Source organism: Microcaecilia unicolor, chromosome 5 (assembly GCF_901765095.1).
Source record: "Microcaecilia unicolor chromosome 5, aMicUni1.1, whole genome shotgun sequence".
NCBI classification, from domain to species: Eukaryota; Metazoa; Chordata; class Amphibia; order Gymnophiona; family Siphonopidae; genus Microcaecilia; species Microcaecilia unicolor.
In genome coordinates this window covers 253,726,806-254,015,163 of record NC_044035.1, presented here as the reverse complement: position 1 = coordinate 254,015,163, position 288,358 = coordinate 253,726,806, and the positions used below count along the sequence as shown (strand labels likewise).

Genomic DNA, 288,358 nt, shown 5'->3' with positions numbered 1-288,358 from the left:
GAGGAGTTTTTTTATTGTCTGTCTGGAGGTTGCTCTGGCTGTTGCTTGCTGCTTGGCTGGAAACTAGGAGGAGGGAATAAGGATGATGTTGCTAGTCAAATAAAGGGTTGTGACTTGGAGGGAGGGGGATAACGAGAGAGAAAGCAATGATGGACAGGGAGCGGAGAGAGTGGGTCATGGGATACTGGACAGAGCATGAGTGGGAGAGAGCGAAGGTAGAAGGAGGGGGAAAGAAATACTGAGCTTAGGGAGGAGAAGAGAAGGACTAGTGGGATGCTGGATAGGGGAAGGAAGGGAGAGAGGAGCTCAGATATGTAGGGCAGAGGGAGAAAGGAGAGTTTGGGGGGATGTTGGACAGAGGTAGAATGAGGGGCTGGAGATACTGGACAGAGGATAGAGAAAGGAGAGGGGATGCCAGGAATACCGAGATAAAACAATATCCTTCAGATTTGTTTTTATTTATTTCAAAACTTTCTATACTGCTTTATCTGACTGGCAGGGCAAAATGGTTTACAAATTAAAATCACAGATAACAGAAAAGGGAGCTACAATAGAAATAGGAAAGAAACATAGCAATCAAGCAAAGATGTAGCCCAGAAGAGACTGCAGTCTACGGTAAAACCACTAGGTGTCGCTAGTCCAAGTTAGTTACTTTCAATTGCTGTTCTCACTGATCTACTATAACAAAACGCAGCCTCAACGTTCTGAGGACACTGACGTCACTCACACACCGGTTTGTGGTTTCATGGTGGTGAAGCCACCACAACATCTTCATGCCCCGCCCTCGCGTCACACGTGATGACGTCGAGGGCGGAACACGAAAACAAATTAACGCACCCCTACTCCTCCCCTTCCAACAAATCCCAGCCGCCGCTGACGTGCACATGAACCCCGCCCCTTTCGCCACAGCCCCGCCCACGGTAGCACACGCTTAACCTCACCAACCTCCCTCCCTCCCTGTCACCTCCCCTCCCCTTACGCGTGTCTCCCTGGTGGTCTAGAGGTACCTGTTCCGTCGGCCTAGGAAAGAAAGAGCCCCCTCTTTCCTCCCGTAGCGGTGGCTTCCTTGCTGCATGGTGTGGGAGTCCGGCTCTCGGCGTTTCAAAATGGCCGCCGAGAGTTGAAGTCTCGCGAGGCAGCTTGAACTCTCGGTGGCCACTTTGAAACGCCAAGAGCCGGACTCCCACACCATGCAGCAAGGAAGCCACCGCTACAGGAGGAAAGAGGGGGCTCTTTCTTTCCTGGGCCGACGGAACAGGTACCGTAAGGGAAGGGGAAGGGAGTCCCGTGCCCGCTAGCGCCCATTTCATCGGCGCCAGAAACGGGCCATTTTTACTAGTACTTCATAAAGGCGATGCTATTTACTGTCTCTCAAGCTGTTACAAAGTGAAAAGCCTTGTGTACTAAAGGCTGTCCTGTTTCAGATTTCTGCTGAATCATTTTGTGTTTGAGTATGTTGGAACAAGCTCCCTTTATAAGGGAGAGAGGTGAGTCAAGGTGATACTGGATAAAGGGTGGAACTCTGATGGGGAAGGGGAGAGAGGCCTGAGAGGGCAACAGCAGATCAGTCCTTTAGGTGAGGGCAGGCTAGTGGTGGAAGGGAGAGAGTCATCCAGGAGGCAGAGGAAGAGAGGCAGTAAGTTAAGGAAGGGGAGAGAGAGAGAGATGGCTGCAAAGAAATTCAGAAAAACATAAAACCTAGAGTTAGACAAAAAAATTCTATAACAGTAACAAGACTTGGGAGGGCATTTTCGATATGACTAAGTCCGACTTTGGATGTTTTGCAAAAAACGTCCAAAATCTGAATAGGAAAGAAGGTCATTTTCAAAAAGAAAAACGTCTATTTTTTTTTTTTTAAATACTGTTTTGAACAAGGTTTGGTGATTTTGACCTTCTTTTTTTTTGTCCATTTTCAAACAAAAAACGTCCAAGTGCAAAATGCACAAAATCAAGTCATTGGGATGTAGGAGGAGTCAGACATCCCAGGAAAGCAATAGGGCACCCAAGGGGGCGCTGCAGTGGACTTCATAAAATGCACCCAAGTACACATCCTCACCATTGCACCCTTATCTTGTCTGTTGCGCCCCCCCCCCTAAAACCCAGCCAAAACCCACTACCCCCAACTGTACACCACTACCATAGCCCTTACGGGTGAATGGGGCATCTATATGTGGGTACAGTGGGTTTCTGGTGAGTTTTGGAGGGCTCACAGTTTCCTCCACAACTGTAACAGGTAGGGGGAGGTATGGGCCTGGGTCTACCTGTCTGCCGTGTACTTCACCCAAACTAGATTACTCCATGGACCTTCATGCTGTCTAATTGGCCTGAGTATAACATTTGAGGCTGGCAAGTAATGTTTTTAATCATATTTTTTGGGGGTCGGGGGGGTGGGAAGGGTTTAGTGACCACAGGGGGAATAAGGGGGAGGTTACCCCTGATTCCTTTCAGTGGTCATCTGGTCATTTAGGGCACTTTTTTGTGCCTTTTTCATTATAAAAACAGGTCTAGCTCAAAACGTCTTAGTTTTAGTCTTGGGCAGTTTTGTTTTGTTCCATTATGGCTGAAAAACGTCCAAGTGTTAGGAACGCCCAGATCCCACCCTTAACACCCCCCCCCCGACACACCCCCTTGTGATTTGAACGCACTGCTGACGGACTTCATAGAAAAATGTCTAAAAATTGGTTTTGAAAATACCAATTTAGACTTTTTTTTCTTTTTTTTTTTTTTTTTAGAAAAACGTCCAAATGCAGATTTATGCCACTTTTGGACATTTTTCTCTTTTTGAAGATGAGCTCCATGGAGATGTATATTTAAAGGTTTGGGAGGGGCACTGTAAGTAAAAATTGAAAAGGTAGAGACATGAGAAGAGAGAAATGGAGGAAGAAGACAGAGAAGTAGAAGATAACTGCAATAGGCCGAGAACAGTGAAGAGGTGATGATGGAGGGAAGAGAGAGGTAGAACGAGAGAACAGAAAAAGATGGTAAGAAGTGACATGAAAGAAATATACTGTGGTATAAAGGTCAGAGATAACTGGAAGGGAGTGAGAAAGAAGAGACAAATAGAATAAAAAAAGACCCAGACAGACTAATCAAAAAAAAGAAGCAAAATGAAAGTGTGGAGAAGAGCCTGAAAATAGTAAGAAGAAAAAAATAAAGAACAAAGGGATTCTTTACATACATCAAATTGTGACTTTGCTCATTATTGAAATTTGCAATTATTTTATTTTTCGCAGCATTAAATATTGAGGTATTTTGTTCTGTTCTTGTTTGCCTCTTTCATCTCCCCTGTGAACTACTTATGGTGTTTGCTCTGGGTCTCCTCTCGGGTCTTTGCCTCCTGTCACTGATTGAAGCCAAGGGAAAGAAATCACTTGGAGACAATTAATACTTTTTTCCATAGCAAAAGCAAAACTGCTTTTGGGAAGCAGTTCCCCCGAATACTTCGAATTGGTGTCCAGCCTTTGCTCTTTTATTAGGGTTATTCTGACATCTGTTATATCAATTTGCAATTCTGCATGGTTCTGTTTAAACTAGCAAACAACAGAAAACAGGCATTGGTTACACAGTTTCCAACAATTCAAGATAAAAATAAACTTGGTTCCATGTTCTTACTTTTGGCTTTGCCCAGGGATTTGTAGCATGGAATGTTTCCACGATTTGGGTTTCTTTCAGTTACTTGTGACCTGAGTTGGCCACTGTTGGATACAGGATACTGGGCTAGATGGACCATTGGTCTGACCCAGTATGGCTACTCTTATGTTCTTATGCTTAGTGAGTAGTGTGGATTAATTTTTAATTTGTGCCAGTTAATGCCGATAATGGCTTGTTAGCATCCAATTAACCTAACCAAAGACTGCCCACATGATTCTTATTGACGACTGTTATACATTGACCATGTTTCCCATTATCCTTACTGCTACCCCATATCCATTCCTCTCCATCTTTCTACGCTTACCTCCCAACGCTCATTTCCTTCTGCACCCAATTCCTCCTATGTTCAATTTACTTATCCGTTAACCCCATTAATATTGCGTTTACTACAAATTGCTTACTCTTTCTACGACTTTGTAATTCTTTATATAGTTACTATGTAAGCCGCATTGAGCCTGCCATGTGTGGGAAAGCGCGGGGTACAAATGTAATAAATTATTAGCGCTGATTGGCTTGTTAACTAATTGAATTGCATGTGCAAATCAGAATACACTCAGATTTGCGCTTGCAACCCAAGTTGTGTCAGGTGTTCGGCGCTGCGTGTGTCTGGTAGCACTATACAAATGCTAATAATAATATAGAATTTGGGAGCTAACGTATACTCAATAAGTTGCATGTGTAATTTGGAGACATGCCCATTTTCCTCTCCTGCTCCACCCATATGTATACCCCCCTTGCAGTTACACACAATGAAGGGAATTCTATAAATGGCACTCAAAAATGAGTGCTAAGCACTAGTATATAAAGGGTTGGTTATATGGGATGAGCACCGTTTATAGAATAGCGCTTAGAGCAGATTCCCATAAGAACATAAGAATAACCATATTGGGTCAGACTAATGGTCCATCTGGCTCAGTATCCTGCTTCCAACAGTGGCCAATCAGCAAAATTCCAGAATCCCAAAGACTAGAAAGACTCCAGAATCCCAAAGAGTAGCAACATTCCATAGTACCGATCCCAGGGCAAGCAGTGGCTTCTCCATTTCTGTCTCAATAGCAGACTATGGACTTTTCCTCCAGGAACTTGCCCAAACCTTTTTTTAAACCCTTCTTTGCTAACCACTGTTATCACATCCTCAGGCAATGAGTTCCAGAGCTTAACTATTCTTTGAATGAAAAAATACTGTTAAAACAAATAGGAGGAATTATTTCAAATTTTGTTGAAAAATGTATTTACTTTTTCCTGTTGTACACCAATCATATCACCCCTCAGCCGTCTATTTTTGAAGCTGAAGAGCCCTAACCTCTTTAGACTTTCCTCATATGGGAGGAGTTCATTTTGGTTGCTCTGCTTTGAGTCTTTTCTAATTCTGCTATATCTTTTTTTGAGATACGGCAACCAGAATTGAACGCAATGCTCAAGGTGAGGTCGCACCATGGAGCGATACTAAGGCATTATAATATTCTTTGTCTTATGTTGCATCCTTTTCCTAATAATTCCTAGCACCTTGGGTGCTTTTTTTTTTGTCTGCTGCTGCACACTGGGCAGAAGATTTCAGTGTATTGTCTACAATGACAGCTAGTACTCGAGGTGTAAATGCCGGCACCCAACTCATGGTATTTCAGAACGTAAATGTCCCTTTTTTATAACACTGCATGCAAATTTTCAGAATGGCCCTGACCCACCCATGCCCCTCCCTTGACCATGCCCTTTTTGAGTTGCATGTTATGGGATTTGGGCATCTGGTGTTACAGCATGTGCAAATCCAAATTAGTGGCAATTAACTTCAATAATTGATAAGGCCAATTAAATCGTAGTGGCTCGTTAACTAATGTAGTTGAATGCACATCTTTGATCCATGTCCCCATTTTGGTACAATATATAGAATCTGGGGATCTAGAATAGTGTGTAGTGCCCTTACTCACATGCCACTTTTCTGTGTACTTAACACACATAACTTCATGTGTCCAGTTAAAGAACTGCCTTTAACCCATTAATGCCCAATGTACCTATATGGATACGTATTATGGGAACACTGGACACTAATGGGTTAATGGGGCTGATATGTAGCATGGTATATCCACTTATGTTTATCCATATGTGAAGGGGTCTGTTGAACATTGCCCCTCTCTCTTAAGGAAAGTCCCTTCAATACCCGGGACCACCTTATGAACTTGTCCCTCCAATAGCTGGGAATACCTTAGGAGCATAAGACCCACCCTGGGAGGAGGTGAGCTGGGAGGGGCAGAGCCCTTACTTGGGAATGTAAAAGAAAGGGCCAGGCTAAGGATAAGGAGGCCCAGGGGAGGAAGAGAAGAAGCCCTAGCTTATGCCCTGACTGAATAAATCTCACTGCTGTGACCTGGCTAAGGTAAGGCATTTGATTTATCAGACTGAACTACATACATTTTTGCTTTGAGGTCTGGCCAGAGGCAGATCTGAACCCTGGTGGAGAACTGCGGACTTGTTGGTTGTGTTTGGGACATGGTAACCCTAGCAGTCACAAACTATGCTTAGTTTCCCTGCCCTGTAAAAAGAACAGGCCGAGAATTTCCTTAAATAAATACTTAATTTGCATTCATACCTGTTGTCCGGCTGTGTTATTACACTAGTCCACTCCCCGCTCTCACTCGGGGTCTCACCATGATGTTCAAAATAATAATCTGTTAAATCACTGTTTTTGAATATACGCCATTAATTTAGATATCTTTATCCAGTTAACTTTAGGAGAGATAAGGGCCCTGATCAGACTTCAGTGCTTATCTTTGACCAGATAGCACTGAGTGTTCACTCTATCCTGTTAATTCATAACTGTGTCCCTGGCAGCTCCTTTAAACTTATTAACTTTTGACTTGACAAGCTGCTAGCCAAATGTTAACCATTTTCTAGGCCCAAATCTTGAAAATTAACTTTGTTTGGTTAACACCAAAAGTTAACCAGAAAAATTATCATCCTCAATACTGTATAACATTTATTTCATTCTGATGATATCTGCTTCTCCCTCCCATCTCCATGAAGCTAGCAGTCGGCACTTGAACTGTCTTATTTCTGTGGTGTTGAGTTGCATTCAAGGTTAGCTTCCTGGAGTTTCCTGTTCAGTTTTTGCCTGCACATTTCTGTTTCTAATCTGTGGTTACGTATTGTGTATTTGTTGAGGGTTTGCCTGCGGCTTGCATGTGTAATTGAGATAAGCTGTTGTACTTGCAGATAGTTATGATGTAGAGCTCTCAGGCCAGTGTGTTTTGTTTTTCCTTTAGAAGGTGTAGCATCTCTTGTACTGTTTGTACTGCTGCTTTTTTCATAGGTGAGGTAGTTGCTCAGTGAGTCCTGATAGTTAACACATTCGTTCTATGGTTTAAGTTTGTTGCACAGGGAGCCAACAAACTGACAGTCTTGTGCTCCACAGTCCCTTGCAATGCCTTTGGCAGCCTGCAGGGTAATATTGCAGAAAGATGAACTCCAGTGTTATATTTATTTATTTTTTAAATTGATGTCATTTATATCCTGCATTAGCTCCAGTAGAACTCAGGTTCAATGTGGCTTACATAAAATTTAGAAAAGCATGAACATGTTCAAAATATATTAACAGAAAGTAAATTATATCATATAATGTTAGACCAGTAAAACTTGAGTTAGGAACAGATTTAATTAAATACTTAGATTTGAGATTAAGTTGAGGGAGTTCTTGGAAGGGGATGCATTGGGACAGGTCTCCTTATCTTGGTTTTTTAGAGAGCTAGAGAAAGGGCTACCGGAGAGGCGGGTGACTGAGGTGGCGATGAAGTGGGAAACTGAAATTCATAGGACTATCTCTGAACACCATCTGCAACACTCATTGAGGGGCATGCAGAAGGTGATACATAGTGCAGAGTTACAAGAGTGCCAATATAGAATACTACATAGAGCTTACCTCTCTCCCAGAAGGGCATTTCATGCACGGGTGACAGAGACGGATGAGTGCCTAAAATGTGGGTAGGGTGGTGCTAATCTAACACACTGTATATGGCAATGTAAGACCATAAAGGCATTCTGGGGGAGAATAGGCAAATTTGTAAGGGAGGTCATAGGCTCCCAGGTTCTTATTACGTTTGAAAGAATGCTGCTGAATGTGCCTGAACAATGGGATGCAGGGACCCAGGGAGAAAGAGTGTTCCTGAGCAAATCTTGTATAGTGGAGAAAAAATGTATTATGAATCACTGGATACTGGACACACCCCCCTCTTACTGGTACTGGCGGAATAAGATGCACCAACTGATGTTTTGGGAAGCGAGAGAGGCGAGAGTGACACCAAAATGGCAAGTGAGGTTTTTGACGGTTTGGGGACAATATATAAATATGATTTCACCGAAAGCAAGAAGCCAAGTGCTCAATGGGTTGCCATGGGGAAATGGAGAGGATAGGTTGAGATAAGGCTGAACCATTCTAACAGGGAGGGAGGGGGAGGCGGGTGGGGGAGAGGGGGAGAAGCATACGATTTGGCCAATAAGATTGAGACTAAGATATGGTTGGTGATAAGGGGCTGTAATAGAACCATCGAATCATCAGAATGTTATATTAAGGGAATGAAAAGGGGGGGGGGTAGGGAGGGGAGAAAAGTGATTGCTGATAACTCAGTTCAGGTTATTACAATGTTGATAGCATTATTAGGAAATGTTGTACAACGGGATTATGTGTTGTATTATTTTGGAGTATATTCAATAAAAATGTTTGAAACAAAAAAAAAAGTACTTAGATCCCTGTTTACTAAGCCACGCTGTAGTCGCGCTATTGTTTTTAGTGCATGCTAATGGTAGAGACACCCATATGAATATATGGATGTCTCTAGTGTTAGCGCACCTTATTAAACAGGGCCTTTAGTGATTTAAGCTAGATAATTGAAATGTGGAGGAAAAGGGTAAAGGGCTAGGATTAACTGGTATAGACAGGAGTAGTTTGAGGTGGGATGAGGTAAAAATTAATGCCATGAGTTTATTTGAGAAGAGTGCTGATTTCCTTAAAGGCTAGACTGAAGAAGTGAGTTTTCAATAGACTCCGGAATAACAAATAATCATCGGTGCATTTGATGGTTTTAGGTAAGGAGTTCCAAATTTAGTGCCTTGATATGAAAAGTTAGCAGTATAGATTGTTTTGTAGGTTACTTTCTTACAATTCGAGAAATGTAGGATAAGATATTCTCTAGATAGTTTATAGAGGCATCATGTGAGGGTCATTCAATGAGGTTGTTCTTCTATATTGGAGCTGAACCATACAGAATCATGCAGAAGGGGTGTTGCTTTGGTGGTAGTCTGAATATGAGATGTGCAGCAGTGGTTTGAGTGGTTTGTAGTTTTTTGAAGAGAACCCCTTTAAGTCCTGTGTAAGAGTTGCAGTAATCAAATTTTGTTAGGACTAGGGATTGAACTAGGGTACGGAAAACTGATTTTGCAAAAAATGGTCATGATCTCTTCAATTTCCATAATGAATTGAAGACACTTGAGACCATTTTGGAAATTTGGTTATCTAGAGTGAGGGAATTGGTCAATTGTGACTCCTAAGATTTTCATAGTTGAGTCTTTGACTCCTAAGATTTTCATAGTTGAGTCAAGGGGATGTGATGTTCTCAATGGTAAATGTTTTAAGATTTGTAGCGTGATTAGGATTAGTAACTATTAAGAATTTAATTTTATTGGTGTTGAGTTTTAATTTAAAAATGGATACCCAAAATTCCATTAGAGAGATACCTATTCTGATGATATGAGTAATTTCATTTAGAGGTCCTTTTACTAAGTCGCGGTAAAAAGTGGCTTGCAGTAGTGTAGGCGCGTGTTTTGGGCACGCACAGAACTATTTTTCAGCGTGCCTGTAAAAAAGGCCTCTTTTTTTTTTCCCACGAAAATGGATGTTCGGCAAAATCAAAATTGCCATGCGTCTATTTTGGGTCTCAGCCTAGCGGTAAAGAATTTGGGCGGCAATGACCTACTCGTATCAGATGCCACTTGTCATGCGTCCGCAACGCGCCAGAAAATTAAAATTATTTTTCAGGCGCACGTAGCAGACACATGCCAAAAATGAAATTACTGCAAGAGCCACGCAGTAGTCGGGCGGTAAGTTCATTTTGGCGCGCGTTAGGTGCGCGTAGACACTTACACAGCTTAGTAAAAAGGGCCCTTATTTCTTTAGTGAATGGAATATAGATTCAGAAAAGATAAGGAGCCACTTTGTGGAGATGAACATGATACGTGGGCTTGTTGCTTCAGGTTGTCAGAAATGTTCAGTGGAAAAAATGTGAATACAGAAATGATGTATTAAGGGTTAGTGGAAAAAATGTGAACACAAAAATGAGGTATTAAGGGTCAGTTTTCAGTTTGTGGGTACTTTGTTCCAGGTTTCAAAAAGACATTATGTACCTTCTTTCCTTTTGTAACCACGAAACATTGGTAGCTTCTTTTTTCACGTGGGTAGATTTTCTTCAGAAAATAACAGACTTGCGAGTAGGATCTACAGACATTTTTCCATCCTGCCCAAAACGCCCCCGGGAAAAATTCTTTAAAGCGGTTAAAAGTGTGCATATTGTGGATTACTATGGCACTCATTTTCAAAGCAGATGGACATCTAAAAAATGCTCAAAGTCCACCTGAGAAAAACATTAAAATTGCGATTTTCGAAAGGCAAAATTTGAAAGTCCTACATAAGTGTGCCCAAATAGTAAAGGGACATGTTGTGGGCGCAGTACCCTGTCAAAATGGCCCCTGACAAAAAAGCTCCCGATATAATAGCCCCTGAAATAGTCACTGTCAAAACAGCCTGCCCACAATATAGCCCTTGACAAATTAGCCCCCCGACAAAAGGGCCCGATCAGGCTGCCCAGAATATGGTGCTGTATTTTTTTCCTAATAATCTTACCTTGCCAAACAGGATAAGGTTGGTAAGACTATGAAAATGATGACAATATTGGTTTTTTTTTAATTAGCATGTTGATGGAAGAATAGTTTCCTTAAACAGTAGAACAGATCATGAATACCAGTTGGTAACTATAGAATTTTGTTTATTTATACATGCTTTATTTATTTATTTTATTTTTAGTACATTTCTACCCCACATTTTCCCACGCATGCAGGCACAATGTGGCTAACATAGGATAAGTAAAAAAGGACAATACAATAAGAGAAATTATAAGAGACAAAAATTAGGTAAGGAAGGGGAAAGGGCATAACAGTTTCAGGGGTAAGTGGGACTATTGATCAGTAAGAGTGTAAGGGGAGTAGACCAATCCAAATAGGTGGGTTTTCAGCATCCTCCTGAACAGTTGGTGATCCATTTGCAGCTTTAAGTATTTTGACAAAACATTCCAATTCTTGGCACAGGAGTATTGGAAAGATGAAGTGAAGATCTTCTTGTATTTGACGCCTCTGCAATTTGGGAAGTGCAGGTTGAGATACGACCTCGAGGTGGCTACTGCATTTCTGGGCGGGAGGTCGATAAGGCGAAGCATATATTCCGGAGCTTGCCCATAAATGATTTTATGAGTTAGTGAGCAAATTTTGAAAGAGAGACGTTCCTTCACGGGCAACCAGTGGAGAAGGAAACGCAGAGGTTGAGCATGCTCAAAACGAGATTTTCCCAGGATTAGTCTCACCGCTGTGTTTTGTGTAGTCTGGAATTTTTTCAAAAGATATTCATGGCAACCTGCATAAATCCCGCTGCAGTAATCTAGATGAGATAGCACCAACCAATGAACCAGGGTGCGAAACAGTTCTCTGGTTAGGCAATATCTAACCTGCCGAAGCCTCCACATTGCATTGAACATTCTCTTAGTGACAACTCGTACGTGATCATCCAGATGCAAATGCTTATCCAAGGTCACCCCAAGGAGCTTTAGACTACTAGAAAGAGGGAGAACATAGTCATTGATAATGAACGTATCTGTTGGGACTGAGTAGTATGGAGAGTGGAGCATAAGGCACTGAGTTTTATCCTTATTTAATTTGAACCGAAACACCCTCGCCCATTGTTCCATTGTAGATAAGCTTGCAGTAATCAGGTCTGAGATTTCAGCTACTGTGTCACAGAAAGGGATGGAAATGGTGACATTGTCAGCATAAATGTACAGATTTAGGCCAAGGTTACACAGGGCAGTAGCAAGTGGGATCAGCATGATATTGAACAGTGTAGGTGATAGGGATGAGCCCTGAGGCACCCCACATGATGCTTTCCAGGGAGCGGAAATGGTAGATTTCACTTTGACCTGGTAAGATCTGGACGACAGGAAGGTCTTGATCCAGTGCAAGACAAAGCCGCTCACACCAAACGTATCAAGGAGGTGTAAAAGGAGTTCGTGATCCACCATATCAAAGGCACTGGACAAGTCAAACTGCAGTAAAAGAATTTTTTTCCCAACCGACATCTCACGTTTAAAGTATGACAGGAGAGTAACCAGTACTGTTTCAGTACTGTATTGGGCGCGGAATCCAGACTGCGAGTGGTGAAGGATGTCATACTTCATCAGATATTCATTTAGTTGAGTGTTGACTATACTCTTCATGACCTTGACCAACAGAGGTATTGAAGCTACAGGGCGGTAATTTGCCATTACATCAGGTTTGACCTTAGTGTTTTTTCGTATGGGCGTGAGAAGTATGCGTCCATGGTCCGGTGGGAACAAACCCTTTGGTAGTAGATTATTGAGGTGGGTCATCAAGTCGACTACAAAACAGTGTGGTGCACTTTTCAACAAGTGATTGGGACAAGCATCCAGGCCACAGTATTTGCTAGAGAACTTTCGTAGGGCTTTGGATACCGTATCAACCGGGACTCCACTAAAGGTGGTCCAAATGCGGTCGGCCGGGCAATGGTCAGCAGATGGAACTAATGAGCTAAGGAAGTCATCCACGGCAGATAGACAAGTTGCTGAAGTAGACAGTAGAGTTAAAATTGTATCATTGCAGTAGGTTGCTAACTGGTCAGCCTGAGGGTGATCTCCACTGGAGGTTTCCTGCTTTCTAGTGTCTAGGAAGGATGCAAGGAGTTGGTTCAGTTTTCTGGGGTCTTTTCCCACAGACTCCAATTTCTTAGAGAAGTATGTACGTTTAGCTTGTTTGCATACTTGTATGTTCGGTGACTGTTTTTCCAGGCTTCGTGCGCCGCAACAGTTTTCTGTTTACGCCAGGTTCTCTCTAGTCTCCTTGTCTTATTTTTCTAGTTCAGCAGCGAACCAGGGAGTAGAGCTGCGATTGTAAGAAGCTTTGAGCCGCATTGGCGCAATGTGGTCAAGCACCTCCTTGCATTTGTCATCCCAGGTCTTGAGAAAGAGGGGAAAGTCTATTTGTTTGGCCCAGTTTGTGTTATATATACATTTCCAGAATTGTTCTAGGTCGATTGTTCCTCTTGAGAAATACGTGGTGACTTTACCAGACTAGAGGAGTCTTGCGTTTGGCCAGTTCAGCGAGAATTGTAGTTTGAAATGGTCAGACCAGGGCGTTTCAAGCCATCGGATATTGGATAAGTGAAAATTGGTGTCATCTTGGAATTTAAATGAGAGGAGATCTAATGTGTGACCTTTGGTGTGAGTTGGGCTAACGGAAGGGCAGATTAGGCCCCATTGCCAGAGGAAATCAAGGAATTGGATTGTTTAGATTATCTAGGTGGAGGTTAAGGTCTCCCAGTATGAGGATGTTCGAGTTGGTCATACAGATGTTGGAGATAAAATCCAAAAAGTCAACCTGGCTATTAATCCAATTTGTTGGTGGCCTATAAAATAGAACACAGTTCAGATTCACCCAAGGAGATGTGTGGTAAACGCTGACTGAAGCAATTTCAAGCGACGCGGATATAAGTTCTAAGCAAGGAATTACTTGAAGGTTTGAGCGTTGAATAATGGCTAGACCACCACCTCTTTTATGGGTTCTTTCCCAATGAACAATTTTATAGTCTTCTGGGCAGAGGTCAACAAAAATAGGATCTTTGGACACTGATCCAGGTTTCAGTGATGAATAGTATGTCAAGTTTCTCAGAAATAATGCAGTCGTGTATAATTTCTGGTTTGTTCATTACTGATCTTGCATTGATGTATCCAATTCTGATGCGGTGGGTCTGGGCAGCAAGGTCCTTGACAAGCGGGATTAGGATACAGTGTCTAGGCTTAGTAAGACAGGGTGCAGAAGAGTGTCTGCGTGGTATGGGAGCAGAAGGGGAGAGGTGGCGGGTTAGACGACCATCAGAAATTTGTGTGTTCCTGTGGATTATTGGAATGTAATTAAAATTCTGCTCTTGAGCAGACAAAGTAAAGTGTATGAGAGTGGATAAGTAGAAGATCTGTAATGAAGTGGTGGAGAGCATGATTGTGACAGGGCTGTAAGTTAGGTAAAGCTGAGGTAGTGCAAAATAGTAGATCTACAGTTAGGCTGAGCCTGTAGCGTCCTGGGGGGAAGTAAGGCGTTAACAGTCATGATCAAGTTAGGGGAAGCTGTGGCAGAGCAGGGAAAGGGAGATCGATTAACAGGCTAATCCTGTAGTGACCTGTGCGGGGCGATAAAGAGAGGAGGGTGAGGGAGTAGATCCAACGCTGAAATAGCTGTGTCCTATAGGCAGGAGGAGGAGTCTTCGATCAGTCATGGACAATTTGTAAATCCACAAGCACACCATGAAGCACCCTGCATTGAGAGATCCTGGACAGAACAAAAGGTGTTGGTACAACAGAGCAGGGAGAGTTCTGGAGTTAAATAAATAGAAATTCATATAGGAATGGAATGGCAATTTGGATATAGGTAATGGTGTATTCCCTACACCCTTCCCTATTTTTTCTTTTTTGACATTTTTCATTGTTAAGATTTCTTTCCATTTTAGCATTTTTTGACAGCACTGGTTTACTTGTTGTTTTGAATGATGTTTGGTTTTAATAACTTTGAACTTTGGCTTACCCTTTTATAAAGGTGGAATATAAACTGTTAAATTAATCCAAGGTGTCTTCTACAACAGCAGCTATTGTTACATACTTAAAAGAACCAAAGGAGGACTAGAAAGGCTAGAGAGGTTAAGTAATTCCCTCAAAGTCGTGCACTGTTGTGAGTAAATGATGGTAGAATTTAACTCTGATTCTGTGCACTGATTGCTAGACTGCGTTGTCAGAAAGACCTATGCACATTTGAGAGGATAACAAGAGGAAGGGGTAACAGCTGAGAGACGGAGATGTGAGCAGCTATAAATGGGGGTAGCACGAGGAGGTGAACATTGTGGGGGTAGCATGAGGGTGTGAACATTGGAGTAAAGGGAGTGAGAAAGAAGAGTGAATGACAGGGGATAGCAAGTTACAAGGAGGGGGGAATGTTGTGAAGGAGGAGAGGAGAAGCATGTGAAGGTTGGTATAAACACGAGGAAGAAGTAAATGATGGGGGAGGGTATGATGAGCAAGGGCAGGACAATTCACAAGGAGAATGTGAATGCTTAGGGGTTGACAAAGTCACGAGGAGGGATAAGAAAATGTGTGGATGTGGTTGCCCGGGCCCCACCCCTCTTACTGATAACCCAACTGAGGAGTTATCTATCAGGAAAGGGAGCATTTTTTAGCTGCATTTTTCACATTGATTTTTATTTCTTTTGACAGATTCTCCCCCCCGGAGAAAAAAGAATCTGTTTGCATCTTTCTGGAGCAGCATGGCAGTGGCAGAGCCCAGCTTATTTTCACCCTTCCTGACTAATGGCGAGACCAAAATCTTCACCTGTAGCATGCATGCCTCTGCAGCGTTACAGGTACATAGGGGCAGCAGCATCTTCCTTCTCTTCAATAGATCTTAACAGAGCCGAGCATCTGTGTCCCATACAGGGAATACTCTTATAAGCATAAGAGTGCCCACAGTACAAAAGTCACTGAAATACAGTTGTCCTCTCAAAACCATTTAAATAACCTATTCTCATTAATTACCCTGTGTATCATCTGTGCATATTTTATGAAAATCATAAAAGGAGTCTGTTCAGAGTTATTAGATTTACATCAATTTCAGCTTTTCAGTTCTGGGGTGTGTTTTTTGTATTGTGTGAATTTTAAACCTAGTTTGTATTATTGTCACCCTTGGGTAAGATTGAGAAAACGTTTATGATTAATGAGAGTAGGTTATTTAAATGGTTTTGAAAGGGCAATTGTATTGTTAGTAGTATATATTTGTTTAATAAATTGTATTTTTTAAGCTTTACATTAGAGTGTAAAACATTGGAATCAACAATTGATATAGGTAATTGTGGTTACTGTTGTTGTTATTGTAGGATAACCCTAGTGTTTAGATTTATTACTATTACATTGATAAGGTAGCTCAAGCCTGAGCAGCCATTAAACTTTATTGCTTCTCTGAATAGACATGATTCCCTCTTACATAAGTGCCAGGCTTTGCTGCAGAAACACCAGAAATTCTTCTGTCTTCCCAAGGGTAATTTCACCTTCACAGTGAGACTCCCACCCTGTGCTTAGACATGTCCAGATGCCTTGCTTTGTAAACCACCTCAGAGAAAACACCAAAGTATGTGCTGGTATTACTAGGGATATGCTGTCTTTTCTAAACATGAATAACACAATGATGCAAATTCTATAAAGCGTGCTAAAAATTAGGCACCCAAACTCTGTGCACTATGGGGGGTCTTTTACTAACCCACGGTAGCGTTTTTAGCTCACGGTAGAAATCAGCTGGCAGTAAAGGCACATTATATTCCTGTGGGCGTCTTGGCATTTACCACCAGCTGATTTATTCCACGAGCTAAAAACACTACCGTGGCTTAGTAAAAAAAAAAAAAAAAAAAACGCCTATAACAGGATCTGGGCACCCACATTGCATTAGAGGTTGGCATTTGAGCGCCACATTTACACCATGTAAAAAGGCAGATGAAAATGTCAGCACCTACCTACGCAAAATATAGTATTGTATATTTGGCACCTAAGTGTGTGACTCGCCCATGTCCCCCCACATGCAGTCCCCCTTTCCAGTTATGCGCTCACCCACTTATACAGTAATGCCTAAGTGCAGTTAGGTGCCTGCCGTTTACCCTCCTTTGGACACCTAACTTCCGTTTGAGCTCCCAAAGGAACCCTTTTAATAAGTTCCAGTAGAAAGGGCCTTGCGCTAGCAACAGTGGCCATTTTTGTCGTGTGCTGAGGCCCTTTTTTACCACAGCAAATAAAAAGGACAAAAAAAGAAATGGCCATGCAGTAAGATTGAACTTACCTCGTGGCCATGTGGGGGAGGAGCATTTACCGCCACCTCAGCTCTTGCTCTAACCTGGCGGTAACTAGGGAGCACCGATTACTGTCGGGTAACCCCATGTGTTTATATTTTTCAAGTATTTCCATTAGCGCCGGAAATGCCATGCGCTGAGGCTGGAACTAATGCTGGCGCCCACGTTGAGCTTACCACCGCTTAGTAAAGGTCCCCAAAATTACTTGAGGCGCATTGTATAGAATTAGGGAGAATGAAATTAGTTGCTTTGTATCATTTCCAGTTCAAAAAAAAGTAGTTTCTCGTTTTTTGTTGCAAACTAAGGCCTTCTTTTACAAAGCCACACTAGAGATTCCTGCTCGGTAAATGAGAGGAAGCCCATAGGAATTGAAAGGGCTTCCTCTCTTTACCGCGCAGGAGTCTGTAGCACGGCTTTGTAAAAGAAGCCCTAAAATGGCTAAACAAAATGAATAGAAAATGGAACAAGAGGAAAAAAAATGAATCAACATAATTTCAGTTCAGCTCCTAGCTGTTGCACCTTGAAGCTGGCTTCTTTCAACATTCATTAGATAAAGCAGTGTGTTTTTTGGGGGGTTAGTTCACCTTGAATGAACATAAATAAAGTTTTCCCCGTAAAAAACAAAAACATTTCTTCCTTTATTAAGATCTCCTATTTTTCTTTTTTAGATCTCCTCCCCCCCTCCATCCCTCATCATTTCCTTCCTATTAGTGGTCTAAGAAAAATGTAAATTGTTTCCTATTTGTGACTTATTTTCACTATCTTCAGAGTTTATTTATTTTATTTATTAGGATTTATTTACCGCCATTTTGAAGGAATTTACTCAAGGCGGTGTACAGTAAGAATAGATCAAACATGAGCAATAGACAATTACATCAGTAAAAATATTCAAATAACAATACAAAGTATGGCGTGGAGGGGCATAATCGAAGACAAACGCCTGTCTCCATGGGCGTTTATCTCCGAGAACGGGTCCGTGAAGGGGCGGGCCGAGCCGTATTTTCAAAAAAATGGACGTTTTTGAGCTGGGCGTTTGTTTTTTTTAGCGATAATGGAACTAAAAACGCCCAGCTCAAAAACGTCCTAATCTGAGCCATTTGGTCGTGGGAGGGGCCAGGATTCGTAGTACACTGGCCCCCCTGATATGCCAGGACACCAACTGGGCACCCTAGGTCAGTGCGCTGGACTTCAGACAACGCTGCCACATGCATAGCTCCCTTACCACGGGTGCTGAGCTCCCAACCCCCCTCCTCCAAAACCCACTACCCACAAATGTACAACACTACCATAGCTCTTAGGGGTGAAGGGGGCACCTACATGTGGGTACAGTGGGTTTTGGAGGCCTCCCATTTACCAGCACAAGTGTTACAGATTGGGGGGATGGGCTTGGGTCCGCCTGCCTGAAGTGCACTGCGGTACCCACTAAAAGTGCTCCAGGCCACTAGGACTTGTTGCTGCTGTATAACCTTGGCACACCAGTTGACACCTGAAGACTAATTTATCCGAAAACATCCTTTATTGGAATAACCGCGTTTACTCACAGTTAACTGCAGATCAGAGGTTGTGCCCCACTGGCAACGAGTCTCCCTGGTACTGAGATTAGCAGTAGGTCAGAGCTGGCAGAATGCTGTACAATGCCCTCTTTCAGCCACATTCAAGGTAAGAACTAAGTTCTCTAATGTGGCTAACACAGGAAAGGGAACTAAAACTGGCTTACAAATATGGCCACTACCACATGGACTACAACAGGAAACACAACAGGGCACACTCTGACCCAGTAGGCAGGGGGAAAAGCACCATGGGAGAAGAGCCTACAAACTACCAACATCGTGAGACTGTAACACAAGGTAATGAAATCACGGAGCCCAATACCCTACACCCACCACAATGCAATGCTGATGTGACCCTGTACTGCACCCGAGAGCCACATCTGACCCAGGGAAAGGCTGTGACAGGATCGAACACATTCTGCTGTCATGGAGGTGGGTACGGCATTTGAGGCTGGCATACAGGCTAGAAAAAAAGTTTTTAAAGTGGTTTTTTTTTTGGTGGGAGGGGGTTAGTGACCACTGGGGGAGTCCGGGGAGGTCATCCCCGATTCCCTCCAGTGGTCATCTGGGCAGTTGGGGCACTTTTTTGGGACTTGTTTGTGAGAAAAAAGGGTTCAAGAAAAGTGACCCCAAATCGTGGTCAAAACGCCTTTTTTTTTTTCGATTATCAGCTAAAGACGCCCATCTCTCCTCAGCTGATAACCATGCCCCAGTCCCGCCTCCGACACGCCCCCCATCAACTTTTTTCGTTTCCGCGACGGAGTGCAGTTGGAAACGCCCAAAATCGGCTTTCGATTATACTGATTTGGGCACCTTTGTGAGAAAAATGCCCTTCTCCCGATTTGGGTCGAAATATAGGCGTTTTTCTTTTTCGATTATAAGCTGGATAGTATACTACTTACAATGTCAACACAATACGTAATAGAACATTTTAATTGACAATGAAGGGTATAAGCAAAGATGGAACATATAGGGACCCTTTCACTAAGCCGTGGTAGGCTCTATGCATGTGCAGCGCACGCCCAAATGAGACCACCGCCAGGCCAATGCGCCATCCTGGCAGTATTTTCTGATTTGGCACGCAACCATAATGTGTGGACGAATTATTTATTTATTTCCTCCTATGCACGTAATCTGCATTTGGTATGCGCCAACCAGTCACTGCGTGCGTAGCGCATAAGCATTTACTACTAGATCAGTGGGTGTCGTTAAGGGCTCAGGCCGGTTTTGGGCGCGCGCTGGTTTCATTTTTACCTCAGGCCCTTTTCCCGTTCCATTAAAAAAAAAGCCATGTTTTGTAGATGCTGTAAAACTGGCTCGGCATGTGCCTAATGCACGTGCCTACACTACCGCAGGCCACATTTTACTACTGCTTAGTAAAAGGACTTCTCACCTCTTTATTCCCTTACCCTTATTGTTCTGTCTGTTTACCTGTCTTATCTAGATTGTAAGCTCTTTGAGTAGGGACTGTCTTTTTTTGTGTATGGTGTACAGCCCTGCGTATGCCTTGTAGTAGTAAGAATAGTTAGAAAGTAAGGTGACTATTTTAAAGAAAGTTGCACATGAGTTCAGAGAGATGGTTAAATATTATCTCCGCTAGGGCAGGAGTGGATAAACATCTATATATATAAAACTCACCCTCAACGTTCAATTGTCGGATGACGCCATTGAAGCCAAGGTTTGTAAGTTCGAAGCTCTGAAGCCAAGAAAATCACAGCCTCGGGGCCCCGCCCTCACGTCAAACGTTATGACGTTGAGGGCGGAGGCGGAGCAATTCACCCACATCGACGACGGGTGGGGGGGGGGGCCCACAGAAAAACCTTGCTAGCGCCCCTTTCATTGGCTCCAGAAACGGGCCTTTTTTTACTAGTGTTTCTATAATAACTGAATGCTTGTGTTTGTAATCTTTAAATTGATTAAAAATATATATTTAAAAAAAAGTTTGGGGGATCCAAGATGGCCGACGTATAGGAAGCATAGACGCAAGCTCCCTAAGGAACGTTTAAGTTTTTGAATTTTAGCGGAGCATGCCGAAAAGAAAGGGGAAACCTAAGAGACCTTCTTGCCCTAGAGTAGACACCCCTGGACCTCGGCAAACATCGATCTCTGCTTTCTTGGCTTCTACTCCATCGGGCATTTCCGCTGCCAGTGCGAGGGAGAGCACAGGCTTGGAGAGCAATTTTTCGCTTAGCCCGGCAGGCCCATTAACCCCTCCATTCCCACGACCCACTAGAGCCCTCGTTCCAGAGAGTGAGGTGGAATTATATCTCCGAAGGGGAGGCAGGTCTCTGGAGAAAGATCGATGGCGGGGAAGAAAATAGAAGGAGACCAGCAATTTCGAGCCATGGCGGTTGAACCGGAACAAAAAGATATTTCCTCGAGTATTACTCAAGCAGAAACTTTGCTGTGTGTGGCGGCGACACAACTGCTGGTGAAACTGGCCGAAATATCGCTGGAGGCTATATGGACGGCCCTAGAAAATCTTCATAAGGTCTATGTATCATTTATTACTGTATCTTTGAACAATTCCACTCAAATAAAAGAGTGGAGGAGTGGCCTAGTGGTTAGGGTGGTGGACTTTGGTCCTGAGGAACTGAGTTCAATTCCCACTTCAGGCACAGGCAGCTCCTTGTGACTCTGGGCAAGTCACTTAACCCTCCATTGCCCCATGTAAGTTGCATTGAGCCTGCCATGAGTGGGAAAGCGCGAGGTACAAATGTAACAAAAAAAAATATGAAAAGCAACTTGGAAATGTTATCAGCTAAACAAGTAAAAACAGAGACGGAATTACAAAAACTACAAGAGGTCCATACTCAAGTGGTGGGTGATAAACTGTTGATTAGTAGAAAAATTGAAAACTTAGAAAACACTATGAGAAATTTAAACCTCAGAATCTTAAATTTTCCTTTGAATGATCTGATTTCACCAAGAGAGATGTTTCTTAGATTCTTGAAAGAAGAGTTTAAATATTCAGAGCAGATGCTTCCACCTATTCAGAAATTGTTTTATCTACCCATAAAACAAAATATTCAGCAGGATCAGGAAGTTCAAACTCAAACAAAAGGAGATTCAGAGGATTTGGATTTATCTGCTTTTCTAGAGCAATCTAGAGAAGAAATTAAAAAGAGATCAACACTTCTTGTGACTTCCATTTTCCTTCAAGATAAAGATGCATTGTTACAAGCTTATTTTCAAAAACCTAAGGTGGATTTTCTAACTTGAAACCCACCCCCCCACGAACAGAGTTTGGGCCCTGTTTATTAAGGCACCGCTAGTGTTTTTAGCTAGAGACACCCATATATTCCTATGGGTGTCTCTAGTGTTAGCGCGCACTAAAAATGTTAGCGCGCCTACATTGCAGCTTAGTAAAACAGGGCCCTTTGTGTTTTATTGTTTTGTTTCATTTACAAAGTAACACCCACCACCACCACTGACTGCTTGTGTAAAAAACTTTTTTAAAATCCCTCCTACTACCCTTCCCCAAAATTTACCAAATTCTCTTCTCCTAGTCCTCCCTCAAGCCTTCCCTCAGCCCCATAACCGGGGTCCAAATGGAGCTCCTGCCCTGCCTGGTATCTTACTCCAAACTGTCACCAGCTTCAGGTCTGCTGTTGCCATCATTGCTACTGTCAGCTTTGTCAAATTGTGGTAGAGCAGAAACAACTGAGGCTGGTTCCTGCCCCATTTGGACCCTGGGAGTAGGGTGAGGCTCAAAATGGGGACTTCGGGAGGGTTAGCGGAAATGAAAAGTGGAATTTCTAAAAAAAAATTGTTCAGTGCATACAGTTGGTGAGAGAGGCCTTGTCCTAACATATGCCTCTCTTTTTTTCATTACTTTTTTGTTTTAATTTGAGGTTTAATGATTTTTATTCAGGATCAAAAGAACCTTACATCAAACAACTAAACAACAAGTCCAGGCAATAAGAGCAATCTGTGACATAATAAGCAGATGGAAAAAAAAAGAAAAAATAGTAATTAACATGCCTTATAAAATAGAACCAAAAAACTTAATCCCAAGTTTATAAACCTCCCCACCTTTACCACCCTACCCCCTAACCCATTACTTTGAAACTACAACTGAGATGACCCATTGTCTGGACTCTTATGACCCCAGGTCATCTTTGAAATGATAATGTCCATTAGTCCTAATCCCTCCTCCTCCACCCAGGCAGAGAACTCCAAGACAGCCCCCCTTATGTAACAAAAACCAACTTATGATACACTCTGGAACTTATTCAATATGGCACTTCTTACTTTATATGATACTAGTAAAAAAGGCCCGTTTCTGACACAAATGAAACGGGCGCTAGCAAGGTTTTCCTCGGAGTGTGTATGTTTGGGAGAGTGTATGTGAGAGTGACTGTTTGAGAGTCAGAGTGAAAGTGTGAGTGTGTGAGAGAGAGACTGTGTTTGTGAGAGAGTGTGTGTGTGAGAATGAGAGTGTGTGCAAGTGTGTATGTGAGACACAGTGTGATAGAGTGTGTGTGTGTGCCCATTCATGCTCCTCTGTCCCCTGCCCCCTCCATTCATCCCTATCCAGCATTTTCCCTCTCTGCCTGAGGCCTGCCCTGCAATCCATATCCATCCATGCCCATCTGTCCCCTCCATTCATCCCTATCCAGCAATTCCCCTCTCCCTGAGTCCTGCCCTTCCAATCCATGCCCATCCATGCTCCTCTGTCACCTGGCCCCTCCATTTTTCCCTATCCAGCATTTCCCCTCTCTGCCTGAGGCCTGCTCTGCAATCCATATGCATCCATGCCCATCTGTCCCCTCCATTCATCCCTATCCAGCAATTCCCCTCTCCCTGAGTCCTGCCTTTCCAATCCATGCCCATCCATGCTCCTCTGTCACCTGGCCCCTCCATTTTTCCCTATCCAGCATTTCCCCTCTCTGCCTGAGGCCTGCTCTGCAATCCATATCCATCCATGCCCATCTGTCCCCTCCATTCATCCCTATCCAGCAATTCCCTTCTCCCTGAGTCCTGCCCTTCCAATCCATGCCCATCCATGCTCATCTGTCACCTGGCCCCTCCATTTTTCCGTATCCAGCATTTCCCCTCTCTGCCTGAGGCCTGTCCTGCAATCCATATCCATCCATGGCCATCTGTCTCCTCCATTCATCCCTATCCAGCAATTCCCCTCTCCCTGAGTCCTGCCCTTCCAATCCATGCTCCTCTGTCACCTGGCCCCTCCATTCATCCCTATCCAGCAATTCCCCTCTCTGCCTGAGGCCTGCCCTGCAATCCATATGCATCCATGGCCATCTGTGCCCTCCATTCATCCCTATCCAGCAATTCCCCTCTCCCTGAGTCCTGCCCTTCCAATCCATGCCCATCCATGCTCATCTGTCACCTGGCCCCTCCATTTTTCCCTATCCAGCATTTCCCCTCTCTGCCTGAGGCCTGCCCTGCAATCCATATGCATCCATGGCCATCTGTGCCCTCCATTCATCCCTATCCAGCAATTCCCCTCTCCCTGAGTCCTGCCCTTCCAATAGATGCCCATCCATGCTCATCTGTCACCTGGCCCCTACATTTTTCCGTATCCAGCATTTCCCCTCTCTGCCTGAGGCCTGCCCTGCAATCCATATCCATCCATGGCCATCTGTCTCCTCCATTCATCCCTATCCAGCAATTCCCCTCTCCCTGAGTCCTGCCCTTCCAATCCATGCTCCTCTGTCACCTGGCCCCTCCATTCATCCCTATCCAGCAATTCCCCTCTCTGCCTGAGGCCTGCCCTGCAATCCATATGCATCCATGGCCATCTGTGCCCTCCATTCATCCCTATCCAGCAATTCCCCTCTCCCTGAGTCCTGCCCTTCCAATCCATGCCCATCCATGCTCATCTGTCACCTGGCCCCTCCATTTTTCCCTATCCAGCATTTCCCCTCTCTGCCTGAGGCCTGCCCTGCAATCCATATCCATCCATGGCCATCTGTCCCCTCCATTCATTCTTATCCAGCAATTCCCGTCTCCCTGAGTCCTGCCCTTCCAATCCATGCCCATCCATGCTCATCTGTCACCTGGCCCCTCCATTTTTCCCTATCCAGCAATTGCCCTCTCTCCCTGAGGCCTGCCCTGCAATCCATTTCCATCCATGCCCATCTGTCCCCTCTATTCATCCCTATCCAGCAATTTCCCTCTCTCCCTGAGTCCTGCCCTCCCAATCCATGCCCATCCATGCTCCTCTGTCCCCTGCCCCCTCCATTCATCCCTTTCCAGCAATTGCCCTCTCTTCCTGAGCCCTGCCATCCCAATCCATGCCCATCCATGCTCCTCTGTCCCCTGCCGCCTCCATTCATCCTTTTGCAGCAAGTCCCCTGTCTCCCTTTCATGACCCCCCTTGCATCCATGCTCCTCTCTCTCCCATGTCCCAGCCTGGGCCGCCCTCTTCTTCCCCCTCCCCCCCCCCCTTCGCATCCATGCTGTCGTTTCTCCCCTGCCCTGCCGCTCCCATTGTTGTTCTTTAGTGGCCACCCTCTTCTCTCCCCCCAACATGGTTGTTTTTTTTTTTTTTTTTTCTTGTTTTTAAATTTACCTCCGTGCCGGTTCCGGCAGCGAAGCGTCAGGAAGGAGGCGGCGCTCCCGACGTCTAGGTTTCCCTTCGCTGTGTTCCGCCTTCTTTTGACGTCATCCTTGACGTCAGAAGAAGGCGGAACACAGCGAAGGGAAGGCTAGACGTCGAGAGCGCCGCCTCCTTCCCTGACGCTTCGCTGCCGAGCGTTGCGATTGGTTGAGTGTCATTGCTCCGCCCTCGACGTCATCACGTTTGACGCGTGGGCGGGGCAGACACATTGCGATCTCACCCCCTAAACTTTAGAATGTTGGCTAACAGAGGCTTCATTAGAACGTTGGAGGTGCGTTTTATATAGAGAGATATTTTGCAAGTAACAATTCCAGACAGACATAAAAGCCTTTCTTCTTCTTGTTTGAGAAGTCCGAGCAGCTCGCGCCTCCCATAACATTAAGGCATGCAATCTGTTTCTCCAGTACCAAAACGAGGGAGGCTCCTCCTTGCATCCAGTGATTAAGTATGCACTTCTTCCCCAATGCATAAGCTTTACTAAGTAGTAGGCGAGAGTTTTTGTCCGAAATCCCATATACTTCCCACTTATTCAGTAAGACTCCCAGGAAAAGACTATATATTGACCAAAAAGAATCAAAACCCAACCAGTGAAGAGGAGGAGGAAAAAAGATCTCATACAACTGTGGCAAGAAAAGAAAAAAAAAACGCTTTTGTTTAGCGATTCTTACAGCGCAAAAAGTAATCATAGATCAAAAAAAACCCTAAAAATATTTTTTTTTACTTTTTTATTTTGCAGTATAAAATCTTCTTATCTTATCATTCAGGCACATTATCAGCACTGCCCCGGAGTCACCTATAAACGGTGCTAATTAAAATGCACTTGACCTTGCACGCCGATGCCACCGCAGGTGTCCTTTTACCACAGCTTGGTAGAAGGACCTCTTTATGCAGTTGCTCAGCCGGTTAGCAGACTGAAAATCGCCACTTACTGGCTATGCTTGCACACTGCCCTAACCCTGCCCACAAACTAGCCAGTTTTGGTCTAGGCAGAAGGGATATTCAGCGGCACTATCCAGTTAAGCACTGCTGAATATCTCCAGATAGCCCCACTCAAGTGATTTAAATGACTCCTGGTCATTTAAAACACTTTGAATATCTACTGTTGAGCATCAGAATATAAGGACCATTTGTGCACTAAGATTATAAAATACTAGCACTTCTCATGTGAATGTTTCATTCAGTGGTATTGTAGGTAATCAATAGAAATAAAACAAAATAAAACATGGAAAAGAAAATAAGATACCTTTTTAATTGGAAGTAACTTAATACATTTCTTGATTAGCTTTCGAAGGTTGCCCTTCTTCCGCAGATCGGAAATAAGCAAATGTTGGTAGATAACAGTATATATAAGTGAAACATCAAAGCATTCCAGTGACAGGTGAGAGACAGGAAGGGGGACAGGAGGGTGACAAAGCACTACAATTTTATGGTTTATAATGTACTAGAAAACCCAGATCTTTGTTAAGACCTGTCTGGTGGGTGTCAAAATATTTAATCATTCTGACTTCAAAGGTCTTACATTCCTGTATTGTTTTAAAGTGGTATTCTAGAATGTGAGCGTGCATAGCACCCAACTGTTCGGGGCGTTCACAGGTCCCATGCTTATGTGCCTAACTTATAGAATCCTATGTTACATGTTTATGTGCTCACGCATGCCTGCCTTCTATATGGCTTCCATGATTTCACAAAAGCGGACTTGCACTTTATTCTATAGCGGAATCTGTGCACCTAAATGCCATTATAGAGTTCATACTCAGCATTTTGGCACCCAAATTTGAGTGACATTCATAAAATCCCACCCCCCCCCCCCCCCCCCCCCCCGTAGTGTGCACTTTTAAGGAGTATGGATTATTTTCTAATGCGCTCACTATTAACATTTGTTTCAAAACAAGTTAAAAAAAAATCAAAATGAAAATTTTCTGTCTGCTCATCCCTGTTAACAAACAATTCATCAGACTGAGTAAATCATTTCCCCCTCTTCTGCTGGCTTCAGACACCTGAATGGTGCCAATGAAGAACAAAAGGGCATGAGTTAGACCAGGGGTTCTCAACCCAATTCTCGGGACACACCTACCCAGTCAGGTTTCCAAGATAAACACAGTGAGCGTGCATGAGATAAATTTGCATACAATGGAGCCCTATCTCATGCATATTCATTGTGGGTATCCTGAAAACGTGACTGGCTAGGTATGTCCCGAGGACTGGGTTGAGAACCCCCCAGTTAGACTGATTGATTAAAAGTAGAGTTGTCATTGAGGAGCTTAGGTCAGTCCTGTTGTCTAGTTTATCTTGGAGAATGAACGATAAAGAGTTTAATGATGTCAAACTGTGCTGACTGTAGTGCTGTTAAAGAAGAAACTGATAGAGAAGAAATGAGATTGAAAACACTGTCCAGAGGGTTGTGGATGTGTTGTTGTTGCTGCTATTCTAGTCTTGCAGTTCAAGACGAGAGTTGGCAGAGCTGGTGAGAAGCCAGGGATGAGGGGGTGAGAGACCAAAAGAATATGTTGGGGGAGGCACAGCCCATCCCCTCTCCATTTAAAAGCATCCCATAACATGACATTTATTTCAGAGTTAGTACTATTGGAGAAGAGAGGCCTAAAAAATCAACAACAGTTCATTGGGTAAGTTCTTGGGAACTCCTTATCACTACTGTCATTTTGGGAACAGTATCATATAAGTGTGTACTACTCCTAATGAGTGTGCACTGTTTGGAAAGAATGCACACTAATTCTCACTGATATTTCCCTCCATAGCCCAAATGCAACAGATAGAGACCTTCCTTCCCTTCAAGTTCTCTTTCCCAGTCTGCTGGAGCATTTATTTATTTATTAGGATTTATTTACCGCCTTTTTGAAGGAATTCACTCAAGGCGGTGTACAGTAAGAATATATCAAACATGAGCAATAGCTAATTACAGTAAAATATTCAACTAACAGTACAAAGTATGGCATGATCTACTGTTTGCAATGTCAACACAATATGCAATAGAACATTATAATTGATAGTGAAGGGTAAGGCAAAGTTGTAACATATAGATAGATGGGTAAGAAAGTAGGAAGAGTATGCTGACTGGCCTAGAGTTTCATGTACCTTTCTCGACAGTGCAACTTGCCACCTCCTGGAAGATGTGTGCTATAGGTTCGCCTTCACTGCTCCAAGAAACAAAATGGAATCATTTGTGTAGAACTAAAAGAATTAGAATAATAAACTGCACTTATTAAAAGAAACAATTAAGAACATGTCTTGCATCATAATGGCATCTTTGATGCAGGAACAAATTGTCATAAGATCTTATGCCTAATATGTACTTTAGCCAAGAAGCAGGGTGATTTTCAGTATTATAGTTAATTTGAAGCTTTGAACTTTGGTCATGACAGCATGCGCGTGCTCTCTCTCTCTTTCATCCTGTAGGGTTTCAACAAGCTCCGCTCTGAGAAACTCCTCTGTGATGTCACATTGATTTCAGGAGACGGACATGGATCATTCTCTGTGCATAGAGCCATGATGGCTTCAGCAAGTGATTACTTCAAGGCCATGTTTACAGGTAAGACCATTTTCCTAGGGTAAAGATATAGTGCACATATGTGGTGAGTTCAGGCCTAGGTAAGACAACTCCTATTCCTGTAGTGCTCTCTACAGGTCAGCTAGCAGTACTACGGGTACACCTTGAAAGAGGCTATAATATATGTGTGGATTTGCATAATCCACCCATGTCCCATCAAAACTCCGACCATGTGTATACCCACCAACAAAATACATGCCGTCAAAACATAGTGTGTACTTTTCAGCTAGTTGGTATTCTATAACAGGTCATCTACACACATGTAGCCAGTTCTGCACATAAAGGCAGTGGTCTAGTAAGGGGGGTGGGGCCAGTTGCACATATTAATTTATAGAATAGGCGCACTCATGTGCATAAATGATGTCACAAATTGGCATGGGTGCTAGGCACTATTGTATAAAATTGGTAAACTAGTCACAGGGTTCATGTCACCAAATGGGCTGTACGCAGGGGGCAGAGCATGGGTTTGTCACCTTATAGCAGCGGTTCCCAAACCTGATCCTGGAGGCACCCCAGCCAGTCAGGTTTTCAGGGTATCCACATTGAATATTCGTGATAGAGATTTGCATACATTAGAGGCAGTGCAGTTGTGTTGGCATCGTTTGTAAGTTTGATGCCATTAGCAGAGGCTCAGGTTCCCGATCCTGTATTGGCAGGTGAATTTGGTCTCCTGAAGAAGTGTACAGTGAAACATGGCCCATGTAGAGACCAAGGAGTTATTTTAACGAGAGTCTTGAGACTGAATTTCAGCGATTAACTGTTCGTTGAAAGGTTCATTTGGTTGGGGCGAATTTAGTCATCCTTTGATGGACTGGAGTATTGCGCCTGCTTTGAAAGTTTGCCCTTTGGGGTTGCAGCATATACATCATCTACAGTGTATTTTTCTGCTGAAGGCAGGATTGGTGGAAGGGCTACAGCACACGTTAAGAAGATCTGAAGAATCTGAGCTATGAATGATATATTGAACATTTAGTGTGTAATATACCTGCTGTTTGGTCTTCAGTTCAATCGTGGAGGACTATTTTTGTCTAGAAATTTTGTTTTTAAGAGTGGATGGACTCATTTTGATCTGGGAGAGTGTTTAATAAATGGGACATCATGAGTCGGTGTTCAAACTAAGGCTCCTATTTACAAAGCCAAGCTAGCGCAGTGCTGTAATACCGACATAGCCCATTCACTTTGAATGGGCTGTGTCGACAGTGCTGCCCAGCTTTGTAAACAGGGAGGTAAGTATTTTGTATTGCTGTTTTACTAATGCATTGTGTTTGGTTTTAGCCTTGATTGTGCATATTCCAGGGGGTTTTGAATATGTTTTGGTATTGGTGTAGATTTGTATGCTGTAGACATTTGATTATGTTATAATAAATGATATTTCTTAAGTTTTTGGTATATGTATTATACTTTGTATATTTATCTTTAGTATTATTTTCAACAATGTTATATTGCATGAATGATCATTGTGGATATCTTGAAAACCTGACTGGCTGGGGTTGCCTCCAGGACCAGGTTTGGGAAACACTGCCTTATAGAATAGTATTGGATGTGTGCCCGCTTATGCCTGGCCGTTGACCTGGCGTAAGCTGTTGCTCCTAAGTTTTGGCATGCCAAGTGGCGTTGCATTATCTATATATATAAAAGGCACCTCCAACGTTCCATTGAAGTCTCAAGCCGGAAACTTGAGGCGCCCGAGATATCCGGTTTGGTCTGCAGGCTGCAGTCACTGTAGCTCCGCCCTCACGTCAAAACGCGATGACGTTGAGGGCGGCCCGGGTCTGCAGTCAGTGTACCTACGCCCTCGCATCAACACGCGATGACGCAGAGGGCGGGGCGGCGAAGACACAACGGACGACTCCCAGCTGCTGGGAGAGCCACCGAACTTCGCAAACTCGCAACCACGTCACTGACGGACGGAGGGAGGGAGGGAGAGGACAGGTCTGGAACTCGGAAGGGAGGCACGGAGGGGGTGTCTGGAACTCGGGATGGAGGGAGGACGGTGGGGGGGGGGATTATCTTGCTAGCGCCCGTTTCATTTTCCCCCAAAACGGGCATTTCTTACTAGTTATTTATATAATGGGTTAGTTGTGCCTTAACACCAGTGGCGTAGCCAAGGGTGGGCTCAGGTGGGCCCAGTCCCACCCACTTTGGGCTCAGGCCCACCCAGTAGCAGCACACCTATGAAGTGTCTGGCAGGGATCCCCAAGCCCCACCAGCTGAAAATTCCCAACAACTGTCCTTCCTGCATACCAGCCTTCCCTCTAATGTATTCCCACCTATGCAGAAACAGGAAGTTGCATCAGAGGGAAGGCTGTGGAACCAACATGAGCAGTGTGTATTGTTTGCTGCTTGCTGCCAGTGAAAATCTGCTATTTAAAATGTGTGGGGAGAGGGGGATGTTTGAGAGACCATATGGCATGCAGGCGAGAGAGGGAGAAACCAAATCACTTGTGGGACAGGGCAGAGTTCTTCTGCCCACCCATCTTGGGCCCAGGCCCACCCAAAATTGAGTGTCTGGCTACACCCCTGCTTAACACCATTATAGAATTGGCGGTAAGCGCATTTCTTTGTTTCTCACTGTGATTGTAAAGAGTGTATGAAATCAAGAAACGCATTAAGGAGGTCATTTTAGTAGGGTTAAGGTGCCATTTATAAATAGCTGTTTTATATATTATAAATGGTTTGCACATGTACCCCCGATATTCAGCACTATTTAACCGGCCAGGAACAGCTCCTGGTCAGTTAAATAGTGTTTAGCTGGCTAATATTCAGCGGGAGATAGTCTGTTCTCTCCATTGAATATTTGCGGTTAGCGCATAATGGCCAACCAGCTGTATCACGTGATATAGCCGGTTAGCACCGATATTCAGCACTGGGTTAGGCAGTTAAATAGGATTGCATAAATAGCGGTTAAAGATAGGACTGCTAGGAACTTAACCGGTTAGTACTGAATGTCGGCTTAACTAGTTTCAGTGGCCAAAATTGAAGCCAGATATTCGTCACCGGAAACAGCCCAACTTTGAATATCCGGGGTCTGTGCTGGCTGCTTCCCGCAGGCCGAATATTGGTCCTGTAGTGATTTAGAAAAGCTGCTGCCTGTGTTCTGGTAGGGTTTGGGGAGATGTTAAGGATAACCCACATTTCAGCGCTTCTTTAATACGTGAATACCTGCATGCGCACAGGTAAGTGTACACTTACACTCCTAAGTGGCAGCTAACCAGTTAAGCACCATTCTTTAAGTGGCATAAATGCAGAAGGGGTGTTCACTTGGGCAGAGCATAGGAGGGATATGGACAGTGCTGCAGTTTGCATACACAACTTACACAGAATACTGTAAGTTACACATTCCCTTGGCACATTTAGGCGCTCTGTAACTGTAGGCACCTGCCGGCCTATATTCAGCCAGCGGTGGACAACGATTTTTTTTGTCAGCCGCTAGTGCTAAAACCGGAAATTCAGTGCCGGGCCCTGTGTGGGGTTTCAGCTTTGAATTTCGGTTTTTTTTTTTTTTGTAAAAGCTGGCTAGCACATGTTTAATTAAACTGACCATGGGCTAGCACATAAAGATAGGACAGCTATTTGTGTGGTCCTATTTATGTGCTAAACATGGCCACTTAGCGCTGAATATTGGAAGCTAACTGATCTCCACCTGTGAAACACCCCCCGACATAGCTGGCTTCCACTTTGGCGCTAACCAGTCATTTTCAGCTCTGCTAACCTGTTAAGTGCCACTGACGGTGACCAAATAGTTGCATATCATCGATTTAACTGGTTGGTGGCCGTTCCTGGCCGGTTAACTCACAATGAATATTGGCCGTCTAAATTTTAGGCCTCCCTGGGTGCCCAGGTGCCAATATAGAATAGGCTTTCTTCACACTGGATAGAGACATCTTTGGGACCATGCCAGTTCAGGAATGCGATGTGTGCCTGGGGGGGCAGAGGTGAACAGTGGCCTAAAAAGGTGGGGGCACCATCCTCCCTTACTACGACACTGCATAAAGGACTAGAATTTAGCCATTTGCATTTGTTCCTGCAGTGTAAAACTACATGGCTCCTTATAGAATTACCCTCTGCCTGTGTATAAGAATAAAGCATAGTGAATCAGATCCTTGATGCGTATTTTTTATACCACATTCATATCACGTGCTATGAGTGCAGATCCTATATATCTCAGTGGGGGAAGGGAGGACATTGTAAAGTGGAACTTAGTGAATAAAATGTCGTAATAATAGTATTGGATTCTTAGTTCAGTAACAATTGATAATAAATATTGGGTAGACTGGATAGATCATGCAGGTCTTTATCTGACGTCATTTACTATGGGGCCGATATCCAGACTGTGGAAGTTAGCCAAGCTACATCCTGCGGTCGGCGGCGAACCCAGAAATTTCAATGCCAGACCATATCCGGTGAGCAGCATTGAATTTCTGGAGTTTTTTTTGGGCAGTCTGAACATAGCCAGTTGAGCCAATATTTATCGGCTGACTGACTAAGTTATAGTGACCAAAGCTAAACCCGTTATTTATGCAGGTCTGTCTGGCCGCTAAACTTAGCCAGTTAGCCAATGAATATTGGTACTAGCTGGCTATGTCGTGCAACATAACCGATGATTGGGCTAGTCGCTGAGTACTAGTATTCAGCCGAGTTAGCTGGAAATAATGCTGAATATCAGGCAGTCAGTTACTATGTATGCTACTTATAGAATTACCTCCTTAAAGGATACTTCTAACTCCCAGTTTGCTTCAGAAATGCGGGTATACTTCAAAACAATTTCCCTGTCAGCATTCACATCTGGTCTGAGTCAGAGCTTTGGAGGAGTTGTGCTTACCTCTCTGGTGTTTAAAAACCACTTCAAAAATAAATAAACAAAATAAGTTTTGGCTCTCCTTAGGCATGCTGTTTTGCAAAATATAGTACTTGGACATGTAGATAGTAAGATTTAATTCTTACTTGTGTAAGTGCTTCCTCTTTTAATAATGTGTGTCTGTGTTCTTTTTCAATAACATGGCTGTTCCCATTATGTGCCACCATAGTACACACATTTTTATTGTGTGCTGTGCATTTTACAAAAGACTCCATATTCTGCAAGGCTTTTGTGAAATAGGCTGTAAATAGTGAACATCCCAACATGGACATCACTTTTTCAACCTAGACAACCCATTCAAAATTGGACTTTGTAAAGTCTATCAAATTGAACCTTGTTTCCACATCAGAATTTGTAGAAATGAGTCACAAAAAGTGGCTTCAAGAAACATTCTCATGATCAGGGTGTGGTACTGTTGAAAAGCTTTTTTTTATTTAAGATTTGTTAAAAAAAAAAAAGAAAGAAGGGGTACAGTTATGAAATAATCACTTGTGTAACATCACTCATTTATAGCAGGCAATTACAATGCTCAGATTGAACTGTTAGGTATTTCATTAAAGGAATGAACAATTCCCATCATAGAGCTTGTGAAAGTACACATTGAAATCTGTTTAAGATGTGGCATGCATTAAGTTGTGTACTGTAGCGCCCATTATTTTTAATTGGGCCTATTGGAGTGGAGGAGTGGCTTAGTGGTTAGAGCACCAGTCTTGACATCCAGAGGTGCCTGGTAGAGTTGCATGGGGACAGAAATCTAACCCGTCCCTGCCATAAATAATTCCTCCATCCCGGCTCGCCAAGCGCCCTCGCTGTGCCACAGTCATCTTGACCCCTCCCCCCCCCCCCCCCCCCCCCAAGAAAGCCAGATTCTATAACCAGTAAAAATACTAGTAGAAGTAACATAAATCATTTCCTTCCGTACTCTGCTAAGACAGCACAGGATCCAAAGCAGTCCAAATTCCAAAGCAAGTGAAGTCAGAAACAACACAGTTTATACCCAATTGTTCGACCACCCTTAGGATTCACCTTTGGGATTAGAAAGCAAAATCATGTACCTGTAAGGACTGGATAAATACATTAAAACAAAGTTTAGAGCAAATGCCCATAATATGTAATACTTGATGCAATAGTCATATAGCAAGCAGCCTGAGGCAACAGATTTATTTTCTACTGAACATAATTACCTTTGTATGAACTTGGTGGTTAGTAGTGTTCTGAATTGGGCAATGTTGGTACATTTAGACTGATGCTGGACAAAACTTCTGAAGGAAGCCCTTCTCTAATTATTTAATACCTTCCTGTGAAAAAGTAGTAACAAAAGAGGCAAGTGCATTTTTATAATATACCACTGCAGTTCACAAAACAAAAGGCACAAGTTTCCACATGCCATCTTTTTCTTTTGATGTAGGCACAGGCAAAAAAAAAAAAAGATTTTAAATGCTCTCTGGTTTCAACTTAGTTCATGTTTAATGTGGAATATAAATGTTGTAAATAAGTAAATAGATAGAAACCCTGAATGTTGAGCACCTGATTCTCAAAACATGTTGTCTGTTTTAGTGGTCCTTTACCAGGAGAAAAAATTCTCTGCACGAATATAATACATGCAGTGTCCCTATAACCAGCCCCTCCAAATAACACACTGCGATTTATAACAAATTATTATTCTACCTATGAAAAATTATTCCGTCATTATACTTCCTCTTTGTACATCTCTGTATGCTCCACAAGCCGGCATGTTTGAAAATATAAGGGGGATTAAATAAAAATGCCATGTTCAATAAAGAACAACAACGTGGATGCAGCAGCTCATAGGTTCACTCGTTTTGTTTTGAGTGTACGGCGATGATGGTGGCACGAGAAAGGGGAAACACTCACCCTTTTACCTTCCCGACTCCATCCATCCACGTCTCCTCCGACCCTTGGTGCCCTCCCGGCACATAGCTTGAGGCAGCCTGGTAGTGTAATGGCTTCTTCAGGGCAGGAAAGATCCTCACTCTTTCAAGCCCGGTACTGCGGCGCTGATCCTCTCCTCTGCTCTTTTAAAATGGCTGCCAAGACTTCCAGTGGCAGCCTTGCAAGGCTGCCGCTGGAAGTCTCTGAAGCCATTTAAAAAGAGCAGAGAAGAAGATCAGCACTGTGACACTGGGCAGGAAAGAGTAGGGATCTTTCCTACCCTGCACTCGGGGGAGGGAAGACACTTCCATGGGAATGCAGGAACTAGGTCCATCCCCACGGGTTCCCGTGGACCCAGATCAATCCCCGCGGGATCCCCGCAGACATGGAGGGGATTTCTGCTGTACCTGTAGGAATCCCGCTATCCCCACTCCTGTGCAGCGCTCTAGTGCCTGGATCAAATTCCACTGCTGCTCACTTAACCCTCCATTGCCTCAGGTACAAACTTAGATTGTGAGCCTGACAGGGAAACACCCAGTGTACCTGAATGTAACTCACCTTCAGCTACTACTTTAAAAGGTGTGAGCAAAGTCTAAATAAATAAATATCAATACATGCCATGCCTTGGTAAATAGACCCCATTATCTGCTGTGTAAAATGTGTTTCTTACTATCTGCATAGTTCAAAATTTATAAGAATATTTATATTTTGGGCAAAGGGAAAACAAAAATGTTAGAAAGTGTTCATCGGTTTGTAACAGAATTCTGAGCAAGTAGGAAAAGCATGTGGATTGTGGCTCATGGAATTCTTTCAACCCCTTTGCATGTGTATGTATGCATGTATATATGTTTGTATCTATGTTGTTTTTCAGTGTGGGTCTCTTGACTCAGAAGGGAAAGGGGGAGGTGGTTTGAATGACATTCTGAAACATTCCTTTGGTTTGGAAAAAATAATAAAATGAAACCATGTGTGGTAATTTAACTGTCACGGCCAGCAGATTGCAAAGAATGCAGTTAACATTTAAATCTCAGGATATCAATATATTAAGACAACAGGTATTACCATGCTTCTCCTCTGTACACATGAAGGGCAGTTCCATAACTGGGTGCCTACATCTGCACACCACTGAAACATGTAAATTTACAGAATACTAGTATTTTTGCGGCTAAGTGTACCCATACACACCTAAGTGCTAACAAGGGGCTTAAATGCTATTCTGTAAGGGTGCACGTAACTGGAATAGTTTGTAAATGCAAGGGACATACACATAGGTGAAACTTTCACTTACATGCATAACCTACAGAATAATGGAAGTTCCATATGTGCCTGCTGCATTTAGATGCTGGCACTTATGCCAACTCTATGGTTGGTGTAACTGCAGGCATGTATATATAATGTGTGTCTGTAACCGAATCTGGGTGTCCAGATGAAGTTATAGAATTTCCTCAGTAGCAAACTATGGGGCCCTTTTACTTAGCTGCATAAGCATCTATGCACGCCCAATGCATACCAAAATGGAGTTACCAGCTGTCTTCCTTGTGGCTCTTGTGGTAATTTCAATTTTGGCGCACGTCTGCTACGCGTGTTTGAAAATAATTTCGGATGCATGCCAAGTGGCATTTAACACGCATAAGTCATTACCGCACGGTTACCACGTGAGACTGTCAATGGCTGGCGGTAAGGTTTCAGACCCAAAATAGACACACACCAATTTTCAGTTTGCTGCACGGCCCATTTTGGACCTGCGCGCGCCCAAAGCCCGCGCCTACACTACCGTAGGCTGTTTTTAAGCGCACCTTAGTAAAACAAACTCCTATATGGTTCAGTAACAGATGTCAATGTAAATAATAATCATTAAGAAAGATATAGGGTTAGATTCAATATATGGCACAAAAAAAAATCAGCGCAAAATGATACCTGCTTAAATTGTATTCTAAAAGCTGTTCCATTTGCCACTGCTTACTGAATTTTTATTTATTTATTTATTTATTTAGATTTTGCTCACACCTTTTTCAGTAGTAGCTCAAGGTGAGTTACATTCAGGTACACTGGGTATTTCTGTGTCCCAGGAGGGCTCACAATCTAAATTTGTACCTGAGGCAATGGAGGGTTAAGTGACTTGCCCAAGATCACAAGGAGCAGCAGTGGGATTTGAACTGGCCACCTCTGGATTGCAAGACTGGTGCTCTAACCACTAGGCCACTCCTCCACTCCAATACACGCTTAAGTGGAGAGTCGCACATAAATTTAGGCCCGATCATTTGCACCAACGAAAACGTGGTGCAAATGCCTACTCGTAACTTTGTGCCGAGCACCATTCTGTAATTGCACGTGGAACTCACAACCACGCTCCATTTCCATGCCCCCTTTTTTGGCGTTGGTTCCAATTAAATCTAATTAGTGCCAATAATTGCTTGTTAAGTCAATTATTGGCACTGATTGGCATATTATTCAGTGAATTTGTGTAATCAATTGGGAACACTCCAAAATTTATGCATGCAATTTTTGGTAACCTTTACGGAATCAGGGGGATACTGTATAGGTTTTACAGTAGAGTTAATAACTAAGGCTCACTAACAGGTAGCCAGGTGAGGATGGCAGTTGGCAGCAGTGGCGTTCCGTGGTTGCCTGACACCCAGGGCGGATCGCCACTGCTCGCCCACCCTTCCCCCCCCGGGTGCAGGGCAACACGGCACCCCCCACCCCACACAGTCCCCACTTGCCTTCCAAGTTCCAGCCCCCCCCCCCCAACGTAGTCCCCACCTGCCAACCAGGTTCCAGCTCCGTCTACCCCAGCGTGGCGCCTCGCATCTGCAGCGCTGCTGTAAAAAGAAGAAAATCGCCTCATCGTCGGCCCTTCCCTCACTGTGTCCTGCCCTCGAGGAAATAGGAAGTTATGTCAGAGGGCGGGACACAGTGAGGGAAAGGCCGACAACAAGGCGATTTTCTTCTTTTTACAGCAGTGCTGCAGATGCGAGGCGCCACGCTGGGGTGGACTGAGCTGGAACCTGGTTGGCAGGTGGGGACTGCGTGGGGGGGGGAGGCGGTGCCATGCTGGGGGTGGACGGAGCTGGAACCTGGTTGGCAGGTGGGGACTGCTTCGGGGGGGGGGGAAGGCGGTTCCATGCCAAGGGGGGATGTGGATGGACGGAGCGGAGCACCCCCCACCCCCACCCGTTGACACCCGCGCGGACCGCCCCCACCGCCCCGCCCTTGCTACGCCACTGGTTGGCAGTGGAGAGGTGTCTCAAGGTGGTGTTTCTTTCTAACTACATCTTCCCTCTCTTTTCTTGCTCACAACAAACTGCTATGTTTCAATGTACCAGTGTTCTTATGTTATAGATGCTGGAACTGCTTGTCCCATAGAAATATATCGGGCCAGTTTTTAGAAACTTTATTTCTCTGAAGTCTCCACTGATTTGACCCATTTTCAAACTAGATATATCTTTCCCCAATCCCCTTATCTCCCAATGTCAAATTTGGTCCCGTTTCATTAACTTTTCAAAGAGATTTTGCCTAGACAGACCAAAGACCAGACATTTTTTGACCTCATATGTATAATTTCTTTTCAGCATTTTGATGAGTTGGAAAGGATAACATGAGCTTGTTCTGCGGCATCAGTCTCCAAATATATTAGGCAAATTCACACAGTAAATTTTTCAGAGGGTGGGACAGAAGGGGAAGATACAACTATGTTTTATGGCTTATTGAGCGTAATATATCGCTCTTCATATGTACATAACAAAGTGGTTTACAATCAAAATAAAACAAGAAAAGGAAAAGAATGCTAAACAAATGGATAGGATGGAGAAAAACAGGAAAAGGAAAGGCTAAGTAAACTACATGTAAGCAGGTAAAGGCTGAAAGACGCAACTTATCTAAAGTCGAAAAGAATAGCCATCCTGGCAGCAATCTCTCAACCCTACCTCACTCCGAAGGTCTCTTTGAACAGGTATGTTTTCAAGGCCAACTTGAATTTTGGAAAGAATGCCTCTAAGCGGATTGATTTAGGAAGAGCATTCCAAAGAGTTCAAGCAATACTAAATAAAGCACAACCTAATTTATTAACCATGCTGCAAGTGCATTAAATCATTTTTGGAAAGAGTTTTATTTCCCAATGAGCCCTTGGTGCAATCTGAAAATTCCATAAGGTCAGTATTCAGGGGGAGGGGGGGTTAACGCCAGCCACAGCGTTTTTTTGTCTTGTTTTTTTTTTTAAATATAGATATTCACTTTTGCTATCGAGATGGTGAGTGGTGCTGAGTATCCAGATAGCAGCAATATTCAGTCCACTCTCTGAATAACTTATCCTGATCTTCTAGAACTGCCTAAAATATCTGGACAAGTTATCTGGATAGTAGACTGAATGTTGTTGCTAACTACAGTAGATAATTCCCCAAGACTGCTCATCTTCCTCCCTGGTACTATCTCAATAGTTTGAAAATCAAAAACCCAGCCTTGCACCAGCTGTGTGTAATTAGTATTGTCACACTGATAACAAAGTACCTCACATCCACTCAAGATGGAGAAAAAAAGCCTCAGCCTAGCCGCTGAACCAGCCTGACTTGCAGACTATAAGGGTTGAGCTCGGCTTCCCATCATTTGGCTTAGGAAAAAAAACTCCATCGTTTCACATATCAGCATCAACATCTCTTCTCCAAATTGCTGTTCCAGGTATATAAATCTCAAATTTTATGTAAACAGTGTGTTTGTCTCTACTTCTTCAGATCAATTATTTGATAATTCTTTGGTATAATCAATTTCATATACAAAGTGTCAGTTCGTGTTCAGCCCCGGTGTACCCTCCAGACAACACTTAGCTTTAAGTCCAATCACTATGGCGCTCTGTTCCTATCGGTACCACCAGCTGTGCAACCCGACGACAGGGAGCCCCTCGTTTCGCTATTGCTGCATCAGGGGTTGTATCGCTATCTTCTCATCGCCAGTATACAAATATTTGATCCAGTGTTTACTCTGCTGCACCCTAGGAAAAAATCAAGCCTGTGATGATGCATTTCCTGTTTCTGCGAGGGCGGGACACTGTGAGGGAAGGGAGAAGTTGTGTTGTCCTCTTCACTGCCGTCGTGCCTGAAAGTAAAAGGGTTAAACGCGCGCGCGTGGGGGGGGGGGGGGGGAGGGAGGAACGGACAGGAGGGCTGTCAGGGAGCTGAGGGAGGGCAGGGAGAATCGCTGGACATGGATGGGAGGGCAGGGGGAGAGAAGAGATGGCTGGAATTGGAGAGGAGGGCAGGGGGAGAAGAGATCACTGGAGAGGAGAGGAGGGCAGTGGGAGAAGAGATCGCTGGACAGGAGATAAGGGGGGGCAGGGGGAGAAGAGATCGCTGGACAGGAAGGGAGGGCAGGGGAGAGAGGAAAATTGCTGTACATGGATGGATGGAGGGGAGGGCAGGGGAGAGAGGAGAATTGCTGGACATGGATGGATGGAGGGGGCAGGGGAGAGAGCAAATTTGCTGGATATGGATGGATGGAGGAGAGAGCATGGGAGAATGGAGAGTTGCTGGACATGGATGGTTGGAGGAGAGGGCAGGGGAGAATGGAGAGTTTCAGGACATGGATGGATGGAGGGGAGGGCAGGGGAGAGAGGAGAATTGCTGAACATGCATAGGTGGTCGGTGGCCCAACTGGGGAGGCTAAAGGGGGCGGGGTTGGGGCCAGGGGTGGAGCTTAAATCCATAATTGTCTGATAACACACAGAAAAAAATAAGTAAAAATAAAAGTCACAATTAATACCTTTTATTAAATTTAGATATTAGATATGTATCATATGTCAAAGAATAAAGTGGTTGCTCAACTGCAAAACACTATGCACAACTTTGTGCAAAAACACACTCAGAACCTTACTGTACCATAAATATTACACTGGGCAGAACCTAATACACCAATATACCACCATACGGAAAATGCAGACCGTCAACAATATGAAACAAGGGATCATAATATCACAATTCTCATGTAGAGCCACAAAACACCCTAATTCATGTTTAATGTGGGATAAAATGCCATAAATCAGTAAATAAATATAAACGTTGAATGTTGAGCACCTGATTCTCAAAGTGGACATATTCCAAACACTACAATGAAAATAAAATGATCTTTTCTACCTTTGTGTGATCATGCTGGCCCACTGTAACATCTTCCAAGATCAGGATGTTCTCCTTGTTGGTCTGGATAGCCTGTGTTGTCCAATTAAGAGAGCCCGTGATGAGAACAGTTTTGTCAACCACTGCAAATTTGTGACGCATGTACCCCGTGTGCTGGTCATGCTGCACTGCGATATCTGCTTTCCGCAACACTCCAACCTGCGAGCCTTTCACCACCATGTAATCGGAGTCGGCGATGAGGCGGACCCGCACGCCCCGCCGGTGCAGCAGCAGCACGGTCCGCGCCAGCTGCGGGTTGGAGAAGGAGAAGATGCAGAGCTCGAGGCTGCGGCGGGCCGACAACAGGCGCAGCATGAGGCGGCTCAGCGAGCTCGGCGTGCGGCAGGCGCAGCGCAGGGGCCGGCTTGGCCGCAGCAGCGCTTCGGTGCACATGGGTGGTGCCGGGAAGAAGAGCACTTCGGACGCCGAGCGCCGCTCTTGCCGCCCCCGCAGTACGAACAGCAGGAGCCGAGTGACGCTCTCCAGCGCCAGCAACAGCGACGCCAGGCCCAGCGCTTTCCACGAGGCCACAGTAGCCCACATGATCAAGATTGGGCTGGGGTCCCCAAGCCTCTTATACGGGGCGCCTATGTGAACATGGATGGATGAATGGAGGGGGCAGGGGAGAGAGGAAATTTGCTGGATATGGGTGGATGTAGGAGAGGGCAGGAGAGAATGGAGAGTTGCTGGACATGGGTGGATGGAGAGGAGGGAAGTCAGGAAGGAGATGCACATGGATGGAGGGGAGGGAAGAGATGAGAAATGCTGGACATGGATTGAGGGGAGGGAAGAGAGGAGAAATGCTGGACATGGATGGAGTCTGCGTACTCTTTATCTTTTAAAAAATACTATAAATAAAAATCGCAAAAAAAAGAAAGATTAAAACAAAAAAAACATAGATAAAACAATCCGTATCTCACACCTCTGGAGCATATTACTCATTATACACCCTTCCCAATTATTACTTATCATGACAGAACATTTCTCCTAACGGTTCCCTTAAAAACATAATCGCCATTACATGATAACCTTGCTAGCGCCCGTTTCATTTGTGTGAGAAACTGACCTTTTTTACTAGTTAGTAATAATAAAAAGACACCTTTCAGGAAAAGGAAGAAATATTTTCTAGAAAAAAAAAACCTTGCATGCCAAAAACTTTCACTTAAGAAGTGACCTCCCCTTGAAACTTAACCCAAGCCTTAAATTTAGCCTGTTTGGGCAAATACCCCAGTGGTTTCCACAGAAGTTTCCGCTTTCACACTTTTTTTTTTCTGTGCCATATTTATCCCCTTTCTGAGGCCCAGTTAATTAAGGGGCCCTTTTACTAAGCCGCGTAGACACCTACGCACGCCCAGCACGTATCAATTTTCAGTTATCGCCCGGCTACCACATGGCCCTTCCAGTAATTTCATTTTTGACATGCGTCCACTATGTGTGCCGGAAAATATTTTTATTTTGTGGCGTGCGAACAGTAATCAGCATTTTTTGCGCATTGGTGCCCTTTTACTAAGCCGTGTAAGCATTTACGCACATCCAAATGCACGCCAAAATGGAGTTACCATGTACCGCGTGGCTGTTGCGGTAGTTTCATTTTTGGCGCGTTACTGCATGAAACTTTACCGCTAGGTCAGTGGCTGGGGTAGGGTTTCAGACCCAAAATGGATGAGCGGCAATTTTCATTTTGCCGCACGTCCATTTTCGGCAAAAATTTTAAAAAGGCATTTTTTTACAGGTGCGCTGAAAAATGATTCAGCACGTGCCTAAAACACGCGTGTACACTACCGCAGCCACTGTTCAGCACGCCTTTGTAAAAAGGCCCCTAAGATAACAGTTTAGAAACCTGATTGACTCCAGGAACTGGAAGACCTGAAAACTGAACGCAGGTCTTCTATATAGTATTGCACAGCACTACCACCAAGTGAGCCCAGATTGAGTTTTTTGTTTTGTTTTTAATTGGCTGGGACAGGATTCAGTTGGCTATCTATTCTATCATCCAAGGCCTTTCTAAATATATTCAGGGCCAGTGAAAATGTTCAGGTCATCAAGGCCAAATGCTATGTATTTGCACAGCTAAAGTCCTTGTCAGGAAGTTTTTCTCTTTGAAACAAAGCTGCACAGATGTAGCCCTCAAACAGAATGTATTTAACTTATAAAACAAGGTTAATGACAGCCAGACATAGGAAATTTCCCTTCACAATTTGTTTGACGTAAGAGTGCTTAACAGAGAAGGGGTTTTCTCAAACAGGTTTTCCAATGCTGTTAAGTAAAGCATTAACAATATATGTGCTTTTTGACTGTTGCTTGCGTACAGCTGAAATAATGGTTCTTTTATGTAAATACACATAAATACCAGTTTAACTCCTTTCGGTACACCAGTTTTCCATAAACACTAAAGGGCATTTCAAAGAATGTTTTATGTTTGTATTTTGTCAACGTACTTAACAGTTGATAGGTATAATTTTCAATCTTTCAAGCCTGTCTGCTCTTTACTACTCTACTATACTATACTATATAGGCTTATAGTCCGCTTATTTCAGAAACATTTCTAAGCAGATAACACTGAAAGAGACCTCAACAATCAAGGGAAAGTACCATATTACTAAATTCATCAATAAAAATTACATAACATCACTAGCATTGTACCTGCGAGAACAAATGTTTTTAAAGCTTTACGGAAAAGATAATAGGAGACTAACATTCTAATCTGTAATGGAAGATTATTCCAAATTCTAATAGCATAAAAAGGAAAAGATAACTTTAATTGTTTTTTATACTGAATATTTTTCACTGCAAGATAGTTTAACTTTAACTGCTGGGCATTCCTCGAAGTAAGCCAATTACTGAGTAACAAGAAAATTTCAGTTAGACTTTCAAAATTTAAACCAATCAATGATTTATAAACCAAACAAGCAATTTGAAATTCAACTCTTATATTAATTGGAAGCCAATGCAATGTGACCAGTATTGGAGAGGCCTGCTCAAACTTGCCCAAAGAAAATATTAACCTGGCAGCAGTATTTTTGGAGCCTTCCCTGCGATTTAGAAGATATAATTCTATATTGTGAATTGCAGTGGTCCAACTGCGGAAGAAGTATAGATTGAGTAATAATTCTAAAGCTATATTATAGTTACAGTCTATAGTTTATTAAAACTTGCTATACCTCTTAAACTGACTGGGTGGCTATTGAGCAATGCATTGCCATGGGCACATGCTGTCCCATTATCAATTGTCACGGCTCATCCCTCAGGGTACAAAATAATTGCTATTTTGTAACATAGTAAATGTCACATGCCAAGAGCAGGCTTATTGCACAGTACCTGGTTGTGCCTGGCAATAGCGGTGTTGTGGTAGTGGATCCCCACCCAGTAGCCCTGTCGCCCTTTCTTAATATGGCACCCTTAAGTAGCTAAAATGCAATGTGCACCACAGAGAAACAGTTGCAGGGGTCATGTCATCCACAGCAAGAAAGGAGACATGCTGAAGAAAGGAGGAGAGGGGAAGGGAGAGATGCTAGCGACCATGGAGGGTGGTGGAATGCTGGACACCACAGGCAGGTGGGGGGAGAGAAGGGAAAGAGAGATGTGAGACCATGGGAGGGTAGAATTTGGACATCACAGGAGGAAAGAAGTGAAGAAGATATGTTGAAGAGAGGAGGGGACTAATGAGATGCTGGAGATCATGAGTGGTTGAGATGGAGGGAAGGAGGGAGATGCTTTGAGTGAATCTTTTCATTGAAGGCAGTTAATAAATCCTAATAAATAACCATTGAGTGGGTGGGTTACTGGACACCACAGACAGGGAGAGTAGAAGGGAAGGAGAGAGGTGCTGGAGAGAGATACTAGAGACCATGAGGGGAGGATGGATATGCTGTAGAATATGAGAGAAGTTGAGAGTGAGGGAAGCAGATGCTGGAGACCCTAGGTGGGGTTGCTGGACACTACAGTCAAGGGGTGGTAGAAAGGAAGGACAGATGCTGAAGGAGGAAGGGAAGGAGAGAGGTGCTGGAGGCCATGGGAGACGGAGAGAGATTCTGTACACCATGAGAAGTTGATTGAGGTGGAAGGAGAGAGATGCTGGATAAGATGGGGGAAGGGAGTAGGGAAGGCTAGAAATGCCCGACACCATGAATTGGGGTGGGGGGTTGAGAGGGACAGAGGGAAGGAGAGATATGTCAGGTGCCATAGGCGGGCACTGGAGTTATATAGAAGGTTTGGGGCAGTGTGTGGCGGTATATTCTCATTGTGACTTATTGTCAAGTGTTTCTGGGAAAGCACAGTGAGAATGATTCTGAATGAACATGGCTGTGGAAATCACTGTTGCAAGTGCCATGAACCTTCAGTATGTGTTTGCCCAACATTCAGTGGTGGTGGACATATTTCCAGAAATGCATACTTTGCAGTGCAACGGTGGCCTAATGGTTAGTGCACTGTTCTTACAGGTCCGCATCCTGGGCTCAATTCCCACTGCAGCTCCTTGTGACCTTGAAAGAGTTACCTCACCCCCATTGCCTCAGGTAGGGGAAATTCAACTGTGAGGGCACCAGGGACAGAGCAAGTACCTATTCCCACTGTGCGAGTTCTTTCTGTGCATAGTACCAAAATGAGGGGAAAGGAAGTTAACATGTCATGTTAAGGTGTGTATGTGAGTGTGCAGCCCAGCAGTAGCTATTGTTACACTCGTACATATACATCCAGGCACTTGCGCGTACGCCATCCACACATGTGCGACTGTTACTTTCACTTTTCTTTTTAACAATGTATATCAAAGTGCCTCCCAAGAGCAGAAAAACTAGGGTTAACCAGGCTGACCTGCAGTTTTTTGCTGAATTAACATGCAAGCACAAAGCTTCTCAGTTCCCTGGCTCCTCCGTGGCTTGTGATGTGGATTGATACATGTGGAGGTGGCGCCAGGTCATATCTACTTTAACAGGAGGGTTTCATTCCGCTGTGAAGTAGGTTGCAGCCCACAGGTGCCATTGCGGCTCAATTCTGTGATTATATACAATGAGAGGATACATGCTTGTCACACCATAACATACCTTTGATTATGTGTGAATACACGATGAATGTGGGCAAGGATGTATCTGTGTTCTCCAAGAAGTAACATTGGGGATAGACTCTTGTTTTCTGTGTAACACCCCTATCCTGAGAATACAGTTCTTGTTATGGTTTTCAGAAAATTTACACCAGACATAATTAAATTATAACTGCCATCATTTTATGTTACTTTGTTATGGCCATGGCAACAATACAACACATATGTACTTTTCCTAAGGAGTGCTAGAGTGGCTGGTGCTCATATAAGTGTGTGAGCCCATACCACTGTGTTGCACGGAAGGCAAATGGCTGTGTCTGGCTAAATATTTCTAGCCATGCGCCTCTTTGCACATTTGCAAGTGCCCATTAGTGGCAGAAGCTCTTACTGCCACATATTGATGAGGTGGTAAGGGCACCCATGCTTCCTGTGTGTTGCACACATTGGTGTTAGCTATGTAGTGTGGCTGCTCTACCCCTGTCATGTGGGCATGCCAACTATTAACCCCCAGACACTGCCCCTGTGTTATCTCCATCTGGTGGTCTGCTGTAGGTTGCTCTACTTGTCCACTAGCACCACTTGGAGTTAGCCTTTTAAAGATGCTGTTCTACATCATCGATGTTCTTCAGCTACAATGGGGGTGCTATGTAAGGTAGTAGATTATGAGGTCCTCATTGAATGTCAAATATATTTTGTGGCTTAGACTTTGAGAGTATCCAGATCTGTGAGAGTACTGTAATTCCTTCCAATGGTGAACTCAGTCTTAGGCCTTCTGGATTAATAGATTTATTTATTTATTGCATTTGTATCCCACATTTTCCCACCTCTTTGCAGGCTCAATGTGGCTTACAATACATCATGAATGGTGGAAATACATAAGAAAATATACATTTAGTATTACAGAAGGATCTTGGGTAACATGATAATGATGAAACATGATAGTAGTTTAACAAGCATATAGTATAAGACAGTTCTGGATATATGTGTAGTCGTTCACATTTGTTGATATTTGTGGTATGCCTTGTTAAAGAGATGGGTCTTCAGTAGTTTGCGGAAGTTAGTTAGTTCATATGGAGTATGTCTGTACACTATTCTTTGTATCCTTTGGTCCTGGCAGTAGATTGAGATTGCAAGGAGAGCAAGAGGCTTTACCTTACAGCTACGTTGTTTCTTCACCTATATAGGTCACCCATAAAAAGCCAGATTACCCTGAAGACAGTGTGGCAGTTGAACTAGTACCTCAGTTCAGTGATGGAGGTGGGGAGGGATGCAGGGGGTTATAGTTCCAACACCTTCCATTGTGTCCCACCAATGAAATATATAGACCTCACTACCTCTTTGGGATCTATCTGTTCACAGGATGCAAGAGTCATGGGCACAGGTAGTGACAGTAAGGCATCCAGGGCTTACCTGCATGTATAGTTGATGCAAACAGAGCTGCATGCAATGATGATCATCCAGCCTAACTGTCACACTTATGTTGGAAAGTGTGAGCCTTCCAAAACCCACCCAACATCTAATGTAAACACATATAGGTGATATATACAGCCATGAGGGCTATTGTAGTGGTGTACAGTTGGGTACAGTAGGTTTATGGTGGGTTTTGGAGGGCTCACTATACAATATAAGAGAGCAATGGTGAGATGTGTACCTGGGAGCTTTTATGTGAAGTCCACTACAGTACCCCACAGGGTGTCCCACTAGTCTCCTTGGATGTTTGTGTGTTCAGTCTACTAAGAATGCTAGCCCCTCCTACATCTCTTGATTTTGTGTGTTTTTCACGTGGACATATTTTTGTTCACAAATGGACCAAAAAGATAATCACACAAAAACATCTAGCAAATGGCCATTTTGGAAAGGGAAATGAGACTTGATATACCATCTTTCTGTGGTTTTTGCAACTACGTTCAAAGTGGTTTACATAGTATATATAGGTACTTATTTGTATCTGGAGCAATAGAGGGTTAAGTGACTTGCCCAGAGTCACAAGGAGCTGCAGTGGGAATTGAACTCAGTTCCTCAGGATCAAAGTCCACTGCACTAACCACTGGGCTACTCCACTTGTTTTATGTATTGCAAATGGCTATAGTCTCCACTTGAATTTTGGATGTTATGAGCAAAACATCCAAAGGTGGATTTAGATGTCGTATTGAATATGCCCCACCAAGTCAGCTGCATGGTAGTCCTCACTTGATTATCATATATAATAACTCTACATTTAGGATAAACCAATTCTACAGCACAGATGAAATACCTCACATTAAGCTTCTACTCTTTGTCACACAGCTCTGTCAACATCACACTTACCTTTGTGGAGCTGATCGTTCATCATGTCTAACAACCTTGGTGTGGGAAGGGCCAATACCATCTTTGTCCAAACCGCACCATTAGCCACTGTAACGTATGACAAAACAGAGCAAAATTCAAGTTCACCACACTCGCATATATAGAAGGACCCCCTCCATGGTGTGATCTATTGAAGAAAACGCTCCCATGTCCTTGCGTATCATAGTGTTAAAAGCCTAAACATCTACCTAAAATCTCATAAGGCCAACACAGTACTAACACAACATGAGACTCTCATAACACATAACTACTGGATATATGTGATGCACACATACCTTTTGTCTTTGCACTTGGGGCAACACAACAGAAGACATCGATAACATCCACAAATTGGGCCATTCTGGCAAAGAAAACAACAAGCACTGTGGCATGTTGTTTAGCTTATGTGGCTGCATGAGAATGACATCATGTACGCATCTAAGTCATATAGCATACAAGCCAATTACTCATGATGTGGTTAAATCCAAAATATCTCACGTGAGCTGCCCAACACCACAAGGAGCTAAGGTGGGAATTGAATCCACATCACCTGGATCAAGGGATGCTTCACTAACTATTAGGCTATCAGGCCACCTTTACAAAAGTGGACATCACATCTTGTAGAATCTATTCCAAAGCACAGGTCTGAGGATGTGAATTTCACTGTTCTGTATGCAAGATTGTTTTCCCACTTGGGATCCATGACAAGTGTTTGTGTGACTGCACAGTGTGGATGTTTGTTGAGAAACATGACTGTTGAAATTCCTGTGGCATGTGCTTTAATACTCCATGATATGAATGGACCAAATCTTGCAATGGCCAACAGATCTCCTGGAATGCATACCTTGCTAGCATGCATGTGCCACCCCTCTCTGGTGGTTACTATGCATATATGTGCATGGGTCTCTGTATGGAGTAAGTCTCTGCTGTGGTTGGTTAGCTAATAAACAGTGCAACACTGATGCATAGTTGAAGAGGTTATCTTAGCCACCCCCATACAAGGTGAAGAGAAGTGAGCAGACAACCATATCACACCCACAACCCCCTTCTGCCAATGAAATTCAAGGTGTATTTTTTTGGTATGCCATTTAGTTGAAGGCAGGTGATAAGGTATTTAATTGTATCAATGATTACATATATATCCCTTTCTGAACACTCTCTTAGTGGTGGCTATATTTTGAAAACGTGCCCACACACTTTCTTAACAAAACAAATGTAACAGGTAAGCTTTGGTTGTATGATATGGTCACCTTACAGGGAGTGCCAGGAAGATAAAATTTCTAGATGTAATAAACAAATGCTTCTTGGAGCAGCTGGTCCAGGAACCGACAAGAGAGGGAGCCAGTTTGGATCTGGTCCTTGGTGGCATGCAGGGCATAGTACGAGAGATAGCGGTGTTGGGTTCCCCTGGGAAACTGTGATCATAACATGATCAAGTTTGAGCTACTATCTGGGATGAACCCGCAAAGGAAATCTACTGCAGCTGCATTTAATTTTCGAAAGGGCAGCTATAATAAAATGAGGAAAATGGTTAAAAAGAAACTAAAAGGATCGGCTGCAAAGGTTAGGACACTAATGGGCTCATTTTCGAAAGAGAAGGGCGCCCATCTTTCGACACCTCGGGAGATGGGTGTCCTTCTCTCAGGGTCACCCAAATAGGCATAATCGAAAGCCGATTTTGGGCACCCTCAACTGCTTTCCGTCGTGGGGATGACCAAAGTTCCCAGGGGTGTGTCGAAAGCATAGCTTTACTTAGTCCATTTTTTCTTGTGACCAAGCCTCAAAAAGGTGCCCAAACTGACCAGATGACCACCGGAGGGAATCGGGGATGACCTCCCCTTACTCCCCGAGTGGTTACTAACCCCCTTCCACCCTAAAAAAAAAACTTTAAAAATATTTTTTGCCAGCCTCAAATATCATACCCAGCTCCATGACAGCAGTATGCAGGTCCCTGGAGCAGTTTTAGTGGGTACTGTAGTGCACTTTAGGCAGGCGGACCCAGGCCCACCCCTCCCCTACCTGTTAAACTTGTGGTGGTAAATGTGAGCCCTTCAAAACCCACTGTACCCACATGTAGATGCCCCCCGTCACCTCTTAGGGCTATGGTAGTGGTGTACAGTTATGGGGAGTGGGTTTTGGGGGCTCAACACCCAAGGTAAGGGAGCTATGCACCTGGGAGCAATTTCTGAAGTCCACTGTAGTTCCCCCTAGGGTGCCCAGTTGGTGTCCTGGGATGTGAGGGGGACCAGTACACTATGAATGCTGGCTCCTCCCATGACCAAATGGCTTGGATTTGGTCATTTCTGAGATGGGCGTCCTCGGTTTCCATTATCACCGAAAACCGGGGACGACCATCTCTAAGGTCAACCTAAATGTTGAGATTTGGGCGTCCCCGACCGTATTATCGAAACGAAAGATGGCCGCCCATCTTGTTTCGATAATACGGGTTTCCCCGCCCCTTCGCCAGGACGTTTTGCAAGGACATCCTCAGGAAAACATGAGCACCCCATTTGATTATGCTCCTCCACATCAGGCATGGACATTATTCAAAAATACCGTCTTGGAAGCCCAGTCCAGATGCATTCCACGTATTTGCAAAGGTGGAAAAAAGAGAAAACGTCAGCCAGCATGGTTAAAAGTAAGAGAGGCCATTACAGCCAGACTATTGTCCTTCAAAGAATGGAAAAGAGACCCAAATGAAAAAAATAAGAAGCAACATAAGCACTGGCAAGTCAGATGCAAAGCATTAATAAGGCTAAAAGAGAACATGAAGAAAAACTTGCTACAGAGGCTAAAACATTAACAACTTTTTCAGGTAGATTAGAAGCAGAAAGCCTGTGAGGGAATCCATGGGACCGTTAGATCACGAAGGAGCAAAAGGGGCGCTCAGGGAGGTCAAGGCCATAGCAGAGAAACTGAATTCTTTGCTGCTGTCTTTATAGAAGGAAATGCAAGAGATCTGCCTGTACCGGAAGTGGTTTTCAAGGATGATGATGCGGAGGAACTGAAAGAAATCTCAGTGAACCTGGAAGATGTACTGAGCCAAATTGACAAATTAAAGAGTATTAAATCACCTGGACCGGATGGCATATATCCAAGGCTACTCAAAGAACTCAAGCATGAAATTGCTGATCTGCTGTTATTAATATGTAACATCATTAAAATCGTTTGTAGTACCTGAAGATTGCATGGTGGCCAATGTGACGCCGATTTTTTTTTAAGGGTTCTTGGGGTGATCCAGGAAATTATAGACCGGTAAACCTGACGTCGGTGCTGTGCAAAATACTGGAAACTATTATAAAGAGTAAAATTACAGAATACGTAGACAATTTAATCGGACAGAGTCAGCATGGGTTCAGCCGAGGGAAATCTTGCCTCACCATTTTACTTCATTTCTTTGAAAGCATGAATAAACATGTGGCTAAAGGTGAGCCAGTTGATGTAGTGTATCTAGATTTTCAGAAAGCTTTTGATAAATTTCCTTAAGAGAGACTGCTGAGAAAATTAGAGTCATGGGATAGGAGGCAAAATTCTGATGTGGATTAGGAATTGGTTATTGGACAGAAAACATAGGGTAGGGTTAAATGGTCATTTCTCTCAGTACCTGGCAAGATCCCAAAAAAGTTCAATTCATTTTATGCTGCTTGTCCCAGAAATAAGCAGTGGGTTTCCCCCCATGTCATTTTAACAATGGCTTATGGACTTTTCTTTTAGGAAGCTATCCAAACCTTTTTTAAACCTTGCTAAGCTAACTGCTTTTACCAAATTCTGTGGGAATGAATTCCAGAGTTTAATTACAAGTTGAGTGAAGAAATATTTTCTCCGATTTGTTGTAAATGTATTGCTTTGTAGCTTTATTGCATGTCCCCTAGTCCTAGTATTTTTGGAAAGAGTAAACAAGCGATTCACGTCTACCCATTCCATTTCACTCATTATTTTATAGACTTCTATCATATCTCCCTTTATTATAGACTTCTATCATATCTCCCTTCAACTGTCTCTTCTCCAAGCTGAAGAGCCCTAGCCGCTTTAGTCTTTTCTCATAGGGAAGTCATCTCATTCTCTTTATCATTTTCATCGTCCTTTTCTGTACCTGTGCTTCTAGCACACCCAGTCCTCGAGGCACACCCGGCCAGTCAAATACAAGCTTTGTCCGATTCACGGTAAAATAAATAAATAATAAAAATCCCATGAAATCTTCTAAGGGTTTGTCAACCTAGTTTACCAACTTTTGTTTAAAAGTTCACACAGAAGAACAGGACTGGCACAACTGGGAATGCAAGCTATGTGTTTGCACAAGTTGGCAAATTCTAGCAGTGGCTTTAGCAAAAGTCCTCTTGATAATCTTACATTGATCAGAAACAGCAGGCAGAGTTACAGCAGGCTGACAGAAAGAGAAGAGGCTGAGTGGAAAGGGGGAATTGTGAAAAAGCAAAGAGAAGAAAAGAGGGTAAGCAGGAAAGTGAAGGACGAAAAGAGGAGGGGGAGGGATTGAAAGGAATTCAGGGGGGTGCTCAGCAGAAAGAAGAGATGGAGGAATACAACAGACAGACAAGAATAAAGGGATAAGGAAATAGAAAAGGGGAGGAAAAGTAGAGGAGAGGGAAGAGGGAGATAAAAATGCAGCAGCTGACTGGAAAACCAATCAAATGGTGAAGGCAGGTGCTAGCAGCCATGTGCATGCTAAAGTCACTGTTACTGGACCAGTGAAAAGGGGGGCGGGAGGGAGGAAACGACTGAGAAAAGATAGAAGGGCAGGTGTCAGGGAGAGAGTAGAGGGCAGGAAATGCAGCAGAGCTAAGGACAGCAGGGAAGAGGAGAGAAAGAGAATGCCACATAAAGAAAGGAATAGGACTGAGGAGTAGACAAGATGGGAGGTAGTACAGAAGAAATGGGGGAAGCAAAGAGAATATGTGTTAAGAGAGGATGTTGCAGAGCAGAAAGAAAAAAGAAAGAGGATGAGAAAAGAGAAGTACATAAGTATTGCCATACTGGGAAAGACCGAAGGTCCATCAAGCCCAGCATCCTGTTTCCAACAGTGGCCAATCCAGGTCACAAATACCTGCAAGATCCCAAAAAAGTACAAAACATTTTATACTGCTTATCCCAGAAATAGTGGATTTTCCCCAAGTCCATTTAATAATGGTCTATGGACTTTTCCTTTAGGAAGCCGTCCAAACCTCTTCTTATAGGAAATGGGAGATTCAGAGATACATGATGGATCCTACTGTGTGGTGTGAACAGTAACCTTAACAACCCATGGCACAATGTCAGGAGCAGGCAGGAAGGGTAAGCAACCAATAAGGAGGCCTACCAATGGGCAGCAGGAGAGGCAGGAAGGAGCAGAGGGTGACGCATGACTCCGGGCTCCATGCTTCTCAGAGGAGAATGACATCATACATATGATTGTGTCCAACTTTGAGGAGCAGTTTGGAGCCATGAGCGTACATCTCTCCTCTGTCTCCAAGGAGCTGATCTGGGGCTGTAGCACCAAGGCCATGAATGCTATTTCTGCCACCACATGCACCACTGAGTAAGTAAAACACAGGTTCTGGGACATGAAGATTTGACTTTAAAAGAAGGGGGCCTTCATTATGGCACATGCAGTGGGGACTGGGGGAGGAGAACCCCATGAGCTGATCGTCACACCAGTGGAAGAGGAGCTGGGGCCTACATACCTTGAAGGCCTGCCTCCAGAGCTGGATTCAGCCTATGAAGGCACAGGTATGTGTTATTTTCTCTTGGAATAGTGGATGTTGTTCATACTTTGTTCATTTTGTCTGTGATGAAACACACAACCACAGTCCCTGATTACATGTGCAAATGCTATCAATTTCCCACAACACCAGATGACTTGGATCTGGATACCAAAGAGGTTTCTGGACTGGAAATGACACAAGCCTATTTGGGCCATTCGTAGGCCTGAGACCAGAGTGCACATTTTTTCACACTCTCAGTTACATAGTTTGTGGTGGGCCAAAATAGGGGTGACTACTGATGAGAATGAAAACCACCTTATTTTGAAGCAGGTGGTGTGCAGTTGTAGCTTGGTAATATGGTACCATCTCCTGTCGTAGAATCTTCTTGAATGAAACCCCACCACATATACCTTTGATGTGTTAGGTCTAGTTTTCCAAACCTGGCCCTGGGGACAGGCCAGTTTGCAGGATGAGCACTATAAATAAACTTGAGACGTTTGTACACCCTGTCCTGCATGCCAATCTCTTTGAAAATTATTCATGGTAGATACCCTGTAACTTGCCATGCTGAGGTTAGTCCAGAGCCCGGTTGGGCCTACCCTTCTGTAAACCAGTGGAGTGTGTGAATGTCTGATGCTTATACAGATGTGACACCAGAGGGCTTGTGGGAAATCCTCAGCACATGGCCATACTGTCCCCATAAGTGTAAGATACAATGTTCAACAACATTCTGTGGGCCATGTGATGTTGTAGGCAGATTATATGATACTGAACTCATTAAGGAGTTGATGTGTCACACATCTACATCACTGTCCCACCGGCTTTGGCACATCACAGATCATCCAACAACATTCAGTGTAACATTTGTAGTAAATTAACAAATGACTTGGCTGCAGAAACGCTTTAGCAAGATGGTGTAAAAACTAACTAGTGGTCAAGCTAATGGGTGGGGATGGGAAGGAGAGACACACACTGCCAAACAGCTGTCCCCAATCTGTTTGGATCAATGTGATTCTCATTATATCATTAGCATTAGTAACATAGCTCTGTACATAAAAAATTATAGGAAAACAGGTACAGCAAGAGTTGAGTAAATGTGGCAAATATGCAAGACTTGATATGTATCACTGATGCACTATACACTTCATATCCAACGATACATCTGTGCCCGTAGGAGCTGTTGGAGCATAGCCGCTTCACCTAAACTCCTCCCTTATAGAGAATGGATTTAATAATCATCCTTTCTGTGTACCTCTTATATATAGGTATGTAACTTGTTGCTATGCCAAGGGAGGGTGATGTGGTTTGGCCAGAGTAATGGAGAGCTGCAATGGGAATCAATCCCAACACATCATAATCAGTCTACTGTACTAACCACTAGGCCACTCTTGCAGTTGTTAGTGCTCTATCTATAAAGAGGACTCTATAGAGCACATGTCTAAAGGGAGATGTTGTGGGCATCGTCCTATGTAGGAAAGGTTCACAGCAGCTCTGCTTATAGATCACCTATAAGACAGAAATGATGCAGTGGGCATTGATCCTGTAACCTTTCCATCAAAGATGTTGTTGTCTACTCTGTGCCTAACCCATGAGCCTATTTATCCCCAATTCTTGGTTTGGGCCCTTGTAATTAGCAATACCTTAGTCTTCTGCCTACATAAGAGAGTTGATACATATTTTGAGAGAAAGTGTGCATCTCATGATGTCACAGATATAGTACAAGTGGCAGGATTCCTCAGTAACCCTACCTTGAAGAAAGTCATTCTTTACTCCCACGCAAGTTCTGGATTATGCATAAACTGCTGCTACATCCTTGCCCCAAAACCCCTACAAGTGGCCAGCTGTCAGGCATGATATGAGACCTCACAAAGTATATGGGAGATGTGGAAATTGTTGCCCTATTGATGATTTCACCAAGTCTACAGAGTCTACTCAGCATGTAGCAAGTCTAACATGTCTGTTCTAGGCACCCACTTGGACCATAGCAACCAAAGGACTACGGGCATAGCACAGTGGTTAGAACAGCATCCTCTAACCTTGCCAACCTGGGTTAAATTCCCCAAACTGCTCCTTGTGGGTAATGGCAACTCAGTTTCCAAACATCTGCGTGCAAGTGGCAGATGAAGTTCAATGTTGACAAGTGCAAAGTGATGCATGTGGGTAAGAGGAACCCGAATTATAGCTACGTCTTGCAAGGTTCCGCGTTAGGAGTTACGGATCAAGAAAGGGATCTGGGTGTCGTCGTCGATGATACGCTGAAACCTTCTGCTCAGTGTGCTGCTGCGGCTAGGAAAGCGAATAGAATGTTGGGTGTTATTAAGAAGGGTATGGAGTCCAGGTGTGCGGATGTTATAATGCCGTTGTATCGCTCCATGGTGCGACCGCACCTGGAGTATTGTGTTCAGTACTGGTCTCCGTATCTCAAAAAAGATATAGTAGAATTGGAAAAGGTACAGCGAAGGGCGACGAAAATGATAGTGGGGATGGGACGACTTTCCTATGAAGAGAGGCTGAGAAGGCTAGGGCTTTTCAGCTTGGAGAAGAGACGGCTGAGGGGAGATATGATAGAAGTGTATAAAATAATGAGTGGAATGGATCGGGTGGATGTGAAGCGACTGTTCACGCTATCCAAAAATACTAGGACTAGAGGGCATGAGTTGAAGCTACAGTGTGGTAAATTTAAAACGAATCGGAGAAAATTTTTCTTCACCCAACGTGTAATTAGACTCTGGAATTCATTGCCGGAGAACGTGGTACGGGCGGTTAGCTTGACGGAGTTTAAAAAGGGGTTAGATAGATTCCTAAAGGACAAGTCCATAGACCGCTATTAAATGGACTGGAAAAATTCCTCATTTTTAGGTATAACTTGTCTGGAATGTTTTTACGTTTGGGGAGCGTGCCAGGTGCCCTTGACCTGGATTGGCCACTGTCGGTGACAGGATGCTGGGCTAGATGGACCTTTGGTCTTTCCCAGTATGGCACTACTTATGTACTTATGTAGTGTGGATCTTATTTTAGACACTTTGCCAGTGACAACCAAAAAGGTCAGTCCTTACCTGCTTTCCAGTGATGGCAGAATGTTACCTTCAATATATATGAGCAGTATCCAGAAATATGACATTAAACTAATTTCCCAAAGCAGTTGATGGTCAGAGGATTGAACGTTTTTTTTTTTAATCCTTTTTTACAGGACCCAGTGGAGTGGCATCTGCCCCTTCAGAGGCACCCAGCCTTCCTGGTGGCACATCTTTAGTGCCTTCAACGCAGGTGGAAGAGGCACATGGGCAGGAGGAAGGGGCAGCAGAGGAGGAGAAATACATCATCCTGCACCTCTCCACAGACACCAGCTCTCCCTTCTCTGAGAGGAGCATTGCACCTAACTCTTTGTCCCTCTCCTCCCTGAGGACACATGAGGAGCCAAAAGTGGAGGAAAAGCCGGAGGAAGCAGCACCTGGGAGGCAAGAAGAGAGCCTGCCATTGGCCCCAGAGGGCCTAGAGTAGCCTGACTTGGGCCAGGCACAGAAACCCGGGCCACCTGTGCCAGCCCCAGTTGCAACTGCAGCACTACTGGACATCCTGCAGGCAGTGCAGGACACTCACCAGCAAATGCTGGAGGGCAGCCTTGTTGCCATCAGGAACTGCAGGAGATACAGGATGCACTCTTAACCGGCCTGGTGGCCCTGACATAGGCAGTACAGCAGGGGGTCAAGGCCATCATCTCAAGGCCAGACAGGCCTGCAGCATCACCAAAAAAGCAGCCCCCCCCCCAACGGCCTGAACGACCCTAGAAAATAATGAAGCTGGATCCCTAAGGGATCTGTTGTGACTGTTTTCAGTTTAGTTTGCTTGTGCGATGTGTTTACTTATTCTTTGATTTCTTTTTTATGATGACATTAACCTTTTTTTACTACCATTATTTTCAAGAGTCCTCATGTTATCACACTATCTGCAGTGACGTGTCCTTCATATTACTAAAGCAATTGGAGTTGTGTGTTGCAACGTTAGCTAAGGACCAGAGCAAACTGGCCAACTATGCTGACATTCAGGTCTTTACCATAGTACACACACTATGTAAATCTTTTTTCTAAGGTGAAACTCATACAGGCACAATCTATGCTCCAGCTGTCAGAGTGTGACTAGGTTCATGGTTGTGAACCTTGCATCAATCCAGGGCCACATCTGCACACAACCTCCTGAGTGCTGATCAGCCTCACAGTGCACATAGTTGGATTCCTTATTACTGAGGTTGTAAGAACATATAAGAACTTCCCCAGGTAGCTCGGGGGGGGGGGGGGGGGGGGGATGGGCTGGGGCAATTTTATATTTTCTTTGAGAGGTAGGAGGGGGATCGCAAGGGGGAAGCCCACTACACACTATTCTAGTTTAAACGGGCACCACCTAATATTCAGACCGGTGCCTGATTGTGTAAAAAATTAGGACAGCTTTTTTTCTGTCCTAAATTTATGTGCTTACCTAGCCTATTAGCAGTCTGAATTTGAATCTAACTGGCTAGGGCCGTGCTCCGCCCACGGGAGCATGGCCCTAGGCTTAGGGGTGGGCCATTTAGTGGTCTGGTTGCATGCCACTACATGTTGCTGGTTAGCCCCGACCAAGTGATTTAAACAGCCAGCAGCCTCTCCTGACCATTAAAATAGCTTTGAAAATCAGGGCCAGGATGTTTAGGAAAACTTAGGCTTTCAAAGTTCAAGTATCTAATATTTTCAATGTACTCAATTTTATGATGGATTGTGTTCTTATTCTTAATGAGTACGGACTGAGCTTGCTGCAATTCAGCCAATTCTTCAAATGCTCCCAACAGGATTTTAAGTCTCCAGGGGATACTGTAAGATTCTGATGTGTTGCCAGCACCACAAGGTCAAAGCAGTAATAAATTATGCAGCAAATTAGAGCATCCCAAGCAGTGACTTAGTTGGGTTTCACAAGTGGGGCAATTGAAATATCCATTCCGGATGCTGTAATAGTAGAGTGGGGAATAATACCACCACCTTCCATCTCAAGAGTAATCACTTTGCTCCACCCTGTCCAAAATGTGCTGTTTCTGATTCGGATCTCCTGGAGAGCTTGGAATAATTTAGGGGCTCCTCTCTGAATTCTGCTCCTCTGAACCTGGAAGCTCTATCAAAGGCACAGGCAGGACAGTTAGCTAGATGGGACTCAAAAAGATATCTCACAAACCAAGGGAGCTCCCACCCCTATCACACCCCCAGTAGACGCCGTCAAGTTCATTGGGAATGAGAAAAAAAGCTCCAGAATGGTAACTTTACAGAATTTTATTTATTTATTGCATTTGTATCCCACATTTTCCCACCTCTTTGCAGGCTCAATGTGGCTTACAATAATCGTCATTATGACCCGCCCTCGACGTCATCACGTTTGACGTGTGGGCGGGGCAGACACTCATGGAGGAAAAGCGATCTCAGCCACTTCACTTTTAGAACGTTGGGAAAGTGAGGCTTCAATAGAACGCTGGAGGTATGTTTTATATAGAGAGATAATTCGGAGACAGAGGGGTCAAGCCCTAAGGTTGCAGATGGTCTGCCTTAGGACTAAGGCCCAACACATATTGCATTGAATGAAACTCATATTGGCACCTGTGTCAGCGGGGCCCTTTCCCCTTATATTTTTCCATATTCCACTCCTAAACGGGGATCCACAGTGTGGATCTGCTCCTTCCCTTGTCTCCCTTCAAGATGCCATCTTATTTCTACCATGGGTCATTTTTATAAGAGGCCTTTTATGTGTGTGTCTGTGAAAAATTCTTAGTATGTCTGATCATTTGTTCCTTTAAGAGTCTAAAGACCAGAGTATGAATAATTACTTTCACATTTTTAAGGGCATTATAGAATGGGTCTCATCTAGAATAATGAAAGTTTGTCTAGAGTATCTTGCCTGTATAAATACTCTTGGGCTGCAGGAATTAAATTATTCATATATATTCAGCATCACTATCAAGAAGCAGGTGATGGCAAATGAATGTATAGAGCAATTTGTGCAGCTGTTATGGACTAGATTCTATATATCACGCCTAAAACTTTGGCGCCAAAATTAAATTCACTTAAGCATATTCTATAAAGTATGCCTTAATTTAGTTTAGTGCCCAGTTTTTTGGCTTCTAACTTTAAGTGACCTATGTAGAATTTACCCCATGAGGGTAATTTTATAATGAGGCATGTTGTTTTAAGAGGGCAAGTAGGCATTTTATAAAGATACCTAGATGCGTATCAGGCTTATTTTCGAAAGAGAAAGACACCCGTATTTCGACCCAAATCGGGAGATGGGCACCTTTCTCTCATGGGCGCCCAAATCGGTATAATCGAAAGCCGATTTTGGGCGCCTCCAACTACAGTCTGTCGCGGGAACGAACAAAGTTGACAGGGGCATGTCGGAGGCGTGGTGAAGGCGAGACTGAGGCGTGTTTATCGGCCGAGGAGAGATGGGCGCCCTCGGCCGATAATGGAAAAAAGAAGGGAGGCAGTAGCGAGGATTTGGGCCACCTTTTTTGGACCCTTTTTTTTCACGAACAAGTCCCCAAAAAGTGCCCCAACTGCCCAGGTGACCACCAGAGGGAATCGGGGATGACCTCCCCTGACTCCCTCAGTGGTCACTAACTCCCTCCCACAAAAAAAAGAACTTAAAAAACTTTTTTTTTCCAGCCTGTATGCCAGCCTCAAATGTCATACCCAGCTCCATCACAGCAGTATGCAGGTCCCTGGAGCAGTTGTTAGTGGGTGCAGTGGACTTTAGGCAGGTGGACCCAGGCCCATCCGCCCCCTACCTGTTACACTTGTGCTGGTAAATGGGAGCCCTCCAAACCACCCCCAAAACCCACTGTACCCACATCTAGGTGCCCCCCCTTCACCCATTAGTGATATGGTAATGGTGTCGAGTTGTGGGGAGTGGGTTTTGAGGGGCTCAGCACCCAAGGTAAGGGAGCTATGGACTTGGGAGGTATTTTAATTTTTTTTTACTTTTTATAAGTGCCCCCTAGGGTGCCCGGTTGGTGTCCTGGCATGTGAGGGGGACCAGTGCACTATGAATCCTGGCCCCTCCCACAACCAAATGCCTTGGAGGTGTTCGTTTTTGAGCTGGGCGGCTTCGGTTTCCATTATCGCTGAAAACCGATACCGCCCAGCTCAAATCCGCCCAAATCCGATGCATTTGCCCGGCACCAACCGTATTATTGAAACAAAAGGTGGACACCCATCTTTTTCGAAAATACGGTCTGTCCCGCCCCTTCGTGTACCCGTCCTCGGACATAGTTGCCCATGGAGATGGGTGTCTGCGTTCGATTATGCCCCTCTATGTGTCTTTATAAAATACTAGCATAAGAAGTAGAATTGCACCTACCTTGCAGGTGTAAATGCCCATGCAAGAAGTGGCTGCATGTGTGTGGATGTGTCAAGTCGCGCTTAGATGGGGACTCCAGCTGTGAAGATCTAAGGCTGCTGCCGGGCAAATTTGTACGGTCGGTGTCCTGTATATGGCCCGTTTAGGTTGGCCTGGAAAGGGCTTCAACAGCAACTTGAGTAGCCGGAAAATGAGGACAATGCCGGCCAGGCTTTTACAGTCTGTGTCCTGCAAGACAAGATGGATTCAAATAAGCTGACATGAGCTTTGATGGCAACTCCAGTAGTTGGAATGTAAAGACAGTGCTGGGTAGATCCAAGGAATGCCAAAAAAAAATAAAAAGACCACAATCAAGTATTTTATATCACATTCATTGTTGATTTAATCATGAATTCATAATGAATGTAACTGTTGGGCAGACTGGATGGACGTTCAGGTCTTTGCCATATTTTTTATACTGTTTCACAGTAGTTCTATTATTAGGTTTAATTTACTGTTTTCAAGTTTTATGTTTATTCTTGGTTATTTTACTGTTGTTATGCTGTTAACAAAATTGTAAGTTTTATATTAAACTGTACCCGCTATACACCGCCTTGGGTGAATCTCTTCATAAAGGCAGTTAATAAATCTGAATAAATAATAAAATAAATAAAATTTAGGCATACTTTATAGAATAAGCCTAAATTTCTACACTGTTTATAGAATACACCGAGGTCACCCTCCTCTCTTGCTGCGTTCATCTCAGCAGGACCTTTTAGTCGTCCCATCTCTCCATGATGTTCCCCCAGGCTGGGCACGTTATTTCCTCTTTACTGTACAGGCCACTATTTTGAGGAACTCCCTACCTGAGCGCCTTAAGACATCACTGTGAATCGCTCAGTTCAAAACGGACCTAAAGATCAACCTCTTCTTAGAAGCATTTGGGCCATAGCTGGAAGAGTCGCATGAAGTCAGTCTTTCCCCTCCCTCCTAATGTTTTACCTTTGCCCCCTCTCTTGCTTTCCTATCAACTATTGTAATTCCACCCCAGCTCCTATTGTATCTATCCTGCTGTCTGCTCTGTCCTTGCCTGTCTGATTTCACTGCTACTAGATTGTACACCGCTCAGACATGTGCTTGATGAGCAGGATAGAAAGACCCTAATAAACTTGAAATGTGAAACTAAATTATGCACAGAGCGAACGTGTTCTATAACGGCATGCATAGATTTTAGATATGCTCATGAACCACCCATTACACGCCCATGGTCATGCCCCCTTTTCAACTATGCGACTTAGAATTTACGCGCACCATGTTACAGAATACGCTTAGCAAGTAGTGAATGTAAATTCTAATTAATGTCAATTAGTGCTGATAATTGGTTAACATCCAATTAGTGCTGATTAGCTTGTTAACTAATTAAATTATACGCACTGTTATGGAATATGCTTCAATTTTTGTGCAGAAATCTCAGTGCAATATATAGAATCCTAGGGTATATGGGGATAGCAGCGATATATGGTCCACTGTCCGGATAGCTTTTTGCTGACATACAGTTACCTAGATAATTATACACATTATGGACTGAATATTTCCGTTCTCTATATAGAGTGAAAAACACCCAAATTCTGCTCTTCCTCCACCCCTTAATGCTGAGCTGGCCTGTAAAGATTTTCAGTGCCATTGAAAATCCATGGATGGGGCCACACCTAGAACACTTATCCAGATAGTGGCTGTTGTTATCTAGATAAGTGCCTTTGAATATCAGGGCCTCAGTCTCTTTGTTGCCACATGTTCTTCAAGCTGGGGAACACTATTAGTAAGCTGATGGGGAATTCAAGATGGCAGTGGTGCTGATATGGGAGTACCCTGAAACTGGATGACTATATAGCTGGAAACAGAGAGGTGAAAATAAAAGGAGCATGCCAACAGCTCTTCTGATTTTCCTAATTCCCCTTCCCCTATCACACACAATACCATGTCACTATACAACTGTCTTCAGTGTCAGATGGCACTTTTCCCTCCTTTCAGTACCCTTCTCCACCACCGCCAACTCTAGGCTCCGCCCTTTCTGCCTCGCCTCACCCCACGCTTGGAATAAACTCCCTGAGCCCATACGCCAGGCCCCCTCCCTACCCATCTTCAAATCATTGCTCAAAGCCCACCTCTTCATTGTCGCTTTCGGCACCTAATCACAACACCTCTATTCAGGAAATCTAGACTACCCCAGCTTGACATTTCGTCCTTAGATTGTAAGCTCTTCTGAGCAGGGACCGTCCTTAGTTATTAATTTGTACAGCGCTGCGTAACCCTAGTAGCGCTCTAGAAATGTTAAGTAGTAGTGGTAGTTTTTCAAATATGTTTATGTTAGATCCTCTTGCCCACAATTCATACAATCCTCTGTTTTGTTTGAAAACCAGGAGGAATGAAAGAAGAACAGCTCAGCAGCATCAAACTTCATGGAGTGAGCAAGGCAGGCCTGGAACACGTAGTTGAGTTCATTTACACGGCCAGGCTGGCCATCAACATGGAACATCTTCATGATATCTTGCAAGCAGCTAGCTTCCTGCAGATTCAGCCCATCCTAGATTTCTGCTCAGAGCTTCTATTTTCTGAGGTATGCAAATCACTCTTTCTTCCTCATTCCTGCTGTATGCACTAGCCCTTCTAAAAGGAGTGGCTTCCAGAAGAAACATTGCACAGTATGCAGATCAATCTTGACTCCATGTACAAAGTTTTATGGTTATTCATATATTATCCTTAGTGGTCGATTAAACCGGTTTATTTCTTGTAGGCCCCAGTCTCTTCCTACCATGTATTTTTACTCTGAGCCAAACTCAACTCTTTCATCCAAGAAACCTAAGGGGGACCATTATAGAACTGGGTACCTCAAGGTAGCCATGCCCATGCTGAGCACCGAGCACCAATTCTGTAATGGCATCTCTGCCAAGATGTCATTGTAGAATACTAGCATAAGTCGCTATTGGCACACCTAAAGTTACACCAAGTCAGTGGCAGGTATAAGTGCTTGCGTCTAAGTGTTCCATGTCATATGTGTAACTTACATAAGCAGAAGAATTCTATTTGCATGTGTAATTTAATTGGGTAACAAGCTTATTAACACCAATAATAGTGCGCTATCAGTTATTGGCATTAATTGGCAACAGTTTGGATTTACACGTCCATCTTGCTAAATACTATTCTATAGAGATGCATACGCAAATCCTTTAGTGCGCAGCTGAAAAGGGGGCGTAGCCATGAGAGGGGTGTTCATTAAAGATATGCACACTATTATAGAATTCAGGAGATCTGCGCCTAATTTGGAGTGGAGGAGTGGCCTAGTGGTTAGGGTGGTGGACTTTGGTCCTGGGGAACTGAGGAACTGAGTTCGATTCCCGGCCCAGGCAGCTCCTTGTGACTTTGGGCAAGTCACTTAACCCTCCATTGCCTGCTGCGCATTGAGCCTGCCATGAGTGGGAAAAAGTGCAGGGTACAAATAAAAAAAAAAAAAAAAAAATTTAGGTGTAATGATTTACTCCACGTTTCAGTTGGTTTGGGCACGGATCCTGGTGCTATGCAGTATTCTATAAATGGCACCCAAATTAGAGTGCCATTTGTAGAATAGCACTCGGTGCATAGTTTTTGGCACCAGTGGCGTAGCCAGACCTTGACATCGGGGAGGGGCATATTTTGGTATGCCTTCCCGCCGCTCCCCCCCCCCCCCCCCCCCGCGCCGCCTCACATACCTTGGCTAGACCCCCTAATTTGTCTAGTGCTGGTCTCTGCCGCATTTCCTGCCCTGCTGTTCCTCTCACGTCATGTACATACTCATTTTAATGAAATCAGTTTCACTAAAATGAGCATGCATGCGACTTGAGGGAAAGAGCAGGGCAGGCAATGCGGTGGAGAGCCGGAGACCAGCGCTGGACAAGCACTTCAGCTGGCAGGAGTTTGGGACCCTTGACAGCCAAACCAGGGGCCCCAGAACCAATTTTGGGAGGGCCTCGGCCCCTGTAGCCCCCATAGCTGCGCCATTATTGTTTAGCACCCAAATTTGGGGGGCCATTTACTGAATTTGAGCCAAGGTGTACAGACACCCTTGCCCCTCTCATGCTGCACCCACATAATCAACCTCTTGCATCTATGCACTAATGCATTTACGCTATTTTATAGAATAGCACATAGTGCACATACGCCATGCAATTGATAATTATTTGCTTGCACACGTATGGTGCATGTAAGTACATGTGCACAGTTATAGAATTGCCCTTTAAGGATAAAAGTGGATTACACTATGGAAGTAACTCTGTAAGAAGGGCAGCAACATTTATATGCCAAGAACATCCATAAATTATTAGCATACTGGCATAAACCTGCCTATGTATGAACATAGGTGAGTAAATGTACCCGCCCTATCTGCTGATGAATGTAATGCAGGGCAGATGCTGGCCACGCCTTCTGCGTTTACCATACAGGCTTTGCACTTAACATTCACTTACTGCATTTTTGTAAATGTGCACTTTAGTGCTGCTAACTGCCACACAAGCACCGGCACTGCTTCCAGGATTGTGCCGCCCTAGTCAAGAAGTCTAGAATAGGGGTGAGGAAAGGGGAGATGCTGGACACCTGAGCGGGAGGGGGGGAAGGGAAGGGAGATTCTGGACTACAATGGGGAGATGCTATAGAAGGGGAGATGCTTGATTGAGGGGTGTAGAGAAGGAGAAATGCTGGAATTGGGGGAGGAGGGGTAAAGAAAGGGAGATGTTGGACTCCAGAATCTGAGAAATAAGGCAAAAAATGGCCTTTTCTGACAGATTGACCCTGCACCGTGCATCCCAGGATGCACTGCCTGAGGTCAGGTGCTGCATTTTTCAAGATAATTGTGAGGGCAGGAGTGAGTAGACCTCACTCCTGCCTACAATATTTCATGTGCATTGGGGGGAAGCAGAGGGTCTGAGGGTGTTGGGGGGGGGGGGGGTTGCAGGAAGGGTCAGGGTTGGGGATCACTAGACACAATTGAGTTTGTCTTAGATCTCAGAGGGTGGGGGTTATCTCAAGGAGTTGGGGGATTGGGGGGTCCTGTCAGGGAACAGACGGGTCAACTCAGGGTTGTGGTAGGGAGACCACCAGGGATTTTGGGGGGGAGCAGAGAGGACCTGGAAGTCTATCGGGATTTTTTCCCCATGGCTTGCCTCCAGTGTATGCAAATATGTTTCATACATATTCAGTACAGACATCCTGAAAATCTGACTGGATGAGGTCTGAGGATTGGACTAAGAACTGCTAGTCTTGAGGATTATGAGTAGGATTGCCACCTCATTCCAGATCAGACAAACAGGCTGATCCAATCCTGGCTTTACCCAAATACATGCATGGGTATGTAAATCTGATTTTCTTAGAGAAGCCAATAGGCTCATCAGAACTACTGATCCATAAATGCAGTGATTGAAAACCAAGATTGGACCAACCTGTTTGGTTGACCTGGGGTGAAGTGGCACCATTAACCACAAGTGGTTAAACTTAATTGCAACGGTTCTCAGGGGTTGAAATTGCTATAGGAATGAACCTGGCATGCAACACCACATTCAGTTACAACTTGCCTTGAACTTATAAAGCTACAGCTGATAACCAAAGTAAAACAATGAGTTTTCCATCATTATTTCCAGAATAGATATAATGTTCTGTGCTCATATTTGTTATCACCTTGAGGTCAGAAGTGTCTTTCCAGAATATACCAGGACTAGACGCATATTTCACTTCAGGCTGCTTTGTGTCAAGCTTTATCACAGCAAATTCAGGGGTCCTTTTATTAAGCCGTGGTAAAAAGTGGCCTGTGGTAGTGAGGGTGCATGTTTGTGGCACACTGGGCCAATTTTTACCACATTTGGGGAAAAAAGGCATTTTTTTTAATGGGCTGGGGAAAGGGCCTGCACTAAATTTGAAACCAGCGCATACCTATTTACGGCCTGAGCCATTAACGCCACCTATTGATCTAGTGGTAAGGGCACATGTGCCAACTGTTGATTAATGCTGGAAACACTGTTTACGGTAGTAAATTTAAAAAATAATTTGTCCCGGCAGTATGGACGTTCCCCAAATTTGAAATTACCGCCAGGGGGTGTGCTAGCCTGGCGGTAGTCTTTTTTTTGTGTGTGCACTACACACACAAAGGGCCTACCGCAACCTTGTAAAAGGGCACCTCACTTTCTCAAAGTTCCCAGAACTGCACTGCCATTAACAGGCTGTTTTTGGGAAGAGCTCTGAACTCAGAACTCACTGGCAGAAAAAAAGTGAAAGCAAGTGATATCTTTTTTAGTGTGCTTTCATTGGCTTGCATTATGTTTAAAGTATTGGGTCTCTTTTTTTTTTATGTTTCAATATTTTTATTGATAACAAATGCAAATTTACAATCAGGTCCTTATGAGAAGCTTACATATCATTTCCATTGTCATCAAACTTTATACAGTTATGAATCCCTTTCCCTTTCCCTCCTCCCACCCCATCATCCCACTCCCCCCCTTCCCCTTACAGATGCTATTAATATCTATATTCTAGAGAAATAGAGATTAGGAAACAAACAACTGTCTCTTTGCTGATGGTTGTAGCGTATTCCAAAATTTACTCCAGGTCTGCAGCAATCACTTCCCTTCTGCCGAATCTAGGTCGCGGACTGCACATCGCTCTAGTCTGGATAAATCTATCATAAATACTCTCCATTGGGTGATGTTAGGGTCTTTTTGGTCCATCCAGCCATGTAATATCACTTTCTTTTCGATCTGTACTGCGCGTTGTAAAAATCTTCTATACCCCGGCAATGCCGGCTTGACATATCTATACACGTCAAATAGCATCAGTGGTTGCAATTCTGTCTTTCTATTCCAGTATGACCATACCTTCCCAAGCACCTGCTTCCAAAATCTTTGCACTCTTGAACAAGTCCAAAACATATGTCCCAGAGTCGCCTGAGGGGAAGCACAGCGCGGGCAGTGTCCAGTTGCGCCAAAACCCGCCTTGTGGGCTCTGTGTGGTGACACATGCAAACGGAGTGCAAACTTATATTGTAATTCCCAATGTCTTGTGAATGGGGAGTTTTGTAATATAGAAAGCAAGTAGTTTTATATTACACTATCTGACACTTCAACTCCAAGATCCGCAGACCAGTCTTGTGCCCGTTTTTTATAATCTATGTCCTCTGTAGTATCTAATAAGTGTTTATGATGATATTTTAACGGGACTTCATTCTGAGACCCCAGTGTCAGTGCAGTGCTCAACGTGTCTTGCACATCTTCACTTAGGTTAATCCATCCTATTGATACCGCATAGTGTTTCACTTGCATATAAGCGAACATATCTGCAGCTGGTAATGAATACTCTCCCTGTATATCTGCAAATGTCCGCAATTGTCCTTCTTCATTAATTAATTGATATAAGAAATGAATACCTTTTTGCCTCCATCAAGCAAACACTCCTGAGGTGGTGCCCACTGGAAAGTCAGGGTTATGGTACAAGGATAGAAAAGGCGTTGAGCTCGCTGAGAACCCATGCCGCCTACATAGCCACCTCCATGTTGCTCTGGCAGATGTCACAAAGGGGTTGGTTGCGATCTTAATGTCTGGGCTATGCTGATATTTATGCGAGTGCAGCAGCCAACTAAGATGTATCTTGGGGAAGGCGGCTGACTCTATCGAGGTTGCTGAAAACTCCTGGCACCCTACCAACCTATCTCTTATATGCCTCATGGAGCTTGAAATCGTTAGATACCTTATGCTTAGTAGGCCCATTCCCCCATGCAATCTAGGTTTCTGCAGGACACTAATTGGGAGTCTAGGTCTCCGACCCTGCCAAAGAAACCGCTGGATCGCTCTAGATAATGCCCTCTCTTCTCTTTGCCTCAGATACAACGGAAGCATCTGAAAGGTATATAACCACCGGTGGGCCACCATCATATTAAATAGAGCGATCCTTGCGGTCAAGGAAAGCGGAAACCTCCCCCACAACAATAATGTACGCCTGGTCTCAGTCAAAAGTGGCAACACATTTTCACTGTACAGCCGTGAAAGGTCTGTGGGCACCACTACCCCTAGATATTTCAACTGCCCCGGTGCCCATTTCAGAGGGAACTGTCCCCGCCAGCCAGCCTGGATGTCCTCATTTATCGGCATGGCCAAGGACTTTGTGTGATTTAGCTTAAATCCCGACAGATCTCCATAATCCTTTACCACTCTGAGCAGGTTTTCCAGCGACTGCTGGGAGTCATCTAAGAGAAGCATTAGGTCATCGGCGTATGCTAATAATTCCACCCTATGTCCTGCGATTTGCGCCCCTTTGATATCTGTAGAATTTCTAATTACAAATAGCAAAGGTTCTAGGGTGAGCACAAATAATAAGGGCGAGAGTGGGCAGCCCTGACGGGTCCCCCGCTCTATTGCAAATTCCTTAGTCCTGACCCCATTAACCAGGATTGCCGCTTTTGGTTGTGTGTACAGAGCTTTAAGTGCTTCAAGATACCATTCTTGGATTCCCACCCACCGCAGTGTCTCAAACATAAACGACCATCTGACTTCATCAAAAGCCCGTTCTGCATCTAAACTGACTACCAATCTGTTGATATCTGAGTCTTTCGCGTGCATCAGTGCTGCTATAAGCTTCCGCACATTAAGCACCGATTTCCGCCCTCTGACAAACCCTACCTGGTCGGTATGTATAATTTGGGGCAAACTAGGGGCCAATCTGTCTGCCAATATCCTGGACATGATTTTAATATCCACATTTATTAAGGATATTGGTCTGAACGAGCCAGGTTGCAATAGGTCTCGTCCTGGTTTAGGAATCAAACTTATCAGCGCCGAATTCGCATGGCGAGGAAAGGCTCCCTGCTGGACCGCTGCATGATAAACCTCCAACAATGGGCCTACCATTGTACTTTAAGCATTTTGTAAAATTCGCCAGTAAAGCCATCTGGCCCCGGCGCTGAATGGAGGCGGAGCTTCGTAATACTCTGCATGATCTCTTTTGCTGTTATTGGCTTGTTCAAGGCCTCCACCACGGCTGGTGACAATTTAAGCATGCCAGTGATGTTCAGATATTCCAACAATCTAGCCTTTCCTTCTGTCTGCTCCCCCGCATCCTTATATAAAGACGCAAAGTGCTCCCTTAAAACTTCAGCCACCTCCTCCACTGTAGTTGTCACCCCTCCCGCTTTTGTATGTAATACTGGTTTAAAATGTTGCTTTCTTGCGGTTTTCACCACCTTAGCCAAATAGGTTCCAGATTTATCCCCATATTTCTGAAGTCTAAACTTTCGATAAATCAGGGAACGGGTCATTCTCTCGTGTATAAGACTATTCAATGCCGCCCGAGTCACCATTAAGGTATCATACCGGGCTGACGTAGGAGCTGCAGTGTATGCCTTCTTTACCTCTCTTAATTTCCGCTCCAGTGCAATGACTTTTCGATTGATACATCGATTACGCTTACAGACATAGGCAATTACATCCCCCCTTAGCACTGCTTTTGCCGCGGACCAAAACAGGCTTGGGTCTTCCGGGTGCTGTTCGTTATTCTTCAGATATTCCCCCCATCTGTCATGGATGTATTTATTGAATTCCGGGGAGGAGTATAGGTATGCAGGAAATCTCCAGCCCGAGGATTGCTGAAAAAAGGACTGCGCCTCCAGATCTACCCAAATCAGGGCATGATCGGAGATTTCCTCCGGGCCTATGCTAGCGTCCAGCACCTGTGGGAATAATGTCTGAGACAAAATTATATAGTCTAGCCTGGACTGTGTACGATGCGTCCTGGAGGTGTGAGTGTAATCTCTTTCCTCTTGATGTAGCAATCTCCATGGGTCTACTAGTCCTGCTAGTGTGCAAAAAGATTCCAATATAGTCTCGCCCTCCATTCTTCCCTGCGCTCGCTCCCCTGATCTATCTACCTGCACATCATATACCTGGTTCATATCTCCTGCTATTAACAATGGTAAGTGCGCGTATTGTTGGCATCTATTAAGTAAGTGCGTAAAAAAATTCCTACTTTTCACCAGTGGCGCATAAACCGCTACCAAGAGTACTTCTTTTCCTTGCAGGTTAATTTGAACTCCCAGGTATCTCCCCTCCCCATCTTTAAACCTCAATTTGGTGGAACACGCTAGGGATTTATTAATCAAAATTGCCACCCCTCCTTTCCTTCCGGCTGCCGGGGAACAAAACATCTCCCCCACCCAATGCCGTTTTAATTTATCATGCTCTTCTTGTGATAATCTCGTTTCTTGTAGACAGGCTATATGCGCGTCATGGCGTTTTAGGGCTGCTAAAATTTTCGTACGCTTCACTGGAGATGTAATGCCACAAACATTCCATGAGACCAGACGCACCGCTTTACTCCCTAATCTAGCCAGGGTCTTCTATGAACTGTCTTACAATTATATGATACATTAACCGCCCCAGGGCGCCCAGCCTCACCCTTGGGAACTGCTGCTTCACTACACCTCCTATACTGTTGTTGAGCTTCTCCATAAATACATCCCCATGTTCTAGTCTGTTGCGTTCTCCCCTCTCTTCTCACCTCTTGTATTTAACCTCATCTCCCTCCCTCTCCCCCCCCCCCTGACAAAGTTCCCTTCCCCCCACCCCTCCCACCCCTCCCATCACCTCCCAAACTGTAACAATAGGAGACACTTCAATGCACAAGGCCCCCACACCCTTTCTTATTACAGCAGAATGCTATACAACCCATAACTTCAAATGTTAACATCTCATCGTATATCTCAAGCACTCAAACCTTACAATAATGTTTCAGTCACCTGTAGGGCTACTCTTTATTTCTCCTAGGTCTTTCTCTAGACGTGAGACAAATTCTTTTGCTGCATGCACTGTGTCGAAAACTTTCCAGCTATTATCCTGTCTGATCTTTAAAAAAGCTGGGTAGAGAAGCATAAACTTGATTTTAAGATCAGCCAGCCTCTTGCATACAGGCGTGAACTGTCTCCGTCTGTCCTGCAGCTGAGCAGAATAATCCTGGAATATTCGTATGAGGTGCCCATCGTACTTTACCTCATCTCTCTTAAGCCAATATCCCCGTAGTATTTCTGCCTTATGTAGGTAGTTGTGGACCTTCAAAATCACTCCACGAGGCGCTTGCCCGCCATCTTTGCTTCACCCCACGCGGTGCGGTCTTTCCAGACATAGCGGTCCCGCTGAATCTGACAAGGCGAATTCTGAGGCCAACCAGCGCTCTAATGTTGTTGCCAGCACTCGATCTCCGATAGTTTCAGGTAGACCAACGATCCGCAAGTTGGACCGTCGAGACCTGTTCTCCAGGTCATCCAGTTTTGCGGACAAAGAATCTACCGTTCCGGTAAGCTGTTTTACCTCTGCTTGGAGCGGAGTGGTGGTGTCTTCGAGATCTGATACCCTCCGTTCTAGCTCTCCAGTCCGCTCTGTAATAGCAGTGAGTCGCACCTCAAAAGACTCAAATTGGCTAGATAATTTATCTAGTTTAGGTTCCAACGTCGTTGCTATCACCTCTGTGAGTTGCGCCAATTGCTCCGCCGAAAACGTCGGCCCAGCGCGTGATGGCGACTTCTCTCCCGCCACCTCTAGCGCCTTCGCCTTATCTTTGTCCTTCCTCACCCCTCTATTTGCCATTCCTTTAACTGGCGCTTCCAGAAATTTGTCCATGAATAATCAGATAACCTGCTCTGCCTGAGAGGTATTATTATTTAGCGTTGTTGGGTTTCTTAGAGTTTAAGCGCGTCTGGGCCTCGGAGAGAGCAAAAAACACGTCTCACTCTCTCATCGCACCACGTCATCTCCTTGGGGCTCATTTTTAAATCCATCCATGGGCTAGCCTCTATTTATAGGTGTTACAAAACTCCTAGACACCTGCCTGGGGCTACCCCACGGCCACTTAGAGGGTCTGTCCCCAGGACAGCTCAGGTCCGCCTGCACCTGCCACTTATGCAGTACAATAGCACCCTCCTCCCTCCGACTGGGTCCCAACTGCCTCTGGGCAAGTCTTCTGCTTTCAAGGTGTTCCCCAGTGATTTATAGGTTACTGGGACTACACTCCCAGTGGTTCCACAGTTCCTAGAAATCACTCACAGACCCAACACACAAACCACCAGGACTCTTAGTCCAGTCAAGCAGAGGCAATAAACTAAAAATGTCTATTATCATGAAAATATTGAACAGTGAACCATAAAAACAGATGGAATAAAACAGTACATAATAACAGATAAATGAATATGGATCAATTATAAAACTATTTAAACATTTGTTCACTACCTGAATATAGGAAATGTAGCTGCTCACAGGGTCTCAGTAAAGAGGTCTTTCTCTCTCTCTACTTCCAAACTGAGACTGGAGAAAAAAGCCAGTTCTTCCTATATGAATTTGAGCTCCTGGGCCGATCAGAGCCCAGAACAACAAGTCTTAAAAATAGCTGGCCACATCTCTGCAGGTTACCTCTTATTAACTAAAGAGGAACAGTTATTTCTGGGTAACAGCTTTAAACATAAACATGCACCACCTGCTAGCCAAACTAAAGAAATACACTTCAAGAAATAATACAGTTGTACAGGGTTAAAAACCCACTGTTTTGTCACAGTAGTTCAGAATGGACATTGCTGGACCCACTACATGATCCACTAGATCTGTTTCTACTTCAATTTACATTTTTCATTAGAAGAGTACCTTTGAGAAAGTAGTTACAGAGGCCCACAACTTTGAACTGAATTGCCACCTGATTTGTGAAATACTGATAATTATCTGCAGTTGAGAAATTTTATGGATAGGGACAGCACCGTACCATGGGCTGTGAGAGTGGTGCAACCACATAGGGTACAAAAATTGCTGCCAGCCCACTGCCTCTTCTCATTGACAGTTGTGAAGTGGCCAAGGCAATGGAGCTATTGTAGGCGAGTTGCTCTTGGCTCAACTATAGCTTGATATGTTTTTGTTTAGTTTCTTTTATACAATTTTTTAATACTATTGGTTGAGCTTGGTGGGGATTTCTTTTGAAGGTCTATTGTAATGTTTTGATTTGAATTATATTTTAGTTTTCTGTTTGTAAATTTTGTTCTTTCTTTTGACTTTTAATGTGCCTTGAACCTATTTAGGTTGAAGAGAATATTATCACTTAATTAAAACTGAATTTAAATCATTCAGATTAGCATTTCCGCCCCACTCAGTTTACCATTCCCTCAGTGACCACTCGGCCTCTGCCTCCGCCTTCCTCTGCTGCTATGTTTAGAACCTGAGGAAGAATATTCTGCCTTCAAAAGCTTGTCAAATAATTTAATATTAGTCCAATAGAAAAGGTATCACCTTATTTTCCTTTTTTGTTTTGTTTATTTCAGAGCTGGTGCAAAGGCAGTAGGTGCCCTAGGCCCAACGACCTTATACTCTCCTAAGTTAAATTTCGGGCCTCTAGCCTGCAGCATGCCCCCTCTTCCCAAGATTTTGATAAACTAAACAATCATAGTCATCCCACAAGAAATCCTTTAAAAATGTAGGTTAACATATGCGCTGATGATTCTTTGAATTTGGGGTGACTGTTAGCATCTACTGTGTTAGTTTGACTGCAGTTGCTCCTTGCTGCCTCCAAGAAGCTGCCACCCTAGGTGATCACCTAGTCCTGCCTAATGCTTGGGCCAACCCTGTTTTATTTCAATTATCATGTTCAGAACAGAGCGTTGTGTTTCCCTTCATAGGACCTTCACTTCTCAGATGCTGCAGCAAAGATTTATCTTTGAAGCTTGAATCAGTTTTAGCTTCTGTTCACCCCCAGGAGACCATTCCCATTCAGACCTTTCCTTCAGTTTTTTTTTAAATTTATTTATTAGGATTATTTACCGCCTTTTTGAAGGAATTCACTTAAGGCGGTGTACAATAAGAATAGATCAAACATGAGCAATAGTCAATTACAGCAGTAAAAATATTCAAAAACAATACTAACTTTAGTATGGTATATTATTTACAATGTCAACACAATATGTAATAGAACATTACAATTGATAGTGAAGGGTAAAGCAAAAATGTAACTCATAGATAGGTAAGAAAGTAGGACGAGTTAGAAAGTAAGGTGATTGATTTAAAGAAAGTTGCACATGAGGTCAGAGAAAAGGTTAAATTTATTTAATTTATATTTGTTATATCAGCTAAGGTAGGAGTGGATAAGCATGTCCTGCTGCAGTATATGCAGCCTGAGTCACTCCTTGTGTGTGTGAGTGAGACTAACAAGTTAGTTACAGTTGATTTCTCCAGGCCAAGACAGAGTTCAGATTAAGAGGAATATCTTGAGGGATGAACCATTTCATCTACGTATAAGGCTACAAAGGCTTTTCCTATTTCTGAATATAATGAAATGTAATCAATATGTTGTTCACAGATATCCCTTGAAAATTGCATTGAAGCTGGAGCTGTTGCCAGTTCTTATCACTTGCCAAAGGTACAGGAGTACCTTGGGGACTTCATATTACAGAACTTTGCATCATTATTAGAAAGTGGTGATTACATGAAACTGTCCAAAGATCAGCTCAGTCATATCTTTGCCAGTAGCAGCCTGAAGAACTGCTGTGAAATGGACCTGTATAAAGCTGCTGTCTCTTGGATTAAGCAGGATAAGTCTCACAATGAGTTCACTTACCAATTGATGAAGCTCATCCGCTTTCCACTGCTGTCCCCAAAGGAGCTCCTCGAGATCACACAAGAAGGAGACCTCCTGAAGGATGACACTGCCTGTCTCAATTTGCTTCTCGAAGCTAGCAGCTACCAAATGCTACCCTACATGCAGCCAAACATGCAGACCACCCGCAGTGCGATCCGATCAGATGCTACCCACCTTGTTACTGTGGGTGGGGTCCTGCGCCAACAGCTGGTTGTGAGCAAAGAACTACGTCTATTCGATGGAAAGACACAAATGTGGAAGGCCCTAAAGCCCATGGATGCCCCCAGGTACCAACATGGCGTTTCTGTGATTGGGAACTTTCTCTATGTGGTTGGAGGTCAAAGCAATTATGACACCAAAGGGAAAACAGCAGTGGACAGCACCTTTCGGTATGACCCACGCTTCAACAAGTGGATCGAGGTGGCCTCCCTGAATGAGAAGAGAACCTTTTTTCATCTCAGTGCCCTGAAAGGGTGCCTTTATGCAGTTGGAGGCAGAAACATGACTGGTGAAATAGGTATTCATTTCTGTAATACGTTTTTCACTAAAAAGCAACTGCATTTTTCATTACAAAAATGTTAGAGAGGAACGTAGTGGGAGGAGAGGATTACAAGATTAAGGGACTCATTTTCAAAACAGAAAAACATCCAAAAAGTAGAAGATAGATTTCTTTTGTCAAAAATGTTCAAATCGCTATTTTCAAATCACATTTTTAAGACCTTTCTCTATGCAGTTCATCTGCAGTACATCCAAATCACTTGGGGGCAGGATTTAAGTGTTCCCAGAACTTGGACATTTTTCTGCCATAATAGAACAAAGCAAAAAAATCCAGGGCTAAAAGTTAGACGTTTTGGTCTAGACATGTTTCAGTCACAACTAAGTCAAAAAGAGGTGCCCTAAATGACCAGATGACCGCTGGAGGGATTAAGGCATGACACCCAGCCTTACTCCCCCAATGGTCACTGACCCTCTCCCACCCACCCCCACCCCCAAAGATGTGAAAGAAACAGTACGTACCAGCCTCTTTGACAGCTTCAGATGTTATGGGCAGTCCTATTAGAGCAGCAAACAGGTCCCTGGAGTAGCTTAGTGGTCAGTGAAATGCACTGTAGAGAAGGGGACCCAGGCCTATATCCCACTCTAGCTGTTACACTTGTGGTAGAAAGTGTAAGCCCACCAAAAACCTACTGAACCCATATATAGGTGACACCTGCAGACATAAGGGCTATTGTAGTGGTGTACAATTGGGTACAGTAGGATTTTGTTTGGGGAGCCCTCCAAAACCCACCAATATAAGGGGGTAATGGTGAGATGTGTACTGGGACCTTTTATGTGACGTCTACTGCAGCACCCCCCCTAGGGTGCCCCACTGCTGTGCTCTGGGATGTCTGTGTGACCAGTCTACTAAGGGCCAGATGCACTAAACTTAACGAGCAATTAATGAGCCATTAACGAGCAAGTAGTAAACCCTGGCATGCACTAAAGGCCATTTTACGACCATGGTAGCAGCTACAAAAACGGAATGCAGATGATTCAAAGGCTATTATAATGAGCTGCACTACCATTGCAAGGCTATTATAATGAGATGCACTAAGGTTTACTGATTCCCCTTACCGTGGAAACCCTAACGTGAGGTCTGCACCTCTCGTTAGGCTGGGGCTGCTGTGAACGGACCCATGGAGACCAGTGGGAAAGCGCCTAACACCCATGTAAAAAAAAAACATGGACGTCCTTCAAGGACGTCCCTGACGAGCACTTGGCTTTCTTTTGTCCCTTCCGACGACGCCCCCCCCCCCCCCCGAGGTCGCCGCTCCCCCCGCCCCCCTGAATTGAAATGAAAGCTTCCCGCAGCTCTGGCCTCCCCACCGTCTTCCGCACCCCCGTGGCCCCGCACCTGCCGCCCCCCTTGAGGTCGTCGCCGCCGCTGTTCCCCCCTCCACCCGCCCCCCTCCGTCTGCCACTGGCCCGTCAGACGAGGGCGGGCCAGGGAAGAAAGGAGGGAAGTCCAAAGGGAAGTGATCAGCTGTTGCTTGCTGCAGCGCCTTCACAAGGAGATGAGAGGCGCTGTGAGGGCCCGGCCTGGTGGCAGATGGAGGGGGACGGGTGGAGGGGGGGAGCAGCGGCGACGACCTCAGGGGAGGGCGGCGGGGGTGGGGCCACAGGGGTGCGGAGGATGGCGGGGAGGCCGAAGCTGCAGGAAGCTGTCCTTTCAATGCAGGGGGGAGCGGCGGTGGCGACCTCGGGGGGGGCGAAGGACGTCCATAAAGGACGTCCATAGGCACACCTCATCTTTTTTTTATATATAGTGAAGGACGTCCATAAAGGACATCCTTGGCATGCGCAGAGCAGCCAGCATAACGCTTGGCTGCTCTGCCCATGCTCAACCGGCCGACTGGCCGACTGTTTAACGATGGAATAGAGAATGCAAGTGAGCTACAACGAGCAGCTCATTTGCATTCCTATTCCTTGATGCATGCCCGTTCCTTACCGATTCGCTAAGGGAATCGGTAAGGGAAGGGCTTTAACGATTTTTTAGTGCATCTTGGCCTAAGAATGCTGCCCCCCCCCCCCCCCCCCCCCCATATTTTTGTGCATGTTTCCCTTGGACTTTTTTTTCCCAAAAATGGTCACAAAAGAAAAACGCACTGAACACAGAACGTCTACGAAATGGGCACTTTTCAACCAGAAAAATGTCTGTGTTCACCACTTAATTTTTCAACATTTTAAGCAAAATGCCCAAAATTGGATTTAGATGGCATATCGAAAATACTCCTCAGTGTCATTATCTGATGTTCAAGAATCCTGTAAGATCCAAACTATCCAGGAAAAGAATTGATTGCTGACCCTCCACAGCTTTCCTCTTTGCTAGAGAAGGGTAATAAGATCCTTGAGATAAATGGAACAGATGCCTCAGGCACCTTTAAAATTTCCAGAATGCATCTTTTAAACATATCATACACTATAACAGGAAAGAGTTTAGGAAGCTTGATTAGGCACAGATTCCTACATCTGACCATATCTTCCAAATTATAGGACAGCAGTTTTATGAACATACAAATCTGAGTATTCATCATGAGAAATAGTGTCTTGTCAAAGTCTTCACACTGTTTTATATTTTTCACATTCTGCTGTCTAAAACATACAGTTCAAAATATATGACAGTAGGAGTTTGTTTCACTCATCTACACAAATATGTGATTGTCTCTGGGAAAAGGCGACTAAAGTCTCGGATCCAAAATGTTGAGATCGGTCCATCAGCAGCCTGAAAAAGTTACATGTTTGAACTTCTGTAACTTTTTTATTTTTTTTCACATAAAAGGATGCAGTTTGGACTGTTGTATTACACATTGTTTGCTCTAACAGAGTTCATTAAAACCTAATTTTTTTAGTCTCTAGTGACTTTTTAGTCACCTTTTCTCAGAGATGGCCACATACACTGTTCCCCCTAACCTGAGCAGGAGTCCTCCATCTTCAATCCTGTCAGTGGGGGGTCCTATTTCACTATTACATTTTTAATAACAAGAGACAGACAAGCTACTACTACTACTAATAGCATTTATATAGCGCTACCAGACGCACGCAGCGCTGAACACTTCAGCACTTGACATAGAGAGACAGTCCCTGCTCAAAGAGCTTACAATCTGCGGTACTCCAAACTTGCCTGTCCCTAGCGATTGAAAATATAATGTTGAAGCACCTGAAAACACAATATTGAAGCATCATTCCCTACTGGTAGCAGTGCAGTTGGATGACTCCCGCTCAGCTTAGAGGGAACAGTGGTCATATATACGCTTTCAACAAATAATTAGTAAGGAATGAAACGCCTTGACTGTGTAAGTCTTCACACTCTTTGTCATAGCAAACCCAATTAATTCAATTTCCAAACATTGCCAGTAGTAAGTTCAGTGGAGTCCAGCACAGTAGCGGAGCTGAGTCAAATACTCCTGGATGAAAAATTGAGCCGTTTCTGTTTTATGGCATGAATTTGATGCAGAGGTCAATACTTGCTGAATACTGAGCTGCCAGAATAACTCCAGTACAAAGTTATTCAAAAGTACAGAGTGAGGGAAGGTCCATCAGTGTCGCACGCTGCCTGGTTACCGCAGGGTTAGTGCAGGAGCCTTTACCGCCACCTCAATGGGTGGCGGTAAGTGCTCCCCCCCCCCCCCTAAATGGCTGTGCAGCAAGTGGTTCACTTGCCACAATGCCATTTCTTTCAGAAAAGGGAAACCTGCCTTTTACCCACTATAGTGAAAGAGGGCCTCGGCGCGCATCAAAAACATACGCCAGCCTCCTTTTGCCACAGCTTCATAAAAGGACTTCTAAGTTTGGTTTTGGTTTGCAACAAAGAAATAGCCTGCCCAACACCATGCATCCTGGCACCATAATTCTCATGTGATACCCTCCTATTCTACTACTGAGAAGTTGACAGGTCATATCATATAAATAAATATAGCATCATATGTATATGGGCTACTACATGTACTTATTCACTGTATGGAAAATTTCACCATATGTTGCCTATGTGTTCAACAGCTTCAGTGGAATGTTACAGTCCTGCCAGCAATGAGTGGAAATTTGTCTCACCTATGAATGAACCTCACTATGGGCACGCTGGAACCATTCATGGTGATTACATGTACATCACAGGTGAGTCAAGGAGGAATGGTTTTTAGGAGCAAGAAGCATATAATTTGGTGGCTATAGACCGTTGAATGCTTCAAGATACCAACTATATGCAAATAAGCTGGGAGAATACACCTTGATTTGCTGTTTCTAATAGGATATAACAAACAGAATTCTAAGCTTGAAGTACTTCCCAGCCAGTCTGGCTTTCAGGATATACACAAAGTATATGCATAAGAGAGATGTGCATACAGTGGATGCCAGTATATGCAAATCTATCTCATGCATATTCATTGTGGATTTCCTGAAAATCAGACTAGCTAGGGGTTTTCCAGGTCTGGTTTGAGAGACATTGGTTTAAGGCAGTGGTCCCCAAACCATTCAGAGGGACTCCCAGGCAGTCAGGTTTTCAGGATGTTGTAATGGATATGCATGAGATAAATTTACAAGCAGTGGAGGCAATGTATGCAAATCTGTCTCATAGTTACTCACAGTGGATATCCTGACAACCCAACTGGCTGGGAATTCCCCAGGAGAGGTTCAGGAACCACTAGTTTAGGAGAAATGATTACCCCCTTCCATAATGCTCAGACCTGGACACACCTTGCAGGCTGATCAAATCAAAAAGAATTCTTATTAACCACTATATCTTCTTCTCAGAGTTCAATGCGGTGTACAAAAAACATAAGAGTATACAATAAAAAACAGCTACTACAATCAGTTATAGAAAAAAAGTATATGTCTGTCTAGTTAGTAGTGTTATTAGGAAACAAAACTGTCTTAACCTTCTTCCTAAACAATGAATAATTTCCCTCTGTTCTAATACAAATCGGAAACGAATTCCACAGGGATACCACCTGAAAAAGAGTATATAGAATTAGCAATTCTGAAAAAACAAACCTTCTTAAAAGAAAGTGGACATAGCGTCAATCAATTGTGCAAACGAGATAAAAATTCAGAGAAACTGAGACTATCCTAATCAGTAATTTTTTTTTTGTTACATTTGTACCCCGCGCTTAAGGCTCAATGTGGCTTACATGGGGCAATGGAGGGTTAAGTGACTTGCCCAGAGTCACAAGGAGCTGCCTGTGCCTGAAGTGGGAATTGAACTCAGTTCCTCAGGACCAAAGTCCACCACCCTAACCACTAGGCCACTCCAGAAGTAAACCCATATAATATTCGAAAAAAACAATAAGCAGCTTTGAAAGTGATTCTTTCATTAATAGGAAGCTATTGTAGTTTGGCAGTTTGTGATGAAGGACTACTATATCGGGTAAATTTAAAAAGTAATCTAACTGAAGTATTTCTTTAACTCCTGAGCCAAATGTTCACAGGACTTATTTGAGGGAGAACTTGTTGGTTTTCCAAACAAGAGATGAATTTTATCATAATGTTTCACTGAGTAAGGGCAGTGCTTCTCAACCCTCTCCTGAAGTACACTTAAATAGGTCATGCAGTATATCCGCATGCATTACTTCCACTGTATGGAAATTTATCCCATGCCTATTCATTGTAGTAATCCTGAAAACTGGACTTGCTGGGTTTGCCCCCAGGATGGGGTTGAGAAACACTGATGGGCCAATGATCAGAAGCAAACGCAGGTGCTAGAGGCTGTTAGCACCAAATTAGTGTCTGCTTTTGCTACTGCCCCATGATCAGAGCCCCCGAGCACGTGAAACAACATGCTCGCGGGCTTTCAACTCAACTATCATGCAAATGCATACAAAACAGGGCTCTTAGTGCAAGTAGCATGCAAATGCATGCTAAATGTATTCCTCCCCAATGATCAGTGAGCAACGCACCAAACGTTGGCGCGCTGTCGGCGGCAAACCCTACACCAGCGTTAGGGTTTGCAGACCATTGGGGAGGAATAGTGAGCCCTGTCCAGCATGCATTTGCATGCTAGCAGGCCCCCCATTCCCACCAATGCAGCATCAGTCCCCTGTCCCCCCCGCAGGAGCAGGAACCCCAACCCAGATCCCCCTCCCCCCCAGCGACACGGAGGCAGCCCCCCCCCCCCCCCATGACACAAGTTCAGGGAGGGCTGGAGATCCTCTCACATGTCCCTGGTGGGCCACAAGTCAACCCTCCCCGACCTGGTGGTCTAGTGGCGCTCTTCTCCACCCCCTACCTTCGATGGAGGTCCATTGGCGCTGGACGAGGCTTCACACCATATAAGGGAGTTTCTCGAAGGTATGGGAGTGGGGAACAGGGCCGCTAGACCACCAGGTTGGGGGGGCTTGACTCGCGGCCCACGGGGCCACCAAGGACATTTGAGAGGATGTTAAGGGGGCTGGAGACCCACTGGATCTCCAGCCCCCCCCCCCCCCGAACTTGTGTCAGGGAGACCGGGGGAGGGGGTTGACTCGATGCCCACTGGGCCACCAGGGCTGTATTCAAGGGGAGCCCCCCGAACTTGGGTCAGGGGGACCAGCCCCCGTGTCGCTTGTCTCTGGGTGGGGTACTTGGGGTCTGGTGGTCCCATGGGCCTCCAGCCCCTGTGTTTGACAGGCCTGGCCATTTGACAGCCCAGACCCATCAAACAAGTGCAGAAGGATTCACTCAGACATAATCCTCTTGCACTTAACCCTATGATCAGAGATAATAGTGTGCTTAAATTTGCTTGCTATTATCTCTGATCATAGGGGCAGTAAAGCCCCGTGCTGTTTCAGCGCTATTTTTAGAGCGCTGTTTGGAACAGCGCAGGGCTTTCGATCATCTGCCCATGAGACAGGGAGATCAAACAAGGGTGTCGAACTGCAGTCCTGGAGGGCTGCAAACTATTCAGATTTCAGGATATCCCTACTGAATATGCATGAGAGAGATTTGCATATGTTGCCCCCATTGTATTATGTCTTTCATATTCGTTAGGGATATCCTGAAAAGCTGACTGGTTTATGGCCCTCCTAGATTGCAGTTTGACACTTTTGGGATAAAAAGTTCAAAATTAACTGCCTCCCCCTAGAGCAGTATTTGAATTCCTATATTTCCATATATAAAATCTGAGCTATAGTTAACTGAATGCCTCAGAATGGGAGTTTTGAAAATCAGCGTGAAGGTGGCAATAGATGCATGACATTTTGGAGAATCCTGTCCCATGAAAATGAGAGTTTTCAGCAGAATTTTGAATAAACAGATTTGTTCAAAGACTTGGTGCACTGATACTATAGATCCTTAATTTCAAAAAAAACGTTTTGAGAAGTGCTTGAAATTTCCAGGTACAGAGTTCAATCGAAGCCCCAGTAAAGTTCTGCTTATCACTTTTTCTACATATTGAAAATTCTTCCCTCTTTGTATGTTTTAGGGGGGATTACTCACGACACCTTCCAGAACCAGCTGATCTGCTATGACCCAGTTAGTGACAGTTGGTGCCAGAAAGCAGACATGGTGACAGTACGTGGCCTTCATTGCATGTGCACCATTGGGGATTATATCTATGTTATTGGAGGTAATAATTTCCACAGTGCAACCGACTATGGTGATGTGCTGAACTGCGAGTACTATTGTCCAGCCACAGATCAGTGGGTGGTCATCGCACCAATGCTGCGTGGCCAGAGTGATGTGGGAGTGACAGTGCTAGATGACAGAATCTACGTGGTCGGCGGATACTCATGGAACAGTCGCTGCATGGTGGACATTGTCCAGTGTTACGATCCAGAGCAGGATGTATGGCAGAAGCTTTTGGAACTGCCTGAACCCCTGGGGGGAGTTAGGGCATGTACTTTAACGGTGTACATACCTGAAGACACTGTTGAATCTCAGACGCAAGAATCTCCCCTCTCCACAAACCAGTAATACCAGTCACTAATGCCATTCTGTGAGGCCTTCGGAGCAACCCTTGTGGATATAGACTTCTGAATGTGATGACCTCATGCTCAACTCTTTGTCATTTAGTAAGTGACAAGTGAGCCATGACTCTTCTTCAAAAGAGGCCTACTCTGATATTCTTAATATGATGTCTTAATATGATGATGGCTACATGTTCCACTTAGTGTGAGATAATGAGAGTCAAAGCATTTCCTTAGCTCGCCAGACATAGACTGTTGTCATCAGCAAAGCAAACCTTTTTAGCAGTTGTGAGTTTTTAAAGCATGTCCCACTTTCCTCAGGTTGTAATTAGTCTGCCAAGACAGCAGTTCAACTGTTCAGTGAAACCTACGTTATTGTCCATTGTTCACAGCTGGATGCTGCATGATTTATATTATCCAGCCAAAGCAAAAGGACAGTTTTATCAACTGATGATGATTTATGTTGGTCCATTTTTCCTAAAAATATTTTTGTATGATCCTTGAATGGAGGACAGTGCTTCGTCAAGTTACATTTAAATTCACCATAAACATACTGCAGTACCAGCATTTCGGTCACTCTTCAGTCATTTTGTACCACCTCTGTGCTTGTATAATTCATGAATGAGAGTTTTTGTTGTTGTTGCTGTTGAGTAATGTTTTAACATGTCAGAGCTGACAGCATATGAAAATGGTGAAGTGTGCTGTGTTCTGACAACACATGTTAAAATAAGGAGTGCAGACATGATTTACCAAAATTCCTTCAAACCTAGGGTCCTACAGCATCTCTTTGTTTTACCTTTTGTAATTTCAAAGGTTTCCGTATGCATGTTTTAAATGTTAACACAGTGAGCCCAATACTGAAAAGAATTTAATCTGATGCTAGGGTCCACCTTGGGGGTCAGCAACCAAGAAAAAGTTCTAGGTGTCACTATAAATAATACGCTGAAATCTTTTGTTCAGTGTGCGGCGGCAGCCAAGAAAGCAAACAGGATGCTAGGAATTATTAGGAAAGGGATGGTGAATAACACCGAAAATACTGTAATGCCCTCTATATTGCTCCATGTTGCGACTTCACCTCGACTATTAGGTTTAGTTCTGGTCGCCGTATCTAAAAAAAGATATGCGGAATTAGAAAAGGTTCAAAGAAGAGCGACCAAAATGATAAAGGGAATGGAACTCCTCTCATATGAGGAAAGGCTAAAGAGGTTAGGGCTCTTCAGTTTGGAAAAGAGACAGATGAGGGGAGATATGACTGAGGTCTACAAAATCCTGAGTGGTGTAAAAAGAATAGAAATAAATCGATTTTTTACATGTTCCAAAAGTACAAAGACTAGGGGATACACAAGGAAATTGCATGGAAATAATTTTAAAACAAATAGGAGGAAATATTTTTTCACTCAACAAATAGTTATGCTCTGGAACTCTTTGCCAGAGGTTGTAGTAACAGCAGTTAGCGTAACTGGTTTTAAAAAAACATTTGGACAGTTCCTGGAGGAAAAGTCCATAGTCTGCTATTGAGACAGACATGGGGAAGCAATTGCATGTCCTGGGATTGGTAGCATGGAATGTTACTACTATTTGGGTTTCTGCCAGGTACTTGTGACCCGGATTGGCCACTGTTGGAAACAGGATTTTGGGCTAGATGGACCTTGTATGGCTACTCTTATGTTCTTATCTTATTTTCTGGTTAAAGCACACTGAACAGACTAGGAAGGGATATTCAGTGGCACTTAACCATACTGTGCCACTGAGTATCTCTTCTAACTGCCATGGCACTGACTGGGTAGATTTGGGACAGTCCCAGACGTTATATGGGCACCAGCAGTATTCAGTGTTGGTGCCCACATAGCTAACTGGGTAAGCAGGACCACTTAAATAGCAGTCCTAACTTTGCCTGGTTAGCTGTGTGGGCACTGCACTGAATATTGGCTATACTTCCAGGTATTGCCGCTTATCCAGATATTCAATGCCAGTGCCCAGATATGGGCTAGCATTGAATATAAGAACATAAGATTAGCCATACTGGGTCATACCAGTGGTCCATCTAGCCCAGTATCCTGTTTCCAGCAGTGGCCAATCTAGGTCACAAGTACCTGGCAGAAACCCAAATAGTGGCAACATTCCAGAAACCCAAATAACAGCAAGATTCCAGAATCCCAAAGAGTAGAAATACTCTAAATCCCAATCAGTAGCAACATTCCATGCTACCAATTCCAGGGCAAGCAGTGGCTTCCCCCATGTCCATCTCAATAACAGACTAATATCTGGGTCTAATTTGGACAGCAGCAGTCAGCGTTTAATAAATGACCACTGCTGTCTGAATTTTTTAAGTGGAAGGAGTTTGGGATACCTGGGGATGTGTTTACTATCTCTACCAAGCAAATTCTGAACAAACACAAGGTATTGAATGTGTCTCAGAAAATGCATTAGATTCAAAGGAACTGTTTTCAATATACTACAGTATTGCAGTGTACTTGCATTCTTTGAAGGCACACACCTTTTAGCTAGTGTTCAAAAGACAAAAACAGAGTTCCTTTTAAAAATTTGCTACCAGCATTTGTGTGAAAAGCATGTGCATACTTTACACTTGTTTTATCTGCTGGTGGATGATGGGGTGAATCCGTACATGTACATTTGAAAAACATGCTGTTTTTGTCCCCCTGACCTAAACAAAACCCTGAGAGCGCCTGTTTTACTTTTCAAACAGGGCCTTCTACCCAGGTAAATCCAGTATTTTCAAACCAGTGGAATTTTTAATCCCACTCCATTCTAACCTTCCCTTTCTCCTTCAGGGCAGAGACAGATAGATACACAGACACACACACATCCTATATAATAAAACGCACCTCCAACATTCTGAAGCTGACTGCATGGCTGAGGCATTCCTGCTCTCTGTATCCATCTCCTGAATTGACATCACGTACTTCCGGGTTCGTCACAAGCAGAAGTGACTAACCACACGAGGTTTCTCGGCTTCAGAATGTTGGAGGTGCATTCTATTAAATAGGATTGGTCAGTTCCTTGAAGCACAGCCAGAGCTCAGCGTCCTGCACAGTAACGCTCAGACACCAGAGAGAGAGGGAGGGGGGGCCTGACACCAGAGAGGGGGGTGAGGTATCTCTGTCACACACACTCTCTCTCGCTCTCTCTCTCTCTCTCTCTCTCTCTCTCTCTCTCTCTCTCTCTCTCTCTCACAGTCAATGTCTTTCTCTCTCTCACTCTCACACACTGTCTCTCACACTATGTCTCACACTGTATCACATTCACTCTATGTGTCACACAGTCACTCACACACTCTCTTGGTCTCATACACTCAGTCTCACAGAGAGTCTGTGTCTCACACACTCTCTCTCTCTCACACACACTGTATCTGTGTGAAACACTCTCTCTCTCTCTCTCACTGTGTCTCACATATGCACTTGCACACACTCTCATTTTCACACACACACACTCTCTCTCACAGACACACTCACACCCAGACTCTCTCTCTCACACACACACACACTCGCGCATTCACTCTCTCACACACACACACACTCGCACATTCACTCTCTCTCTCATACACAGTCACTCTCACATACACTCAAACATACACACTCCGAGGCAAACCTTGCCCGTTTCATTTGTGTCAGAAACGGGCCTTTTTTACTAGTATACCACAGAAAGGCAACATATTTACACACACACACACACCACACACAGAAGGCTTAACAGCTACATAGAGATGCAGTGAAGAAAGCTTAGAAAGAATTCTTTAAGTCATATTCTGCATACTTTTACCAGTTATTAGAGTGTATATTACTTAAAAACAATGCACATGCTAAAACAACAAATGAAACAAAATAAAATGAGCAACACCAAAAAATGAAATGAGAAACCTAGAAACTTCCCCAAAACAAACTTAAAAAAAAAAAAGGAGTGCACACACTCCTGGTTTTGGTGAGAAGTTTCTTGCTTCAGTGGGAACTGAATAGTTCAAGAGTATTGTCACAGCATCAAAGAGACTTGTACGTTTAGATCACTGATTCAGAGGAGACCTAGGTGAAGAAAGGTTAATGGTCTCGGTCCTGCTCCAAGGTCAACAGCAGAACCGTTCATGACACAGCTATTTTCAGTTACATATAAACTTTTAAATGCTGGTTTCAACTGATTTTTGGAAGAAAGCATGCTGTCAACAAGCATAAAGTTTTTTTGTTTTCCTTTCCAACCCAATGGAAGTTTGAAAGGGGAAAACGGATGGGATTTGATATACTGCCTTTCTGTGCTTAAAATCCCAGCAGTTTACCTTTTTTTTTTTTTTTTAATATACAGGTACTTATTTTGTCCTGGGACAATGAAGGGTTAAGTAACTTGCCCAGAGTCACAAGGAGCCACAGTGGGGATTGATCTCAGTTACACTGGTTCTCAGGCTGCTGCACTAACCATTAAGCTACTCCTAACGTCTGTTGGTTTGTCTGGGGCCAAAATAACTTTCGGAAAATATAACGTAATGACATGAAACTTGGCATGTGAATAAATCTAGTAAAAAGCCACTAAGGGCTTCTTTTACAAATCTAAGGTAGTGAGTCCCGTGCGGCAAATTTGACGAAGCCCATAGGAATTGAATGGTCTTTGTTGAATTTGCCACAACAGGAATCACTGCTATGGCTTTCTAAAAGGAGCCCTAAAAGTTTGAAAATGAGCAAGATCAAACAAGGAAGTCCAGAAAAATAACCCTTCCAAGAAACATCCTAATGCATTTCTATGAGAGAAGTTTCAGCTTATGAATCATGGAAGACTTACATACATTGAAACACAACATTTAGGGAATGTCTCCTTTTGAACTATTTTTCCCTGTTCTCTACTCTCCCAGTCCCCCCAAGCAGCTCCCCATATTACTCCACAACAACTGCCCCACCCCCAAAATCTACCCCTGCAACCGTCTCACCACCCCTATAAACTGCCTTTCTGTGGTTACACAGTGGTTGTACATATTATATACAGGTACTTATCCTCTGCTACTGTCCCAGCACCCTGCAAACTGCCCCACCTCCAAAAGGTACTCCTTCACAATGACCCCACAAATCTCCACACCCCCTTTCACGACTGCAGGTGGTGGTGGTGTGGGAATGAAGCCCCCCCCCCCCCTCCAAAAAAAGCTATAATGCATTTCTATGGAAGAAAAATACTGAGAGTTGCAGCATATAAAATACTGATTAATTGTAATATAGTGTTTAAGGAATTACACCTTTCAAACAGCCCTCCTGTCTCGTCTCCCATTGAATGGAATAGCCTGCCATTCCAGCTTAAACATGAAACCTGCTCATCTACATTTAAGAAAAGTTTCTATAAAGCTTATGATAGTTCTGCTTGAAGGATAGATGCAGATTGCTTGAACTCCATGTTGCTGTATGCTCTTCTTTGTGATTGTATATGACTGTTTTTAGTTAATTTGTTTTTATGTATGTAATTTTGTACTCCGCCCTGGATAAAGGCGGATTAGAAATAATAAATTCAAATTCAAATCTCCTGTCCTGTTCACAAGCACACACACAAAGGATGCATACAAACACACCCATGCACTCACAGACATACACATGCAAGCATTCACACACGTGCTGGAGTTTACTAAGCTGTTTATGCGGTTGGCTGTGCGCTAGTGCCGACACAGCCCGTTCACTTTGAATGGGCTGAGTCGGCAGTACCGCACGGCTTAGTAAACAGACCTCATAGAAATACACATGTACTGGTACCCATACGTGCAAACATGCACAGACGTACGGGCCCATGCACACACTAATAAAAAAGATAAATAGACAACCAGAGGTATACATATACACAGGTAGTACAGATTGCCACACACACACACGGGTTGGAAAGAATTCAGTGAGCCATGTTCTACATGTTTACCCCACTTGTCAGTGTCTGTAGGGAAAAAAGCTTAGTGTGGTGGTTCCTAAATGAGTGACTGGTCACTGCTTTTTACTTCCTAAAATGTATTTCTCTAGACTGAGCCCTATTGGGATCCTTGAAATATTCAAAGAAGTGGGGAAACTAGAAAGTAGGATGTTTTCAAGGTGAATATTCCACTTCATTGCAGTGCATTATGAGATCCATCTGTATTTCAGTCTTTACATTTTTTTATAACTTGTCACAGATTGTTTTATAGAAATAATTATTTTTAGTTAGTTTGCGATTGATTGTGCTGTACATGTGGGCTCCCAGATCTTAGAATCAAGGAAGAGTCATAATTCCATTCAGAACCCCCGAGCTGTCAGTAATCAGTTTGTAGCCCTACATCCTTCAGTTGGTGTTCATTGCCCTTGTCTCTGGAAGGTCATGAACAAAGCAGATAAAGCTCACTCAATAAAACTTTGGAGACAGTCATCCTTGAATGTTGCCAGACTGGCAGCCTTCTAAACTGAATCTCCCGGCCTCCCTCCCACTCCCTTTCCCAAACACTACAAAAATACAGCTACAAGCCTGAAAAGCTATACAATATATTTCAAATAGGAAAAAAATATGGAAAAAGTGTGTTCGGTATTATCTACAAAATCATTCACACAAAAGTCTGGTGGAATTTTTCACTAAAAAGTGAAAAATTCATCTGATAAAATAGATTATTAGAATGGATAAACTGAGGATCCTACCAAAATGTTGTAAAAATGAAATTAATAATATAAAATCTAAATTTTGCACTTTTCACTTATGAGTATCTGTTCACTTCTTTATTGAACTTTGATGTGGTTTATGCAGTCAACAGGACATGATAGGACCCTGATGTGACTTAATCAAGAAATTCATAACAAATTTCAGTTAACACAGTCAGATACAGATGCAAGGCTAACCCCATATCAAAGAGTTGTGATCTGGCAATACTGTCAGGCAATGGTTCTCAAACCATTTTCTCAGGAACCACCCAATCAATGTGCTGTTCAGGATATACACAATGAACCGACGTTCCCTTTAACTGTGTGGGTGTCCTCCGTCTTCATTCCTGCCAAATGGGGTGCTTTTTCAGTATCACATTTTCAATAGCAAGGGACAGGCAAGTTCTGCAGGACTCCAGAAGACCTGCTTGTCCCTAGCAATTGAAAGCACAATATTGAAGCAAAACCCGTCAGTGGCAGCAATGTGGTTGGAGAACTCCCAGCTTAGTGGGAACATTGTAATGAACATGCACAAAATATATTTTCATGCACTGCCTCCATTGTAGGCACATCTATCTCACGCTTACTTGTTGTGGATATCCTGAAAACCAGAGTAGCCTGGTGTGTCCCAATGACACGGTTATTGACCACTGCAATAAGAAATAAAAAGGGGGCAATACTCAAGACAGTGTTTCCCAAGTCCAGTCCTGGCGTACTTGTATGCTAATCAGGTTTTCAGGATATCCAATGAATATGCATGAACTTGATTTGCACACACTGCCTCCATTATATGCAAATCTATTTCATGCATATTCATTGTGGATATCCTGAAAACCTGACTGGCAAGGGGTACTCCAAAACCAGACTTGGGAGACACTGTTCTAAGTGGGTGCTTCCTTCAAGGGCCTGTCCCAGTGATTCCCAAATCTGGTCCTGGAGGCACCTCAGGTTTTCAGAATATCCACAATGAATATTCATGAGAAAGATTTGCATGAGATGCAGTGCATGCAAACTTGCCGTGACAGCCTATCTTTAATACCAGTTGGTGCAAACCTAAATATTCTACCAATGTAGGTCAATGTGGGTCTTCCTGTTTTAACTGTTCCAAAGAGACCCAAGAAGACACATATTGACCTACATTGGTGGAGTATTTGTTTGTGCCAACTGGGTTTTTTATGCCCCTGATGAAGCCTGTACTCTTGGCAAAACACGGCCATGTTGGGCATCTGACTTTGAACCCTGGGATCCTTAGTACGACTTACTAAAGACCGAATTTTCTTGAGCAAGGTCTGCTTCTTGTCTTTTATTCCTCCCATTACCATGCCTCCTTTTGGGTTGCACGCGACACTTTGGGCACACATCATTATAGAATAGTGTGTAGGCTAATGTGCAGCTAGGTCCAAATGAGTGCCAATTAACATCAATAATTGATTTAGTGGCTTGTTAACTAATTAATTTGTGCATATCTGCACTGAACATCAAAATTTGGGTGCCCTATATAGAATCAGGGGCTAGTGGTTTCGCTGCCAGTGATGCACGTAAATGTACGGAATACCAGTACTTTGGCAGGAAGTGTACACTTATGCATGGTAGTGGCATGTTATTGTGGGTGTCCAATTATAGACCTGCCCTTCACATGACCAGAACTCTCCAGAAAAACATACTCAACAAAGGAACAAGGGAATACATTAAGGGGACAATTTTACAATGGTCCCCATTGAGATAAAGTCTGCAAGTGCTTTTTTCCAAATTTCAAAGAGCATATGCATGCTAACTTCACTTTGGATTACTTTGTTTTGTTTGGGTAGTTCTTCTTTGGAAAACAATCCACGTTAATATAGATACCAGCTCTGTAGAAGCTTCAGCATCTCAAATATCAGATTTGCTTCCAGCGTCTGCTCATATGTTTCTTGGACTTGTGGGAACTAAGAGGAGAGGAAGTGAAGACTTGAAGATGGCAATGCAGGAGGTAGAGCTGATATTGAAGGTGCTCATGAACCCTGAGAATCCAGAGAACAGGTACTAAAACACATCCCAGGAACACCGCTCCTGAATATACCTAGAAGTGCTTTTAGCTTTAGAGAGAGAGAGAGCAATATTCAGAAAGTCCATTTACAGATGTAACACACTATTTACCTTTGTAAATGGCTTTGAAAATTGCCCTCCCTATGCAAAAAGTCACTGCTGGACCATCTTCCGAATAGGAGGGGTCACTCTTACCAGGAGGGTTATTGTTCAGGGCACCTCTTAGATGCAGGACTCTGCATCTCCACCTGAGGCTGTCTGTCATCTGTCTCTCAACAGTTGCAAAGCCTTCTCCCTCGTACTGAGCTGTCTGCTCTAGCCTTCCTTCTTGGGAAGGGTTTCCATTGTCATGGGTTATGTCCCTGCTAGATCCAAGGCTCATTAGCGCTAGAACTTTATGAATTAAGCTCTTAACATTTCTAACTCTCTGGGATTCTAGCTAGCAATGCCCTATGACTACAGTTTGGCTTCCTTATCTAGGAAGGACCCCTCTTTCTCAGCCAAAATGTCAAAAGCTAGGTGGAGGTTCTTAAAAAAAATAAGAGGCCCTTTTACTAAGTTGTGTAGGTGCGTATGCGCGTCCTACACGCGTCAATTTTGAACTACTAACCGACTACTGCGAGGCCCGGGTGGTAATTTCATTTTACGTGCGTTCACTAGGCGTGCTGGAAAATTTCCGGCACGCGGCACTAACCGGACAGTAATTGGCATTGTACATGCATAGAGCATTACCACCCGGTTAACACATGAGACTTTACTGCTAGGTCAATGGGTGGCAGTAGGTCTCAGGCCCAAAATGGATGCATGCCAATTTTTATTTTGCCACATGTCCATTTTCGGCCAAAAAATAAAAAGGCCTTTTTTGCAGGCTCACTGAAAAATGGACCTCTGTGTGTGCAATACATGCGTCTACACCAGCGCAGGCCATTTTTCGGCGCACCTTAGTGAAGGGACCCCTAAATGTGCAAGATCTCTCTTACCAATTTTTCCCATTAACCCCAATTTGCTCTGAAGACAGGTACTGATGCAGAATCGTACCCTTTCTGGTTGGGGTAGAGAGTCCACTTTTCCCATGACTAGATTCCTGTCAATTCCCTACAATATGTAAATTCTTACCCTTCAGCTTTAAATGATATTATTTATGTGTGTAAATAGTGGTAGATATCATCCTCCCATTGGTGAAAGTCGGCAATTTGCAAGTCCTGCCCCTGCAGTTCCTGCCCCTGCAGTTCCCTCTAATCTGGATGCAACCATTACCTGGTTACTTATTCATGTATCATATTACAGTTTGCAACATTAGCTCTTCAGTGCAGACAGTTTATTCTAGCTTTCAATAATAGACTTTTCCTTTATTCCCACAATAGTTCACTCCAGCAAAATAATTCTTCATCTCCCAAATACCCTAGGGGATGGGATGGGAGCAGGATCAGAAGGTTGCCTTAGCACATTTGTCAAGGACAAAAGTCATCTTGATGACATCTGAGAAGCTTTTCATTACATGGAATTGTTCTGCTAATTGAGGATTACTGGTACTGTAGAACTTCAAGTCATTTACAAACAGTAACTGTGGTGTTACCTCTGGTGCACTGTGTGACCGCACACCTTCTAGAGGGCAGCCCTAATGCTCCCTCTCTATCCCTCTACACATATTCAAAGCACTGCAACAACATGTCTAACTCCAGTTGCCCAAAGAGTAGCAGAGTGGATCACTTTTAGTATATTTTTGGACTGATTTGGCGTCAGGAGCAGGCAAGGCTGGCTGGCTTTGAGTCCACAACCAGAACCTTTATCTACTGTACAACTAATCCTCTGCCATCACCCCCCTCTTACCATGTCACTACACTGGCTTCATGTCCACATGGTCAATCAATTCAAGCTGCTCATACTTACCAACAAGTGCCTTCACTCTGTTGCTTCTAATTGTCAATTCTCTCATATATCACCCTATAGTCCTTCTCTTGAACTCCATTGTAAAGGGCCATTCTCTAACAGGATGCCTACAGTTAGACACCCAAAGGGCACGTGGTAGGATCATATTCTATAAAGGAAAGTAAGTATCTATTTTCCTTTATGGAATACTATTTTTGCCAGCCATAGAGCTGGTATAAGTGTTAGCATCTAAGGGGCCCTTTTACTAAGCTGCGGTAATAGGGGCCCTGCGCTAGTGGCAACGACTATTTTTGCCATACTCTGAGGCCATTGTTACCACAGTGGGTAAAAAGGCTGACAAAAGACATGACCATGTGGTAAGACTGCAGTTACCACATGGCCATATAGGGGGGAGCACTTACCACCACCCATTGAAGTGGTGGTAAGGGTTCCCACGCTAACCTGGCAGTAATCAGGCAGTGTGTAGCGCTGCCAGATTACTGCTTGGTAACTGCTGCGGTATAAAAAATAGGGACATATTTTCCCTAGTGCCGTAAATAACGCGTGCTGGGGCTTACCACTGCTTAGTAAAAGAGAAAGTTAATGGTAAATATAGTAATAACCAATTCAGGACTAGGGGGCATGCGATGAAGCTACAATGTAGTAAATTTAAAATGAATCAGAGAAAAGTTTTCTTCACTTAACGTGTAATTAAACTCTGTAATTCATTGCCAGAGAATGTGGTAAAGGCGGTTAGCTTAGCTGAGTTTAAAAAAGGTTTGGCCGGCTTCCTAAAGGAAAAGTCCATAGACCGTTATTAAATGGACTTGAGGAAAATCCGCTGTTTCTGGGATAAGCAGTATAGAATGTTTTGTACTTTTTTGGGTGTCTTGCCAGGTATTTGTGAACTGGATTGGCCACTGTTGGAAACAGGATGCTGGGCTTGATGGACCTTTGGTCTTTCCCAGTATGGCAATACTTATGTACTTATGAGATATGGTCGTTCTTTGTGAGGGTTTGTTTGAATAGGAACGGTTTGAGGATTTTGCGGAATCTAGTTTATTCCTGTATATTTCTTATTTTGGGTGATCAATAGAAATCAAACAAAATAAAACATGGAAAAGAAAATAAGATGATACCTTTTTTATTGGACATAACTTAATACATTTCTTGATTAGCTTTCGAAGGTTGCCCTTCTTCGTCAGATCGGAAATAAGGAACAGAAGGGCACACTTCCCTGTAATTTATCCAGTTGCAAACTATGCCAAAATATTTCACAGGACCCCAAAGTCATCCACAAAGGAAAGATATTCAACATAAAGGGATCTTTCACTTGCTCATCTTCCAATGTGGTATATATCATTCAGTGTAAAAAATGTAACGAAGGATGCTATATTGGAGAAACAGGCCAGATGCTTAAGACAAGATTCAATTTACATAGACATCACATGAACAATACAGCCAGTAGGGCCCCCACCCCGGTGGGACAGCACTTCACAGAACCAGGACACTGTATCAGTGATATTCACAGTGAGAATACTGAAAGGTAACTTTAAAACCATACAAGAACGTAAGACCTTTGAAGTCAGAATGATTGAATATTTTAACACCCAACAGAAAGGACTTAACAAGGACCTGGGGTTCCTAGCCCATTGTAAACCATAAAACTGTTTGTCTCTGTTGATCACCCTCCCCTCACCTACCCACACCCATCCTGTTAGAATATCAATGATATGCTTTGATATCCCCATGCATACCTCTGACCCACCCCCATCCTCCCACCCTGTCAGACTATCATAGTAATGCTTGAATGTTTTCACTTATATACACTGTCAGCTAGCACATTTGCTTATTTCCGATCTGACGAAGAAGGGCAACCTTCGAAAGCTAATCAAGAAATGTATTAAGTTATGTCCAATAAAAAAGGTATCATCTTATTTTCTTTTCCATGTTTTATTTTGTTTGATTTCTATTGATAACCTTAAGAGTGGACTTACATGGCTACCACACTCCTCTACTTATTTTGGGTGGGAAGGAGTTCCACCATTTGGTTCCTAGGTAAGTGAAGTCTGCAGAGTGGACAGTTTTGTAGATCACTTTTTTGTAATTTGGGAGGTGTAGTCCGAGATAGTTTCTTGCCTCATATTTAGTGTGTCTTTGAGGTAAGTTGATTAATGGTACCATATAGTCTGGATCTGTGCCATTTAGGATTTGAAAGATAAAGGTACATAATTTGAAGGTGATTCTCGCTTTGTTGGGAAGCTAGTGTAATTTGATTAATAAAGGGGAGGCACTTTCAAAACGAGAGATTTTATATATGAACCTGGCTGCAGTTTTTTCAACAGGTATTCCTTACAGCCAGCATATATGGCATCACAATAATCGAACTGGGGTGTTAATGATTGTACCAACTAAATGTTTCTGATGAGAAATAGGGACTGATCCTTTTTAGTTTCCAGCACTTTGATGGTCTTTGCTGCGCAAGATAACCCCGGCAATACTCAGAATAAGAATAAGCATAAACAGACATAAGTATTTAGTGTACTTTAATGTTTGCTGTCTTTGGTCTCTACAAAATCTAATATAATAATTTGCTCGTGCAACATTCCTATGTGTCTGCCTGCATTCGTAACCATCTCCTGACGTCACTCTTCTCCAACGTTCTCCCTCCCTCCCTCCCAGTTCCAGGGTCGTCGTCCCTCCCTTCCTTCCTTCCTCCCTCCCTCCCAGTTCCAGGGTCGTCGTCCCTCCCTTCCTTCCTTCCTCCCTCCCTCCCTTCCAGTTCCAAGCCCCCTCCCTCCGATTTTTAAAACTCATCTTGACTTACCATGTCAGGGTTATGGCGGCCGGCAGCAGCGGTAAACAGCGTGCAGGCTCGGCCCTTTTCTCTCTCTCAGATCTGGTCCCGCCCTCATTTGCTGAGAGAGAAGGGCCGAGTCTGCACGCTGTTTACCGCTGCTGCCGGCCGCCGTAACCCTGACATGGTAAGTCAAGATGAGTTTTAAAAATCGGAGGGAGGGGGCCTGGAACTGGAAGGGAGGGAGGGAGGAAGGGACGATGATGACCCTGGAACTGGGAGGGAGGGGGGACCCTGGGAGGGAGGGGATGACCCTGGAACTGGGAGGGATGGAGGGGACGACCCTGGAACTCGGAGGGAGGGGGGAGGGGGGTCTGGAACTGGGAGGGACTGGAAATGGGAGGGAGGGGGCCTGGAACTCAGAGGGAGGTGGAGGGGGGAGGTGTGATGCAAATGTAGGGGGGGCAAGGGACAGAGGAGAATTGCTGCACCACGATGGATGTAGGGGGCAGGGGAGAGATGCTGCACATGGATGGATGGAGGGGGCAAGGCACAGAGGACGTTTCATATGGATGAATGCAGGGGAGAGAGCATAATTGATGCATATGGGACACACACTACACTCTCTCACTCACTCACTCACTCACTCACACAGACAGACACACACATTCTGTCTCTCAATCAAATACTGTCTCTCAATCACACACTCTCTCTCTCTTTCTCTCTGACACACACTCTTTCTCTCTCACACATACTCACTCTCTCACATATACTCATTCACTCTCTCACACATACGCACTCTCTCTCACACATACTTTCTCCTAACAGTTCTCTTAAAAACATAATTGCCATTAGAGGACAACCTTGCTAGCGCCCGTTTTATTTCTTTCAGAAACGGGCCTTTTTTACTAGTATCAAACTTATAAACGGCAAGTGACCGACTCACCTGCAAATGCGCAGTAGAGTCACTCAGAACACTAAGAGTGTAGAAGTCCAAGCCCCGCCTCCACCAGCAGTACAGCCCAATAGGGAGGAGGACTTGGACATGGGCGTGGAAATCGAAGGAGGGAGCAGGGAGGGAAGGAGGGGGCGGAACTGAGGGAAACACGCTGGGGGGAGGGCAGGGGAGAGAGCAGGGTTGGTGGACCCGGAGGGGGGCCATAGGAAAACAAAAAACTAGCCCGTTGTTACGGGCTTAACGGCTAGAATATATATAAATAAAAATAATGGTGACAATAGCTGCAGAAACAGGCCCAACTCTAGGACAAATAGTAACTCCATGATCTGCATTTGCATGTCTTGTAATTGCCCGCAGGTGATTTTCATATCATAACATCTTGTTCAAATGTATTCTTTCTCCTGAAACAAAGATTTTTTTCCTCTGCCTGATTTATACCTTTCATATCTTATGCACTGCATGCAACACACAACAAAGCAGAGAGAATAATGTATTAATATTTAATATTTATGAAAATTTTTATCATCACTTACAATAAAAACATCTTGGCACAGAAAAGAGAAGTGATAATCACATGAACACAATATATTTGAATTTTGTTCACATTTTCAGTAGTATCTCAAGATGAGTTCATTCAGGTATACTATTTCCCTGACCCTGGAGGTCTCATAACAGGGGCGTCGCCATGGGTGGCCTGGACGGGCCCAGGCCCACCCACTTTCCCTCCAGGCCCACCCAACATCCCTCGCATATTGCGCGCTGCAACGAAAATGCTTGTCCTCCCCGCCGGCGCTGCCTCGGCCCCTGCACGCTACCCTGCCTCTGTCCCTGCCTGCATTCTTTTCTTCGATCGTCGCGTCGCAAGCAGCGCTGCCATTCACTCAGGCAGCTCCGCTCCCCTCTGCCGCATCCATCTGGCTCTTTCTGACGCACTTCCTGTTTATGTAGGGCCAGATGGACGCGGCAGAGGGGAGCGGAGCTGCCTGAGTGGCAGTGCTGCCGGCGACGCGACGATCAAAGAAAAGAATGCAGGCAGGGACAGAGGCAGGGTAGCGTGCAGGGGCCGAGGCAGCGCCAGCAGGAAGGACAAGCATTTTCGTTGCAGGAGCGGTGGGATGCAGGGGTGGAGAGAGAGGCAGGGAAGGGCATGAAAGCTGCCTTACAGCAATTCCTCAAGGCCGCCACACTACAGCAGTGGCCAGGAGGAAAAACTAGTGGTTGGGCATCAGTGTCCTTGCCCTGGGCCTGCCCCGTGAGAGGGGGTGGGGTGGAGTGAGTGAGTGAGTGAGACGGTGGGGTGGAGAAATAATTGTTTGACATGGGGGAGGGAGAGATGCAGGAGGAAAAGAGAGGGAGAATTGTTTGATATGGCTATGGTGGGGAGAGGAAGGGAAAGGCTGCAGAGGAGTGGCAAAGGACGATAGAGGAAAAAAGTGTTGGACATGACAGTGGAGGGAAGGGAGTGAGAGATGAGAGAGGGAAATATTGAACATGGTTGGAGGGGAGAGAAAAAGATGTTAGACCAGGGGCTCAAGGCATGGAGTGAGAGAGAGAAAGAAAGAGATAGTGGACAATATGGGAGAGATGTTGGACATAGAGGTGGAGCAAAGGGAAGGAGAGATGCTGCACAAGAGAGGGGGAAGAGAGAGATATTGGATCCAGGGGCAGAAGGGAGATATGCTGGACAATGGGTAAGAGAGAGAAATGCAGGACAATGGAGGGAGGGGGTAAAAGGGAGATGTCAGGCTATGAGAGTGAAGAGAGGATAAAGAGAGAGGGGAGATGGTAAATGAAATGAATGAGAGGATAGTGATTACAGGTGGTAGAAATATGGTAATGGTGTGTAGATTAAAGATGGAAGGGAATGGAAGGCTGGGAAGGAATGAGTTTGGATATGGGTGAGCTAGTGGGTGAAAGGAGATGAAAATTTGATAGCTATCTGAAAAGTAAAAAGGAGGAAAAAGTTTAGAAAGAGGGTTAAATTTGAGTGGACAGAGGCAGAAAAGAACAAAATACAGAAAGGAAAGAGCTAAAATGGAAAGATCAATATTTCAGAAGCAGTTGTAGTGAGGAAATGGAACGAGAGGAGAGAAAAGACACATGGACAACAGTTGCTTGAAGAATTAGCAGAAGACGACGGGAAAGTGGGAAGGAGAAACTGAAACCAACATGATAGAAAAATAAAATGTCCAGACAACAAAAGGTAGAAAAATAATTTTATTTTGAATGTTTTAAATGGAATATGTTCAGTTTTATTGTGTTCAGTAGAAAAGGAAATGCATTTTTGTTTTTATTTCTGTGTTGCACTAAATGTTGAGGTTCTCAGTTCAATTTTTGTCTACATATTTTTATTTCTAATTTGTAATCCCTTGTTCTGTATTTGGTGATGGTCTGTCAGTGTGAGACTGTAAGGGCAGATGGGGAGATTAAAGAGGAGAGGGCTTCTTTATTTTCTGCCCTGGGCCCCAGGATGGCTAACAGCAGCCCTAACCCTTGCTGTAGCTGGTGGGGATCCCCAAGCCCTGCTAGCTGAGGACCTCCACTGAAGGTGGCCAGAAATTCCTTCTGCTGAGCTTGGCAGATGGGGGCAGCATCCTTGAGCCACTGACAACTAAACATGCATGGGGGTGCCGCTATCGGTGGCTCAAGGAGTTGTTGCTTCCAACCAAGCTTGGTAAAAGTAAATTCTGGCCATCTTTGGTGGAAGTTTTCAGGTGACAGAGCTTGGGGATCTTCATCAGCTAAAGTATTTATCTTTTGAGTTGGGAAATGCTGGGGAAGGGGGTTAGAGAGAAAATTTTGTGCCCGCCCACTTTGGGTTCAGGCCCACCCAAAATTGGCTGTCTGGCTACGCCACTGTCTCATAACCTAATTTTGTGCCAGAGGCAATGGAGGGTTAAGTGACCTGTGCAAGATCACAAGGAGTAGCAATGGAATTTGAACTGGTGTTTAAAAACTTTATACAGCCTGTGGAATTTTGCAGTTTTTATAGTTTGTCCATGAGATTTAGGTCAACAATCCCATTTGCAATAAGTATAAGGAATGACTTGGAGACACCAGGATCATAACAGGATATCTGTGTGCACAGGGCTTACAATAACCCTGAATTTCATTATTCTCCCTTATACTAGTGAGAAATGCCCGTTTCGGATAAAAATGAAACGGGCGCTAGCAAGGTCATCCTCCCCACCATCCTCCCTCCCTCCCGAGTTCCAGACCCCCCTCCGTCCCTCCCTTCCGATTTCCACACCCCCCTCTCCCTCCCTCCGTCCCTCAGTCACTTGGTTGCGAGTTTGTGATTAAAGTTCGCAGTGCTCTCCCCGCTGCTCTCACAGAATCTGTGGAACTCGTGCGTTGTGCCTTCCCCACCCCACCCTCTACGTCATCGCGTTTTGACGCGAGGGCAGAGGTACAGTGACTGCAGGGCTGCCCCGCCCTCTACGTCATCACGTTTTGACGCGAGGGCGGAGCTACACTGACTGCAGGCCAAACCGGATATCTCTGGCGCCTCAAGTTTCCGGCTTGAGGCTTCATTGGAACGTTGGAGGTGCCTTTTATATATATAGATGTGTTTGATAGAAATAGTAATCATGGAAGTTGGGACAGGTTCCAGGTACGGGGTATAAGTTTTAAAATAAATAAATAAATAAAGTGCAATGAAAACAAATCAAATGAATACTGAAAGGTATGAACATTGGTGACATCCCCAATGATGTCAACAACTGCACAAGCACGTTAAGCAAATCCATCAGAACGAGCAAAGCATATTTCAAAGCAGAGGACCCTGGGGAAAAAAATTGCTTCCAGGATTTTGAAGGTTCGCACTGCCTATGTCCAGAATGTCCTTGAAACTTCTAACTAGCTTTCCGAGGCGAGGGTGGGAGTGAAGGATAGGAAAAGAGAGACACATGTGATGAAAGCTTCCCACTATATATATTGACAACTCACCAGGCAACTGCACTTCCACGGCATAACCAGAGACAGAATTCACTTTTTAACATTTCATTATTTTTAATGTGAACTGATTACATTCTTTTGAGTGAATCTGACACTTTGGATCATCAAATCAGCTAGATTTATTAGGCATAATTCCCTCAAACTAAAGTCTCTCTTACATGCTTAGGTGTAAGAAGACATATATCAATTTTGTTTTTCATTCTGCATTATTTACTTAGATCACTCCTGCAGAGGCTGTCAGCCATTCCAGCATTTGGAAGCAGTGAGAGGAAGGGTGCACACTTTCTGGTTTTCCTGTTCCATTTGGAGGCGCAGTCATGTCCTACTCCCTGGCAGGTGTGAGCTGTATGGTGACGGGGGCAGGAGGGTTCCTGGGCAGCAGGATTGTCCAGCTACTGCTCCAAGAAGAAGAGGAGCTGACAGAGGTCCGGCTGATGGACACAACCTTCAGTCCCGAGCTGCTGAAGAAGTATGAAAGTAAGTAGCCTATTTGTTACCTTTTTTTTCATTGTCTCTAGGGCATTTTGCTGGTAATGAGGAGAGGAAACTAGCCAAGAGTTGAATAATGGGACCAACTGCTGCAGCTATTATAGACTAATCAATCACCTGTGCCATCAAAGGTCCGAGACGGCATATTTAAACAACTATGAATCTCAGCAAGCATTAGCTGTCTAGATTCAAATGTTTTACCAGGAAGCTCCGAGATTTTCCTGCTAAACTGCTTTGCAATTATGACAGATGCTCCTGTGCTTTGACTTGAAATATTAATATCAAAGCAGGCAATCAGTAATATCGTGGCTATGATTGAAAAAGTCTGGTGTGATTCTTAACATGATATGAGCCTAAGGGGTCCTTTTACAAAACAGCAGTAAGCCCAACACGGACTTACCATTCGCTAAAAGCAGCCTGGCGGTAGTTCCCCCTCCCCCCAGCGCACATCATATCCAACTACAATTTTTTTATGTATCTAGCGGTAATCAGGCAGTACCACAGGCTGCCCAATTACCACCAGCTTAGCATGGGAGCCCTTACCACCACCTGAATGGGTGGTGGTAAGCAGTGGCACCCCCTGGGTGCAGCACGACACCCCCCCCCTCTCGGCACATCAACACCCCCCCAGGTGCAGCATGACACCCCCCCCCCCTTGGCGCATCAACCCCCCCCCCCCCCCCCCCCCGGAGTGCATTCTTACCTGCTGGGAGCTGCGTCGGTTCCGCTGGTTCCCTGCTCTCTCTGCCCCGGAACAGGAAGTAACCTGTTCCGGGGCAGAGGAGGGAGCAGGAAACCAGCGGAGCTGACCCCCCCCCCCCCCCCCCCAGTGGCATGCACCCGGGGCGGACTGCCCCCCCCCCCCCCGCCCCCTTTCCTACGCCACTGGCGGTAAGTTCTCCCCACAAAATGGCCGTGTGGCAAGTGCTTCACTTGCCACATGGCCATTTCCTGAAAAAAAAAACAAAGACCTGTCTTTTACCCACTGCAGTAAAAGGGGTTCTCGGCACACATCAAAAACATGATGCCAGCGCAGGCCCCCTTTTGCCGCAGCTTTGTAAAAGGGGCCCTCTTGGAGGAGTAGCCTAGTGGTTAGTGCAGTGGACTTTGATCCTGGGGAACTGAGTTCTGTTCCCACTGCAGCTCCTTTTGACTCTCCATTGCCCCTGATACAAAAATAAGTACCTGAATATATGTAAACCGCTTTGAATGTAGTTGTAAAAATCTCAGAAAGGCAGTATATCAAGTCCCATTTCCCTTTCCCTTTCCCTTCCCCTCTGATGTTTCTGATATATCTGTTTCTAGGTTTTGGTTTTCTAACCAGAATAACTTTGGACTCTTTAAAAAAAACTATTGAAGCAGCATTTTTTTGATGTAAGCTGCAATCTGCTTTCATTATAGTGAGGACACCCACCTGCTTATATTATTTCTTTGGTATGTTTGACATTTTTACTATGTTGTTTTTTATATTGTGTATGTGTTTTTTGTACCCCACTCGGGATAAGAGAGGTTTATAAATTATTATAAAACTAGTAAAAAAGGTCTGTTTCTGTCAGAAATGAAACGGGCGCTAGCAAGGTTTTCCTCGGAGTGTATGTTTGAGAGAGAGTGTGTGTGAGAGATGTACAGTGTGATAGACAGAGAGTGTGTCAGAGACAGTGTATGTGATAGACAGAGAATGAGTGAGTGTGAGTGTGCGCCCCTCCCCCCTCCCTTTATGGTCTGAGGCCCTCCTTCCATCCCCACCTTTCTGGTCTTAGGACCCCCCTCACCCCCTCCCTCCAGCCACCCCTGTCCACCGACCCTCCTCTCCCCCTGCCCCCCCCATAGCCACCCATGTCCACCGACCCTCCCCTCCCCTCGCCCCCCCTGCAGCCACCCATGTCCATCTGTCTTATGTTGTGTAAAGAATTCTTCGGGGCAGACAGGAAAGATCCACGTTCCTGCCTGCCCGCTGCTGGCGCTGACACTCCCCCGCTGCCGGATCGCTGTTGAAAATGGCCACCGAGACTTCCAATGGCGGTCTCGCAAGACTTCTGCTGAAGTCTTGGAGGCCACCCTTGTAAGTATCGGTGGCCATTTTGAACAGCGATCCGGCAGCGGGGGAACATCAGCGCCAGCAGCAGGCAGGCAGAACCGGGGATCTTTCCTGCCTGCCCCGAAGAATTCTTTTTACAACATAAGACAGATGGACCGAGCCTGTACGCCATTTACCGATGCTGCTGCTGCCAGTGCTGCCGCCGCCATCCGCCGTAACCCCGACTGTGTAACTGAGAGGGAAGGAGGAAGGGAGGCACGATGACCCTGGAACTATGAGCGAGGGGGGATCCTGGAACTGGGAGGGAGACCGTGAAACTCGGGGATCTGGGAGGGAGGGAGACCGTGACATGTGTGTGTGGGGGGGGGGTGTTTGATGTGCTTGGGGGGGTGTTTGATGTGCCGGGGGGCTTGGGTGATGTGCCGGGGGGAGGGGTTCTGTGGTGCTGCGCTTGTAGTTTTATAATGCGCCGCTCCCTGCCACTTGCTCCAAAGTGACAGGGAGCGGCGCACTGACAGCTGATTCCCAGGCAGGGGGAGGAATAGGGAAACACACGGAGCATGTTTCCCTACTCCTCCCCTTGCCTTGGAATCAGCTGTGAGTGATGTCATCCTGACTACGGAGCCTAGCTCAGCAACTCCAGGATCCACGGACACAGGCAGTCCCACATTAGAACGTTGGTGGTGAGAATTATTAAATAGGATAAGAAATGAGAAAAACAACATTTTGTGTTTTTATTATTATATTTATTTTTATGTGATCCACCTAAGATAAATATGGTGGAATATAAATGGGGGAAAAAATAGATGCACTTACCAAAAGGCTATGCACTGTAATGGAGCCTAAAAATTCTGTGCATCCTCTTGTCATATAAGTATTCATATATGGACTGTTGATACTTATTTTGTCTAAGATCTCCTTTTACTAAGCCACGGTAAAAAGTGGCTTGCGATAGTGTAGGCGCGGGTTTTGGGCACGCGCAGAAATATTTTTCAGCACACGTACCAAAAATGCCTTTTTTAAATTTTTGCCGAAAATGGACGTGCGGCAAAATCTAAATTGCCATGCGTCCATTTTGGGTGTCTGACCTTACTGCCAGCCATAGACCTAGCGGTAAGGAATCTGCACGGTAAGGACCTACGCACGTCAGATGCCACTTGGCATGCATCCACTATGCACGTCCGAAAATGAAAAATATTTTCCAGACACGCATATCAGATGCACGCCAAAAATGACATTACCACAAAAGGCACGTGGTAGTTAGGCGGTAAGTTCATTTTGGCATGTGTTGGGCTTACGTAGAGCCTAACGCAGCTTAGTAAAAGGGGCCCTAAGTTTATCAGAATTGTATTTATTTATTTATGCATTCTTGTATCCCACTGTTATGCAAAAACAAGTTTCAGTTCAAAGTGGCTTATAATTTAGATTTTGGTGAGAATTACAATAGTTTCATAGAAACAAAGTGAAAGACTTTGTAGAACAGGATCCGTGTAGAAGAAACATGCTGGAGCTGAATGGACTGGTTGCTGCAGTGGCGATCCTAGGTCGGCTGCCACCTGGGGCGGATCGCCGCTGTGCACCCCCCCCCCCCCCCCCGGGTGCAGCGGTTTCTGTCACCCCAGGGTGCAGCATGACCCCCCCCCCCCCCCGGCGCAATGACACCCCCCTCCCCGGTGCATCAAGCCCCCCCTACCCAGCGCAACGACACCCCCCTCCCCGGCGCATCAAGCCCCCCCCCCCCCCCGGGTGCATTCTTGGCTGCTGGAGGGTGCAGAGAGCAGCCGCGCACCTGTCGGCTCCACTGGCTCCCTGCTCCCTCTGCCCTGGAACAGGGCAGAGGGAGCAGGGAACCAGCGGAGCCGACAGGCACGGCTGCTCTCTGCACCCTCCAGCAGCATGCACCCGGGGCGGACCGCCTCCACCGCCCCACCCTTCCTACACCACTGGGTTGCTGGGTTTGTTTTGCCATTGCAATCTCACAACCAGTGTGTCTCCTCACCTGCACAGATCCCCTAACCTGACTGCAGTGGGCAGAACAAAGGGGGCATCAATTGCCAGATCCATACATTTTAATAAAATGACAAAGTGGAGTTCTTTAGCCAAGTGCCATTCTCGAAGTCTTCAGTTCTCCTTCCAGGCTTCCACATCAAGTACCTTCTTCCATTAAAAGGTTGGTCCCTATGGAGTACCAGGCTCTCTGTGCTCCACTTTCCCTTTTCCTTTGCTTGGGTTTTGCAACCTTGATGTTTGCCACCATTCCAGAGTGTTCTCTGCTTTCTTTCATGCCCTTCAGCATTTTTCTCCTCTGAATCCTTAATAGTGTTGAAGACAATGATGTCATGGTTAATGATAGCTTTCTCTATTTCTCTGCATAGAAGGCATAATGTGTAAGGTTCAAATGAAAAAATTAGGCAGACAGAACATATTATGCATATTGATTCTTCTATCTATATGGTTTATGGCATGCCCTTTCCCATTTCTTTTCCTTTTTATTAAATCTTGATCTACTATCTTATCTGGCCAATAGGTCCTTTGAAGAGGTACCTCAGCGGCTTACCTACCTTAGTTGCCACCTGGGACAAAGCACCTGCCCCCACCCGGGTTGCGCACCAAAAGGGTGCACCTAGGAGGCACAAGGCTGTCATCTCTGCCAGTCCTCTGCCCCAGAACAGGAAGTTGACAGCAGAGGGGGCAGGGTATCGGGCAGAACCGACAGCCACTTGCCTCCTCAGCACACCCTCTTGCTACCTGCACCCAAGGCGCCTCCAACGCCCCGCCCTTGGTACACTAGAGGTTAAATCCTTTTATCTGTGTGTGTGTGTGTATGTATATATATATATATATATATATATATACACACACACACACAGTGCTTTTTTTGTGCTGGTATGCACCGGTACAGCGTACCAGCACCTTTTTTCCTAGGGCCAGCTCACCTGCCTGCCCTCAGCTCCCCAGCCCTGCTTTCTGTTACTGTCGCCCTGCAAAGCATTTAAATCTGTTTTTTTACCTGAAATTGAAGCGCCATCAACGGCGTTAGTGAAAGCACCAGGCTCACCTCCTCCAGCCTTCCCTTCATTCCCTTTCAGTGTCCCGCCTTCCTCTGATGTAGTTTCCTGTTTTCACGCGGGTGGGAAACTGAGAGGGAACGAAGGGAAGGCTGGAGGAGGTGAGCCTGGTCCTTTCATTAGCGCCGGCACTGTGACTTCAAGAAAAAAAAAAGATTTAAATGCGTCGTGGGGTGGCAGGAACAGAAAGCAGGGCTGTCGGGGAGCTAAGGGTGGGCAGGTGGGGCTGGGGTACTGGAACTTGATGGGGGCTTAAAAGGGGGGCAGGTGGAGGCTAGGGCAAATTACTGGGCATGGAGGGGAGGATAGGGGCAAAGGAGAATCACTGGACATGGAGGGGAGGGCAGAGGAGAATCGCTGGACATGGATGGGAGGGGAGGGCAGGGGAGAGAGGAGAAATCACTGGGCATAGATGGGAGGGGAGGGCAGAGGAGAATCGTTGGACATGAAGGACAGGGGAGAGAGGAGAATCGCTGGACATGGTTCGGAGGGGAGGATAGGGGCAAAGGAGAATTGCTGGACATAGATGGGAGGGGAGGGCAGAGGAGAATCTGGACATGGATGGGAAGGGAGGGCAGGGGAGAAAGCAGAGTTGCTGGACATGGATGGATGGAGGGAAAGGCAGGAGAAATGCTGGACATGGATGGAGGAGAGGGAATGGAAGGAGATGCACATGGATGGAGGGGAGAGAGGAAAAATGCTGGACATGGATGGAGTGGAGGGCAGGGAAGAGAGGAGAAATGTTGGAGGGAAGGAAAAACAGAGGACGGAGATGCACATAGTTGGAGGGGAAGGGAGAGAGGAGAAATACTGGACATGACATGGATGGAGGGGAGAAAAGTCAGAGGAAGTAGATGCACATGGGTGGAGTGGAGGGGGAGAGGAGAAATGCTGGACATAGATGGAGGGAAGACAGAGGAGGAGATGCACATGAATTTAGGAGAGAGAGGAGAAATTCTGGACATGGGTGGAGGGGAGGGGGTAGAGTTGAAATGCTGGACATAGATGGAGGGGAGGGAAGAAAGAGAAAGTGAGATGAACATGGATGGAGGGGAGGAGAGGGAAGAAATGCTGGACATGGATGGAGGGCAGTGGCGTACCAAGGGGGGTGGTCCGCCCCGGGTGCACGCCGCTGGAGGGTGCCGCGGTGCGCGCCTGTCGGCTGCGACTTCGAATCGCTATGCTAAATCCTCTCGTTCGCTGCAGCTCCCTCCCTCTGCCCTGGAACAGGTTACTTCCTGTTCTGGGGCAGAGGGAGGGAGCTGCAGCAAACGAGAGAATTTAGCGTAGCGAATCGAACTCGCAGCCGACAGGCGCGCGCCACGGCACCCCCCCTAGCGGCGTGCACCCAGGGGGGCGCAATGGTGATCCGCCCCGGGTGTCGTCGACGCTAGGAATGCCACTGATGGAGGGGGAGAGGAGAAATGCTGGATGTGGGTGGAAAGAGGAAGGAGATGCATATTGACAAGATGAGGGAAAGGGAAAAGAGGAGAAAAACTGCATATGGATGAATAAAATAGGCAAAAGCTGGATCCACTCTATACCTCCTCCAGTCAAGTCCACAGAGGACCCAGCTTTTACCTATGGATGTGGGGCAAGAAATGAAGAAGAAAGGAGGAAAGTAAAGAAATAAATGGAAAGTAAGCCCTGGAAATGGAGTTAAGGGAACAGATAGAGAGCAGCAGAATCAGAGACTGGGACCAACATGATCAGAAAAACAAAGTCACCAGACAACAAAAGGTAGAAAAAATGATTTTATTTTCATTTTAGTGTTTGGAATATGTCCAATTTGAGAATTTATATCTGCTGTCTTATTTTGCACTGGGTATACTAGAACTGTAACAGCTTATAGAAATTATTTATCATGAAAAAAAGAATCACAAGTTATTTTTTTTTCTCCTATACTGGTATAGTATTTTCAATGATACTGCTTATATGTGCAACGGCTGGTATAAGGGGTGTGACTACTGTGGGTGTGGCTACCATAGGGGCAGAGCCATAGATGGTGATCCTGCCCATAATGAGTACCAGTACCTTTTTTACTCCCAAAAAAAGCACTGTTACATATATATACTGTAGAAATATATAAGATAGAGAAGACACGTTTGCTGTCTCTGAAAAACTAGGGGAAGGAACGTCTGTGTCCAAAAAGGTGGACATTATTTAGACCTGATCCTTGGCTTGTCCAGGTTAGAGAAAGGTGCTCTGATTGAGCATCTCTCAACTGGAGGGATTAAAGCAAGTCAACTCCTTAATTCCCCACTGGTTTCTGTCTCCCTCCCTCCCGTGAATATGAAACTGACAAAGGATACTGGACTGTATGACAGCTTCAGGAACTAAGGGCGTTCATGGTAATAAAATCCTTTTAAAATTAACTTCTTAATAGACCTCCATGAAGAGTTGAGGAGTAGCCAGACGGTTAGTGCACCAGGTTAAATTGTAAGGGAGCCAGATTCAAATCTTGTTTCATCTGTTTGTGATATTTTTTTAAACCTCCAGGAACAGAAAAATACCTACTACATATAAATCTTCAGACTTGCAGGTCTCTGATACATTTAGGTACAGAAAATGTGAAAAGGAAGGACTGGGGGGGGGGGGGCCAAGAACACTAGTCTGGATGACAGAGAAAGAGGGCATGCTGGCTGGATGGATGGAGGGGACAGACAAAGGGGCAGACGGTGCTGGAAATGAGAGGGCAGACCAGATGCTAGGTGGAAAGGGGCAGAGAGAGGAGGCAGATGCTGGTTGGAAAGGGGCAGAGAGAGGGGGCAGACTAGATGGAAAATGGGAGACGCTAGATGAAAAGAGATGGGGCAGAGAGAGGGGCAGACACTGGATGGAAAGGGGCAGAGAGAGGGGGCATAATCTGGATGAAAGGGAGAGAAAGGGCAGATGCACACGCACAGCTGGATGGAAAGGAGCAGAGAGAGGGGGCATACGCTGGATGGAAGGGAGAGAAAGGGCAGACGCACATGCGGCTGTATGGAAAGCGGCAGAGAGGGGGCAGACAAGGATGAAAAGGGACAGGGGCAGACGCTGGATGGAACGGGGCAGAGAGATGGTGCAGATGCTGAATGGGAAGGGGCAGAGAGAGAGAGAGGGGGTTTCTATGCTGGATGGAAGGGAGAGAAAGGGCAGATGCACATGCGCAGCTGGATGGAAAGGGGCAGAGAGAGGGGGGTGTTAGAGGTCGGCCCCGGGTGTCAAGTATGCTAGGTACACCACTGCCTACCCGTCAGGCTTCTGCTCACAAAATGGCCACTGTGACCATTACTGGTAGATGCCTGTACAAGGCTCAAGGGCCAATCTGCATAGGCACCATTTTATTCAAAATCTGTTTGCTCCCCTTGCACCCCACTTAGCTATGCTTCTGGATAGGAGGTAATATCCTATTGTGGATTAAGAACTGGTTTCCACTATCATCTTTATGCTGACGACACCCAGCTTTTTCTCTCCACACCAGAAATCACTGCGGAAACCCATGCCAAAGTACTGGCCTGCCTATCCGACATTGCTGCCTGGATGTCCAACCGTCACCTGAAACTAAACATGACCAAGACGGAACTTATTGTGTTCCCACCCAAACCCACTTCTCCTCTCCCTTCACTCTCTATCTCAATTGATAACACCCTCATCGTCCCTGTCTCATCTGCCCGCAACCTTGGTGTCATCTTCAACTCCTCCCTCTCCTTCTCTGCGCATATCCAGCAGATAGCCAAGACCTGTCGCTTCTTCCTCTATAACATTAGCAAAATTCGCCCCCTCCTCTCCGAGCACACCACTCGAACTCTCATCCACTCTCTCATTACCTCTCGCCTTGACTACTGCAACCTACTCCTCACCGGCCTCCCACTTAGCCATCTATCCCCCCTTCAGTCCATCCAGAACTCGGCCGCACGTCTTATCTTCCGCCTCAACCGATATACTCATATCACCCCTCTCCTCAAGTCACTTCACTGGCTTCCGATCAGATACCGCATACAGTTCAAGCTTCTCCTACTCACCTACAAATGCACTCGATCTGCAGCCCCTCCTTATCTCTCTACTCTCATCTCCCCTTATGTCCCCACCCGTAACCTCCGCTCTCTTGACAAATCCCTCCTTTCAGTACCCTTCTCCACCACCGCCAACTCTAGGCTTCGCCCTTTCTGCCTCGCTTCACCCCATGCTTGGAACAAACTCCCTGAGCCCATACGCCGGGCCCCCTCCCTACCCATCTTCAAATCATTGCTCAAAGCCCACCTCTTCAATGTCGCCTTCGGCACCTAATCACTACACCTTTTCTCAGGAAATCTAAACTACCCCAACTTGACATTTCGTCCTTTAGATTGTAAGCTCTTCTGAGCAGGGACTGTCCTTATTTGTTAATTTGTACAGCGCTGCGTAACCCTAGTAGCGCTCTAGAAATGTTAAGTAGTAGTAGTAGTGGTTAAAAGATAGAAAACAGAGAGTAGGGTTAAATGATCAGTATTCTCAATGGAGAAGGGTAGATAGTGGGATTCCCCAGGGGTTTGTGCTGAGACTGCAGCTTTTTAACATATTTATAAATGATCTAGAGATGAGAGTAACTAGTGAGGTAATTAAATTAGCTGATGACACAAACATTTATTCAAAGTTGATAAATCTCAAGAGGGCTGTGAAAAATTGTGAGAGGACCTTACGAGACTGGGTATCCAAATGACAGATGATGTTTAATGTGAGCAAGTGCAAAGTGATGCATGTGGGAAAAAGGAACCCAAACTATAGCTACATGATGCAAGGTCCCACATTAGGAGTCACTGCCCAGGAAAAAGATCCAGGTGCCATTGACGATATGTTGAAACCCTCTGCTCAGTGTGCAGCAGCGGCTAAGAGAGCAAATAGAATGTTAGGAATTATTAGGAAAGGAATGGAAAACAAAAATGAGAATGTTATAATGCCTTTGCATCATACATGGTGCAACAACACCTCACATTCTGTGTGCAATTCTGGTCACTTCATCTCAAAAAAAGATATAGCAGAACTAGAAAAGGTACAAAAAAGAGCGATGCAAATGATAAAGGGGAGGGACAGGCTAAAGAAGCTAGGGCTCTTCAGCTTGGAGAAAAGACGACTGAGGGGAGATATTATAGAGGTCTGTAAAATACTGAGTGGAGTGCAACGGGTAGGCATGAATCGCTTGTTTACTCTTTCCAAAAGTTTTAGGACTAGGGTGCATGCAATGAAACTACTAAGTAGTAAATTTAAAAGAAACTGGAGAAGGGCAACCTTCGAAAGCTAATCAAGAAATGTATTAAGTTATGTTCAATAAAAAAGGTATCATCTTATTTTCTTTTCCATGTTTTATTTTGTTTGATTTCTATTGATATTCACTCAACATGTAATTAAACTCTGCAATTTGTTGCCAAAGAATGTGGTAAAAGGAGTTAGCTTAGCAAGGTTTATAACAGGTTTGGACAATTTCCTAGGAAAAAAAGTCCATAAGCCATTATTAAGATGGACTTGGGAAAATCCACTGCTGATTTGTTGGATAAGCAGCATAAAATCTGTTTTACTCTTTTGGGATCTTGCCAGGTACTTGTAACCTGGATTGGCCACTGTTGGAAATAGGATACTGGGCTTGATGGACCTTCAGTCTGTCCCATTATGGTAAAGCTTATGTTTTTATGTTTTCTGAATCCCTAGTCATCTGGTGTTGCAAAATCTTCCTGCAGTTTCTCACAATCTGATTGTGATTTAACAACTTTTCAATAATTTTGTGTTATCTGCAAATCTGATCATCTCACTTGTTATTTCCATTTCCGGATCATTTATAAATATGTACTGGTCCCAGTACAGATTGCTGGGGTACTTCACTATTTGTCTTTTTCCATTGGAAAATTTGACCAGTTAGCCCAGCTTTCTGATTTATATGCTCAAAAATTCAGCGGTGGGTCATAACCAGATACCAGCACTGAATATCTAGATAGACAGTGACCACCAACACTTATCCTGATATTGGTGATTAACTTCAGCTGGATAGTTACTCGGGTTAGTGGAATCCATATCATTACTAACTGGCTTTGCTGTAGCTCTGCTCCTGGACCATCCCATCACTACCTGGATAATGCTAGGGAGGTCAGTGGTAATTTTCATGGGCATTATCCAGATAGTGCCACTGAGAATCCATGGTTCATTCTGGATAAGAAGTTCAAACAAAAGTCGACACTAATTCAGCAAAAATATTTATTAGAATAGACAACCTTTAAAACTGAAGACAAAAATTCACAATTTTTCATTCATTCACACTGTCAAAATTTTTAGAATTTTTTATTATTAATGGAGGAAAAAGTCCTCAAAAGTCTTTGCACAGCGGCAAGAGTAATTTCTTCGTACCGGCACTTTATAGACTCCAGTATTATCATGGGTCAAAAAAACCTCCACTTGTTTTTAGTAAACTTTATAATTTTTCATTTCTTTTAAAAATGTTCAAAACATTTATCATAACTGGAGTATAAATGAAGTCACTTAGCTTGCAAATTGCCCAATTCTGCATAAGAGCCACTGAATATCAATCTCTTTGTGTTTGGTGCCCTCTCTAGCGCAGTTTCCCAAGTCTGGTCCTAGAGTACCCCTTGTCAGTCAGGTTTTCAGGGTATCCAATAGGGTTTTTTTTTAATCTATATCTACCTATACGTCCTATATCTTGCACATAAGATCAGAAAAGGCACTGCATGTACTCACATTTACTTTATTTCTCCTTTTGCCATTACAGAGTTTCAGGGTAAGACTGATGTGAAGTTCCTGAAGGGGGATATCAGAGATGCAGCATTTCTGCAGAAAGCCTGTCAGGGCTTGTCCCTTGTGATTCATGCTGCATCCATCATTGACCATCAAGGATATCTAGATGAGGAGCTGGTGAAGGGAATCAATGTGAAAGGTATTATAAAGAGGATTAATGAGATGGCTCAGGTGATTGGTGAAAGATTACAGAGCCAGTTCATTTCTGGCTTGGGTTGCTACTGACTGAAAGTCCTTTGGTGGCCTATGTGAAATGAGTTGATGGCCCAAGTTTAGTTCCCAGTGAGAATGCACTGATTGTCCTTCAAAAACCACTAACAAATTCAACACTAACTGACACTATAGCTGGCTGCCTGGGAAGAGAGGCCACAGATTTGAAGTGGCATGGAGGGGCATAATCAAATGGCGCCGGCCAAATAGATGGCCGGCCATCTATATGGCTGGCGCCGTAAAGCGCTGTCCCCGACCGTATTATCGAAAAAGATGACCAGCCATCTTTTGTTTCGATAATATGGTTGGGGCTGGCCAAATGTCAGAGATGGCCGGGCTTGAGATGGCCAGCATCGGTTTTCGCTGATAATGGAAACTGAAGCCGACCATCTCAAACCCGGCCAAATCTAAGGCATATGGTCGTGGGAGGAGCCAGCATTTGTAGTGCACTGGTCTCATTGACATGCCAGGACACCCTAGGGGGCACTGCAGTGGACTTCAAAAATTGCTCCCAGGTGCATAGCTCCCTTACCTTGGGTGCTGAGCCCCCCAAATCCCCCCCCAAAACCCACTCTGCACAACTCTACACCACTACCATAGCTCTAAGGGGTGAAGGGGGCACCTACATGTGGGTACAGTGGGTTTGGGGGGGGGGGTTGGAGGGCTCCCATTTACCACTACAAGTGTAACAAGTAGGGGGGATGGGCCTGGGTCCACCTGCCTAAAGTGCACTGCACCCACAAAAAACTGCTCCAGGGACCTGCATACTGCTGTGATGGAGCTGGGTATGACATTTCGGGCTGGCACACAGGCTGGCAAAAAAATGTAAAAAAAATTTTTGAGGGGGTTGGTGACCACTGGGGGAGTAAGGGGAGGTTCTCTGGTCAATTGGGGCACTTTTTTGAAGCTTGATCCTCAAAATAAATGGACCAAGTGAATCCTCGTCAGAGCCGGCCATCTTTTTTCCATTATCGGGCGAAGCCGGCCATCTGGTAACCACGCCCCCATCCCGCCCCCGTCCCACCTTCTGTACCCTGCTGAAACGCTCCCTTGAAGTTTGGCTGACTCTGCGATGGAAAGCAGTTGACGCCGGCCAAAATCGGCTTTCCATTATACCGATTTGGCTGGGTTCAGAAGATGGCCGGCCATCTCCCGATTTGTGTCGGAAGATGGCCGGCGATCTCTTTCGAAAATAAGCTGGATGGAGGCCAACCTATTCCCTCTAAAAGTGATTTCTCCAAAGCAGGGATAAAGCACATTAGCAAGGCAGTATGAGGAAACTTATGCTTCAGCTGCTCCTGTGCTGTACCTGCTCTATAGATAAATGTTTTTTTAGTGCTGTCAATCCAGCACCTTTGACAAACGCAAAATTCCACTAGCAAACTAAAAAATAAACATGTAAATATAATTAAACCAAGGTATATAAACTTTTCATTTTTATGCTTTGTGGTATGTTCATGTTTTAATATACCAAATCAATAAACTCCTAGGTCAATGTAACTAAATTTCTTTACCCCCCCCCCCCCCCCCCCCCAAATTGTAGAATAACACTATGGAGTCACTGTTTAGATGTTGGCATACTCTATTCTGGCAAAGCAATCCTGTGAGAATTCTCTTGGTTGAAGTCACATGACATTAAGCCTGTCAATAACCCCTCAATCCTATCACACAAAGGGGCCCTTTTACAAAGCTGCGGGAGGGCTAACATGCAGGTAGCACACACCAAATCAACACTACCACCGGGGTAGCATGTGCACCCGGTGGTAATTCCGAGTTTGGCGTGTGCCGAATCCCTCGATAGATAATATTTTTCTATTTTCTACCACAGGGTGCATTCCCAGCTGTAATTGGTAGTGCAGCCTTGTTAGCACGTGCTGCATGGTTACCGCACAGGTATTGTATGAGCCCTTACCACTAGGTCAATGGATGGCGGTAAGGGCTCAGGTCATAAATAGACGCGTGCTAGTTTTAATTTTTGCACACGCCCATTTCCCAGTCCATTAAAAAAATGGCCTTTTTCCCAGCTGCGGTAAAAAGTGGCCCAGCATGTGCCAAAAAGATGCACCCACACTACCGCAGACCACTTTTTACCGTGGCTTTGTAAAAAGACTCCAGAGTCTTGCTCTATATTCCCCTCAGACAGCCCATGAGAAACTACAGTAATAGGAAAATCTTTTTAAGCTCATTTGCTCCACGGTGTCAGTTTGGTGAGTACCTACTTCCAAGGAATATCATATCGTTCAAAAAGTTTGTTTTGTTTTCTTTTCCAGGTTTTTCTTTGTGCAACGAATGCCATTAAGAGTGTGCACTTTTTGCAAAGGGGTAAATTCTATAAACAGTACCTAAAAATCGGCACCAAAAATGAAACAAGATTAGCTTGATTCTATATAGAGCATGTATCCTTTATGGAATTGCGCTTAGCACTAAGCTGCACCTAACTTTAGGCAGCTGCAAGGCTTAAATACTGGCACCTAAGGAGCTCTTTCATTAAAATGCAGTAAAAGAGAGCTTGCACTAGCATCAGCGCATATTTTTGACGTGTGCTGAGGCCCCCTTTTACCGCAGTGGGTAAAAGGCTGTCTTTTTTTCACAATCTGTGGGACGTCCTCTGTCTCCCCACCTTCAGGAACCCCCCGAAACCTGAGGTTGTTCCTTCTGCCTCTGTTCTCTTAGTTGTCGAGCTTATACGCCAAGTCCGCAATTTTCTTTTCCAGCACTTGGATTTTTACCTCATGCGAGCGCAGAGATTCAGCATGCTCATCTAGCTTTAGCTCTGCGTCCTCCACCCTGCCCCTCAGCTCCCAAAGGTCTGTGCTCAATACTTCCACGCGGTCAAGAATCTCCTCTTTCGATACCTTAATGTCATCCTGAATTTTGGATAGGAGCTCGACGGAGATACCTTTTTTGGTGGGGGGCTGCCTTGATTGTGCCAGAGATAGAGCAGAGTCCGAGTCGGACGGTGAGGCTCGTGCCGAGGACTCGTGGCGTTTTTAAGGCCCTACTAGTCCCGCCTCCCGCCAGCCACTCTGCGTCTTTGTTATGCGCTGTATTCACTTTACTCATGCTTGCTGGTACTTCAGAGAGCAGAATCACCACTTTTCAATCCTGCTAAAGCGCCAATGACCGCCAACTATAGCTTTTTACAGGCTTGGGGAGCAGGAGCTCGAGAGCTAGGCTGCCATCTTGGATGATGACGTCACTTCTTCCTTGGCTGTCTTTTTTTCTCGAAAAGAAATGGCTGTATGGTACCATGCAGCCATTTTGTGGGGTGAGCACTTACTGCCACCCATTGAGGTGGCGGTAAGGGCTCCTGTTCTAGCGCCGCGCTGCCTGATTACCACCAGGTAAGCACTGGAATTGGCATGCACTGGGGTTGGGAACTACCACCAGGTTTCTGCGGTAGTTCTGGATTGGCTCACGGTAAGCTTGTGGTGGACTTACTACCGCTTAGTAAAAGGACCCCTAAGTTAGGTGCACTTTGGCTTGATTATATATCAACCCACATAAAATCTGGGAATGCCCCCAGGAACACCCCCAAATTGTTATACACAATAGGATTTAGGTGCATTCATTATAGAATCAGATATGCATGTAAATTCTAATTATTGCCAATTAGTGCTGATAATTGGTTAAGGGCCAATTATTGGCACTGATTGGCTTGTTGATCAATTAAGTTGCGCACACAATTTGGTCTAATGGCCAAATTAGCGCACACAACGTTAGGTGCCATTTACAGAATTTGGGCATATGTGTAGAGGGTGCACTGTTTCTGACAGTCCGTGCATACGTGCACTATCACCCATGCATGAACTATCATGCATATACACACTCTCAAGAAAGAGTGTGCCCTTTTTTTAAAAGAGTACATCCTTTTTGCATACAGTGCACACTCTTTAAGATGAGTTGAATTATTATTGACAAATGATGTTTTGTCACAAATGACTGTCCATCCCTTTTCATTTCCTATGGCTAGTATGATTGGTCATTGTGTCATTTTTGGTTTACCATCATAAAGGTAAAACATGTATAGGATCTTCCTCTGAAAACCCAGCAACTTAAAACAGTTACTGGCACTTTTCCCTCTAAGCTGAGCGGGAGTCCTCCAACTGCATGGCTGCCAGTAGGGGGCGGTGCTTCAATACTGAATTTTCAATCGCTAGGGACAGGCAGGCTCCTGGAGTCCTGCAGAGCTTGCCTGACTCTCACTATTAAAAGTGTGATACTGAAACAGCACCCCCCAGTGGCAGGCATTTAGCTGGCGGACTCCCACTCAGCTTAGAGAGAATAGTGGTTACTGGCTATTCAATGACTTCCCAATACTAACTTACCATATCAGCTATCAAACTTCAATTTGCCTGTATTTATGTATATATTGCATACATTTGTACAAACCAATTTTATAAAGCCATCATTTAAACATGTATATCTGAACTATATGTAGACTGCAAGCAGGACCAGTACTAGACATGATGAGGCCCAGGGCAGATGTTAGGGAGGGGGCACCAAAGCTTGTTTATAGGCCATCCTTCTTTCAACTTCAGGAAGGTTTGGGGGCCCCCTGCAACATGGGAGTCCAGGGCAATTGCCTTGTTTGCCCACCTTTAACATCGGTCCTCACTGCAAGGGGACACGGTTTGGGCAGGACTTAGGTGGAATTAATCAACACAGGTTGTTCCATTTCAGAAAGGGAATACACATATATGTCCTAATATATCAATGGCAGGATTTACAGGTTTGTAAAATGTGCTTATTTGGGCCAGACCATAACAGAAGAGATTAAGGGAATTCACCCCCTTATTCCCTGAGGCTTCTTTCCCACTACAGTTTGAAAATAATTAAAGATTGAGGCCTCTGTTGTAAATTAGGAAGTGTTATGTGTAGGTTTGCAAAATTGCAGGTGTATACATGTGAGTGGAAGAGTAGCCTAATGTTTAGCAACAACTGAGAACCAGGATGGCCAGTTCAAATCCCACCATAGCTCCTAGTAATCGCAGGCAAGTTACCTAACTGTCCATTGTCTCAAGTACAAACTTAGATTGTAAACTCTCTGGGGACAAAAAGTACCTATCGTACCTGAATGTGACAAAAAAAAGGTGCCATAAATATATTGAAGAGACTAGTTGTTTGATAATAAATTCATTCATGTATACTTGTGTATTAACCCAATATTTAAATATTAAGTGTATTAGGTGCTCAGTGATCCCCAGTGGTCTCAGCTAACATAGCATTCCAAAGCTATTAAATCTGAAGACCCCTCATTCAATCATTGCACCGATATCAGCTTTAAACAACAGATGATGTTTTAAATATTGAAATAAAATGTACTTGGAGGGGCCAAATGTTTATCTGGTGGAATGAAGAGCTGGCAAAATAACCACCACGTTTAATCAACCAATAATCTAATACCAACATGTGTAGATCGTGGTATACTAACTTGTATGTATTGCTATGTTTTCTGTTTAGGTTTTCAACAGGTACCTTTACAAAATGGCTACTCCTACTACATGTGTAGCCAAATACACATGCATTGCTACACTTACTTTAGAAAAAGCTCTAGGTCAGCAGATCAGGGGCATAGCCAGACTTCGGTGGGAGGGGAGTCCAGAACCCCCCCCCCCAGTGCCGCCGACCCCCCCCTCCACCATTGCTGACCCCCCCCCCCCCCCCCCCACGACCAACTTTGACCCCCTCACCAATGACCCTCTCGACCCCCCCTCCCACCGCCAACCCTTCTCCGCCGCCGCCATCGCCTACCTTTGCTGGCGGGGCACCCCAACCCCCACCAGCTGAGGTCCTCTTCTTCCGGCGCAAGGCTTCGTTCTGTTTCTGAGTCTGACGTCCTGTACGTTGTACGTGCAGGACGTCAGACTCACAGAAACAGAACGAAGCCTTGCAGATCAGCTGCCGGCGGGTTGGCGGCGGGAGGGGGGGTCAAGAGGGTCATCGGCAGGGGGGTCCAGGGCCAAATCTACGGGGGGCCTAGGCCCCCGTGGCCCTACTTAGCTACGCCACTGCAGCAGATCCTTTGCTAAACTAATACTGGAACTGTACACATCCTGACCTGGACATAACAATTCTCTTTCCTACTGGGGTTGATAGGATATCCCCAGTGGGACAAAGAAACCTGATGTTGGATGCTTCTAATCATGACCAATCACAGCAGTGACTAACAGATATGAAAAGGGTTTGGGAGTTTGCCCCATCTTCTCAGTTGATTATTGAGGGCTATCGATTCTCGGTGGGGCAAATGAGAGGAAGCCCATTCCCAGGGCCGTGCCAACACAGTAAGCGCGGTAAGCGCCGCAGGGGGGCACCTGCCTTCAAGGGCGCCGCACTGTCAAGTTGTATTTTTTAAAAAAACCTTACTCCTCCGCTCCATCCCCGATTCCCCGGCGCTTTAAATTTACCTCAATCCACCTCCGACGTCTGCACAGCGTCAGTGAAAGCGCTGCCTGTCTGACGTCTCTCCACCAGCCTTCCCTTCGCTCGTTCATTCCCTCTGTGTCCCGCCCTCAAGGAAATGATGTCAGAAGAAGGCGGGACATAGAGGGAACGAACGAGCGAAGGGAAGGCTGGTGGAGAGACGTCAGACAAGCAGCGCTTTCACTGACGCTGCGCAGACATCAGAGCCGGAGGCGAAGAGATGTAAATTTAAAGCGCAGGGGGGCGTGTACGCCAACTGATGCTCTGCAGGGGGGCGCCAGAGACCCTAGGCACGGCCCTGCCCATTCCATTCCCATGGGTTTCCTCTCATTTGCAGCACAGGAATTGCTAGCACGGCTTTGTAAAATAAGCTGTATATGAGAACACCCAGCTATATAGTAATTACTTTCCAAATGATGGTTTTTGACAAAAGGGAAAGTTCACCACTTTAAAGAATGGTTCAAAAGTTTTATGTAACCCAAAACCCCTCAATATACTTCCAACTACAGATTTCAAGCTATAATTCAAAGGGGTTGTGGTAGTTCAACATAAGGGTTCCCAAATATAAAAATATGAGAACTCTCAAACTGGGTCAGACCAAAGACCCATCTAATCCAGTACCCTGTCTCTGCCAACAGCAAGCAGAGGTCTTTATATCCTAATTACAACACAATTAAGGATAATTTTATTTTCAAAAAAACATGCTATTTAACATATTAATAAATGATCTGGAAAATGGAACGAGTGAGGTAATTACATTTGCAGATGACAGAAAACTATTCAAAGTTGTCAAAATGCATACAGATTGTGAAAAATTGCAGGAAGAGCTTAGGAAACTGGAAGAGTGGGCATCCAAGTGGCAGATGAAATTTAATGTGGACAAATGAAAAGTTATGCACATTGAGAAGAATAATCCGCCTCATAGTTACCTGATGCTAGGGTCCACTTTAGGAGTCAGCACTCAAGAAAAAGATCTAGTTGTCACCAGTGCCATAGCGAGGGTGCCTGACACCCGGGGCGGGTCGCCTCTGCGCACCCCCCCCCCCGGTTGCAGGGCACGGCGCCCCCCCTCTGGAGCGCACCCCCCCAAAATGCACCCTACCTTGCAGCGGGGGGCAGGCGGGAGGGCCGATCCGCCCCCAGTGCACGTCACTGGGAGCTGCGTCGGCTCTGCTGCTTCCCTGCTTTCTCTGCCCCGGAACAGGAAGTAACCTGTTCCGGGGCAGAAAGAGCAGAGAACCAGCGAGCCGACACCCCCCCCAGCGTGTGCACCCAGGGCGGACCGCCCCACCGCCCCCCCCCCCTCCTACACCACTGGTTGTCACTGTAGACAATACGCTGAAATCTTCTGCCCAGTGTGTGACGGTGGCCAAAAAAGCAAACAGGATACTAGGAATTATTAGAAAAGGGATGCAAAATAAGAACAAGAACATTATAAAGCCTCTGTATCACTCCACGGTGTGACCTCACCTTGAGTATTGCTTTCAATTCTGGTCACCAGAATTAGAAAAGGTTCGAAGAAGAGCGACCAAAATGATAAAGGGGAGGGAACTCCTCTCATATGAGGAAAGGCTAAAGAGGTTAGGGCTCTTTAGCTTGGAAAAGAGACGGCTCAGGGGATAAAATGATTGAGGTCTATAAAATCCCGAGTGGTGCAGAACGGGCAGAAGTGAATTGATTTTTCACTCTTTCAAACAGTAGAAAACGTAGGGTACACTCGATGAAACTACATGGAAACACTTTTAAAACAAATAGGAGGAAATATTATTTTTATTCAAAGAATAGTTAAGCTCTAGAACTCGCTGCTGGAGAATGCGGTAAAAATGGTTACCATATCTGGGTTTTAAAAAGGTTTGGACAAGCTTCTGGAGAAAAAGTCCATAGTCTGTTATTGAGATGGACACGGGGAAGCTACTGCTTGCCCAAGGATTGGTAGCATGGAATGTTGCTACTAATTGGGTTTCTGACAGGTACTTGTGACCTGGATTGGCCACTGTTGAAATTAGGCTACTGGGCTAGATTGACCATTGATCTGACCCAGTATGGCTATTCTTATGTTTTTATGACTATAATCAACAATGTGCTATAAACACCACTCTGGAAAAGGATATTGGAGTCATTGTCAACAATATATTGAAATCCTCAGTAGAATGTGCACCTTCAGTTGGTATCCAGCGAGTTCCCACTCAGACAGTGTATCTGGCGAGTTCCCACCCAAAGACATCAGTTTATTGTAATGCCTAAAAGTCCATATATTGGCAAAACATCAAAAGTCTTGTACATAAAAGAGTGGTAGTCCGAGGTGTAACAAAACATAACTGTATTTCAGCCCAAAAGGCCTGTGTCAGGAATCAGTAAATCTAGGGTTGATGTTAAAATAGTGTGGACATCAACCACTGTACAATTAGTACCACAATGTGTAAATAGTGTGCAAGGCACGTCTGATGTGAATCAAAGTAATAGACCAAACTGAGTTGCCCCATCTCAAAAAAAAAGAAATAGTGGAATTATAAAAGATACAGAGAGGGGCAACTAAAGATAAAGGGAATGGAATAGCCCCTTTATGAACAAAGGTTCAACAGACCTAACTTCATCAGCTTGTAGAAAAGACAAGTGAGAAAGGATATAATAGAGATTTATAAAATCATGAGTTCTATAGAACAGGCTAACGAGTAATGCTTAATTACCCTTTCCTAGACTAAGACGATATTTCATATAACAACCCACAATCAAGCTGTAGAATTTGTTGCTGGAGAATATGGTCAAATTAATAGCATAGCTAGGATTAGAAAAGGTTTGGGCAAGTTTTTAGAGGACAGGTCTATTAAAGTTTATTAGCTAGGCAGGCACAGGGATTACCACCTCCTAAATCTGGGAATGTAGGAGGTGATAATCTGTTATTTTATATTTTGATGATGATTTTATTTTGATTTGTAGTTTGTTTCTATTTTATGTATGCTTGATTGTAACTCTTAGATTTTATAGATAATGTGGGATAGTGATCAATATGGGTCATTTTAGCTACTTCCAAATGACCCGTATTGATCACTGTTGCAGACAGGATGCTGGGTTTGATGGATCATTATTAGTCTGACCTTCTTATGTTCAAACTCATTATTTCTCATATCTTTAATTGTCAACTCTTTTAAAGGTACTCAACTGCTGTTGGAGGCCTGCATCCAAAATAATGTGAAGTATTTCATCTACACCAGCAGTGTTGAGGTGATGGGTCCAAACTACCATGGTGACCCCATCATCAATGGTAATGAAGACACAGCATATGAAAGCAATCATTGCTTCCCTTATGGCCAGAGCAAGAAAGCAGCAGAACAACATGTATTGAGGGCAAATGGCGAAGCACTAAGGAATGGTGGCAGCTTGATGACATGCGCTTTGCGACCCATGTACATATTTGGAGAAGGTTGTCGCTTCATTTTGCTTCATGTGGATGATGCCATTCTGAACAAGAATGTTTTTCTCAGATTGTCTAGAAAAGAGGCTATTGTAAATCCAGTCTATGTAGGAAACATTGCCTGGGCACATATTCAAGCAGCCAAAGCCATGAGGAACCCTGAAACAGCCAAGCAGATTGAAGGGAACTTCTACTTCATCTCAGATGATACACCCCCCATAAGCTACTCAGACTTTTATCATTCATTAGCTGAGGAGCTGGGCTTTGGAATTGAGTCCAAGCTTGCCATGCCCCTGCTGTTGCAGTACTTTCTTGCTTTCTTACTGCAGATATTAAGTACCTTGTTAAAACCTTTTGTAAAATATGTCCCTCCATTCACCAGGCATCTGCTAAATATATACCACACGCCGTTCACTTTCTCCTACAAGAAAGCCCAGCAGGATTTTGGTTATCAGCCACTCTACAGCTGGGAGGAGGCCAAGCAATTAACCAGCAACTGGATAGCCTCAGTGCGGGCTCCACAGGGCAGGGAGTACCTGAAAAATGGCAAGCAGTGCTAGCAAATGACAGTAGCAGAGCAGAGCACAACAGGCAGTCTTCAACATTAGATTTAAAGGTGTGCCACATGAAAAGAAGCAGGTTGATCCAGTCTTAACTTTATTCCCATTGTATGTACAGAGAATTTGTACTAAATTTCCTCAGAAGTACAGAATGACACGGGGATGGGGACGGGGACAAAGCTCACAGGGGCAGGGCGGGAACAGATCCCACTGGGACAGGGCGGGGATGGGGACAGAGCCCATGAGGACGGGGACAAACTTTGTCCCCGTGTCACTTTCTGCTTTGAAGCCTGTTAATGAACTGGAATGTTATTTATGTTTGTTTGATGCAGACGACAATATTTTTATTTTTTGGAAAAACAAGCAAACATGCTGGCAACAGGTAGCATAATTTGCATATGGGATCCTATACATCCTGCTACCAGCACATCTTCTTTGCAGGAGGGACTGTGGAAGACAAGAGAGCTACACTGAATACTTCTTATTCATCCACAGATTAAAATATCATAACAGTGCTTCATAGGGCATATTTCTCAACTCTAGGGCATACAGAATGGGTTTGTATTTGTACCCCTGGACATTTAACAGGGTGGATTAGAATTTCTTGGGGTAGTAGAAGTCCGCTATTGTTGGGGTTGGAAGGGTAGAGGGTGGTGGTGGTGGGAGGATTTATATAGCTGGTCATTGTTATTATTGTTTTCTATTTGTAATTTATAAACAACAGTTGCACAGCATATTGTTCTTTTTTATACTTTAATAAAAAGTTTTAAATATAAAATCATTAGTGTTTGAGGCTTCAGCAGATGAGAGCAGAGCCCACGGGGATGGGGCAGGGACGGGGAGAGAACCTTCGGGGACGGAGATGGGGCCTGCGGGGACAGGGTGGGGGCGGAGACAGAACCCACGGGGACGGGGCGGGGACAGGGACAAATTTTATCCCTGTGTCATTCTCTACTCAGATGCACAGGAACTACATCTGCAAACCGCATCAGAATCAACCTGTGCCTTCTGATGTGGGACCACCAAATCACTCTACATTACTCCCAAAATGGTGGTATATTAGATTTTATTGGGAAATAATGGACAATCATTTTGGGAAATCATTTTTTTTTTCAGATAGAGATTTTTTTTTAATCTGTTTATTGATGTAGATTCAAGAGCGTACAGTCATAACATTATATCACAAGAAAAAGAGTACTACTAGTACAACAATAACTGTTTTTCGGTCTACATTTGTCCATTATTCTCCTTTTACTCCCCCTTTCAGACAGAGATTTAACGTATAAATTTTCAGCAAGATACCTAACAGCAAATGTAATCATGTGCTTTTCAGCCCACACAAATCCAGGAGATTTTCAAACATAATTTACATTATACGTGATTATTAGCTTGTATGGTTTAAAGTCCTTGAATTCACTTAAATGGTGTTGTATGATTGTATATGGTACACATGTTAGTGGCAAGTTTACTGTGCGTGTACAATCTTAAATGCATGAAATTTCCAGCCACTTTTCCAAGCTGCTGTCCTGTCTTCCCTTTACTCTTCCTCCATAACCTCCTTATAATATAGAAAAAAGTATCTACATACTTTTAGGCAACCAAGGAGGTAATTTTATCAGGAACATAGAACAGCATTTTGAGGGCAGGAGCTCATTTGGATCATATGTTAGAAAAGAAAGCAGGTGATTAGACTCAACCACTTATCAACCATACAGCTGGTATAAATGTTGATACCTAGATTGCTAAAAAGTGTAAATTAACATTCCGCCCAGACTCAGCCCATGTGTATGCCCAGCTTCAAACTGCCAGTATTCTGGTCATTTAGAGGCCCTTTTACTAAGCCATGGTAGGGATAACGCACAGATAGCATACGCCAAATGGACACTACTGCCAGGGTAGCGCGGGTGCCCCGGCAGTAATTTCAAAGTTGGCGCACACCGTTTCAGGAGGTAGAAAATAATTTTCTATCATGGGGGGCATTCCAGCGGTAATCAGCAGCGGCAGCCACATTGACATCCACTGCCTGATTACCGCACAGAGAAGTGCACGAGTCCTTTCTAGCTAGTAAATAGGTGGCATTATGGGCTCAGGCACTAAATAGCTGCACGCTACTTTTCAAATTAGCACACAGCCATTTACTGCCCCATTTTTAAAAGGCCTTTTTCCCAGCCGTGGTAAAAAAAAAAGTGGCCAGTGCGTTGCCAATTTCACGCATTCAAATTTACCGCAGCTTAGTAAAAGGACACCTTACACATGTTCTTGGTGCCTAATGTTGCCACTCTCTTTATAGAATTACCCTCTTTCCTCCAAATTCTATAAAAGTCGTTAGAAATTGCATGCACACAATGGAAGCATGCCTAATTTGCATGCATAATTGAACAACAAGTTAATGAGCACCAATAATTGGTTTAACAATTGTCACTAATTAGATCTAATTAAGATATACATGCATAAATTTAGGTGCAGGATCCACGCCTAAATTTTGCGCATGAGTTCAAAAAGGGGGCGTGAAATGGGCGGAACGGAGGTGCTTCTAAAATTTATGCACCTATTCTTACTGACACATACATGCACATACAGTAATTACACCTGCCTTGGATATGCCTACCTACCATTTGGGATCATTTTATAAAGGCACATGGGTTCATATTGATAGGCAGATAGACAGAGAGAAAGTTTATTGTCCATTGCTAACAAAGTAATTCTCAAATATGGGTATTTATTTGATATGAAAATATATAATAAAAATTGGTAGTAGTGACACTAAATTTTAAACTATAAAGATGGTTACCGATAAAATTGAAAGGTAGATGGTAGATTTTAGTAATCAGAATTCATGTATGTACAATAATGAGTTACAGTAGCAGATTTCTGAATCCTCATTATGCACCTATGTGCCTTTCCTACCTAGGTGCCCTGTAATAAAATTACCTTCTGAAAGATTAATGTTTCATGCCAGCAGCTTTCCAGATTAGTTTCAGGTATATAAGTGAATTCACCTATGTTCTGAACCAAGGAGGTTTGATTTACAACAGATAGAAGGAGTATGCTTGGCCTCAAGCCAGTAGGCAGAGCTTGTAGCCACATCAATTATATTGTTTTGAGTGTACCAAGATGGCAGTGGCTGCATTGGGATGAATTAAAACCTCCTTGTCTAGTTTGGCTTCGACCTTGTGATGTCATGCCATCTCCTGTTAATCAAACCTCCTTGTTCTGAACCCCAGCTGCCTTCTCATCATATCTCCCAAACTACCCTTCTCCAATAACTAATTTCCTGCTAGTTCAAGACTCTCAAGGACTACATTTCCCAGAATTAGTATCAGCTCCCTTCCTTTCAGAGCTTTCTTACGTTCTCACGCTTCGTGAACTGCCATATAACTAGTGACAAGCTACTTGATGTGTCACTAGATATATATTATTCAAGCCTTCTCTTGTCACCTCATAAAAGCCACAGAATAATTGCAGATTCACAAGCTGAAATACAATTCTAAAAGTAACAATTTCTGTGCAGGTTAGTTTTTATTCTTTAAATTCTATACATGTTTAACGGGTAGGTGTTGACATAATTGAGAGAGTGGAAGCTCATACATTCATATCTAGCGGACATACTTGACTATCCAAATAGACGGGTTTGGCATGATTTTTATTATTTTCTGAAAACATGGGACCCTTTCCACTTGAAAGCAGGTTCAGTGTTTCAAGAGGATGAATAGACAGAGTAAAAGATATAAGCAATTAATATATGAATAAATTAGTATAGATACTATAACAAGCTGGAGCAAGTTTGACCCTCGTGGTATTATATTACAACTTCTAAATATTGATGTCTATTCTTCTGTTGACCCATGACTTAGATATAGTCACCAATGTTTAGTTCTTTAAAACTGAAGTTTTATTTTTCTTGCGATTGTACTTGTGTGCATTCTGTATTTTGAAATTTGACTTTTTTGTACTTGCAGTAAGTCTTAATAAAAAATAAATTACAGTACAGAAAGTAACAATACAATTATCTTCTATGTTCTCAGTAATATTTAGGAATGTTTACCATTCAGTACCTTGTGTCTGTCTCTCTTTTAAGTACATATTGTATGGTTCAGTGGTTCTTCTCAGCTTTGTAATAAATTTGTTCAGTAATATGTACATCTCTCTATTGCTCTTTTGATTGATAGTGTAAATCTGAAATAAAATGTAACACTTCATTGCCAGTGAAAGTTTCTTTTATTCAGGAAGCCACTTGCTGGGAATCAGAAATACAGAATACAACACAGCATTGCACTGCAGTTTCCTTTCCAACATTCTACCACAGACAAAAAGCTGCTCTGAGTCTTGTTAATTACAGCACGTGAATTATCAGTCTTTTCCTTTTACCCTGCGAAGGGAAGCAACTATTCTTTCAGTCACACTCACTTGTTTCTCCACATGTCTCGGCCTTGAATTGGGGTAAACACGCTCTCTTTTCTAGTATTCTGTCTCTCATGTTAACTCTTGAGTTGCATATGGACACTGGGGTCCAGATTCACAGTTCCACCTGTCTTTATTTTAGTAGGGATGTGATGGTGTCATTTTTGAATGATAGGGAAGCACAATCATGTTGGCCATTTTGTCTGTGCTATTTACCATCCGAAAGCAACTCAAAATAGCAAAATATGATTTTGTTTTGCTTCTGCATTTTTGCACATGCTGAAGCCAGCAACAAAAGTAGAAAATCAAATGAAAAATAAAAAGTAACAAAAGTTTTTCCCATGCATAGCCTCTAATTTTAATGCTGGGGATCATCAAGTTTCAAGTTTAATTCAGTTTTATTTATCCCGCCCTTTGGGGAACCTTCAGGGTGGCTTACAATCTAAATAGTAGAAAGTAATAAGAAATAAAGGGGTCCTTTCACTAAGGCACGCCAAAAAAATGGACTGCGCTGGTGTAGGTGTGCGTATTGATGCATGTAGGTCCATTTTTTTGGCCAAAAATGGATGTGCAGCAAAATTAAAATGAGTTCACGTCCATTTGAGGTCTGAGAACTTACCACCGCCCATTGACTTAGCGGTAAAGTCTCACGCGTTAACCGGGAGGTAATAGCCACGTGGTAGGAAATAGAAATTATTTTCTGCTGTGCAGTTTGGACACTAACTGAATTAGAGAACAGCACAGTTCATTTTTTTGTGGTGAAGTCTCCAGAAGAAGCCATCTGTGAAACGGGTCCCCGTCGGGACCTCAGTCGACCTTTAAGAAGAAAGTATAATGCTGTATATTGGTGTGAGGAACATTTGAGACATTCTTATTTGGATACATGCAAGTGCTGCCAACTCTATATAAAGTACAAATCAGCGTTTAAGGAGCACAATTCAGAATCCATAGATAAGTATAGCTTTTCTATTTTCATTATTTTTATTTTTTGTGATTTTTGTTGTACCATATGTTTGATAGTTTATGTTGATGTAAATTAAAGGTTTGATGTTTTGAAACTATCGATCAATTTTGGAGGTTTGGAGGTTTTTAGAGCTATGATTATAGTCTTTTCCTCCTTATTTTTGAGTAAAAAGATATAAGATAAATAAAAGGATAATAAGAGAACTTAAGAATTCCTGCAATTTTCCATTAACACATCAGTATATATTTTAGATATTTTGCTATTTTCATTGGTGTTATAGATCTTTTTATTTAGTTGTGATATAGGCAAGACATTTTATATGTTTATTTTGATTTGGCTTGCATTGTTTATGCATGTTTTATTGTAACCCGCCTAATGTTTAATAGGTGGGCTACAAGTGTTTTTAAATAAGTTCATGAAGAGACTTGTTGAGGAAGACAGAGGGTAAGAGGATGTGTTGTTGGGAAGATAAGCTGAGGGAGCTTGTGAAAGGGGAATTAGCTGTGGGACGGAGTGTTGAAAGAGAATGAGCTGGGGAATGAACTGAGATAGAGAATATTGAAGGAGGGATGAGGTAGGGGGAGAGAGTGCACTGAAGGAAGGAAAAGAATCATACACAAGGAAGAGGCAAGCAGGTGATGGGAAAAGAGAGATGACACAAAATTATTCAAAGTTGTTAAATCACAAGAGGATTGTGAGACATTTCAAGAGGACCTTGCAAAATTGGATGACTGGGTATCCAAAGGGCATTTGAAATTTATTGAGAATGCATGCAAACAGTGGTGGGTAGGGAAGAGTACCCCAAATTATAATTACACGATGCTTGATTCCAGATTAGGGGGTATGTTACTAAGGTGCGTTAGCGTTTTTAATGTACCTGTAAATTTAAGGCACATTAAAAACTAACAAGCCTATACATTTCTATGGGCACGTTAGCGTTAATGCACGTAAACCCTTTTATGCATGTTAAAAATGCTAACGCGCCCATAGCGCCACTTAGTAAATCTAGCTCCTAGAAGTCATCACTCAGGAAAGGATCTAGGTATCATTTTGATAATATGTGCTCGGTGTGCAAGCCTAGAGAAGGGCAGAATAAACATGTTCATTTCATTTTCCATGTCGTTTGCATCACTGTTCATTTTGTTTTGGTTAGTCTTCATTTTCGTTTTAGAGGCAATGTCATTACGAGTGGATGCTCTTTCAAAGTAGTGCACTCTCTCTTTGCAAGAGTGAGCACTCTCTCGATAGTGGGAGCATGAACAATAGTTTGCACCCGCATTGAGGTTCCTGAATGCATTCACGATCAGGAAAGAGTATAATCTCTTTGCAAATAGTGCACGCATTATCATCAAAATGAAAACACACAAAATGTTCTTTCTGCTTATTTTTATTTGTTAATGACGTGCAACAACATGGGATATGTCACCGACGTTTCCCATGTCATTGCAAATCACTAGTGATGGCAGCTTAGAAAGTAGATTGAATGCTAGGAATTAATTAGGAAATAATGGAGAAGAAAGAATATCAGAATGCCTCTGTAATACTCCTTGAGTATTCTGGTCACCAATCTCAAAAAGATATAGCACCCATTAGAACCGTTACAGAAAAAGGTGACCAAAATAATAAAGGGATACAACGATTCCCTAAGAGGGAAGGCTATAGAGGTTAGGGACTCTTGAACCTGGGGAAGAGAAGGCTGAGGGGAGATATGAGGTCTATTAAATAATGAGTGGGGTGGAATAACTAAACACAAATCACTTGTTTACTTTAAAAAAATAAATAAATAGGCTACGCGGACATGCAATGTAGTGGCCTAGTGGTTAGGGTGGGGACTTTGGTCCTGAGGAACTGAGTTCAATTCCAGTTCAGGCACAGGCAGCTCCTTGTGACTCTGGGCAAGTCACCTTAACCCTCCATTGCCGCATTGAGCCTGCCATGAGTGGGAAAGTGCGGGGTACAAATGTAACAAAAATAAAAATGCAGTTGCTAAGTAGTACATTTAAAACAAATAGGGGAAACATTCTTTTACTCGATGTGTAAAAAGCCTTTAGTTAACAAATTCCTGGCAGAATAGTCTATAAGATCAGTCTTTTATTAAAGACTAGTAAAAAAGCCCCGTTTCTGATGCAAATGAAATGGGGGGCTAGCAATGTTTCTTCTGTGTGCATGTGGGAGTGTGTGTGTCCCTGCCCTCTGGCCTCTCTCCCCTCCCCCTCTGAGTCCTTCACTGTACAGAGCCAGCGATTTGATTTCGTGCTCTGCGTTTTCCTCACTGACTGTGTTACAGAGAGGGCGGGGCAGACACTCATAGGGAAACCGGATATCTCGCCCCCTTCACACTTCTGGCTGGAGGCTTCATAGAACGTTGGTTTTTGCCTTTTATATAGAGAGATTGGACCATTGTTCCAGTTCTTGAGGCCCTTTTGTGCTTTTTGTGTGCAGAATAGTCTATAAACTACTACTACTTATCATTTCTATAGCGCTACAAGGCATACGCAGCGCTGTACATCATAGACAAAAAGACAGTCCCTGCTCAAAGAGTTTACAATCTAGATAAGACAGGTAAACCAGACAGAACAATTAAGGGTAAGGGAATAAAGAGGTGAGGATAAAAGGACAGGGCAAGTGAGTTAGGAGTCAAAAGCAGTGGTAAAGAGGTGGGTTTGAGTTTGGACTTGAAGACGGCCAAAGATAGGGCTAGACGTACAGGCTCGGGAAAGTCTATTCCAGGCGTGAGGTGCAGCAAGATAAAAGGAACGGAAGTCTTGAATTAGCAGTAGAGGAGAAGGGGACAGATAAGAGAGATTTATCTACAGAACGGAGTACTCGGGGGGGGGGGGCATAGGGAGAGACAAGAGTGGAGAGGGACTGGGGAGTGGCAGAGTGAATGCACTTATAGATCAAAAGGAGAACTTTGAATTGAATACCGGAACGGATAGGGAGCCAGTGAAGTGACTTAAGGAGAGGGCTATAAAACCATTAGTATGGTATCTTTACTAGACCACCTTTAGCTGCATGCATATTTAGGCAGTTCACAATACTAAAACAAAGCAGAAAAGGAACTCCATAATTAAGATGGGAAAGCAAACTCAATCAAACAAAGGAAGGGAGAAAAATACTCCACAAAGTGTGAACACAACCATGAAAATTATAGGCAGGAGCATCCATTCACAGAAATCCACCCCCATCTCAAGTGGTCATTAATCACTAAATGTCCTCTGAAAGAAATAGGTTTTCAAACCCCACCTAAATTTTGCATACAATGGTTCGGCACATAGGGGTAAGGAGACTATTCCAAAGAGCTGATGCAACTTCTAAGCAAGGGTGTGACGGGGCTGGTAACTCAAGACATTGATCATAAAGGGAATAAAGAAGCCACGAGAGAACATAAGGAATGGCAAGTGTTGATAAATATCTAGACTGGCCCTCATGTACAGCCTTATGGGTAAGGATCAGAATCCAGTGTTGTTCCAAGTACTAGGTCAACATACTTAAGTAAAAGTAGAAATAAATGTGTATTTTAATACTTAAGTAAAAGTACAGCGAAGAAGACATTAAAAAATTTACTTAGGTGAAAGTAAAAAAGTTATTGCCTAATATAATGCTTTTTTAAGTAAAAAGTAAAAGTACTTGAAACTACAATGAACGTAACTATTATTAACATTTTTATTCCATTAACTTTACTGCTCTAAAATTCAATCCACTTTGCTTTTAGTAAAACTAAATTTTGAAAATGACTGTCACTCATGTGAGTGCATTTGTGAGTCATTAATCCAGCACAGCTAAAAACATGTTCAACAACTGTACTGGAAGTGGATTGTCAGTCTGATAAAAGGTTCCTTCAAATCAGACCAGGCTGCAATATTACTGATGTTTCTGACTGGGTCTGCAGGTTTTGATGAACGGAATCTCTGAAACACTTGATTTCCGTGCAACAAAGAATACTTTATCATCATTAATGTCATTATCATCAGCATTAGTAGTACTGTCTAATTCATCGCTTGCATCTTCACCTTCATCTTCGTTATCATCGTCATGCTGTCCAATTTCAAAGAAGGCTTTCACAAAGTTGGAATCTTTGTCTGTTGTTGTTCTAACAATTTTTCGGCTGATGGTAAACTCTGAATATCTTCAAGAACTGATACAAGAATGTCACATGTGTAGGAACCTTTCAGTGTTAAGGTCAGACAAGCAGACTTCCTCTCTACTCCGTCAATCCAGTGGACAGCCATCCCAATGTAAAATTTTCCATGGGATACCCAACACTCTGTTGTGGTAGAGACATGTCTGTTCACCAAGAAGTGCTAAAAGCTTCGACTTCATCTCCACTTTAAAGTGACCAAACTCATCACTGTTCTGCTTGGCTGGAAACCAGTATCCAGTTCAAAAAACACAGGCAACTCCATTGTTTTTATAGGCTATATTCACTGAACAGAAAAATTTAAGATAAGATGATCCACTGTTTGTGTGAAGAGGTTTATAATAGCAAAATCCTGTTCCTGGTTTTCCTGTTTTATTTGGTTTACTGAGGAATCGTCATTTACATCTTGATTCTGCTTTTACTTTTTGCTTGTAACCTTTTGCACAAATCAGACGTAACTGAGTAAAAGTAATAAAAATTGGCAAAATTATTATTTCAGTAAAAATAAATGTAACAAATGTTACTTTACAAGTAGAAGTGACAAAACTTTTATAAATGTTATCCTGTACTTCTTTACAAGTAAAAGTGACAAAACTTTTACTTAAGTACAGTAATTAGTTACATTTACTTATTTATTTATTTATTTATTTATTTATGACATTTATATCCCACAGTATTCCCGCCCAAGGGCAGGCTCAATGTGGCGTACATAGTTAATAAGCAAACAACAGTACAATATACAAGGTCACCAGAGGAAGAAAGAAATAACAGTGGAGGAAAAGGATGAGGGGGAGTTGAAAATTATCACAAAGAGAGCCGTGAGCTAGGAGGGCGTGGCACCAGAAGGGCTCACAGCCATATGCTCTGCCGAAAAGGAAGGTCTTGAGTTGCTTCTTAAAGGTTGGGTGTTCTGGAATGAGTTGACCTCTCAAGGCAGGCCATTCCACAATTGAGTGCTGAGAAATGGAAAACAGGAACCATAGGTGGTCTTATATTTGAGGCTACGAGGTTGTCGGTAGTGAAGATTGAGGTATGAGCGGGCCCCCGTTGGGAATTCCCTGGGCGGCAGGTTAATGAGAGTGTCCATATAGGAAGGGGCTTCTCCATAGATGATTTTGTGTACCAATGCACAGATCTTGAACGCGATGCGCTCCTTCACAGGAAGCCAATGCAGCCGCTCAATGAGTGGTCTCGAACTTTCAAATCTCGATTTGTCGAAGATAAGTCGAGCTGCTGTATTCTGAGCAGTTTGCAACTTCTTTAGCAGCATGTTTGTGCATCCCCCGTAGATACTGTTGCAGTAATCAAGACGGCTAATTACCAGGGACTGGACTAGATTGCGGAATACGTCTCGGGGGAAGTAAGGCTTGATACACTTAAGCCTCCAAAGAGAGTAGAACATTTGCTTGACTGTAGAGTTCACATGCTGCTCCAAGGTCAAAGATCTGTCAACTAGGACTCCCAAGATTTTTAGGGATGCTGAGATAGGCAGGACGAGCTCAGGTGTAATTAATGTAGGAGGCCGGAGTGTGTTATAGGGAGAGGAGAGGATCAAACAGTGCGTTTTATTTGCGTTGAGTTTTAAATCGAAAACAATTGGCCCCAGTCGAGCATGGTTGTTAAGCCTTGCCGAATCCTACAGGTAATTTCAGTTAGGTCTTTCTCAAAAGGGATGAAGATAGTGATGTCATCTGCATAGATAAATGGGTGTAGTCCCAGTTTAGAGAGAGCCATCGCCAGTGCGGAGCCCTGTGGCACGCCACAGTCTGCTTTCCAATGAGAAGATAGATTGGAGTTGGCATGTACTTACTATATAGCACTGTCAGAATCTTAAATTTAATTCTGAATTCAACAGGGAGCCAATGCAAACCAATCAGAAGAGGTGTTGTGTGGTCTCATTTCTGTATACAGCACAATGCTTGGACTTTCTGCAGTGTTTTAAGTCTCTTTAGACTAGTATGGGATATGCCAGCATATATAGTATTGCAATAATCTAGTCATAAAATCAGGAATGCATGAAAGAATATTCATGGTACCAGGGGAGGGTGGCAGGGGCAGGTAGACAGGCTTCTCGCTACAATAATCAGAGGCATCTACCCCCAGTAGGCTATGCCCCTGTCTAGGGTCTTTGTTTCATATCCTTAAAATAGTAACATTACATAGTAGATGATGGCAAATAAAGACCTGTATGGTCCATCCAGTCTTCCCAACAAGATAAACTCATAGTATAAGGTTTGATACATAGGAGGCAACTTTTCAAAATGATTGGGAATGCTAAACTCAACAGAAATTACCTCTCCCTGGACACAGTGAAGGTGTTTGCTTAATATTGAGGTGCTCCAGCATCCACAGCACTGGCTGCTATGGTTTAATTCATATACTTGATCTTGATTTGTCTTTGCCATTTTGAGGGCAAGGACTGAAAGTCTACCTAGTACTAGCCTTGTTTTCCAGTTACAGAGACTGAATTTGTCCATCCACAATCAGAGCACAGACTGCGGAAGTCTGCCCAGCACTGGCTTCGCTTCCCAATTACTGGTGTTGCCATCTTGTTTAAATTAAGTTGAACACTTGATTAAAGTCCAATCCACCAGCCTTGACATTAACACAAAAAGATTCACCACTTTTAACATATAAGGTATGGATTTATTCTTCCAGGGTTTAAAACACAGAAAAAAAATTCAAATAAAATAGATCAGAAGTTCTATGCAAATGAGCCTCAAAGCTCCACTGGTGACTTCTAAACCAAATCTGTTAGAACGGTGTATTCCAGCTTCAGTCTCTAAGAAGCTCACCTTCAGGCAATTAAGGATAATTCTCCTTTTCCCAGAAACAGTTCATCTAACTATCTGTTCAGGTTTCAGCAGTCCCTCGGTGTATGCTGTGCTATTAAGGTCTTATAATCCCCCAAAATCCCTATAATACTAGGTTCAAGGCGGGTTACAGACATCAACAATAACAAACAAGTAAAAACAGATAGCGCATACCACATAAAACAGTATCTTTCAAAAAGCCAAGTTTTCAAATTCTTTCTAAATATGGGATAAGATGAACTCTGTCGAATATGCAAAGGTAAAGCATTCCATTGTGTAACCGCAAAGTAACAAAAAGACCCTGCATACAATCTCTGGTAACGTATGCCTATAAGATACAGTAGAAAGGATAACAGCAAATGCTCATTACTGCAAGACATAAATAAATTACCCAAAACATTAATCAATCGAGGGAAATTATCAGGGGCATCTCCAGCAAACGTCTTGAAAATCAAACAATAGTCTTTAAATTAAATTTGGGCTTCAATCGTCAGCCAGTACAAATCAGAAAGCAAAGGAGTCACATGATCAAATTTAGATCTAGAATAAATCAATCTAGCTGCTGTATTTTGAATTATACATAGTTTCTTCAAAAGCTTAGAGGACAACCCTGTATATAATGCATTACCATAGTCTAATATAGATAAGATCGTCATCTGAACTAGCACTCAAGTGCTTCTAATAAAAATTTGAGTGAATAAGCTATAATTGTTTAATTTAAAAAAAAAGAGATTTCTTAACTACTGAGTTTACCTGAGGCTCAAAAGTCAAAGATAAATCCAATAAAACACCCAGAATTCTGGATACAGCATCTGCCTTACATTTCGTACCATCCAGTAATGTTAGAGAAGATGGATAATATTAGTTTTCATTGTAAACCACAGATTTTGTTTTCTCCATATTTAATTTTAATCTATTTTTACAGGCCCAATTCATGCATACAAATCTATCTCATGCATTCTCGTTGTGGATATCCTGAAAACCTGATGATGGGACTAGGTATGCCTCAAGGACTGGGTTGAGAAGCACTGTCCTAGGGGAAGGACGGTTAAAGGCTGGGCTGCAGCAGTTTGTAAGTCAGGCAGTCTTTTCTCATGTAACTCTAATGAAGATGTTAAGGATTTTTTTTTTTTTTTTTGGGAAGCTATCCTCCAACCTCATGGCTGTTTTACACTGAGAAAAAGAAATATCATTAAAAAAAGGATAGATTCACCTTGTTTCACTGCTTTGGGTAAGAGTCTTTCCCATACCAAGTCCTATCGGGTTTTCAGGATATCCACAATAAATATGCCTGAGATAGATTTGCATGTACTGCCTCAATTGCATGCAAATCTAACTCATGCATATTCATTGTGGATATCCTGAAAACCCTGTGGGCTCTGAGAACTGGGTTGGGAATGGCTGCAAGCTGCACAAAAGTCATGACGATGTTCAGGTCCATCAGTTTTGGCTTTCAGTCTTTAACCCAGGGCTGACTCGATGAGAAAGGGCTGTACCTACTTACCCTAACTATTCCTGGAAGTAAATTATAGGGGCTCTTGAAAAACACGGAGGGACATCGCATAATCGAACAGGGACGCCCATATCTAAGGGCACCCCGGCAAAGGGGCGGGGAAACCCGTATTATCGAAACAAGATGGGCAACCATCTTTCGTTTCGATAATATGGTCAAGGATGCCCAAATCTCAACATTTAGGTCGACCATAGAGGTGGTCAACCTAAATGTTGAGATCGCCGACCTTAGAGATGGGTGACCTCGGTTTTCGCCGATAATGGAAACCGAGGACGCCCATCTCAAAAACGACCAAATCCAAGCCATTTGGTCATGGGAAGAGCCAGCATTCGTAGTGCACTGATCCCCCCTCACATGCCAGGACCCCAAGCGGTCACCCTAGGGGGCACAGCAGTGGACTTCAGAAATTGCTCCCAGGTGCATAGCTCCCTTACCTTGGGTGCTGAGCCCCCCAAAAAAACTTAAAACCCACTACCCACAACTGTACAACACTACCATAGCCCTTAAAGGGTAAAGGGGGGGCACCTAGATGTGGGTACAGTGGGTTTCGGGTGGGTTTTGGAGGGCTCCCATTTACCAACACAAGTGTAACAGGTGGGGGGATGGGCCTGGGTCCGCCTGCCTGAAGTGCACTGCAGTACCCACTAAAAACTGGGACCTGCATACTGCTGTCATGAAGCTGGGTATGACATTTGAGGCTGGCATGTTAAAAAAAAAATTTTTTTTGGGTGGGAGGGGGTTGGTGACCAATGGGGGAGTAAGGGGAGGTTATCCCCTATTCCCTCCGGTGGTCATCTGGTCAATTCGGGCACCTTTTCGAGGTTTGGACATGAAAACAAATTCGACCAAGTGAAGTCGGTCAAATGCTCGTCAGAGACGCCCTTCTTTTTTCCATTATCGGCCGAGGATGCCCATCTGATAACCACACCCCGCGAAGGAAAGCAGTTGAGGAACAGCCAAGTTGGCTTTCGATTATGCCGATTTGGCTGACCTTGAGAGAAGGACGCCCATCTCCTGATCTGTGTCGAAAAATGGGCGCCCTTCTCTTTCGAAAATGAGCTGGATAGGCTCCCCCATCCTTTTTTCCTTGATTGGGATATTGTCAGTCCCTGGGCAGAGTAATGAATCCTGCCTCCTAAAGTTTCATGATCCTGCTGGTGTGCTCCCATCCCCCAGCCTAGGTTTCCTGAACTCCTCCTTTTCCCTCCTACTCTCAGATGCATTCCACTAATCTCCCCTCCCCCTCCAAAGCTTCTGGATTTTTGCTTTCATGGGTAATGCTCAGAATTCCCATGGTAAGCCAACAGCACAGAAACCATACTGCTGAGATGTAGGAGGAGCCAGTATTTTTAGCAGATTGGTCCCCCAGACATCACAGGAGAAGAATGGGGCATCCTAGGGGGCACGTCTGTGCACTTCATAAAAATGTTCCCAGGTACACATCTCACCTTTGCTCTCTTATCTTGTCCCCTGAGCCCTCCAAAACCCACCCAAAATACATTGTCCCCCACTGCACACCACTACAATAGCCCTTATGAGTGAAGGGGGGCAACTATATGTGGATACAGTAGGGTTTTGGTGACTTTGGGAGGTGTCACAGTTTCCACTACAAGTGGGAAGGTAGAGGGAGAGAGAGACCTGAGTCCCCCACACCATAGTACACTGCACTGACCACTACATTTCTCCAGGGACCTTCATGGTACTCTAATAGACATCTGAGGAAGTCATAGAGGCTGATAAGTCATATTTTTATTCACATTTTTTGGGGGTGGGAGGGGGTCAGTGCCCACTGGAGGGGTATTGGGGGGTCATCCCTTGTACTGGCTGCATACACCTGATTCTCTCCCATGGTCATCTGGTCATTAAGGACACCTTTTTGTGCCTTATTCATTATAAAAACAGGTCTAGCTCAAAATATCTTAGTGTTAGTTTAGTTTTCTTCCATTATGGCTGAAAAACATCTAAGTCTTAGGAACACCCAAATCCCGCCCTTAACATGCCCCTGACATGCCCCCTTGAGATTTGGACACACTGCAGATGAACAGCATAGAAAAACATCTGAAAATGGAGTTTGAAAATACTGATTTGGGCGGTTTTTGTGAGAAAAACATCCAAAATGCTGCTTTATGCCACTTTTAAGACATTTTTCTCTTTCGAAAATGAGCATCATAGTAACATAGTAGATGACGGCAGATAAAGATCTGTACAGTCAGTCTAGTCTGCCTGAGTAGATAAACTCATTACATAAAGGTATGAGGTAATACATCATATGTATACCTGATCATGATTTGTTCATGCTATTTTCAGGGCATAGAACGTAGAGGTCTGCCTGGCACTGTCCTTGTTCTAAAACTTCTGAAGATGTCATCACAGACCTTGAAAAGCTCCACAATTACCCGTGTTGTCACCTAGTTTCCGCTAAGCTTCTTTGGATCGATTCCTTCTAAACTGAAATCCTGTGTGTTTATCCCATGTATAATTCTCTTACAGTTTTCATCTCCACCACGTGCCGCAAGAGAGCAGTCCAAGTATCTACCACTCTCTAAGTGAAAAAATACTTCCTGACATTATTCCTGAGTCAGCCCCCCTTTAACCTCAATTCATGTCCTCTAGTTCTACCACCTTCTCGTTTCTGGAAGAGGTTTGTTTGTGGATTTATACCTTTAAAATATTTGAGCATCTATATCCTATCACCCCTGGTGTTCCGTTCCTCCAGGGTATACATGTTCAGGTCATCAAGTCTCTCCTTATATGTCTTGCTATGCAAACCGCATACCATTTCTGTTGCTTTTCTTTAAACTGCTTTTGGCCATTTTACATCTTTAGCAAGATATGGCCTCCAAAACTGAACATAATACTCCAAGTGAGGTCTCACAATGACTTGTACAGGGGCATCAACATCTCCTTTCTTCTGCTTCTCAGGTGTATGAGGGCTCTCTCTGAAAGGATATATGGCAGCATGCATTTGCCAGCACCTTCTTCTTCCTCTGCTTTCTGGATTTTCCCTTTCTTTTTGCTTTATATAATACAGTTCCTTTCTATTTATGTTTTTTTTAATGAATTGTATCCCATCTTGCTTTGATGGAACCAAAATAAACACAAACCTAAGTTTAGAAGTGCCCTTCATAAGTCCAGACCCTTGTTCGACTCCTTTTCCACCTGTTGTGGACTTGAGCGGAAGTCCCTTAGTTGTAGTCTCAGACTCAGGAAATGTTATTGAAGGGTTTGATAAGGGAAATACCCTGCTGACAAGTATTTATTTTTTTTTACATTTGTACCCTGCACTTTCCCACTCATGGCAGGCTCAATGCGGCTTACGTGGGGCAATGGAGGGTTAAGTGACTTGCCCAGAGTCACAAGGAGCTGCCTATGCTTGAAGTGGAAATTGAACTCAGTTCCTCAGTTCCCCAGGACCAAAGTCCACTACCCTAACCTAACCATTTGTAAGTGTTGTTCTTGGTGGTAATAAATCCTGTGTGTTACTGGAAGATGAGCAATGATCATCCACTTAATTTTCTTTAAAGCCAGTATCATAAATACATAAGTGTTGTCATACTGGGACAGATCAAAAGTCCATCAAGTCCAGCATCCTGTTTCCAACAGTGGCCAATCCAGGTCACAAGTACCTGGCAAGATCCCAAAACAGTACAATACATTTTATGCTGCTTATCCCAGAAATAAGCAGTGAATTTTCCCAAGTCCATTTTAATAATGGCTTATGGATTTTTCTTTTAGGAAGCGATCCAAACCTTTTTTAAACCCCGCTAAGCTAACTGCTTTTACCACATTCTGTGGCAACAAATTCCAGAGTTTAATTACACACTGAGTGAAGTGAAGTGTGGGGCCACCCACACTTATGCATCTTTTCCTGGATGCCTAAGTGTGGGTGGCCCAATGTTTATAAATTCTCCTAAGGAGGTAACTAACCTGAAAATCTGGAGAGCTGTGGCAAAGAAATGTCTTTGGATGTTTGTTATAGCTCTGCAGATTTTCAGGTGAGGCTGTGGAGAAAATATCATCACTGGGTAATGATTTGAAAGAACAGGAGGTTACCATGAGGGAACATACTAAGAGGCTTGGCTCTCTTGAGGCAATTAATAGAATTTCCCAGGATTCTCATGCTTCTCTCGTGATTCTTTCTGCAGAATCTGCTGGTTTTGATTGCTTTTGGAAGCAAAAGGAAGCCCGTGCAAGCACTGGTCATGAGCAGCAGCAGCAGCCCCACGTGAAAGCTCAAATTGGCACCTGTTCCCCGCATTTAATTTAAAGCGTCCATGCTAAAAAGAAAAAAAAAATTAAACGCCCAGTGAAAGCATACATTGGTGTCTGTTTCCTGCATCTAAATATAAGCATCCAAGCTAAAAAAAAAAATGAAATGCTTATACTTAGACCACAGAAAACAGACGCCAATGTGTGTTTCACGTTGAGGTTTTACCAGGCGCATGCGCACAGGAGCTAAGCTTACCGCAGAACTCTTCTGTGCATGCACCAAGCACAATCCTTCCACTGAACTCCCGAATGCTCAATGCTATAAGCGCGCCTATATTTGCATCTCATTAGCGTTGAGCATTAGGGCATTGTTCTTCTGTTCCAATGGTGTTTTTATGGCGCTATTCGGAAAATAGCACCAGAGTTTTGAGCATCAGAGCCTTAGAGAATAAATTAGAAAGGGTAGACAACCTACTTCAAGCTATTTATTTGAAATTTTAAAATTTTTATCATTTCTCGTTATTTAGGGTCCCTTTTACTAAACCTTGCTAGCGATTCCTGTGCAACAAATGCGAAGAAGCCCATTCAAATGGACTGCATCATATTTGCCGCACCAGGAATCACTAGCGTGGTTTGGTAAAAGGGGCCCTTAACTTGATATACCATTTCTTTTGTCAAACAAGTCAAAGCAGTTACCATTGATGACCTTGGGGTCATCTTTGACTCCTCTCTCTCCTTCTCTGATCACATTCAGCAGATTGCCAAAACCTGTCATTTCTTTCTCTACAACATTAGCAAAATCCGTCCCTTCATCTCTGAGCACTCTACCAGAACCCTTATCCACACTTTTATCACCTCTCGTCTTGATTATTGTAACCTACTTTTCACCGGCCTCCCTCTTAGCCATCTCACTCCTCTTCAATCAATCCAAAACTCTGCTGTGCGACTCATCTTCCGCCAAAGTCGCTATGCCCACATTAGCCCTCTCCTTAAGTCACTTCACTGGCTCCCTATCCGTTTACGTATTCAATTCAAACTTCTCCTATTAACCTATAAGTGCATTCACTCTGCCGCTCCTCAACGTCCCCCCTCGAGTACTCCGTTCTGAAGACAAATCTCTCCTATCTGTCCCTTTCTCCTCTACTGCTAATTCAAGACTCCGTTCATTTTGTCTCGCTGCACCTCACGCCTGGAATAGACTTCCTGAGCCTGTACGTCTTGCCCCGTCTTTAGCCATTTTCAAGTCCAAACTCAAAACCCACCTCTTTACCACTGCTTTTGACTCCTAACTCACTTGCCCTGTCCTTTATCCTCACCTCTTTATTCCCTTACCCTTAACTGTTTTGTCTGTTTACCTGTCTTATCTAGATTGTAAACTCTTTGAGCAGGGACTGTCTCTTGTGTATGGTGTACAGCGCTGTGTATGCCTTGTAGCGCTATAGATAGATAGATAGATAGATAGATAGATAGATAGATAGATAGATAGATAGATAGATAGATTTAAAGTAAATAAAAAGGAGAACTCCATAAAATGATAGGACAGGATCGCGCTTACTAAAAGAACAGAAGAAAGAACCATTCACATGTACTGAACCCACTGTACTCCAAAGCCAGGCCCCCTCAACTAGGAAAAACATTCTTTGTCAATGTCCTTAGTAATTAAAAAAAATGGCAGTTCAAACAAATGTGTCTTTAATAAAGAGCAAAAAGCAGTGTAAGACTTTTTAAAGCCTAAGATAGTTTGGCAGAGAATTCCAGAGTGCAGAGGCCAAAAAATAGAATGGACTATTCCTAGTCTATTCCCATCTAGCATTAGCAGAACTAGTCTGTTATTATTAAGAGAACAAAGGGTACATGCTGATGTGTACGGAATGACAAGCTATGCTAAATAATCAGGTTTTACCATCATAAAGAACCTTATGTGATAAGATCAAAATTTTGAATTTGATCCTGAATTCTATTGGCAGCCAGTATAGTTGCTTAAAGAAGGGTATTGCATGATCATGATGTTTTGTCCAACAAAGGATACTGATTGCAGTGTTCAGGAGTGCTTGTAAGCATTTCAGATTGGATTTTATAATACCTGCATACACAATATTACAATAATCATAACACAAATTAATATATGTATAGAACAGTAAACATAAGGAGTCAGCACCAACAAATTTACAAATTCTCAATTTGCGCAAAAAAATAGAAGCCTGTTCTTAGAACATGTGGAGGGGCATTTTTGAGAGGACATTTAAATCAGATTTTGGACTTTTTGCAGAAAATGTCCAAAAATCCAGTAGTGAACATAGCCATTTTCAAACCAGAAAAGCGCACAACATTTTGTTTCGGAAATGGCCATTTGCTAGATGTTTTTGTGCTCAGTGCATTTATCTTTTAGGACCATTAAAAAAAAAATGTCCAAGGGGAAAACACACAAAAACAAACCATTGTGATGTATGGGGGGGGGGGGGAGCAGCATTCATAGCAGACTGGCCATACACACATCCCAACACAGCAGTGGGACACCCTAGGGAACAAGCTGTGTGTTCAGTATTTCTTCTGCGAATGCCGATGGGCTGCTTTGTTTGTTCAGTATCATTTGTTGAACACCATTGTGACCCCTGAGGCAGGCGTTTTCAGTACGCCGAAACATGGACCGTGTCGGGTCCTTCTGTTCAAGCAGCAAATAAAGCATCTTTCAAGCATGATCTTCAAAGTAAAAAAAAAGAAAACAGGAAACATCATACCATAAACAATAATGTAACAATCATGATTTTAAATGTAACATGAAAAAGTCAACATCAAAAACATCCATTCTTGTAAAGACATTTGATCACAATATAAAGAGCAGAGAATTGTACAAAAATGCAATTATAACATAAAAAGTGTACATGCATTATTGTAGCTCTGACTGCTGTGTGACCATATTAATATGAAAATAATAGTTCCATTAATTGGTCATCTTGAAAAGGAAAAATGCATGATTGCCAATGAAAAAAAGGCTGCTCCAGTAGATACTGTCTGACTTCACCTTGAATTTCTCAGTATGGGGCCCTTTTACTAAGCCGAGTAGGCGCCTATGCATGCCCAACGCGTGTCAATTTTGAGTTACTGACCGGCTACAACGTGACCCTTGCGGTAATTTCATTTTTGATGCGTGTCCGCTAAGCACGCCGGAAAATATTTTTATTTTCTGGCGCACAGGCGGTAATCGTAATTCTACACATGTAGATCATTACTGCCCGGTTACCGCATGAGACTTTACCGCTGGTGGTAAGGTGTCAGACCCAAAATGGATGCGTGGCAATTTTCATTTTGTCACGTACATTTTTGGCAAAAATTTTTAAACAGCATTTTTTATAGGTGCGCTGAAAATTGATTCTGTGCATGCCCAAAACATACGTCTACACTACTGCGGACCATTTTTCAGCGTGCCTTAGTAAAAGGGCCCCTAAATCTCTGGAGATCCTGTCACTGGAATTAATTTCTCTAGTCAGGAAATGCAGGAACTGTAGAAACACGCAAATTATTTAACAGAACACCTCACAAGAGGAATTTTATTTACATGGAAATATAAAACAAAATCACCAAACTAGGATGGAGTTAAATGCTGGAAAGTACAATGTTATTCACATACAGTTGCCAGAGAATATGGTAAAAGCAGTTAGCTTAGCAGGGTTTAAAAAATGTTTGCATAGCTTCCTAAAAGAAAAGTACATAAGCCATTATTAAGATGGACTTGGGGAAAATCTTCTGCATATTTCTAGAATATGCAGCATAAAATGTATTGTACACTTTTTGGAATCTTGTCAGGTGCTTGTAACCTGAATTGGCCAATGTTGGAAACAGGATACTGGGCTTGATGGACCTTCGGTCTGTCCCAGTATGATAATTCTTATATTCTTAGTAAGCAATATTAAAATTAGAAAGCAGGGGACAGCCTAGTGACTCAGTCATCATACTGCAACAAAACACTGTAGAAATTTACTTGTCAGCTGCTTAAGGGTAAAACTAACATAAGGAGGAAAAAAACTCAAACCAGCCCCAGTGTTACAGTGACATTATCACTGACAACTCCAAAGCACTTGCTAGGCAGTAATTTATTTTATTATTTATTTATTTGGATTTTGCTCACACCTTTTTCAGTAGTAGCTCAAGGTGAGTTACATTCAGGTATACTGGGCATTTCTTTCTCTGTCCCAGGAGGGCTCACAATCTAAGTTTGTACCTGAGGCAATGTCATCACTGGCCAAAAACCTCCTTCAAATGAGTACTTTTATTTTCTTTTTTTTTTTCTTTTTTGTTATCTTTTTTCTTTTTACTCAAAAAACACACAACAATCAATAACGCCAAAAAATATATAGAAATGGCCACTTAGCTTCCTCGACAAATCTGGCCACTTCATTCCCAGTCTTGTTACCTCTGGCGGGGACCCGTTCCACCTACCGGCTTTCTCAAGGGAGAACGGGGAGCTCACCAATGCGTTTTGTCTTCTTCCTTGCATTCAATTCCTCCTTATGTTAGTTTTACCCTTAGGCAGCAGACAAATAAATTTCTATAGTGTTTTGTTACAAGTTGGTTGAAGTTTCTGTAGAAGAGTATATATGTGTATTTTGAAGTGATCTTTAGTCATAATACTGCACATTGCCATCCAGAAGATCCCTTCCAGAATCAAGCCTTTCACACCAGGTAGAAGCATTCATATTCCCTGGGTAGAACAGAGTTATATAACTAGTCCAAAATAAAAATGTGAAAAAAAGTGTTCAGAAATAACTCAGTGCCCCAAAGTGTATAGTCAAAACACACATGTGGGCACCTTATCTCAATCATCGCACCTTTCCAAAACAATGTATTGTAATTTTTTTAAACTTGCAATATAGCACTGTTCAGCAAGATAGAAATTCAATTGTATTTAGCTTGAAATATAAGTTCCACTAATAAGGGCATGGTCCAAGGGTGCCATAGTGTGGAGCTGGTAAATCAAATACAATTGAATTGCCCCAACCAGAATCCAGGTTTCACCAAAAACTTGGCTTCTCAGGGGGTCTAATAATCCAACTGAAAAACAAAAGCAAAAATCACAATACTTGTCAAAAATCCTTAAAATATATCAAGTTATAACAAAATATACATCCAAATAATCAATAGAGCTACCGGGCTAGGAAACTGCACCCAACTCCCAACCAGATCAACCGCCAAAACACGTGCAGGCTCGATCTGGGTTAAATAATAATAATGATGACATCAGAAATGAAAAAGGACCAATCAGCACAAGTCTCAGAGTAAATTCAAAACAAAATGGCCCACTCCACCTCCCTATTCAATCCACTCATTCCAACTGTTCCCCATTCAAAAATATATCTCTGCTCTTTATGTAGAAGAACAGTTGAAACATTGCCTCCACAGGACAAAGATATGACTTCCAAAACAGTAAATCATAAATCAGAAAGGTTTCGATTCTCTATTCCCCAATGATAAACCAGGGGTGCTTCCAAACCCTGCCTATGTAAGTTGCTAAGATGTTGTATAATATGTGTTTTCACAGGACACAAAGAGGGGTATTTTCGAAAGAAACGTCTAAGTGTGAATTTGGACGTTTTACAAAGACGTCCAAATTCCGAGGCGGGGAGAAAGTCATTTTCGAAAAAGATGGACATCCATCTTTTGTGTTCGAAAATACCATGGACGTCCTTGGATTTGGACGTTTTGCAATTTGGACGTCTTTAATTTTCGTCCATTTTCAAAAACAAAAATGTCCAAGCCAGCATTTTTAGTAGACTGGTCCCCCTGACATGCCAGGACAGCAATCGGGCACCCTAGGGGGCACTGCAGTGGACTTCATAAAATGCTCCCAGGTACACAGCTCCCTTACCTTGTGTGCTGAGCCCCCCAACCCCCCCCCCCAAAAAAATCCACTACCCTCAACTGTACACCATTACCATAGCCCTTACGGGTGAAGGGGGCACCTATATGTGGGTACAGTGGGTTTCTGGTGGGTTTTGGAGGACTCACTGATGGCTCTACAAGTGTAAAGGGTAGGGGGCTATGGGCCTGGGTCCACCTGTCTGAAGTGCACTGCACTTACTACTAAACTACTCCAGGGACCTGCATGTGCTGTAATGGACTTGAGTATGACGTCTGAGGCTGGCAAGTAATGTTCTTCATCACAATTTTTTGGGGGTGGGAGGGGGTTAGTGACCACTGGGGGAGTAAGGGGAGGTCACCCCCAATTCCCTCCAGTGGTCATCTGGTCATTTGGGGCACCTTTTTGTCCCTTATTCGTAAGAAAAACAGGTCTAGTTGAAAACGTAGAAGTTATAGTCCTGGACGTCTTTGATAATTTGAACAGGGGTTCTTTCGGCGAACCTCTCAATGGATTGCTGCTGTAGTGAGGAGGTTCTGGCCATCAAGGGAATAGCCTTACCATCCCCTTATGTTTAGTATGCGGCATATTTAAGTAGGAAAAAGAAACACAGAGCAACCAAAGAGTACAGCTCTCAGCCGCAATCAAAAGTGTGTCACCATATTGGCAAGCCTCCGGAACTTGTACTGTTGTATTTCTAACTTACTGAACTGTGCTATATTGCAAGTTTTAAGAAATTACAATACACTGTTTTAGAAAGGTGCAATGATTGCGATAAGGGTGCTTATATGTGCGTTTTGACTATATCCTTTGGGGCACTGAAATATTTCTGAGCACTTTTTTTTACATATTTTTATTTTGGACTAGTTACGTGACTGTGTTGTACATTGTTTGTCCAAAATTTTCTTTTTGAAGATTTGTTTCTCTCGATTACATTGAGTATAGAAAAGAGTTATGCAAGAGTGACACCAAGTGGCTGGATTTATTTATTTAGCATTTTATTTACCACCAATAAAGTGCATCTCTTAATGGTGTACAATTTAAAATATTGACCAGACATCTCATATATGGACAATCAACACATACTTGAAAACAACAAGCAGAACAAAAACTAAACCGAAACATAATACAGAATTAAAAACAAAAGAACCACAATTAATCTAATCAGATTGGAAGCAATGGTAAATCACCCAAATTTGCAATGTTTTTTTTTAAAAAGCAAATAATCCACCTTGCATTTACATCACTTCACAACCTATTCCAAAAAGTCAGTGTTTAGATGACAGCTCTCTTGCTGGTTTCCATTAAGCATACCAAGTAAATAACTAGAGTGTCTAAACTGACTGAGGCATGCTGTTTCTACCAATTTTGAATGCCCTCAGGCCAGAGTCATGTAAACCATGAAGCTTAAAGATAAGACCTGAAATGTATTCAGGTCTTTACAGGAAGCAAATGAATGTGCTGAAGTGCAGGGGAAACAACGTCACTTGATTATAAGGTCTCAGTAACACTCTAGCAGCAGTATTTTGAATTGCAAGCAGTAATGTGGCTTTTGAGTGCTCAGCTTCAGGTCCATTCCTGCAAAGACCAGTGTAAGGAACCATTTAATTCCCTCACTATTTCATGACAGCAAGATCATACCATGTGAAGAAGTGTAAACCATGTCGCTGCATCATCCTCTTCTAGGTTTTCTGCAATGTTTCTGCCTAAATGTTCATACCAGATTTGGCAAACGCCTTTACGGTACTATGTAAGCCACATTGAGCCTGCAGAGCTAGCACATTCTGCTTTACAAATCAACAAACAAAATATATTCACAGTGGTCTTCATCATAAAGCATATGGGGACAGACTTAAAGATCTCAGGGGCCCTTTTACTAAGCTGTGTAGATGCCTACGCGCCCAACATGCATCAATTTGGAGTTACCGCCCGGCTACCGCTTGGCCCATGCGGTAATTTCATTTTTGATGCACGTCTGCTAAGCACACCAGAAAATATACTTTATTTTCTGGTGCGCAGCGAAAATCAAGCACTAACTCCGACTTGACGCGCATAGGTGATTACCACACGGTTAATGTGAGAGACCTTACCACTAAGTCAATTGCTGGCGGTAATGTCTCAGACCCAAAATGTACGTGTGCCAATTTTTATTTTGACGCACATCCATTTTGGGCAAAAATTTTAAAAAGGCCTTTTTTACAGGTGCGCTGAAAAATGGATCTGCAGACATCCATAACACGCGCCTACACTACTGCAGCCCGTTTTTCACCGCACATTAGTTAAAGGGCCCCTCAATATGTATACTTTGGAAGAAAAAGGGGAGATATAATAGAGATGTTGAAATACCTACGCCGCATAAATGCACAGGAGGCGAGTCTCTTTCAAATGATAGGAAGTTCTGGAATGAGGGAGCTTTGGATGAAGGTGAAAGGGGATAGACTCAGAAGTAACCTGAGGAAATACTTCTTCATGGAAAGGGTGGTGAATCTGTGAAACAGCTTCCTGGTGAAAGTGGTGGAGATGAACAGTATCTGAATTCAAGAAGTTCAAAGAAGAGCAAGCCAAAATGATAAAGAGGATGAAACTCCTCTCGTATGAGGAAAGGCTAAAGAGGTTATGGCTCTTCAGCTTGTAAAAGAGACTGATGAGGGGAAATATGATTCAGGTCTACAAAATCTTGAGTGAGGTAGAACAAGTATTATTATTATTATTATTATTAGCATTAGCATTTGTATAACGCTATCAGACTCACGCAGCACTGAATACCTGACACAAAGAGACAGTCCCTGCTCAAAAGAGCTTATAATATAAATAATACAGACAGACAAGACAGTTGGGGGTGAGGGAAGTACTGGGTGAGAAGGAAGGAAGGAACAAGGGGAGGGCAATGAGTAGAGGCTAGGAGCCAAAAGCAGCAGCGAAAAGGTGGGTTTTCAGCATGGATTTGAAAACAGGTAGAGATGGAGCTAGACGTATAGGTCCAGGAAGTCTATTGCAGGCATAAGGTGCTGTGAGAGAAAAGGAATGAAGCCTGGAGTTAGCAGTAGAGGAGAAGGGGGACGACAACAGAGATTTGTCCAGTGAGCGGAGTTCACGGGGAGAAATGTAGGGAGAGATGAGAGTGGAGAGCGGTAGTGGGGGGCTGCAGAGTGGATGCATTTAAAGGTCAGCAAGAGAAGTTTAAACTGTATGCAGAAGTGGACAGGGAGTCAGTGAAGTGACTTGAGGAGTGGGCTAGTGTGGGTATAATGATTTTGGCAGAAAATAACTCATGCCGCAGAATTTTGGACAGATTGGAGAGGAGAGAGATGGCTGAGCCGAAGACCAATGAGAAGTAAATTGCAATAGTCTAAGCGAGAGGTGACAAGGGTGTGGATAAGGGTTCTGGTAGCATATTCAGAAAGGAAGAGGCAGATTTTGCTAATGTAGATAAAGAAACGACAGGTTTTGGCGATCTGTTGAATATGTGCAGAGAAGGAAAGAGAGGAATCAAAGATGCCTCCAAGGTTACGAGCCGAGGAGACAAGGAGGATGTGAGAGCCATTAACAGAGATAGAGAAAGGGGGAAGAGAGGAGAGGGGCTTAGGGGGAAAAATGAGAAGCTCAGTTTTGGTCATGTTTAGCTTCAGATGGCATTGAGACATCCAAGCAGCAATGTCGGACAAGCATGCTGAAATTTTGTCCTGGATTGAGGTTGAGATTTCAGGGGTGGAGATGTAGATCTGAGAGTCATCTGCGTAAAGATGGTATTGAAAGCCATGGGATGAAGTCAGGGCACCAAGGGAAGAGGTATAGATGGAGAAAAGGAGGGGTCCAAGGACAGAACCCTGAGGCACACCAACTGAAAGCGGGATGGAAGTTGAAGAGGATCCACCAGAGTGAACACTGAAAGAATGAAGTGAGAGGTAAGAGGAGAACCAGGAAAGCACAGGGCCCTGGAATCCAAACGATGACAGTGTATCCAGGAGTATAGTGTGGTCAACAGTGTCGAAAGCAGCAGATAGGTCAAGAAGGATAAGGATAGAATAGAGACCTCTGGATTTAGCCAGTATCAGGCCATTAGAGACTTTGGTAAGTGCAGTTTCAGTAGAGTGAAGAGGGCAAAAACCAGATTGGAGTGGGTCAAGAATATGTTGTGAAGAAAGAAAGTGAAGACAACGGCGGTGAACGACACGTTCAAGTAATTTGGAGAGGAAAGGAGAAGGGAGATGGGGCGATAGTTGGAGGGACAGGTAGGGTCAAGTAGAAGTAAATCGATTTTTTATTCGTTCCAAAAGTACAAAGACTAGGGGACACATGAGGAAGTTACATGGAAATACTTTTAAAACAAATAGAAGGAGATATATTTTTTCACAAAAATGTCCAAATTGGTATTTCTAAAACCAATTTTTAGACGTTTTAATATGAAGTCCATCAGAAGTGCGTTCAAATCACAAGGGGCGTGTCAGGGGAGTGTTAAGGGTGGGATCTGGGCGTTCCTAACACTTGGACATTTTTCAGCCATAATGAAGCAAAACAATACTTGCCAGCCTAAGATGTAATACTCAGGTCCATTAGAGCGGCATGCAGGTCCCTGGAGTAGTGTAGTGGTTGGTACAGTGCACTGCAGACTGGTGGACCCAGGCCCATACCTCCCCCTACCTGTTACATTTGTGGAGGAAACTGTGAACCCTCTGAAACTCAACAGAAACCCACTGTACCCACATATAGGTGCCCCCTTCACCTGTAAGGGCTATGGTAGTGGTGTACAGTTGGGGGTAGTGGGTTTGGGGGGGGGGTTGGGGGGCTCAGCAGACAAGATAAGGGAGCAATGGTGAGATGTGCATCTGGGAGCATTTTATAAAATCCACTGAAGCGCCCCCTTATGGTGCCCTATTACTTTCCTGGGGTGTCTGGGGGACCAGTCTACTAAAAATGCTGGCTCCTCCTATATCCCAATGGCTTGATTTTGTGCATTTTGCACTTGGATGTTTTGTTTTGTTTTTTTCGAAAATAGACCAAAAAACAAAACGTCCAAATCACAAAACCTTGTTCTAAAAGACATTTTTCTTTTTTGAAAATGACCTTCTTTCCTGTTCAGATTTTGGACTTTTTTGCAAAACATCCAAAGTCAGACTTAGACGTCATATCGAAAATGCCCGAAAGTAAATATCATGGATGAGAGCTGTATGCGTGAAAGGCATATAAGCTAAAGTAAGCCGAAAAGAAGAATCCTATAATGGAAATATTATTGGCAGTCTGGAAAATGCATTTGAGAAAGTTACCCTGAACAGTAGAAATAAACTGTGAGTTTGCTGTTTAAAGCTACTTACTGGGAAATTTTTGTTTAAAGCCACAAAAGTCATTCATGATGAAAACACTTTCTGTTAAGTTCAACAGAGGACTATGAAAGTGGCTGTAGGTTGTGTTAAAAAAAATATTACTAAGAAATCTACGGAGAAGCTTCTTATTTAAACTTGTAAATAGTAAAACAGTGTCCTTTTTGCCTATAAATAAAAACATATCTGTGATTCATAAGTATTTGTGGTTATCGTAAAAGACAGCTGAGTTTGTAAAAATCTTGAGGTCTGGAGCTATGTACCCATGTTAATCCATTAGATAACTATAGCTGATCTTTTCTTTCTTTGTTGTTTCAAATAATTCTGATAAAATCACAGTATGCCAAGGAAAGTTTATGTTTGGGTGTAGGAGTGAGTAAGATGAAGCCACTGTAGCACACATTTAAACAAACAAAGCAAAGTTGATTGGCCTCTTCTTTTCTACCAAAAAGCCAATTTTGTCAATGATTGATCACATCAAACAGGACCTTTGAAAGACTTTTCAATGTTGCTCTGTTTCATACAGCTTCCATGGGTGGAAACATGGCCAAGGATGAAAGGAGGAAAAATGGAATGATCCTAATTTCTGCAGTCCTACTCTCACTGAGTTCAGTATGGGCAGGTACGAAATGATTTCTTAAAACTTCCAGGAATGGGGAGGGGGGAGGAGACAAAGCAAGAGAGGGAACTGGAAGAGAGACCTAAGCAAAGAACACTGCAAACCAAAATGTTAATCTGACGCACTCCAAGCTTTGATTCTTAGAACAGTTTTATCGTTTATCGTTTATTCATTTACTAGACCGTCACTTATTACAAAAGTAAGTCAGAATGGTTTACAACGTAATATAACATTAAAATATAACGTTAAAATGCTATAAAACATACTCTGAAATCCATTTTTGATAGGAAAACACAGCAAACCAGACAGTCAATTAAAAAAACAATTCAAATCTATTAGTTTCTGTGAAGTTTTTATTTCCATGTGCTTTTTAAGAGTATAAATTAATTTTGGATCCGTGTATGCTATTTTGATGTTTTTAAAAATGTTTTTGTTTTTTTAGCTATTAATAGCTTTTTTTTTACATTGCATAAAAATGTTTTTTAACACACTATTGGGATGATACCTTTAGTTTCCTGTTTGTTTGTTATTTCTTTTTAATAGGGTGCATTATTTTTTATATTGTTCCTCACTATTTTTAGTTATTATTACTTTAGTATTGATATTTTATCCTTATTGTCTTATAATAATGTTGCATCCTGTTTTTACTACGACCTATGCTGTTGTTGTGTGTAAGTTCTGTATTATACTTCATTTGGAGACCCCTGAGGCAGGTGCGGCGGCACCGAAGCACGGCCTGTGTCGGGTCTTTCTTCAAGCAAAGTTAACCATTAAAAGTTTTTTATATGAAAAAACTGTGTTCCCTTTTGTTTTTAAAGGCCCTTTTTGCTGTTTTTTTTTGTCTGGTTTGTTTTTGTACTTAGCTCCCTCTCTTTGTTACATTGCATCCTGTTTTTAACAATTTGGGGACGGGGAAGGCAGGTAATAAAACCATAAATATAAAATGAATTTCTACAGTACTAACCCGAGTGAAAACATGGCTGACTCATAGAAAATTAGTCTTAACATTATCTTCTCTAGGGCAGATGGTGTGTCTGTTCATGGCCAAAGGAGCAGACATGTTAGCATCCAGTGTGTTTGTGTACTTTGTCAGGAGACTTCAGTGAGACAGGATACACCTGGGAAGTATTTGGCTAGAGAGTAAGAAAGTGGATACAGACAAGATAACAGAGCTGCCAAAGAGGCCAAATCACTGAGAGGGAGATTTTAACCACTCCCCCAGCTCTGCCCCCTCTACCCAGTCAAACCTCCTGCTGTACCAAGTCATGCCCCCAATACCACCCACTCTACCTCCTGGCTCCATCCCTAATGGGAGAGCTTCGCTACCAGTGCGGAAGATGACCCATAAAAGCGGAAGTGTCCTGCTGAATGCGGGAGATTTAACATGTCTATAGTAAACATGTGCAGGCTGGCTCAGAGGAGGTGTGGGTAAAGGAGGCCCTGTCTTGCATGCTGCAGGGAAAGGAAATCTGTCTATAGCTATGCAAGAAAAAGGCCCTGCCTACCTTCATCAGCACAGGCCTCAGAATGAAAAAGGCAATCTTTTGGGGGTGATGGCCTCAGAGATAAGACTGAGTACTAGGGCCCAGAGGGTTGGAGAGGGGTTGAGAAAGAGCATACCTGCTGAGTATAGAAAGAATAAGCAAAAAAGAATATAAGATAATGCCTTTTTATTGGACTAAGTTAATACATTTTTTACTTAACTTTTTATTAGTTTTTCCAAATATTATAAACAGAGCATTCATGTACAAGGGTATGCATCCAATAGTCATAGCAGAATGCAGCTATTAGGTTGGCGTTCTTTTCTGACTTTTATTTATTTTAAATTGTAAACCAGTCTGGCTATTTTGTAGAAGAGTGGTGTTATCAAGTGTTTTAAAACTATTAAACTATAGCCTTCTATGTCAGTTTTCACATCGTGTCCCAAGTAATCCTGACAAGGCCCTAAGATATAGAGCTTTCCTGCATCATTTTGAAAAGAAGGCCTACCACATAGGCTTATCTATATAGAAGCTGAATATCACCACTATACAGATGGGAGGCAACTCTATGACAGCATGTCATCACTTATGCATGTCATTTATTTGTACCTACTTAAATATATATATTTTTATTATATATGGTATATCAAATAAATAAAAACTGTGAACAATTAAGCGCTATGTAAGTTGAGTGTATAACTGCAGAATAACATTTAGGCATGATGTTGCCATTTATGTGAGCAAGTATACACTATCCACTTGCCCATGTGGATGGAGGTATTCTATAAATTTGCACACAAAGTAGCCATGTAAATTTAAGTGGCCTTATAAAATAAGGGGGATAGTGACTGGTGGTCACTTTAGCTGATTATCCATTTAGTGGTGCTGAATATACATTTTGTTTAATGCCACAGTGAATATTGTAAAAACAAACAAAAATATCCACAGATCACTGCTGCTAAAAATTGACCCATTAGGAAGTCTAGGACCCTCACTTTTGAATAAACCACCTCCACTTGTTCTGTAATACTGAACCACATCATCTAGTGATCACTGGATCACACATTATACATACTCTCCCCATTCATATGCAGAAGGTCCAATATCATCTCTTCCCACATGAGTCCTTTACCAGTAGAGGAACACTGCAAAAGCACATAATATACTATGTACAAAAGTGAATACATTTTCTTCTCTATATATACAATACCATAAAGTTTTATCTTCCCATTCAGTTGTCCTCCTTTACCAGTAGCCAGAACAGTTCTCTCAAGAGAAGATCTAGGATCTAACGACTTCCAGATGACACTGCAGGCAGGATGTCCCAATCAACATCCAGTAAATTGAACCTAGCAATATTATTTCTCCTTTATTATCCTTTCAGTGAAAGGCTCCATTACCAAGCATGCTAAAAGGGTGCAGCCTTGTCTAATCTTTTTCCCCAGTTTAAAGAACTCTGAGAGACCCCATTGAACTCTACTGCCACTGTAGGCTACTTATACATTGCTAACAGACAATTTAAACCTTTTTCACTAAACCATCTCAGGGCCAGATGCACAAAGGTAGCCATTAAATATGGCTGCCATGGGAGAACTTACCGAGTCACAAACAGTGACCAATGCACAAAGGGGATGGCATGCAATGAGATGCACGGATCCCCCTTTGTGTATAGGTCACTGTTTGCAACTCGAAATTGTCAAATACAATTGACAGTAGACCACCAGGGAGTTTTTTGAGTTGCATGGGGGTGCTTGAGTGGGGGTCCACTGGAGTCCAGCAGACTCCCTCTTGAGCCTCCCCCGCAACTCAAAAAATCTCTGTGGTGGTCTAATGACTCCCCTCCCCTCCACTTCCAGAAAACCTTCCTGATGGTCCAGTGGACCCTGACCCCCCACCCCCTCCTGGCCCCCCCAAGCAAGAAATCCCTGGTGGTCCAGTGGACCCCCTTCTCAAGCCCCCTCCTCTACCAAAAAATTCCATGGTGGTCTAGTGACCGCCCTCCCCTCCCATCCACATAACTCAAGGTGGAGGCAGGAGTACAGGAGCAACACCTCCTCCCTCCTGCCTCTAGGTCCACCTTCTCAAAATGGCAGTGCCCAGCCCTTTCCCAGTGCATACATCAGTGATTAGTCTGTCTGTCTGTCTGTCTGTCTATCTGTCTCTCTGTTTGATATTGCAGAAGACGAGGTCCACCTGTCCAACAACTGCACCAACTTCCGAACAGCAAAACTCCTCCAAGGAAGCATTCTCGGCGTCCAGTTCTTACTCTTCACCCCACAGGATCCAAATTGTGGTTCACTCATTGATGTCCAGAAGCCTGACAGTATCCAGACCTCTGACTTTAATGCCACGTTAGACACCAAGATACTGATTCATGGCTTCAGGTAAGAATGATTCTAAAAAGAGTTGCTGGGGTGTTTAGATCAGGTCAGATTAGATTTATTCATTTATAACCCGCTTATAACTAAGCGGTGCACAAAATTTACATAAAATAAAGTATAGCTCTAAATCACTTTGAATATCAGCCCCGTACCTGTAGTGTACCTAAAGTTTTGTAACTCAGCAACAAATTAAAAGCTAGCAGAGCTGAAGCCTGCTGGCTATTTGGCTACCTAGTACAAACATTGATAAGTATATTATTTAATGGTTGCTAGTAACCTCAGAATTTCTGTCACAGGACTACTGAACATTACTGTTCATATGGCCAACAGAAAAACTGAGAGCCAAGTTTTAAAGTACCTGCATATATTTCCAGAATACTGTAAATACTATTCAGTTCAATATGTTGTATTATTTTGCTGTGCATTATTTTGATTTTTTGGTACATAATTCCCTGGCGTGCATACAGTGTGTATATCATAATACCATCAGTAACAGAGGTACTAGAGGAGGCAGCTGGTAAACAGTAAAGGGATTCTTCCCTGCTATGTTCAAAAGTGCCCCTACTGATCCCTCCCCTTTTTTATTTTAAGTGGTGCTCATACAGGGGGAGCAGTATTCCCTCTGCTAAACATCCAGTATGTGAGTAAAATTCAGAGTAGCTATAAATTACAGGCTAACAAATAGAGAAAACATGCAGAGTATGGCTCGTGGCATTTTCCAACCTCCCTGCGAGTGTGCATGTACTATTCTATTCTATCGGAGTCTTATATACTGCCAGTTTTCCAATAAAGGATTTATCCATGTTTATCCACTTCTACTGTAGCTGAGATAACATTTAATCATCTCTCTGACCTCATGTAGAGCTCTAGGCGATCTTCCACCTCTTCCCATTCTTGCCATCCCCATCCAAGTTCTCCCTCCCTTCCATGTCTTTCTTACATCGCGTTTTTGTTGAATGGAGGTGGGTAGGCAGTGTGGCAGCAATTCTTTTACACTACCTATGTCTGCCTTGGCGCTGTTTCTCTGCTGCGTTCCTCCCAGGCTGAAACAGGAAGTTGCATCAAAACTTCTGATGCATTGCAACTTCCTGTTTCAGCCTGAAATGAGCGCTTTAGAATTTAGGTGCAGTTCATTACAGAATACATTTAGCGAGTTGTGCACATAAATTCTAATTATTACCAATTAGTGCTTATTATTGCTTGTTAAGTGCTGTTATCAACACGGATTAGCTTGTTAAGCCAATTAAGATACGCTAACCACTGTTACCACCTCCTCCGGCAAAGAGTTCCAGAGTTAACTATTCATTGAGTGAAAAAAATATTTCCTCCTGTTTGTTTTAAAAGTATTTCCATGCAACTTCCTCGAGTGTCCCCTAGTCTTTGTACTTTTGGAACGATTACACCACTCAGGATTTTGTAGACCTCAATCATATCTCCCCTCATCTGTCTCTTCTTGAAGCTGAAAAGCTCTAACCTCTTCAGCTTGGAGTAACTCTTTGTCAAAATACAGCAGTCAAACGAATTAAGGTGCAAGATAGGGGACTGGCTCCCACATTTTGCATGTACTAGTATACAAAATCTATTATACTGGAATCCCACTCTCACTCTCTCACTTATTAATACCTCTCAGCAAAATTTGCTAACAGTACCATCATCTAGATATACCTGCCAATATTCAGCTAGCTGCAGTCAGTGTTTTTGAAAGCGCTGACCGTCACAGGCTAAATTAGTCCTGGATATTCAATGCAGGGCTATGGTCAGGCACCAATACTGAATATCCAGGGTTATGTGGGCACCGCTGGCTTTTATGGGTGTCCAGGCTAAATACTGGCCGAGACCCATAACAGAAAATATCAAATCCCCCCAGACCCCCCATTTCTGGACTCAACCCCTACTATAGGCGCCGCCCCCCTCCACACATGATGTGATCCTCATATTCTGGTTGCCCCTCCCAGACCCGACCCCTAACACTAGAAGCCCCCCCACCACCACCACCACCACCACATACACACACACGATGTAACCCTTCCTTTCCAATTTCCCATCCTGGACCTAACTCCAATAACAGAAGCCTCACCCTCCACATCCCAATATGCACCTCAGGCCCTAAGATAGGCAAGAGTGAACCCTACTTGCTCCTATTCCGGGTTGCTTCTGCTGAAAAACAAGTGGCTGCAACCTCTAGCAGTAGTCTTGCAATAGGAAAAAGCTACAGGATCAAAATACATAAATAAAATGATTGTCAATACTATACCTTTTTTAGCCTTCTCTTTATTTCATTTATAGATTTCACCAATATGCAGACATGTAAAACCACTCTACCACTGATCATTCATATATCCATTATGAACTGGGAGATGGGCTGTGTATCCTTATTGCTCATGCTAAGAAGGCCATTTCCCTCTGGTCAACCTTCTGGATTGGGTTCTTAGGCTCCTCTTCTTGGATGGATTAATTCTGCCTGTGCTGCTGAGATCCTGGTATTGTCTCCAAATTGCTTGGTTTATCTCATTGACTTTCAGGGCATTGGGAACCAAGCCTTCCTGGATTGACAGAATGATTGGTGCTCTCCTTCAGGCAGGTGAGATGAATGTGATTGCTGTGGACTGGGTTTATGGATCTACAATCAAGTATCACAGTGCCGTGGAGAACATCACAGAACTGGGACTTCTGATCTCTATGCTCATCAGCAAGTTAATTGTAAGTGAAAGTCAATGAATGAAAGCCATGATCACGAGGACAAAAGTCTGTCCATAAGGAAGTCATTTAAAAAAAATGTTTTTCATGGATGACCTATGAAAAAGGGTTTCATAAAATTACCCTGGGGGTTACTTGTATCTAAAGTAGCCATGGTGAATGTTTATGTCTAATTTTACTTGACCTGAGGGTAAGGAGTGTTTGGGGAAGGAGTTTGGATAGAACATGGACAAATTCATGTGAATTCCACACATGCACATTTACACCACTTTCCAAGCTTGTGCAAATGTAAGGGGGTGCATTTACCCATGGCTGCTGTTTTTTGAGGTTATTTTATAGACATAAATGTTATAATTTTGGAAACATATCCACGTAGAAATAACAGCTTTTACACATGTAGATCGCTACACGTGTAAATACTTCAAAGAGACGCTATTTATACATGGATATCAACACTAAATAGCCATTTGAATGGGGATGTGGTTTGGTCATGGCTTGGATTTGGCTTGTGTGGGATTAAAATCCACACATGCAAACCCAATTTTACAGAGGTAATATCCCTCTAATTCTATAAAAGTTGCCAAAAATTGCATGTGCAATTTAATTGAATAATTGGCACTAATTAGAATTAATTAGCATTTACGCATGATCTGAAAAAGGGAGCACAGAAACACTGTTCCATCTAAGCTGAGCGGGAGTCCTCCACCTACAGTCATGCCAGTGGGGGGTGCTGTTTCGCTATAACATTTTCAATAGTAAAGGACAGGCAAGATCTGCAAGACTCCAGAGAACCTGCCTGTCCGTAGCAATGGAAAACACAATATTGAAGCACCACCCCCCTCTGGCTCAATATTCAGTTAAATTGTGCGCGCAATTTGGCCAGATGCCCAAATTTGCACGCACAATTTTTAGCAACTTTTATAGAATTCAGGGGTTAATGTGTAAATTAGTGGGTGCAGTTAATACACAAGGGCCTGCACGTGCTCCAGTTGATTCAGAATGCAGCAGCAAGACTCATAGAAGGTTGCAAGCGATGTGACCACATCACACCATTTTTGCAAAAGCTTCATTGGCTACCAGTACAATACAGGGCTAAATTTAAAACTGTATGTCTAATCTTTAAGGCCCAGAAAGGAAATGGCCCCGAGTATCTGAAGAATAGGATGATCCTCCACACACCGCCAAGGACACTAAGGTCCTCCCAAGGACTTTCACTAACTACACCCTCTCCAAAAGACATTACACGATGTGATACCTGCAAGCGAGCCTTCTCCGGAGTAGCCCCCACACTGGAATGCATTGCCTGGCTCCGCTTAACACAAGACTACCTCTACTTCAGGAAGCAGATGAAAGCTTGGCTCTTCAACCAAGCCTTTAATGGAAGAAGTAACTAACTTGTTAGTCTCACTCACACACACAAGGATTGACTCGGGATGCACATACTGCAGCAGGACATATTTATTCCACTCCTACCCTAGCTGAGATTATATTTAACCATCTCTCTGACCTCATGTGCAACTTTCTTCAAATCAGTCACCTTACTTTCTAATTCTTCCTACTTTCTTACTCGTCTATATGTTACAACTTTGCCTTACCCTTCACTACCAATTATAATGTTCTATTACGTATTGTGTAGTCATTGCAAGTAGTATACCATGCCATACTTTGTATTGTTATTTGAATATTTTACTGCTGTAATTGCCTATTGCTCATGTTTGATCTATTCTTACTGTACACAGCCTTGAGTGAATTCCTTCAAAAAGGCGGTAAATAAATCCTAATAAATAAATAAACAAGTGTGGTAACTCAAGAGGGGGTGTTAAGTGCACACTGACTAATTGTAAATAAATTTGGCAAGCAGTTTAAAACTTTCTGTTCAATAACTACAGAGGATATGCTGGGCACACCTCAAACAGTTTCTTCATAGCCTTTGAACTTCCTGTACATAAGTGCAAAAAATTACTGAATTTTATTAAACAAATCCCTTAACCTCATAAGCAACTTTTTATCAAGCAACACTTGCTTTATTAAATTATAAGATGATAGAGTTAGCGGGAGCTGTTCACACTTCTCTTAAACCTAAACATCATAAGAGAGACTCAAGTGATGCTCCCAAAAGTGCATGCACATTAGGGATTTGCTTTTGCTTTGAATCAAAATGAAAATTTCTTTTACAAAATTATCTTCGTTTCATTTTGTTTCACAACAAGATAAAAGAAAACAAAAGCATTTTTTGAAATTTAAAGAAGTCTTTATTAAACAGTTAGAGACAATACTGAAACCAAGAATAGATCTGATACAAGTTATGTGACTGAAAATAAACAGCAATAGAAGTCCCAAAAGGGAACAAGTCGCAACAGCAGTTATCAATACACAACCTAGAAACTTCCATAATGTAGCAAACTTCAAAAAAAAGAAAAAACTCAACCCCCCCCCCCCAAAACAAAAAAACCCCAAAAAAACCATCTCATTACCCCTTAAACATTTTTTTTTGTTTCCTTCAGTTTTAAAATTCACAGCAAAGGAAACAAAAAATTCCTTCTTAGGCTCTCTTCCCATCCCTCTGTCCCCTCTGGTATCACCTCCCTCAACCCTCTTATCCCATTCACAGAGCTGTAAACTGTTCAAGGGGGCAAGAGCAATCCCCAGTTGCTCTCATTCTGACTATATTCAAAGGCTGGCTCCATTTGTTGAAGTATATCCGCTGTACGAGCAAATGATAACAACGTCTCTTTTGGATGGCTGCCACTATTTTGTATGGCAGGTATTCAAAGTGGTACCAATCTTAGGCCACATAGGCAAAAAGCAAGGAATGGTAACAGATGATGGAAAGACTATCAGGCTCATTTTCGAAAGAGATGGATGTCCATCTTTCGGCATAAATCGGAACATGGACGTCCATCTCCCAGAGACGTCCAAATCAGTATCATCGAAACCCGATTTTGGACCCCTCCAACTGCAGTCCGTTGCAAGGACATCCAAATTTCAAGGGGGCATGTTGGAGGCATGGTGAAGGGGGGACTTGGGCATGCCTAACACTTGCACATCTTTGAGCCATAATCGAAAAAAGCAGGGATGTCCTAAAGTAAAACTTGGACGTTTTCACCCGGAAGTGTTTTTTTTACGACTAAGGCACAAAAAGGTGCCCAAAATGACCAGATGACCACTGGAGGGAATCGGGGTTGACCTCCCACTATTCCCCCAGTGGTCACTAACCCCCTCCCACCCTCAAAAATATCTTTTAAAATATTTTGTGCCAGCCTCAGATGTCATACTCAGGTTCATGACAGTGTATGCAGGTCCCTGTAGCAGTTTTAGTAGTGAGTGCAGTGCACTTCAGTCAGGCGGACCCAGGCCCATACCCCCCACCTACCTGTTACATTTGTGGAGGAAACAGTGAGCCCTCCAAACCCACCACAAACCCACTATACCCACATCTAGGTGCCCCCCTTCACCCATAAGGGCTATGGTAGTGGTGTACAGTTGGGGGGGTAGTGGGGTTTGGGGGGGTTAGGGGGCTCAGCACACATGGTAAGGGAGCTAAGTACCTGGGAGCAATTTATGAAATCCACTGCAGTGTCCCCTAGGGTGCCCGGTTGGTGTCCTGGCATGTCAGGGGGACCAGTGCACTACAAATGCTGGCTCCTCCCACATCCAAATGGCTTGCATTTGGATGTTTTTGACATGGACGTCTTTGTTTTCAAAAATTGCCGAAAGTCAAAGATGTCCAAGTCTAAGAACGTCCATCTCTAAGGATGTCCAAATCCAAGGACGTCCTTGGTATTTTCAAAATGAAAGATGGACATCTATCTTTTTTCAAAAATATGGTTCCCCCCCCCCCCCCCCCCCCTGGATTTGGACGTTTTACAAAGATAAACATCTATCCAGTACTGTTCCTGTGCTAAAAGTTCTGAAGCTAATGTCGAATCCCCTTAAAATTTACACTCAAGCCCATGCATATCTATTCAGCCACAATCAGGGCAAAAACCGTAGAAGTACTCACAGTACTGGTTTTGCTTCCCAATTACCAGCGTCGCCACCCAATATTTGCTAAGATTCGGTAGATCCATTCCTTCTACACAGGATTCCTTTGTATTTATCCCATGCATGTTTGCAGCCGCTAGCGCGGCTTTGTAAAAGTGGGGGGGGGGGGGGGGGGAGGAATGAAAGAAAGCTAAAATGAAATGATAAAATGTCTGGGTACAACCCTATATGCATGACAGAGCCTATATGAGTCCTACATTTGATCTTAACCAAAACACCGAGAAGTGATAAAGCTTGTATAGGCTCCAAACAGCAGATCTATTTACTGTGCCTGCTGGAGCCGTTCAAAGATCTCCATGATGTAAAGAGCTGCATCAGTTCAGTTGCCATCCAGCAGATTGTAAACAAACTTGCTTCTGGAAACCTGCACTAAAGCTTAAATTAAAATACAGTTTCTAAAGGAAATTAATCCTTCAACAGTTCTCCAGTAATTATAAGAGTGGAGGCCTGTAATGCGTGCTATCTACACAAGACTGTTCTAGTAGGATATTTAAGATCTCCAAGTCTAGCTTTTTAAAAGAAATCAATGGAATTAATAGCAATTTTTTTTCTTGCTCGCCCTGCAGGTACTCAGAGGCATATCAGAAAAGTCCATTCATCTTATTGGGGTCAGCCTAGGAGCACATGTTGCTGGGCTGGTGGGGAATTTCTTTGAAGGCAAGCTTGGGAGAATTACAGGTATAATGAAACCTTGCTATAATAAATGTGTTGATGCATGACAAAAAAAATCACAAATGATTAACCTCACTTTCTCACCAAATCTAGGAATAGATTCCTTAAAAGTCATGCTGAAGGAAAGCATAATAGTCTAGACAATTCTAGAAACAGCAACGGTGCTCTTGGAAATTATTTTCTTTATTCTACTGCTGAGACAGTAGTGATCGTTGAGACTGTTTTATTTGTTCAACATTTATATCTACAATTCTATAGAACAATCTCAGGAAGTAGCGTATGCACAACCCATTTTTATTAAATGGCACCTGACATAGGCAATTCGCCGAAACACGGGCCATGTCAGGTGCTTAATGAATTTGCTTCCTCTACCTCTTCTTGTTACCCATTACACTTGTTTTTCTGTGCCTTCTGCTGTCTTGATTCCATCTGCTGGTTGTCATGCTATTTTGAGGGATGGCCTTCAAGAAGTGGGCCAATGATCTAAACTACAATGGTTGTCATGCCTCTGTTGGAAATTGTTGTAAATGTGACAGAGACTGCTTTTTCAGGGTTGGACCCAGCGAGCTACAAGTTCACAAAAGCCAGTGCTGAAGAGCGCCTTGATCCTGGAGATGCCCTATTTGTAGAAGCGATTCACACTGATGCTGACGGTAATCTAATTTTAGCCTTTGTAAACTGTCTCAGCTTCACCATTACTAGGAAACATAATATAGATTCCATTACATTTTTTTCTGCCATGCATTTGAACAGGGCCGCCGAGAGGGGGGGCAGGGGGGGACAAACTTCCCCGGTCCCGGGCTTCCAAGGGGGGCCCGGCGCCAGGTCAGGCCACCGGCGCTGCAGTCCCTGGTCTCACCTGCCTGCCATTGACTCCGTCTGCCATCGGGTCCCTTGCTTTAAAATTGGCAGTGCCTTAGCTCTGTTTGGAAAGGCAGATCACCTTCCTTCGGGCCCTCCCTGTGTCCCGCCCTCATGGAAACTGGAGGTTACATCAGACAAGGGTGGGACACAGTGAGGGAAGGCCCAAAGAGAGGCAATCTGCCTTTCCAAACGGAGCTGAGGCGCTGCTGATTTGAATGCAGGGGGCCCAGTGGCGGACGGAGCTGAGGGCAGGCAGATGAGACCGGGGACTGCAGCGGCGGCGGCTGGGGGGGGGATGGCATTGCCTTGGGCCCTGCATTTGAAACCAAAGTGAAACCAGTTTTAAGTACATCTCAAAGTAGCTGAAAAACGTTCAGTTTAGAGCTTGAGACTGATTTCCAAACTCCAGCTTAATGAGGACTGTGCATCAGATGCTCCATGGCCTTGCTCGCTAGATAATTTTAAGACACACCTCGGGCATGAAATTCATCACTGTCCAGCTAAACTATAATCATACCCCCAGAACACTGCTAACTCTATCTCAGGGCCACAGAGAGTGGGGGTACAGGGGGGGCAAGATTTCCTGGGCCCAGCGTCAGGGTCTGTCTCTCTCTTACTCCTGTATGCCGGGACCCGGATAATTGCATTAACAAGTCTAAGTGCAAGGGGCATACACATAAGTGGAGTATGGATGGGCCATGGGTGTAACTTATAGAATACTATAGGTTGTGTACCAGCATGCCATCCATAGTCCTGGCATAAGGGGTTGCACCTATATCTAGCCACGTCAATGCCAACTTGTGCTAGTATTCTATAACAGAATCTTGGAACCAAGATGTTATTATAGAATTGGTGTTCAGTGCTTGGCATCAAGGCGCCCAACTTGAGATATTAAAGTATAGACTTGCCCCTTAAGCGTTCAAAACCTTTGACTATTGATCTCGTAATTTTCTAACACATCAGATGCATATTGAGGACCTAAATTATGCAAAGCCTTGAAAATAAAGCAAAACAAAACATATTCAAAATTCTTTCAGTAGGCAATGAAGAGTATCATTTTATGCAGTATATATTCATGTGGGCATTTTTTTTTCAGGGTTTGGTATCCGAATTCCAGTAGGACATATTGATTTCTTCATAAACGGAGGCAAAGATCAGCCTGGATGCTCATCATTGAAAAATTGTTAAGTATAAAGACTGTTTATAGATAGATAGATAGATAGATAGATAGATAGATAGATAGATAGATAGATAGATAGATAGATAGATAGATAGATAGATAGATAGATAGATAGATAGATAGATAGATAGATAAGATGCCTGCTCGCCTAACCCACGCTGCTCTAAGAACCCAGCCCTGTTCCCCCTGGCTTCTTATCCCTAAGTACTCACTAGGGAGCTACACAGGAACAGGGATTGTGGGAACCGTGGGGATATGATTTCTGGGTCCATGGGAATCCTGCAGGTATGTGAGGAGTCACCACAGGGTTCCCGCAGAGATGGAAGAAGTCACCATGGGTTTCCCACGGGAGTGTACTCCAAATCTCTGGCAATGCCAAAATGAGGCTTGGAACACACCGAGAGAAACCATTGGAGACTCTGAATGAGGCTTGGAATGCACTGATGTCCCGATGATCAGAAGCAAACATGGGCGCTAGAGGCTACTAGCGCCATACTAGCATCCATGTTTGCTCCCGCCCCATGATCAAAGCCAGCAAGTGCGTGAAACGATGAGCTCACCGGCTCTGACTGCAAGTACCATGCAAATGCATGCAAAACTGGGTATTACCTATTCCTCCCCAATGTTCTTTAGGCAGCTCAGAGCTGGCATTAGGATTTGTGGAGCACTGGGGAGGAATGGGGAGCCTTGTCCAGCATGCTTAGAGAGAATAGTGCCCCATATGTATAATAAAGGATGTGCAGCATTAGTGCAGAACATGCCCACTCTCCGCCCCCAGTGCTAAAAAATAAATTTTAATTTTTAGCACATGTGCTCACATGTAAAACATATAGCAGGATGCTTGAGTGCACCCCACAATAAGGCATTTATTTTCTGCAGTGAACATGCATTAGTCCTTCCCGCAGCTTAGTACAAGGTCCCCTAAAGCTTCACAGAAAACACCTTAGGATGTGTATTTTTGTCCCTGGACACAATCAATGCCACTTCTCTCCAGCTCTCAGCTGCTCTGCCCTCAGCTCTGGTGGGATTAAATTTTAAGTATCAACCACCAAAGTGGAGGAGCAAAGAGCACTATGCACACAACAAGTCAAACAAAAAAGTAATGTGATCAACAGGACACTTCCAATCATGCCAGGAAGACGTAAATAGTTACATACAGTTTATTCCTTAAAATAGAGGATATATAAATATGTTGGCTCGACACAGCACCACGCTTTGGCCCAAGTGCCTGCCTCAGGAGTCTGTATATAGGTGGAAATCCCAAACGTAGCAAAAATACTTTAGAAACTAAAAGTGAATACAGTTTTCAAAGACTATAAATCTAAGGATCAGTCAGAGCAGTGTGCTACTGTGATTGCCCTCCCCTCCCTTCCTGCTACCTTTCTTTATTTTCTCTTTTTGTTTTTCTGGCTGTCAGCATTGTAACCAATCTCCTCTCTCTCTCTCTCTCTCTCTCTCTCTCTCTCTCTCTCTCTCTCTCTCTCTCTCTCTCTCTCTCTCTCTCTCTCTCTCTCTGGGCGCTTCAGTTCTCAGATGTATGAGAGGAAAGGCCCTGTGTATGCTTGTCACATAACTAATGCACATGACTTGTTATCTCTGCCTGTGGACAATGCGAGCATATGATTTGAGTGGAGTGGCCTAGTGCTTAGAGCAGTGAGCTGAGAACCTCACAAGCTAGACAAGTCATTCTCATTGTACATTGCGTCTGGCAAAAACCAGAAGTGCCAAGGGTGGATTGCTCCAAAGAATGAGATTTGCAAGTGATGTGTCCAATGTATAAATCTAAAAAGATTTAAATGTTAAAAAAAACCTTCACCAATGGTAGAAAGAATATAAAATTAAATTCAGCTTTCTTTGTTGCTTCTGAAAAGATAGAGTGTGAGCAATATTAAGACAGTTTTCAAAGGAATTTGCCCAGGTAACTATTTAATTAACTGGGCAAATTCCCCAGGCTGAAAACTTAGGGGTTAATATTCAAAATGATTTAACCACCAGAAATGGCTCCTGGCCAGTTAAATCAAGGCTAACTAGTCATATTCAGCAGCACTTAACTGGATAGTGCCACTGAAAATATCCGGTTAGCACCCAATGCAAAACCAGCTATTTTGGGGGCATTACAGGGGGTGGAGTCAGCCCATGGCCGGGTAAGTGCTGAATATTGGCACTTAACCGGCCAAGGTAACGCCATAAATAGGACCGTAAGCTGGATAAGTGCTGAATATCGCACTTAACTGGCTATATTTTTCCGGCGCCATATACCCAGAGATTGAATGCCAGAGCCTGGACATAACCTAGCATTGAATTCCCATGGAAAATGCCAGCAACAAAATGCTGATCACCATTGGCTGACTATCAGGTCCTTAGTGTATACAAGGGAACATTTGTGCTAATGGACTTCGCCAGCCAAAATTTTCCCCCTAAGGGAAAGACATAGAAACACAGCAACACACACACATACACAGACTGATGTTGTGCTGCTCATGTACTCGGTCAGTGCCCCAAACGCCTATGATCTACATCTGTGTGTCCATCATCATGTACAGTTCTTGTAGTTGCTGTTAGCTCTTTTACTCACACTTTACATCTCGGTCTGTCTGTATGTATGTCTGTCTCTCTCTCAATTCCTACCTCTCTCAGATGATCATTAGCTCTACTGATCCTCTCCAAGGTCATCCCAGTGCCTCTTACAGACCTCAGTCCCCTTACCTCGTGCAGAATTATCACTTGCGGAGCAGAGAAACTTCCCCTTGGTTCACCCCTTCCTTTTCTGTGACTCTAGTACTTCTGCTCCCCAGTGCCTTCCCCTTGGTGAGATCCTCTGCACAACCTCTGCTGTTAGTCACACCCTGGAAGCAGGCAGAGCAGGCTTACTCACACACATGAGAGGAACGGAGAACTGGAGCTGGAGGTTTTAAACTTTGAAAAATGTCCACCCCACCCAGACTTAAAAAAGAGCAATCAAGCTTGTCTCCTACGACACTTATCGGGACTGGATTCTAGGCACCTCTACCTTTACTGATGTTGCTTTAGAGCAGGCCCGCTTGCATCCTTAGCATCTGAATTACCGCTTTCATGCTCAGCTGGTAAAGTTGCTGATACAGATATGCAGGAGCAATTTATTTAGGCCCCTCTGGGCATTGTGGAGAGAGTTATTCCTGCTGTGGAACCAGGAGCCCTCAAAGAGTGTATTGCTGCTGGAGTGATTTCCTTCCTGGTCTGGATAATGCAGTGTTTAGGTGTTGGGAGGCGATAGGCCTTTTGTTGCTGGAGCATTTGGTTAAAGAAGATGGGACGTTTTTTACTTATCTAGATTTACAGCAAAGGTGTAACCTAGGTCAAGCGGATGTTTTGGCATACTTTCAAATGTCTCATTATATATCATCCTTGCCAAAATGAAGATTAACACTGTGATTTGGAGCCCAGTTATGGAACTTTCTGGAGGGGGATGCCTTAAACCAGCTTTATATCTCATGGTTTCATAAGGCCATATTTAGGCGTTCTCCAGTTTTGGATCATAAGGTGTTTAATACAGCTGCTCCCTCCTACCTAGCTTCAATGGATTGAGACATGGTTTTGAGTGCAGAAAACATGCCTCCAGGTTTTTTGTAGAGCCCAATCTTACTCCTCTCAGTAGTCACTGCAGTTGGGGATGACCACCCTTCAGCTGAGTGACAAGTTCTGGGGGTCGTGCTAGACTCTAGCCTTTCTTTTCAATGTCATGTGTCCCATGTGGTTAAGTCCTGCTTTTTCCACCTCTGATGTATCCAGTCTGTGAAGCATTTAATTACCCTGGATGCACTTCGCATCCTTCTTCATCCATTTGGAGTGACCTGTATAGACTAATGCGATGCTTTGCTGAGGAGTGTGGCGCCGAAGGAGATCAAATGATTGCAGCTTATTCACAATATCATGATAAAACTATTGTATGATGCTCGCAAATTTGACCATGTGAATCCTCTGCTAAGGCATGAACACTGGCTCCTAGTAGAATCCCAAATTGCCTATTAAATTTTGCTTTTGCTTTTCAAGATATTACATTCAGGGTCTCCTACTTTCTTGTTTTCTTCACTGGTGCCCTATGTATCTTCCAGAACATTATGCTCTAGCCAGCAGCAACTTCTGATTAGGCCTTTAGTTCAAGCAGCACCATTGTGTGCATTCCAGAAAATCATGTTTACTATTGTTGGGCCATCATTGTGGAATGCCCTTCCACTGGCATTATGTGAGGAGGATACTCTCTCGCTCTCACTTTAAGGTACAGCTGAAAAGATATCTGTTTCGACTAGCTTTTAGAGTATATGATTTTGGCATTGCTGGACTCCTTTGTCTTGGAGTCTGTGGATGACAACATGCAGCTATTTCTTCCGTCTCTATTCTTCTTGCTCCCTTTTCCTTTCTCCGCTTATCTCTTTACTGTCATGTTGATGGAGTTCTTTTCTATTTCTTGATTTTATGTATTGTAATCCATCTTGATGGCTTTACTTTAGGCAGACAATCAAATAAAGACAACCTTTAAACTTCACTAATCACACCGTATAGGCTTGACATACCATCCGCTGCCAAGTCTACACTACTACTGCTTTTTATTTTCTCTCACTAGCATTATGGAATTAACTCCCAAAGCAACTGTGTCTGGAGAAGTCCTACATTCTTTTCAGAGCATATCTGAACACTTTTTTTTTTCAACTGGCTTTTGACCCTTAATTACCCTTTACAGCCCTGTAGCAAGCAGATTAATCCCCTGAGTAACTATGAAATGCGAAAGACTGTGATGTGTTGTTTTTAAGACTATCTCTATTGTGTGTTTGACCTTAAGTATATTCTCTGGTATGATTGTACTCTCTTTTCAAGCTATGGAGTTCCTTTTCACTTTCTGCTAGCAAATTTTACAGTAAGTGTAAACTGTCTCGATATGTTCCGAATAGAAATAGTATAGCAAACCTAATAAATGATAAATGATCTTTAGTGAGTGATGGATAGATGGGAACGGGATTTGGGTCAACCATTCCATGCTGCGTGTATTTTGGATGCCCTTCGGGAAATTCCTAAGCAGGTCCATAGTGCGGAATTGCAAGAATGTCATTTTCAAACAGTATACAGAGCTTATTTTTATTAAAAGCCAAGCATATCATGTGGGAAGCGCAGACACCTCCTGCTGTCTGAAATGTGCAATGGAGGATAACTCGTTCCTTCATGACCTATGACAATGTAGACAAACTAAATCTTTTTGGGAAGATTTGTTCACTTTTGTCCAGTCTGTCCCTAGAGGCCATTTTGGAGTCACATTCAAAAGAGCCTTCATTTAGCTCAGTTGCAACTCGGGGAGGGAGAACACTGGGTGAAAAACTGTTTTGGGGGAAGTCGTTTGTCCTGGGGAAGAAAAGCATTCTCACTCACTGGTTGTTGTCATATGGTAGTGGAGGAATAAGCTTCATGGATTAATGTTATGGGAATCCCAAGGGGTTCATATGTCTCCAAAATGACAAAAGAGATTTCTGGTTGTTTGGAGTGCATATTTGCAGAAGATAGCTCCTAAAGCTCATAGTCAAGTTTCAAATACATTTTCACTGACAAGCTAGGGCACTTTTATAATCTGTTGGTTCTCAGGTGGGGGGAGGGGTTTTCAGTAAGGTGGGACAGATTCTTTAGATTGGGTGTTGTCTGTTTTCCTTAAGGTGTACTTTCTTGGAATTTTTTGTTGTACAGATGTCCGTGGGGTGGGGGTGGGGGTGGGGGTGGGGGGAATATGGACATGAGGTTTTCTGTTTTGTAATATTTTTCTTGTTATATGTTTCAATTTCAATAAAAATAAATAAATAAAAATGTCCAGACACTTCTGGCTACCAGACAGAAAAGCCTAACAGGGCTACCTAAACATTAGTGAATGCTATTTACCACACATCCCATTTTATGCAATGGGACCTATTTATCAATAATACATATACTTAGTTTGTATATGCCTTAATCTGGCCCTGATTGTCAAAGTTCTTTCATCTGTGTATGTAAGTCAAGATAAATAAATTCATTTTAAATCTACCAGATCTTAAGGAATTAATTTCTTATGTATTTCATATCCCAAGTTGCCAACCATATCTCTTTCATTTTCTTTCAGTATATGGCTATTTAATCTGTGACCACATGAGATCAATTAATATCTACATCAGTTCTCTGGAAAACTCGTGTCCACTTATGGCATTTCCATGCTCAAGCTACCAAAACTTCATTGATGGAGATTGTGTGGACTGTTTTAACCCCTTCCTCCTGTCCTGTCCCCAAATAGGTAAAGCATGGTATTTTTTTAAATTTACAATGGTGGCAGGAGGATAGATATGACAGAATCATATGTAAATGGAGGTCAAGGCTCTAGACCATTTCTAAATACCTGTAATCTGTACATTATTGATATTTAGTTCATGTGGAAACTCCAAAAGCCTACTGTATATATACAAAGCCTTCCTTTCTCGAACCAGAATTCACTTCAGAATCATTTGAACGTAGAAAGCGTTCAGGACTGCCAGGCCTATTTAGTTCAGTATATAAGGACCACCAGGCTCATGTCAGCTGCTCAGTTTACTTCCTGTTGCAATTACGTAGACCACAGCTGATCACTGACTTTCCCTTCATGCCTTTGCTACTAAGCCTAAGAATGCTATATCTTATCAGAGCTTAAGTTGAACACAGAGCACTAGAAATATTACAGTCAGCTGCATCTAGATAAGTTCATCCTAAAGGTTATGGGTAGTGTATGTGCCATTCCATTGGGTCAAATGTGGTGGGATATCTTGTGATCTTTTGGGGGCAAAAGAAATTCAAGGTCTCTTTGAAAGATGCCTTCATAAAGTCATATTGCTATGAGTTTTTCCTCCAGCCCAACCACTGGATTTCATGGCTCCAGATCCAGGAACAGATAGACATAAAGAGGCCGATATTCAGGCCATGGGAGGCAGCCCAGCTAACTCCCATGGTTGGCAGTGAGCCTGGATATTCAATTCCAGGTCGTTTCTGGTGACCGGCATTGAATATCCGGTTTATTTTTAGCTGGTTTAAACTTAACCAGCCAAGCCAATATTCAGCACTGGCAGGTTAAGTTTATAACGGCCAAAAATAGGCCTGCTGTTTGGGTGGCCAGATTTGGCTGCCAAACTTACCCGGCAATGTGCTGAATATTTGCAGCTAGCAGGCTATATCGTACAATATAGCTGGTTAACCGATATGCGCTGACTGCAAATATTCAGCAGGAGATAACCAACTATCCCTCACAGAATATTCGTGGATAGCCGGTTAAGGAGTTCTTTTACTAAGGTGCGCTAAAAAAATGGCCTGGGCGCATGTTTTGGCTGCACGCAGAATCATTTTTCAGCGCACCTGTAAAAAAATGCCTTTTGGGGGGGCTGAAAATTGGCACGCGTCCATTTTGGGTCTGAGACTTTACCGCCAGCCATTGACTTAGCGGTAAGGTCTCATTCATTAATCAGGTGGTAATGGTCAATGTGCATTCAAATGCCAATTACTGCCCGCATGCCAGAACATTTTCTGACATGCGTAGGGGATGCGTGTCAAAAATGAAATTATCGCCCGGGCCACATGGTAGCTGGGCGATAACTCAGAATTGACGCTTACACGGCTTAGTAAAAGGACATGAAAGTGCTATTTAACCAACCAGGAGCTGTTCCTGGCTGTTCAAATAGCACTGACTATCAGGGGGAAGGTGAATGTTTCTCAGCACAGTTTGAGCTAGTGAAGAGAGGATAGCTCCTCAAAGCCAGTCAAGAAATGGTCCAATAAAAAAGGTATCGCCTACTATTCTTTGCCAACTTTTATTTCCAGTGCAGTCATGTACACAAAAGAAAACATGCTAATCAGTGAGTCATTGCCAAGGTATCCATGCTTATCAACAAATATCATATCTGTGTCATCCCTTCATTCTATAACAGGGCACCAAAATTTAACCTCCTTTGGCATGCTTAAATATATATAATAGTGCCGTCCACATGGGAAAACGTACACTTACACACGTGAATGGCAGTAGCAAGCCTAATTGTTATTCTATAATTATGCACGAAAATGACTTTAATGCATAATTACTAGGGAGTGGTCACAGGGGAGGGACATGGGCAGGCCATAGGTGGCGCCAAAGTTTATACATGTAAGTTACAGAATACAGTATAGTCTCATTTATCCAACCTTCACTAATCTGATCATCTGACATTTCCAACAGCCCCCCCCCCCCCCCCCGATGACATCATTGTGTTGCCTTTAAGAAGTGCACAGGTTCTCGTCCTGTTTTTCAGCTTCACATACTGGTTGTTGGTTAGTATTAATAAACTAGTAAAAAAGGCCCGTTTCTGACACAAATGAAACGGGCGCTAGCAAGGTTTTCCTCGGAGTGTGTATGTTTGGGAGAGTGTCTGTGAGAGTGACTGTGTGAGAGTCAGAGTGAAAGTGTGAGTGTGTGAGAGAGAGAGTGAGTCTGGGTGTGAGAATGACAGTGTGTGCAAGTGTGTATGTGAGACACAGTGTGTGTGTGTGTGTGTGTGTGTGTGTGTGTGTGTGTGTGTGTGTGTGTGTGTGTGTGCGAGAGAGAGAGTGTGTGTGAGACACAAATTCTCTGTGAGAGTGAGTGTATGAGACCAAGCGAGTGTGTGAGTGACTGTGTGGCACATAGAGAGTGAATGTGATACATTGTGAGACAGAGTGTGTGAGAGTGAGAGTCAGAAAGACATTGTATATGAGAGAGAGAGTGTGAGCCTTGCCCTCCCAATCCATGCCCATCTGTCCCCTGCCCCCTCCATTCATCCTTTTCCAGCAATTCCCCTCTCTCCCTGAGCCCTGCCCTCCCAATCCATGCCCATCCATGCTCCTCTGTCACCTGCCCCCTCCATTCATCCCTATCCAGCAATTCCCCTCTCTCCCTGAGCCCTGCCCTCCCAATCCATGCCCATCCATGCTCCTGTCACCTGCCCCCTCCATTCATCCCTATCCAGCAATTGCCCTCTCTCCCTGAGCCCTGTCCTGCAATCCATATCCATCCATGCCCATCTGTCCCCTCCATTCATCCCTATCCAGCAATTCCCCTCTCTCCCTGAGCCCTGTCCTGAAATCCATATCCATCCATGCCCATCTGTCCCCTCCATTCATCCCTATCCAGCAATTCCCCTCTCTCCCTGAGCCCTGCCCTCCCAATCCATGCCCATCCATGCTCCTGTCACCTGCCCCCTCCATTCATCCCTATCCATCAATTCCCCTCTCTCCCTGAGCCCTGCTTTGCAATCCATATCCATCCATGCCCATCTGTCCCCTCCATTCATCCCTATCCAGCAATTCCCCTCTCTCCCTGAGCCCTGCCCTGCAATCCATATCCATCCATGCCCATCTGTCCCCTCCATTCATCCCTATCCAGCAATTCCCCTCTCTCCCTGAGCCCTGTCCTGAAATCCATATCCATCCATGCCCATCTGTCCCCTCCATTCATCCCTATCCAGCAATTCCCCTCTCTCCCTGAGCCCTGTCCTGAAATCCATATCCATCCATGCCCATCTGTCCCCTCCATTCATCCCTATCCAGCAATTCCCCTCTCTCCCTGAGCCCTGCCCTCCCAATCCATGCCCATCCATGCTCCTGTCACCTGCCCCCTCCATTCATCCCTATCCAGCAATTCCCCTCTCTCCCTGAGCCCTGCTTTGCAATCCATATCCATCCATGCCCATCTGTCCCCTCCATTCATCCCTATCCAGCAATTCCCCTCTCTCCCTGAGCCCTGCCATCCCAATCCATGCCCATCCATGCTCCTCTGTCCCCTGCCCCCTCCATTCATCCTTTTCCAGCAATTCCCCTCTCTCCCTTCCATGACCCCCCCTCGCATCCATGCTCTTCTCTCTCCCATGTCCCAGCCTGTCCCGCCCTCTTCTCCCCCCCCCCTTCGCATCCTTGCTGTCGTTTCTTCTCTGCCCTCCCGCTCCCATTGTTCAACTGCCCACCCTCTTCTCTCCCCCCAACATCCCTTTTCTTTTTTTTTTCTTTTTAAATTTACCTCCGTGGCGGCGGTTCTGGCAGCGCAGCGTCAGGGAAGGAGGCGGCGCTCCCGACATCTAGCCTTCCCTTCGCTGTGTTCCGCCTTCTTCTGACGTCATCCTTGACGTCAGAAGAAGGCGGAACACAGTGAAGGGAAGGCTAGAGACTTTTTTTTCCGCCCTCGACATCATGACGTTTGCCCTCGACATCATGATGTTTGACGCGAGGGCGGGGCAGAGACGGCTGGCAGCCTGGCTGGCTTCACACCATGAATCCACGAACCCTTCAGGGAGTGTTTGAGTGACTTCAGAATGTTGTCTTCAGAATGTTCACGGTGCATTTTATTATATTAGATAATATTTTAAATACAGATACCATTCGCCAGTTCTTTATGCATAAATATGTTTTCCATGCATTTTCTAAGGGGTTACCATTGTTTTCTGTATTATCCAACTTTTCACTTATCTGACAACATCTCGATCCTGCTTACGTCAAATAATCAAGACTATACTGTAGTGTAATTTACATGCACGAGTGTCACATTTAGGTGTTAGTATTTACATGAGCCATAGACCAGTCGAAAATTTGCGTTGCCTAAATTTTGGCAGGTCGATGCAGCATTACACTAGTATTTCTATAGGAACACTTATGCGTTGCTCACTACCCACAAAAATATAGCACCCCATTATAGAACTGTCTCTTATGTGTTTTCTATTCCCCCACATTTGAACCAGTGAGGATTCGACGGGTGAGCAATTGCATCTCTTACTTCTGAGGAATGATATAAAAGTCAGTATGTATACAATTGCTTTTCTACTTTTTTGTAGGATTATTGGATCGTGGAGGAATTGAAATGGCATCGCTTCCGAGAGGAGTTCAGGTGTTCATGATGACCAAATCTGGAGAACCATACTGTGGTGGGTGGCAAACTTGGCAAAAAAAAAAAAAGCAAACCTTTCATGGTTAAAAGATGAGAACAGCCTAGAGAATTTAGAAATGTGTCGTGTCACTAGCTAAGAGTACCAAAAATGAGAACAGACAGAATACCTTAACCAAAGGACAGTGTAATACTAATATTTCTGGTCACTAAGGGGGTAATTCTATAAAGATGATAACCACTTATGTGTATAAGGGAAAGGGAATAGGCTTTGTATATAATATGTAAACCACTTTCTGTAGTTACAATCAAAGCGGTTTATATATTATATACAGCCAACCACAATGTCCAAGACCAAGTTTAATCTTCAAACAAGTAGTGCTGACACAATAAACCCAACACAGTCCGTTTTTCGACATACAGAGCCTTTGTCAGGGGTTCTTAATAAAAAATAAAACAAATAATTGAAAATATGAATATAAATTTGTAAAAAATATGTAAAATATGCATATACAGAGCACAAATTAAAACTGGGAGATGGAACAACTAATCAAAAACTGAGAAATATATATAGTACAGCTGGATGAAAATGACAACGCAAGAAACATTGTACTGGTTACTGCTGGGTTAGTGCAGGAGCCCTTACCGCCACCTTAATGGGTGCTTCACTTGCCGCACGGGCATTTTCTCAAGAAATGAAAGACCTACCTTTTACCAGCTGTGGTAAAAGGGGGCCTGACATGTCAAAAACACGCACCAATGCCATCGCTGGCCCCCTTTTGCTGCAGCTTGGTAAAAGGGGTCCTAAATGATTCTGCCTTAGTCAGCAAGCAACCTCTAGCAGGCAGTTTTGGAGAGGAGTTAAATCGATGGATCGCAGATCAATATTTCCCTCTAAGGGGTTCTAATTTTGAAAATTAAAGAAACCATTTTACATACAGGTACTCCTTCAATTATGGTTAAATATGACCCTCACTAAAGTAGCGGATCCAAAATGTTGAGCATGGCCAATTTTTCATGTCATGGGTCCATAAGCAGTCTAAAAAAGTTACATGTTTGAACTTTCGTAGCTTTTTTATTTATTTTTTACTTTTTCACATAAAAGGATAGGGTTTGGATTGTCGTGTTACAAATTGTTTGCTCTAACAGAATTCATTAAAATCTCATTTTCTGTTTCTGGTGATTTTTAGTCACCTTTTCCCAGAGGTGGTCACAAATAGGCCCGAGACATGCAGAGAGGTCTTCTACACCTAGTTAATCAATGCTGGATAAGGAGCTATCTCATTCTCAGAAGATGTTGCATTCTAGGCTGACAGCTAGAATAATTGTTAATTGGTCTTTTTCAGCCATCACTCACTATGGGGCAGTATTGGATTTGGAGGGCTCCACCAGGCAACTGTAATCTCCATTTATCACATATAGATTAGTGCATGTTACTTTGAGTTAAGCACATTGTAGAGAAACAGACCCCACTGAGGATGGGGATTGCAGTATTTAACATGCGCTAAATCACATGTGTTCTTTGTCATGAAAAAAGTACTTGCAGAAAGAGCAGGTACTAATGTCTGTGGAGACTCTTACCTGGCCAAGTATATGAAGAGAAAATACATATAGATTTTCTTTTTGGGAACAGATACAAAACCTGTGGGTAAACACACAGTTTAGAAAATTACCTTCTTAATACTTGCCACATCACACATTTTGCTAAAGAAATTAATCAAACTATCAAGAATGCGAGCTATTTAGGGGTGAATTCTATATATAAAACACCCAAAAAATTGGGGCTGAAAAAAACGTTATTCTATGAATTGCGCTTAAAGGTAGGTGCGGTTTATAGAATAGTGCTTATGCCTGGGAATTGCACCTAACTTTAGGCGTGGCCTTTGCACCAACTGAAACATGGTACAAATCTTATTCTATAACTATCCACATAAATTTTAGGAGTGCCCCATTCCACCCATGACCCTCCCATTTCCATGCCCCCTTTTTGAAATGACGTGTAAAATTTAGGTGTGGATCCCACGCCTAAATTTAAGCACATATATTGCATTGGCCCCAGAATTGCTGCTTAGTTTCTGCTGTACTTATTCCCACAACACCAATGTTAATGAAGCACTTGTACAAGATGTTGTTATAAATCCTTTTTTGTCTCCCTTAATTATCAGTGTATCACAGCCTGGTTGAGTTTAAGTTGCAGGAAACCAGAGAAACAGACACCAGGATTGAGATCACATTCCACAGCAGAAATTCCACCACAACCATTAGAGTCAACATGTGAGTTTCTTGTCTCCTCTTTCCCTTCTTGCTAATTACTCAGACCACGAATCCCTATTCTAGTGGTTCCCATATCTGTCCTGGGGATCTCCAACCATTCATGTTTTCAGGATATCAACAAAGAGCATAAGTAAGACAGGAGTTTCTGGGATTGCGTACCAGGACTCTAGCACTTGGATCTACATTTTTCCTGTGGTTCCCGTGTGTATGTATTATGGGGATTCAGGTAAAAAATTACTTATTATAGTTTATTGTGGCTAAGGAAAAATTACATATAGCTGTATGATGTCCAAGAATGAAGCAAAACAGCAAAGATGCCTCAAAAGCAATGGACGACGCTTCAGATAAGAAAAACTTTAATAAAGATGATGAATCAATTTGTTGTTTAAATGCACAGATGAAGAAAAATATCTTCACTGGATGATCTTATTTGATACATGAGACTCCTGATGAAGGCCTAGCTGGTCGAAATACAGCTGTGTTGAGTCTCCACCATCCTTAATAAACAGTTTTTCTTATCTGAAGCATCGTCCATTGCTTTTGAGACATCTTCGCTGTTTTGCTTCATACTGTATACTTTTGCAGAAATTTTATTTATTTATTTATTAGGATTTATTTACCGCCTTTTTGAAGGAATTCACTCAAGGCGGTGTACAGTAAGAATAGATCAAACATGAGCAATAGGCAATTACAACAGTAAAAATATTCAAAAACAATACAAAGTATAGTATGGTATACTACTTATGATGTCAACACAATACGTAATAGAACATTATAATTGATAGTGAAGGGTAAAGCAAAGATGTAACATATAGACAGGTAAGAAAGTAGAAAGAGTTAGAAACTAAGATGATTGATTTAAAGAAAGTTGCATATGAGGTCAGAGAAATAGTTAAATATTTTCTCAGCTAGGGTAGAAGTGGATAAACATTTGTTTCTTCTGTGTGTACATTGATATCCAAGAATACCATGGTAAAGGTTGGGTGGAGACAATGAGTGGTATTTAATATCTCCTTTCGGGTAACTTTATTTTGTACCCATATTGCTTCCTGTTAAATTTCAGAATTTCTTGTCTCATTTCTATTATTGTGGGCAAAGATTAGATTAGATTTTTCCTATTTGTATGATGATGTACATTATTTTGATTTTCTTTTGTTTTTTTCCTGAATTTCTATTGTCGCAATATTATATTGCGATTGTATTTGAAAAATTCATAAATCAAACAATTTTTTAAAAAAAAGAAAGTTTGCATATACTGTCTCATGCATATTGAATGTAATTATCCTGAAAACCCAACTGGCTGGGGGTCTCCAAGGACAGGTTTGGAGACCACTGCTCTATACACATCACCTTCTTTTATATGCACTAGTGCCCTGGTTTTGTTTTCTTAGGGCCTCTTTTACTAAACTGCACTAGCGAATCCCACGTGGCAAATGAGAGGAAGCCCATTCTCTATCTATAGGCTTCCTCTCATTTGCCGCACCGGGAGTTGCTAGTGCGGTTTAGTAAAAGAGGCCCTTAAGTTGTTTGGTTTGTTTTAGAATTATTAAAAGCAAAGACTCCCCATGTACACAATGGTATTCTCACTCTGCTGCAATACTTTTAATAAGGTAAATGTGAAGACAGCAAAACAGTTAAAAAGAACTGGACAGTGTACATGACCATCCTTACAGAAATGCAGTATTTTGGGCGCCTATATTTGTCTACTTATTGTGGCTGTACCTTACAATACCTGGTATCAAGGAGAGCCACGGAGCCAAGTATTTTCCTTAGCTCATGACAACTACATTCTATCAGCTCTAGGAGGAACTACTATCACTGATTAACACATCAGAGAGAGCTTATGGAGGCAACAGCAAATATAGCATGATGAGCAGGAGAGGGAAAATAAGAGACCTTGCTGGGAAAAAAATAGATAGTTATTCCAGCAGAAACAAGAAGAAGGCACTTTACCTGATCAATTCATTTTTCTTTCAGTCCTAAAGGTGGCCATCTTGGCAAAGGAATTGTTGGCCATGATGTTCCACTATGCCAGGTAGATACTGTTGAACTAAAACTTTTAGGAAAGAAATCCATGCCAATGTTTTGGAAGAGAACAGAGGCTCAGGTGACTGGCAACTTTTGTACTGCAGAGCTGCCCATGCATAACAGGTAAGAAAGAACATTCCTGAACACACTTCCAGGTTTATAGAACTGGTAACAGTCTTTGTGTTGTATGTATATTTGCTTAAATTTGGCAAAGTATAGAATTGTTTTCCTCAGGTTAGGTCTTTACACCTTTGGATTCAGCATCTCTCCCTCCATCCCATTGTCCAGCATCTCCCCTGGCCTAGCCTCTCTGCCCCCTATCTTTGTCTGGTATTGCTCCCTCTCCCTCCTCCTGGCACTCCTATAAACTTTACATGGGTTTCCATCACCAGCAGCATGAAAACTTTGGGTAATTGGTTATATAAAAAATGTGCGATGATTGTAAACATTGGGGTATATAAAAATGTGCGATGATTATAAACATTGGGATACACAATTTAGACCATTAAGGTCTATGAATGTCCCTTGAAAATATTATTCACCCACAATCTGGAGTGTCGTTTAATGTCCTGTTATGATCAATTAATAATCTTTTGACTAATGATAACAGTTCTAAAAATGTAACAACTGCTATCTAAATATAAGCAAAACAATTTTATTCAATTATTTAACTTTAAATCAAGTGCATAATACTAGTGACCATACTATCATTCACTCACTCTCTCATACTGCCCTCTATATCAGTATACAATGGTGCTTGCTGAAAAAGACATTAAACATGCATAATGACCTAAACTAATACACATGCAAAACTGCCTCTGAATAAACTCTGCATTTACTGCTTAATGCTTAAAAGTTCTAAACAACGCCTCAAGGCAGTCCTCTTTAATCCTCTTTACAAGTTCCTGCAGATCTATAAAGGTCGTTGAAAAAAACAGTCTGTTGTAAATGTCTCTCCAATGGCTGAATGAAAAGACTGTTGTAATTGTCTCTACACCAAAAAAAATGAATCTACATGTCCTGTAGATTCACACTTATCTTCCACAGCATTTTCACTGGTTGATACTGTGATTAGACAGGGGTAGCTGCTGATGTCATCAACCAATGCCCAGAGGCAACAAAACACACACTCCAAATGCATCTCAGCTTACTCCATGAACTCTGTATTCTTGCCCTTTCAGGGGAATCACCTTGCTTGTCTCCACCTGCTGCTCTCAAGATCTTAAACACAGATCTAATGCCCAACGCGTTTCGCCAAACGGCGTCCTCAGGGGCTTGATCTCATTGCGACGTACGCCAGCTTAGACACCCATTAGGGAAGCAGGAGACTCGGCTATGCTCCTCCCTCATTCTGAGCATGCCCAGAAACATGAGCATATAAAATTACATTCTAAGTAGTTACAAATTTGTTTTTTGGTGATATATAATGGTTACACTCTGGTGATTCACAAAAATACATGATACATCATTTTCCCAGAGATTTTTTATATTACAATTTCCTCTCAATTTAGATGTTGGTGACCACTGTGCATTAGACATTTGCTTCACTGTCTGAATCTCAACATAAGATTAAGCAATACTAGGGTCAATATTCAACTGTCGACGTTATTCCCAGATATTCAAAGCCAAAACCTGTGTGGGCTTCAGTTTTGAATATCTGGTTATTTTTAAGCTGGTTAATACATGGAGGGCCATTTTCAATATGACGTCTAAGTCAACTTTAGACGTTTTGCAAAAAAATGTCCAAAATCTGAATAGGAAAGAAGTTCATTTTCAAGAAAGAAAAATGTCTACCTTTTGCTTTCGAAAATACTGTTTCTAGCAAGGTTTTGTGCTTTGAACATTTTGTTTTTTGGTCCATTAAAAAAAAAAAGGTCCAAGTGAAAAATGTAAACAATCAAGCCATTGGGATGTAGGAGGGGCCAGCATTTTTAGTAGACTGGTCTCCCAGACATCCCAGGAGATAAATGGGGCACTCTAGAGGGCACTACAGTGGACTTCAAAAACATGCTCCCAGGTACACATCTCACCGTTGCTCCCTTATCTTATCTGCTGAGACCCCAAAACCCACTGCCCACAACTATACACAACTACAATAGCCCTTATGGGTGAAGGAGGCACCTATATGTGGGTACAGTGGGTTTCTGGTGAGTTTGGGATGGCTCACAGTTTCCCCCACAAATGTGACAGGAAGAGAGAAATAGGGATCAGAGTCTCCCACTCCATGGTGCACTGCACTGACCACTACACTACTCCAGGGACCTGCATGCTGCTCTAATAGACCTGGCTCTAACATCTGAGGCTGTCATAAAGGCTGCTAAATTATATTTGTATTCACATTTGTGGGGGTGGGAGGGGATCCGTGCAGGGGCATAGCCAGACCTCGAGATGGGAGGGGGCCAGAGCCCAAGGTGGGGGAGGCACATATTGGTCACTGCCCTGCCGCGGCCCTCCTCGACCGCCGTCCCCTCCTCCGCCTCACTGCTGCCCCCTCCTCTGCCTCACCACCCTGCCACTCCCCACCCACTGCCGCCGCTATACATCTTGGCTGGCGGGGGTCCCCAACCCCCGCCAGCTGAAGCACCACCACCACAAATACCTTGGCTGGCAGGGGTCCCCAACCCCCGCTAGCTGAAGACTTTGTCCGTTGTTGGTCTCCGGTGCCGCTGCATTGCCTGCCCTGATGTCTCTTCCCCTCACGTCCGGCATGTGAGGGGAAGAGAGAGCAAGGCAGGCAATGTGGCAACAGCGCTGCAAACCAGCACTGGACGAAGTCTTCAGCTGGCGGAGTTTGGGGACCCCCCACCAGCCAACCATGGGTCTAGAGCGAATTTGTGGGGAGCCAGGCCCCCATGGCCCCAAGTTGCTACGCCACTGGATCCGTGACCACTGGGGGGGTATTGGTGGGGTCACCCCTGATTCCCTGCAGTGGTCATTTGGTCATTTAGGGCACCCTTTTGTGCCTTATTTGTTATAAAAGCAGGTCTAGTTCAAAACATCTTAGTTTTAGTCCTGGACACGTTTGTTTTGTTCCATTATGGCTGAAAAACGTCTGAGTGTTAGGAACGCCCAGATCCCACCCTTTACACACCCCTGACATGCCCCTTTGTGATTTGAACGCACTTCTGACGGACTTCATAGAAAAACATTTAAAAAATTGGTTTTGAAAATACCAATTTGCACGTTTTTGTAAGAAAAACGTCCAAATGCAGATTTATGTCACTTTTTGGACGTTTTTCTCTTTTGAAAATGAGCTCCATAGCCACTTTAAGTCAATATTCAGCACTTAAGCAAACATGAGTTAGTGCGTAAAGATAGGACAGACATTTATGCAGTCCCATTTTGCAGTAAACCTGGCTGCTTAAGTGCTCAATATCAGCACCTAAGTGGCCAAGTGCTGACTCCGCCCCCGGAACACCCCCAAGATAGTCAACTTTGTGTTCAACACTAACCACAATTTTCAGCGGCACTTAGCCGGTTAAGTGCCACTGAATATAGTGGCTAGACCTGACCAATCGATTACACCAGTCAGCGTCCAGCTAAGGGGTCCTTTTACTAAGTTGCGCTGAAAAATGGCCTGCGGTAGTGTAGGCGCATGTTTTGAGCGTGCGCAGATCCATTTTTCATGCCCTTTTTAAATTTTTGCTGAAAATGGACGTGCAGCAAAATTAAAATTGGTGCACATCCATTTTGGGTCCGAGACCTTACCACCAGCCATTGACTTAGTGGTAAAGTTTCATTTGGTACCCGGATGGTAATGACCTACACGCTTCAAATGCCACTTGGCACGCGTAGCAGACGCATGTCAGGAAATAAAAATTATTTCTCAGACACATGTATTGGACGCACACCAAAAATGAATTTACCACAAGAGCCACGCAGTAGCCGGGCAGTAACTCCAAATTGGATACGCACAGACGCTTACGCGGCTTAGTAAAAGGGCTCCTAAATTGTTTTGAATATGGGGCCCACTGTGTTTTAGAGAGCAAAATTGTCTCATTTTGTAAGGCAGGTGCTCCTGAAGATATATTTTTACCCTTATTTCACTCATCCACAAAGAAGCTTGTATATATATAATGCACATGCATACAATGTATCCATTCTAGAAGCTATCCTCATTTTTTCTGATATTTTTATTTGGTTTGCTGTACATAGAAAACTTGAGGACATAAATATACCTTTTAAAGAAACATTTGTCAGATCTTGCCCCTAGTTAGTTCTTTGAAAGGTATGGCCCTGTGTTTTCACATGCTGGCTCTTTATATAAACGGTTAGTACAAGTAATAACCTTTATCTGTAACTGGTATGTGTCTGCTTCTTTTGCAGTGAGAAGACATTGTGCCTATCTGAAAGCCTGTTCCTGATAGAGAACCACCCAGTCCATCATGTTTTGGCCATGAAATGCTAGTCACACACTTTTCTCTTAAAGAATGGCAGAGATAGGCAGGTGCTGAGGTGAAAAACTAATCGTACCTTCTATTATAGACATTATTTCTGCATTATCAGCTACTTCTACAAACATGTGGCAACAGTTCAGAATGTAAAGTACTGTATCTCTTTAATTATAGCTATTCATAGTATCATGGACAAGTGGGGAAAGCATGCAGAATATGGTGCATGGAATTCTTTCCAACCCCCCTATGTGTGAGAGTATGTGTGTGTGTGTGTGGCTGTCCTATGTGTGTGTTTAACCTGGAGGGAAGAGGAAGAGGAGAAGTTTGAAAAAAAAGCAGTGGTTTGAAAAGAATAATAAAATGAAACTAAACCCCCTGTTTACAAAGCCACACAGCAATGCCGACACAGCCCATTCAAATGAATGGGCTGCATCAGTATTACCGCATCAGCAGCAGCCGCTAGCACTGTTTTGTAGACAGGGGGTAAGTGTAATAATAATATGAAACTATTAGAAGTCACTGCCAACAGATTTCAAAAGATGAATTTTACAGTTTAACTAACTTCCCAGGGCAAAAGGGATTAGCTGACAGTACACATGGAGGTGCATAATCGAACGGGGATGATCATCTCTAAGGGCGTCCATCTCTAAGGACGTTCCGGCGAAGGGGCGGGGAAACCCATATTATCGAAACAAGATGGACGTCCATCTTTCGTTTCGATACTACGGTCGGGGACGCCCAAATCTCAACATTTAGGTCGATCTTAGAGATGGTCGTCCCCAGTTTTCAGCAATAATGGAAACCAAGGACGCCCATCTCAAAAACGACCAAATCTAAGCCATTTGGTCATGGGAGGAGCCAGCATTCATAGTGCACTGGTCCCCCTGACATGCCAGGACACCAACCAGGCACCCTAGGGGGCACTGCAGTGGACTTCAGAAATTGCTCCCAGGTGCATAGCTTCCTTATCTTGGGTGCTGAGCCCCCCAACCCCCCCCCCCAAAACCCACTCCCCACAACTGTACACCACTACCATAGCCCTTAGGGATGAAAGGGGGCACCTACATGTGGGTACAGTGGGTTTCGGGTGGGTTTTGGAGGGCTCACATTTACCACCACAAGTGTAACAGGTAGGGGGGGATTGGTCTGGGTCCACCTGCCTGAAATGCACTGCACCCACTAAAAAGTGCTCCAGGGACCTGCATATTGCTGTGATGGAGCTGGGTATGACATTTGAGGCTGGCATAGAGGCTGGAAAAAATGTTTTTTGTTTTTTTTTTTTTTGGTGGGAGAGGGTTGGTGACCACTGGGGGAGTAAGGGGAGGTCATCCCCGATTCCCTCCGGTGGTCATCTGGTCAGTTCAGGCACCTTTTCGAGGCTTGGTCGTGAAAAAAAAGGGAGCAAGTAAAGTCGACCAAATGATCATGAGGGACGCCCTTCTTTTTCCATTATCAGCCAAGGACGCCCATCTCTTAACCACGTCCACGTCCTGCCTTTGGTACACTGCCGACACGCCCCCGTGAACTTTGGTCATTCCCACGATGGAAAGCAGTTGAGGACACCCAAAATCGGCTTTCGATTATGCCGATTTGGGCGACCCTGAGAGAAGGACGCCCATCTCCCGATTTATGTCGAAGATGGGCGTCCTTCTCTTTCGAAATTGCCCCTGATGGTGAACATCAAGAAAGGTCTGTGGTTCAGTCAGTGGGTTTCACAGTAGAATTACAACAAATACAATTAAACACACATCTGAATCACAGAAGTATCCCACCAGCCCTCCACTGCATGCAAATCTCTCTCATGAATATTCATTGTGGATATCCTGAAAACCTAACTGGCTGGGGTTCCCCCAGGACAGGTTTGGGAACCACTGGTCTATCTGTATGTGTCTTTGTCTGGGAAAGCAGAAGTGAGAGGCATATTTCACTGTATCTATGCTGCCTGTCACCTCATGTAATAAGACAATTGCTCTCTCTTACTGCATAACACCCAGCACTTCTTTGAATTCCCTTTGGTGCTGCAATGTAATAGCAGAAAGATACTGGAATATTTCCACCACATAATACATCCTTTCTCTTTCGCCTTTATCAGTGAACGCACACCACAATATCTTTGGGAAAATCCCCTTTCTTTGGGCCCATGGCCCTATGAGCTCTGTCCACTTTAATCTTTCAAGCCTGTCCTTCCTCATGCTCCATTCCAATGCTAATCACTTCCATGTACAGCTTTTGTATCACCATGCCAGCATCTCTGTACTCCTGCACTTTGGGCACCCCCCTTTATACTCACATTATTGCATCTGGATCTATTTGCCAAGTCCTCTACATGTCCCTCTAGCTCCTGACAATGTTTCTGCAGATCTTGAGTCCCCAGTTGCAATTCCATAGTAATCCCTTCCTGCTCCCCAACTCTCCGCTCCACTTCTTCCATGAACCCACCTATGGATGCTCATATCTCCTTCACTGCCTCTTTAATCCAATCCCTTATCAGAACAAGCTCCCCCTTAATAACCACTGCCCATACTCTCAAGTCACCTTTTAGTAACACCAGCTCTATTTTCCTCCCCATGAAGGCTCGGAGAGCTTTGTTTCCTCCAAGGCGCTCTTTCCTGTCTCTACCGGAGCCGTCATACTCGGACCACATGTGCTGTTCCCAGCTGCACAGTCTCTCACTCAGCTTGATGCTCGAATGTCCTCCACTTGCTTTATGCTAGCCACATTAATCACTGGGGGATCTTGTGCTACTTTTACTGCTACTGCCGGACTCTCAGCAGGGTTGTATGCCGCTACTATATGGGAAAAATGATTGCCCTGGCTCAGAGCTCCAGTCTCACGTGGCCATGCTGCTCGCTGATGTCACTGGAATCCCTAACAATATGTTAATTGTGGTAGCACACATTAACACAGTAGCACACTTCAGTAAATTTAGCCCTTAGTTTATGGTCATTTAAAAACCATTTCTGCATGTCCCCTAGAAACCTTTTAGTATGACATTTAGGGGCCCTTTTTCTAAGTCACGTAAGCAGCTATGTGCACCCAACCTGCGCCAGTTCTGAGTTACCACCAAGCTACCGTGTGGCCCGTGCAGTAATTTCATTTTTGGCGTGCATCCAATACGCACATCCGAAAATATTTTTATTTTCTGGCATGCGGGCGGTAATCGTCATTTGAGTGCTCGTAGACCATTACCGCCGGGTTACCATGTGAGTCTTTACCGCTAAGTCAATGGCTGGCGGTAAGGTCTCAGATCCAAAATGGACACATGTCAATTTTCATTTTGCCGCAAGTCCATTTTCGGTCAAAATAAAAAGGCATTTTTTTTACAGGTGCACGCCTACACTTCCACAGCCCATTTTTTACCACACCTTAGTAAAAGGACCCCTTAGAGAGAAATTTTAAAGTTTTTCCCCCACATAATGACCCTACTACATGTATGATTTGATTGATTTGCCTGCAAGAAATTCCATGGTGTCATCTAGAACTTATCTTAACCTGCACTATCCTTCATGCAGGTATCTGAAATACAAGACGCTCTACACTTCTTCCTTCTCGTTCATCAGCCCACGAACCTGGAATGCTTTGCCGAGACTCTTGAAAGAGTCATCGGATCATCAAACTTTTTAAAAAACTGTCAGCTTCTCCTTGGTTGCTCCTGTTTTCCCATCCATATTCTCTTATTTTAGCTCTGCTGTACTTCTTTGTATCCTATTACTGGAACAATTTTCTCCTGTTGTATTATGTAATTTTCTTGTAACTTTGTTAGCCACATTAAGCCCGCATAAGCTGGGAAAATGTGGGATACAAGTAAACCAAATAAATAAATAAATAATAAACCTTCAAAAATAGATTGCAAATTAACGCACTAATCTCAATCATCCTATTCTCTATGTTACACCAAATATATCTTTTACTCTGGAATGGCGATTGCCATAACGGAACATTGTAAGACACATTGAGCTTGTTTGCTTAATTCTATTATGTCACCCTATTCTCTATGTAACACCAAATATATCTTTTACTCTAGAATGGCGAATGCCATAATGGAACATTGTAAGCCACATTGAGCCTGCAAATAGGTGGGAAAATGTGGGATACAAATGCAACAACTAAATAAATAAAAGAATTTCTGTCTGGCCTTGAATGTCATCTTACTGAGTTGCTAACCATAGAGTGCTTTCCTTTATTGTGTGATGCACACAACCAAAACACATAGGGTAGATATTCAGCCCATGGTGGCCAGCAGCTTTTAAGCTGCTTACCAAACCGAATAAATTTAAATGCACTTTCCTGCACTATATCATTTTAGTTGAACGGAGAGTCATTCTACTACAATGGCTCAACGATGTTGCACCTAATCGGATTCAGTAGTTGAACGTACTATATGGTGTTATGATTATGGAGCACCACAGGGCGGGTTGGAATCACCCTGCACATTGGAGGGAATTTCAATAGATCTGGGAGCCTCTATGGTCGGTAATGCCACAAAGGGCAAGCAGCTGGCTTTTGAATTGTTATTACCTTATCATGAGGACACACTACACTGCTCACTGCTATTATGTACACTTTTGGGCTTGGATAAGAGTACACCAAGCCTGGAAGTATGGTTTATTACAAGATTTATGGGTGGAGGAAGGGGATGAGGGTGGAAGGGGAACTAGAGGGAGAGGAATGGGGGAAGTTTGTGTTGAAACCAGGGAGGGTGCAAAATATTGAAAAAAATGCATTGTGCTCTTTTATTGTTCTGTTTGTTGCATCCTTTTTCAATAAAAATTATATTTCAAAATTACTGCTGCAGGCTCCACTCTCATCTCTCCCTACATTCCTCCCTGGGAACTCCGTTCACTGGGTAAATCTCTCTTATCCGCACCCTTCTCCTCCACTGCTAACTCCAGACTCCGTTCCTTTTATCTTGCTGCACCATATGCCTGGAATAGACTTCCTGAGCCAGTACGTCAAGCTCCATCTCTGGCAGTCTTCAAATCTAAGCTAAAAGCCCACCTTTTTGATGCAGCTTTTAACTCTTAACCCTTATTCACTTGTTCATAACCCTTATTTTATCATCCTCACTTTAATATTCCCTTATCTCTTGTTTGTCCTGTTTGTCGGTCCTAATTAGATTGTAAGCTCTGTCGAGCAGGAACTGTCTTTTCATGTTCAAGTGTACAGCGCTGCGTACATCTAGTAGCGCTTTAGAAATGATAAGTAGTAGTAGTAGAATTAACTGCAGATATTCAATGCCAGGCTATGTTTGAGCGCCAACATTATATCCAGGTACACGCAGTTGGCCGAGCACCGGTTGATTTTCAGACCAGTGCCTGGTTAGTTCAGCATATAAAGTTAGGACAGCCTTTTTTGCTGTCCTACTTTATCCACTTACGTAGTCAGTTAGTAGACTGAATATCACTGCTAACCAGATAACTTCAAGCTTCACCACCGGACCATCCCAGTACTTCCCAGAAGTGCTGCTGAATATTGCTGGATGGTCAGCTCAGCAGGATTTATCCAGGCAGGAGGGCCCAAATGATGTGTTTGTGTGTGTGTGTATATATATATATATATATAAGTGTGAGTGTGTGTGTTTCGTTTTAATATGTGGTTTGCAGGAAGGACGCTGTTCAAAGACTTGGGTGCTGAAGTTGCATAATTGCTGTGACCAACTGTGAAGTCATTGGGGGTTCTTTTACTAAGCTGCGGTAAAAGGGAGCCTGCACTAGCATCAGTTCATGTTTTTGATGTGCATTGAGGCCCCCTTTTAGCACAGCAGGTTAAAGGCTGTCTTTTTTAATTAAAAATGAAATGGCTGTGTGGTAAGTTTGCACTTGCCACATGGCCATTTCGGGAGGAAGCACTTATCAGCACCCACTGAGGTGGCAGTAAGGGCTCCCACGCTAACCCAGAGGTAACTAGGCAGCACATGGCGCTGCTCAATTACCACAGGGTAAGCACCGGCATTACAAAAAAATCAAAAATATTTTTGTAGTGCAGGAAATGGCACACGCTGGGGGTGGGAACTACCACCGGGCTCCTGCGGTAGCCCAGCAGTAGTTCCGGATTGGCACATGGCAAGAAAATTGCCGCATGCCAACCCTTTAGTAAAAAGGCCCTTGAATTTTATAAAATACTCATGTTCAATGCAGCTCTGCCCCAGGAACGTCTACCCACAGTGTGTATTCAGCAGGCTGTGGCCAGAGTTTTGCTATAAAGCTGATATAGAGGGGCATAATCGAATGCGAATGCCCATCTCCATGGGCGTCTATGTCCGAAAACAGGTATGTGAAGAGGCAGAACAGACCATATTATCAAAAAAGATGGGCATCCATCTTTCGTTTCGAAAATACGGTTTGGACAGACCAAATGCCATGGATTTGGTCCCTTCTGAGATGGGCGTTTTTTTGTTTTTTTTTTGTGATAATGGAAACTAAAAATGCCCAGCTCAGAAACGTCCCAATCCAAGCCATTTGGTCGTGGGAGGGACAAATGTACAACACTAGCATAGCTCTTAGGGGTGAAGGGGGCAACTACATGTGGGTACAGTGGGTTTTAGAGGCCTCCCATTTACCACCACAAGTGTTACGGGTGGGGGGGATGGGCCTAGGTCTGCCTGCCTGAAGTGCACTGCAGTACCCACTAAAAGTGCTCCAGGGACAGGACTTGTTGCTGGTGTATAACCTTGGCACAGCCGTTCACACCTGAAGGCTAATCTCGCTGAAAACGTCCTTTATTTGAATAAGCACCTTTACTCACAGTTAACTGCAGATCAGAGGTTGTGCCCCACTGGCAATGAGTCTCGCTGGTACTGAGATTAGCAGTAGGTCCGAACTGGCAGAATGGTGTACAATGCCCTCTTTGAGCAACATTCAAGGTAAGAACTAAGTGCTGTAACGTGGCTAACACATGAAAGGGATCTAAAAGTGTCTTACACAAATGGCCACTACCTCATGGACTACCGGAAACAAAACAGGGCACACTCTGACCCAGTAAGCAGAGGGAAAAGCACCATGGGAGTAGAGCCTACCAACTACCAACACCGTAAGCATTTGCCACAAGCTAGTGGAATCACGGAGCCCAATACCCTACACCCACCACAATGCATTGCTGATGTGACTCTGCAGTGCACATAACAGAAAAGGTGTCACACTCACCCGAGAGCCACATCAGAACCAAGGAAAGGCTGTCACAGGATAGAACACATTCTGCTGTCATGGAGGTGGGTACAGCATTTGAGGCTGGCATAGAGGCTGGAAAAAAAGTTTTTAAAGTGGGTTTTTTTTGGTGGGAGGGGGTTAGTGACCACTGGGGGAGTCCGGGGAGGTCATCCCCGATTCCCTCCAGTGGTCATCTGGTCAGCTGGGGCACTTTTTTGGGACTTGTTTGTGAAAAAAAAGGGTCCACAAAAAGTGACCCAAAATTGCGGTAAAAACGCATATTTTTCGATTATCAGCTAAAGACGCCCATCTCTCCTCGGCCGATAACCACGCCCCAGTTCCGCCTTCACCACACCTCCGACACCCCCCCCCCCAATCAACTTTACCCATTTCCGCGACGGATTGCAGTTGAAAACGGCCAAAATCGGCTTTCGATTTTACCGATTTGGGCGCCCATGGGAGAAAGACGCCCATCTCTCGATTTGGGTCGCAATATAGGCATTTTTCTCTTTCGATTATAAGCAGGATAGTCACTTTTGTGTACCATCAGCACCCTGTCAACCTCCACTTACACATGGTGTTCGCTATCAACTCACTGTCATTTGCTATCAATACACAAGTTATTGGCTATCTGCACACAGCTAGGCTCCTGTCTTTATTGTTTTATTTGTTTTGTAAACCATTTTGAATAATTTTATTTTTAAAAATTAATAAAACATTTTACAAACAAATAAATAAACTACCAACAAAAACTTCAATTATTGGTGAGGGAAAGAGGAGCTGCTGATGTTCCAGTTCTCTATGTCTGGAGCTTTCCAAAAAGAGTCACTCTGAACAAATCAATGGGTGGTGACCATCACTTAGCCCACTCACTGCGCTGGATCATCCCACTGCTTCCACCAGAAAAGAAGGACTGCCATGTAATGTCTCAACATTACCCCTGATATCTAAGGATGGGCAGCCAGAAAACATTCATTTCATGTCATCTACCTTGCACTCTTGCCTCAGGTACAAATGTAGGGCCCCTTTTCCTAAGACGCGCTTGCAGATTTAGCACGTGCTAAAAATTAGCATGCGGTAAACAATAAGATGCCCATTATATTCCTATGGATGTCTTAGTGTTTAGTGCATGCTAATTTTTAGCACATGCTAAACTCTCTAGCGTGCCTTAGTAAAAGGTGTCATTATATTATGAGCCTCTCTGAGACAAGGAAATACCTATTGTACCTGAATGTAAGTCACCTTGAGCTACTACTGAAAAAGGTGTGAGCTCAATCCAAATAAATAATATGCAATGGATCACACATGTGCACATTATACCTCTGATTCTGTAAATGTTACCAAAAATTATGCATGCAAATTGAAGTGCACTGCTGATTTGCACATTCAATTTAATTGAATAACAAGCCAATTAGTGCCAATAATTGACTTTTTAACACTCAATTATTGGCACTAACTAGATTTAATTGGGTGTTACACATGTAAAGTTAGGTGTGGGATCCATGCCTAAACTTTACACATGACCTGAAAAAGGGGGCACAGAAAGGGGACAGTCATGGGTGCTTCGGGGCGCAAGAGGGGCATGGTTTTAAGTTACACATTGAATACAGAATAACAGTGCTCTGCACATAAATTTAGGTGCGGGCATCTGCACCATATTTTCGTTGGTGCAAATGGTCATGCCTATATTTACATACGACCATAACTCTTAAGCATTATTCTATAAACTATGCTGGACTTTGGGCACAGACTGTAGAATAACATTTAAGCAGGGTTGGTTTCTTTTTTGGCGTCAATTTTTTATGTGCTATTTTCTGAATCTACTCCTATCTAGCAAATAGTGTGGCCTCTTTAGGAAGAATGTGTCATCCTTGTAAACAGAACACACTCTTTGCAAAAGACTGCACACTATTTTTATCAAACAAAAAACAACACAAAATACCATGTCTATTCTGCTCATTTTCATTTGCTAACAACATGCAATGACATGTGATTGACATTTCCTATGTTGCTACAAATGACAGCTCGTCACTATTAATGCCTGCTTAGGAATAAACTCATTGAGGGTCCTGCCAATTACCACTCAGGCCTTGCTTGCACATCTGTATGTACTCTTGTACTGGCAACTAACCTCCCACCAAATGGATTCCTTCTTGCCTCTTGACCAGTACTTCTCTCCCTGAAAGCCATTCCCCGGTAGCTTCTAGAGCAGTAAAATCCATACAAAACCCAGAACACACAGAAATGTATCTATAGGCCAAATGTTTTAAAATGCTACGCTCACTGACCAGTCAAAGACACAGGGTTAACAAATTAAACAGTTTTATTTTAAGAAAAATATTACAGTGAATTGTAAAAGTCAAAACTAGAGACCAAAAATTAGGGAAGAGAAACAAATGAGGAAAGCATGAAGAGCATATCTAGGGGGTGGGGCAGTTTGGAGCATGTAGGAGTAGTTGTAGGGGACTCGTTTTGGGGGTGAGGCAATTTATGGGATGGTGGGATAGTTGCATGAGGTAGTTTGGGGTGTGGGATAGTTTGTGGGATGATGGAGCAGCTGGTGTTAATTTGGGGCAGTTAATAGGGTGGCAAGGTAGTTTTGGAGGACATTTTATGGTGGGGCAGTTTACAGAATGGTAGGGCAGTTGGGGGGTAGTTTTATGGAGTGGAACCATTTGAAGGGTTTAGGTTTAGGGGGTAGGAGTAGTTTGGGGTGGTGTGGCAGTTGCAGGAAATAGTCTTTTGGTGTGGGGTGCCATTGCAGGGGGTTAGTTCTTGGGCATGGGAGCAGTATGCGGGGTGCTGGAGCAGTTACAGGTGGTTAGTTTATGTGCTGTGGGGCAGTTTTGGGGGGGTGGGGAAGTTGCAATGGGGTAATTTGGGGAGAGTTAAAAAAGTAGACAACTCCACTTTTTAAACTGACTTGCCCTGTTCTCTGCTACATTTCACTCCAAGGGCCCTGTTTACTAAGATGTGCTATGGGTGTGTGAGTGGCTTAGTAAACAGGACCCCAAGTTTCTATGCAACAGAAGCTGGAACTTCTTTTACCATAGAAATGCATTGGACCATTTTTTTGGAGGTGGGGGGGGGCTTATTTCTCTGGAAACCTGATCCAATTTGGCCCATTTTCAGATTCAATGTGTTTTTTTACTGGATTTTTTTTTTTCACATGATAAATTTAATCCCATTCTGTTAATGTTTCTGTGCTATAGAAGCTGGAATTTCTTCTTACATCAAAATATATTGGGCCACTCTTTTTTGGCAGGCTCATATTTCTCTGGAACTCCAATCCAATTTGGCCTATTTTCACACTTGTGTTTTTGTACTGTATTTTCTCTCAGGCCATTAAATTTTCAGAGAGCTATTTTGCTCCCAGACAGATAGATGGTCAGGAATTCTCAATTCTTTTTGTACAATTTTTTCCAGCTTCCATTGGATTAGAAAGAATACAAGGGGATTGTAAGATAAACGTGCAGTCTACTTAAAATTTACTTTTAACTAGCCAATGCCAGGAGTTCTGTCCAAATGTTACTCTTCAGGACAGGATCCTGATGCAGGTCTGGTCCACTGTGCTTCTCAGTCAGGATTGACTTCATGCCAACTGGGGGATATTCCCTTCTAGAGTTGGTACTGACAACCAATGAAAGTCCAGGACACGGGTTTCCTGACCAATCTCAGTGCAGAATGTTGCGATTTTACAACTGTCAGAGAACACTGGAAAATATGCTGTCAACACCTCACTCTGAGTTCCACAGTTCCACTTTTGCAGGGGCAGAACACTTATAAACTAGCCTTAGGGCGAGGCCACATATCTGTCAATTTTAAGATTACAAGGAAAAGGAAGCCCCATTGGGGAAACAAAAGGCCTCAGTGCACATAAAAACCCACTTTTGTTACAAAGTCATTTTATGTTTGTTGCCTATATTTGATTACATTAATTTCAATTGGTTTGTGCTGAACATTTGAAATGAAGATATTTGAGCAAAGGAACCAGTTCTGTGGGTGCCAACAGGAGCAGAGCACCCCCAATATTGAGCAAGCTCCCTCACTGTGTTCAGGGAAGGGTAATTTGTATTATGTTTGGAACCTCCAATCATTTTGAAATGTTGGTACCTATGTACTCAAGCACTTTAAAACAAATATAAAAGGAACTAATAGAGTGTTTTTATTTTTTTTCATCCATTATGAGATGTAAACTCTTTAAACTGTAAGCCTTCCCAGTCACTTCTGCCAAACTCCTTGCCCCTTTACTGATCTGAAATTGGCATATGCAGACAACCTAAGCCTAGGTAAATCTGTCATATTTAAATCCAATATAGCTGTGCTGTTCTTTCACTGACATGATGAAGGAAGCAAAAGTCTGAAAATCTAGTCATAGATGTATTAAGTTTGTTCAATACAAGGTGTCAGCTATAATTTGTTTGTTGAGTCTTAGTTCTAAGAAACATTTAGAATTCATTAGGTCACATTTTTCCCCACATATGATTATAGGGAAACCCAAGGCTAAGCTTCAGATTCCCTAAGGAATGAATATTGGACTAGGCAGTTTCCCCACCAGTACAGTAAATAAAAAGGCACAAAATTACTGTTCTATTACTGCCACCTATACTGTCCATAATCCCATCAACATCATGTCATAAGGAACAGGCTAATCCAGGCCTGGTTTTACTCTTTTGCATGCATTGACTTGTAGTTCTAATTGAGTTCTCGAAGATAATTTCAACTATAAATCCATGCTTACAGTAGGGTAAAACCAGGACTGGATTAACCTGTTCATTACAGAGGCATAGCTAGGTATGATATTTTGGGTGGGCTTCAGCCCAAAGTGGGTGAGCACACAATTCCCCTCCCCCCCCCCTCACATTTTCTGTCCCTGCCCCTGCTCCTGCACCAGCAACTCACAACAAATAAATAGCTGAGCTGGTGGGGATCCCCAAGCCCCACCAGCTGGAAGAGGTCCTCCAGAGGCCAGAACAGGTCATTTGCCTACTTGTTGCAAAGGCAGCACTGTCCACATGCTGCTGCAGCGCCAGCCTCTCCCCTCCCACACACTCAATTTTTACTTATGAGCGAAAACATAATATGAGTTGGGGGGTCAGCGCACTGGCAATGCATGGACAGTGCCGAGTAGGAGAACACATTGTATTGGCCACTGGAGGATCTCTTCAAGCTGGCAGATCTTAGGGATCCCCACCAGCTATAACAAAGGTGCTAGAATTTTGGGTGGGCCTGAGCCCAAACTGGGTGGGTCCAGGCTCGTCCAGGCCCACCCATGGCTACGCCACTGGTTCCTTATGATATGGAATCTGGTGGAAACCCTAATGAAACACCATTTCATGTCCTGGTGATTTCCACTTGGAACAAATGAGTCCCTTTCTTGAGCAGATGAGTCTCCTAATAATAAAAACAGTTGTGCTGAACTTGTGCCATCCTATAACAGAAACTATCTAAACTATCTATAGAGATCCCAGCATGCTGTGTGCTCCTCATGATAGACATTGTGTCAAGATTATGAATTGTTCTTATATATATATATATACATTTTTTGTTTTTGTTTTTTTAAATATAGTGTCAGAGAAACAAGTGGAATATAATGCAGGAGGTATCTGGAGTTGACGAATCATTTAGAAGTATATCCTGTAGGTGGACACCCATACAATAGTCTGTGTGCTTCATCAGCGTTTTTCCACTCATGTGCTGAGTGTGTGAAAAATTCACGCGTGTCCAGTGCAGGTGTGTAAGTATAATGTATGCAAAATCCATCTGTAACTGTTTTGTTTCCTACAGTTCTGGAGTCTGTGTTGGAGCCAGTGGAGCTCGAACCTTTGACAGGCCCCTGGGGTGGCTCCTCTGGAAGGCTGCAGAGGCTGTGGAACAGAAAAAAAGAAAAGATATTGTTATCCTTATCACTGTGTTTAATGTCCATTCTAACTAGTTGCTCATTTTTTGACCTGGCAGTTTCCGCCTTTTCCTTTATACGTCCAACTGAATCCAAACCGAGGCAGGGATCTGGCACCATGAACTTGCCTTCAAATTATCTGGGGATTATTTTCCCCTATCTTATATCATAAGAACATATGACAAGCTTAACAGAAATGTTGTAAATTTCACTATTAGATTACATAATAATGCTTCAAGGTAAGAAACTAGGAGCCTTTATTATGCAATTGGATCTGTCTTGTGCTTTTGATTTGGCGGACCATGTAGTCCTTTTGGGAATCTTGAGTAGGTTTGGAATAACGGGCAATGTCTTGACAAGGTTTGAGGGCTTTTTGACTGCTAGAACATATTGTGTTAGATTTCTGGGTAACTTATTTGCCAGTTGGTCCTTACCGTCGGGTGTACCCCAGGGTTCACCCCTGTCACCGATTATGTTTAACGTTCTGATGTCATCGTTAGGAAGAGTTTTAGAGAAAGAAGGATATAAAAGTTATATATACGTGGACATTATTACTATTGTATTTCCCATTATTGCTAATTTACAAGATGTCCATGTTGCAATATCTCGCTGCCTTTCTCTTATTTCCAAAAGGTTGACTTCCCATTACTTGAAACGAAATAAAGATAAAACTAAGTTTCTGTTAATTGAAACTAAAGTAACTCAGGAATTTAAATATAATTTGATCATTGATGGAGAAAGTTTCACTCTCGACCAATCTATAAAGATTCTGGATATTAAGTAATCTAACCTTGGAGTCCTAGATAAATTCTATTGTCAAGATTCCTTTTTACATTATGAAAAAATTAAGGGCTATTCGTAAATTTTATCAGTGTATCAGTTCAGACTTGTATTTCAGTCACTAATCCTTAGTAGACTGGACTACTATAACATCATTTATTTGGGTTTGCCAAAATACTTATTGAAAAAAATTGCAAACAATTCAGAATGTAGCAGTTTGCTTGATTTATTCTCTTAGAAAATCAGACAGAATTACAATTTATTATGGCAAATTGCATTGGCTTCCAAATGAGGCCCAGATATCCTTTAAATTAGGATGTATGTTACGGAAAATTGCTCATGAATTAGCTCCACAATATTTAATTTCTATTGTACTTTATGCGTTAGGAAGAAAATTATATAGTACTCAAAATTTTCTTCTGTTTGATTTTCCGAACCCTAAAGACATCTTTGGGAAGAAACATGCTTGTTCATGTATCAGGCTACTAAGTTTTCAAAATGTTTGCCTATAAAATTATGGTTTTTATTATCTTATGATACATTTAATAAGAGTTTAAAGGCGTTGCTGTTTTCTCAATTCATGGAAAGGAAATAGTTTGTCTGATTCTGTTACACTTTTTTAAAATGTTACATCCTAGACACTTTCCTGCTTATAATCGAAAGAGAAAAACGCCTATATTGCGACCCAAATCGGGAGATGGGCGTCTTTCTCCCGTGGGTGCCCAAATCGGTATAATCGAAAGCCAAAACGGGTAAAGTTGACGGGGGCATGTCGGAGGCATGGTGAAGGCGGAACTAGGGCGTGGTTATCGGCCGAGGAGAGATGGGCGTCTTTAGCTGATAATTGAAAATAAAAAGGCGTTTTTACCACGATTTGGGGTCACTTTTTTGGACCCTTTTTTTTCATGAACACGTCCCAAAAAAGTGCCCCAACTGACCAGATGACCACTGGAGGGAATCGGGGATGACCTCCCCAGACTCCCCCAGTGGTCACTAACCCCCTCCCACCAAAGAAACCCCACTTTAAACACTTTTTTCTAGCCTCTATGCCAGCCTCAAATGCCATACCCACCTCCATGACAGCAGAATGTGTTCTATCCTCTGACAGCCTTTCACTGGTTCTGATGTGACTCTCGGGTGTGTGTGACACCTTTTCTGTTATGCGCACTGCAGAGTCACATCAGCAATGCATTGTGTAGGGTATTGGGCTCCATGATTCCACTAGCTTGTGTTAAATGCTCACGATGTTGGTAGTTGGTAGTTGGAAGGCTCTACTCCCATGGTGCTTTTCCCCCTGCTTACTGGGTCAGAGTGTGCTCTGTTTTGTTTCCGGTAGTCCATGAGTTAGTGGCCATTTTTGTAAGCCAGTTTTAGATTCCTTTCACGTGTTAGCCATGTTACAGCACTTAGTTCTTACCTTGAATGTTGCTGAAAGAGGGCATTGTACAGCATTCTGCCAGCTCGGACCTACTGCTAATCTCAGTACCAGGGAGACTCATTGCCAGTGGGGCACAACCTCTGATCTGCAGTTAACTGTGAGTAAGCGTGCTTATTCCAATAAAGGACGTTTTCGGAGAGATTATTCTTCAGGTGTCAACTGGTGTGCCAAGGTTATATAGCAGCAACAAGTCCTGGAGGCCTGTGTGTATGCAGGTCCCTGGAGCACTTTTAGTGGGTATTTATTTTATTTTTGTTACATTTGTACCCCGTGCTTTCCCACTCATGCGGCGGGCAATGGAGGGTTAAGTGACTTGCCCAGAGTCACAAGGAGCTGCCTGTGCCGGGAATCAAACTCAGTTCCTCAGTTCCCCAGGACCAAAGTCCACCACCCTAACCACTAGGCCACTCCTCCACTCCACTGGGACCACTGGGGGGGGGGTTAACGAGAGGTCATCCTCGATTCTCTCTTGTGGTCATCTAATCATTTCGGGCAACTTTTTGTGCCTTAGTCATAAGAAAAACAAGTCCAGGTGAAAACGTCCAAGTGTTTGTCAGGGACGTCCTTGTTTTTTTCGATTATAGGTCAAGGACGTCCGTGTTAGGCATGCCCAAGTCCCACCTTCGCTATGCCTCCAACACGCCCCCTTGAACTTTGGCCATCCTTGCGACGGAGTGCAGTTGGAGACGTCCTAAATTGGGTTTCAATTATACTGATTTGGACGTCCCTTGGAGAAGGATGTCCATCTTCCGATTTTTGTTGAAAGATGGACATCCTTCTCTTTTGAAAATAAGCCCAATAGTAAGATACTGTCAGTAGATGACCTCTCGATCTACCCAGTAAGACCAGATGCCCCAGGCATGTTTCACTGTGGATAGCACATGATCTTCCGTCATCCTCCTCTCTTGCCCTTAGCACTACTGTCTGTATCTATTTCAAACCTGCTTGAATTCTGTAACATTTCTGGTTATTACTTCCGCTATTGACCTTGCCAAGCATACACTACTACATCAGTAAAGAGATGTGAAGGGGCATTTTTGATATGACATCTAAATCCAACTATGGACATTTGGCCACTTTCGAACTTGAAAAATGTCTATCTTTTGGTTTTGAAAATGGCTATTTCCTAGATGTTTTTAGATGTTTTGTACACAGTGCATTTTTCATTTGTGACCGTTTTTGAAAAAAAAAATAACATTCAAAGGGACATCTGGGGAGCCAGCATTCTTAGTAGACTGGCACCACAGACATCCCAGCAGAGCAGTAATGCATCCTAGAGGAAGCTACAGTGGACTTCATATAAAAGGTCCCAATCTCTAGAGAGCACTGCACCAACCAATAGGCTACTCCAGGGACTTGCTTGCTGCTCTAATAGGACTGGCCATAACATCTGAAGCTGTCATGGAGGCTGGTATGTATTGTTTCTTTCAAATCTTTGGGGGTGGGAGGAGGTCAGTGACCACTAGGGAAGTAAGGGGGGTCATGCTTTAATCCCTCCAGTGGTCATGTGGTCATTTAGGGCACCTTTTATGACAGTCATCATTGAAACAGGTCTAGACCATAAAGTTGAAAATGTAGCCCTGGACATTTTTGTTTTTTTTCCATTACGGCTGCAAAATGTCCAAGTGTTAGGAATGCCCCAACAACCCCCACCCCCACATGCCCACTTGTGATTTGGACACACTGCAGACGAATTGCATCTGCAAAATAGGCCCATATCCCACTGTACTGTTACACTTGTGGTGAAATGAGCCGTCCCACACTCACCAAAAACCTACTGTACACACGTATAAGAGACTCTGTCAGCCATAAGGGCTATTGTAGTAGTGTGCAGTTGGGGGCAGTGGGTTTTTGGTGGGTTTTGGAGGGCTCAGCACACAATATAAGGAGGTAACAGTGAGATGTATACCTGGGAGCTTTATATGAGGTCCACTGCAGTGCTCCCTAGGGTGCCCCACTGCTCTCCTGGAATGTCTGGGTGGCCAGTCTACTAAAAATGCTGGCTCCTCCTACATTCCAATGGCTTGATTTTGTGTATTTTTGACTTGGACAGTTTTGTTTGTTTTTCGAAAATGAACCTAAAAGATAAACACATAGATCACAAAAACATCTAGCATGTTGCCACTTTTTTTTTAAAGACAGATGTTTTCCAGTTTTAAAAATGGCCATATTTCCTATTCAAATTTTGGTACGTTTAGAGCAAAATGTTCTAAGTCAGATATAGACATAATATCGAAAATGCCCCTCCTAAGTAGATGCTTATTTGCCCTCTTAAACTAAGTGCCTCCTTAAAAAATTGCCTTCACAATGCAATCTATGATTCTCCATGCTAATAAGCCAACCCAGAAGATGCACATAGAAAGTGAGCTCTCTTTAGGGGTTATGAAAGGGGGGATATGATAGAAGTCTACAAAATACTGAGTGGTATAGAACAGGTAAACGTAAATCAATTTTTTTATTCTTTGAAAAAGTACAAAGACTAGGGGACACTCAAGGAAGTTACACAGTACTACTTTTAAAATGAACAAGAGGAAATATTTCTTTCACTCAACAAATAGTTAAGGTCTGTAACTCGTTGCCAGAGGATGTGGTATCAGCGGTTAGTGTATCTAGGTTTTAAAACGTTTTGGACAATTTCCCGGAGGAAAAGTCTGCTATTGAGATAGACATGGGGAAAGCCACTGTTTGTGCCTGGGATCAGTAGCATGAATCTTGCTACTATTTGGGATTCTGTCGGGTACTTGTGACCTGACTTGGCCACTGTTGGAAGCAGGATACTGGGCTAGATGGACCATTGGTCTGACCCAGTATGGCTAGTCTTATGTTCTTATGTTCAGTCTTTACTGAGAAAAGTCAGGTCCTCTTTGATGGGCTTTAGAGAGGCTGCTGATTTGCAAAGATGAGGAAGCCTCCTGTTAACAAATGTCACAGTAGCACTATAGAGGCCATGAATACTTCAGTCAAATCAAACATGCAGAGTAAATCATTGACCTCAGTCCACACCATGCCTTTTTAAGAAAATGCCAAATTTGACACAGAAAGACAAATGGTCTGTGACTTCTACAGTAAAAGAAAGGACAATACAGAATAAGTGGAGCCCCCTTCGACACCAGAAGAATGATCTGAGGGTTAATTAAGCAATGGTTTAACTCTTTACTCCTTTTTTTTCTACCACCTCACAGGTTTCACAGTATGGAGGGCAACTCTATAACATGTCATAGGCGCTAACATTTACACATCAATTGCATGTATAGAATAATGGCATTTGCACATGTATGTGTAACTGCCAAAATTCTGCCTATGTTCTATTCTGTGAATACCCATGTAACTGTGAAGAACAACAATGGATCTTAAAATGCAACAGACTTTTATTAAAATTGCCCAACGTAGCCACGCTTCTATGGCAAACTGCTTCAGGGACAGCAACTAATGGGGAATTTGAAACCGCACTTCCCCTTAGTGAAGGCAAGGAATGAAGGAACCAACCACAGCACTCCTGGTGCCAGCATTCCTTGCCTTCACTAAGGGGAATTGCAGTTTCAAATTCCCCATTAGTCTCTGCACCTGAAGCAGCCTGCCGTAGGTGAAACGTGGCCACATTGGGTAATTTCAAAATAAAAGTGTTTCAATCCAATGTTCTTCACAGCTACACTCTGTGGATCACAAATGCCTCTCGTGTTGGTAACTTACAGAGTACATAATTGTAAGAGGTGGGTACACATGGAAAGAGCTTGGGTAGAACATGGGAGGGGCTCAAACTTATGCGTGTAACTTATAGAAAATTCTATATTATACAGGTATCTGCAGCATTTAAGGTTCTAACACTAGTACCAGCTTTATGGCTGACATAAGTGCTCATGCTTAAGCATGTACAGTACAGTTTCGATTATCTGACCTTCACTAATCTGACCACCAACAGACCCCCCCCCCCCCCCCCCCCAAGTAATGTCATTGCATTGTCGTTAAGAAGTGTTTAGGTTCTCTTCCTGTTTTCTGGCTTCACACAGTGCTGGTAAGTGTTAATAAACAATACTGTATTTCAAATACAGATACCATATGCCTGTTCTTTATGCATAAAGTATGTTTTCCACGCATTTTTAAGGGGTTCATAATTGACAGGAGAAAAACAGGAAGACGCCTCTACGTAAGTCCAAGGGAAAGCCGTGAGGCAAGAGCTGCTGCCAGTTCTGTGCACTATGTAAGGCTAGAACAAGTTGCCTAACACAAGCGAGGAGTGCCAAAGACCAGCAGCAGTCCCTTGCCATTGAGGGTAACAGTTCAAAAAGCAGCTACAGCTCCACCCTAAGGAAGCCCCGCACCTCATAGACCATCTTGGGCGTGTGGAAAGAGAAGGTGGGAAGAGAGGGGCACCATGTGGGGGAAGGTGCATCCGGCATAACCCTGGGCTTCGAGCGAAATGGTCATCATACAGATCTCTTTTTGATCTCACAGGCGTGGTGATCTGGCACTGTTGCAATCCAGCGATATCTCTGCGCTAATTCTTGTCTAATTCAGCTCTACAGAGCTGTCTCAGATTTGGGCACTACACAAAGTTTTGCAGTCTCTTAAGTATTGCAATTGACCCCTGAAGCAAGCGGACATACCCACCAAAATATAGCCCCATGTCGGGTTATTGTTGGTGCCTCAATAAAGACCTATGTTTTGAAACTCCCCAAGTGAAGGAGGAGACATGACAGAGACATTTAAATATCTCAACGGCATTTATGTACAGGAAGTGAGCCTTTTTCAACTGAAGGAGAGCTCTGGAACGAGGGGACATATGATGAAGTTAAGAGAGAATAGGCTTAGGAGTAATCTAAGAAAGTATTATTTCACGGAAAGGGTGGTGGAGGCATGGAATGGCTTCCCGGTGGAGGTTGTAGAGTCGAGGACTGTGTCAGAATTTAAAAAGGCATGGAATAAACATGTGGGATCGCTTAGAAAGGAAGATTTAGGGGTTACAGAGGATGGGCAGACTGGATGGGCCATATGGCCTTTATCTGTCATCATGTTTCTATGTTTCTATGTGGAAGTCAGTGTGTTATCCTCTATTCTTCTGCTTTCCATCTTTCTTTTTTAAAGGGGTTACCATTGTTTTCCATATTATCCAACAATGGCTCGGTCCCATTTACGTCAGATAATCAAGACTGTACTGTATATACCCAGTTTGGCTAGTATTCTGGAAAGGAAAGGAGACACCTTCAACTCTTTATACAATAGGTTCCTATCAGGTGACTTTTAGAGAATTGCCCTGTATATGACTATAGATATTTCACCTCAAATCTCAACTTTTTCCACAGAAATGCAATGTTCCCTATCCTCACCACCTTTCCATCACAAAGTGAGGTGGCTCAGCAGCATTAACTCAACACCTTTACATCATTCATTTCCAATTGCCAGCTGTTTTTTCTATGTACACCACATTTAGCGCTCGAATTCATTATTTTTTTAATACTATATTATTATAATATCTCTTCGTTCTTTAAATTAGTAGTGACAAATCTGTGTAAGCTCAGTTGAAGCTACATAATTCATTTTGTAGCTGCAAATCCCTCTGCAGCCAGGGACTGGCACTAGTTGCCTCGATGTAATGAAGAGACAGAATGGATCCAGATGGCTCCAGACAGGTGCGAGATTTTATAGCGATTTGGAGCATGTGTTGTCATCAGCAGGCAGGTTAGTGCTTAAAGAGAAGGTTATTGAGGAAGATCAAATGAATGTCTGTGTAATGACTTAGGACTGCTGGGTCTGCAGTCAACCAATGACTGATAAACAAAGAGGCTTTTTTACTACTGACATTTGAATTTGGATTTGCTATGTACTTTATCGTATATCCAACCAGAATTGCGCTCTTAGTGTCTTATCAAGAGGCTTTCAATGAGACCTTCCTCATGCTCAGAAAACAATTTAACAGGGAAGTCTCTTATGGGCTGATTATCAGAAGCAAATGCAGGCGCTAGAGGCTGTTTGCACCATACAAGCACCTGAGTTTGATACCGCCCCATGATCAGAGCCCCCGCGCATATGAAACAATGTGCTCATGGGCTCTGAATGCAACTAGAATGCAAATGCATGCAAAACAGGGCTCTTAGTGCAAGTAGTATGCTAAACCTATTCATCCACAATGATCAGCGACCAGAGCGCCAAAGATTGGCTTGCCGGCCGCGGCAAACCCTTCGCCAGCTCGGACCTGGCGTTAGGGTTTACAGACCATTGGGGAGGAATGGGGAGCCCTGTCCAGCATGTATTTGCATGCTAGTAGGCCTCCATTCCCCCAAATGCAGCAGCTCCCCCCCCCCCCCCCGCAGGAACACCGACCTGACACCCCCCTCCCCCAGCAACAGGGGGCTGGAGGTCCAGTGGACTTCCGGTCCCCCAACACAGGTTCAGGGGGGCTGGAGATCCCCCTTAACCCCCCCCCACCAGCATCCCCCCAAATGTCTGTCCCTGGTGGCACAGTGGGCCACGGATCAATCCCCCCACCTGGTGGTCTAGTGGCCCTTCCCCACCTTCAGTTGGAGGAGGGAGGTGGCCTTCCTCTTCTTCCATCGGTGCCACCCAGTTCTCAGGGCACACCCAGCCAGGGATGGGGCTGTTATTTTTTAAAAGTACTTAAGTAAAAAGTAAAAAAAAAATACTAGCTTCAAAAGAAGTAAAAATAGAAAGTCTTATCCCCCCCCCCCAAAAAATACTCAAGTAAAAGTAACAAAGTATAGCCTCTTAAAGCTACTTTTTAGGGGGGCGTGTCAAGATGGCTGCCAGACCGAAAGGGTGGTAGAGAGCTCAGAGCGTTTTTGGGAAAATATTTTTACCTCAGTGTAATAATGCCTCATTCTAAAAGGAAGGGAACGTTAAGGAATGTTCCTCAGCCTACCTTAACGTCTTCCCCTGCCCAAGCGTCTCTGGAGCGATACTTTCCCGGTTTCTCCAAGTCTAGGAGGGAAGTAGATCCCATAGCGGGGGAGCTCGAAGAAGCGAGTTCCCCGCTGGGAGAGGAAGCCTCCCTTTCGCCACCATCCACATCGACGATCCCTCCGTGTCCAGCGTTGATTGCGGCCCTGGAGGGAAACCCCACCGAACCAGGAAGTGTATCGGAGGGGGCAACCAGCGAGGACCCAAGACCGCAACAAACGGCACTGAAAGCTGATGGAACGTGGTTTCCCTCAGAAAGAAGCCCGGAGGTGACACTAGAAACACTTTGGGTGATGTTGGATCGGATGAACACTACACTGCAGAAAACCTCAGGTGATGTTATAAATTTAAATGCCAAATTGGAGGGTCTAAAAGTAACTGTTGATTCCGTAAAAGAAGATTTAACAAAGCAAGTGACAATTTTGAGGAAAGAAGTGGATATGCTTAAGGACTTTAAAGATGTAGCTCTTAAAGATAATATGGAAATGAGGAGGAAAATTGAACAATTAGAGAATTATAATAGAAGGCTCAATCTTCGTCTTTTGAATTTTCCCAAGTTAACAGGGGTTACCCCGATTGACACATTACGTAGATATTTGACTGAGATATTAAAAATCCCCCCAGAATCTATTCCTCCAATAAATAAGATTTATTTCATTCCTAAACCAAAGGGGGAATTACAAGGTGTTCAACAGAATATGCCTGATTTACAAAATATCTCTGAAATTTTGGAACAATCTATGGAAATAGTATTGGACAGAGCTACATTAATAATTTCTTTGGTTTTTGAGCAAGACTACAACAATATCTTAAGATTATATTTTCGGAATTCCAAAGCTCAATTTTGTGGGTCTAAGGTCTGGATGTACCCAGATGTGACAAAACAAACACAACAGAAAAGAAAGGCATTTCTTGCTTTGAAACAAAAGACGATGGACATTGGGGGATCTTTCTTTTTGGCATATCCAGCTAAATGTGTAGTCAAATTAGGTCAAACTAAATATAATTTCTTTTCCCCGGAACAACTGAAATCGTTTTTAGAAATGAAACAACTTAAGTAATAAGTGGGAATATGTAAAAGTACTTGGAGAATTGGCAGCTTTTACCTTTGTTTAAAGTCATTTGTTATGATAACTTCTTTAATTCTATCACTCCCCCCATGTATTGAGGTCTAAGAAAGGTTAATTGAATTTCCTAATTGACTAATTTAACTTCAATGTTCTTTTTCCTGTATAAGACAAATGTTTTCTTGTTAATTTTATTTTTTTGGGTTAAATAATGCAGGATGAGAACATTAATAGCATTTATTATTATTTACCTGTTTTATGTTCGCAAGGTTATACTTGTAAATGATATATTGAAAATATAAATAAAGAATTAAAAAAAAAAAAAAAAAAAAAAAAAAGCTACTTTTTATTACAAAGCAAAAGGTATTCTTAACAAGCTGGACACAAAATTATTTTAGTCCTTCTTATATGAATTTGAAGTGTGCTCTCCAGTGCCAGGTTTCATGACACCAGCCTGCACGAGCAGGAGTTTGACCTTACTGCTATCATTACTGGCATACCAAAAAAGTTCTCTTAAGATTCTCACTATTATGAAGAGACAGGGAGCGCTCGCTCTCTCTCTCTCTCTCTCTCTCTCTTCTCTCTCTCTCTCTCTCTCACTCTCTCTCCTTCCCTCCTCCACTCTCTTATCCCCCCAATATAGCCCACATACACATACTCCTTCCCCACATCTGACATCACTTGGAGAGCCCCAGTTTGATGAGTTGGTGTCTGTAGAGGGGGAGAATTATTACTTTGTTACTAAGTACAAAAATACAGCTTCAGTGTAACGAGTTACATGCAAAAGGTATGGAAAAAATTGGTATTTATGTATTGTAACGAAGTAACTAGTTTGTTACTACCCAACCCTACACCCGCCCGTTGGGTTTTCAGGATATCCATAATGAATATGTATTAAATAGATTTGCATACAGTGGAGGCACTGCATGCAAATCTATCTCATGCATATTGATTGTGGAAATCCTGAAAGCCTGACTGGTTAGGAGTGCCCCAGGAACAACAGTGTTTCCCAGTCCTCTCCTGGACATATTTACCCAGTGACATTTTCATGATTGTGTATAAAGCTGTTTGGTTTTTCAAATCAGTCAGCTTTGTATATATAACAGTGGCGTAGCCAAAAAACCAATTTTGGGTGGGCCTGAGCCTAAAGTGGGTGGCACAAAAGTTTCTCTGCCTCGCCCTACCTTCACCTCAAAATATAAATACTTTAGCTGATGAGGATCCTCAAACTCTGTCAGCTGAAGACTTTCTCTGAAAGTGGCCAGAACTTCCTTTTACCAAGCTTGGCAGGCAGCAGCAACATCCCTAAGCGACCGAAGCTGGCACCCCTTGCATCCTTAGTTGTCAGTAACTCAAAGATGCTGTCGCCAACTGCAGAGTTTGGTAGAAGGGAGTTCTGACTGCCTTTGGAGGAGGTCCTCAGCTGGGATGCTTGGGGAGCCCCACCAGCTATAAAGCAAGGGTAAGGGCCAGTGTTAGACATGCTCTGGCCCAGGTCAGAAAATAAAGGAGGGCACTCTCTCCAATCCCCTCTCTTCCGATTTCTGTACCTGCCATTACTATCACACTGACAGACCCTCACCAAAAACAGAACAAGGGATCACAAGTTAGAAATAAAAATATTTACACAAAAATTGAACTGAGAACCCCAAGAAGTTAAACTTAACATGTACTACAACCCTGGAGAAATAAAAACCAAAAGTGCATTTCCTTTCTACTGAACACAATGCAAAGACATTTGCTATGCACTTTTCACAAAGCTAACATATTCCATTTAAACATTCAAAATAAAATGCTTTTTTCTACCTTTGATATCTGGACATTTTATTTTTCCATTATGTTGCTTCTAATTTCCTGTCTGTCGTCTACTAATTCTCCTTCAAGTGACTGCTGTCCATTTGTCTTTTCTCCTCTCTACTGTCTATTCCCTCACTACATCTACCTCCGACATACTGATCATTCCTTTTTAGCTGCTTCCTTTTTTTTTTTTATTTTCTGCCTCTCTGTCAACTCAAATTTTACTCTCTTTCTCCTTCTTTTTAATTTACAGCTTCCTATCAGATCGTCATCTTCTTCTCTCACCCACTACCTCTCCCATTACCCAACTCACTCCTTCTCCAGCCATTTCCCTTTCATCTTTAATCTACTCCCCATTACTATATTTCTATCCTCTGTAATCACTATCCTCTCATCCATTTCCTTGCCACCCTCTTCCACATGGTTCCACCATTCCCAGCATCTTCCTCCATCCACCCTTCTAGCTCAGTATCTACTCCCTCTTTCTTCCCTCCCTGCTCTCAAAGCCCAACATCTCCCTGTCCTTTCTCTTCTCTCCTCCCCTGTCCCCCATGGTCCAGCATTTCTCCCTCTCTCTTCCCTCACTCCCATTGTCTGGCATCTCTCCATCATTCTCATTTGCACCTGGATCCAATATCTCCCTCTCTCCCATGAATCTCCCCTGCCTCTCATCCAACCCTATGTCCTACATCTCTCCCTCTCTCCCATTGTCCGCATCTTTCCCGCTCCCTTGTACCCCAGATCCAATATCTGTCTTCCCCCTCCCTCCCATGCAGCATTCTCTTCCTTCCTCCACCATGTCCAACATTTCTGCCTTTCTCCCACTGTCCACCATCTCTGTCTCCCCCTCCCTTGTGCCCCAGGTCCAATATCTCTTTCTCCTCCTCCCAAACAGCATCTCTCCCTTCCTCCCATCCACTGTCATGCCCAACATTTCTCCCTCTCTTCTCCGTGCACCATCTCTCCCTCCCCTCCACCCCCATATACAAGATGTCTCCCTTTCTTGCCCCTCTCTACCCCTTTGTCTCTCTCTCCCTTCCTCCCCTCCACCCTCATGCACCATCTCTCCCTCCCCTTCACCTGTTTGTCCAACATTTCTCCCTGTGTTCTCCCTCCCCCTCCATGCAACATTTCTCCTTCTCCCTCCAGGCAGCATTTCTCCCTCTCCTCCCACTATATACAACTGATTTCTCCCTCTGCTCTGCTGCCTGCCCTGTACCTTGGCTGAGGCCAAAATGTAGCTATGCGCACTTCTCCCCAGGCTCCGCTTCGCTGCATGATCGTCGCTCCCTGCATTCTTCTCACCTGTCACGCTGCACGGAGCGCTGCCATTCACACAGGCAGCTGCGCTCCCCTTTGCCACGTCCATCCGGTCCTCTGATGCACTTCCTGTTAGGACCGGATAGACGCGGTAGGGGGGAGCGCAGCTGCCTGTGTGAATGGCAGCGCTCCGTGCAGCGTGACAGGCGAGAAGAAGAATGCAGAGCGATGCAGCGAAGCGGAGCCTGGAGAGAGGCAGCCAGCGAGAATGTGGATGGGTGGGCCTGGAGAAAAAGTGGGTGGGCCTGGGCCCATCCAGGCCCACCCATGGCTACGCCCCTGATATATAACATTCTTTCATTTTTGATCTAGTAGGGCAATTAGCTAGCTTGTGTCTTGGTTTTCTCACAGACCATAGACAGGCTTGCTTAGCCCTAGTATTGGGCCATAAACTTTAGCAAGTATCTGTTCGTTTACTTCAGAGCCATTTTCAGTGAAGGATCAGAATGAGTGACAGGTAAAGAGGTTACAAAGGGCAAATGATGAATATTTGAGAAAAATACTAAAGAAACAGAATTATGTGAATGTGACTTTAGAGGTCAGTTAAAGAATACCAGATAAGTAAGACAGAAAATATAAGGCATTACGTGATTGGACAAAATTAAGCTTCAGTAGTCTGACAGCTTCCGAAGGAAAAACACAGAGAGAGATTTTATTTTCCTTATACTGAAATTTGGACTGATATAAATAGTAATTCATTTTTCTGTAATACTGGGATAAAATAATTTTTATTGTAACATACAATTGCCACAGTGAATATCTATGAGAGAAATTTGCATACATAGGAAACCTATGTATACAAACCTGTCTCATGTACATTCATTATGATCTTAAAACCAAACCACTTAGGTATGCTTCCAGGACAGTGTTGGGAGAGAACCACTGAACTACCTCTCCATTCATGTAGTGGAAGAAAACCAGTACCAGATCAGCTACTCCTGAAAAAAACCGAGCCAGTGCACCGCCCTACAACCAAGCTATCTTCAGTGTCCTCTACATCAGTGCTTCTCAACCCTCTCCTGGAAGCACACCTAAGCCAGATGGATTTTCAGAATCACCACAATATATATGCATGAGGTAGATCTGCATAGAGTGAATAACCATTATGTGCAAATGAATCTCATGCATATTCATTGTAGTAATCTTGAACATCTGAGTGGCAAGGTGTGCCTCTAGGAAAGGGTCGAGAAGCATTTCTCTACTTACTAGATACTCTATAGGTCTGTTGGGGGGGGGGGGGGAGAGAGGGGACAAAGGTGCCCTTCTCCCAAATTCTCTGGATGCCAGTGCTGAATTGGCCTCTTTCCCCAACTGCCAATGTGATCTTTCAAATTAAGCAGATGATCTACACTTATGAGTCAGTTTCACTGTTTTCTAATTTCTTCTGGCACTACACAAAGCAGAACAGAACAACATACTAAAGAAACTAGCTAGCAATGCCAAGAATCACATATATACTAGTGGAATACATACACACATGACCCCCCCCCCCCCCCCCCAGGATTGCTGCTGCTGCTGCTGCTGCCGCCACCACAACTTACAAATACCTTAGCTGTCGGGGATCCCAAGGGCCCACCAGCAGAAGAGGTCTTCCTCTGGCATTGCTCTTCACTCTGCCAATTGCCTGCCCCTGTGGTTGCTTTTCCTCTCAGCGCATGCTCAGTTTCAAAACCGAGCATGTGCAGCCTGAGGGGAAAAAGAGCCATTTGGCAAGCAATGGGCAGAATGAAGAGCAGCACTGGAGGAAGACCTGCAGTGTCTGACCCTCCAGGTCCTCCCCAGCCTCCAAAGGGGGCCTGGTGCTGGAGTTTTCTCTGTCCTGCTCCTGTTGGGACATGATCACCTGGGTCCTGTCAGGAGCAGGAGACAGAGAGAGACCTCGGCACTGGGCCCCCCTTGGAGGCCTGGGCCCCGGGGAATTTTGCCCCCCTGCCCCTCCCTCTCGGCGGCCCTGCTGAAAATTGTGCATGCTTATTTGGGCACATGCACAATTTAATTGGACGAGCCAATTAGTGCCAACAATTTGGCATTAACAATCAATTATTGGCGCTAATTGGTAACAAATTAGAATTTATGGGCATATTTTCCAAATCAGGATTCTATAAAGATTGACACATAAATTGTCCATGTGAATCCAAAACGGCAGTGTGGCCATGGGAGAGGCATGGACGGATCATGGGCATTCCTAGAATCTGCACGTGGTGTTAAAGAATATGGTAAATTTGTGCCTAATTTAGGTGCGAGGATTTGCACCAGGTTTCAATTGGTATAAATCCTCATGCCCAAAATTGGGTGTGTGTCCTGGCACTAAGTCCTATTCTAAAAATGGCACCCAACTTGAAGTGCCATTTATACAATAGTATTTAGCGCTTTTTTTTTGTTGCCCAAATTACAGAATCTAGTCTATGGAGTCACACATACACCATACACATGTTAAGGTTTACATACTTAGATGGTCATATACACATGCATGATTATCTATATACACATGCTCGGTCCCATAAATGCAGTTATATACCCATACATGCAACCACATGCATAGATACTCCTTCATAATCATATAGCCACATAGCATCAGACATACCCATGAACAAACTGCTTCAGAATTCAAAGTTGCTTCCAAGCATCCTGTCCTGAGCTGTTTTTCTGCTGTGGGAATAGATTTAGTTTCACTTTGCTGCTAGCATCACAAACTGAAAAGCAAGTTAGTTCAAATTTTTTTCAGAATATTGTCTAGACTATGGCCACTGCAAATCCTAGAAAACTGTAGTGGAACTCATCCTCTTTCTGTGAACTTTATGAAACCCATGTTGGTAGATGTTTCTATAAAATGGATATGATCCATTAAGTGAGATCATTATTTTCACCTGAAGCATTAAGAATAATGGTTCTCTCCATGATAATAGCTAACATGGATTATTGTAACTCACTTTGGCAAGAGTTCATTCTAAAGAACTCCAAAGACTACAAGTTTTGCAAAACACTACATAAGATTTATAAAACATAGTAAGTGATGGCAGGTAAAGACCTGAACAGTACATCCAGTCTGCCCAACAGTCTCATTCATTATCAATTCAAGATTAAATCAACAATGAACGTGAGATTATATACTTGATCATGGTCTTCCTTTGGTGTTTCTGGGACATAGACCATAGAAGTCTACCTGACTCTGTCCTTATGTTCCAACTACTGGAGTTGACGTCAAAGCCCACTCCATCCTATCCGAATTCATCTTGTCATTTGCGGGACACAGACCATAAAAGTCTGCCCACCACTGTCCTCACATTCCAAATTACTGGAATCTCCATCAAAGCCTTCTCCAGCCCATCCTAAAACGAATTGCTATATGTGAGACATAGACCATATAAGTCAGCCCAGCACCGGTCTTAGGTTTTACAGCCAGAGTTGCCATCTAAACACCACTTGACATGCAAACATTTAAGTTTTGTTTTTTATACCATTCATTTTCTAATTAGAGGTCCTCTGTGTTCATCTCATGCCTTTTTGAATTCTATCACCGTTTTTGTCTCTACCACCTGCCTCGGAAGAGCATTCCAGGCATCAGCCACCCTCTCTGTGAAAAAGAATTTTCTGGCATTACTCCTAAGTCTACCACCCCGCAACATCAGCTCACGTCTTCTAGTTTTACCATTTTCCCCTCTCTGGAAAATATTTGTTCCTATATTAATACCTTTCAAGTATCTAAACATCTATATCTTATCCCTCTTCTCCTCTAGGGTTTACATATTCAGGTCTTTAGTCTCATACATCTTTTGGCACAAGCCCCATACCATTTTTGTCGCCTTCCTCTGGACCACTTCAAGTCTTCTTACATCTTTAGCAAGATATGGCTTCCAAAACTGAACATGGTTTTAGAGCAAAAAAAGTGGGACCATTTGATTCCTCTATTCCTAGAATAACACTAGCTTCCCAAATTATGTAGAATTACATTTAAAATACTTATTTTAGTCTATTATTTTACACTCAGGTATTCCAACTTCTCTCTTATACCTTATACATCCACGAGAAACGTATGATCAGCTCATCAGAATCTTCTAGTAGTTCCTTCATTTACATATGTTCATTTACAATTCATCCAGGATTCTGTTTTTAGTGTTTTTGGACCAACTTTATCGAATCACCTACCTAATAATTTACAATTAGAATACTGTTATTCTTCATTTAAAACTAAACTAAACTGAAGACCTATTTTTATTTCAAATGGCTTAATTTAGATCCTAATAATAAGGAAATACTGGATGGTAGACTACACCAAGCTAAGGCCTGGTTCAGAACAACTAAGCTTCTATATCTTTCTGGAATGAATAAATTGTAATCTCTTCCCTTTTCCTTATCTTTTCTCCTTTTTTAAAACTTTTATTTTAGTTCTGTAAACTTTTATAAACCACTATGTTGGTTACTACCTAATAGAAGTATATTAAATTGTAAATAAACTGTAAACTGTAGATGAATTTGGGAATATAATTCACAGACAAGTGTCAAGCCTTAGGGCCAGAACATTTCACACTCAGTTTAAATCTAAGGCTGCCTGGCAGCTATGTGTAGCGTGGATAACTTAACATGGTTTTGATAGCAAAAAGTTACTTTGAGGGGTATAATCAAAACGGGCCGCCCATCTCTAAGGACGCCCATCTCCGGGAACGTCTATGTGAAGGGGTGGTCCAAACTGTATTTTTGAAAAAGATGGGTGTCCATCTTTCATTTCGAAAATACAGTTTGTAAGGACCAAATCCCATGGATTTGGTCCTTTCTGAGATGGGCGAGGTTTTTTTTAGCGATAGTGGAAACTAAAAACGTCCAGCTCAGAAACGTCCTAATCCAAGCCATTTGGTCGTGGGAGGGACAACTGTACAACAGTACCATAGCTCTTAGGGGTGAAGGGGGCAACTACATGTGGGTTTTAGAGGCCTCGCATTTACCACCACAAGTGTTACAGGGAGGGGGGGATGGGCCTGGGTCTGCCTGCCTGCCTGAAGTGCACTGCAGTACCCACTAAAAGTGCTCCAGGGACAGGGCTTGTTGCTGCTGTATAACTTTGGCACACCAGTTGACACCTGAAGACTAATCTCTCTGAAAAAGTCCTTTATTTGAATAACCACGTTTACTCACACTTAAGTGCAGATGACAGGTTGTGCCCTACTGGCAACGAGTCTCCCTGGTACTGAGATTAGCAGTAGGTCAGAGCTGGCAGAATGGTGTACAATGCCCTCTTTCAGTAATGTAGGTAACACATGAAAGGGATCTAAAACTGTCTTACAAAAATGGCCACTACCTCATAGACTACCGGAAACAAAACAGGGCACACTCTGACCCAGTAAGCAGGGGGAAAAGCACCATGGGAGTAGAGCCTTCCAACTACCAACATCGTGAGCATTTAACACAAGCTAGTGGAATCACAGAGCCCAATACCCTACACCCACCACAATGCATTGCTGATGTGACTCTGCAGTGCGCATAACAGAAAAAGGTGTCACACACACACGAGAGTCACATCAGAACCAGGGAAAGGCTGTCAGAGGATAGAACACATTCTGCTGTCATGGAGGTGGGTATGGCATTTGAGGCTGGCATAGAGGCTGGGGAAAAAAGTTTTTAAAGTGGGTTTTTTTTTGGTGGGAGGGGGTTAGTGACTGGGGGAGTCAGGGGAGGTGATCCCTGATTCCCTCCGGTGGTCATCTGGTCAGTTGGGCCACTTTTGTGGGACTTGTTCGTGAAAAAAAAGGTCCAGAAAAAGTGACCTAAATTCACACTAAAAACGCCTTTCTTTTTTCCATTATCGGCTGAAGGCGCCCATTTCTCCTTGGCCAATAACCACGCCCCAGTCCCGCCTTCACCACGCCTCCGACATGCCCCCGTCAACTTTGGCCGTTTCTGCGACAGAGTGCAGTTGAAGTCGCCCAAAATCGGCTTTCGATTATACCGATTTGGGCGCCCATGGGAAAAGGATGCCCATCTCCCGATTTGGGTCGAAATATGGGCATCTTTCACTTTCGATTATGAGGCGGTTTGTGTGTTACTCATCAGCATATGTTTGGCACCGCAGTACAACAGTTTATCATCAGTCAGTTTCAGAGGCTTTAAATCTGGACTGAAAATTAGGTTCCTAAGCAAAATTTTAGACACCTTCAAACTGAAGCTTATAAATTATGCCATCTATTGATTTTCCTAATTTTTGGTGCCCAGTACTGGAAATCAACATTGAGCAACTACTTGCAGTCACCAGATGTCCCCAACCACTTTTCAGAAGCCTGGCCCATCAATATTCAAGTCAGCAGCAGTCACCAATTTTTTTCAACTAAAAAGAGGCATTTCTGGGGACAGAGTCAAGTCAAAGTGTAAATAATGTTTGTACACTTGCATTTTTAAACATGTGCATACTATTTTCTGATATCAGCGCTGAGAGTGTGTGCACAGCCTCGGGACTGTAGAGCTGGTGTCTGTGTTCTGTCTTGCTTCAAAATTCCCCAAGAGCAGAACAGAGAGCTGTAAAGCCCTCCCCTGTGCTTGTTTTCTGCAACTCCTGCTAACTGTTATGAATTTCTAATTGTGCTTTGACTACCTGAAAAGCAACTATATCCACCTTTATGCTGTGATCCTGATTTACCTGAGTACCTGCTTGTAATGATTCCCATCTACTGCTGATAAAGATCAGAATAATTCACATTCCCTGGGTGTCTGAGTGGAAATGTTTGCTTACTGCATACGAGAAATGCAACAAACCTAGGCTGTGGCCTTATCTGGCTTGTTTGTAGCCCCAGCAGTTGTTAGTAGCTCAGATCAATAAAGGCAGGATGTCTTCTCCCTTTAGAAGCAGGTACATGCTATAAGCTTTGCACAAGCAACAGCAGCCTCAAGGGCTCAGGCATGGTGGAAGCCTTCCTTCCGCAGGCATTATTTACTTACAGAGGGTTACTAAACCAGATGATGTGTGAAATGCTTAGAATCGCCCTCATTTCATATACTCCCTTTCGCTCATACAATCCATAAAAGACCCTGGCATTTCAGCAAAATCTTCCAGAACAAGACTCGTAGAATCCTCACCCAGCGCATCACTGTCAGGCCAAGATGCCCTGCCATGGGAAGAAGACAGAGGGACATGGGGGAGAGGCGGGACAGCTTTCTGGATAGTAGGCATTGGCTGAGGGACAGACACCACTGGTTCAAAAGATCTACCAGATTCCTTCTCTGCTTCAGCCTCTGGGGAAGACCCTAGGACATGGTAGAGGCTGGGTAGTCGGATATCAAACCGGAGGCCAAATTTGGCAAAGAGCTTGTCATTGAGGGCATAAAGCTTCTGGGAGATATCAAAGCCAAGCAGGACAGAGAAGAGTCGGGCAATGTAGTGCTCTTTGGCCAGGAGGAGGTACAGCTTCTTCCTTGGCCAGCTGATGTAGCTGCTGTCAGTCTCTGCTGTCAGGGTGACCTGGAAGAACCAGAAATGCTGACATGAACAGAAAGTGATAGAGAGGCAGGGCAAAGAATATCAAGACATTTGTGTTATTATGATTTTTTTCTTTTGTTCTGTTCTTTTTCATGTTGAAGCCTTCACATTTGGCACTACTGCTCAGACATTTCAGTCCCTTTTTATGTCCAATATGTTTTTCTTTTCATATGAACCTGACCAGATGGGAATGTGATGTGAACTTGAGTATGGCCAGTACCAGGTGTAGTATAAACCCATCCAAAAATTTAAAATAATACCATAAATCAATGAAGTGAAAAATAAGTAAACAAAAGTCCCATTTAGAACTTAGAAACATGAAAGCTATTCATTTGTTTTGGTGAACAAAAATAGCTACATCATGCCTAGATTCTATATAGCTCAACTTAAGTTGTGCACACAAATCCAGTCATATTCTAGATTTATGCACGCAACTTAATTAATTAACAAGCCAAACACCACCGATAATTGCCACTTAAAAAGCAATTGACACTAATTGGCATTAATTGGCACAGCTGTCTAAGCATATTCTGTAATGTGATGCACATAAATTCTAAGTCACATAGAGGGGCATAATCGAATGGCGCCAGCCATCTCCATGGCCGGCCATCTCCGGGGCTGGCTCCACAACTGGTCGGAGCAAACCATATTTTCAAAAAAGATGGCCAGCCATCTTTGTTTTCAATAATACGGTTGGGGCCGGCCAAATGTCAGAGATGGCCGGGTTTGCGATGGCCGGCATCGTTTTTTCCCCATAATGGAAACCGAAGCTGGCGATCTCAAATCCGGCCAAATCCAAGGCATTTGGTAGTGGGAGGGGCCAGGATTCATAGTGCACTAGTCCCCCTCACATGCCAGGACACCAACCGGGCACCCTAGGGGGCACTTCTAAAAAGTAAAAAAAAAATTAAAATAGCTCCCAGGTGCATAGCTCCCTTACCTTGGGTGCTGAGCCCCCCAAAACCCACTCCCCACAACTATACACCACTACCATAGCCCTAAGGGGTGAAGGGGTGCACCTACATGTGGGTACAGTGGGTTTCGGGTGGGTTTTGGAGGGCTCCCATTTTCCACCACAAATGTAACAGGTAGGGGGGATGGGCCTGGGTCCGCCTGCCTGAAGTCCACTGCACCCACTAAAACTGCTCCAGGGACCTGCATACTGATGTGATGTACCTAATTATGGCATTTGAGGCTGGCAAAAAAAAAAATTTTAAGTTCTATTTTTGAGGGTGGGAGGGGGTTAGTGACCACTGGGGGAGTCAGGGGAGGTGATCCCCAATTCCCTCTGGTGGTCATCTGGTCAGTTTGGGCACTTTTTTGGGAGTTGTACCTGAAAAAAAAGGGACCAAATAAAGTGGACCAAATTCTCGTTACGGCCGGCTTTCTTTTTTCCATTATCGGGCGAAGCCGGCCATCTGGTAGCCACGCCCATGCCCGCCCATGTCCCGCCTTCGCTACGCCGCCGACACACCCCCTTGAACTTTTTGCCGGCTCGGCAATGGGAAAACGGCGATGGTGTCAAAGCAGCAGCTTTCGATTATACCGATTTGAGAGATTGCTGGCCATCTCCTGATTTATGTCGGAAGATGGCCAGTGATCACTTTCGAAAATAAGCGGGATAGTCATAGCCATGGGCAAGGAATGGGTCAGTCATGTGTGTTTCTAAAATCTATGTGTGTTGTTATAGAATACACCCAGTCTGCACCTAATTTAGACATCAGTATTTACACCAACTGCTCCAAAATAAATGTAGGTATGCGGATGGGTGCTCAGTGTATTCTATAAACCACGCAGACATTTAGGCATATTCTATAAAATATGCCAAATTTTAGGCATACTTTATAGAATACACCTAGGCATATTATACAATCTAGCCCCATATGTTTAAAAATCATGGCACAGACTCTGCATAAGTGTTAAAAGTTGTATAAACCCCCATAATTGGGATAGAGCTAATCCCACTGAACTGTGTAATACATTATCAGCTCTATTGATACTCATATATAGACAACCCAATAATCATTAACAATACTCATCAGTCACATACAGGTAATCTTGTAGATTATTAACCCTATCATAGAACACCTGTTCATACCAAGCCCAACCAAGATGTATTTTATTCAGTGTAATAATTGTGGTGATTTAGTTCTAAGGCACATCATCTAGCAGCTTAGGTCCTGCCCCATCTGTCTTCAGCTTGCTAGCATAAAAAAGGAGCTCAGCAAACTTAAGGAGGAATTGGATTCAATTAAAGCAGCTTCCATCAATACACAGAATCATACCAATTTACCACCACTGCCTCAAAGAATAAAACAACCCAGGAATAGATGGGTCACAGTAGGCTCAGACAGACACAGAAGCATAGCATCTACCCTTACTGTTGTTGTCCCTGCATAATTCTTTCACTGCATTAGAGCATTGTGATGCTCAAGAAAAAAGAACTGGGGTGGAACCAGAACTAATGAAGGTACCTCAAGAGAAAAGACACCCCAAAAGCACTGATAAAGAAGCTCAAACCAGAAAATTGTTACTGCTAGGGGATTCCATTATCAGAGGCATTGACTTTGGAACACAGTTCAAGAGGTCCAACAAAGTAAAATGCCTTCCAGGATCAGGGGCGTAGCCACGGGCGGGCCTGGACGGGCCAGCCACTTTCCCCCCAGGCCCACCCACCCAACATCCCCCGGGGTTTAAATCTGTTTTACCTCGGTCGAAGCGGCCGCATCATTGAAAGCCCTGCTCATCAAGCCTTCCCTTTGTGAGTTCGTTCCCTCAGAGTCCCGCCTTCTGAAGTCATTTCCTCTTTCCGTGAGGGCAGGACTCTGAGGGAACAAACTCACGAAGGGAAGGCTTGATGGGCAGGGCTTTCAATGATGCGGCCGCTTTGACAGAGGTAAAAAAGATTTAAACCACAGCACGCAGGGTGGCACTGTGGCAGGAAGAGAAAGGGGGATGTTGGGGGAAGAAGAGGGCGGGCAGGTGGATATAAATGGGAGGGGAGGATGGGGGCAAATGAGAATCGCAGGACATGGATGGGAGCAGGAGGGGAGGGCAGGGGAGAGAGGAGAATCTCTGGGTATGGATTGACGGAGGGGGGCAGGGAAGAGAAGAGAATTGCTGGGTATGGATGGATGGAGGGCAGGAGAGAGGAGAGTTGCTGCACATAGGTGGATGGAGGGGAGAGGAGAGTTGCTGGACATGGGTGGATGGAGGGGAGGGCAGGGAGCGAGGAGAATTGTTGGACATGGATGGAGGGGAGGGAAGGGTATGACAGAAAGGAGATGCACATGGATGGAGGGGAGATAAAAGAAATTCTGGACATGGATGGAGGGGAGGGAAGACAGAGGAAGGAGATGCACATGGATGGAGGGGAAGGGAGAGAGAAGAAATGCTGGACATGGATGGAGGGAAGGGAAGAGAGAGGAAGTGAGATAAACATGAATGGAGGGGAGAGAGGAGAAATGCTGGACATGGATGGAGAGGAGAGAGGAAAAATGCTGGACATGGATGGAGGAGAGGGAAGGGAGGGAAGAAATGCTGGACATGGATGGAGGGAAGGGAAGAGAGAGGAAGGAGATGAGATGAGGGAAAAGGAAGAGAGGAGAAAAACTGCTCATGGATGGAGAAAATAGACAGAAGCTGGATCCACTGGACAGTCAAGTCTGCGGAGGACCCAGCTTTTACTTACGGATGTAGGGCAAGAAATGAAGAAGAAAGGAGAAAAGTAAAGAAATAAATGGAAAGGAAGCCCTGGAAACGGAGTTAAGAGGACAGATAACAGCAGAATCAGATACTGGGCCAGCATGATCAGAAAAACAAAGTCACCAGACAACAAAGATAGAAAAAATCATTTTATTTTCATTATAGTGTTTGGAATATGTCCACTTTGAGAATCAGGTGCTCAGCGTTAAAAGTTTATATTTATTTACTTATTTATGGCATTTTATCCCACATTAAACATGAATTAGATTGGAACCTGGGATCATTTAATTTTTTTTTCCTGGAGAGTGTAATGCATTGCCCCCCCCCCCCCCCAGGTTCTCTCCCCAGCTATAGCCAGCTCTGCAATTTTGAGGGGAGGCACAGAGGTGGATGGGGGGGGGGACGCAGAGGTGGATGAGGGGCCCAGAGGTGGACGGGGGGCGCAGAGGTGGACCGGGGAGAGAGCCTATTGTTAAACATTTACCAGCACACCACTGTCTAGTGCCCACCCATCCAACCTGTTGGCCCACCCAAAAATTGCCTTCTGGCTATGCCACTGTCCAGGATCCTCAGCTACCAGGAGTACCAGGCAAATACTGACTATAATCAGAGAAGAGACTAACACTGATGTTGTTATCCACCTGGGAACAAATGACCCAGCCAATAATACCCCACTTGTAGAGCAGAGAGTTTTCTGAGAGCTGGGGGAGGGTTAAAACTGTTGGTACAGACTGTAGCTTTTTCTGAAGTTCTACCTACTTATGGAAAGGGAGAGGAAAGATTCCAAAATATTGAGAACTTTAATAGGTGGATCAAAGCCTAGTGTTACCAAAAAGGTTTTAGGTACATAGGAGGATGAGGCAATACATGGAAAAACTATATTGTAATGATGGGCTACATCTCACTATGGCAGTAAAAAGAATCCTTGGTGAGAAATTCAGACAATATGTTTCTGGACATTTAAACTAGAAGGTGCCATATGGAAACAGGACAATTCAGGTAGTCACCCCCAGCAAAGATATGACAATAGTAAAGAAAGCAATGTAAACAACAATCTTAGCAACACACTAGAAGGTAAGACTAAACAAAAAACTATACAGAAGATGAGACTGTCACTGAAATGTAGCTGGAAAGCAATGACCACAAACACTCACAGTCTAAGCAACAAAGCTCATGATCTGCAAGCCCTGATGTTAGAGACAGATTTAGATATTGTTGCTATCACAGAGACATGGTTCAATGACTCCCATTCATGGGACACAAACATACCGGGCTATGATCTATTTAGGAAGGATAGAAATAGTCAAAAAGATGGAGGAGTAGCTCTACATGTGAGAAACAATATCAAAGTGACTGAAATGCAGGGGAACTGGGGAAAGGAAGAAGCAATATGGATCGCCTTGAAAAGAGAAGATGGAACCTTCATCCACATGAGTATTGTCTACAGACCTCCAACACAATCAGAGCAGCTTGATAAAGATCTGGTTGTAGATATCCAAAAGTTGGGAAAGAAAGGGGAAGTACTGTTGCTAGGAGATTTCAACCTGCCGGATGCGCATTGGAAAGTTCCATCTGTGGAATCGGAAAGAAGTAGAGAGATCGTGGATGCATTTCAAAGTACTCTGCTCAGACAAATGGTGACGGAACCCAAAAGGAGCAACGCTGGATCTGGTGCTCACACATGGGGAAAGTGTGTCTAATGTCCGAGTGGGTGCATTTGATCTTGTTAATCATTCTCTCTTACTTTCACATCTGTCAACTTAGGGCATCTCTGGGGCTGTTCTTTTCTGGTTCACCTCCTTCCTTTCTGATCGTTCTTTTCAGGTAATCACCCCACATTTAAAATGCCCTTGTGAACCAAGAGTTTGATTTCTAGAATTAGACAGCAATGCACCCAACATCTGCCCCTATGATAAGCAAATTGTGGCATATCTCTTGAAGAATTATGAACTCCTAGAACATGCCAATATTTTATAATTAAAGAACGAATTGTGTAAGCCGCAGAAGAAAACGGCAACACACAGACCAATGGGGGTTTTTTTGTCCTGTTGATGATGCTGCATGAGCAACCATCTGTCAGCATGAGCCTTCTTCAGGGCAGGAATAGGGTAACCCCGCTGTAAAAACCTTCGAAATACAAGCTGCTTGATACTTAAACTGAACCATAGAAGAACACAAACACTTCAGTCAAAGGAATTGTCCTAAAGGGATGTTGTTGCACAAGTGTCTGGGATGAAAACTAGAGTAATGAAGCAACATATTTTGATCAGTTGATTTATGATATATAGAAGTATTGAACAAACCCAAATCAGTCACAGACACCGATAAATCTAAAAAAAATTATTTGCCTGTCATCCCAATGTACTGTGATCTGAGTATTACTGTCCACCCCATTAATATACTGTACAAATTCCTTAAGTTCATCTTCTGTGCCTTGCCAGATCATCAATAAATTGCTTCCACAAAAAATGGGGTCATCTGGACAATGAAGCTTTGCTTCAGATAAGTACAGTATTTTTGTTGTTTTAGTGGGTTTGGGAAGTTTGTAATAAGACAATATGAGTTGCACTGGATATCCACCTTATTAAGATAAAAATATATTAACATTATAACATCATAGTATTTTACAATAAATAGTGTTATGTGTGTATATCTATTACTTGTCTGAAACCATTCACATCATTTTGCAATATATTTTTTGAGAATTGTTATATTTTAAACTGTGCTAGATATTGGTATTTGTAGCTGAGCACAGATAGTTGGTGGTTAAATTCCCCATTGGTTTAGTAATTGAGTTAAACTTTAATGCCAAGAAGTGTAGAGTGATGCACTTGGGGTGCAGAAATCCCAAAAGAGATGTACCAGATAGGAGGGGAAAGATTGGTAAGCTCGACTCAGACCTTGGGGTGATGGTATCAGAGGATCTCAAGGTGATGAAACAATGCAACAAGGCGGTATCCATGGCCAGAAGGATGCTAGGCTACATAGAGAGGAGTGCAACCAGCAGGAGATGTTGATGCCCCTGTACAAGTCATTGGTGAGGTCTCACTTGGAGCATTGTGTTCAGTTTTGGAGGCCATATCTTGCTAAGGATGTAAAAAGACTTGAAGCTGTTCAAAGAAAAGCGACGAAAATGGGGTTTGCGTAACAAGGCGTACAAGGAGAGACTTGCTGACCTGGAGGAAAGGAGAAACAGGGGTGATATGATACAGATGTTCAAATATTTTAAAGGTATTAATCCACAAACAAATATTTTCCAGGGACAGGAAGGCAGTAAAACTAGAGGACATGAATTGAGGTTGAAAGGGGGTTGACTCAGGAATAATGTCAAGAAGTATTTTTTCACTAAGAAGGAGGTAGATACCTGGAATGCCTTCCCATGGGAGGTGCTGGAGATGCAAATAATAACAGAATTCAAAAATGCGTGGGATAAACACAAAGGAACCCTGTTTAGAAGGAATGGATCCAAAGAAGCTTAGTGGAGATTAGGTAGCAATAATTGGGGAAAAAATGCCAGTACTGGGCAGACTTCTATGATCTGTGCTCAGATCGTGGCTGGATAGATTCAACTTCAGAAGTTGGAGAATAAGGCGAATGCTGGGCAGACTTCTACTGTCTGTGCCCTGATCATAGTTGAATAGACTTGGATGGGCTGGAGTGGAGCTTTTCAGGGGCTTCGATGACAACTTCAGAAACTGCACCTCTCATCCAAAGTTGGTATGAATAATGAATATCTCAGAAAGTTTAATTGTGGAGGCAGAAAAATAATGCATAACGCCTTCTCAAGTGGTTTTGATGACCATGTACTTATAAGCATGCCAAATAGGGCTTTGCTTAGCAGAGTTTCACTTCTGGAGAGCTGATGAAATCTGAAGTAACTGTTCCTCAGACATTTGGGTCTAGGTCAGATGCAGAAGGAAATTTCCACTGTGAATTGTATCCTGCTCCTTTACTTCTTCGCTTTCAGGAAACTTGAGATGGAGGAAAGATTCTCTTTTAATTATAGGATGGTAATGCCCAGTACCCCCCTCTGTTCTGTAGGAATATTGGTACAACTACACTGGAATGTTGTTCGGGTGCAGATCAACTAAAATATACAAAAATACACAAAAAGATCTGCTGTCAAAAAAATGACAAAAAACTATCTCAAGCACAAGCTGTATCGATCTGTTGACGCTGTTTTTTTGGCCAATGATGAAGGCAGGGTCTTTGGACCCATTATAGCTTCAACAGATCGATTCAGGACCTGGAAGCTCTTTGAGGCCTTTTTTTCCTGCTGGGCATTATACAGCTTGTGCTTTAGATAGTTTTTTGTCATTTTTTGACAGCAGATCTTTTTGTGTATTTTTGGAATATTGGTACAGCCTATCACCTGCTGGCTGGGATGTTCCTCATGAGTTTTCTGGGTGCATGTGGATGGAAAAGAACAAGCACAACATAATCCAGGGCAGAGGTTTTTTTTTTTTTTTAATTTTATGTAATTCCATTCCATTTGATGATATGATGCACAAATGGAATTAAATAAAAAGAAAACCTTTCCTGGGTTATATTTTGCCTGCATTTCTCCACATGCACACTGAGGACACTTGAGAAATTTCAGAGTTATACAGGCTATGGTGATAAGCTGAACCGATATTCCCACTGGGCAAAACCATCCTATAATTAAGAGTAGGTTATACTAATTTATCTATGCTATTCTGGCCAGTTGCAACCAATGATTGAGCAGAGCCAGGTGATCAGAATAGTGACTAATAGTGAAGAACCCTTGGCAGGATGCCACAAAATCTTACAGCTGTGCCTACAAGGAAAACAGAACTGTAATGTTCCCAGCTCTTTGCTGGAGGCACATTTAGCCAGTCACATTTTCATGATTGCCACAATGAATATCCACGACAGATTTGCATACATTGGTGTATATATACTGGTTTCGAATCTTATGCATATTCCTTATGGATATTCTGAAAAGCAAACCTCCAGAACAGTGTTAGGAATCAATGAACTACCTCTCCATTTGTGCAGTATAGTAAGTCCAGGACTGGATTGGCCTCTCCTGAAAAATTTAAGCAAATAGGCAACCCTACAACTAGCCCATCTTTACTATCTTCTACAGCAGCTCCAGCCTTAAGGAGGGATGACAAGGGTGGCCGCACAGGGTCCCTCTCTCCTAGGAGCCCCATACTTAACTAAGTCAGCTTTGCGACTGGCAGCTGACCAAAAGTTAAAGCTTTTTTTTTATTGTTACATTTGTACCCCGCGCTTTCCCACTCATGGCAGGCTCAATGCGGCTTACATGGGTCAATGGAGGGTTAAGTGACTTGCCCAGAGTCACAAGGAGCTGCCTGTGCCTGAAGTAGAAATCGAACTCAGTTCCTCAGGACCAAAGTCCACCACCCTAACCACTAGGCTACTCCTCCACTTCTTTTCCCATTCCCTTCCCATCCCCTTCCTCTTGATAATCATGTCTGTTCAGTGGTTCTCTATTTTTGCTATTGTGTTACCTCTGGGGTCCAGGGTATCCCAAGCTTGTAAATCACTAAGGGATCATTTACAAAGCCACGATAAAAAGTGGCCTGTGTGGGTGCATCTTTTAGGCGTGAGCTGGGCTATTTTTTACCGCAGCTGGGAAAAAGACAATTTTTTTAATGGGGCCGGGAAATGGGCCTGCGCTAATATTAAAACTAGCCCACTAACAGAATCACACTTTAACTCACAAATTGTAGGGTCAAATGATTTTTCTGAGCACAGATGCCAGGGCAAGCTGCCATCCATGCCTAGCACACCAAAGATCAGTGTTTCCTCTGGAGAACAGTGGGACACTGGCACATAAAGCAATTCAGTGGCTCTACATTAAAAAAAAAAAATAATAATAATAATAAAAAACAAGCACCTCAATAGAACTGTAATGTTCTCTGAACTAAAGACAGACAAATAAATCAAAATTATACCTGAAGGAAGAGGAGACACTGCTTGACAGCATCCAGAAAAAGGGTTTGCTGAGGCCATCATTTAGACCCTTTATTGTCACCTGGAATTCATTGCCAGAGAATGTAATAAAAGCAGTTAGCTTAGCAGGGTTTAAAAAATGTTTGGACGCTTTCCTAAAAGTCCATACACCATTATCATGATGGACTTGGGAAAATCCACTGCTTATTTCTAGGATAAGCAGTATAAAGTCTGTTTTACTGTTCTGGGATCTTGCCAGGTACTTGTGACCTGGATTGGCCACCGTTGGAAAGAGGATACTGAGCTTGATGGATCTTTGGTCTGTCCCAATATGGCAACACTTATGTTCTTATGAAATTATGTGAAACTACAAAATGTTCTCTCATTCCTGGGACCTCAGTTTCAAAGGAACTAATGACCTTGCTCTTTCAGTGCCTACATTCTGTTCTATAAATAATAAAGAGGGACATGAGGCCTGTGAATTCCAAGGCCGTAATGCCATGCCATGCTATGCTGTGATTAATTGCTAGAGTCTAGCAGTTGATTAGGCAGTCATGTGATATTCTAGTGACATAGAGAATATACCACATCAGCACAGTAAACATTTGGCTGTTGTCTGATACACTACATAAAATAATCCAAATTGCTTCATTCTTATAGTAAACAAGCAATTGTCACACACAAAAAAAAGAGTAAGCCAGCTCCCAAACAAAACAAAACTATAACGCCATAATAGTAACATATTCATATGCATGGTTGAGAAGGGAAGTGGTCACAAGATCTCTTTCCCTACAGATGCAGTAAGTTATAATTAACATTCAGTTCATTAGTGACAAGTTACACTTATCAAATGTTACACTAAATTTGATAATTAAAGATTGTCTAAACTCTAGATTATTTTCAAAGACTTAAGGGACAATTCTATTACTAGACACCCACTGTTATGCACCCCTCGTGAGTTTAAATGGACAAACAAAATAGCACTTATATGCCTAAGCACCCTAAGAGCTTCTGTAAGAATGCGCATAAGTGCTATAGAGCATAACTGAAAAAGGGGGCATAGACATGGGTGATGCATGGGCAGGGCTCCCAATTAGACATGTAATTTGTGTGTAGAGGAGTAGCTTAATGGTTAGTGTAGTGGTCTGAGCACCTGGGGAACTGGGTTCGATTCCCACTGTAGCTTCTTGTGACTCTGGGCAAGTCACTCAATCCTCCATTGCCCCAAGTACAAAAGAAGTACCTGTATATAATATGTAAACTGCTTTGATTGCAAGCACAGAAAGGTGGTATATCAAATTCCATCCCCTTCCCTAACATACAGAACACTGTCAGTTACAAGCATCCATACAACATTTAGGCACCCCCAGTTACAGCAGGTCTATTGCTGGTGTAACTGCAGGCACATAAATGTTAGGTGCACTCAAAGAGGTTTAATTGAGAGGAGATGACATCACATGACAAGACTCAAGCCATAGCCGCCATCTTGATACACTCAAACCAAAGTAAACTATTGGTCCTTGCCAAGGCACACATAGGCGGCCCTTATTTCTAATAAGTGATTGCTATTGTTTTGGGTGACTCAATATGGCAGCAAGTTCCGCCTACTGGATTAGGCCTGATCATGGGCCAAGCACATTCCCGCAGTCTCATGTCAATTAAATCTCCTTGGGTGTGCTGATATCAGGTTATGCTAATATTCCATAATGACACCTGGGTGCCCGGGTGTCATTATAGAACAGACTCCTATCATGCTGAATTGAGGCACCAAACTGGAGGTGCCCACTTATAGAACTGCCCCCTTAGTGGGGACTTTTTTTTGGAGAGGGGCTGGACAAAATTACAGAGATATACATAAACATGGATTCATGAGACAAAGTCAACATGGATTTAGTCAAGGGAAATCTTGCCTCACCAATCTATTTCTATGAGTCTTTGCATGGTCTGTGGAGGGACTATCATTTAGATTTTGATATGAATGTATCCTTAATTAATTGTTTGTTTGTTTGTTGGTTTGTTTTTCTTGTTTATTGATTATGCATGTTTTATTGTTACCCTCTTTGGATAAGGTGGGATACAAATGTGAAAATAAATCATTTTATTTGATGGGGTAAATAAACATATGGATAAAGGTGAGCCGGTCTATATTGTGTATCTGGATTTTCAAAAGGCATTTGACAAAGTACTTCATGAATGACTCCTGAGGAAATTAGAAAGTCATAGGATAGGAAGTAATGTCCTATTGCAGATTAAAAACTGGTTAAAAGATAAAAAACAGAGAGTAGGGTTAAATGCTCAGTATTCTCAATGGGGAAAGGTAGATAGTGGGGTTCCCAAGGCTTCTGTGCTGGGACTGCTGCTTTTTAACATATTTATAAATGATGTAGAGAGGGGAATAACTAGTGAGGTAATTAACTTCCCTGTTTACTAAGCCACGCTAGCGACTGTCACTCAGCAATGCTGACACAGCCCAATTTAAAGCTCAATAGAGTTTGGAAACCTAAACCATTCTGTATCATCTCTTGTGTAACCTTAACTGCTTTGAATGAAAATCTATCTTCTTTGTATTTCGAGCAAAGTCCTAAAAGTGCACTCAAAAATATTCTACATCTCTGCCCCAACCCCACAAGAATGGCCTATACGTACTTTCTTGGTGACTCTAAGTCAAGAAGCTGAACCTAGACAACATGCTAAGTTCTGCCCTGATAATGCCATTTGTTACCTGAAATATCCCCTCTTCCGAGGGTTGCAAAGATTCCCATTCTGCTGAATCCAGGAACTGGTACGGAAAGATATAATGCAGAAATTGGCCATCCAAGTTGACACGGACCCTATGACAAGTAAGAAAAAAAAGAGATAAGGAAGAAAAAGAGAGAAAGGGAGAAAATTGTCCCATACTATTTTATACTAAAAAGGTATTTTGCTTTTATCTGATGAAGGAAGGGTAGTTCTCATAAGCTGTTTAGAAAAGTATTGATTCCAACATAAAAGAACAGAATTGCCTACAACAGTGCTTCTCAACTCGCTCCTGGAGGTACACCTAGCCAGTCAGGTTTTCAGGATTACCACAATGAATATGCATGAGCTAAATTCGCATATAGCAGAGACCCATCACATGCAAATCTGTCTCTTGCATATTAATTATGGTAGTTCTGAAAATCTATCTGGCTTGGTGTGCCTCCAGGAGAGGGCTGGGAAGTACTGGCCTTCAACTTGTTTGTTGACCTTTACATCTACGCTAAAAAGTATGCAGCGTTATGTGGCCCTTTTATAAAGGCATGGTAGGCTCTATGCGCGTGCAGCACATACCAAAATGAGACTACATGCTCTCCTGGTGGTAATTTCAGATATGGCAAGCACCCATACTGCCAGAAGAAATTATTATTTTATTTCCTACCGTGTGCGGTGTTTCTGGCGTTAATCGGCAGTTGGTACACACCGACCGGTCACCACATATGTAGCGTGTGAGCCTTTACTGCTAGATCAATGGGTGGTGTTAAGGGTTCAGGCCGTAAATAGGTGCTCACTGGTTTCAATTTTACCGCAGGCCCTTTTCCCAGCCCATTGAAAAAAATGCCCTTTTTCCTAGACACGGTAAAAACTGGCCCGGCATGCACCAAAAAAACACGCCCACACTTAGTAAAAGGACCCCTTAATATTTTTTCCATTTGGGCCCAGAGTGCACAGTGGTGAAAGCTGTTATTCAGTGTGATAATGCAATATAAACCAATTTACAACTTCTAACTGCCATATCTATGAAACACTTTTATACGATCCAATCCTGTAGCTCGATCTTGAAAATACAACTTACAAAAAAAATTTTCTAAATCAATTTTCAATTGAAAGGGATCATGTAAAGTAGTGGAAACATACAAATAATCTTTAGATAAAACTAATTACTAAAATTCATTACTACACATTCTGTACACTTGAGACTGCTTTACATTATATTACTTACTGAGTGGCTGTAACTTTAATCTGAGGCTTTTTTTCTCCATCTTATATATGAAACAGTGTTTCTCCTCAGGGTACATTGTGTGATTTGCAGTTTGAGTAACAAGTAATTTTATTTGGTTTTGCCTATGTGTTTTGTTACTATATTACCGCTTTGGTTATATTATTTTTGCACATACCATGACAGTAATGAACCTCACTCCTAAGCCAGAGTATGTGGAGTACATAAAAACATAAGAATAGCCATACTGGGTCAGACCAATGGTCCATCTAGCTCAGTATCCTGTTTCCAACAGTGGCCAATCCAGGTCACAAGTACCTGGCAGAAACCCAAAAAGTAGCAACATTCCATGCTATCAATCCCAGGGCAAGCACTGGCTTCCCCATGTCTGTCTCAATAGCTGACTATAGACTTTTGCTCTAGGAATTTGTCCAAACCTTTTTTAAACCCAGATACACTAGCCGCTGTTACTATATCTTCTGGCAAAGAGTTCCAGAGCTTAACTATTCATTGAGTGAAAAAATATTTCCTCCTATTTGTGTTAAAAGTATTTCCATTGATGTCCCCTAGTCTTTGTACATTTTGAAAGACTAAAAACATTGATTCAACTTCTACTCATTCTACACCACTCAGGATTTTGTAGACCTCAATCATATCTTCCCTCAGCCATCTCTTTTTCAAGCTGAAGAGTCCTAACTTCTTTAGCCTTTTCTCACATGAGAGGCATCCCATTCCCTTTATCATTTTGGTGACTCTTCTTTGAACCTTTTCTAATTCTGCCATATGTTTTTTGAGATATAGTGATCAGAATATACTCAAGCCTCCCAGCCACATTACTGGGGCACCAGCTCCCACAGGTTCCACACCTCCATCCATGGACTGGTGAGCCCAAGGCTCCTCTTTACTGCTGAGACTCACACCAATTGTTCACCTTCATACAGGTCCCACCTCACCAGTGGCTCTCCAGCCTTTGTGTTTCCTTTTTTTTCAAGCTGTTGCCATCCAGGTGCTCCACAGAGGTAGTTTACTCAGGCTCCAGGGACCTGGTGGTCCTAAAGAAAGGGTACTCTTCTGGACCCCTCATCTCCACCCTTAATCACCAGGGAAGCCCCTAAGGAGTTGCAGCATTGAGCTCTTCAATCCTGCTGCAGCATCCAGAAATGCTCTCAACTTGCTGGAGGCAGAGAAATACTGGCTAAGCAGCTCATCTGTGTCACCTATTGTACCAAAGGTTGAGCCTGGATAAGAGTTCTTCACTGCCTCCATCTGCTGGTAACCTGTATGCCTGGACTGGTCTGTCAGGGTGAAGTGGAAAACTGATCTGCAGCCTTCCAGAATTAATGGATGGATGGATGGATGAATGGATGGATTGACTGATTTAATACATTTGGTATACCACTCTTGGTTCAACAGATATCTAGGCAGTGTACAATAAAAGAGTACAGAAATCATAGAGGGTCAGCCAAACATATAACAGACATTAAAATTAATAGCAAACTAAAAATGTTGACTCACGGATAAGAAATTAGAATTCGTCAAAAGAAAGGAAAGGAGTAAAAAAGGCATGCTTTAAAAAAAAAAAAAAAGCACACTTCTGCATACATTTTGGAGTTGTATCAAAGTGAAAATATTCTGGAAAAGGATCCATAATTACCTTGAGACTCTCATAGGCCACAGACTAATTCCCTCGTGGAGAGGGGTGTTATTAAACAAAAGGGGGGCCTATGAGCTATCAGACAAGAACATGGATCTATTACTGGGTAAGGCATACGCAGTGGGGAAAAAATGTATACTGAGGCATTGGTTGCAAGAGGAACCACCCACCATCTGGTTTTGGAGGAATAAATTTCATTAGTTGATGTTATGGGAGGCTAGAGCGGCACGCGGCATCCCAAAGAAAAGAAAAGTCTTTATTTCAATTTGGAACAGATATTTACACAGTATCTCACATAAAGCGAGAAGCGCAGTGCTCAATAATCTGCCCCTATTATAAGAGGAGCACAGTGCCAAAAGAAGCAAGACCAATATTTTACACTCTGGTAGGAATAGCATGTGCAGAGGTAGAGGTAATTAACCATGTTGTTTAGAGAACATTTTAAGCGAGTAGAGGGGGAGGGAGGTTGGCGGGGAGGGGGGTATAGGAGTGGGAAGGGTAATGTTCAATGCATAATAGAGGGACATGTGTATTATTAGATAGGAGAACAATCCTTTGAAGGAGCACATTAAGAGGACCCACCAGTAAATATTGTTGGGATAATACCCTGAGTAAAACACGAGTTATAAATATTGGAGTTTCATATAAAAGTTTATTGTTAATAGTTATGCAACTGCACAGTAATTATACATGTACACATTATAGATATAGGAGTAGACAAGAAGGAAGGGATAGGGAAGAAAAGTTTGGAAAACATTGATGATGGACATTTCAGGTTTAGTAATATGTACTAGACTTTGCTGTTATACGATTTATATTGACTGAGATGGAATTGTATACCATGTGACCTCATCAATAAAAAATTGTTGAAACATAAAAAAAAAAAAAGCAGTTGGGCACCCCTGCCTTAGGCCTCAAGCAATAAACAGAACAGAACTGTGAGATGTACAGTCACCACTTCCCTTAACTCTTTCTGTATACAGGGTAGAAAAAACATCCTTAAAGGAGCAGCTGCAAAAGTTTACATCAAGCATGGACATTGTTTAAAAATACTATCTTTTGGAGACCAGACCAGATGAATTCCATGTATATAAAAGGCAGAAGGAAGGCCAAACAACAGCATTCATGGTGATAAGATAAATTGAAGATGGCTATTATATTGTATCTGTCAAAAATTGAAAAAAAAAAAGTATCCAAATGAAGAAAATAAGAACAACATAAGCACTGGCAAATTAGATGCAAAGAACTGATAAGGGAGGCAAAAAGAGAATTTTAAAAAAAAGCTTGCCGCAGAGGCACAAACTCATTCAAAACTTTTCAAGTACATCTGAAGCAAGAAGCCTGTGTGAAGGATTCAGTTGAACAATTAAATGATCAATACTCCTCCAAGAGCTTACCCCCTTCTCCAACCTGCTTCCCAGACCTCAGCAAGATCAACTCCCCTCCTGAAGAGCTTTTCCCTCACTCACCTACCTGAAGCCCACCTTAAGGTCTCTAGTGGTTTAGGAGAGGGTAGTCTGGGTAGGACCAAACCCTTTATTGTTCCTGCTCAAGCTCCAGACTTAAAATGACTGCTGCAATCTCTAGTAGTAGTCTTGTGGTACTTCTGATGAAGTCTTGACCCCCCCCCCCCCCTACCTGTAGTAACTAAAGTCTACCGCTAGAGGCTACACTGCCATTTTAAGCCAGGAACTTGCATGGGCAAGAGTGATTGAGTTCGTGCCTGCCCAGCCTACCCCCAGGGACCATAAGGTAAGCCGGGGGGGTGGGGGAGCTTACAGATAGGTGGGTGAAGAGGAATCTTCAGGGGGATGGGAGATTAAACTCTTGGTGGGAGAGTTTGGGGTGAGGCGGAACATTTTGAAGGGAAAGAAAAAACTGATCAGGCTGTTAGCCAGAAATTATTTCGTTACTGGATGATATTTAGTGCTAATGCCCAGATAGCTGACTAGGTAAAGACTGAGCTGCTTTTTAAACAATCATATCTGCCCAGTTAGCTATTTGGGTGCCAGCACTGAATCTCATTAGTGCCCAGATAAATGCTGGCTCCACCCAGACTCCATCCCCAGATTGCCCCAGCACTAACTGGATAGTGCATAGCCAGTCAATGCTAATATTCAGGGTCTCGACCCAGTTAAGTGCCAATGAATATCAGCGGATAGCCAGGAACAAGCAAGTTAACAGGACAGGAGCTTTTCCTGCCCCATTAAATTGCTTTGAATATTTACTCCTAAATGAATTATTTGATTTGGATTTTAAGGGAGAAGATGTAAGGAAATTATATTTAATAGTGATAACAGAGGAAATTCAACAAATCTCTATAAATCTGGAAGATGTAACAGGGCAAACTGACAAACTAAGGAATAGCAAATCACCTGGACTGAATGTTCTACACCCCAGAATATTGAAAGAACTAAAAAATGAAATTGCAGATCTACTATTAGTAATTTATAACCTATCTTTAAAATCATCTACAGTATCTGAAGATTGGAAGGTGACCAGTATAATGTCAATTTTTTTAAAAGGGTTTTGGGTTGATTCAGGAAGCTACAGATCAGTGAGTCTAAAGCTGGTTCCAGGCAAAGTGGTAGAAATTATTATGAAGAAAAAAACTATCCAACACATAAATATAGTCATGGTGGACCTATTACATTCAGGTATGCTATATGTGAGGCAATGGAGGGTTAAGTGACTTGCCTAAGATCACACGGAGCAGCAGTGGGATTTAAACCAGCCACCTCTGGACTACAAGACCAGTGTGCTAACCAGTAGGCCACTCCTCTAGCCCCACTCTACTAGATCTAGTAGGGTGGGGATGGAGGTAGGGGAGATGGGGGAGAGAGACAGAGAAGCTTGACATGATTGGGGGAAGAGAGAGAGAGAGAGAGAGAGAGATGTTGGACCTATTTGGAGGGTGAACAGGAGAGACATGGGGAGATGTTGGGCCTTGGAGAAAGAGAGTGTGCCAGGAGGGGGAGAGAGTGCAAGAAGAAGGTAGAAAAAGGAGAGTGTACCTGGTGGGTAAGGGGGAGAGGGACAGCACTTGGTATACCCAGTAAATTATGCATAATTTTACATAGTTTAGAATTTATTTATGCAAATTTCCTGAGGTGTAGCCATAGGGCTCTTAAGAACTGCTCAGGTATTCTATGTGGAAATGGAGGATGGGGGATGGGGGATGGGACAGTCAAAGATGAAGGGACAGAAATTATTTTATAAAATAAAGATGCCCACAGAGGTATTAGAGGTAACATATTTAAATCAAAAAAGTAATGGCTTCTATTTCCCCTCAATGTACATTACCGATTTCCCCTCCCTTTCCTGATGCCTTTATAACCACCAATCTAGTTCAATCATTCAGTCAGAGCTAAGCCAAAAATGTTAAAAGGACCAAATGCCAACAGGAAGTGGAATAAAAAAAAAACAGTAGCCTGTTTCAAAATTGTTGTTTTTTTTTCCCTTTATGAACTGAGATGAGTAATGCACACCCAGTTCTGAACATTTCATAAGTACATAAGTATTGCCACACTGGGACAAACCAAAGGTCTATCAAGCCCAGCATCCTGTTTCCAACAGTGGCCAATCCAGGTCACAAATACCTGGCAAGATCCCAAAAAAGCTCAATACATTTTATGCTGCTTATCCCAGAAATAAGCAGTGGATTTTCCACAAGTCAATTTAATAATGGTCTATGGACTTTTCCTTTAGGAAGCCGTCCAGAGCCTTTTTAAACCCCGCTAAGCTAACCGCCTTTACCACATTCTCTAGCAACGAATTCCAGAGTTTAATTACATGTTGAGTGAAGAAACATTTTCTCTGATTCGTATTAAATTTACTACTTTGTAGTGTCATCGGATGCCCCCTAGTCCTAGTATTTTTGGAAAGAGTAAATAAACGATTCACGTCTACCCATTCCACTCCTAATTCTCCAAACGTTGGCTAAAGTTAGATGGATTCTGTACATAACTGTCATTATAAAATACTATCTTAAGTCTACAGTTACACTTCTAACTTTAGGTACATTCACTTACACCAGCTCAAGGGCTGATGTAAATGCTCACAACTAATTGTGTTAGGTTCAAAACCTTTATCTATAGAATAACGCATAAATGCTAGGCACATCCCTTACCTACCCATGCCTTCCCAGGTCCACGTTCCCTTAGAGTTGTGTACTATGGATTTTGCATGCACCAAGGGCGGACTGATCTTTCAGGCAACCGAGCAGTACCTGAGGGTCCAGAGGCTCTAGGGGCCCCAGAGGCTCACCACCACCGCCACACACTACAGCCCATTGAGTCTCAGTGGGCCCTCACTGGTCCCACCTTGAAGGACCCTGGTGGTTTCGTGGCATCTGCGGGGGCAGGAAAGAACAACACTCTTTCCTGCCTGCTGCTGCTATTCTGCTCAGAGCCGCCGTGTTTTAAAAATGGCTGCCGAGACTCCCTGCAGAAGTCTCGCGAGACTGTCTAGACCCATGAAACTATCGCGGGAAGTCTCAGTAACCATTTTGAAAACACTGCGGCACTGGGCAGAATAGCAGTAGTGGGCAGGAAAGAGTGGGGTTCTTTCCTGCCCCCAAAGAAGCCACTAGGTAGGACTGGGAAGGGCCCACTGAGGCTCAGGGGACTGTAATGTGAGGGAGGGAGGTGGCAGCTGCAGCAGTAGGGGGACTGTAAGCGTGGGAGGGTGCTGCGGCAGCGAGGCCTGGAATGTGTGGGAGGGAGCTGGCAGCACAGTGTTGGGGTGGGCCAGTGGGCAGCAGCCAGGGGGGGTCCAATGACCTTTAATGCCTAGGGGCCCAAATCACTGTCAGTCTGCTCTTGGAATGCACAATTTGCAGAATCCTGACTAAGGGCAGTTACACGTGTAACTGCAAATTACTGCCAATTAACATCAATTATTGGTTGTTAATGCCAATTAGTAGATAATTATTAAATTGTTATATGCATAACTGGCACTATTCTATAATTTTCACACACAACTTTGTGTGTAAGTGTAATATTGTGTGCACGAGTTTATAAAATTAAGAGGTTCATATGTTCAGATGGTGCTTTGGCATCCTCATTGCTGGAGGATGTGGTAATAGTGGTTAGCATATCTGAGTTTAAAAAAGGTTTGGACAATTTCCTGGAGGAAACGTCCATAGTCTGCTATTGAGATAGACATGGAGAAGCCACTGCTTACCCTGGGATTGGTAGCATGGCATGTTGCTACTAATTGGGTTTCTGCCGGGTACTTGTGACCTGGATTGGCCATTGTTAAAAACTGGATACTGGGCCAGATGGAGCATTGGTCTGACCAGTATGGCTATTCTTGTATTCTTATGTTGTCCAATTAGAGGCCTACATGCTGGAAGATTCCTGAGCCTTGTGAAAGGCTGAATATGTTAATATTTGGCCTGCAGTACTGCCTCATGCTGCAGATAGTTATTTGGAATGATTCAAATGATACTAGATAGCCAAGGGCTTGGAGATCCCAAGGAAAAAGAAATATGTGCACTTCAAAGGAGAAACAGTGCTTTATGTTTTAAAAAGATAATGAAGAAAAAAAGAAAATCATGAGCTGGGTGTGCTAAGGCACTTACCTGCCAGAGATAAGCAGTGATAGGCGATCAATAGGAGTTTTTCCCTCTACGGCATAGTTCTGGTCCTTAACCAGCGAGTAGACTCTATCCTCACTGCACTTGACAATCTCCTTGAACACATCCATGGGCACTTGCAAGGGCTGATAAAGGGTTTTGTAGAGGGAGTCATACTCTTCCTGGAAGGTGTCCTTACGTAGGCGATACATGAGATGGGCCAATTGAAGCAAGCAGGCCACCACCAGCAGAAGATTCCAAGAAAAAACATCCAGGCCACATGCATCCACCCAGCCCCACAGGGCATAGCAGAAGTAACCTGTGGCCAGAAAGCCAAAAATATAGATTGAGCCAAATATGCCACTCCCTCCCATATAGCCCAGCAGGAGAATAACACTGGCCAAATGGTAAATAGCCCCTTCCATTAGATGATTCCAGCCCTCACATAGAGGAGTATGGAAAATCTGTTCTACTAGTGTCAAGTTATGTTTCATGTTGCCTCCTCTCTCTGTTATTCTTTCCTATATCTGAGCAAAAAAATTATAAAACAATCAAAATAAATCTCCAGGTCCTTTCAGGACTCACTGATTCAACTGAACCTCCAAAGTAGCCTCATGGAATTTTCTTTAAAATAAAACAAAACATAATAAAAAGCGAAAGTTTTCTTTCTTCTCAGCTGCTAGCTGCACTGGGAGCAGGCTTCATGTTTGCTGCTCAGAACCAAACAGGACATACCTCCAGAGAGCAATAAAAAGAAAATGCCAGTTGAAAGGCTGGAGTAAATAGGAAACTGGCATTTAACTAAAGAATGAATTTGAGAAAGCAATGGAAAACACTTTTCTCTCTCTCTCTCTGTTCCTTCTTCTTGATGAGTGTAAATGGAGACTGTGTGTGTGAGGGAGTGAGCAAGACAGAACCAGTGTTTAATCTGGAATGGATACCTCTTGGCAGCAGGCGGGAGTGAGACCCCAACTGGATAACCATGTTTGGAATTGAAACCCAAGGAGGAGACAAGCACTGCCAGAGAGAGAAATGAGAGAGCAAGCGGACAGGCCAGCCTCTTCACATACCTCAAAGAGTGAGCTGATAAGAACAACAGAGGACAGAAGCAAAGACGATAAAACATACGTATCTCTACTTAGTTATTCCTGACGTACTTACCCAGCGTGCACCATAAAGTAAAATTAATTAATTAACCCCCTCTTTTATCATCAAGGGCACAATCCATGTAATGTAGACTGCCAAAGAAATTTCTGGCTGATTCTGAATGCTGAGTTTTCAAAGATCAGATTTTGTCTAGTAAAAGCCTTACAAAGTAAATGGATGTAAAAAAGAAAATAATATCCATACAAAAAAAAGCCACTAATCTATTACTTGAAAACTTATTCCACTTACTGTGATTCCATATTGTAGCAGTGTTTACAGACTACCTAATAAAAATGTTAAAAATATTGAACCAGACTACATAGGAGTCAAGTTTTCAAAACAATTGGGGGTGCTAAATTTAACATACATTACCCTAACTTTGATACAACTAAGGAGTTTGCTCAATATTTGAGGGGCTCAAGTATCCACTGCACCCAAAGAGCAGGAATGTATGTTAGACTGACAGAAGTACCATTAATGTCATCTTGAGGGAAGGCTATTTTCCAGCTCCCCATAATAAAGAATGACAAATTCAACCCCCCAGGTTTCCCACATCTTTTTTTTTTTTTTAACAAAGCCTATTCAAATAGCAGTAACTGCAAAATCAGAATGCATATAGATGCTCTTGATTACTTGTACCACCATCCAGTGGTATATTCATTCAAGGTGCATGTGTTACATATGCACCCCCTCTCAGTCCCTCCCGCCACATCTCTCTCTTCACTTCCCAGCCCCTCAAGGCTCTTACAATTCCCTCTCTCCCCCTACTCCCCCCCATGTCTTAAAATCACCTCCAGGGTTTGCCCATGCAGTGCCAGTGGCACTCAGACTGCCTGTGGCCTGCATTGCGCCTTTCTCTCTGAACCATCCTGCAATTTCTGACACAATTTCCTGTTTTCTGAAGGGCGGAACAGTTCAGAGAGAAATCCCTGGTGCAGGCTGCAGGCAGCCAATGAGTGCAATTCAAACTGCACGGGTGAAGACTGGATGTTATTTTAAGGTATAAGGGAGCAGCAGGAGGAAGATACAGCATGAAATGTACCCCTGTTCAAAATTCCTGGCTACTCCACTACCACCATCTGTAGTGGTATAGGCACAACCAAAGTACGGAATCTGTTAAAGCTGCTTTAATAGATGATTTGGTCAGTTTCATGGAGAAAGTGCCTGCGTTGTTACTGATTTTACTTAACTTGATCATGGCATGTAACAGAGGCTGCCCTTGTATACTGGGGATACCACAACCAGTTGGGTTTTCAGGCTGTCCACAATGAATATGTATGAAATAAATTTACATGCACTTGAAACTTTGCATATACAAATTTACCTCATGTATATTCATTGTGAATATCCTGAAATCTCAAATGGCAGTGGGGTCCCTAGGACAGGTATGGGAAGCCCCCAGTCAATGGATCTTGGTGGGATAGCTTTAAATTGGTTCCATTAATTTTAGAGGGCCCCTCTCAAGTAGTAGTGTTGGAAAGATTTTTTTCAGCTTCCTGTTGAAATACAAGGTCCCACATTATGTATCCTTTCCCCATTTGTTTATTGTGAAACATCTAGCTGACATCATGAGGAAATATGAGTTTAATTTTTATATTTGTATAGTGATGATGCTAACCAGCAGATTCCACTAGGCTCTGACAGAGACATGTCTAACTCAAATCAAGGTCTGGAAGCAATCAGATTTTGGGTGGGCTTATGCTAAATCCTATCAAATGTAAGCTTTAAGGTTGGTTAGAGTCCAGCATCAAATTTGGATAGCTCATTGATTCTAAAATGTTTACTCCTTCCTATAAAAGAGCAGGAATGAAACTGGGGAGTCACTTTATACTAGAGAGTTACATGGGGACAGAAATTTCACCTGTCCCCACCTATCCACACTGGAGTCTCCTCCATTCCCATCCCTGCAAGTAATCTCCTTCATCTCCACACATCCCAGCATGTAGTCTCCTCCATCCCCACCCACCCCTTGTAGTAAAATAACTCAATTTAACAGTAGCCCATGTTGATAACTTCCCCTCTCAGTGCTTATGGGGGTTTCAATGCTATCAACCATATCCATTAATCTTTTTAGTGCTGTTATAATTGCCATGGCACAAGGAGAGGATAGGTAGGCTGGCCTGGCACTACACTTCCAGGAGAACCCCACAGGACCTGCTTCCATCCCCTTTGGAGTCCATGGACCAGGAGGGGATCCCTGTGGATTTCCGCTAACCCTGTTCCTATGCAGCCTCTCTACTTTATACCACACTCTATCCCTAAATATTCACGTCAAATGTTTCCAGGGGTTTGCGTACTGCACATATCATTTGTCAGTTGCAGCCTTGTTTAAACAAGGCCAGCCTGACAACAGTGATCCATGCACCGATCACTTCCTACCTTGATTACTGAAAGAGCATTTAAGTGGGCTTCCTTATATATGGACACCTTCGTACTTGCCAGCCTGCACACTCAGATGAGGGGCTTCTCACAGGCCCACAGTAAATGGCTAAACTACATGAATTGCATTCACTGCACTAGTGCTCTGGACCCTCTGCCTTAGAGAAGCCAGTCTCACTCCAGATTTTGACATTGTATATTTATTGTACTCTTGATTGTTCCTATTTGATGCTATGTTCTAAATTGTTTAAAACCTGATGTACCATGCTTAATATTAATTTAGGTCTTTATTAGCTAAAGTTTGCCTGCTTTTATAATGCCATGTTTTAAAATTCTTTTAATATTGTTACACCATACTGCGAGTACTTCGACAGAAAGGTATGAAAGAAATAAATAGAATGGGTAGAGTTGCAGGAGCACAGTCTGCACCGGGAGGTGTGCCAGGATTAGTGGAAGAAAATGGAATGTGTGTACAAAAGAAGTGCATTAAACTGATGCAGGCAAACACAACAAAGTATGAAACTGACTAGTGTTTATCAGAAGTTAAAATACTAAAGGGCATGTGGAAATATTACGTGCAGACTTTTCCCTGCGAGGGTACTGGAGAATTTTCAAAATGGAAGTATGGGCTTATACTGGAAATATACAAGAGCCCAAGTGTATTAAATGTAATTTTCAGAGAGCGTCCCTGTATCATATGCTATGGGAATGTCCTGAAATTAAGAAGTTTTGGGGTAGGATTCTGGAATTCTGCGAGTCCCTGCTATATAAAAAGCTAAGATTGCTGCCACGAAGCATAGTGTTAGGACTAGGTGGAGGTGGGAAAGATTTGCGACCTATGGAGAGATTATTCCTCTATAAGGCTATTTTGATTGGGAAACAAAGCATACTGCAACATTGGACTCAGGACGTGGGGCCCTCATACTGGCTATGGAGAAATATGTTACATTCACTGGTGACAATGGAGGCACGTAGTGTGCATAATAGTCCAAGAAGTAGACGCTGCTTTTGGGAGGTTTGGGAACCATACGTGCAGGCGCTCTCGGGTAGAGCTCGTAGCTTATTGGTCAACTCACTCACATGATAGGTGGGAGCCGGTTGAGGGGAGGTAAGCGTAATGAAGATACCTGGGTGGGAGGGTAGGAAGGGGTAGGGAGGTGGGGGAGGGGGGGAGGGATGGGGGAGGAAGGGGGGGAATAAAGGTTAATATGGTCTGCATATAATGGTCGTTAGCACTCTGGAATGTTTTGGAGTATCTGCCATGATAATGTAAATGTGTTATTTAATGTTTGTATGATCTTCAATAAAAATGATTAAACATAAAATGGAAGTATGGGCAAACTTCTGTTTTGAAAACTACTTTAGTAAATTTATACACTTTGGGCCTTGTTTACTAAGGTGCGCTGGCATTTTTAGTGCGTGCTAAAAATTAGCACGCACGGTGTAGATGCCCATAAGAATATTATGGGCATCTACATGGTTAGCGTGTGCTAACGCTTAGTGCACGCTAAAAATGCTAGCATGCCTCTAGCATGGCTGAGGGCCCCTCTTACCAAGTTACAACAAAAGGGGGCCTGCACTGGCATTGGTGCATGTTTTTCACACATACCGAGGCCCCCTTTTACCACAGCGGGTAAAAGGGAAGTGTCTCTTTCCTACAGGAAATGGCTATGCAGCAAGTAAAGCACTTGCTGCATGGCCATTTCGGGGGGGGGGGGGGGAGGGGAGGAGCCCTTACCGCACCCATTGAGGATATCCTGAAAACCTGGTCTGCTTGTAGCCCTCAAGGACTGAACTTAGTCAAGCCTGCTAGAAACGAATATGAGCACCTACTTTCCTTTACAGAATACTAGCCTAACTAGGTATGTATGCACCTAACATTTAGGCTTTTACACTTACGCTTGTGTAACTGTGAGCACCTACGTACAGCAGGAATGCATATAATTTACAGTATTCTACTTCTGAATTACATTATTGGTTCTCTCTCATTCCACTCTTGCATGCTTATTTATTACTGTCAGCCAGGAGACACACCATGTAATGAATCACTTTATACAGTATGACTAATATAGTAACCTATGAAATTAGAAACCAATCCACAGGAAAAGTGCTTCCCATAAAAGTTGGCTCATGATGGATCCTTTAAACCTGTGGTGTGAGATACAGCATGAGATGCAGCCCTGTTCAAAATTCCTGGCTAATCCACTGCCCGCCACCCCCCAACACTATGCTGCTGCTGCCCCTCCCACAAACTCCAGTCCCCCTGCCACCCCACCCCACCCCCCCACACATTATAGCTCCCCTACCACCGCAGGTTGCCCCCCATCCCACACACTACAGTCCCCCTGTCTCTCAGTGGGCCCTTTCCAGTCCCTACCCAGAAGGGCCCTGGTGGTCTACCGTTATTTTGTTCAGCACCGCTGTGTTTTCAAAATGGGTGCTGAGACTTACCGAAGTAGTCTCATGGGTCTCAACAGTCTTGCAAGACTGGGAGTCTCAGCAGCCATTTTTAAAACACGGTGGCACCAGGCATAATAGTGCAAGCAGGCAGGAAAGAGCATTGTTCTTTCCTGCCCCTTCAAAGGCCACTAGATCAAAAGGGCCCTTCAAGGTGGGACCGGGGAGGGCCCACTGAGGTACAGGGGGACTGTGTATGGTAGTGGCGGCAAGAGGCTTGGGGGGCTGTGTATGGAGGTGCCTGGTTGCCCGGTCAGTCCACCCCTGCTCCCACCCTCTCTCTGTCATCCAAAAAAAGTACATTTTTTATCTCCCCTCTGTACTCATACTGAGGCAGCCATGGGCATAATATATATAAGAAATCATATTAAGGGTTAATTCTGTTTAAAGGTGCTCAAATACTATTTTAAATTCTCAGTCCTGCAAATGAAGGAATGCCAGATGGTTCAGGTTATTTTCAATGTCTAGCTTGGCCGAGCAAAAGGTTAGAAAGGTCAGTGAGAAATGAAACTCTGTCCCTTGTGAATAATGAAGGCTAGCTCAACATTTGTATACTATTAGGCATATTGAATAGTTTTGCAAGCAGGCATGAGCCAGACATATGACATATTGTAGTTTAAAGATTAGGCAGAAATACTGTTTAGAGAGAGGCAATAGATTAGAATTTAGAAGTTCTTGATATTTAGAATATGTTTTATAAGGATGCTTATTTTAGAATATGTTTTATTCTGTAATTTCTATGTAGAATATTTGTTCAATTCTTTGTCTGACTTTCTAAGCAAAGACTGCAGTGAAGAGGCAAACATGTGTTTTGAATTATCTGCAGTTCTGGCTGGTTTGATGTATGGAGCTGATAGGTGAAAAGAGGTCAGGACTAGTCAGCTCTCTTCTCCTTGATTAATTATAGGTAAAATGTAGAAATGGTCTTGAAAGTAATAACTGATATGTATGCCATTAAGTAAGACTGGCCCTTGACCCCTTTAATGAATACCAGAGTTTAGTTAGCAGTTAGTACTAGGAATATGAGAATAATAAATGTAAGAATATCCATTATCCTCTAAGTGAATCCAGGTTAAGCTATAGATGAGAAATCAATCATAATAACATGCAGGAGTTCTGGAGCCCAAATGTCTGGTTTGAGAGGCCCCAGGTCACAGGTCAGTTTAGGATGTCTGGAACCTATGTAACTGATATTTGTATAGAGCTGATTGGTTGAGGCAAGGTAATCAATCTATTCCTTAACCAATTGGAGAGTAAGGGGGCTAGGCTAGGCTAGATAGAACTGTATTTAAGTGGGAGAAGAAGCAGTTTACGTCAGAAGGAGCTCAGAAGAAAGAGAAGGACAGAAGGAGCTCAGAAGAAAGAGAAGGACAGAAGGAACAGACAGAAGAAGGAGAAGACAGCATAAGAAGAGAAGCAGCTGAGACAGAAGCCACAAAGACACAGAGAGCTGAGAAAGAGAAGAAGAGACTTAATGCTGATGTTCTACTTTGTTTGCTGGCAAATAAAGAAGATTTCTCTCTCATTCTGGTGTGCTGTCTGACTCCTGAAGTATCATAAATTCATGCCTCCATTCCTGCAACAATTCTTGGTGGCAGCGGTGGGATCCTGAATCCTGCATTAATCCCAGCACCCAACTGACTGAAGAACATTCGCCGGGTATGTATTCTGTATTCTGTATTGTAATTCTAGCTAGAAAGTTGTAAACCAGCCCCTCAAAAATTGGGGGAAGGAGAGCCTGATCAACTCTCAGCGAAGGCCCTAGTACCTTCTAGTCGTGGGGACTAGAAGCGAAAACGCTTGAGCTTATCTGTATCTGAGAAATTTGAAATTGTTGGGTGGGATTTTCTGTATGGAATGTGTGATGCGTGAATGATTAACTGAGTGCGGACTTCTTATAGCTGCGTTTCCAATTAACGCGAGTTCAATTGGCCAGCGACGGAAGGAAGCGATTGCTGTCTGTCTACCTAGTGTCTCGAGAGTGCGGACCCCTTACTGCACTTTCAAAAAAATCCCCCCCCTCTTTGTGTGTTGTAACTGTAAGCATTATGGGAGGGAAATCGTCTAGACAAATTGATACTCCCCTAGACTGTATGCTTAAGAACTTCAAAAAAGGATTTTTAATTAATGACTATGGACAGACTTTAAGCTCAAGTACTTTAAGAACTTTGTGTGAAGTTGAGTGGCCATCTATGGGAGTGGGGTGGCCCCCTAGTGGCAGCTTAGATATTGAAGTAATCCGGAAGGTTTACAGTATAGTTGTAGGAGAACCAGAATATTCTGAACAACTCCCTTATATAGATTCCTGGGACAGCCTTGTGACTGATCCTCCCTCTTGGTTGAAAACTTATATGGGATCCCCAGTAAAATTCATGTTAGGCCGTGCTCAAAGAAAGATTAGAAAATCTAAACTAGAAGAGGGAAAGAGCCCCAGGAAGCCTACCACCCAATCGGTGGCTTCCGCCCCTACCCTGCCTGAGAAACCCATACTCTCTGATGACCCCTCAGATCTTGAGCCACCACCTTATGGCCCATTGTTGGGGTTCCGTGCCGCCCCTAGAGATCCACGCCGCCCAGCCCAAGCTTCTCCAGTACAGGCTTCTCCGGATAGTTCCTCCCCCACTGTGCGAACCCCACCACATCCTAGGTTGGACTTTTCAGCCAGTCTCTACCCTCCTCTGCCACATCCTTCCCTGTTAACCTCCGAAGACCCGCTTTGGGCTCCACTCCCTGATTCCTCAACTCCTGACAGCCCAGCCTCTCCCTCTAATACCCCTCCCCACTCATCAGGGGCCCGGCATCCCTTTCAATGGACCGGATCACCTGTGACCACCTCTCAGTCTATGAGTACCCCTCCCCATCCCTCAGGGTTTCAACCTACCTCCCCTGAATGGGTTAGACCCGCTGCAATCACTTTTGAGCATGATAGGAGGGTAGCTCCTAGCTCTACCTCAGATTCCATTCCCACCTCCTTGAGAGTTCTGCCACTCCGTCAGGTAACTACCACTCGACCGGATCCTAATAATCAGGGTCAGGTTATACAGGCACAGGCCTACCAGTATGTACCCTTCACAACCACCGATCTCCTGAATTGGAAGACGCATTACCCCTCTTATACTGAAAAGCCTCAGGCAGTGGTGGACCTAGTGGCTAGCATTATGGCCACCCATAACCCAACCTGGACTGATTGTCAACAACTTCTCCTGACCCTCTTCACAACTGAGGAGAGGCGGAAGATTTTGCAAAATGCTGAGGCCATCACGCGAGAGCGTGTCCCCGGGGGGACACAGGACCCAGAGGGATGGGTTAGAGCTCAGTTTCCTCGCGCAGCTCCAGTTTGGGATCCAAATAATTAGCAGCACTATGAACTGTTGTCTGGCTATTGCCGGGACTTGCTGGAAGGTATGAGGAAAGGCATAAAGAGGCCCATTAATCTGGCAAAGGTCTCTGAAATTCTCCAAGGGGCAGCTGAATCCCCTGGGGCCTTTCTAGAGCGACTAATTGAAGCCTACAGAACATACACCCCATTTGATCCTGAAGCCCTAGAAAACCAGAGAATGGTGAATAGCGCATTGGTGGCCCAGAGTATGCCAGATATCCGGAAGAAGTTGCAGCGTCAGGAGGGATTCGCAGGGATGAATACCACCCAGCTAATTGAGATCGCAACCAAGGTTTTCATTAATAGAGATCAGGAGGTGCGCCGAGAGGCTGACCGGAAGATGCAGAAGAAGGCCGACCTTTTAGCGGCAGCCATTACTAATTCCACCCTTAATCGAGGTCGACCTCTAGCTAATGGGAAGCCAAAGTAGGACCCCGGACCACCAGCCAGGCCCCGAGATTCCTTCAATCAATCCCGGCCAAGGGGGGAGAATCCCAGACCAAGATTGGAGAGGGATCAGTGTGCCTACTGTAAGGAGAGAGGGCACTGGAAAGATGAATGCCCCCAGAGGCGCCAGGGACTGAGAAGGGGACCAGGAGATCGAGGAAGCCGAGGCCGAGTTCGAGAGGGAAGATATGAGCCTGCTGAATCTGACATCATCAGGATAGCCGAGATGGCAGAATGGGACGAATAGGACAGACCGGGTTCCTACAAACTGGGCTCCCAGGAACCTATGGTCAAGTTAACTATAGGGAGCCGCTCAATTCCATTCATGATTGATACAGGAGCTGAACATTCTGTTGTGACGGAGCGATTAGCGCCTGTGTCTGGAAAAACTGTCCGAGTGGTGGGAGCCACGGGGGTGCAGAACCGGAGGCCCTTCCTGACAACCCGTAGATGCCAATTAGGCTCACACACAGTCACTCATGAATTCCTGTATATGCCAGACTGTCCAATCCCTTTGTTAGGTCGAGACCTGCTGTCCAAGCTTAGGGCCCAAATTTCCTTTGACTCTGATGGCCAGACTTCGGTCTCCTTTCGGCCCCCGACATCCAGCCCTAAGGGTATATTGAGTTTCTGCTGCCCTCTTGAAGAAGAATGGCGGCTGCATCAGTCACATGGCCAAGTTGACCTACCCCTGGCAGACAGCTTTCAGGTCAGTGGGGTATGGGCAGAAGATAATCCCCCAGGGTTGGCCCGAAATATTCCTCCTGTCCATGTAGACTTACTTCCAAGTGCCCGGCCAATCCATCTTCGCCAATACCCAATTCCCCGAAAGGCTCTGGAAGGGATCCAAGCACACCTGAATCGTTTGTTATCCCATGGAATTATTCGACCTTGCCAGTCTCCATGGAATACGCCACTGTTGCCAGTTCAGAAGCCAGGGACTGAGGACTACCGGCCAGTCCAAGACTTACGAGTGGTCAACAAATCTACTATCTCATTACACCCTGTAGTGCCTAACCCATATGTCCTGTTAGGATTGATACCTTCTGGAGCTACCCATTTCACGACACTAGATCTAAAAGATGCCTTCTTTTGTATTCGGGTGGCCCCCGCCAGTCAACTGCTTTTTGCCTTTCAATGGGAAAACCCAGTAACAGGAAGGAAGCTTCAGTATACATGGACCCGCCTGCCACAGGGGTTCAAGAATTCCCCCACCATTTTTGGGACTGCCCTAGGACAAGACCTTAAGACTTTTAAATCTGAGCCTTCCAGGCGAGTTTTACTCCAGTATGTAGATGACCTCCTGATTGCAGCAGTGACTCAGGAAGAGTGTTTTGAGGCTACCAGAGAATTGCTGGAGCTACTCTTGGATGCAGGCTATAAGGTCTCACGCTCAAAGGCCCAACTCTGTCAGTCAGAAGTGAAGTATCTGGGTTTTTGTATTTCCCAGGGAAGTCGGAGACTGGATGTCAGTAGGAAGCAAGCAGTTGCTGCAATTCCCCAACCCAAGTCCAGAAGGGAAGTTAGGGAGTTTCTGGGAGCAGCTGGATTCTGCAGAATTTGGATTCCAAATTTTGCATTGATGGCGAAACCCCTTTACCAAGCCACAAAGGGGGGTGAAAAGGAACCATTTGAATGGGGACCTACTGCTCAACAGTCCTTCATTGCCATAAAGAAAGCCCTACTCCAAGCCCCTGCGTTAGGCCTTCCTGATGTGGAGAAACCTTTCTCACTGTATGTCCATGAGCGACAGGGGGTTGCTCTGGGTGTGCTGACCCAGATGATGGGATCCTGGCAGAGGCCTGTTGCATACCTGTCTAAACAGCTGGATGGAGTGGCTAAAGGATGGCCAGCCTGCATGAGGGCCATTGCAGCAACAGCCTTACTGGTCCAGGAAGCTGATAAGCTGACCTTGGGGCAAGAACTGGTTGTTAAAGTCCCCCACGCAGTTCTTACCCTCATGGAGTATAAGGGCAACCACTGGTTTACAAATAACCGCATGGTTAAGTACCAAGCTAGTTTGTGTGAGAATCCACGGATACACCTGGAAACAGTGGCTACATTCAATCCCGCCACTCTTTTGCCAGCATCTGAGGGACCACCGGATCATGATTGTATCCAAACCATGGATGAAGTGTATTCCAGTCGACCAGATCTTAAAGATGTTCCGTGGAGGGACCCAGATGTAATTTATTTCACAGATGGAAGCAGTTACGTGGAGAACTCTAAGCGATTGGCAGGCTATGCTGTGGTGACAGAAGACAAGGTGATAGAAGCAAGAGCCCTACCCCAAGGAACTTCAGCCCAGAAAGCAGAACTTGTGGCCCTCATACGAGCTCTGGAGTTAGCAGCAGGACTAGTGACCAACATTTATACTGATTCCAAGTATGCCTTTACAACTCTACATGCTCATGGAGCTTTGTATAAGGAAAAGGGACTCATAAATGCCGCAGGCCAACCTGTTAAGTATGGACCCGAAATACTTCAGCTGCTAGAGGCTGTGTGGGCCCCTAAGAAGGTAGCTGTTATTCACTGCAGGGGACACCAAAGAATAGATACTCCAGTGGCCCGAGGGAACCGCCATGCTGATCGGGTGGCCAAGGAAGCTGCTCGAGGACCCCCAGCAAGTACTGTGACCCCCCTGTTCCAAATTCGATTGCAAGAATGGACGCCTATGTATACCCAAATGGAAGAGAAATGGGCTCAAGAGGAAGGTGCAGTAAGGAGACCTGATGGCTGGTTACATCTCCCTGATACCAGAGTTCTGGTGCCACGCCACCTAGCTTGGCCTGTAGTGTCTCAAGCTCATGACCTATCACACTTAGGGAAAACAGCACTAGCCCGCCTACTCAGTCGAGTAGTGGTGCTGGAAGGATTGGATAGTCTGGTTGCCACTGCCTCAGCCCGATGTACTCTCTGTGCCCAGAATAATGCTCGTCAGGGACCCCGTATTCCACCAGGAGTTCAGTCTAGGGGACTAACACCCTTTGAGTCTCTAGTTATAGACTTCACAGAAATGCCCAGGAGCGGTAGGCTCCGATACCTCTTGGTCATGGTCTGTACCTTTTCTGGGTGGGTGGAAGCATATCCTACAGTTACTGAGAAAGCCACAGAAGTAGCTCGAGCCCTCCTTAGGGATGTCATCCCCAGGTATGGATTGCCCCTTGCCATAGGTTCAGATAATGGTCCCGCCTTTGTTGAAGCTACACTTCAGGCCCTGTCCCGCGCATTGCGCATTACCTGGAAATTGCATTGTGCCTATCGTCCCCAGAGTTCAGGGCAGGTTGAGCGGGCAAACAGAACCTTGAAAAATAGCCTAGCAAAGATTTGTCAGGAAACCCAACTGAAATGGCCACAGGCACTGCCACTAGCCCTCTTCCGCCTCCGATGCACCCCAACTAAAGGAACAGCCCTCTCTCCCTTTGAAATTGTGTATGGGAAGCCCCCAGCCATTTTGCAGGGAATTAAGGGAGACATAGGGATTTTAGGGTCTGCCCAGGTGCAGGAGCAGGTAGCCCTCTTGGGCAAGATAATTTCTGAACTTCAGTCTTATGTGAGAGAAATAAACCCTGTCCCCTTCCAGGCTCAGGTACATTCCTTCCTGCCAGGGGATAGAGTTTGGGTGAAAGACTGGAGGCTCCAGCCTTTGGGGCCCCGATGGAAAGGACCTTTTACTGTTTTGCTTTCTACCCCTACAGCTGTGAAGGTCGCAGGGATAACTCCATGGGTCCATTGGTCTCGAATTAAGTCTGCTGACCAGACTGAGCCCAGCACGGATCAGACGGAGCCTAGACAGTGGAGAGCAGAAAGTGATCCAGCGGAGCCATTGAAGTTGCGCTTGACCCGAACCAAAGAATCTACTAGCTGAAAAGAAGGGTCAACTGCATACTGCAGGAGCTGCTGAACTTCGGCTTCACACTGAGACTCTTTCTGTCCAGATTCTGGCTTTCTTGGAATTTGAAAGCTTGATCCTTGTCAGTTGAGGGTCTATCCCAACTGGTATAAGAACTCAAAGACTGAGAACATTATATGAGAGTAATCTGTGATTAGCACAGACTGTTGAAATATTATTGCTTAATTAGTTTGCTGTATTTGTTTTAGATTAGGAAGAAAGAAAATGTTAGTAGTTTGGATGCTTTTGTTGTTTTCTACTCCTTGCCTCCTTGTTCCTAAAACCCCAACTCGCTCCAACCTTTGGTTACACTCTGTCCAGGAACTAATTAGCCAGGCAAAGATTACTTCCCCTTGTATTGTGTGTTCCCGATTTTCTCCTTATACTACAGATGTCCCAGCTGTTCCTGTCCCTGTGCAGCTCCCAGCTCTTATACCTCCCTACTTTTCGAGTTCAGGCCCTTGGAGCCAGGATTATACTTGGTGGTCCTTTTATAATGCTACTTCCCCTTCTGATTCTTCTCTAAGGCCAGTTTTTACGTCTCCCTATCCAGCTTCTGGAGTGTTTTGTTTAACAAGAGACATCTCAACTGTTCTTCCCATTCCCTGTAATTATACTAATGTTCTCCCAGAGAAGGAGGAACCTGTGTGGGTAGTTTCTCCAGGTACTCCTATGTGTCCTACTACCATACCTGTAGATTATGACCAAGGTGATTATCTGGCTCCTAACTATACTACTGAGAAGACTATAGTGTCCCATCCTATTTTCTACTTTCATAAGTCCCCGGGGTATGAAGGGGTTGCATCATATGAGCGGTCTGTCACAATTGGGGATTGGCACCTATGGTGTACAAAGTCTCCATTTCTTCTTCGTTCCCCCTGGGATAGGGGCTCGCATTATGGGCATCCTAATCTCCATCCTGTGCCTACATTTATTGGGAACTTTCGTCGCCCTCTCCTTGGTCATTACTGGCTCTGTGATAATGTCCTCCACATGATTCTTCCCCCCACCTATGATTTTTGTGTATTGGTAACTTTGAATTATTTTCCTAAAGTTATTCCTCTTCTCAAACCACCATCCCCGCACCGCTCTAAGCGAGAGGCCTTGTCCTTACCCTCCTCCGTTGCCACAGAGGATGAGGCGATTGAATTAGCCCTCCAGTATATTAACTCTACTTATCCTCTGACTAAAAAGAGACTTGTAGCCCTTTCTGCTACGGCCTGGATTCCAATTGGGGGCCCGGTAGCGGGTATTACTGAACTAGGTATGGCCACCCGGAGACTTCAGTCTCTACTCCATGTTTTAGTTCATGAGCTGAACGTGGTAGTCAATGCATTGCAGGATCAAATTAATGAATTAAGTATAGTTTCTCGGTATAACCGTATGGGTCTTGACTATCTCTTTGCAGCCCAAGGTGGTCTCTGCACAGTGCTAAATTCTTCAGAGTGCTGTACTATTGTCATAAATAGGACGCATGTAGTTAGGCATGCCATGGATAAAGTCCTACAGTTGGCCAGCCTTAATGTGGAAGATTACCGAGGAGGATTAGACCTTACCTCCTGGTGGTGGTCATTGACCTCCTGGATACGTCCCTTGTTCATTTCCCTAATAGTCTTAGTTCTAGCAGGGTTGTTGTTTTGTTTCCTGGCCTCATGTGCTTCGGCAGTATGCCGTCGAACCTTAACAAGTAGGGTAATGGTGGTTCATAAGTCTATTCCCAGTTAGGATCACTATAATCTCCAGAGTTTGAGTTGTGAGACTTATCTCTGCATAAGCTGATTTTAGTCTCAAAGGGGGGAATGAGGCAGCCATGGGCATAATATATATAAGAAATCATATTAAGGGTTAATTCTGTTTAAAGGTGCTCAAATACTATTTTAAATTCTCAGTCCTGCAAATGAAGGAATGCCAGATGGTTCAGGTTATTTTCAATGTCTAGCTTGGCCGAGCAAAAGGTTAGAAAGGTCAGTGAGAAATGAAACTCTGTCCCTTGTGAATAATGAAGGCTAGCTCAACATTTGTATACTATTAGGCATATTGAATAGTTTTGCAAGCAGGCATGAGCCAGACATATGACATATTGTAGTTTAAAGATTAGGCAGAAATACTGTTTAGAGAGAGGCAATAGATTAGAATTTAGAAGTTCTTGATATTTAGAATATGTTTTATAAGGATGCTTATTTTAGAATATGTTTTATTCTGTAATTTCTATGTAGAATATTTGTTCAATTCTTTGTCTGACTTTCTAAGCAAAGACTGCAGTGAAGAGGCAAACATGTGTTTTGAATTATCTGCAGTTCTGGCTGGTTTGATGTATGGAGCTGATAGGTGAAAAGAGGTCAGGACTAGTCAGCTCTCTTCTCCTTGATTAATTATAGGTAAAATGTAGAAATGGTCTTGAAAGTAATAACTGATATGTATGCCATTAAGTAAGACTGGCCCTTGACCCCTTTAATGAATACCAGAGTTTAGTTAGCAGTTAGTACTAGGAATATGAGAATAATAAATGTAAGAATATCCATTATCCTCTAAGTGAATCCAGGTTAAGCTATAGATGAGAAATCAATCATAATAACATGCAGGAGTTCTGGAGCCCAAATGTCTGGTTTGAGAGGCCCCAGGTCACAGGTCAGTTTAGGATGTCTGGAACCTATGTAACTGATATTTGTATAGAGCTGATTGGTTGAGGCAAGGTAATCAATCTATTCCTTAACCAATTGGAGAGTAAGGGGGCTAGGCTAGGCTAGATAGAACTGTATTTAAGTGGGAGAAGAAGCAGTTTACGTCAGAAGGAGCTCAGAAGAAAGAGAAGGACAGAAGGAGCTCAGAAGAAAGAGAAGGACAGAAGGAACAGACAGAAGAAGGAGAAGACAGCATAAGAAGAGAAGCAGCTGAGACAGAAGCCACAAAGACACAGAGAGCTGAGAAAGAGAAGAAGAGACTTAATGCTGATGTTCTACTTTGTTTGCTGGCAAATAAAGAAGATTTCTCTCTCATTCTGGTGTGCTGTCTGACTCCTGAAGTATCATAAATTCATGCCTCCATTCCTGCAACAATACCACTAGCTCTGTTCATAGATGCTGCAGCTGCTCAGCTCTAGAAGCTAGGGAGGCTCAATTGCTCCTTTGCACCACCTGCACATGCTGTTGTGCTCAGTGTAGCTTCTGTGTCTGCTCCATCTCCCCCCTCCCCCCCCCCACACACACACACTAAAAAAAAAAAAAAGCCATGACCTGAGGATTCACAAGCTCCCCTGAAGGCATCATTGACCCCCCCCCCCCCCCCCACACTCCCTATTTTTATTTATTGCATTTGTATCCCACCTTTTTGCAGGCTCAATGTGGCTTACAATACATCATGGGTACTGGAAATAGAAGTGAATATACATTAGGTTTATCCAAACAACTGCAACAATGTAAAAGTTTTCTTTTTTACCCCCACCTCTCCCTCTTCTCATCCTCTCTTTGCTTGTTGCCTCCTTCTCTCTCCACAATGAGATTCAAAAAAAAATCATTTTTCTCACTCATAGAGGCATATTTTCAAAGCACTTAGATGTACAAAGTTACAAAGAAATTAATGGAACTTTGTAAGTCTAAGTGTTTTTGAAAATGAACCCCTTAGTCTCCTCTGTACCCCCTCCCCATTCCTGCTGTCCTTCCATCCCTCCTCATCACCCTCATTCACTCCCTATCATTCCAATGATGACCACCAACAGTATTAAAAAAATAAAAAAACAGCCATTTATCTCCCTTTTGTACCTCCAGCCTCAGCCTTCGTATTCTCACCATCCCTTCTTTCATCTTACCCCCACCCATTCTCTATATGATTCAAGGACAAGGAACCCAAAAGAAAAAAAAAAAGCTACATTTTCTTATTAGAAATGGCCCATAGGCAGGGCCAAATCAGTGGCCACTTGAGTCAGCCACTCAGCCTGAAGTGTTTAGGAAGGCATAGCTTTGGGACTCCCCTCTCTCCCCACTCCTAGCTGCTATTCTGCTTGTGAGGATGGGTGCTCACTACACAAAGCTGCAATCAGCATGAGGAGCTAAGGAGGTGGTGCCATAGTAACATAGTAAATGACGGCAGATAAAGACCTGTACGGTCCATCCAGTCTGCCCAACAAGATAAACTCATTTTACATGGTATATGATTCTTTATACCCAAGTTTGATTTGTCCTTGCCATTCTCAGGGCACAGACCTGCAAGTCATCTTGAGAATGATTTGAAAAGGTGGTCACAAAGGAATAAAATGATAACATTTAGAAAGCAATTTTTAAAACAAGCAGCTAATGCACGTTTCACCGCATAGTAGACATTGTGGGCCCACCCTGTCTCCTACTGCAACAGAAAAGCAGCCACAGCTGCAAAAAGCACGTGTTAACTGGCTAATGTGGAAATGGGTGGGAACCTGTGACATCTGTGGGCGGAGGAAGGTTGACTGACAGCTAGCACACAGATCAGTACTGCATGCTATCATGACTACCGATAGCGCAGATATTTTCTTAAGGTAAACTTAAGTGCCACAGCACTACTGACAATTCGGTAGCATGTGCTAGCTGCCAGTGAAGGTGCGATGGTACTCCCTCTCCACATTTTTTCACCCCAGACATCATTTTTCCTTTAGATCCCCCATCTCTCTCCTTCCACCCCTCAAGTCACAAGCCCCTCCCCCAATATCACACTTCTAATCCCCCCCCCCCCCCCCAACAGTCAATCTCCTTCCAATCCTTGTCACACAGGACTGCACCGGGATCCAAAACGGCCCCCATGACTACTAGAAGTCAGTATGCAATACTCCAGTAGTATAGCGAGATGACTGCAAGGGGTCATGGTGGCCATTCTGGATCCTTAGCACAATCCCAGGCAGATAAAGAGAGGTTCCACTACCTCTGACCACCATGGAGACCCGAAGGTAGGTCTGGTGGGGGGTGGGGGGATCAGGAGAAAAAGTGATGTCGGGGAGGACACACCACCACAGCTACGAGACTTATTTTCTACACTTGCACCATGTTACATGCGGTGGGAGATAGTACAGGTGCATCTGCCACTGCATGTAACAGTGCCATGCCATGTCTGCCCTGTGCGGTAAAGGCAGGGTAGATGCTGGACAGACCCTGTGCACTTACCACAAAGGCTTTGCACTTACTGTACATTATTTTTTACTGTTAACATGTAGTAAATGCAAAAAAACTTACCACACTTTAGAAAAAGGGTTCCAAAATTAGGCATGCGAAGTTTCATTCAGCAAGAATACCATGACAAAATTGCAACTGACTAAAATTCTTGGATGCTATTCAGCTCTTCTACTTTCCAGAGCATAAAGATCCCAGGCAGCCTCCCAAGGACATGAACACTAGGATAAGAAACAGCAAGCGCTTGGCACATTTTCAGTTAGGCCAGCAGATGAGACGTGTCTAACATAACTGATGCTCACAGGGTGCATCATAAAAGCCATCAGCCAGGGCACACATTCTCTTGCTACAATAACCACTTTTACTTATCCAAAAGGTGCAGGCAAACAAAATTCCTGAAACTCTTCGAAAGGTAAGCCATCTTCCTGAGTGGATAGCATTTACAGAACAACAAAAGGTGGGGTGAACGGAACTGGATTATTTTCAATTTTTTAGCTAGGATGACAAGGACAGAAAAAAAAAAAAAAAAAAAAAAAGACACAAATATTTTTAGAAATTTTATTGATAAAATAGCTTATCTGCCAGATAATATAATTCCTAGTTACAGCATGAGCCACTCATCACAATTCAAACAACAGAAAATAAGGATCAGATGTACCAGTCCCTTAGTACAAGTAGATCAAAATACCAAAAGGGACACAGGGTATTTTTTTTTTTTTTTTGGTACAAACATGACATGACAAACAGAAACACACAATTCTCTCTTCGACATTAATAAAATATTGCTCAGAAATAAGTCGCTCTTTCATTTCAGTCAAAATCATCATCCAACAGCAGCATATACCCTGGAAGAGAAAGAGAATAAGAAATATGTACTTTATTCAGGGAACTTTTCTCAACGTTAAGGATTTTAATTTAGTTTCTTCCAAGGAGGTCAGTACTACCATCCATACTGGAGTCTAACTGAACAAACTTTCATAGAAAACACTAGGCTCAGACCTAGAATAGGCAGTCCCAAGCCTGTCGTATTGATCCCTCAGATAGCTGTGTTTTTAGGGTATCCATACAAATATGAGATACATTTGTATAGTGTGGATCTCCAATGTATGGAAAAATCATCTTAAAGTCACTGTGAATATCTTGAAAATCCTACTGGATGTGAGGTCAGCAGCGTGAGCGAGAGAAGCAGTGACCTAGGAACTAATAAGAGGACTAGCCAATTGGGGATGGCCTTAAACAAACCCTCATGATCATCATTTACCGATATATGCGTGCCCTAACAAGACTTGCTGAGGAAAAGCATGAGGAGAATGTCAGAGAAGGCTGGGACTTTTTAATTTTTTTTTAGAGATCAAAATAAAAAAATTCAAGATCTTACATCCCTCCTTGTGAGACAGAGACTGCTTTTTTCCTCTCTTCTTCCAATTTCACAAGTTGCATGTTGGTCAAGAGAGACACTCTTCCAAAAAACTGACCCTACCAACACCACTCATAAGAAAAAGTGCCTCTTAGTAACAGCAGTATTCCTCTCACCTTAGCCACAATTTTACCTTCTACTTATTAGTCTCAAGTGAGCCATCATTACAGTTTTCCTAAAGGTCACTATGCAGGGAATTGAGGCCTGGCCATATGCTCCCTTGGCTACATATTACACCATGTTGGATTCTTAGTGTTGCATTAAGATCCAGTAATAAAATGTGACCCACTGAGCAAAAGGTATCAAAAGTGAGGTTACAAATAGGAGACAAAGGCTATCTAGGTTGCAGAAATATATCTGAGCAACTCATTAATGAAATGTAAGTAAATATTTTTGATCAGTTTACATTTAGATTACTTGTTCAACCTTTAGTGTTATCACAACTAGACTATTGTAATTCTGCCTATATTGGTTGTTCAAAATCTCTGAAACGCACGTTGCAGTCGGTACAGAATGCAGCTGTTAATCATATTTAGGTTCAGAATAAATCAGCCTAACACCATTGTTTTTAGAATTGCACTGGCTTCCTATAGATGCTAGATTACATTTTAAGATCTGTACTTTAACTCAGAAGGCGTTGTATTATGCAGACTTATTTTCAGTGTTTAACTGGAAATGTAGCACACGGTCTCAGGAACCACTTACATACATTGAATTATTCAGGTACATGCGGGCTAGAAGACTTAGATATAATGTAATGTTAAGTAGAAATGTCAAATTTTTATCTGTAACTTCCTATGGATTACAGAGATATAGAAGTTTGCTAAATTTCAAATGCATTTTTCCAAAAATCATACTTTTTTAAACTGATAAACATTTTTCATTTTTAAAGACATACCCGGGGCTGAAATGTTGCAGGATTATGCAGTTGATATCCCACTATCTTGCAATATATATAAGTCACATACACCATTTTTGGTACCTTTTCACTCAGCAGGTCACAAATGTATTCAGCAAATTCACAAGAAGTAGTAAGATTTCAAAGGGGGGGCGGGGAGGTGTCAAAACTTGCTTGCACTCAAGTGGTAGCAGGGGAGGACAATTAATGGCAGTACCATAGTACCTTGTAGTGAACTTACCAAGCACGCAAAGCTCCTGCTTCCCTCTGCACCTATACTTTAAATCCCAAGGCTCTCATACACTCCTTGTGAGCCTCAATGAGCGCTTGGCAGTTCTCCTCTCCTTTCTCTATGATACTGGAAAGCGAAAAAAACAAAAAAAACCTGGTTTTACACATCTGATAAAACAAAATCCTAACTATGAAGGTCAACAAGTAAATATGCTTTGAAAGGTATTGGTGCTCACTAACAGTAATAATAATTAAAAAAAAAAACCCTGATATATTAGTGGGCAAATTGAAAAATACATATGCAAAACCAATTAGAATCAGCTGAAGCCAGGTATGCATGCATGCATGAAATATGTTTAACACCATATTAAAGGCTCAGGAAAATCTGACAATTTTAGATAACACTTTGTCACTTTCAGTTGCACGTACTAGGTTTGGGTGTGAGAGTCTTGAGCAATGTTTGTCTGTATATTTTCAACAGGTAAAGTGGATAGGTTTCCTATACAACCCAGGGTGTTGCCTGTGTGACATGCTGAGATGTCTTCTAATGCATTTATGCTGATGTTATGCTTTTTGCCTCATTTCCTACTTCACTGGGCCCACAATATATCAATATGGCTTCTTGCCTATGGCCAATAGTGCACTAGTTATGACAAAATGATCTGGCTGTGAATCTGACAAAGATGGAGGCATGTTTTGCGCGTAGGAAACCTTGCATCCATCCCTTGTCAATCCTGTGTCTAGATTTTGCAGTTCTCCTTAAATCTCAAATTTGTTATGCAAGGGGCTGCTATACCATGTAGACTCTCAATTAACAACGAAGCCATATGATAGGAAAATGGGACAAGTTGCTGTGGTGACCAAGACCTTTTCTGTCCAGCCAAGACTTCCATAAAATATTTCAAGTTATATTCTTTCTGGCATGGGACTATTGTAATATAGTTCACTGTTCTCCTGTACCCTGAAAGTGCTTCAATTAGTTTAAAATGCTGTGGTGCATGTCATGGAACACAAAATCCCATGGTTTCACCAACTATTTGGTTGCTAATTAAGCACAAAGATTTAAGTTCAAACTGCTAAACCTTGTATTAAAAAAAAAAAAAAACTTTGTTCTCATTAGGCCTTTGCACTTCTCTTAAGACTACACTTGAGGAACCCTGGGTGCAGCAACTATACACTGCCCCTACATTTTCACAGTATCTATACTGTGGAATATGTTCTCTATTGATTTCAGGTCTACACTGGATGTTAAGTTACTTTAGAAAGCAGATGAAGGAATGATTATTTTCCTCAAAATGTCTAGCAGCATTATCTAGAATTGCTATTGATAGACAGGAAATCAATTGTTTTTAGATAAATAAATATCAGGGGTTTTGTCAGACCCCCATGGATAACAGGCCAATTTTCAAAACAGCCAGCTAATAGATAAAGCAAATTTTCTGTGGCCACATAGGTAGCAACTGAAAAATTGCTTAAACTTACCAGATCTAAGACAACTAAGTAAATGGAGAGAACCACATGTCTACAGATTGCAAAATTGTGGGAAAATTAGGTTCTTACACCTTGGTAATTTTCTTTCCTTTAGTCACAGCAGATGAATCCATTAACTGATGGGTTGTATCCACCTACCAGCAGGTGGAGATAGAGAACACTGAAAGACCATAGTGCCTCTACGACGGCTAGCCCCAACTGCCTTCAGTATTTGAGATTTCCAAAGCAGAGTGAACCATAAAGGTATAATAACATAAACTTTCCTCACAGCGAACAATCGCCCCATAACAGGAGCATCAAAGGAGGGACGATCTCAACCTCCTGTAGTAGAACATCATGTAGAAACTCTGATAACTGTTTTCCAACTTCTCCCAATGAGATATATATTTGCATGAAAGATCTGAACAAAAAACAAAGTCAGACAGGGAGGGATCATGGATTCATCTGCTGTGACTAAAGGAAAGAAAATTACCAAGGTAAGAACCTAAATTTCCCCTTCCTTGTCATCAGCAGCAGATGAATCTATTAACTGATGGGATGTACAAAAGCAATCCCTACTTAGGGTGGGAACAGGTCACACCATGAGCCAATACTTGAGCTCCAAAAACAGCATCCTGCTTCGCTGTAACATCCAGCCTGTAATGCCGGGCAAAAGAGAACTGAGAAGCCCAAGTAGCCGCACTACAGAGCTCTTGAAGAGAGTGCACCCGTTTCAGCCCACGAGGAGGAGATGGCTCTCGTGGAATGCACCTTAAACGCTTCAGGCGGAGACCGACCTGAAAGCAGATATGCAGCAAAAATGACTTCCTTCAGCCAACGGGCTATAGTGGCCTTAGACGCCGGGCCTCAACGCCGAGGACCTACCAACAAGACAAAAAGGTGATCAGAAGTCCTAAGTCATTTGACATCTGTAGATACTGCAACAGCAAATACTGAAGGCAGTTGGGACTAGCTGTCCTAGAGGCACTATGGTCTTTCACTGTTCTCTATCTCCACCTGCTGGTAGGCGGATACAACCCATCAGTTAATGGATTCATCTGCTGCTGATGACAAGGAATGAACATTTTTTTAAAGGTCATGTGACAGAACCATGTATTTTAAGCCTGTAAAACTGCCTTTATCAAATCTGAAATGCATTTTTCTAGTTTGGCCAGCAGATGGTGCATGTTTATGTTAAAGCTGTTATACACAAGTAAATGCCCTCTTTTAGTTTCACTCAGTGAAGAAGTGATCTATAGTACTGTGAGCAGTATACCTCTAAACTTGTTGACTGGCTTTGATTGGCCTGGAGTTTGAAATTACCCAGCAGTTGTTGCTGGCTGTTGCTTCAGCCTTAGCCCGGGAGAAAAGAGACGGATCTTTGCTGAGGCTCAGTGAATTTTAAGTCCTGATCTTCCCAGGTACTGCTGAGACAGTATACAAATGTTTAGATAGCTTTATAATTGTTCATATTTCATTACCTGTTAATGGTTGCTGATTGCACTATTTTGTTCCACTGTTCGATTTTTAAAAGGCAATAAACAATATTTAGTTTATTGCCTATCTGGACTGATAAATAATCCTGGTGGTTTGTATGTCAGGTCTGCGAGTGCTTTCTGGGAACTGTGGGACTACTGGGAGTGTGGCCTCAGTAACCTAGAAATCACTGGGGATAACTTGAGAGCAGGAGACTCGCCTAGAGGTAGTTGTGATCCAGTCATGGAAGAAGGGTGCTAGTGTAGAGTACAAGCGGCAGGTGCAGGCAGACCTTAGCTGTGCTGGGGGACAGACCCTCTAAGTGGCCGTGGGCTAACCCTAGGCAGGTGGCTAGGTGTTTCCTGACAGGTCAAAAGCTTTTTGGGGGAAGGGGAACACTTAACTACTAGCCTTCCCTACCCACCCATGCGAGTTTGAGTATCCCTCCTTGGGGTCCCACCTCAGTCTCACCAGCAGTAGCGAGACTGGGGCGGGGGGAGAAAGACCCCAGCAGCAAAAAGAATAAAGAGTTTATCTGATTTCCTTATTCCCTCTGTACTGTTCAGTTACTTCAACATGTGTCCCACATCCAATTTGTAAAAAGGCAACTGCTTTACCCTCATTAAGATCCTGAGAAACAGCCAATAACGAGGTTGGAGCAGGCTTTTACACCAGGTCAGAATTTAGAGGGGAGTTTGTGGGTTTCTAGAACAAAGGAAGCCTCTAGGCAACAAGGGGATAATCCATTTGTGGTTCACTTATTAAATGTATGGGAAGCGATGAAAGGAAAGCTTCGGGGAGGTAGAAAAATCTCAACTCTTGCTAAGATCACGCAGGAGCCAGAATTCCCAGCTGGGGGGGAGGGGGGAGTGTTTAGGGAATAGGATCGGAAAGGCCTGCAAAAATTTCGGGACTTCTTGGACGAAGGGAAAATGAGGGAGTTTGGGGAACTTCAGAGGTCATTTGGACTACCAGATATGGACCTATTTGCATATATTCAGATTAAAACATTCATAAGAGGGTAAGGATGGCTTAAGAATGACCCTCTAGAAGGGGAGGTATTGGAAACCTTATGGGAAACACTTGGTACAGGGAGGGGAGGCATTTCCAGACTATATCTACATACTAGTAAAAAAGGCCCGTTTCTGTATGAAATGAAACGGGCGCTAGCAAGGTCCCCCCCCTCCCTCGGTCTCTCCCTGTGTCCCCTCCGAGTTGCATGCGGTCCTCCCTCCCCTCTGTTTGTAGACAGGAGTGGACGTAAGGCTATGTAGTGCAGTGAAAGCAAGGAAGGCAATTTGGTTAATCTCTGTTTCCCCTGCCCCGTGCAGCCGTCATCGTCATACACTCAAAAGAAAGCAAAGCTGTGAGGTGCTGCATCCATGTTGTCGTTGAGGTGTTGGCGTGACGGCGAGCGGCTGCGGCAATGACCATGGGGGAGGAGGGTGGGTGAGGGAGGGCAAGCAAGGAAGGCAATTTGGTTAATCTCTGTTTCCTGTGGCCCGTGCAGCCGTCATTGCCATACACTGCAAAGAAAGCAAACCTGTGAGGTGTGGAGGAGGGTGTTTGAGGGGGATTGTGGGTGGGGGGAGGGGGTGCAGTGGCGACTCGGGAGGGGGGAGGGAGAGAGCAGCGGGTCCAGTAGCGACGGGGAGGGTGCGGGGAGAGAGGGTGTTTGTCATGCACGTCATTGTGATTCTCTGTTTGCCCATGAGTGTAAGTCCCTCCCTCGCACCCTTCGACGTTGAGTCTGTCTGGCTGTCTCCTTCCCGAAGCGGTTTTGTCCCGTTTTTGTGCGCTTGTTTTGGGCGCCATTTTGGTTTCGTCGGCGCACTGGCAGCCGATTGTCAGGCAGGGGGAGGAGTAGGGAAACACACTCCGCATGTTTCCCTACTCCTCCCTTTCCATTGCGTTCCTTTCGTTCAGCGATCAGTTCACTGTAATTGTTCCGCCCTCGACGTCATCACGTTTGACGCGAGGGCATGGCACAGAGACGTGGTCAGTGGGGTGGCTTCACCACCACGAACTAATGAACCCTTCAGGGAAGTGGGTGGAGCTTCAGGCTTCATTAGAACGTTGGGGTTGCAAATTATGTCTGGATGGGGCGTGGCTGAGGGCGGGTGTGAGAGTGAGTGGTGCTGACAGGCTACAACAGTACAGGGCTTCAGTGTTTCCCTGCCACACAGTGAGCTTCAGAATTGGAGGTGAGAATTATTTATATAGATTAGAGGGAAATCACAACTAAACTAGCATACATGAGGGCTTGGGAGCAGGATTTACAATGTGATGAGTATGACAGAATGGGAGAGGATTTGTTTTGAAGTGAAAAAGGCGTCAGTGTGTGTGCTAATTAAAGAGAACGCCTATAAGGTGCTCAGCAGGTGGTATTATACGCCTGATAAGGTAAAAAAATGTTCCCTTCAGCTTCTGATCAGTGTTGGAGATGTGGATCAGAGCAAGGAAGCTACTTTCATATTTGGTGGTCATGTAGGTCAATTGTGCCCTTTTGGGAAGAACTAACTAGCAAATTATCAGTAGTATTGGAAGTTTTGTTTCCCAAGGACCCGAAATGGTGCCTATTGGGGTGGGGTAACAAAAGAGGCCAGAAATGGCATCGTAGACTTAAAAGAAAAGCCTTGAAAAGGAAAGCATTGGGAGGGGGGAGGTAGGGAAGGGGAGGGGGTAACGAGGGAAGGGGAAGGTCTATGTTGTTAATGAATGTATACAAACTTTACACTTGTAACCTTAAGTGCTGTTTTTCAGAAAAGATGTGTTCAGGTTGATTTGAGTGAAAGTTTTGTAATGTTATTAGAAACTTGAATAAAAAAATATTTAAATTAAAAAAAAAAAAAAAAAAAGATTCTGAGAAACAGGTAAAAAGATAGTCTGATTCTGATGGAAACATGGGAAGATTGGAACCAGTCTAAGCACAACTTTGTATTTGCTACAGAACAAAAAAAGTTCTCTACAGGACAAGTCCTGTAATTCTGAAAATTGTCTAGCTGAACAAATAGCTACAAGAAAGCCTGTCTTAATGGTGATATCTTTAAAGGTTGCAGAATCAAGAGGTTCAAAAGGAGGCGGAACTAAAAAAGACCAACTAAAGAAAAGGTGCTGAGAAAGGAAATGCTAAGTGGAAAACTTCACTGGTGAGTATTTTACCTACCGGGATTAGGTAGACTTGGGATTGAATAGGTTATTCCAGTGTCTTTACTTTCAATTACTATGATTATTTAGCAAAGACAGGAAACAGTTTAACCTTTAAAGTCACTGTTAGAATTTCACATAAAAACAGTTTTAGAGTATAGTTTGCCATTTCAAGTTGCAGTTAAAGCAGTTTCATAGCATCAGTATATAGCACAGCTAGCAGTTTAGAGTTTAGTTCCCCCCAACCCACCCCTGGCCTGCTTTGATTTATAGGCTTTTAAACCAGTTAGGAAGCTAGGTGGTTTGCTTAGGGCATCTTCATTAGCTCTTAGTAATGCAGGGTTTTGAGGGAAACCTACAGCTTTCTATTTATTTCTCTATTTTCTCCCCCTATATCTAGAGTCCCCTCTCTGTTTCCCTAGTCGGGCATCCAGGACTCCATTGTCTTCCTAATTCCCCCGGGGCCAAGGTGGTCTAGCATCTCATATCTGTATCCCCATTCTTTTATGGTCCAGCACTGCCCCCACCCATGTCCCTATCTCCCACCATGGAACCATCAGACCACTCTTTTAACATGATGCCCCCTTCTCCCACCCTACCATCTGCAAACACCAGCCTTCACCATCTCTCTCCTTTGTCTATCTTATAACCCCCCCCCCCCCCCTCAAGACCAGCATCTCCTCTCTGTTCCCTACCCCTCTCCATGTTCAGCATCCCCCTTAACCTTTCCCTCCCCTCTCCTCCTGATGTCACTCCTCTGACTTGGTCAATCATTTTTAGCCTAATGGTTAGTGCGGTGGCCTGACAAAGCAGGGGAACTGGGGTTCAATTCTCACTGCAGCTTCCCTTGTGACTCTGGGCAAATCACCTGTCAAAGGTACAAAATAAGTACCTGTACTTAATATGTAAACTGCTTTCACTGTAGCCATAGAAAGGTGGTATATCAAATCTCATGCCCTTTCCCTTCTCCGTCCCCATATCTCTTTTCCACCCCACCCCCCAGCTACAGAGTCTGATCTTCCCCATATGGTCCAGTACTTCCCTCTCTCCCTGCCAGAGCAACATCCGTTAGCCCTGAAAGCAGTAGAATCTCACCCTTCCAACATATACTTCTTTTGGGGGCGGGGTGTATCAGAGATTCTACGGCTCCCAGGGTTGGAAGAGGTTCTAAGCAGGCCTAGTTGTGCATGTTCCCATTTTAGACTGCCGTCTGCTGCAATTGCAAGCTATTTTGTCTGCTCAGTGTGCCTGATAAAAGGTAAAGAGCAAGAACAGCTGCAATAGCTAGGAAGGTGCTGGATCCAGAGGACAACAAATGGCAGGCAGCTCAGAAATCCAGGGGTGAAAATGCCCTCCCCCCCCCCCCCTTGGTCCCTCCCACGTTGGAGAAGGCATAGACTGGGGAGGGATGCTGAATTGCAAGTGGGGGTGGGGTGGGGGGGAGAACATAGCTTTTTGATTCCAGGGTTCACCATTACACAAGCAGACAGGGTCAAGTCAATTACCAAGAGTCCCGTGCTTTCTTTGTCTCCGGACAGGCACAGCATGGTTTTAGGGGCTTCTTCTCCTGGGCTTCAGGACTCCCAATTTGGGACTCACAGCTTGCAGAAATTAAGTTTGACATCTTCAGGGTCAGATGAGATTACTAAGAACACAAAAATAGCTATTACATATGGTCCAAAACTAGCATCATTCCACTTTTCAGATGAATTCAGGAAATAACTTACAGAAATTTTGACTGAATAGTCCTTACTAGTGAGAGCAGGGCCACCAACAGGTACTGCCGCTCTTGGGGTAGGACCACCCCACCTACCATCTGGGCTGCTGACACACCCCTCCCCCCCCCCCCCCCCCCCCCCACACACACACACTCGGGCTGCTGCTCCACCCCCTTACCTTCTTGTGTCTGCTCCTGTGTGACGGGAACCGAATTATCACATTAAAGGAATCATCCAAGTCCTGGCACACAGTGTACAATATGTTTGCTACACCAACTGCAATGCTATCCATCCCATTCTCTGCTCATGTTCTATCTAGTTCCTGTCTCCCAACACAAAAAGCACTTAAAGCACAAGTTATCATATGCTAACCATTAAACCACCACAGTAACAATTGGCACACTTGTGCAGATGCAGTTAACATTTGCTAATTTGCATATTAAGTGCTTAACACACCTTAGTAAAAAGACCTCCAAAAAAATGGAGAGTGTGTTTTGGACTATTTTTAACTCCTTTATTGCGGGTGTATAGGAAAAGATTTAGATTTCTATTTTAAAAGTTCTCTTGCCCCTGATGCAGTGTTTAGAAAACATGTTTTTGGTCAGTTGATTTAAAATGAAATCGATTTATAAAAGACATTTTCTTGGATTAAAGTTTATTCACAAGGTCTGCTGGGTTTTTTGTTTGTTTGTTTTACTTTTGCTATAGTTTTCATGGACCTCCGCTTCCGTTTATGTCTTCAGCAACTGTGGTAACTGCCTAACGGCAATGCTAGTGCATTTACCCTCAGATTCTGCACAGGTGCCAGAACAAGTAACATGTGCACCTAAATTTCAAAGCATGCAACTCCACAGGGAGTGTGGCCATGGGAGGGGCATGGCTGGGTCAGGGGCATTCCCAGAATTTAAGCATGATGTTATAGAACACCTAGACTCACGCGCTTAACTGCCATCAGTTGGGCACCAGCTTTTGACAGGTGTAAGTGCTCACACCCAAAGTTAGGTGCAAAATGCATGTTAAGCTTGTATTCTATAAAGGAAGCTCTGTGCAGAGCACCCTTGACCTTGACTGTCATGCTCTGCCTCCTTATCTGTTCATGTGCAGAATCTACACCCTCCCTCTCAAGCTCCTTTTACTGCTCCAATGGCATAGCCAGACAGCAAATTTTGAGTGGGCCTCAGCTCAAAGCAGGTGGGCACAAAAGTTTCTCTCTGCCTCCTCTCTCCCCCCACAGGCACCTTCCAACTCAAAACATAAATACGTTAGCTAATGAGGATCCTCAAGGTCTGTCAGCTAAAGATTTCCCCCAAAGGCAGCCAAGAACCCCCTTTTACCAAGCTTGTCAGGCAGTAGCAATGTCCCTGAACCACCAATGCCGACACCCCACGTGTGATTAGTTGTCGGTGGCTCAAGAATGCTGCCGCCGACTGTAGAGCTTAGTAGAAGGGATTTCTGGCCAACTTTGGAGGAAGTCCTCAGCTGGCAGTGCTTAGGGATCCTTACCAGCTACAGCTGGTGTTAGACATGCTGCAGCCCAGGTCAGAAAATAAAGCCCCCCCCCCCCCCCCCCAAGCGATCCTCTCTCCTCCCTGCCTCTCCTCCAAGCGTCCCACCTGCCACTATCACACTGACAGACCCACAACCAAATACAGTACAAAAAATCACAAATTAGAAATAAAAATATGTAGACCAAATCTGAACTGGGAACTTAAGACTCAGCATGTACTGCAACACTGAAGAAATAAAAACAGAAAATGCATTTTCTTTTCTAGTGAATGCAATACAATGACATCTGCTATGTACGTTTCCCAAAACTAACATATTTCAGTTAATAAAGTCAAAATAAAATGCTTTTTTCTACCTTAGTCTGAACATTTTACTTTTCCATCATGTTGGTTCCATCTTCTTTTCCGCTTTCCTGTCTGTCCTCTGTTAAATTCTCCTTCAAGCGGCTGCTATCCACTTCTTTTCTCCTCTCTCCTGTCTTTTTCCATTTCCTCACTATATTTGTGTCTGACATATTGATCTTTCCTTTCTGGCTCTTTCCTGCCTCTCTGTCCACTCAAAATTCATCCTTCTTTTTACTTTTCAGCTACCTATCAAATTCCTATTTCTTTTTCGCACGAAATAGCTTTTCATCTCTCTCCTTCCCCAGCTTTCCACTTCCTTTCATCTTTAATCAACTAACCATTACCATATTTCTATTCTATGTAATCACTATCCTCCTCTCAGTCATTCTACTCTCCCACATGGTTCTACTATTCCCAGCCTCTTCCTCCCTCTACCCTTCTAGCTGAACATCTGCTCCCTCTTTCTCCCCACCCTCATAACCTGATATCTTCCTGTCCTTTCTCTTCCCTGACCCCAATGCAGCATCACTCCCTCCCTTCTACCGCCCAACAATTCTCCCTCTTTCTTTCCTCCCTCCCATTGTCCAGCCTTTCTCTAGCATATCCTTGGTCCGGAGAAGCAAGTTGGACTTGGCTAGGGAGGCTCCTGTGGTCCTGCAGCTTCCTCCATCCTTTAGCAATGGCAGCGATTCCTACATGCTGCCTGCACCTGACCCTGAAGCCTTCTCTGCTGCATTCCACCCAGGCCAAAATAGGAACTTATGTCAAAAGAGGGCAGGATGAAGCAGAAAGAAGGTTTCCAGATCAGCTGCAAGTAGTCTGTAGAATCGCTGCTGACTAAACTTTGAAGGTAGACACTCATTAAGGGAGGGAGCTGCAGGACAGAGACAGCCTTCATAGAAGAGCCCAGCTTGCTTCCCCCATGCCGATGCTGTCAAGTTTGCACTGTGGCTACACCAGTGGCGTAGCCAAGGGTGGGCCTGGATGGGCCCAGTCCCATCCACTTTGGGCTAAGGCCCACCCAGTAGCAGCACACCTATGATGTGGCTGGCAGGGATCCCTAAGCCTCATCAGCCAAAAACTCCCAACAACTGTCCCTCCTGCATACCTTGTAAATAGCAAATCTTCGCCTGCAGCGAGCAACGACTGATACATACTATTTGCACCGGCCCCACAGCCTCTCCTCTGACGTATTCCCACCTATGCGGAAACAGGAAGTTGCATCAGAGAGAAGGCTGTGGGGCCAACATGAGCAATGTGTATTAGTTGCTGCATACGAGGGAGGGAGGATGTTTGAGAGACCAAATGGCATGCAGGCGAGAGAGGGAGAGACCAAATCACTTGTGGGATAGGGCAAAAATTGGGTGTCTGGCTACGCCCCTGGGCTACACCCCTATACTCCAGCAGCAGAACCTGGTAGGTTCCAACTACAGCCAATAGGAAATGCGCAAGAAGTAATGGAATGGAAATGCAAATCCAGCTCCAAGTGGCACCTGAGCTCTCTCATGATTGGCCATGTCTGATTATATTCCAGCCCCAACCAGTTTCAGCCATCCACTAAAACTAGATGTTTGTGCACAAAAACACCTACAAATGTGTCTGAATTAAAGCAAAGAACAAGAGTGAGATAAGATTCCTCAACAGTGATGTGAAAGACTGATATCAAACTATAGGAAACGATTGGTTGCAATTATTGCTGCACACGCTGATGTAACCAGTTAAGTTTGCAGGGCAGTTGATTTTTCACATGGGTGATATGGATGTGGGATAACTTTGTTCCTTAAACAAAGTAACAATGCAAGATTCCCTTTGTCTAATATTACATTTTGTTTCAAATTCAAGCACCATTCAGTGTGACATATATGCAACAATAGGGGAAACCTGGAGGGGGGAGGGGGACTTTTTCACATCACTATACTTCCAGTAGAGAACAAGCCAGACTGCTACAGATTCCTACACAGAACCTGTATGTTAACAGAATCCTTCACTGTGGTTACACATACAAAACAGACTATCACCCAGTAAAGAGTAAGGCTGCAAATTAAAAATGAATATGCAGACAAAAAAATAAATACATTTAACCCAAAAACCTAGACTCAGGGAACTGGTGCACTGAAGAAAGAACATAATACAAAATGTTCATATTTAAATATGATATATTCATTCTCTAAAAACTGAAAGTAGTTTGGTACCTTTGTCTGATCATTATTTTTCCAGCTGGGTTGCTCCTGGTCCTGTCCCTCTTGTTAGTTCTCTCCTACATCATTTTCTAGAATCTCACTTCCATTTTCGGTTTCTTTACTCTCACTGTCATCATCCCTTCTTGTCCCCCCACATCTCTCTGGAAGGATCAATCGTTTTCTTCATGTCTCTTATCTGCATTTTGTCTTCCTATATTAATTATATTCCTCCTTCTCCTGCCTCAGTCTTTAGTCTCTCTCTCTCTCTTCACCTTTCAATTATTTACCAACCTTCCATTTTCTACTCTTACATCTTGTTCTCCCAGTCCCCCCCCCCCCACATCCTTCACCCATGTTCTAGTCCCACATTCCCATTCTCTGTATTTAACCCCACGTCTCATCTTCCTTCTGTGCCTCTTGTCCCTTCAACAGTCCCATCTCTTTCTCTATTACTCATTTTCTCTTCATTTCTAGTCCCTTTCTTAAGTCTTGCACCCTACCTGAAAATGTGTTAACCATGTCACTGTTTTTCTGTTTTTTTGAAAATTCCTTGCTTAGAGTTTATATATGATATTGATGATGTGTCATTCCTACCTCCCTGCGCATTTTAGGAATTTAAGTTTTCATTTGCAACACCACATCTTATTTGGTTTTGTTTGTTTTTAATTATGTTTTTAATTTTGCTTAATTTGTAATTACTTTTTGTGGAAACATTTCATGCATTTTTGTATTTATAAATTTATTTGATGTCTTTTTTTTTAATTATAATTCATGCTTTTATAGATGTCTTCTACGTTAATATATCTATAATATTCTTTTATGATCATTGTTGTTTACAGTTTACAGTCATATTTATGTTTTATATTTGGCTTTGTAGACTCCTGAAGAAGGCGCTATGTCGCCGAAACACGGCTGTGTCGAGTCGACCTGTTATAATAAACATACTTTTTTCAAATATATTTGGTTTTATTGATTGGATATTTATTGGTTTTATTGATTGGAAAGAGCCTATCTTCCCCCACTCTTCTCTTTTTTTCTTCTTGCACCCTACCTGGTCATTTCCTCTTTTACCTCCCCTATTTCCACTCACCTCCTTGAGAGGCCTGCCCCTTCCTTTGCCTTTCACCCTGTGTTCCTTTCAACTGCTTCCCAACCACCACCCCCTCCCCCCATCTGTCCAAAGCCTTCAAAGGCTTTCAAATCATGCCCTCCCTATCTTTCTGCAGTCTCACAGCAATCTCATATCCCTCACCCAATCTCTGCTTAATTTATTGGTCTTCACTACTCCCCACTTAATCTCCAAAACTCCACTCTCACCCTACCCAATCCCAAATCTTTACTTATAAACCCATCCAAACCCTAAATCCCCACTTACTCTGCCAATATCCAGTCAATCCTAGAGCCGATCTTTTGGACGCCCACCTAGTTCCAGAGTCTCTGCATACATCTAAGTCCCTGCTCTTCCACATCACCATGTCTTCAGTATCTGCCCCTTCTGCCTTTCCTTCTCCCCATCCCCAACACCCACCTACTTACTCCTCCAATATTTACTGATCTTGCTTTCCCCCCCTCATGCCAGCATCCATCCCTCTGCTCCTCCTTCTCCATCCTTCCCTGCATATAACCTTTTCTTCTTTCTCCTCCTTATCACCCCCCAGCACCAGGGCCATGGGCTGCTACTGTTTGTTTTTTTTAAATGAACAAAATAAAGGCCTGTAGCGCAACACTGAAATCCACAATACAGCACTGCAAATAAGAAAGGGGGCTCACACCACAATCAGACCCACCACAATCAACTTTTAAGGAGTACAAAAATGTTATAGGATAGAGTCCAGGAAATAGTCCACAGCGTTAAAAACATCTAAATGTATTTTAAAAAAAACAGGTGGGGGGGAATATATGTAAAGAGTCCGCATCTCAAGGATTGTGGAACAAAAAAGTGAACTTTTAAAAGGTTTACTAAGAGGATTCCACAGTATCCTTTGTTTACCTTTTGAAGCTCTGGAGCACTTACAAAAACATTAACCCTCTCCCCTTCACAGACCCCTCAAAAACTCCCCCCCCCCCCATTCCCTCGATCCCCTAACAGAGAGAATGCAAAACCAAGCAGGTTTAAAAATATAAAACTTGACAAGCTTGCTATTGTTTTGGACAAACCAATATGGCAGCAAGCTCTGCCCACTGGCTTCAGCCCAGATAATGAACCAGATAGAGGACGGCATGAGACTGCCATTAAACCTCCTTGGTCCCAACCCCAGTACACACAAGCATCAGCCTCCTTCCAGTTCAAGTCTCCCACCATTAGTGCTTTACCATTAGCCCATTTCCAGCTAGTTCCCCTGCCCCAGCATTAGCCCCCCCTTCAAGCCAGCTTTCCCCTCTCCCACAGCACCACTGTATGTCCCCTTCTAGCCAGCCCCTCAAATAATCCTCCTTTAAACAGCAGCGAGAATGTATTCCTTTGATACCAATCCCATCCTCATAGTGTTCAGAAGCATTGTAAATTACAGCGTACTAGTCAACCAAATGCACCCTCTCTCTCATCGACTGGTACAAACAAGCTGATGGAGGTCTGCCTATATTGGTTAAAGGGATACCCAGGGTATTTTTCAGGGTGTACTCAGGGGTACCAAGTACTGGCACCTTTTTTACTGCCTGTTTTCATGGAAGAAAATCCTGGAGAAAGACCACGATTGATTGGCTAAAGTACATATGAGAATGGAAAGGATATATCACTGTTCACAGAAGAGAGTGCTTATGAACAACTTGAAAATTTTGAAGGTGGACAAATCCATGGTACTGGACGGGATCCATCCCAGGATATTGAGGGAGCTCACAGAGGTTCCGGCGAGTCCTCTTAAAGATTTAATAAATTCTTGGAGACAGGGGAGGTTCTATAGGATTGGAGCAGTGCGGATGTGGTCCCTCTTCACAAACATGGTGATAGAGAAGCAGCTAGAAACTACAGCCTGGAAAGCCTCACTTCAGGTATTGGAAAAGTAATGGTAGCGATGCTGAAAGGATAGTGAATTTCCTGGAATCCAATAAGTTGAAAGATCCAAGACAACATGGTTTTACTAAAAGTAAATCATGCCAAACGAATATCATTGAATTGTTTGACTGGGTGACTACAGAATTGGATCGAGGATGTGCAACAGATGTAATCTACTTAGATTTCAGCAAAGCCTTTGACACGGTTCCTCATAGGAGGCTCTTGAATAAACTTGATAGGCTGAAGATAGGACCCAAAGTGGTGAAGTGGATTAGGAATTGGTTGATAGACAGACACCAGAGGGTGGTAGTTAATGAAATTCACTCGGAGGTAAAGGTGAGTAGTGCAGTGCCTCAAGGGTCGGCGCTGGGGCCGATTCTGTTCAATATATTTGTGAGAGACATTGCTGAAGGGTTAGAAGGTAAAGTTTGCCTTTTTGCGGATGATACCAAGATTTGTAACAGAGTGGACACCCCGGAGGGAGTAGAAAACATGAAAAAGGATCTGCAGAAACTAGAAGAATGGTCTAATGTTTGGCAATTAAAATTCAATGCAAAGAAATGCACTTATGGAGTAGAAATCCATAAGAGACGTATGTTTTAGGAGCTGAGAGTTGAGAGTCTGATATGCACAGACAGGGAGAAGGCTCTTGGGGGTGATAGTATCTGAGGATCTGAAAGCAACAAAACAGTGTGACAAGGCAGTGACTGTAGTAGCCAGAAGGATGCTAGGTTGTATAGAGAGAAGTGTAACCAGCAGAAGAAAGAAGGTGTTGATGCCCTTGTACAAGTCATTGGTGAGGCACCACCTGGAGTATTGTATTCAGTTTTGGAGGCAAAGAAAAGCTACAAAAATGGCATGGGATTTGCGTTACAAGACATACGAGGAGACACTGAACCGAACATGTACTGTATACCCTGGAGGAAAGGAGAAACAGGGGTGATATGATACAGTCGTTCAAATATTTGAAAGCTATTAATCCACAAACACACCTTTTCCAGAGACAGGAAGGCGGTAGAACTAGAGAAAATTAATTGAGGTTGAAGGGGGGTAGACTCAGGAAAAATGTCAGGAAGTATTTTTTCACAGAGTGGTAGATACTTAGAATGCCCTCCCACAGGAGGAGGTGGAGATGAAAAAGGTAACAGAATTCAAAGATGTATGGGATAAACACAAAAGAAGCCTGTTCAGAAGGAATGGATCCACAGAACCTTAGCGTATATTGCGTGCAACATAGGTAATTGGGAAGCAAAGCTAGTGCTGGGAAGACTTCTAAGGTCTGTGCTCTGAAAATGGGAAGGACAAATCAAGGTCAGGTATACATATAAAGTATCACATAATGAGTTTATCTTTTGGGCAGAATGGATGGACCGTACAGGTCTTTATCTGCCGTCATCTACTATGTTACTATGCTAAAATTAATCCATTGTCCCTGGGTATTAAAGAGCCCAGATTTTACACAGTAAATACTGCCTTTTCACAGATGTTGTGGCTGGTTGCAGGGGGGCTTGCTATTGTAGGACAGGGCCCTTAGTGATTACCCCACCCCTGGGGGATGGCCTGGTGTTTGGCAATCAGCACCTTTTTTTACTAGGAAAAAAAAATACACTGGGGAAATCTATTTACTCATAACATAACTGGTATGACTTTAATCCATGGATGAATTTAAGTCATCAACAATCTCAAAATTCAGTTTAGCTCTCCTTTCTTCCGCAGTCCTTCCTCTCTATTGTGGTGCCAACAAAATGCTTGAAAACAGTATGGGTCAACTACCATACAGACCCATGTACCTGCAGATTTTTCAGTAACTTTAGTGCTTTAAAAACAAAACAAAACATGGTCAGACAAGCATCATATTAAGGGGTCTTTTACTAAAGGTTAGTGCAAGTTATCTACCACAGGACCCATTCTACTCTTACAAACCCTGCTGCAGATAATTCGCACTAATCTTTAGTAAAAGATCCCTTAAGTTTTGCTGGTGCATTTTTCAATGTAAATTCTTTTAAGCATCAGGAACAAATTTCCACTGGTACCATTACTAGCAGCACCCCCCCCCCCCCCCCCACACACACACACACACACTGCTGCCAAGTTGCCCAGTTCCAGGAGGGAGGCTTTTTGGCCAGTCCTGGCTTTAAACTTAGCAATGTTAATATTTGTAGCCTGATTCTATCCACTGAAATCAGTGTTTCAGGTTCCATAATGCATCGAGATGGGCTTGTCAGAAAGCCTCTCTCCTGGAACTGGGTAATATGGGAGCTCTGATGACTTTTAAATAATTGTTGTCCCCAAAATCACAAGTTCATATGGTCACTCACTGCATTACTAATTTACAGTAAAATTCCTTGAACAAAATTATTGTTGTAAGTCCCCTTGGTGGGGAAAGACACAAGTAACTGAAACTTCAAAAGATCTGGACGCACCAGCTTAGAAGTGAATGATTTAACAAATAACTGGCACACAATTATCTATGCTACAAGACTGAAACTAACTCAGGAAAATCAATGTATTTCTTTCTTCATTGGGCTAATCCTAAATAGGAGACAAATCTTAATAAGGCAGAAACACATTGCTTTCCATTGATATAAAAACCTAGTACAAGACTATGCTACTTTGCCATGCTTTCACCCCCGTCTGTCCCTAGAGCTGCTGGACACCGATTTTTCATAAGCCTAAAATAAAACAGTCCAAGGCAGGGACCACAGAGAAACGGAAACGCTGTGTTGACAGCTGTACTGCCCTTAGGCATAGGAATAGCCATACTGGGTCAGACCAATGGTCCATCTAGCCCAGTATCCTGTTTCCAGCAGTGGCCAATCCATATAAACAAGTCAGCACTAATGCTGTGTCACAGTCACAGAGACTCTTTCCTGTCAGAATGGAAAGGAAGGCTGCTCACTGCCCAAACTCAGGTGGCGGCACTTACTCGCTGCTCCCTCAGCTGCCCAAGTAGAGAACACGAGAACGCAGCAAACATATGCCATGCTTCGTTAAGCACCGATAGTCCACGTTTCTCTCCTGAACCAAAGGTACCGTCACACGCATTCGACAGTACTCACACACACTCTCTCACATGCCGAGCACCCCTCCTCACACGCATTCGGAGATCGGCACCCCTCCGCATGATCTGCCATCTCTCTCTAGCTTCCACTCTCCTCGTCCGCGATACAGCATCTCTCCCTCAACCCCACCCCACATCAAACTCATACCTGAAGTCGCCCACTAACAATCCCTACAGCTTTCCTTCTCCGGTGCTCCGTCCCCTATGATACTGTATTACACACATTACACAACTTCTCTCTGTACATCTGATCCCGCCTTGCCGGAAGCAGAAGTTGCGTCAGAGGAGTGCGCAGCATGGCCGAAAAATAGTGGAAGTATTATGGATTGATTTAAATAAAATGAAGACACCACCTTAGGAAGAAATCGTAGGGGTGGTCGAAAGAGTATCTTATTATGCAATATTTGGGTATATGGATCATAGTGTACCAGCGCTTGAAACTCATCAATATGGCGTGCTGGTGTGATTTATAATCAAAAAGACCTTTTTCCGTGTGATATAGTTAGCGCAGCCGCACTTGCTTTCTGCCGGGGCTGACGAAACTTCTACCAAGGAAATTCAAGGGCACACTGTCACTGATACATCCACGTGCTAGCAGCAGTACCAGAGGAGGTCATCGATCTGATCTATAGCGCAGGCGTGTGGCAATTTTCTCCACGTGCCGCCTGATCGCTGCTTCGCTGGCTGCTCGTGGAGGTTGTTGAAACCAAGGAGGGTGGATAAAATAGGAGACGAAGTGACAGTGAGCCTATTTAGCCCATTATGTGAGCTGAAGTCAGTAGGCGGAGCTTGCCGTGGTTTTAGTACAGCTAAAACAATAGTAAACGCTATTGAAAACAATAGCAAAAGATGATTAGAAATAAGGGACTGCCTATGCCCGATCCATCTGTAAGAAGTCTAAAGCTGTTCCAGTTGGATAGGCAGTGCCTTACAAGGTGGTAGACAACAGATTTTGTTTTGTTCTTTACTTATTGTACTGCTTTTTAATTTATTTGAAATCTTCCCATATCTTCTATATATATATAAAAGGCAACCCCATCTTCTATCTATATATATAAAAGGCAACCCCAACGTTCTATGAAGCCTCCAGCCGGATGTGTGAAGCGCCAGAGATATCCGGTTTCCCCATGAGTGAAGGAAAACAGCACAGCACGAAATCCCTCTCTCTGTAACAGTGAAGGACTCAGAGGGGGGAGGAGAGAGATGCCCTCACTCTCTCTGTAACACAAACACAGCACAGCAGGAAACTTAACACTGAAGGAATACAGATGGCCAAATTTCAGTGAGGGTATCCTTTGTTTCCTGATGGGCTCATCTTAAGTGTTGCTGTAATCTGCCTTTGAAGCCTGGTGTTATAAAGATGGAATATATTGAAATTAAATGCAAGTAAAATTAAACTCTCCTTTCATTGGGGCACTTGGAATCTCTGTTTTGTAGAAGTCCACATGTTACATATACAGAAATAGATTATTTTGTTTTGAACATGGTTCAGGGGCAAGTGGTTTTATAAGTCAAACTAAAAATAATATTTCTTGTTTAAACATAACAAAGTGGGCTATAAGCCCCTAAAGCAGTCCATTGGTTTTCTTATATTTTGTTTTTGTGATGACTTATACTGTGCCAAAACTGAAAACTTTTATCTCTATCTGGTCGATAATAAAAAGAGCTCATTGTGAACACTATCCACCCTAAACAACTGTTTTGTGGCTGTATATGAGGAATTGTGATATTGAATAAATAAGTGTATATTTGTGTCCCTAGTCATGCATCCAAAGTTTATATAATCTTTCAAAGAAAGCCAGTTAATTGTTAAACTTACTAGTGGAATGTAATCACAGAGGTATGGTATGGTCGCATTTTTTTTTTGTTACATTTGTACCCCGCGCTTTCCCACTCATGGTAGGCTCAATGCGGCTTACATGGGGCAATGGAGGGTTAAGTGACTTGCCCAGAGTCACAAGGAGCTGCCTGTGCCTGAAGTGGGAATCGAACTCAGTTTTTCAGTTCCCCAGGACCAAAGTCCACCACCCTAACCACTAGGCCACTCCTCCAATACTAGGGCCCAGCTAAGGAACAAGTTATTTTGAGTTAGTCTTCACTGGACCAAACTTGCTTTCCTTGTGCCATCACCATCCAGCTGGATAAGCAGTGTCTTACAAGATGGAGGATAAAGGATTTTGGTTTTTTTTTTACATTTATATCACACATTATCCCAAGCAGAAGTCAGGTTCGATGTGGCTCACATTTGAAAATACGAGACAGAATAATAGAATTCAGTTATATCATGGGAGCAAATAGATGGATATGTCTGAAACATTTAACAAAGTTGAGATTAGCATATATATAAAACTGGGCACTTAAAAGTCTGTCCTTTAATGATGCCGCAAATTCAGAAATCATAGCCATAAACAGCTTCTACAGAATACATCCAAAACTTAATTTTTATTTTCTCATTTCCATTTTCCAAAATTCCAGACAGCAGATGTACAGATCAGTAGGACCCAAAGCAGTTCAAAACAAGTAAAGTCAGGACAACACAGTTTATACCTAATTGTTCAGGCATCCTTAGGATTCACCTTTGGGTTTAAAAAGCAAATCCATGTGCTGTAAGGACTAAATAAATGAATTAAAACAAAGTTTAAAGCAAATGCCCTTAATATATACTTGTTTGTAGCAATAATAAAACAGCTCCACCACCCCTACTCACCAATCTGGCCACTGTCTTGACCTCGTCCTCTCCTCTACCTGCTCACCCTCCAATTTCTGTGCCTCAGCTCTTCCTCTCTCTGAACATCACCTGATCACCGTCACACTTCATCACCCTCCCCCGCAGTCCCGCCCAACACTAACCACTACTTCCAGGAATCTCCAGGCTGTCGACCCTCCCACCTTAACCTCTAGTATCTCTAATCTCCTCCCTTCCATCATGTCCTCCGAGTCTGTTGACAAGGCTGTCTCCACTTATTATGCCACTCCTCTGCTCTGGACACCCTTACACCATCCATCTCCCGTCCCACAATGCGTACTAACCCCCAGCCCTGGCTGACCCCTTACGCCCGATCGGCTGAATACCTCTGGAGGAAATCACGCACCCACACTGATTTCATTCATTCATTACAAATTCATGCTATCCTCCTTCCAGTCATCCCTATTCCTCGCCAAACAGGACTATTACACCCAACTGACTAATTCCCTCAGCTCTAACCCTCGTCGTCTCTTCGCCACCCTTAACTCCCTCCTCAAAGTGCCCTCCGCTCCCCCCCCCCCCCACACTCTCCTCAATCACTGGCTGACTACTTCCGCGACAAAGTGCAGAAGATCAACCTCGAATTCACCACCAAACCATCTCCTCCTCTTCACCCTATAACCCACTCCCTCAACCAACCAACCAACCCAGGCCTCCTTCTCCTCTTTTCCTGATATTACCAAAGAGGAAACCGCCCATCTTCTTTCCTCCTCGAAATGCACCACCTGTTCCTCTGACCCCATCCCCACCAACTTACTTAACTCCATCTCTCCTACTGTCACCCCCCCACATCCGTCATATCCTCAACCTCTCTCTATCCACTGCAACTGTCCCTGACTCCTTCAAGCATGCTGTAGTCACACCACTCCTCAAAAACCATCACTTGACCCTACCCGTCCCTCCAACTACCGCCCCATTTCCCTCCTACCCTTCCTCTCCAAGATACTTGAACGCGCCGTTCAAAGCCGTTGCCTTGATTTTCTCTCCTCTCATGCCATCCTCGATCCGCTTCAATCCGGCTTTCGCCCCCTACACTCGACAGAAACGGCACTATCTAAAGTCTGCAAAGACCTGTTCCTTGTCAAATCCAAAGGTCACTACTCCATCCTCATCCTTCTCGACCTATCCGCCGCTTTTGACACTATCAATCACAATATACTTCTTGCCACACTGTCCTCATTTGGGTTCTAGGGCTCTGTCCTCTCCTGGTTCTCTTATCTCTCCCACCGTACCTTCAGAGTACACTCTCATGGTTCTTCCTCCACCCCCATCCTGCTCTCTGTTGGAGTTCCTCAGGGATCTGTCCTTGGACCCCTTCTTTTTTCAATCTACACCTCTTCCCTGGGCTCCCTGATTTCATCTCATGGTTTCCAATATCATCTTTATGCTGATGTCACCCAGCTTTACCTCTCCACACCAGACATCACTGCCGAAACCCAGGCCAAAGTATCGGCTTGCTTATCCGACATTGCTGCCTGGATGTCCAACCGCCACCTGAAACAACATGGCCAAGACCGAGCTTATTCTCTTCCCACCCAAACCCACTTCCCCTCTCCCTCCACTCTCTATCTCAGTTGATAACACCCTCATCGTTCCTGTCTCATCTGCCTGCAACCTCAGAGTCATCTTCGACTCCTCCCTCTCCTTCTCTGCACATATCCAGCAGATAGCCAAGACCTGTCGCTTCTTCCTCTATAACATTAGCAAAATTCGCCCTTTCCTCTCTGAGCACACCACCCGAACTCTCATCCACTCTCTCATTACCTCTCGCCTTGACTACTGCAACCTACTCCTCACTGGCCTCCCACGTAGCCATTTATCCCCCCTTCAGTCTGTTCAGAACTCGGCTGCATGTCTTATCTTCCGCCTGGACCGATATACTCATATCACCCCTCTCCTCAAGTCACTTCACTGGCTTCCGATCAGGTACCGCATACAGTTCAAGCTTCTCCTACTAACCTACAAATGCACTCGGTCTGCAGCCCCTTCTTACCTCTCTACCCTCATCTCCCCTTACGTTCCTACCCGTAACCTCCGCTCTCAAGACAAATCCCTCCTCTCAGTACCCTTCTCCACCACTGCCAACTCCAGGCTCCGCCCTTTCTGCCTCGCCTCACCCCATGCTTGGAATAAACTCCCTGAGCCCATACGCCAGGCCCCCTCCCTGCCCATCTTCAAATCCTTGCTCAAAGCCCACCTCTTCAATGTTGCCTTCGGCACCTAACCACTTTACCTCTATTCAGGAAATCTTGACTGCCCCAACTTGACATTTCGTCCTTTAGATTGTAAGCTCCTTCGAGTAGGGACTGGCCTTCTTTGTTAAACTGTACAGTGCTGCGTAACCCTAGTTAGCGCTCTAGAAATGTTAAGTAGTAGTGATGGAATATTCACATAGCAAGCTGCCTGAGCCAACAGATTTATTTTCCATTGAACATAATTAACTTTGTATAAACTTGGGAACTAATAGTTTGCTGAACTGGACAATGCTGGCACATTTAGTCCGACTCTGCATGAAGGTAATTCTGCCCTCATTATTCAATATCTGTCTTCTAAATAATAGAAAAAATATCAAGCGCATTTTTATAATATATCACTGCAGTCCACAAAAGAAAAGGAGCAAGTTCCCACATGCCTTCTTTTTCTTTTCATGTAGGCACAGGAAAAAAGTTTTTTAAATGCTCCCAGGTTTCCACCTAATTCATGTTTAATGTGTGATATAAATGTCATAAATAAATAAGTAAATAAGTAGATAGATAGAAACTCTGAATGTTGAGCACCTGATTCTTATCATGATGTCTGTTTTAGTGGCC

At 43.5% G+C, this 288,358-nt stretch overlaps 5 protein-coding genes across 12 annotated transcripts in view; 3 read left to right on the top strand and 2 right to left on the bottom strand.

Moving 5' to 3' along the window:
- LOC115470658 (kelch-like protein 13) overlaps nt 1-85,844 on the top strand; it is a 91,973-nt gene extending 6,129 nt beyond the window's left edge. For 4 of the 7 annotated variants that reach the window (XM_030204004.1, XM_030204005.1, XM_030204003.1 and 1 more), the window contains exons 2-7: nt 15,231-15,376; nt 28,397-28,529; nt 64,286-64,482; nt 76,254-77,049; nt 81,069-81,182; nt 84,463-85,844. In XM_030204004.1, coding sequence (XP_030059864.1) covers nt 15,281-15,376; nt 28,397-28,529; nt 64,286-64,482; nt 76,254-77,049; nt 81,069-81,182; nt 84,463-84,953 — 1,827 coding nt within the window. In that variant the 5' untranslated portion in view covers nt 15,231-15,280 and the 3' untranslated portion in view covers nt 84,954-85,844. Of the gene's footprint in view, nt 1-6,646; nt 6,724-15,230; nt 15,377-28,396; nt 28,530-58,912; nt 59,794-64,285; nt 64,483-76,253; nt 77,050-81,068; nt 81,183-84,462 lie in introns of those variants that run through there. The other 3 variants (XM_030204006.1, XM_030204008.1, XM_030204009.1) reach the window with 3 other exon arrangements.
- Nucleotides 85,845-103,193: 17,349 nt separating this feature from the next.
- On the top strand, nt 103,194-126,356 carry HSD3B1 (hydroxy-delta-5-steroid dehydrogenase, 3 beta- and steroid delta-isomerase 1). The gene is made up of 3 exons (XM_030205100.1): nt 103,194-103,658; nt 115,510-115,674; nt 125,320-126,356. The coding sequence occupies exons 1-3, from the start codon at nt 103,499-103,501 to the stop codon at nt 126,138-126,140; spliced, it is 1,146 nt and encodes a 381-aa protein (XP_030060960.1). The 5' UTR covers nt 103,194-103,498; the 3' UTR covers nt 126,141-126,356.
- A 29,525-nt stretch (nt 126,357-155,881) lies between these two features.
- PLA1A (phospholipase A1 member A) lies at nt 155,882-192,852 on the top strand. Its single transcript, XM_030204001.1, has 12 exons — nt 155,882-155,975; nt 159,633-159,837; nt 162,357-162,534; nt 167,142-167,253; nt 167,799-167,900; nt 169,208-169,294; nt 175,404-175,571; nt 180,130-180,219; nt 182,345-182,453; nt 184,431-184,604; nt 188,808-188,936; nt 192,388-192,852. Exons 1-11 carry the CDS (start codon nt 155,885-155,887, stop codon nt 188,887-188,889), a joined length of 1,398 nt encoding a protein of 465 aa, XP_030059861.1. The 5' UTR covers nt 155,882-155,884; the 3' UTR covers nt 188,890-188,936; nt 192,388-192,852.
- An 8,048-nt stretch (nt 192,853-200,900) lies between these two features.
- POPDC2 (popeye domain containing 2) lies at nt 200,901-244,356 on the bottom strand. Of its 2 annotated transcripts, none has more exons than XM_030204000.1 (4): nt 243,537-244,356; nt 235,066-235,174; nt 222,296-222,677; nt 200,901-201,887 (listed from the first exon to the last, which is right to left on the bottom strand). In XM_030204000.1, exons 1-4 carry the CDS (start codon nt 244,022-244,024, stop codon nt 201,802-201,804), a joined length of 1,065 nt encoding a protein of 354 aa, XP_030059860.1. In that variant the 5' UTR covers nt 244,025-244,356; the 3' UTR covers nt 200,901-201,801. The 2 variants fall into 2 exon arrangements, with proteins under 2 accessions (XP_030059860.1, XP_030059859.1); XM_030203999.1 differs by having other exon boundaries at nt 201,809-201,887; nt 222,158-222,677.
- An 18,550-nt stretch (nt 244,357-262,906) lies between these two features.
- Nucleotides 262,907-283,071, bottom strand: LOC115470655 (cytochrome c oxidase copper chaperone). Its single transcript, XM_030203998.1, has 4 exons — nt 282,951-283,071; nt 272,507-272,646; nt 264,919-265,035; nt 262,907-263,207 (listed from the first exon to the last, which is right to left on the bottom strand). The coding sequence occupies exons 2-3, from the start codon at nt 272,623-272,625 to the stop codon at nt 264,951-264,953; spliced, it is 204 nt and encodes a 67-aa protein (XP_030059858.1). The 5' UTR covers nt 272,626-272,646; nt 282,951-283,071; the 3' UTR covers nt 262,907-263,207; nt 264,919-264,950.
- Nucleotides 283,072-288,358: the final 5,287 nt, after the last annotated feature.

What these genes read in the sequence shown, in the direction of transcription:
- HSD3B1 (XM_030205100.1), top strand. Translation starts at nt 103,499, where the DNA reads ATGTCCTACTCCCTGGCAGGTGTGAGCTGTATGGTGACGGGGGCAGGA. An exon ending in GCTGCTGAAGAAGTATGAAA is followed by an intron (nt 103,659 to 115,509) that starts GTAAGTAGCCTA and finishes TTGCCATTACAG; the next exon opens with AGTTTCAGGGTAAGACTGAT. An exon ending in GAAGGGAATCAATGTGAAAG is followed by an intron (nt 115,675 to 125,319) that starts GTATTATAAAGA and finishes ACTCTTTTAAAG; the next exon opens with GTACTCAACTGCTGTTGGAG.
- PLA1A (XM_030204001.1), top strand. Translation starts at nt 155,885, where the DNA reads ATGGGTGGAAACATGGCCAAGGATGAAAGGAGGAAAAATGGAATGATC. An exon ending in ACTGAGTTCAGTATGGGCAG is followed by an intron (nt 155,976 to 159,632) that starts GTACGAAATGAT and finishes TTGATATTGCAG; the next exon opens with AAGACGAGGTCCACCTGTCC. An exon ending in CCTGTCCTGTCCCCAAATAG is followed by an intron (nt 175,572 to 180,129) that starts GTAAAGCATGGT and finishes ACTTTTTTGTAG; the next exon opens with GATTATTGGATCGTGGAGGA.
- POPDC2 (XM_030203999.1), bottom strand. Translation starts at nt 244,024, where the DNA reads ATGAAACATAACTTGACACTAGTAGAACAGATTTTCCATACTCCTCTA. An exon ending in TCACTGCTTATCTCTGGCAG is followed by an intron (nt 235,175 to 243,536) that starts GTAAGTGCCTTA and finishes TACTTGTCATAG; the next exon opens with GGTCCGTGTCAACTTGGATG. An exon ending in CGGAAGAGGGGATATTTCAG is followed by an intron (nt 222,678 to 235,065) that starts GTAACAAATGGC and finishes TGGTTCTTCCAG; the next exon opens with GTCACCCTGACAGCAGAGAC.
- LOC115470655 (XM_030203998.1), bottom strand. Translation starts at nt 272,625, where the DNA reads ATGTCAAACTTAATTTCTGCAAGCTGTGAGTCCCAAATTGGGAGTCCT. An exon ending in AAGAAAGCACGGGACTCTTG is followed by an intron (nt 265,036 to 272,506) that starts GTAATTGACTTG and finishes TTCGCTTTCCAG; the next exon opens with TATCATAGAGAAAGGAGAGG.